Raw genomic sequence first — 238,309 nt, 5'->3', positions numbered from 1 at the left:
CATCATTTTGATTAAATTATTAGGTATAATGTCTGTGATAAAGTTGATAGATGATAACGCAGACCGTCATGGATAGGTAAAAATGTGATATTAAAGAAATTAATGTAAAATTCAATAACGCGAAGCCGAGAATCAGACCATGTTTTTTCATGTCAATTAATAAAAGCTAAATTTCTCGAAAAAATTGTTATTTATAGTAATATAAACTATTGCATATAGAAAATACACAATGTTTGTTATCAAATTACGTTAAATTTGTTGAAATTGTTTATCTGATATTGAAGAAATCTTAAAAAAATATTTATCATTTAGCCAAAAACCAAGGTCTGAGACAAACTTACGTAAAATTTGCTTTGAAAATATAATTTTTATTTAATGAAATCTGTTAAAATTTTATGTAAACTTTATGTGGAACATTAAAATTTTTAAAAATTCAATTGTATTAAAAGGAAAAATAAGAAAATAGGGCATAAGCAAAGCTATACACGACCCCAAAAGTAGGAACGAAATTTGCGGTTCTCGTTATTACTCCGACCTAGAATAGTAAACAGGTAACAAAGCAATTTGTTCCAGTTTCAAGTGAAATATCAATAAAGAAGTCCTCAAGAAACATAGTTGGAGAAATACCAAGTCTAAGTGGATAACGGGATCTGGCAGTCGCTTCAGACGAAGAATTCTCGCAAAGTTGGGGATAGATTGCAGTGTAGTGAAAAGAGTGTGCTTAAAGAGTTGCAGTGAAGTGAGTAAATTGTCTTACAAGGAATGCAGTGTAGTAAGAAAAAACAAAATATTTATTTAAATTGCGGATCCACAGTGAAGTGTAAAAAAGCTTATCCTGATTGAAGTGAAAAAAATTAAATAAATCAATAATAAGTTCTTTTTCGGAAAGGTTAATTTTGGTGTACAATTTTTAATTTATTTTTCCTTCCTGTTGTCCAAGACTTAAGCAGAGTGGGAAAAAAGTGTACTTTTCACACAGGCGGATCTGCGGACGAAAACCAGTATAGATACAAATGACAACAATAATTAAGTTTTTATAAATTTATTATATTTGCTAGAAATAAGAAAAAAAATAGTATTACACACATAATTATAGAATTACTTCCAAAGTTTCTTGATGGACATGTTCTTCTCAGAGTCCTTCTGCATGACCTTCGCGACCGCCATCTCAAAATCTTCCTGGGTCACGTGCACTCTACGTTCACGCAGAGCGTACATCCCTGCCTCAGTACATACACCTTTCACTTCAGCACCAGATGCGCCAGGCATCAGCTCAGCAATCTTACGGAGATTAATACCTCTAGTTAAATTCATTTTCCGTGAGTGAATTTTCAAAATATCCAACCTCGCTTCCTCATTTGGTGGAGGGAACTCAATCTTCCTGTCAATACGACCAGGTCTAAGCAAAGCAGGATCCAGGATATCAATTCTGTTTGTAGCCATAATAACTTTAATGTTCTTCGTTGCTTCAAAACCATCCAACTGATTCAACAGCTCCAACATAGTTCTTTGAACTTCGGAATCCCCACCACTCCCAGATTCAATACGGGATGAACCAATTGAATCAATTTCGTCCATGAAAATGATGGACGGTGCGTGCTCTCGGGCCATAACAAAAAGTTCTCGTACCATTCGGCTACCTTCTCCAATGAATTTTTGGACCAATTCTGACCCTGAGACACGGATAAAAGTACATTCAGTGTGATGTGCGACAGCTCGAGCCAGTAAAGTCTTACCTGTCCCTGGAGGTCCATACAACAGTACTCCTTTAGGCTGGGCTATACCAAGGGCATCAAACAACTCAGGATGCTTCACAGGCAACTCAATTACCTCCTTGATCTCCTTTATTTGTTTATCTAAACCTCCCACCATTTCATAAGTGGAATCAGGCACTTTCTCCACCATCATAAGAGAAACTAGGGGATCCACTTTGTTTGGGAGAATTTTATGTAGGGTGTAGCTTTCATTTCGCAGAGCGACGCGGCAGTTAGCGGTGACATCGTTGATATCAACGTTTTTGTCCAAATCGACGACAAATTTGCCTTCGGGGTGGACTTTTACAAGCACCTTCTTCTTGTCCATGGGCTTGACGACTTCGCCGACATAGGAGCCCTGCTCTTGCAGAAGTTGCAGTTCCTCGCGTAGCATGCGTACCTTGGCGTTCAACTCATTACGTTGGGCCTGCAAACGACGAAGGTTTTGCGACTTCTCAGCCACGATCAGCTGAAGCTCCTCTATTTTCGTAATGTAGTACGGCCTGAAACCCTCGCCCTTCACAGGGTCCACCTCCATTTTGGAAGTCAGAGTCATGTTGCTTTTTTGGTTTTTCACATCAATTTGAAAAATACAATTTTTTTAGATCGCAATGAAAACTGATTTGTTCATCAAATGAGAATGACAGAAAATAAGCAATATTTTCTCGAGTCACGCCGAGTGTTGCAATTGCAATTGGAAAATTTTAAATTCTACCATAATTTTTAGTAGTTTCTTAGGTCATTGGATACTTGCATTTTGGCAAAATTTCTTTGAACAGAACAAGGAATATTATAACTCTATAAATGGAAGGGGAGACTCAATTAAATTCTTACCGTATCCCTGTCGCCAAACTTAACATACATACACTACAGAAAAATTTAACGTTATTAAAAAGACAGCAAGTACCTTTTTTATTCGTATACCAAATATTTTTTTCCTAAGTATTCTAGAATAAAATAAAAAAAGTATTTTTTTTTTAAATAATTAGTAATTTCTTTTTCTTTGCTCCATTTGACACTGACATTAACAATAGTATTATTTTATAAGGAAAGGAGAAAAAAAGGACGTTGATTATGAAACATTTTGTATATACATTCTACATGCCTACATAAGACTCGTGCGTACTAACTTCAGCACGCTGTGATTGTAAAGGACCCCATTTCCACCTTTTAATTTTATTTCTATGTTGTAGACCAAAAGATAAAACAAACTTATCTTTCTTATTTATGACAAGAATTCAACTATTTCTATCAGCCCACGTCACTTAGGTACATAAATAACATGTCATAAATTTGCAAACCCACTTTTTATTTATTTTTTAATTAGATACTGTTATGCGAAATTATTATAACATAAAAAGCAACATGTAGGCAATACAGCACTAGGAGAAAGTTTCGTGCTTTAGCAATATGGGTCTAGAAAATACATAACTTATAGATGTTTAAATAATTTCTATTACAATCAGATTTCAGACCTATCAAATAATTCCTATGCCAAAAATACATTTTTATACAATAACTATCCATATCTAGAGAAAGAAAATAATGAACATTATGTGTATTGTGACATCAATGGTAGTTGTTTTATATGCAACATTGTTTTTTAAAGTTTTGTGGTTTCTACGCATGGGAACTTTAGCTCACTGGAGTTATATTATTGGATCCGGCATTTGTCCAACAGGGTGGAATAGTATTTTTATTAGTGCAAGTATTTTCGGTTTCTTATTAGCGGGAACATTTATACCAGACTTTATGCTCCCGAAAGTAAAATTACTGGCCACAGCGTTAAGTGTACCACCCCAAATACATATGTTAGTGCTTCTACACAGATATATCACAGAAAAGGTTCCAAGTGATAATGTGAAGAAGATGGTCTGCGGGTATTCAGCTTTGACTCTTGTTTCTACTATTTGGACTCTAACATCGTTAGCATATGCAGTTTTTAAAAGGGAAGGTACAAATTGATATTTCAACCTTATAATTTAAAAATGAACCTAGGAAAATATATTTTTAATAAAAATTTAATACCTACCATTTATTTAAATTGTTTGTATTTCTTAGTTATGTAGAATACACCCCAGACAGAAAGTAAGAGCTGTACCAGGCTCCTCTGAGAGATGTGATGATTTTACTGTGACAGAATGTAGGTACTTATTGTACGAAAAATAAAAGTCGGTATTTTTTGCGCAAAAAGACAAAATATCGTGTCTATAAGATATTATTACAAACTATAAGCATATGGGTATAAACAAATTGGTCGATCTACACATACATAAAAGGCCTCATTCAGCTGTATGGCTTCATGATGAAAATTGAGATTCGAATAGAGACAAGTTGCTAGCCTATCGCCTACAAGAGGAATTCTAAGTTTAAAGTCCATCTCTTAGTCCTCTGTTATTTTATCTATGAATAAGATATGGAGTGGTAATATCCTAAGGTTCTGCAAACCACAGGGTACAAAAAAATTCATGTAAATCTAGATTCGTGATTTAATCTCTCCCGAGAGATAGGCGGAGACTACATCTTTCCACTGCCCACGATCCGTGCATTATTATTAATAATTTATTTACATACTAAAACGTATAAGATGAAGACGTTGCACAGCAACACTTAGGAAATCTCAAGTAAACTATGGCAAATTAAGACTCTTGAGTCTGAACTTAGGCACGTTGATCAGGACCCCTTTTCAATGGATGTTTTTTATTCTTCAAAGGTCACATGCTTGCCAACACTTAATAATTGTGTTTTTGGTAGTAAAAGGGAATATTAAGAAACCCATAAGAGAAACCTCTCTTTGCGAAACCTTGTACGTTACTTACATACATACATACATATAATCACGTCTATATCCCTTGCGGGGTAGACAGAGCCAACAGTCTTGTAAAGACTGAAAGGCCACGTTCAGCTATTTGGCTTTAAGATAGAATTGAGATTCAAATAGTGACAGGTTGCTAGCCCATCGCCTAAAAAAAGAATCCCAAGTATGTAAGCCTATCCCTTAGTCGCCTTTTACGACATCCATGGGAAAGAGATAGATATATTGTACGTTACTTATCGTAGTTTATTGGCATTCCATAGTAAGTTTTTAAACGAAATAGGCAACAAAATGCCTAACTTTTCCCATTAGCATACTATATTCATCATCAGTGGGAGCAATTATTCGGGCTCGACCGCCACAAAGGGAAGTTCTTTCGCCAGGCGATGTATTATGCCTGGGGAACTGCGGCTCCGACGATGTTGTGTCGGAGCTTGTATATAATACTCCAGTCCGTGAAATCTTTGCTTGCGCTATTTAGGTTTTTTCGCTATATTTTTTATTTTTGAGACTTGTGGCGTATAAATGTCGCCACAACAGTAAGAAGCTGTGGATGTGGATTCTCCCCAGGTCCGATTAAACTACTCCACAGAGTACTTTTTATAATCCACATCCACACTAATAATAAAGAGAAAAGATTTGTTTGTTAGTAAAGAATAAACACAAAAACTATAGAACTTATGTTCATAATGCACAGATAGAATCGATAGAATAGACCTTTTTTTCTGTAAAATCCCACGCGAGGGACGCTCCGCGCAGAAGTTAATATAGAATAATATAATTATAGACTAGGTCTCAATCTCCTCTTATGGATGATGAAAATGGTGACTAAGGACAAGGAAAATAAAAAATAAGGATAAATTCACTTTGGTCTTTTCAAAACAGTAGTGGTACAATTGCTTGGCCGTAGCTTCAATTGTCAATCAAATATACATACCAAATGACATCGATTCAGACTTTATATCGTTTCAACATTTCAACATGTTTCAATATTTAACAATAGAAATTGTAAACTAATAAAAATTATGAGTGAAATCTCAAAAATTTTTATATAATTTCGACATGGATCTTCTGAAACTGCCTTCAGAGATGTTAGAAAAATTTATCATCACGCACAAACTAATCCATCCATTTCCATACAACATTACTTTTATGATGCAAGTTTAATATCAAGAAAATGCCATGGTTTTTGTGGTAATTTCGCTGCTTATAAACTCTTTTTGGTACCTCCGTTTTGGCGCTTTGGCACATTGGAGTTATTTAATTGGATTGGGAGTATACCCCTCAAACTTTTTTGGTGCTGTGGTCGTCAGCGCGACTTTAATTACTATATTAATGTTAGATTCATTGATACCAGAATCTTTACTGCCTTCACTTAAATTATTTACAGCATTGTTAAGTATACCCCCTCAGATACACATGTTAGTAATTTTAAACAGATTTGTAACTGAAAGGGTGCCAAGTGAAAATACAAAGAAACTAGTATATGTATACTCTGTTTTCACATTTATAACTATGATTTGGACGGTAACATCTTTAGCGTTGACAGTTTTACGATACTTGGGAACCCATGAAGCCTCCTCAAAAGGATAATTAATTTATTGAATTTGTTAATTTTCATGCAAAATTTAACTATGTTAAATTATTTCATGTTTTTTAAATGCGAAATAAAAATTTGTAAGTAACTGTAGAAATTTTATTCATATTTATAATAACAATTCTTTTAGCACTAGTCCCTCTCAAAGAAGAGTCCAGGGTCCGCATGTACCATGACATAGTCCCAATTAATTAAGTTATTTACATTATACATATGCGACTCCTCTAGGAACACTGACAATTTTACACTAGATAAATCAAAACTATGTTCCTTTAATCGCCTGTTACGATATCCGACGGTTCCTGGTTTTTAGCGCCGGCCGGGAACCACGTGGCTCAAATGGCTGTTAAACAAACAAATTGACTGCTATGTAACGTGTACATTATTTACATAATAAAAAAATTAAATTTACATAATGATTAGGCTTACGCTAATGAGCTCATGTGATACGATGTGAGTCAATGGAGCGCACGTCTCATGACCGATAGTGAATTATTTTTAGTACCTATCTTGAATTGTGATTATTTTTACGATAAATCTCAGTGCGGTAAGCGCAAGGATCAGCATGCATCTGTTTAGGTATGTTTATTATTTACGGCTATTGCTGTAGGAAGAAACAAAAAGTGAGGCAGTCAACGCAACTCCCCTATTGAAGCAAGTTGTGTTTTGCTTTCGGGAGCTACGTAACGTAGGACGCGTGTAGTGCTGACGTAGTCCAAACAAATTATTTGATTAAAAAATTAAATCGAAAAACTTATTTGACATTGACAGGTATGCCTATGTTTACATTTTTATTAGCAAAAAATATTGATTGAATTTTCTTTTAATTTTCATATCTTTCGAGTAATAAATACTAATATAATGTTTAAGTTAATTGAACACAGTGAGAGAACTTATTGATAAGTGTGTTGCAAAATTTTAATGGTTATCTATAAAAAAAAATATAGGACTGTGATTTGTGAATTTGAAGAGGTATTTAATTGCTTTTTACGTATTATCGGAGGAAGAAACTTTGTAAAAGAAAAATATAAAAGTCTCACACATTATCCTTCCTTCTATTCCTCGTGTCTTTTCATTAAAACTGGTTATTTATACCAAGGTATTGTCATATATTTGCAGTGTAGTAGAGGTCATTATTTGACCGTGGTAACCGTAAGGAAATGCACTTTAGGAACATACTGGACATTCTGGTAATAACACCTAACGTGCTGAGAGGGTTTATCGATTTATAATTTTATCTACTAGCTTTTGCGCATGGCTTCTATTCCGTGGGAATTTTCACAACAAGCATATGTTACTCCTTTAGGATTTTTATCTGTCTCTAGGTGAAATATCATAAATCCTAACAAAACAAGATAAATCTTTTCATAATTTTAGTATGAAAGTATAAAATTATGCCAGTTTTCAAAATTAGTCAAAATATTATTCTTTTTCTCTAGGATGGGCAACACAAGTAAGAAATTGGCGGCAAAATGCACATTACTTACGAAAGAAGAACAGAAGTATGTGGCACAGACATTCCGAGCAGCGAGCAAAAATTCAGAGAAGATACGTGAGGATGATCTCATCGTGAGTGGCAAAGTAGACGCAGTGTTGCTAGAAGTGTGTTCATTTTGTTTTATCCTTTCATATTTTAAGTTCTTAGTTTGATTGGTGACAAGTTATTTTTTTAATTCAAGATTCAATATTTAAAAATATTTTTTTACTGGCCAGCATTTAGTAGGTAGTTTATTTTTTTTTTTGTGTTTTAAAGTTCATTATCTCTTTTTATCTGGGAAACCTCCTAGACTTACCTATATACTGGAAATCTTTTGTGGATAAGATCTTTCTGCTGATTCATCTTGAAATAATGTTGATAAGGTCTTATCACAATAAAATTTTTGCTATATCTAGTAAACTATCTTGTCCTGTGAAAAATCTAAAGAAAGAGAAATTACAATCTAATGAAAAAAAATATCAAGTTCAATGACTGTTGATATCATACATTGCATACTTTAACTACAATAATTTCACAGCAGGCTACTAAACTAGACAGAATTTAAAAAAAAGGTTTAAAAAAAAACATTTCAGCTTCATTTTTTAATGTTCTTAATTTTTTTTTTGTCCTACTATAGCAGGAGGAGCAGTCAAGTCAGTTAATTACTTATTTTTTTAATATTTTAAACAGATTTATATTTAACAATGTCACCAATCATACTCATTTACATACAAGTAAGTAAACACAGTACATGTTCATGGAAAATAAATTAAATTTATTTTCATATCTGATCACTAAGAAATGAATTAGAGATTTTATTTTCGTCACTAAAATCCGACTCCATCTTTCTTTCACTTGTGTACAAATCGATATAGAAAAACTTACAAACACCTTTTTAAAAATATCAACAATATGTACAACTTTCTAATATGTAGTCTCTGCCTACCCCTCCATAAAAGAGGCGTGAATTTGTGTATGTAATACAGCTTTCTCTTGAAAAGAATTAAAACCAATTACTAGGTATTACATCATGTCAAATCACAAAACTACTTGTATGTAAATAATATTTGTAGAATAGATTCTTTAGTCTTAATTTTTTTTTTCATTTCACTGTCATAAGGTGATTAATTTATTGTGTGCTGATGCTGTTTTTGTTTGGGTGGTGGTTTTTTTTTTCAGATTTTTTCTTTTTAATTTTAGTAACTTAGTTACCCTGTTTGTGTGGCATTAGTATTTCGGTTTTAGCACTTCCCGTTTTTAATTGTTTATGATGCTGTATTAAAAAAAAACCCTTGTGTGTCCGTCACATCCTATTTCTTGGAATGTTTTGCACAGATAATGTTTAAGAATAATATTTTTATAAACTCAAATTTCTCAATGAAAAAGGGTCCACTGGGTACCTTCTTTCTTTTGGGGGGGAAATGAGAAAGAATAAAAAATTAAGTCGCATATTTTAGAAAACAGAAGGATTCTATTTAGATATTCATTTAAACTTTATTCTACCAATACAATTGTAAATTACAATGGGCGGACTTAATGTCAAATACATTATCTGACAATTGAGGTTAAAATCTCAACGTGGTTATAATTAATTGCAAGGGTCTTACAACACTTTAACGAAAGAAATACGATTATCTCTGCCCCTTTTGAATCGCACTCCAGCAAATCAAATCACTTATTACAATAATCACACAATTTTTATTTGTATTTGTATAGTCAAAAACAAAAATTGACGTCAACAGAATCGCTATAGCTTATGACTTACGCCGCTGCCGCTCGTGGCGATCGTTAAAACGCTTTATTGATTTACAACTAGGTAAATCGCCACGCTGGTGTAAACCCACGTCAGAAATAGTTCGCTAACGGTTGTTATGTGCTGGGTATGAGTACTATATATAGTAGGTAATATAGTACACTTACCTACTACTATGTATGTACTATATTCGTTTATACTCCCAAACTTTTGGCAAATGAAGCAAAATATGTTTGAAATAATATAAAATCTACATAGTTAATCACGTCTATTTTGCTTACGGGGTAGACTGAGGTTCAATTATACAGGTTGCTAGCACACCGACTAAAAGAGGGATCCTAAGTTTTTTAGCCTGTCCCTAGATTAACTTAGAATCTACTCGGGAAGAGAAAACTATAGAATGTAGACGGCAGATATATCCGAAATATGGATAATCTGAAGATTTTATAAGCGCAGAGCATAGATATGAATCCTACAGCGGTCATGTGACAATTTTCTAAGTAATATATTAGTAGAAGGCAATTGCATTGTGGACCGCTGCTCTAAAGGTGAGGGAAAACATCGCGAGGAAACCTGCACATTCGAGCAAATGGTGAAGCACATTCAAACAAATTTGTCGTCCATTTGTGAGGACCTATAAATGGCAGAGTGTGTTAAAGATAGATATGTTACTTTTATGTTTGTATGGCTATTGGATTTTCTATAAAAATATTCATAATGATAACTTCGTCCGCTTACACTCAAATTCCAGTTGAAATGTTCTTCAAGGAACAGTGAAAAAAAGCTAAGATCATTCTTTAGCCGACATTCTACACTTCATAAATAACTGTGGCCGTGTGATTATCTGCTTGTTTCTTTTGACTTGGGTAACTTTAAACTAGGGCATTCGAATTTAACAGTCGGATTATAAGCTTCGTATAATGTACATTCTATTTCATGACTAGCATCGATTAAATTCCTCGACCTTCTCGGTCAAAAATACGCAATTCCCAGTCACCTTACGTTCCATGCCACAGACATGGATAAAGCTAGACACCGCAAGAGTATTCGCGTGCACTATTGTGTGACAAAGTGGTACCTAAGAATTAAAAATAATAACATATTCATGCATTTCGCATCGCCTCTTCGATAATATCAATGAATTTATAACATTTCCTTGACTTGTCTTTAATATTGTTTCATCTTACTGCTGACTGACGGTTCGATGTCATGACTATTGGTTATGTCTAACCCCTAAAGGATAAAGACGTGACATTCTTATAGTATACTAGACAAATAAAGATGTTGAAAAAATCTTAAGAGCGTGCAGAAAATTCTGACACGTTTTTTTGGTTTTTATACAGTATCTTACTAGATCTATGTCTGTGTTCCATGCCATACCAATAAACAATGGCCGCTTATGACGTCACCTCGCCGGTGTTATGAAAAGTTGTCAGCCTACAGACGGGACTAAAATTAACTTAATGCAATCAATGTTTGATGTGGATTTGGTGACGTAGATAATGGGTTCGGACCCGGGTTATTAACGAACGTTAATTATATGTATGTCCTAACGTTTCTTACTCTGTCTTACTCTAAGGTCAACCAAAAAGATAGAAAGAGAGAAAAGATAAAACATGTGCATTGACAATTTAGAACCGACATTTCTACAATATATTATATTTCAGAAGAGTAATTAAAATAATACTTACCTACCTCTCAATTTAAAAACAAGTTGTCAATTCCTCTGAATTAGCTCAATATTCTAGAAATAAATGTATATTTCAACTGGTTTTTACCCGCAGCTTTGCCCGCGTCAATTTAGCCCCATCTATAAAAAGCGCCGAATTTAAAATTAACGCCATAGACAAAGCCAACAATCTTCAAAAGACCAAATGGCCACACTCAGCTGTTTGGCTTAATGATAAAATTGAGATCCAAATAATAGTAAGGTTTTTGTTACTATATCTGCGTTATTTGACCAATCCAATCAACTTAACCCACATCGCTAAACCTAGCAAACAAACAAATGAACAGCAAATACAACTGACACCACCCAATATTGACAAGGGTAGGACACCTCACCTTAATGGGTCTACGGAACTCATAAACCTAAACAAAACTTTCAAATAAAAAAAATCATTAATATGTGACATTTCAAACGTCACTTAATAATTGTCATAATATATTTTGGTTACACAATTGGTTGACGTCAAATAAATTACATAAAACTAAGTTCACTGCAGCTTCCAAAGCGTCAGCGCAGAAAAAGCGGTAACAAACTGCACTCAAACATTTTCTTCAATAACGTCAACTTACAATTATCCAAACTTAGAATAGAATTGTGGACGAGATAATGGAAATTATGTCTGATGTTTGTGCTCGCATGAGGCGACAACTATAGCTCCGATTTGAATGCGGTTTTCTCAGATGTGATAGGCTTGGTCCAAATTCAAAACGGGTATACAAAAATTTCTCATCCCCACCTCTCGTAAGGGCCAATACAGGGGGTCAGATTTTGTTGTGAACTTTAACGGCGAAAGATATCGCGGGCAATAGTGTTGAATAAATGATTCTAATCTCGTGAATATTTTCCATCATAACGCATACCCGATTGCCAGTTTATAACCGCAGAATCTGTCGAAAATATACGAGTTTTAATTTTGTCCGATGAGTACCTATCATATGACTCTTTGTGGTTTCCTCTGGTATTTGGAAACCAGACGTATTTTTTTGACGTACGTACTTTTACAGATTTAGATTAGCTATATATATAGGGACGTGTATATCCCTTGCGGTGTAGACAGAGTCAATACTCTTGAAAAGACTGATAGGCCACGTTCAGCTGTATGGCTCTCTGATGGAATTGAGATTCAAATAGTGATAGGTTGCTAGCCCATCGACTACAAGAGGAATCCCAAGTTTAGATGAAATATGTAAAGTGGTTCTATCCTAAAGTGCATGACACCACACGGCACTTTGGGCTTATTAGGCTTATGATTCTGCATCTGTAAACATTCATAACTCTCTCTCTCTCATCTCTGCGTGTTCCCGGTTGCACCCTTCACAGAAGTGTTTCGGGGCCCGGGGTCTGCCTTCCGACTTTTCTCTCTCCACTTGATCCGGTTTTCGGCGTCCTAGGATTTCAGTCCACTGGCTCGCATGGCATCTTTTGCGACGTCCAGCCATGATCTCTTCACCCTGCCCCTTCTACCTGGGCCCGGCGGTAGCGGCATGGCCAGACATCTGTTCCCCAAGTAGTCTGCCGCTTTCCGCAAGACCTGGCCACCATGAAGTACCAGCATAGGCGACTCTCCTGCATTTTGTCTGCTTGTCACGGACATGAAGGCTTCCGCGTATTAGTCACTAAACTATTTAGGTTAAATAGTTGTCTTCTTATGACTACCGAATTCAATGTCCTGAAACGTAATGGAAATGTTTTTTTTTTTTTTTACCGGACAAATTACACTGATTGGGTTAGCCTCGAAGTAAGTTCGAGACTTGTGTTACGAGATTCTAACTCAACGATACTATATTTTATAATAAATACTTATATAGATAAACATCCAAGACCCAGGCCAATCAGAAAAAGTTCTTTTCTCATCATGCCCTGGCCGGGATTCGAACCCGGGACCTCCGATGTCACAGACAAGCGTACTACCGCTGCGCCACAGAGGCCGTTTGACCAAATGTTTAATAATAATGCATCCTTTTCATTTTTTACGAGAGCGACTTACAGAGAATTTGTCAATAATTGCTCCATAACAGTTTAATATCATGAGATCGCATGGCATTCCACCACGATACCCTCGGTCAGTGGTACGATGTGGGTTCAGTCGGAACCGGATCTTGAAAAACCTGACCAACGTGGCTCCATCTATTGTTAGCTATTTTGTTTACTTTTGTAACCTTATGGTACGGTAATTTCACCAGTGTTAGGAATTCCTTCGTCTGAGGCCATGAAATTAGATTAACGATATAATAGTATTATTTTTTTGTAAAGAAATTTTTTTATATTCTTTGCATTTAAATGCATTAAAAATAGTGTCAAAATTGCCTAAGTAATTAGATCTTGCGGCTTAATTTCGAGTTTGAAGCCAGGAAATTTTGTCCATTAGGTACTTTCTCACGTCATAAAAACTTTGTATTGACTCAATTTGTACACGTATCCATTGGCCCCACCTCTGTAACCAGAAAGTAGTTTTTTCTAAAATGATCATTGAAAATCCTGGCTATGGCCTTGTAATATGGCAATCTCGATTTTCAGTGAACTCTCCACAAAATAAATTGCAATGCGCAAGACGGGTTAGGTTACCCTGCAAAGTTTGCGGAGGTCACTAAAAAATCTTGACTCATCCAATACAGGATCCATGGTCAAAGGCATACCCCGGGTTCCTCTCCAGAGTGGTGAAGATGCAACCGGGACTAAAACCAAGAGGAAGAAGACCTACTGCTTTAGCTAATTTTTTATGACTTTCCGCTCCCGCCTATGACTATGTGGCCCCACCGAACAATATCAGTTTATCAGAACTTTTTCTGATTGGCCTGGGTCTTGGATGTTTATCTATATAAGTATTTATTATAAAATAAAGTATCGTTGAGTTAGTATCTCGTAACACAAGTCTCGAACTTACTTCGAGGCTAACTCAATCTGTGTAATTTGTCCTGTATATATTTATCCCTTAGTCGCCTTTTACGACATCCATGGGAAAGAAATGGAGTGGTTCTATTTTTTTATGAGTTTCCGCTCCCGCCTATGACTTTGTGGCCCAACCGAACAATATCAGTTTATCTATTGTTTCACGGCTGCATTGAAGAAACCCATACCTGCTGTAAATATTGAAGGCCGATTGAAATATTGCCCGGGTATTCTGCCGAAACATAATGATTGACTGGCTGTAATGAAGGCCGGTGTCTGGCTTGTGGTGTATTGTAAAAGAAAATAAATGAATTCATGAAAAAATGATTATTAATAAAGAAAAAGATTAATATGAAATTCTGTTACGCCGTTTTTAATTAAAGCGTTTAAATAAATGGTCACAGTCTGGCCCCCTTGAGGGTCAATGGTTAAACCGTGCACGAATGAAATGCGTGATGCGCATTCTAATTATTCATTCATTCATATAATCACGTCTATATCCTCGCGGGGTAGACAAAGCCAGCATTATTGAAATACTGGCCACGTTCAGCTGTTTGGCTTAATGATAGAATTGAGATTCAGATAGTGACAAGTTGCTAGCCCATCGCTTAAGAGAAGGATCCCAAGTTTATAAGCCTATCCCCTAGTCGCATTTTACGACATCCATGGGAAAAAGATTCTACGTAGAAGTTCAAGTTTCACCTCGGCCATGTACTTACCAATGACTATTACTGAGTAATTACATTAGTTTAGGTGATAACCTTACGATGAGAGAAAACCTGAGGAAACCAGTACGTTCAAGTAACTAAATGTGTAACCATGATTCAATAAGGGTTAGGTTCACCTGCAAAGGTTGTCAAGGTCAGACGGTAGTGTATAAACCTGACTTACCCAGTCCAAGATAGTCAAACGCATCCGAACTCTTCTCCAGGGTGGTGGGGATGAAACTGGAACTTACTCCAGGAGGCTGCAGCAAAATCGGTCACCATAACTAATCTGCCATCCACTAACACTAGTGATAGAAATAATTTTAATACAAACTGACTGATGCCCGCGACTTCGTACACCGTAAAACATCACTGAAAAACTGACCCCCTGTATTGAACCTTAAAGGGATGGAGGGAAGTAATTTTATTATAATTTTTTTAAAATTGTTAAGTGGTTTATGAAGTAATTTTTTTTTAATATAAGTAAAGATATACATTAACGGAAATTAATTACATTATTTCATTGATCCGAAAAAGATAAGAAAAAGAATTCCATTCATTTTCTGAGAGCGAAATAATGGCTTACTTGCTTCGGAATCAGCTATTATATAAAAAGATAATTGTTTCTTATGCATGGTTATAATGAGTAGTTCCTTCTTAATGTCTAGCACAACCAAACATTATAATTATGGCCGAAAATATTAAAATCTTTATGATCTTGACTGCAATAAACCGTCATACAATAACACGAACGACGATTTACAAAGAACCAGTACATTAGGATGTCCAAAAAAAAAGAAATATCTAAAGTCAATAAAATACGAAAATACTTTTTTCAAACTTTTCGTTCCTGAAGAATTTTTTTTTTAACTTGTACAAAATTTTAGGCACGGGAAGCGTAATAAAGTAGTTCGTATATCATTCCGCAATTATTTTTTTTTTGTGATTCTTCCTACACTCCACAAAGAAGAATGTTTTCATCGTGCCTTGTTTGTCTTCCAGTTCAATATTTTCACAAATCAGTCATCATAACCACTCGGTAACGGAAGAGTTTTAAATATCGTCTGATGAATTACAGACAGCCCGTTTATTTTACATAGTACATCAAAATATTGTATTTATAGAAAAAGTATATTTATACAGTAACTTTTACACTACGAAAACTTTTTGAATTTCTATCATTTGAACATAATATTCGATTTATTTTCAATCATCACCACTCTTTCTCTTTCCCATGGGTGTCGTAAAAGACGACTAAGGGATAGGCTTACGAACTTGGGATTATTTATTTAGGCGATGGGCTAGCAACCTGACACTATTTGAATCTCAATTCTATCATTAAGCCAAATAGCTGAACGTGGCCTATCAGTCTTTTCAAGACTGTTGGCTCTATCTTCCCCGCAAGGAATATAGACGTGACTATATGTATGTATGTATGTATAAACATACAATACCCAGACCAATAAAAAAAAATAACTTTACGTCAAGACCTGACCGATGATTGAACCTTGATTCAGAGGCGAGAATCCGACAACTTCGCCAAACAGCCCTGTAATAATATAATAATATGGATCCAATTCATAAGTGATTATCCTGATTTGTACATAAATTATGGTCACACTGGTGACTATAATGAAAAACATCGTTAACTAGAAGCGAGGTACAGACGTTAAATAGCAGTTAAAATGTCACACCGACTGGCCAAGTATTTTAAAATTGGTTATCAACGGATCAAATTGTGGGTTAATAGGTGTAAAACGTTTAAATATTTTACCGTTTATAGAAGACACTAGCTGCGTCCGCGTGGAATAGTAATTTTGGGCATCACTGAAGCCCTCAAGGATGAATAATTTTCCCCGTTTTTTTTTTTCACATATTCCATTACTTCTTTGCACCTTATAGTTGCAGCGTGATGTCATATAGCCTTAAGCCTTCCTCGATAAATGGTCTATTCAACGCAAAAAGAATTTTTCAATTCGAACCAGTAGTTCCTGAGATAAGCGCGTTCAAACAAACAAACTCTTCAGCTTTATAATATTAGTATAGATTAGAGTACTCATAATCTTTTACTTACTCGTGCCTTTAGTCCTGGAAAAGAGCCGGGAATATGCCTTTGACCATGGATCCTGGATTGGGTGAGTCAGGTTTTTACACTAAGCGACTCCCATCTGACCTCCACAACATTTGCAGGTTACCCTGACCCATATTGGATCGATCATGGTTACAATTGACTAAAGCCGGTTTCCTCACGATGTTTTCCCTCACCATAAAAGCATCGGTCAGCATTCAGACTAATGTACACAAATTTGAAAATAGTCATCGGTACACGGCCGAAGTGGGATTCGAACCTGTGCTGCGCATGCGCATCACGCATTTTAACCGGGCACCTTACCGACTCGACCACCCACGCTCCTTGTATACCTACATTCAATTACAATATTACACGTAAATTCTTATTTTCGTATAGAAATTCTGGGGTCCCCAGATAGACCCGCGGCTGGCGCAGTACCTCTCCAACTTTCTGTTCGGCTCTGGACAACAGAAGTCACCCACTGTGGACTTCAACCGGTTCGCCGAATTGTACGTCTATAATGTGAGAGGTGAGGGAGTTGTACGTCTATAATGTGAGAGGTGAGGGAGCTGTACGTCTATCATGTGAGAGGTGAGGTAGTTGTACGTCTATAATGTGAGAGGTGAGGTAGTTGTACGTCTATAATGTGAGAGGTGAGGTGCATATGATATTAATAGTAATTTTAACACCCGCAGATTGTCACATTTTATTTGCTTAAATTTTTTTAGCTGTGCCGTGTGGTTCTCGGTACCAATATAAAAAAAGAATAGCTAGTGTAGCTATTCATTTTACATGGATGTCGTAAAAAGCGACTAAGGGATATAAACTTCGGATTCGTCTTATATACGATGGGCTATCAACCTGTCACTATTTGAATCTCGATTCCATCTTAAAGCCATGCAGCTGAACGTGGCCATTTGTTCACTATCGTGGATTATGTATATATCTGACTGACTAACCTATTGACGCTACATAACATAACATATAATCACATCTATATTTTCCTTTGCGGAGTAGGCACAGTCAACAGTCATCAGAAGAAGAAGACTGAAAGGCCACGCCCAGCTGCTTGGCCTATTGGTGGAATTGAGATTCAAAAAGTGACAGATTGCTAGCCCATCGCTCAAAAGTGGAATCCCAAGTATATAAGCCTATCCCCTAATCGCCCTTTACGTCATCCATGTGACTACAACTTGATAACAAATAAGAAATTTTCGATGCCGTGTCTTGTCCTTAAATAATAAGTTGACACATGTGACATAAGTATTTATTATAAAATATAGGTAGTATCGTTACGAGTTACTCGTAGTATCTCGTAACACAAGTTTCGAACTTACTTCGAGGCTAACTCAATCTGTGTAATTTTTCCCGTGTATATTTATTTATTTATAATGTGCCGTGTGATTCCCGGCACCAATACAAAAAAGAATAGGACCACTCCATCCCTTTCCCATGGATGTCGTAAAAGGCGACTAAGGGATAGGCTTATAAACTTAGTATTCTTTTTTAGGCGATGGACTAGCAACCTGTCACTATTTGAATCTCAATTCTATCATTAAGCCAAATAGCTGAACGTGGCCATTCAGTCTTTTCAAGACTGTTGGCTCTGTCTACCCCGCAAGGGATATAGACGTGACCATATGTATGTATGTATGTATTTATAATGAAAATCTTGTCTGCACCAGGCACGGTGGACGAAAGACTGATGGTGACCTACAACAGTCTCGGGAAGGACTACAATGAGACTGTGGAACTCCCTTACCAGTTGATAAAAGAAGTAAGTGACATTTGGAATCGTGACTCTCCAAGGAGGTGGTGTGAATGAGGAAGTCATAATCTAGTAAATACATACATAAATCCATAATCCGTAGAGGTAGGCAGAGACTACTTGCCGTTTCGGATAACTTCTTTTTTTTCTCTTCTTGATTTCTGCATACTTTTTTCTCTTGTAACATTTGCTGGGACGTTTTGCCAAAGTGTCATCATATGTCTGGCTTTCACAATTTTTTTTTTTTGCCATTGACAAATTTGTAATAGGGACCAGATAATTACGCGATGTCGTGTAGTTCCCGACACTACAGAATAGAAACCACTCCATATTTTTCCCATGGATATCGTAAAAGGCGACTAAGGGAATGTTAAATAAACTTGAGATTCTTCTTCCAGGCGATGGGCTAACAACCTGTCACTATTTGTATCTCAATTCCATTATTGAGCCGTACAGCTGAAATGTGGGCTTTCAGTCTTTTAAAGACTCGGTTCTGTCTACCCCGCAAGTGATACAGACGTGTTTATATGTACTCGTATGTATGTAATAACACAAATAATTTTTTTCCAGTACTGCGAAAGCATAGCATCAACATACATAAAGATCCTCAAGTCTTCGAACTCCAGACGCGCCAAGACTTGGATCGACAAAGGCTTCATGGGCAAAGCGTCGCACGTTCAAGCGCTTGGGGAAGCCATCGCTGCCACTGTGGGGGGTGACCTGGAATCACCACACCACCATTGCACGGCCGATCAACTGTCCAAATGGTAAGTTATAACTATTTGAACTCGTTTTAATGAAAATAACACGATCAAAGTGTTAGTATGGAATGCTTTGGCATTTTTACATGTCGAATTTCAAATATTTCAAAGGCCCAGCGGTTAGGGCTGTGTGTTTATATGTATGTATGTGAGTCAGTCATTCACTTCCTTCTATTATTTTTTTGGATGTATTCAATACTAGAGGCCGCCCGCGACTTCGTCCGCGTGGAATCAATCCGGCGGGAACTCCGGAATGAAAAGCCTTTAAGTAGCCTATATGTTATTCTGGGTCTTCAAACCAAATTTCGTCGTTATCGGTTCAATAGTTTGCGTGAAAGAGTAACAAACATCCATACTGACATCCTGACATAGTCACAAACTTTCGCATTTATAATATTAGTAGGAGTACTCAACCCGGACTTTCTGTTTTACTTAGATCGAACGATTCAGCTGGCAGAAACATATATACATACATATAGTCACGTCTATATCCCTTGCGGGGTATACAGAGCCAACAGTCTTGAAAAGACTGATAGGCTACGTTCATCTGTTTGGCTTAATGATAGAATTGAGATTCAAATAGTGACGGTTTGCTAGCCCATCACCTTAAAGAATAATCCCAAGTTTATAAGCCTATCCCTTAGTCGCATTTTACGACATCCATGGGAACGAGATGGAGTGGTCCTATTCTTTTTTTTTATTTGTGCCGGGAACCACATGGCATTCTTTTATATATTTGTATATTTAATATCACACTTCCCTTCCGTTTTACTAAGATCTAAAGATTCGACTGGAAGAAACATACATTGTCACGTCTATATCCTTTGCGGGGTAGACAGAGCCAACAGTCTCCAAAAGTCGTGATGGTATTGAGATTCAAATAGTGATAGGTTGCTAGCCCATCGCCTACAAGTGGAATCCCAAGATCATAAGCCTATCCCTTAGTCGCCTTTGACGACTCTCTCTCTCTCTCTCTTCAGCCCGTCTCTACCCCTTGGGTGTAGGCCTCCTTCAAACTACGCCATTCATCGCGGCTCTGTGCCACTTGCATCCATCTTGTCCCTGCTATTCCTTTGACGACATACATGGAAAAAGAGTTGGAGTGGTCCTATTCTTTTTTGTATTGGTGCCGGGAACCACACGGCAGTAAATATATCATCAATGTTAATTTAAAATGTGTCAAATCTGTTCGCAGGCTACAACTGAACACACTACTGAAACAGCTGGCCGAGTTGGTCTTCGTCAACCTTTACGGCATCAACAAGAAATCGGGAGATGAGAGTCCAACGCCCATGCCGCCCACCATGCCTTCTCTACTGCCAATGCCTGAAGGTAAGATAAATAAATATATATATATATACGGGACAAATTACACAGATTGAGTTAGCCTCGAAGTAAGTTCGAGACTTGTGTATACGGGACAAATTACACAGATTGAGTTAGCCTCGAAGTAAGTTCGAGACTTGTGTATACGGGACAAATTACACAGATTGAGTTAGCCTCGAAGTAAGTTCGAGACTTGTGTTACGACATACTTACCCAACGATACTACATTTTATAATAAATACTTATATAGATAAACATCCAAGGCACAGGCCAATCAGTAGTCAGTGGCGTATAGATTTCGCCACAAATTCATTTAATATATGTTAGTCATCAATGCCGTGTGGTTTCTGGCACCAATATAAAAAGAATAGGTTTACACTCCATTTTATTCTCATGGATCTCGTAAAGGCGACTAAGGGATGGGACTTTAAACTTGGGAGATCCAAATAGTGACAGGTTGCTAGCCTATTGCCCAAAAGAGGAATCCCAAGTTTATAAACCTATCCCTGAGTCGCCTTTTACGACATCCATAGGAAAGAAATGTAGTGGACCTATTCCTTTTTTTCTATTAATATGTATGTATATAGAATAGATTTATTTTCAAAACTGGATACAAGGTATCACTTATTGATGTCACATAACTTTTTAATTATAAATACTACCGCTTCCAAAGCGCATGTGTAGAAGAAGCGGCGGAACAAACTACACTGCAGCTGTATATCTCCAATTTCAGGTCTAGAATCAATGCCGGACTATCCGGCGTTCATCGACCTGTCTCACATAGTGTGGCTGAACAGCCACCTGCCCCAGAAACACCAGCACAAGTGGAGGTTCCTGTTCTCCACCAACATCCACGGGGAGTCCTTCTCCACCATGACAGGTATTATGATCGCACGTAAAATGTTTGGGTGTTTTATCATTAGGCCAAATAGCTGAACGTGGCCATTCAGTCTTTTCATGACTGTTGACTCTGTCTACCCCGCAAGGGATATAGACGTGACGTATGTATGTATGTAAAATGTATGGGTGTTTCCAGTTGTGGATGTCGTCGTATAAGGCGACTAAGGGTTAAGCTAATGAGCTTTGGATTCTTCTTTTAGGCGATGCCCTAGCGACCTGTCACTATTTGATTCTCATTTTCATAATTTAGCCGGAAAGCTGAACGTGGCGTGGTGGTTGGTAAAGACTGTTGGCTCTGTCTACCCCGCAAGCGATATAGACGTGGACTGTGTTAAAAGTATGTTTAATATGTCACCCAAATATTTATTTCTTGATTAAGTTATTATAGTTCAAACATTATAATGTATACTTTTTCACAGGCCGTATCATAGACCAGGGCGCCTCTATAATTATCATCGAAGACAACTCGGGCTACATCTTCGGAGGCTACGCCCCCGCCGCGTGGGCCTTCGCCCCCAACTTCACGGGCACCGACGACTCGTTCCTGTTCACTTTGACGCCAAAAATGAGAATGTACCCGGCGACAAGTTATAATGACCATTACCAGTATTTGAATCATCATACGAAGACCCTCCCTAATGGACTGGTGAGTTATCTATATATATATTGTAAAGCTGAAGAGTTTGTTTGTTTGTTTGTTTGCAGCGCTTATCTCAGGAACTACTGGTTCGAATCTATACTAATATTATAAAGCTGAAGAGTTTGTTTGAACGCGCTAATCTCAGGAACTACTGGTTCGAATTGAAAAATTATTTTTGCTTTAAATATAATTATTTGGATTTTTAAGCTTTATGTTTTAAATGTAATTTTTTCTTTTATTTTTCAAATTTAAATACTTTGTTTTCCCACAACACGTATTGTGTTTTATTATTATTAGTCGCCTTTTACGACATCCACGGGTAAGAGTAACCACGCGGAATAATTAAATATACATACGGGACAAATTATACAGATCGAGTTAGCCTCGAAGTGAGTTCTAGACTTGTGTTACGAGATACTAACTCAACGATACTATATTTTATAATAAATACTTATATAGATAAACATCCAAGACCCAGGCCAATCAGAAAAAGTTCGTTTCTCATCATGCCCTAGCCAGGATTCGAACCCGGTGCCTCCGGTGTCACAGACAAGCGTACTACCGTTGCGCCACAGTGGCTGTTCAACTGAAAAATCTCAAATATTTCCAGCTAATGGGCGGCCAATTCGGCTTCGGCGGTATATGGGTACCGGCTGAGCACTTCGGCGAGGGCTCCTCAGCGGAGTCCTGCAGCACCTTCAAAGGGTACAAGAGGCTCAGCAAGGAGCCCACCTTCCACATCAGGAGTCTCGAGGTCTGGGGCGTCGGGGACAAACCTGTCTTGGAGAAGGATGAGGTATGGATAATCTATTCTATTCTAAGTATAATTTAATATTGTGAAGTTGACGTTGTTGAAGAAAATGCTGCAGTGCAGTTTGTTACCGCTTCTTCTGCACTGACGCCTTGGAAGCGGCAGTAAACTTAGTTTTTGAGTAATTTATTTGACGTCAACCAATGTTGTTAAACCATACGACAATTTTTAAGCGATATATAGTATCCTATAATATTGAATAAAAATTTTGAATTTTGAATTTTTGAAGATCGGAATGGGTAGATTGAATTGGGGTTAATTAATTGAAACGTATATATTAATACTAGCTGTCCCGGCAAACGTTGTTTTGCCATATAAAGTAATTCCTAGTTAAAAAAAATTATAAGGGTGGACAACCCTTAACACTTAGGGGTATGAAAAATAGATGATAGATGTTAGCCGATTCTCAGATCTATTGAATTTGCATGCAAAATTTGGTTAAAATCGGTAAAGCCGTTTCGGAGGAGACAAACATTGTGACACGAGAATTTTATATATAACATGGACATGCCTCCGTCCGGGATTGCGGGATTTGTAAATTATTAAGATTTTTTCCTGAACTTTTACAAGTGGGATGAAGAATATATTAGTGGTAGCCGTTTTCCCCCGACTTCGTTCACGTAAATTGTAGTCCTATGTTACCCGCGCACAATGTAGTTCACTGTAAGTGTAAGTACTGAAATGGAATCCCGGAAAAGAGGCTTATCCATGTTATGCTTTCTATGGTAATTCATGATGCAAGTACATAAAATCAATCTACCTATTCCGATCTCTGATGATAAATGACAAAGAAAATGTGTGAAGTGTCTTCTTCCTCCTGGCTTTAGTCCCGGTTGCATCCTCACCACTCTGGAGAAAATCCCCGGTATGACCATGGATCCTGGATTGGGTGGGTCAGGTATTAACACGAAGCGATTTCCGTTTGAACTCCGCAACCTTAACAGGGGGGAGCCTAACTACTCAATATGCTCACAAAATTTCATGAGAATCGGTCAAGCCGTTTCGGAGGAGTACGGGAACGAACATTGTGATACGAGAATTTTATATATATAAAATCTATAAATATTTCAGTATAGGCGTTCTATCCTGGAGACGATCCCCTGGTGCGCCTTTACGACCATGATTGGACGAGTCAGGTTGTTTACACGAAGCGACTCCCGTCTGACCTCCGTAACTTATGCAGGGGGAAACTAACTCATACTGGTTCATAGTTCATCATATAACTTGCAATTTAACCACTTATCCGTGTCGTTCCCGGCACCAATACAAAAAGAATAGGATCACTCAATCTCTTTCCTATGGATGTCGTAAAAGCCGGGGTAGGCTTATAAGCTTGGGATTATTCTTTTAGGCGATGGGCTAGCAACCTGTCACTATTTGAATCTCAATCCTATCTTAAAGCCAAATTGCTGAACGTGGCCATTCAGTCTTTTCAAGACTGTTGGCTCTGTCTACCCCGCAAGGGATATAGACGAGACCATATGTATGTATGTATAACCACTTATCCTATCCTAATTTACCACTATCTTCTCAAATCATAGAGCTTATCATCTCATCAACACGGCAGTGTATTAGACCGTCACGAATCCGAACGAAATATTATGGAGATAATGAAAAAACCGCAGATTATCGACCGAATATAAAAAATAAGAATGGTATTTTTCAAACTTTGTATGGTAAATGGTAGACAAAACATATTATTGTAATGCTATTGAAAATGTATTATTAAGTCTACATTTAGTGTTGCCCGTTAAAGTATTTAAGTTGCGGCTTAGACCTTGATATTAGGGTATTTAAATAATATAATTTTCTTTAAAAATTTACTTGTAACTTTCTCTAGTTTTTAAATTAAACATTAGCAAAATTCAGTAGTTTTTTAACGATAATACGTTTCTTGTTGTGTATCTACATATCTTGTAGTTAAAATATATGTATTAAAAAATGTATGTATTTATATATAGTAAGGATACAATTACATACATACATATACATATATGCTGCTGGCTCTGTCTTCCCCGCAAGGGATATAGACATGAATATATGCATGTATGTTATGCGGATAAAATAAAGGCAAATTTTTTATCTGGAAATTCCCACCGGAGCATAGCCCAGACAAGAAATAGATAAATGTTATATAATATTAAATTTTATTCTTTTTCTTCATAGGATGAACGAGATACAAGCATTTTGGACGTGAACCCCGAGGCCAAAGCCATTTTAGATATGGCGGGACGGACGCGCCATAGTGAAGGACTGAGGGAAGAGAAGCCTTTATAATGAGCATAGACAAGTTAGTCACCATAGAGTTGGATGAGACACCGTAGAGTTGAGTTAGATAGCGTTGCCGAACTATCGATAGTTGGACCATCGATGGACTATCGATAATCTACTATCGTTGCTATGATGGACAAAATAAGTTACGTCAAATGTCTATTAAGATTAGGTTGGAAAAATTTAAAGCGCTTTTGTTAAATGTTATTTAAATATGAACTTTGTTCCAACCAGATAGAGCTGAAAAAATAGTGTGATCTATTAACTGTATGTATCTATACTAATATTATAAAGCTGAAGAGTTTGTTTGTTTGTTTGAACGCGCTAATATCAGGAACTACTGGTTCGAATTGAAAAATTATTTTTGTGTTGAATAGACCATTTATCGAGGAAGGCTTTATACCCAGCAAGGGATATAGACGTGATTATATGTATGTTTTTTTCACCTGGTCAGAATTAAACCTATTATATGTGAAGCAAAGAAGTATGTGTGATTTCTTATCCCACACGGTGCCTTGCAATGTCTAAAAATCACGCTTAAATGCGATTTCTATACATTTCAATTACTATTAATGTAAAATGTATTTGTATAAAATTATGCGCAAAATGGCAATTGAGGGCTCTTTGAAATATTAAATGTATACAATTATTATAGTTATTTAAAATAGTTTAAATAAAACAATCAAATATTGAGATGCAGGAATTACAAACAGCAAAACAGCTGAACAAAACCGATCAAGAAGAAAAAAAGAATAATCAGAAAAGACAAGTAGTCTATCAGTCTTTTCAAGGCTGACGGCTCTGTCTACCCTGCAAGGGATAAAGACGTGATTTTTTATGCGTAATGTATGTAGGAATTAAAACTTGAATTTTGAAAAATCAGAAATTATCCTCCAATCTAAAGCAGAAGTAACGTATCCGTACATAATAACATATTAAAAAAGGAAATTCTATATTTATCACAGGCCAAACATAAACGTTTTTTTTTTTCTAGAAATTACAACAAAACGAGGAAACTAGTTTTTGGGCAAAATAAAAAATCATACAAATAAATATTTGTAAAATTCATTTAACAAATTGTAATTTAATTATTTGTTATTTAATATCAACCATATACACTGACATAAAGTGGATTCCCGCATATTGCTACACATTGCGCATAATTTATTGCATAGAGTAGCCGCCATTTTGTATATCTCACGCAATTTTTTTAATAATCGCCATTGTGTCTTTGCTAGGTAATTTAATAAATTTTTGATGTTTCCTATAGCTTATTAGTTTTAAAAAATATATAGGTAAATCCTTTAAAAAGTCGCAGTACTTGCGTATTGGTGATTTTTTTATAGTTTTCATGTAAGTTTTGCAAAAAAAAAACGGTTATTAAAAAGCACACATTTATAATCAACATTTTTATGAGAAATATTTCTCGCTTCTCGCCATTTTTGAGTGTTGAAATATTTCTATTTTTACGTTTTTTTATAATTTATGTTACGTAGAAATGTAACTAGAAATAGTGTACTATGATGGCCACATTTTTATGCATCTCAGTGTACAGTCAGGGGCTGATGAATCTGACATATCTGACATTCTATTGTTTACAGCTGTATATTATACAGGTTGATTTACCCCCGTCTGTACATTGGATAAAAGGTACTACGCATCGTTCTTCGTTCGATCGTGGTATGTGTCCCGCTGAGGACATACGGTTATTTTTTGTTTTAAAGATTAATATATATAATTTTTTAACATCGCTAGTCATTTAGTCATGATTTATGTTAGGATTATAATGTTATTTGTTGTCGCTTTACGCTTATCTTTACATTTCCATTTATTACATTCACGATATCAAAACATACCATCATGCTACGCTTTTTTTTTAGTGAAACACTAGTATATTTTTTCATCTATAGTCTTTAATATGTAGTTTTAAAAAGATGTCAAGCTTCTTACTTTTAGAAAGTAAAAGGAAATATTAAATTGGCGATCTTTTAAGTATAGTCTGTGTTAAGGGACTCTATAAACATTTTCGCTCATTTACAAAGTCTATAAAGTACGCTGAAACGTTAGGTAAAAAAAAAAACAATAATAATTGACATGGGTCTCCCCTTGTCAATTATTTTTGTATTTTTTACGTCTTAAGGTTGGTGGGGTGTGGGAAATCCTAGGCGCTCAAGGTCATTGAGATAGTAGAGATCATTAATTCGCGAGAAAAACTTAATTATTTATTGACTTTTCAGAAAGTAATGACAATATTTTCCATAGAAGCGACTTTATCAAGCCCGACTTATGTCTATTTTATTCAATGTTGCCAGTCTGAACATCATAATATATGTGTATTTATAAAAATAAGGTAAGGTTACATAAGATTGTACTTAAAAGATTTCCAATGATTTCAATTCCACTGACAGCCCGATTATTTTTAACAGACGGTTGTAAAGCGAGCGTGATAGCTTGTTTACACAGCCATTTTGAAAATTTACTTACTGCAAGAAATATACCTATAGAGAATATTTTTTAATTTATTTTTTAACCGTATTGTAATCGTATCGAGTGCCAAGAAATGTTACGCCATATTATTGTAATATTAAGAAAATGTTTATATTAAAATTATCAACGACTATCGCACAAACTGCTCGATTATGCATTATTTCATAAAAATATTTTATTATATTAATGCTTGTTCTGTAATTTAAAAAAAAAAACATTTTTGATTTTTGTATTGTAACTTGAAATTGAAGTACCGTTTTTTTTTTGAACAGGTATCTATATTACCTGAAAAATTTATCACATTGTAATAATCGTCTAAAATATTAACACAGTACTTAATCATACATTTAATGCCAGATTTAAAACGAAATTAATTAAACAACATCTGTCATATATTTCATGAGTAAAATTGAGATTGTAAAATTCATTCAAACTCACACTGATAGGTGCTCTGGCAAATCATTTTTTTTAAATCCATAGTATTATAAAAAATTCAATACTACTTATGTCCAAAGATTTCCTATTTACATAGTGGTGGCGTATGGTATGTGGATGTACCGTAATATGAATTCGAATGTGTAGGTTGTAAAATGTATTTATTTATTAATTTATTGTGATAATAAACTGGTTCAAAATTGTAATGTGTCTGTTATTTTTTTTACTACGCTTTTATTAGCTTGGGTTGTATGTATGTATGTATGTATGTATGTAACGGAATCTTTGAGCTTAATTTTCACTGATTTCTAAACGTCTGATCAACTTGGAACTTTGCACACGTATCAAGGACCGATGACAATGCAATATTTTGATAAGAGTTTCTCATTATCCTTATTAAAACTGCCAGGATTAATAAATTCATTTTTAGATCCTTCGTATGAGAGTAAGAGAGACAGAGATAGCACCAGTGCCAGTAATCTCCATACAAGAAACCAAGAAGTTCTGACGTATAATGAGTCAAAAAGAGATGTAATATATTTCCATATAATGTTACTATTAACCTGAGGCTTCTTTATTTCATCGCATTGCTCCATTTAGAATTACCATTAGAAACCATAGTAGAATTAGTAGAATATTTTAAAACAATAGTAAATATATAAGTAATAAAACAAAAGTAATAAATGAAAATTGAACAACTAAATTTACAAAAATACAAGAATAAAGTTACTACCTACAGAACTTTGCGATATTTAATACGTATTTAACATATTAATGCAATTCTTGAATTAACATTAGGTATCTTTTGCCTATTTATAATAGCAACACTGTAATACTCGTTTGGAAAATGAGTGACAGTTTTTTATGTCAAATAAGTTTTGCAGTAAGTTTTGATTGAATTCGATTCGAACACCTGTAAACTTTCTTTCTGTTGTTTTTTACCGGTGCCTGTGTATTTACCTATTTGCACTTTGTTTTGTGCTGATAACTTGTCGTTATTTGGAGTTTGGAATCTTCCCTTGAGTCGAGCTTTGTTCTTCCGGATATTCGTGTGATTTTATCATCTGAGATTGGACTCTGACTGTGTTTACTGTGTTGTGCAGATATTTTGAGATAGGACTCCTGTAAAAAGTACCTTATTATTTGAGATAGGAGTCCCAAGTTTGTGTTTGTTTTTGTGAAAGACAGATTTTACAACAAAAGTGCCACGATGTCTTCAGATAAACTTTGTTGCGTTCCTGGTTGTAAAGGCAGTGGAGGTATGTTTGAAATATTTTTGTTCCTGTATCAATCTGCCTCTTAATCTTGTGGTTTGATTCCTGGCAAGGCCACAATCGAAAATTATTACGTTTGCTGGATAGTCAAAAATATTATTAACAGTGATTTATCACTATAAAATTCTTTTCAACTGGGTTTAACAATCATCATACATACATATAATCACGTCTATATCCCTTGCGGGTAGACAGAGCCAACAGTCTTGTAAAGACTGATAGGCCACGTTCAGCTATTTGGCTTTAAGATAGAATTGAGATTCAAATAGTGACAGGTTGCAAGCCCATCGCCTTAAAAAGAATCATGATGATGAGAATATTATGAGATTTAATCCAATCAGGCCACATATAACTTTAAGAAAGTTAGTTGTGAAAACCTCCGGTGATGGGCGCATGGTTGCGAAAGTCTTTTCTAGTAAGATAGTTATACCAGAAGTGTTAACTTTCAAAAAACAATTGTATAAAAAAACTAAAAAACTACCCGTTTTATTGCAAATCGAACTAAAAAATAGAAAATAAATAATAGTTTAAAAAAAACTAAAAAACTACGCTTTTATTGCTAATCAAACTAAAAAATAGAAAATAAAAATTAATGACAAAGGAATTCAGTAGTAGCAAGTCGAACAATCAGTTATAGTCAGTTGTAATAGTAATTACCTCGGATTAAAATTATAACAAAATTAAATTTATAAACAAAACAATTTAAATCAGAGTAAAAAGCGTGGGGTGCATTTTACTTCATTTTCATAACTCTCTTGTCATAAATATATGCTAATAGAATGATTTTAATATTTACTACATCAGGCACCCCACGCTTTTTACTCTGATTTAAATTGTTTTGTTTATAAATTTAATTTTGTTATAATTTTAATCCGAGGTAATTACTATTACAACTGACTATAACTGATTGTTCGACTTGCTACTACTGAATTCCTTTGTCATTAATTTTTATTTTCTATTTTTTAGTTTGATTAGCAATAAAAGCGTAGTTTTTTTAGTTTTTTTTAAATTTTCTTTTACTTGTTTTCAGATGGTAAAGGTAAGCTAAAATAATATGTTCACTGTTGAAATGAAAGTCCTTTAGACGTAGTTTGGAACAGAGATACGAGAAAGGATTTTTTTGGCACAGAATATCACCATAAAAATGGCAATTTAACAAAAAAAAAACATAAAATATTATCCACTTTCAATATGATAGTACTAGAATTTTATTAATAAAATACTTTCACGATACTTACTTTAAAAAAAATCATATTCATAAAACTTTTTGTCTTAACATCACCACAAATAACATGTTCAATGAAAAATTATATAAAAAGTACAATAAAACAATCAAATTTATTTCCAATAATTTAATCAGGACATCAAGTAATTACGTAACTTTTCAGAATACATAAATAATTTTAACAGTTTCAATCGATTACACTGTCTTCTTATGGATTATTTTACTTAAAATTAGTTTCAAATTGATCGCTATACCGTAGAACTGCCTATACTGTGATGAACAGGGACCAGCCCTGTTGCCTAATAAGGTAAGTATATTTCTCTACTATTAAAGATCATTCATTTGAACCCAAAATAAATTACACAGTAAAAAGAATCCTTGCGACTGCAAATTTAAGCCCTGAAATATCAGACATTTCGGCGAAAATTAACTTTATAACTCGGTAAAAAAATTAAAACTCAATTTCCATCAATACAGGTGAGCTTTATAAGCTTGCAATAAGGCTCAAGATGGCGACATTGACATAGCTGTCAACAGTTTCGTGATTAAGGGAAACATTAAAATAGTAAAAAAATTACAACATGTATCATTTACGATGAATAATGTTCGGAACGTAATTGGAACCAAAATTTTACAATATGGACGTTGCGCAGAAGATTTTTTTATACTATGAAGAGAAATGCTACTGCGCATTCCGAAAGTGTCAAATTCTAAGGTATTATGTCCAAAAATATAATTTCGGTATGTTTAAGGAAACAAATAAAGCATTCCTACTTGTGCTAATTGCTTTGGGTTCAATTCAATTGTGAATGATCTTTGAACATTACAAAAATGTGTAGGCAAATTTTGAGCCCATTTTTTAAATCTTTATTATGGGATCAAAATTTTTTTTTTACAAGTTTACGTTTCAAAATGACTCTCACATTCATAATACGAACAAGGTTTAGATTGGCAAATTATAGTTATTTAAATTTGGTCGATATTTTAAGTTACCTAGAGAGGGATTAAAATATCCCATTAGTGTAAAAAAATCAAGAGTCATATTTAAAACTCTAGTGGTCTATTTTAAAATTGGGCGTGCACACAAATATTGTGCGAAATAGTTCCATTCATACGTCCGAGAATACCGAACTATACATATATATGGAAATAACAAATGAAAAAAAAACAATTGTGCATGCACGGAACCCTATTTCCTAAAACATTGTGAACAGTTATAAAATATATTTTATGCACACAAATTTTTCAAATGTTTTTATTATGGTAACTCATTATTGCTCGCGGCTTTACAAACAATATGAACTAAGTACATGCCCATATATTTAGATATGGGGAATTTGTAAACATAATGTGTTACAATAAAGCCCATTTGTGCGCAATATTTTTTTTTGTTAAGCTGTAAATTCAACCTGATTATTATTTATAAGAAGCTCATTTCGAGTTTTATCGTAGGTAATACGTAGACTTAATATTGATACAGAATTGTCAATTTTACACAAGGTTTTCGACTGTACAAATAACAAAATTCACTCAAATTCCGAAACTAAACCTATTAGGTATATTTGGTTTTGTTAACTGAAAAGTGAATAGGACCTTACATTCAACACACTTTGAAGACGAGGTAGTAAAGTTATATTACATCAATACGGTGACATACAAATTGAAATCTGTAATTTAAACATCTACTCAAGCAAAACCAACAATATATATTAAACGCGATCGTGACATGAAACTATATGTATCAATCGCATACAACAAACATTTATACAGATACAAATATATTGTGATGAACCAGCATCGACATAATTAATATCCACGGACATCAAACCACGAACAAAAGAATTCCACCGAAAAATAGTAGAAATATTTATTCTGGCAATACACAAAATGGCGGGAATGGAAAACATAACAATTGCGTAATATTTGGCTCAGATCTAGCTTATTGGTAATTAAATATATGATCATTTATTTATTGCCTTTACAATAATATTTTATGATTTCTTACTTATTTTTACATTGATATTAAGTGGACGAAGAATATATAAAACAAAGCGAAACACTAACATAAATAAGAACGTGAACATTTAAAATGATACGCGTTATTGCTATTCATCGAAATATCATTTCGAATAAACCGATCATAAACTTATATATTTTTATAATTGGCATTTTACTATAAGTGAGTTATTAAGTACATTTGTTATTAAAGTGTATGATGAATGAACATGAAATAGGAAAATATGTTTCTTAGAATAGTATTGGTGCAACCATAGAGGTAATTATAATATCTAGTTGTTTTCAGAACCTGCCAAAGTACGAAGCGACTAGAAATATCAAAACAAGTACGCAAACTAAACATAAAATTGACTTACACACATATTCTGACTTAAACCTTATTCACCACATAATTACGCCTAAACATCAACATTACAAATAGAGAATTCACTAAATACAATTAATTTCATAATGTAATTAATAAGCGTAATAGATCAAAAACATTAATGTTTTTTTTTTATAATTTCACTTTTGTTTAATTCTCTCTTTGGCCTTTGGGCGGTTCTAAGCCACTGCGAAATTGCTTAAATTTTTCAAATAATTTGATTCCTTTTTCGAATTGATATCGCATTTTATTTCTAGATATTTTTCAACACTAATGTAAATTTTATCGGCCGTGTAGTTAATTTTTTTTTCATAACAGAATGACATCGTTTTAATTGCCAGTTGCAATGTTTATTTTTAAAGACCATTCAAGATTAGATATTAGATTAATTCATACACTTGCGGTTTGAAAAAACAGCTAACTTTTTGGACTTCAACTCACGTAGGTCTGATTATTATTCTCCTCTCCACGAAAGTCCTAAACTAGAATACGATAGTTCTTACAACATAGAAAACGACGATGATATTTCTTTTTTTTTAACGGTAACCTCTTTGAAAATGCCGGAATTTTTAAAAATTAAAAAGGAATCTTAATAATTTAACATTCACTATCAGCAGTCTTCGTTCCACAAGGAAAATGTTTTTCCCTCGCTGGCAACGTCCCCATAAGCCTTATCGTCATACTCGCAGTCCCTTCCGGCCTTGACAGAGTCCACTATAGGACCTTCAAGCTTAACGCATAAGATCTCTTTATAATTCTCTAAAGCCATGGCCAAGACGGAACCTCCCAGAAGAATCTCGCATGATGTGATGCGTTCCGGTGGCGTGTATACTGCTATTATTTTACCTGTAAATAAAAAATAAGGAATAGGACAGAGTGGTTCCCGGCACCAATAAAAAAGGAATAGAACCACTCCATCTCGTTCCCATGGATTAAGGAATAGGCTAATTAACTTGTGATTCTTTTTGTAGGCGATGGGCTAGCAACCTGTCACTATTAAAATCTCTATCCTATCATTGAGCCAACCAACTAAACGTACGTACGTATCGATCTTTTCTAGACCGTTAGCACCGTCTACTCTGCAAGGGATATAGATGTGACTATACATACATAAAATCACGCAGAGACTACCTATTTCCACTTGCCACGATCTCTGCATACTTCCTTCGCTTCATCCACATTCATAACTCTCTTCATGCAAGCTCGATGGTTTCGGGTACTTGTGACCTGGCCCTTTACCAGGACGTCCTTAATTTGATCAAGATACGTTCGTCTAGGTCTTCCCACTCAGTATGAATAGAATAGAATAGATTTATTTTCAAAATTGGATACAAGGTATCACTTATTGACGTCACATAACTTAAATCTAATTATAACTACTACCGCTTCCGAAGCGCATGTGTAGAAGAATGTATGTGACTATATGTAGTAATTATATGTACCCATACCAGTATGGAGGTCCCAGAGCCTAACAGACATGTCTCGACAGGAGTGGTCGGTGGACATGAGCACGCCGCCCGACTTCGCTAAACGAAGCAGAGATGGCGCTGCGACGTGGCCACGTAGAGTCAGTCTGCAATTACCTGTAAATATATTTATTCTCTTAGAAAAGGATGCCGTGTGGTTCCCGGCATTAATGGAAAAAATAGGACAAATCCATGTCTTTCCCGTGGATGTCGTATACAGCGATTAAGGGATATTAAGATTCCTCTTTTAGGCGATGGGCTAGAGCAACCTCTCGCTATTTCAATCTCAATTCTATCATTAACCCAAACAGCTGAACGTGGCCATTCAGATTTTTTAGATAACTGTTGGCTTTGTCTACCAACCAAGAAATATAGACGTGATATACAGGGTGACTGAATTAAATTCAACTGCATAAATTTAACTGTTAAGTGTACTCATCTAAAGAATATTTAAAAACGTTAAAAGAAAAATATCGGTTCATATTTCAGAAAGTACGAAAAAAAAATAAAAGTATCAACGTCCACAATCCTAAATACGTCATATCACCCCGGCCGGCGGAAAAGCGACGCGTAATATTCAGAGGTCAACGACACAATTCTTTCAGCTAATCAATCTCGACAACTCTGTACTTTACTTGATCTTGATACTAGTAAAATAATTTATTTTTCAGACATTTATTTACATGTTTAGTTTTAATTTCTTTTCGTAGTATTGGTCTTCAATAATGCGTGTGACGTAGTTTTTGAGGGTATTTTAAATGTGAAAATGATGACGTTTAATTTAAATAAAAATAGGCTCAATCGGCTCAGAAGCATGGGCATAGTCTATGTTTAAAAGGATGCAGTTGTTTTAAATGTCACCCTGTATAATCACGTTATGTTATTTTATTTTATGAAATGGATGAAGTGGAAAGTGAAATGTCAAAAGCGCCATCAAAGGGGATGAGAACACGCTTTCATATTTGCGAAGGTGAGAGAGATATATATTGTTTTGTCGATCCAATGGTTTTGGTATTAAACTCAATAAAAGTATCCGTTCAAAGGTTACCAGGCTCAAATGTCAACCTTAGTGCCATTTCATTGCTTTTTAACGTATTACCGAAAGTAAACAACTAACAGTAACAAGAAGAAAATGCTGCAGTGCAGTTTGTTACTGCTTCTTCTGCACTGACGCCTTGGAAGCGGCAGTAAACTTAGTTTGAAGTAATTTATTTGACGTCAACCAATGTTGTGAAACCAAACGTTTTGTCAATTATTAAGCGATATGAAGTATCCTATAATAATGAAAAAAAAAAATTGAACTTCGTTCTTACGTTAAGGAAAAATAGAGTTCCTATTAGAAGGGATTTATTGATGGAAGATTTCAAATACCTGTGACCAGATCCCAGACGAGGATCCTCGTGTCAGCTAACCCTGAGACCACGCAGCCGTCCACGGAGCTGATGGCCAGGGCGACGGTGTCACAACCCGGCTTCCACTTCTTGAACAGGGTCCCCGACTGAAGGTCGTACACCACGATGAAGTTGGGGCTTGGCTCGTCCAACTCTCGAGATACCACGCATACGTAGGATCCTGAATGATAGAAAATTGTTTGATAATTTAACCGATTGGTTCTTTACAGAATAGAAGATTCAAGATTATTTATTTATAAAACATGTTACATTACATACATATATGTATGTATTGCAGATGAAGAAGCATATTGTTGACTGAACATGTTTGGCGTTACGGCATACAAAATATTTATTTATACTTACATGCAATATTATATTATGACATGCATACATGAACTATAGCAACCGTCAATAAAGAAAAGGAAATATATATATAAATTTAAGAAATAATAAATTAATTGTCAATATTATCATTATGTTCTTATCATTCAATTGTCAATATTAGAATAGATTACCTACTCCAATTCTTACTAAGATTTTCAATAGAACATTAGTTAAACTTTATGGCCGATCCGTACATAACGTCGTGATGTAGGTAGTTGTATGTATTGCAGCGAAAGTAATTTCAGGTGAATTTGAAGATAAAATTCCGCAAACCTTCATAAGTAATAGCGGCTTTGGACGTGACGAAGTCGTGATGAGGAATCCTCAAGTCGTAGAGCAGTTTGCGAGACGTCAGCGACCACACCAGCAGAGGGAATGGTTTTTGTGTCTCATCGCCACATACTAATATCCTGAAAAACATTGGAGATTCAGTGTTGAGTTAAAATTGGTGTATAAAACGTGTTGGTAAGCGCATAACTCAACAACGCCTGGACCAATTTGGCCAATTCTTTTGTTTTGTTAATTTTCGTGGAAGGAATTAATGTTCGTGGAAGTTCGTGGATGGTTTTTACGGGGAGAACAAATAGAATTATTGCCGGAAAAACCCTAAAAACAGGCCCAAACGTTTTCTAACTAAAACGTAAAGTCTATTTGAGCTTTATTGCTTTTGTACAAAGTTCACTGTTGTCTAACAACGTAGGTGTGTTCAAAACGTCATAATATTTAAATGCACTTTATTATCGCTGTACAAAATTCAAATTCAATCATATTTAAATTAATTTTTTTTTTCCCGATTATAAAAAAGGCAAGAACAAAATACAGCTATACAGCTACATTACAAATATTTTTGGCGGGGTAGACAAAGCTACTAAAGTACACGATCAGCTGTCGCCTACAAAAAGAATACTGAGTTTATTAGCTTTTTTATTAGAATGATATGGAGTGGTCCTATTCATCGGTGACGGGAAGGATACGGCATTTAGAATAGTATCAGTATTTATGTACGTATATTTAAATGAATTAAAAAATATATATATCACACCTGCCGTCCCCAGAAACCAGCAGCGAATTCAAGAACCTGTCCTCCCCCGCCTTGAATGTGGTCACGCAGTCTCCCGTCTCGATGTTCATCAGGTTCACATACATCCTGTTGCGAGAGAGGGCCACCAGGTGCTTGCTGTCGTGGAGGCCGTAATACGGCATCTTTTGGTTCATCACGCCCTTCAGAGCTACTAGGAATTTACCCTGGAAAAAAATTGAAAACTGTTTATTTTAATTTTTACGTAATACAATTATATATTTCAACTAAATAATACGAGTATTATTATGCTTATAAAGTGAGTTTATTTGTTTTCTGTATGTTTTATGTAGTACACCAATCTTCTTGAATTTTTTCGCGTATTATATTATTAACAGTCTGGAGAAGGACATAGGGCACTTTTCATCACGACAAAATCTATAGTTCCCGTGTAATTTGCAAAAATCAAAAGTTTTGTTTTGTAAGTGGCGTTAAATTAGTATTAGCTCCGGGTAAAAACTAGTATAACGCTAAAATACAACGTTTCTGCACTCGTCTTAAAACCACTGACGGTGATAACATCTAAGTACATCACAAATCAAGAAATTAGTATTTTTCTTTGCATTCTCAAGATTTTGAAGTGTTCTTTTATACTGTAATAGGTGTTGTAGTTACCTGATCCAAGTCATAGACCCTGAGTTCTCGTCGACACAGAACGACACAACGGTATTCATCTATTGGTATTAAATTGATTGGATGTGTTATACCAACTAATTTCCTTACGAGTTGACACCTAGAAAGATAAAGTGACAATCAATACACATCCACACTGTTAATAAACTCAAAAACGACTGAATTTGGCACAGTTATAGAATAGACCTTCGGGGGCGTACCGAAGGCCACTTTTTTTTGGAATTTCCCACGGGAGCGAATCCCGCGCAAATGCTAGTACATGATAAAATAGAATACATATTGAACATTTTAGGTGAAGTTTGAATAAATAACTGTTAGATAATGTAACTTACTTGGTAACATCCCATACACATATTTCCTCCCTCTCCGTGGAAACGGTAGCCACAAACTTGCCTCTGGTATCAAATCTCACAATTAAATCGTACGTCTTACTATTAAAACCTTTCACCATAGTGTAATCTGTCTTAACTTTCTTCTCAATAATTTTATAATAGTCCTCATTTGACGGATAAAACGTGGGAATACTCGGCTCTTGAATTATTTTCATCCAATCTTGCACTATTTTACTTTTGATTTCTATTCCGCCTCTTTGGCGTTTCTCCATTGTTTCTCGTAGAAGTCCATAAAATTGTCTATGGTCATAATCTAGAGCATACGAATGGACTTCGAAGACTTCTTTTAATATGTCTATGTGTTCCGGTAATGGATCTATGTTGATTAAATAAAGGTCTTCTAAGAAATGACTACAGTCTGTTGCGGCTAATTTGTCATAAACCCAGTCTAGTTGAGTGAAATATAATTGGTTGGCAAACTTTTCTGGTTCATCTTTATAGATATGATAATGTTGATATGGCATTTCATCTAGTTTCCTAGTATTATAGCTGAAAAAGATACAACAATATAGTAATCATTAAAAAAAAATCTTTAGGAGCAATAATACAATGAATAGGAACTTACCATTCTTCAGAAAATTTGTTCTCTTGTGATATCAATCGGCCAGCCATCTTAGGATCATTTTCTTTGTACCAAACACCCTAAAAATAAAACACTTAGATAAAAGTTTGTTTGTATGAAACCTACTGTCAGTTTGAATTATTACTTCATCTCATGTGCTTGTAGAATCAACTAATAGACAAAAGACTGAAATTACTCAATCATCAGTCATTGTAATCGTTGATCGAAATATCTTTCCCATAACTTTTACAGCATCTAAAGTACTACTTATATTGTAATAAGTTAGAATGGTTTCGGGCTTATACTTGGACAAAAAAAAGAAAACGACTGTATTATATTATATTTATTTATGCAATAAAGAGTTTACAAACTTACAAACAAGAAAGACTCACTATAAATTACGAGGAGGCATTTTTACAAATTCTTATGCCCATGATGGATGGTATTATAACCACAATTTAGGGTGTGTTCGCTTAATATTTCGCTCTGACGTTATCCATTTTGGCTTAAACAAAGTTCTACATGCATAAAATAGTTTTAAAGCAACAACTTTTAACTATGAAAAAAATCTATAGTAAGTTATCTTGACGATGTGTTGATTGGCAAAAATACCTTATAGAACATTTATTTATTTTTTACTGAGTGCTAGAATTATTTATTTGCATAACTTTACTATTTAACCTTCTTTTATACTACAATATAAAATCTGTAGATGAACTCCATCTTCATCGGAGTTCTCCTTAGAGTGGCACCTAATAAAAACAAAAATTACCTGCCTCGTAATAATTATGCTATTATCTCTTGATAGTGTGTGCCTCTTTTCATGCAGATTGTAAAAGTCAATCAAGGGAAACTTTGAATTATTTTTTAGGCAATAGTCTAGCAACCTGAAACTTGTGGTCTTCCAGTTTTTTCGACATTGTTGTGTCTGTCGACCCCGTTAAGCATAAAGACGTGACTGTCTGCATATATGTACCTCGTAATAATCCAACAATGTGCGCCGGACCTCATGTTCGCAATCCGCCAAGTATCTATCCCTGGCAGCACTAGCCAAAGCCGCGTCCCGCCATCTAGCGGCTCCGCGGGAATCCCACCTCAGCCATGGGGACAGCAATGCGGCCAGCTGTGGCCAGAATAGCGATGCTGGTGCCCAGGGTACTGAAACAAATTTGTATAAATAAAAATATAAAACCACTTTCGATAAATAAAAAAGCAGTAAAACTACAAGCCCTGGTGTCAAATTGTGTAATGTAAACCGCCTCATATAAAGAAGTAGTTTATATAACGCTCATGAGCATAGAAAATTCAAGTTCTTTCCATCTTGTACTCTCTTATTTTGGAGCCATGTTGACTAACTGAGTTATTGAATACAAAAAAAGACAATAATAACAACTCACAATACGTTTCTTCACTCCTAAACTGCTCATCATGGGCCAACATATCCAGAATCTCCGTATCATCCAATCCTCGCCTGGAGGCCGTCAATAACGCCAAACAGGTCTTAACTCTCTCCAAACCCAAAGCCTGTTCCGTGGTCACCAGAATCTGAATTATCTGGCCTTCCAGGTCCTCGCAGATAACCAGTTCTGGTGATGTTTCTGGTTCTGATTGTTCAGTAAAGGTTTCCGCTGATAGTGATATCTGCCAAGCCAAAATCTGAGGAGAATAATTTTAAATCAGTAAAACATAAAGTGCTAATTGCTAATGTTGTTGCTTACTATCACTTGAAGCTAATTCCATGAGGTGATTGAGTGCCAGCTAGTAGTATATACAAAGTACCTCAAGGTATTTGATTACTGTATCAGCCTCAGCCATACTTTGGAAAAAGACGTACGTACTTCAAAAACCAATTACATAATTAATATCTCTCTTCACTACCGCTCACTCTGTTCCAACTTATACTTTGGATAACAGACAAATCTCTAATTTGAAAATGGAAGCGGAACTAAGTTGCAAGACTCATTAGGTGACTAACAAAAATTCACGAAATTTCAATTAGGCACCTTAGCATAAAGTGGTAAGGTGCACTTCTGCACTGCCTTTACGGCCGCTTCAGGTGGCGAGGCTGCACCAGTTTTGCTGTAAGTAGCTGCGCATGCGGTTAACACCGCTTTAGCTTCCTCAGCGCCCACCGGCGGAGCCCTAACTACTTTCGGACCGTCTTCTGATGACAGCACGGCCATTATCGCCGAACTGGAAGGCTCGTCTTTTTCTGGAAGAACAAACGTTTCATGAGTTTTAGGGTTTTGAGAGACGATTTAAAGATTGAAGTGATAAGAACAATTATTATTACCCTAGTTTTGTGTTACCAATGTTTAGTTTAGGTTTAAGTATTTGTTTACTCTTGACGCGTTATCTCCTGAACTTCTTGGAAATCTTCTTGTAATTTTAAGGTATATATAATAGTCTGAAGTAGCACATAGAGTACCTTTCATCCAGGTTCAAACTAAAGTTCCTGTCGAATTTGCAAAAAACCGTAGGTGGCGCTAAAATTGCGCATATATTTGGCGCAAGATGTTGTAGGTGACGCTAAATTCGCTCGGGCAAAGCTGCGGATAAAATCTAATAAATTGAATCGTTTCTAAACTTACCTTCAGTGACTGTAACTATCATCTTGACATTGTCGGGTAGATGTGACGGCAGCCATCTTGCGCCGCGCAGAGCGTCGGCCCCCACCACCGCCAGCAGCACCGGCCTCGTCAGCCCCAAATCACTCAGCAGGACGGCCAGCGCGAGCGACAGTGACGTCACATCCTGTGGAACAAGTTCAAAAGTAATATCTTATATACAGAGCCAACAGTCATCAAAAGGCTTGATGATAGAATTGAGATTCAAATAGTCACAGGTTGCTAGCCCACCGCCAAAAATAGGAATCCCAAGTATATAAGCCTATCCCTTAGTCGCCTTTTACGATATCCATAGGAAAGAGATGGGAGTTGTCCTGTTCTTTTTTCTATTAGTTCCTGGAACCACACAGCACGGCAGTAGAGTATAAAAGTAATATCATACAAAGTAGTACCTATAACCCTAAATTAACTTGGAAACTTGTAATAAGATACCATTATATTTCACTACCCAAAGGTTGGCTGGAAAATATTGCTTAGCGATAAGTCCGCCTTTGCTCAACATGTTTCTACTGCATATGTTATTTTTATTAGCAATAAAGATAATTAGTATTGTATTGTATTGTACTTACATTTTTCCCCCTATATACAGTTCCGGTGAGCAAAACGTTGCACTGGTCCACTATAGACTTCAGCAACAGATGTGAACTACTCGACTGCGATGTTAAACCGACGAATCTGACAAAACAGGGTAATTTATTATAAAATAAAATCAATTCAATTCAAGATCTGTAAAATTATAGCATATCGTTAAGTACTGTTGGGCATCGCAATTTGAAAATAATATGGAATAAAATTTATAAAAAAAAATTGACGAATTGTATTTGGAGTAATATAATTATATTATTTTATTTTTATTTATTTAAATACACATAACAAATTGTAGTAAAACTATACATAGTAGTAAAATTATAAGGTTACGATCTACACTAAAAAACAGTGTACATACGAAGACCATATAAGAAAAATATATATATTAGTATAAGTAATAATAAAGCCATTATTACTTATTTTAACGTATTACCGAAAGTAAGATCACCTTATCAATTAGCCTAGTTGGATCAGTTGATCAGTGCAAGCAATAGCAAAGTTTTGTATTTCCTGTTTCATTTTACCTGACAATAAGCGCGAGGTCTTGCTGGCAAGCGGGCGCCATGCTCAGCGCACGCGCAACTAATGTCGCCTTCCCGCAGCCCGCGCCGCCAATCAGAGCGAGCGGCACGTCGCTGTCTCCTGTGATGTATCTGACGTAACGAGAAACAGTTACAGCGCCATCTGTTTGGCTGTTTGGTGAACTAAGCATGAAGTTTAAGGTCTACCCTCATTTGAGGCCCGCAGAGGCTTGCATTTGGCCGATTTTTTTACTATTTTAATTATATACTTACGTTTTTAACTCGTTCAACGTGATTTCCCTGTTTGATGTGCATTGCGCGGCTTTCTGGCAAAACGCCAGGTGCTCACTGACCTCTTCGAACAAGCTGGGAACAAAATGTTTCACTTAACGAGTACTAATATTATCTTCATTCGTACGGCGGTATCTCCGTGTTAAAATCAAATTTATTACTTTTATTTATTTATTAATTATTGTAACGTTTACAATTTGTTAAGTAAAATAGGCGGACTTGTCTATCGTATTTTTATAGTTGATTACATTATTTGACTTTAATGCTTTATGAAAAAACTTCAAGGTCACAATAGGTCTTGGTACCTGATTGGAATCTCGTTGTATCCAACAGGCATTTCGTTCTTAGCTATGAGTGCGTCAGAGACAGTCCTCGGACACTATTGCTTTTTAAATCTCAATTTGTGACCTTAATCGAGAAACTTTAAGGTCGAAATCATCTGTTCCATAAACCCCGGGATCCACTATCTTACCTAGATGATTTGACCTGGTTACCCACTCAACAGTCCAACTGAATAAACTTTACAAAATTGGACCGTTGACCACGTAAATTACAAGTATTTAAACTAAGTGACTGTCGCCTGACATCTGTAACTCAAAGACAAAACTGAAACACACCAAATCTCTAATAGATATTTACTGAAACGAGCCACTCCAAAGTACATACATACATACATATGGTCACGTCTATATCCCTTGCGGGGTAGACAGAGCCAACAGTCTTGAAAAGACTGAATGACCACATTCAGCTATTTGGCTTAAAGATAGAATTGAGGTTCAATAGTGACAGGTTGCTGGCCGATCGCCTAAAAAAGAATCGCAAGTTTGTAAGCCTATTACTTAGTCGCCTTTTACGACATCCATGGGAACAGATGGAGTGGTCCCATTCTTTTTTGTATTGGTGCCGGGAACCACACGGCACTCCAAAGTACCTGGTAGGAATCCCGTTGTATCCTGCAGGCATTTCGTTCTCGGCTATGAGAGCGTCTAGCAAAGCGTCCAGCCTCTCGCCTAAGGCCGATCGGACGCCCTCCGTATACTCGTCTTCTCCACCAGGCGCCGACCGGCCTCGGATGCTGGCGCGGATTATATTGCGTTCGCTAAGATGAAGCTGAAAGAAGAAAGATGACATTTACCTTCTCCTTTCAGATTGCATACCGTCCAATTTCGTGACTTCGTGTCCCTTCAAACCATGACGGCCTCTGTGGCGCAGCGGTAGTGCGCTTGTCTGTGTCACCGGAGGTCCCGGGTTCGAATCCCGGCCAGGGCATGATGAGAAACGAACTTTCTCTGATTGGCCTGGGTCTTGGATGTTTATCTATATACGTATTTATTATAAAATATAGTATCGTTGAGTTAGTATCTCGTAACACAAGTTTCGAACTTACTTCGAGGCTAACTCAATCTGTGTAATTTGTCCCGTATATATTTATTTATTTAACCTTCTCCTTTCAGATTGTATACCGTCCAATTTCGTAACTTCGTGTCTCTTCAAACCATGATATTGGCAGAATCACCGAAAGTCCGGTGGAAGCCATAATATACATAGGAAAGAAAGAAAGAAAGCATACAGATTTAAGAAGTTCACCCCACTCAAAATGGCGCACTTTTATAAATACAATACATTTTATGCCGTGTGATCCCCGGCACCAGTGCAAAAAAGAATAGGACCACTCCATCTCTTTCCTATGGATGTTGTAAAAGGCGACTAAGGGATAGGCTTACAAACTTCGGATTCTTTTATTAGGCGATGGGCTAGCAACCTGTCACTATTTGAATCTCAATTCTATCATTAAGCCAAATAGCTGAGCGTGGCCTATCAGTCTTTTCAAGACTGTTAGCTCTGTCTACCCCACAAGGGATATAGACTTGACCATATGTATGTATGTATGTATACATTTTATCTTAAATGCCCATAAAAAATACATATGCAGTAGAAACATACATTATGAATGAGTTGAGCAAAGGCGGACTTATCGCTAAGCAATCTCTTCCAGCCAACCTTTGGGTAGTGAAAGGTAAATTGAACCGGGTGGGCAGCAAACCTAATAGATGATAGTGGTATTAACTGTTCTTTTTGACTATTAGTACATAGTTTGCCTGGAGGGATTCACTATGCGCGCGCTGGGAACTCGTAATAATGGCGCGTGCGTCGTGGCCTACGATTGGACGACGATATCAGAGAAGCTTGCTATTGGTTATTAGTCTCGATATCGATATCGTCGTGACGCGCATGCACGGAGTCCCTCAAGGCTCAGTGCTATCCCCCATCCTGTACGCCCTGTACACCAACGACGTTCCCAAAACTCCCCAAGTGGAACTCGCTCTATTCGCCGATGACACGGCCCTCTTCACCTCCGACACACGACGTGAAACCATTTCCAAACGACTCCAGCTAGCTGCTAACGCACTTGGGGAGTGGTTCAGGAAATGGAGGATCGAAGTGAACCCCGAAAAGAGTACGGCAGTATTCTTCTCCCAAGACCCCCGCGGTGCCACCAGGCCTTCAGCCTACAGCACCCGATCCCCCCTGACGCCGATATCTTTGTTTGGAAAGTCCATTCAGTGGGCCAGACAAGCCAAGTATCTGGGTGTCACCCTCGACAGTGGGATGACTTTCGGACCTCACATCCAGAAAGTCAGAAACCGAGCTGCCTTCTTCCTCGGCAGACTCACGCCCATGATAGGCAACGCAAAGATGTCGCTTAGAAATAAGTTGACTCTTTACAAGTTGTGCATCCGCCCCGTCCTGACCTACGCTAGCGTCGTATTCGCACACGCAGCCCCCTCCCACATCGAAAAACTCCAACGTATCCAAAACAGGTTCGCGCGGAGAGCCACGGGTTCGCCCCTGGGTCTTCGAACACGCGACCTGCACAGGGACTTGGAGCTCCCCACAATAGCAGACTTTCTCAAAGGCGTGTCGGAGCGCTATTTTGAAAAAGCTGCCACCCACCCCAACCCTCTGGTGGTCCAGGCCGCAGACTACACACCAAGACCAGACGCCCCGTTGCGCCGCCGACGCCCGAGGAATGTCCTCCACGATCCGGACGACCCCATCACGGTTGCCAACCGCCCCCCCGATAACCCTGCGCCCGCCAGGAGGCAAGGTTATCGATACCGTCCCCATCGCGCCCACCGGAACAGGGCGCGAAGAAGTAGGAACAGTAGCTCTTTTACCAGGTACCGCAATTACCAGGGCGCTTCACGCCGACACGTTAGGCCCCTAAGGCAGGCTAGTCAAGATTAGAACCCATAAGGTTGAGCGTTGCATCCGCTCGCGAGTTTGCATTGCTCGCATTGCTCAAAATTGCTCAAAGGCAAAGTCCAAGGCCGAGGTTCGTCCCAACTGGGAGCCCCTTGCGCGCTTTTTCCGAAAAGGCTGTTAGGAGGAGCGTCAAGCCCTCGCCTAAAAATGTCCCGCTGTAATAGTAAATGCCCCTCAGGCAAACTATGATCTCATAGTCAAAAAAAAAAAAAAAAAAAAAAAAAAAAAAAAAAAAAAAAAAAAAAAAAAAGCGCATGCACGGTTCACCTTTACTGGGAATTTGGCGCTACGGTTTGCTATAATATTTTACTATTATAATAGACGTTCCGTATGATGGTCTGATCTTGTAACGAAACTTGGACAAATGCAAAATAAATTAAAAGAAAATCTCATCATCATGTTGAGGAACTTTCAATTGTCTATGGACCTATGTAAATTACACAAAGAATACTAATTTTCTTGAGAATTTATCTGCGAATTTATGATAGCTACTTATGAAGTTTTTTACCGCTTCTCCTGCACTGACGCCTTGGAAGAGGCTGTAAACTCAGTTTTAAGTAATTTGTTTGACGTCAACCAATGTTGTGAAACCAAACGTTTTCACAATTAATTAGCGATATAAAGTATCCTATAATAATGAATACAAATTTAGAATTTTAATTTTAATTTGAACCTACCTTTTCACCTCTTGCCATCAATGAAGCTACTGACCTTGAGGTCCTTCTGCAAATTATTCAGCCTCCTATTGAGCTCGTTATGATGGGCGGCATCAGCTACGTCGGCTGGTTCTTGCACTGCAGCCCCGGCCCGACACACCCAGACACAACGGCGGGCCGCCTCGATGCTCATCAGGACTGTGTGTTGTACCTCCTGGACGAGGAATGAGAGAATTTATAAATAAGGCGCAGGTTTTTACCTGCCGTGCCGTGTAGTTCCCGGCGCCATTACAAAAAAGAATAGGACCACTCCATCTCTTTCCCATGGATGTCGTAAAAGGCGACTAAGGGATAGGCTTATAAACTTGAGATTCCTCTTTTAGGCGATGGGCTAGCAACCTGTCACTATTTGAATTTCAATTCTATCACTAAGCCAAACAGCTGAGCGTGGCCAATCAGTCTTTTTAAGACTGGTGGCTCTGTCTACCCCGCTAGGGATATAGACGTGATCATATGTATGTATGTTTTTACCTTATAAGGTCATAAGCTCCTCGTTGTTTTCTCTAGAGAGGTAAGCACTAACGCCAGGAGAAGACTGCCTTATATTACATAAACGTTTAAATATAATCACGTCTATATCCCTTGCGGGCTAGACAGAGCCAAGAGTTTTGTAAAGACTGATTAGAGCCACGTTCAGCTGTTTAGCTTAATGATAGAATCAGGATTCAAATACGACAGGTTGCTAGTCCATCGCCTGAAAGAATCCCAAGTTTATAAGCTAGTCTCTTAGTCGCCTTATACGACATCCATAGGAAAAAAATGGAGTGATCCTATTCTTTTTTTATTGGTGCCAGGAACCACACAGCACCTTACCGTACCTTATATCATTCCAAATACTATGTTTACTAATTTGTTTAGCATTTTTATGAAATTCAGGTTGAAGTGTTTTAAGAAACAGAGTCAAACGTAACAGCAAGAAATAGTAAATTATTTGCCACAAAATTTACCTGCTCCACCACAGTAGTGAGGTACGCATCGCAAGCCTCTTGCGGTAAAGTTCTGACCAGCACATTTAGCGCTTTGGCCATCTCCCGCCGCCATCTTGCCGGCGCGCCGCGCACGAGTCGGTAGCACGGCGGAGTGGTAGTGGAGTCTAGACTGTACCTAGTTGGTTAAAACAAATATTATAATTTTTTTGACAAATTACACAGTAATTTTTCATTTATAATTAATAGGTCATAATTGTAATAATAAATATTAATAAATAAGTAAAATAGGTGGACTTGTCTATTGTAGTATTCTGTTTGGTCAGCTGGTAGACTGGTAGAGAATAAACCCTGCAAATTTTTTACGTGTACTGTTAACGCCTATTTCTCAAAAATTTATCGTCGCGGATTTAACTGAAAATATATAAGCATTTTAGGGTAGACAGAGCCAATACTCTTCAAAGACTGAAAGACGACTTTCAGCATGGCTTGATGGAATTGAAATTCAAATAGTGACAGGTTAGTCACAAAGACATTACCTTTCCAAAAAAGTAACAAAATTACTATTGCTAGATGCTATTACTAGAGGGCTTCAACAACTGGCATTGTAAAAATTGTTTTACTGAATAAACGAATTTAGAACTTTTTTTTTTAATTTGGAATTATATATAAAAATTACCATTTGTTCAACAGGGCCTTGTCGCTGTCATCCTCAGCTGCCTCCAGCGCCGCCTTGAAGTCAGCACACTCCAGCGTGTGGGGCAGGAGCGGGGTTCCCAACCCTGAGTTCAGGAATAACACGGGAACCACCGCGCCCAGCTCAGTTTGACCTGGAACGAGGTTGTTTGAGAATTAAAAAAAAGAGCGTCAGCGAAATATCCATGAAGGCACAGGTTCAAATCTACCTCGAAATAACTATTTTCTGAGTTATGTATATTAGTTTTGGTGCTTACGGTAAGGAAAAACATCGTAAGGAAACCTGCACATTCAGGTAAGATGATCCAATATGTGTTCTTAATTCGGAAGTCGGACGGGTATCGCTTCGTGTAAAATGTGACTTACATCAAGAATCAAGGTCAAAGGCGTACGTAAACTCCTCCATTTTGTTTATATATCTGTTGTCTTGAAGGTGTAAAGTGTTGACTAACTCTTCTTCCAATTTATCTTGTGATAAGTCTTCATCTTTTCATCGCGAAGATTTTCTAACAAATGAATTATGGGCGACAATAGTCGCTAGTCCTGGAATTAGCGACTACTGTCAACCATAACCCACCTGCAGATGGCGCCAGCGAGCAATTCAAATTGTTCTAGAGTTTTCTTCATGTACCCTGTTCTTTTTCCTTATAGACTAGAGATAGACTTCAACTACAAAAGTGCTTCAAACCTTTCCCAAAAATCTATGTCCAAGAGTGTCCTCCACATTTTTTTTCTTACAACTTTTAAAAGGTCTAAAGATGTCCTTTGAATATTGCTAAATGCTATTTTGACCAGATTTTTCACTCAACTTTCTGGCACGCCCCAATTTTGACGCTGTTGTATGAGTGGATTTTGTATGGAACTATTACACTTAAATAATATGCTAAAAAAATAAAAACATTGAGTGTACATGTGAAAAAAAAATTAGCTTAAAAATTTATTAAAATTAAACTTTATTATTTTTTCATAAAAAGCAGTGAAGTTTTCTTGTGATCTTCGATATGATGATTTTCTAACAAATGAATTATGGCCGACAATATTCGCTAGTCCTGGAATTAGCGACTACTGTCAACCATAACCCACCTGCAGATGGCGCCAGCGAGCAATTCAGATTGTTCTAGAGTTTTCTTCATGTACCCTGTTCTTTTTCCTTATAGACTAGAGATAGACTTCAACTACAAAAGTGCTTCAAACCTTTCCCAAAAATCTATGTCCAAGAGTGTCCTCCACATTTTTTTTCTTACAACTTTTAAAAGGTCTAAAGATGTCCTTTGAATATTGCTAAATGCTATTTTGACCAGATTTTTCACTCAACTTTCTGGCACGCCCCAATTTTGACGCTGTTGTATGAGTGGATTTTGTATGGAACTATGACACTTAAATAATAGGTTAAAAATTTTAAACATTCAGTGAACATGTGAAGAATACAATTAGCTTATGAAGTTATAAAAAAAAGTTTTCTGGTGATCTTCGATGTGATGATTTTCTAACAAATGAATTATGGCCGACAATAGTCGCTAGTCCTGGAATTAGCGACTACTGTCAACCATAACCCACCTGCAGATGGCGCCAGCGAGCAATCAGACTGTTCTAGAGTTTTTATCTACCCTCTTCTTTAAATGATACTTCAAATATTTTAATTAGTCACGTTTATTTTCATGTAAAGTTTATTTTTGTCACAGATTAAAAATTAATTTAAACAATATGCACAAATGATAAAATAATACACTCAGGTAGAAAATAAGTAGAATCCTTGCCTTCGGCATATTTCGTTGATGTCATGCTAATGAATTATGGTCGGCAATAGTCGCTAACTCGCAACTTAGCGACTACTGTCAACCATGACCCACCAGCATCTGTCTTCTTTCTTCAAATGAATCTTCAGCAATTTCCTTACATCAAAACAAATATGATGCCATAGCTAAATAAAAATCTTAAATTACAAACATATTTGAAAATGGATAAATCTAAAATGAGCAACATATTTGAAAATGGAAATAAATTTAGTTTCAAAATATTATCAGACGTGTATTCTAACAGGTCTGATAATAAAATTGATTACCGCTTCCGAAGCGCAAGTGTAGAAAAAGCGGCGGAACAAATAAAAATATTAGAAACAAAAATTTCACTATTAAAAAAATCACAGTGCAATAAAATTAAAAAATAATGTCTTACTGTGAACGCGAATGAGGGATTGATGATAATAAATGAACTGCAATTATTCCTAAGCATATTAATAAGAAAAGGTTGATAATTTCATCTGGATCATATATAAGTCTTTATATGCATATTCAACATACTTCCAGTCTTGTTTACTGAATATATGAAGTACATGTGGCCGTATGGTTCCCGGCATCAATAAAAAGAATAGGACCAATCCTTTTGTATGTTTTCTCTTATGGTGCAATAAAGAGTTTTATCTATCTATCTATCTATCCTTCTCTTTCCCGTGGATGTGAAGGCGACTAAGAAATAGGCTTACAAATCTGCCAATTCTATCATTTAGTCAACCAGATGAACGTGGCTAGTAACAATAGTTTTGTCACTGTTGGCTCTGTCTACCCCGCAAGGGATATGCACGTGATTATGTGTATGTATGTTCTCCTATTACCCGCTAGTTCTATCTACCATCACTGGTTCAGTTCACTTATGTGTTATTACAGTCGAATTACGTGCAATTTCAGCGACGCACGGGGAAGCGGTGGTTTTTTTGCCCTAGGACGGTTAACCCTTGCGAGTCAGCTGCTAAACTTATTTACACCCTAATTCTATTTACTATCACTACTTCAGTTCTTAATTCAGTTCACCCTTACACTGTTTCACTTCACTAAAATCGTCCAGCTCACTTACGTGCAAGTTCAGCGACGCACAGCACGGGGAATCGGTGGTCTCTCTGTTGCTCTAAGGGCGACCTCCATTTCGACTCAGCTACATGATACTATACTTAGTTACACCCCAATTTTATTTACTATCACTACTTCAGTTCACCTAAACTATTTCACTTCACTAAAATCGTTCAGCTCACTTACGTGCAAGTTCAGCGACGCACAGCACGGGGAATCGGTGGTCTCTCTGTTGCTCTAAGGGCGACCTCCAGTGCAGGTCAGCTACGTGTATCCTCCACCCTCGTTTCCGAGCCCTAACTCTCAGCCGCGCCGCCGCCCCGCATTGTAGGGCTCCTTTTTCCGCACAACAATCTGTGGAAGACAATTCGATGAGATCATTTATATTAGATACTAGCGACCCGCCCCGGCTTCGCACGGGTGCAAACTTCGGAAAAAATTATACATAAAAACCTTCCTCTTGAATCACTCTACCTGTTACAAAAAACCGCATCAAAATCCGTTGCGTAATTTTAAAGATTTAAGCATACAGACAAACAGACTAAAATAGCGACTTTGTTTTATACTATGTAGTGATGTTCATACTCATTTACTTGTCAACTAAACGTAGGTACATTGGTCTTGAGATTAAGAATGGAGCTTATAACTTTGCAACTTTATGTATTTAATTTTGATAACTTTATGTAGATTTTCTTATCGTTTTGATTTGAGAGCAAAATTGTCGATGTCAATTTGCACTTCGACGTTCACCTTCGAGCAGGATATAACGTCAGGATAAGTTCTTAGTTTAACCTGTCTGTTTGTGTATATGTAAGTATGTATGTTTGTCTGTGATTATCTCGCGTTTCGCTGAACCGATTTTGATTTTGTTACACTTAGGAGAAGATTTTAGAAATTTTAATCGGATAAGGCGGTTGTATTTTTAGAATTGTTATTATATAACATAAACTACATTTAACGATACAAATGGTCAAGTTTTGAAGTCAGTTAACTTGACATGTGCCTCATTATACTTATACAATAGATCTTAAGTATTCTCGTAGCATTATATTGATAGCCCGCTATTATTTTCAGTGACCACGGATCATTGCAACATGATTCGAAACGTCCAAAATAAAATAAAGGTACGTTACGTGCCCGTGTAATACCTATATCATTTATAAATAGCATACAAAAATACACTCAAAGCGAATGCCCTTACAAATGTGAAATTCTAAATCAATACAGAGCAGTCTACTCGATACCAACACTGTACTAACAAAAAGTGCCGTGTGGTTCCCGGCACCAATAAAAATAAAAAGAATAGGACCACTCCATCTCTTTCCCATGGATGTCGTAAAAGGCGACTAAGGGATAGGCTTACAAACTTGGGATTCTTTTTTAAGGCGATGCGCTAGCAAAATAGCTGAACGTGGCCATTCAGTCTTTCCAAGACTGTTGGCTCTGTCTACCCCGCAAGGGATATAGACGTGACCATATGTAAGTATGTACTAACAAAAAATACTCATCAACTGACCTTGAGAATCAGCGGCGCAGACGTAAATCAGCATGGCTCGTCGTCGCCTGGCTCTCTGGGTGGGCAGTTTCCCGAGCAGATAGGACTTGTGCTCGTCAGGCAAAGCCGCCACGTTGGCCGGCATCGGTGTTCCTTCCACATCCTCGCGGGGCGACGCGCACGCAACTGGCGATGAGAGGGAGATGGAATCTGCGAGAGAAATAGGAGTACGTTCAAATATATTGTTTGGATGAAGCGAGAAAAGGATGAATGGATTGTGGGAAAGAGACGTGATTTTTAGGTATTTTAATCATTTTTGGGTTGTTATTGTTTAATTTTATATGTAAACTTGTTTTAAAGTAAAACGTATTTAAACCACAGACACTTACATCAGGGTTCCAAAAATGCATACTAAATGCAAAGAGGGTTGAAGTCAGGCAAGCAGCTGGTCATAAAACTGAAGCCGAAACTTTTCAGTACGATAAGTGACTAGCTGTGCCCGCGGGTTCGTCCGCGTGGAATAGTTATTTTGGGCATCATTCAAGCCCTCAAGAAGGAATAATTTTTCCCGTTTTTTTCACTATTTCCATTATTTCTTCGCTCCTAATAGTTGCAGCGTGATAAATGGCCTAAAGCCTTCCTCGATAAATGATCTATTAAACACAAAAAGAATTTTTCAATTCTAACCAGAAGTTCCTGAGATTAGCGCGTTCAAACAAACAAACTCTTCAGCTTTATAATATTAGTATAGATAAAAAGTGGGAAACGATAACCGACAAAGAAAGAACACGAATACCAAATTAAAAATACCAAATTAACAGTCAAAATATGAGAACTACTTACTATACATTAGCCAAATTAGTCTGTCCGTAAAAAGCGTTGTTAGCAAAAAATGACCAATTATACAGCAAGTTCTGACATGTTGAGTAATGCAATACGCGGCAAAACCGCCAGTCACGTTCTCAACTTTTATGGAAATTAACTAACACCGTAGAAATAAACTAATGAGTTTTTTTTAATTAAAGACTGATTTAAATTTCTATTGTATTTAATTGCAAAGAAAGGAAAAGGAGGGGAAATGTTATCGCTATTTTACATTTTTAATTTAGGGGAAGCTGAAAATTATGTCAATTTGCAAAATTTTGTTTTTACAGCATTTTTTTAGTGTGCGGTGTTTGCCATTTATTTTCACAGCATCACAATCACATACCCGCTGTCTTTGTGTGAAGAATCACACATTTATTTTAACCTTAGTCCCAACCCGTCGTCAAGAAACAAATCATTACATTACATTACCGTTACATAGGTAGGCGTCTCAGTTTTTCCAGAAACAGTTTAAAAAATATACATACATGCATATTGTCACGTCTATGTCCCTTGCAGGGGTGAACCGAGTCAACAGTCTTGAAAAGACTGACTAGCCACGTTCAGCTGTATGGCTTTATAATGGAATTGAGATTCAAAAAGTGAAAAGCCAAATGTGCAGCTGCACGTGGCCATTCAGTCTTTTCAAGACTGTTGGCTCTGTCTACCCCGCAAGGGATATAGACGTGACCATATGTATGTATAAGGTACCAAGAGCTAGGGGTCTAAAGACGGGTAGGTTGATCTTAATAATTGGCTCGCAAAAGCTCAAAGTGAGAATCTAAAGTATAAAGACTGTAATATGTTAAAAGAATAAAGAATAAAGAATTTTGAATTTTGAATTTTGAATTTTGAATTTTGAATTTTGAATTTTGAATTTTGAATTTTGAATTTTGAATTTTGAATTTTGAATTTTGAATTTTGAATTTTGAATTTGAATTTAAATTTGGAAAGACTTACCAGAAACGCTAGACCCAATAGGCCTGGGCCCTTTTAATTGTGGCTTCTTATCCCTGATGGAGGGAGTCGGCTCCAGGAGGCGGGAGTCCGAAGGCGGCTGCTGGTCGGCATTGGCGTCTATGGAAGGCTTCGTCACCCTGTATGACGGAGACCTGCGAGCACAACAGTTAGACCTACGCTGTATTATTCAATTCTTTAATTGCAACGTACGACACAGATTTCGTGTAGCGGAAATAATTTTATTAACGTACCTATTGTTAATTCTATAATTAAGGCCAAACAGCTGAACGTGGCCTATCAGTCTTTTCAAGAATGTCGGCTCTGTCTACCCCGTAAGGGATAAAGACGTGATCATATGTATGTATGTACATACCTATTGTATGTAACTAAAATTACTTTACTTGTTGTGCATATCAGGTGGTCCTGAAGGCAAACGTGGATATAACGCCATTATCTCTTACGTGTGGTTCCCGGCACCAATACAAAAAAGAATAGGACCACTCCATGTCTTTCCCATGGATATCGTAAAAGGCGACTAAGGGTAGGGCTTACAAATTTGAGATTCTCAATTCTATCATTAAGCCAAATAGCTGAACGTGGCCTATCAGTATTTAAAAATCTGTTGGCCCTGTCTACTCCACAAGGGATATAGACGTGGCCATATGTACATATGTATGTATTATCTCTTACGGGGTGGATAGAGCTAACAATCACGAAAATGAAAGCGTAGTGAAATTGAGATTCAAATAGTGAACGATTGCGAGCCCATTGCCCAAAAGAAGAATGTCAATTTTGTAAGCCTATAATATATTTATGTTAAACCTACTATATATTTATAAAGGAGATAAAATAAGATGGGATTCGGTTTTTTAGGCGATGGGCTAGCAACCTGTCACTATTTGAATCTCAACTCTATTATTAAGCCACACAGATGAACGCAGCCAATCAGTCTTGTTAATACTGTGTGCTCTGTCTATCCTACAAGGGATAAAGACTGTTACTATTTTAATCTCAATTCCATCAGGGAGCCATCATCAGCTAAACGTTGCCTTTCAGGTTTTTCATGATTGTTGGGTCCATTTACCCCGGCGGGGTTTTAGACATGATTATATCTATGTACATATATGTAAACCTACAAATAACAAACTTTAGCTAGTATATATTTGATGTAAACTATATTATTCCGACGATCAAACAAACATTGGGCCATACATAAACCTTCAGTTCATATAATAAAACAGGATAAGTCCATTATATTAGTATGCTAAGTGTATCAATATCAAACAGCTAGTCAAAATAAACAAGTACTGGCAACATTAGTCATATCAATGTTCGTGCACGGAGCATAAACACGATGGAGGAGGCGTGCGAAAAATATGTTTTAGGTATCACAAGTCTTTCGCCGCGAACTAAGACCTTTTGAACGCTTGTTTGTTATATCTTTATTGCATAAAAATTTACATAGTAACATAAAAATAGTATATACACTAGTTAGTAAAGAATCAAATCACTTGCAATGGCGGACTTATCCCATGAAGGGGTCTTGACGCTTCAAATAATTAATATCTTAAAAACTACATAACAGATTTTGATGTTCTATGAATCAATAAATATTAAAGTTAGATTCTACATTCATTTCAAATTTCATCAAAATCAGGCAAACGGTTCGAAAGTTATCGCGTTGCAAAATTTATTTTCAAACCAAGGTAATTAGTACACCTTACTCGCTCTCGGTCAATTAGGTATCATTTTACAGGCACTAAGTCCAGTGCAATTTTAATATACTACTTCGTAATATATACTATACTATACTATACTACTCCGTAAGATCAAGTCTATGTCTGTGCCAAATTTTATCACAATCGATCAAGGAGCTTCTATTATTTATTACAAGAATAAAATATTTTCTCTCATAAAACAAGTATGGAAATATTCAAAACTTAAATAGGTTTAAAAATTTCAAATGCATTCTCCACTAGGTTTAACGCTCCGTGATTTCCATGACGTAGTTCAAGCAATCAATTTAAACAAGCTACGAAGGCTCTACGAAGCTACGAGTGTGCTACGTCGTAGCCCCTCGTAGACTCGTAGAGGTAGCTACGAGGAAGAACAATATTTGTTGAAATATGACTCATTACATTAATAATACATTCAACCGCATACAAAAAGTGACTTTTTTAACATGAGTGTTGACCTTTGTTGTATTACAGCCAATCATTAAAATTGTGCCGTGTGGTTCCCGGCACCAATACAAAAAAGAATAGGACCACTCAATCTCTTTCCCATGGGTGTCGTAAAAGGCGAATGTTAAATGTCAACTCCATCATAAAGCACTACGGCTGAACTTGGGCTTTCAGTCTTTTTAAGACTTGGCTCTATCTACCCCGTAAGGTTTATAGACGTGACTATATGTATGCCATTTTTATCCCGATTATGTACTTATTCGAGAATAATTCATACAAAATATCCCATGATTTAACAGCATTTGAAATGGTCACCCTACTCAAAGCACCTTGGCGGTTTACCTTGCAATATTTAAGATGTTTACTCTGTCTTGTCCTGAAATATTAGTTGTCCCTAAAGTGAATTACATCCACAGCAAATTATGACTTAATAAACAAGTTAAGGAATAATACAAGGTGTCATGAAATCATTCCAAGGAAATTAGAAAAGGAATAAATAATAATTTTAAAAAATAAGGAAATAAATCACTATTTCATTTATTTAGTTTGTCATACGTACATAAAATCACGCCTTTTTTCCGGAAAGGTAGGCTGAGATTATATCTTTAAATTTGCCACGATTTCTGCATACTTCTTTCGCTTCATCCACATTCATAACTCTCTCCATGCAAGCTCGGCTGTTTCAAGTACTCTTGACCTAACCTTTTGCCAGGACGTCCTTAATTTGATCAAGATACGTTAGACTAGGCCAGTGATTCCTAAAGTGGTCTATCGACCCCTAGGGGTCTATGACAACCTGCCAAGGGTCTACGTCAGCTACAAACAATTTGGGGGTCCATGAATGAAAATGAGGGTCCACGATAGTGAATCTCAACACGTACAATGATAGTACCTTTTTCCTTACATCAAATATATACATTATTTATAAAAGTACCTATGAAGAAAAATATTGTATTGTACATATTCTTCTAAATCCAATAACTGTTTTGTAATTTGTTATATTTATTATTATGTGCATGTAATGTAAAATGTATGTTTGAACGCGAAGCTCAAGACCGAGCGGGATGGCGACGCACTGTGGATTGGATGCCCTCTGCCCCAGCTAGGGGACATAGGACCTTAAGTCAAGTACCTAAGTCATTATTATGTGCAATAAAGAGTTTACAAACAAACAAACAAGAAAAAAATATGTTTATAAAATTTTGTAAGTTGTAGGATACAGGAAATCAATATGAGGTAAGTAGGGGGTCTACCCAAAACGGAAAAACATGGCCAGGCGTCTGCGACACAAAAAGTTTGGGAACTCTGGTCTAGGCCTTCCCACTCCGATCTTTCCCTCCACACTCTCCTTGTATATTTGCTCAGTAAACCTGGTTTCATTTATTTAGACTGCCATCCTGCTCGTAATCCCAACTTATATAAATGCGACAATAAGTTTATTCGTTGGTTTGTTTGTAACCACATCACGGTTTATCTACTGAATTAATCTTCTTAAAATAATACGTATATATAATTAAGGGCCTGAAGAAGGACCCGAGAATAAAAAAACTAAATAGTTCCCGTAGGATTTGCGAAAAACCTGTATTCTTCTGTGGTTGGCAGTGGTGGGTTAATTCAACGCCACCTGAATTTGTTGCTTTTTGTGGGTGCTGCTTATTTCGTCGTGTTTTTTTTATTGACGTAAATTTCGTCACTTTTTGTAGATGGCGCTTAATTCACGCGGACGAAGCTGCGGATAAGTACAGCTCTCTTACATTGATACGTGTTATACAATCTGGCTCGATAAACCTAAATGCTAAATGTGTAAACTTTTGAAGGAAAATACCACTTTTTCAATTTAGTATCTAACCACTTAATTATAAATACACATCAGACTACAAGAAACGCAACTTATGTGGTCTAGGGGGTGCAATATGAGAGGATTTTCCTAAATTCCATGAAACAACTAATATAACCAGGATTTTTTACGCGGGCAAAAATAATAGCACTAGATTCTTGACTCGGGCATTTTTTAAATTGCTTGTCAGCGACAATGTTCCATATATGAATTTACACCATTACACCTTCATGGTATAGATCGAGCGGGCGGGCGTGGCCGGGGGAGGGGCGCTGACGTCAGACCGTGACGTCAGTCGAGCGTGACGCGCGAGACCGACCTAGATAGGAAATGCGTGAGCTTTTGAATTTCGAACGCCTTTGTTTTTATTTCCTAACCGGCCAGTGTTTTGTTGTCAGCGACATCTTGAATGTTTTATTTGGTTATGGCAAGGGAGTAATTACTTACAGGCTTAACATTTCTAACCACACGGTTATTTTTGGTGTTTATTTGACATTCTGGTAAAGTTTCTATTGTTTTAATATATTTACTTACATGTAAGCGACGAAATCAATTACTCAAAGCTTTTGATATTATTTTATTCCTCTTTGTCTTAGATTTCTGGGCAAAATTAATACTACGAACTAAGTTATAAAAAATAAGAAAGGCTAGTTAAGTGTATAAACACGCAAAGTAAGTTCATAATTTAAACCAAAGATATCTGAATATTATAGTATTGCACACAACACACACACTATCGTGCACACAAAAGAAATACTGCAGTTTAATATTGTTCAATAAAAAAAAAATTCAAATATCTTCAAAGACAGGTTAGTGTGAAACGGAACACGCACGCTATTAATCAAAACTACAAACCTAACCTTTTAGCACGTTCAGAAGGCAATGTGTACCTGTTTAGAATAAAATTTAAACATCAATAAAAATCATTACTTACTTAGTTACCTATTTAAAGAATATTTGTAATTTTTTTAACTGACTGTAGATTTTACCGTTTGGTAAAAGGAGAACCTCTCCATCACTGTCGATGTCGTAGAAGGCGGGTAAAGGACAAAACGTTTACAACTAGTGCATTCAAAATAACTAACTATAGTATCAGACAGAACACTGTATCTGAAGAAACTGGTTGATCGACTGACATGTCAAACCGCTACGTTTGAAATGTGACAGAAAGAATTTCCCAAAATTCCCGCGGGAAATGAAGTTAACGGTATTATGGACATCAAGTACATAAGCAGAACAATTTTAGTGCCTTCAATGTTTGTTTTTTTTTTTAATTTTAATAAGTATTTTTTCTGACATTCCACATAAATAATAACGGTAATAATTCACGCCAATTAGTAGAAACGCGGGAGATAGACCCATTTATATAATTAATCTCACATATCTGGGACTAGATCGTAAACTGCGCGTTTAAGTGTACAGAAATAACTGACATCTATATGACGACGAATGTAATAGTGAAGTTTGTTTGTTTGTTTCTATTTATTTATTGCCTTTCACATATCAAGGATCGTCGGTGGTCGAATAGTTAAAGTGGCCGAATAAAAATTTAGTGAAATTATTATATAAATTTCGAATAAAAATTCTATTCTAAGTTTAATTAATATTGTGAAGTTGACGTTGTTGAAGAAAATGCTGCAGTGCAGTTTGTTACCGCTTCTTCTGCACTGACGCCTTGGAAGCGGCAGTAAACTTAGTTTTTAAGTAATTTATTTGACGTCAACCAATGTTGGAAAACCATACATTTTGACAATTATTAAGCGATATATAAAAATAAAAATTGAATTTGTAATTAGAAGTGAAATACTAAAGAGTGCTATAAGAAAGTGTTCCACAGTAATTAAAATCCGACCGCGGCTCATAAGTAACTCTTTTATGAGTAACTAGAGGCCGCCCGCGACTTCGTCCGCATGGAAACCCTATCAATCCCGCGGGAACTCCGGGATAAAAAGTAGCCTATATGTTATTCTGGTCTTCAGCTACCCACATACCAAATTTCATCGTAATCGGTTCAGTAGTTTTTGCGTGATAGAGTAACAAACATCCATACTGACATCCTGACATACTCACAAACTTTCGCATTTATAATATTAGTAGGATGGTTGTTATAATTGAGAATGAGACACTCTTATAGTAACAACACATTGTGAGGCTACACATTCAAGCTTCCTCCTAGCTTTTAGTCCCGGTTGCATCCTCACCACTCTGGAGATAAGCCCGGATGCCTTTGACCATGGATCCTGGATTGGGTGAGTCACGTTTTAACACGAAGCGACTCCCGTCTGACCTCCACCACCTTTGCATGTAAACATAACCCGTATTGGATCCATGGTTACACATCCAGTTGCCTGAATGTGCAGGTTTCCTCGCGATGTTTTCCCTCACCGTAAGAGCATCGGTTAATATGTTATTGATACATGGCCGTGTGGTTTCCGGCACCAATACAAAAAAGAATGAGACCACTCCATTTCTTTCCCATGGATGTCGTAAAAGGCGACTAAGGGATAGACTTACATACTTGGGATTCTTTTTTAGGCGATGGCCGAGCAACCTGTCACTATTTGAATCTCAATTCTATCTTAAAGCCAAATAGCTGAACGAGGCCTATCAGTCTTTACAAGACTGTTGGCTCTGTCTACCCCGCAAGGGATATAGACGTGATTATATGTATGTATGTATACATGGCCTGGGTGGGAACACATTCAAGCAACTAGATGTATTACTACCATCCCATATGGGCTGGGTTCCCACCCTGCAAAATAGCGGAGGTGAGACCCAAAACTAGGATTGTGGTCACAGGCGCGTCTCAGGCTCTCCAGAGAGGTGAAAACGCATATTTTTTTATTAACATACATATACACATTACCGGGTCTATATCCCTTACGAGGTAGACAGAGCCAACAGTCTTAAAAAGACCGAAAGGCCACGTTCAGCTGTATGGCATTGTAATGTGATTGAGATTCAAATAGTGACAGGTCGCTAGCCCAACGCCTACAATAAAAATTCCAAGTAAGTTTATTATCCTATCCCTTAGTCGCCTTTTATGGCATTCCTGGGAAACAGATGGAGTGGTCCTATTCTTAATGGTCGGGAACTACACGGCACATTAATTATTTACATTTATATATAAAATATTTTATAAAGTTTAGCATTATATGTATCTTCACCACTTAGATTAATTGTACCACTACCAAAGGTTTGCATTGTACTTCATCCGCGAAAGGATCTGTCCGTCATACATACATACATATCATCACGTCTATATCCCTAGCGGGGTAGACAGAGCCAACCGTCCTGAAAAGACTGAAAGGCCACATTCAGCTGTTTGGCTTAATGTAAGAATAGAGATTCTAATAGTGAGAGGTTGCTAGCGCATCACCTAAAAGATGAATCCCAAGTTTGTAAGCTGATTCCTTAGTCACCTTTTACGACATCCTATTCTTTTTTGTCCTGTTGGTGCCGGGAACCACACGGCACATGACATCCTTATATGATTTATAATAATAATTTTGCAAACGAAGCCAGAGAAATGTGCCGTGTGGTTCCCGGCACCAATACAAAAGAGAATAGGACCACTCCATCTCTTTCCCATGGATGTCGTAAAAGGCGACTAAGGGATAGGCTTACAAACTTGGAATTATTTTTAGGCGATGGGCTAGCAACCTGTCACTATTTGAATCTCAATTCTATCATTAAGCTAAATAGCTGAACGTGGCCATTCAGTCTTTTCAAGACTGTTGGCTCTGTCTACCCCGCAAGGGATATAGACGTGATCATATGTATGTATGAAGCCAGAGAACGAGCCTATGTCGCAATCTAAAAGCTAAGTGGTGTCGGCGAGTGATACGAATAAAACGAGGCGAGTATCTGACGAGGGCAAAGAATTAATACACTTGACGACGAACTAACGACTCGCCCGCGCCGTGACGCTGCGGATAGTCGCATGAGTGAATACAAACGTTGAAGCATCATAATTCTGGGTGTCTGATCAATTACATATATACATATAATCACGTCTATATCCCTAGCGCGGCTAGGCCACGCAGCTGTTTGCTTAATTTGATGATCAATTAATAAGTATATTTATCCTTAACTATTATTATTACCGTTATTAACATTTTTATGCCAAACTAGTGGCGCCTGCGACTCCGCCAGCGTAATACGAAAAATCTCGTTATTTTCCATTCCCGTGGGAATTCCGGGAAATCGTGTTTTAGTGCGTCACACCTACATGCTTAATTTTAAATCTGGAGACGTAGCTGTTTTCGTTGGCTTGTCAGGCAATTAGAATCGGAAGAGATAGAATAAATAATATACATATATAGAATTCGGTACAAATAATGTCACAAACGAAACTACAATAAGAGCCGATGTCGCAATTCCAAAGCTAAGTGGCGTCGGCGAGTGATACGAGGCGAGTGTTTGACGACGAGCCAACGACTCGCCGCGATGCTGCGGATAGCCGCATGAGTCAATACAGACATTGGTGCTTCTTAACTTGCAAATGTGCTAGATTATAGCTGAGTTATTCATCACAATTTTAAGTAGGTGTTGGTTGGCAGAGACTACATCTTTCCACTTGCCACGATAGGAGAGCAACAAAGGGGCAACATCGGCGTAGGTGGCTAAGGATGTCGAGAGGTGAGACTGCGGGGCGTGAAATCGATGACATGACATCTTTCCACTTGCCACGATAGTCGGTTGAAGGTACACTTGACCAAACTTATTAATGTCTTAATTGTTTATATTGAATTGTGGGAGCGATTCATCTAAATGTATAAACGAATGACTGCACACGCCAAACCGCTTCAAAAATTCAAAATTTTTTTATTCCTTATTATAGGATACTTCATATCGCTTAATAATTGTCAAATCTTTTGGTTTCACAACATTGGTTGACGTCAATTAAATTACTTAAAAAACTAAATTTACTGCCGCTTCCAAGGCGTCAGTGCAGAAGAAGCGGTCACAAACTGCACTGCAGTAGTAATAAGTGGTGTACGAGTAAACTAAGAAAGGTAATAAGCTCGTTATGCGCGGGCGCAATTAGTATGTATGGAAATAATGACGCATGTGAAAATTTAGCCACCTGTAGCACAGGTTCGCAAGAACCTATTTCAGGAACTAGCCTCTCCAAAGATTGATGTAACATGCCAACTTAGCTGAGTACTAGTATTAAGAAACCATGTACAATATTTGTTATCTGAGGAAATAAACGATATTTCTTATTATTTATTATTATATTAATTTAAATATTATACCTATTTCACCTCTACGGCCAATATTCACTCAATACAACGCGGCCGAGTTTTCAAGAGAATTCGTAATCGGTTGGAGAGTGATATACAGCACAGAGTATTATGAAAATACAGAGTGGACGGTAATTAATTTACGTGGAATTATTTTCGTAATTATCCTGCTATTAATTATTTAACTAAACACGCGTGGTTAAAAACGTGATATGTATTAACATGACACTCACATTTCATAAAGTTAATAATTATCTATCTGAAGCTAAAGGTTTTAAACTTATATTAAAATACCTGGTATTAAAATAGTTTAAAATACCTGGTAACTATTTAGGTAATCTAAATAGGTAAAAAAAGAGGACACTGGCACATGCCACATGGTTTTCAGCTCTTTAGAATATTACCACTGCTCTTCTTCGCGTGGCTGTCGTAAAAGGCGACTAAGAAACAAAAGTTTATACGAGTACATCTCAGTGCCACAAATAGAATAGAATATAATACGTTACATATTTGAAATGTGTATGTTGTTAGAACCGTTATGAGGTTTAGAGGTGCGATAAGAAATTATTTTTCCAGAATTCCCACGGGAACGGGAATTAGCGGGATTTTCGTTAAACGCGGGTACTCTACTTTTTCATGTACAAGAATGTCCGTTCCGTATATTCTCTAGCAAACAAAAGAGACCAATAAGTATAAATAAATGCGTACAAAATATAATGAAAAAAAAAACGACAGAACAGATAAAAAAGTACCTACAAAATGTTTAAAAAGATCAGCAAACTTTTCAATAAAACTTGTTATCCACCCCGCCTTTCCAGCCATTAGGATTACTTAATCAATCAATCTGGCAACAAAGCGTAATGAAAAGGGACAGAAGACATTAATCTGTATTGAAATTCGGTGGAAAACCGCAACTTTTTGAGACTTAGAAGTTTATAGACGAAGCTTGTTACTTTATTTTCCGTTGTTGTAAATTACGGTCAATTAAAATATACATATGTGCCGTGTACCGTGTGTAATATGAAAAAAAAAGAAGAGGACCACTCCATCTCGTTCACATGGATGTCGTAAAAGGCGACTAAGGGATAGATAGGATTCTCTTTCTAGCATTGCGGTTAACTAGAGTAATAGAAAGAGAGAAAATATTGACATATTGCCTTTCAATTTTCGCGAAATGAGCCGGTCAGAATCTGACCGGAATCAACATACTTCGGTTTCGGGTAAAAACAAATTTAGGGTATCGATTTCAATCATAACACTTCCAAAGTTCGGCTTCAACGTCATTCGCCGAAGCTTCGTGACGTCACTGCGTACGCGCGTCACCCGCTTGTAAAAGTAGTGATCACAGAGGTGGCAACACGGATTTTGTTAATAGATTGCGCATCACTAAATGAGACATCACTAATGTCACACACCAACTGTCAATAAATAAATAAATATATACGGGTCAAATTACACAGATTGTGTTAGCCTCGAAGTAAGTTCGAAACTTGTGTTACGAGATCAATCAATCATAGCGAAGAAAATGACGCGCTCAGCCTATATTAGCAAAGAATCTGAATCGCGCAAACAAAGATTTACGGATTGGAGCATAAATACAACCTCCCACTCAACATCGTCGAAGCATGCCCAAAAACACCTAGCCTGGCGGAAGATCTTCCCTTTGGTGGCGGTCGAGTCGAATCATTGCTCCCGCTACATAAATAATAAATTGAAATAATAAAATAAAAATGATGAAATGTTCAATTTAAAAGTATAAATTTTCTGATAAATATATTTTTAACAATCTCATTTCTTTTTCTGGTCATATTAAATGAAAGACATTCTATGTTAGAAAAAAGATTTGAAATGATTTTTTTCAGAACATAACATATAATCACGTCTATATCCCTTGCGGGGTAGACAGAGCCAACGGTCATCAAAAGACTAAAAGGCCACGTTCAGCTGTTTGACTTAAAGATAGAATTGAGATTCAAATAGGGACAGGTGGTGGTCGGATTCAGCTAGCCCATCGCCTTGAAGAGGAATCCCAAATATATAAGCCTATCCCTTAGTCGCCTTTTATGACATCCATGAGAAAGAGATGGAGTGTTCCTATTCTTTTTTCCACCGGTGCCGGGAACCACACAGTTCTTCATCAGAACCTACATTGCAACCTTTATAAGCACACGATGACTACAGATTTGAGCCCATTGCGCGCTCTATAGTAAACTAACGCTTTAATAATCACGCAGCTATTAAATAAAAATACTTTTATAAAAAAACTGAAGATTATTAATATTTTGTTATGACGTCTGCACTTGCGTCTTTTGTACACGAGTAAAAGTTTCCGATACCACGCTCGTGCTTGTATTACGTCACTTCTATAAGGCCAACGAAATAGACAGAGTCTGAGATGATAGATATATGATATTTAATTTTAAATTCCTTACAAAACTCTTCAAATAGTCACAGATGATCACGTCTTGCCAAAATGAATGGGCGTTACCTGGCTGAAAAACATGTATGTCCTTCCAATAAATTTACGGGAGCTGAAGAAAAGATATCCTCGGCCTCTGTAGCGCAGCGGTAGTACGCTTGTCTGTGTCACCGGAGGTCCCGGGTTCGAATCCCGGCCAGGGTATGATGAGAAAAAAACTTTTTCCGATTAGCCTGGGTCTTGGATGTTTATTTATATACGTATTTATTATAAAATATAGTATCGTTGAGTTAGTATCTCGTAACACAAGTCTCGAACTTACTTCGAGGCCAACTCAATCAGTGTAATTTGTCCCGTATATATTTTTTTTATTTATTATCCCTGAATTCCTACGGTCAGAAATAGACAAAAATTAGATTTTTGACTTAAGCAGGCGGAGCTGCTGACAACATTTTGTTTAAAATAAAATTAGTATAAGATAATTTGCGTCCACAACAACGTTTACAATAGGCCTAAATTGACTGATTTTACGTTCTGAGTCATCGTTCAACATAACACCATATTTATTACAATTGGACTACAAAAACCTCGTGTGTGACAGTACCCTCTTTGTAAAATGGCCTATTATAAGTTGAATGTTAAATAGTTCTGAATCATAGATGTAGAGTAGTTAGATGATGACCATGGATGACTGAGGCGCGTGGGAAACCCAAAAAATAGCTTCAAACTTACATATATATATAAAAAATAGCTGTTGCCCGCGACTTCGTCCGCATAAATTTCGAGTTGAATCTTGATCATTCAATCAGATACAGACAGACAGACAAAAAAAGGAAAAAAAAATCTATCCGTTTCAGTCAAAATATTAAATGTACAGACAAAATATTTTTACCGTTTTATTATATGTAGTATTTTGATTTTCAGTTTTTTAAATAAAATACTTAAATAACAAAAAAAATATTTTTAATAAAAAAAAAATATCTTGTATTTGTTGGGACTCGTAAAAAAAATAATTTATTTGTTTATTTATACTTCACTGCACAAAATACAAGCAAAATTGGCGGACTTAATGCTGGAAGCATTATCTACCAGTCAACCATTGGGTCTGACAGAGAACTTTAGGTATGTGGGGTCAAACTAAAAAAATAAAATACCTACACAAAATATAAAATAATAAAAAAATATTATAATAAACATAAATAAAAACTACAATAAATAAACAATATACATACAAAAATAAATAGGTGCAGCGATTACCGAAATTAGTGGAAAGGCTTATAGGTATTTCGACTTGTGTTGTGTTACGAAATACTCGTACTAACTCAACGATACTATCCTACTAATATTATAAATGCGAAAGTTTGTGAGTATGTCAGGATGTCAGTATGGATGTTTGTTACTCTTTCACGCAAAAACTACTGAACTGATTACGATGAAATTTGGTATTAAGGTAGCTGAAGACCCAGAATAACATATAGGCTACGGGGTTCCCGCGGGATTGATTGTTAAGTCATGATAGGGTTTCCACGCGGACGAAGTCGCGGGCGGCCTCTAATATTTTATAATAAATACTTATATAGATAATAATAAATCAGAAAAAATTATTTTCTCGTCATGCCCAGTGTATTTATATATGTCATATGTTTGTTTGTTGCCTCTTAGCGCTTTATCTACGGACCAATCTTCTTGAAATTTTACGTAAAAGCTCACGCTTACCATTAAGCTACCCCGCAAAGAATATAGACGTGAATATACATATGTATGTAAAGATGCTTTAAAAAGCGCAAAACTCGTAACATTTATTTACAATATTATACCTACTTATCGTGAAAAAATATTGTAGTTACTTAAAGTTCTTATAACAACATGAAGAAGTTAATTCATTATCTTTGTACGTTAGGTACAACTAGGGTTGAAAAAAGCGGTTTTTTTCAAATTCCCTCGTTTTTATAAAAGTTTTTTACGAAAGTTTCAAGAAAGATAAGAATGAAATATTTCATGTTTTTTATTAATAAAACGGAAAAATATGAAAGAAACGGAAAAATACAATAGGAAAAGTATTGATTACCTTACAATATGCATCATTGTTTTAAAAAATGGTAATTATACATAGAATATATATATAGTTTTCCAATCGTTTTTTTCTTATTTTTCGAAACAAACGACGAAAATCTCAATAAAACCGTTTTTTCCCCAAGGTTTTATTCTGATATCTTTCAATGTAACAAACCAATAAAACGGTAAAAAACGAAAAAACGTTTCTTTCACCGAAAAAAACAATTTGTTTCTTTCGGAATTTTCAACGCTAGGTACCACTAATGACAGCGTGTGGCGTCGCCCGCTGGGATTAACTGCGGTAAAACTGGAATATTTTCCCAACTTAGAAATAAATGTGTATCGAGAAGTTAATTAGAAAAATAATTGTACTCCCACGCTTGTTAAGATATATGTATGTGGTATAATAAGAACATATCCTACTAATATTATAAATGCGAAAGTTTGTATTTCAGGATGTCAGTATGGATTTTTGTTACTGTTTCACGCAAAAACTACTGAACCGATTACGATGAAATTTGGTATGTAGGTAGCTGAAGACCCAGAATAACATATAGGCTACTTTTTAGCCCGGGGTTTCCGCGGGATCGATTGTTAAGTTATCATACGGTTTCCATGCGGACGAAGTCGCGGGCGGCCTCTTGTAAAAACATAAAATCACGCTTCTTTCCCGGAGGGTAGGCAGAGACTATATCTTTCCACTTGCCACGATCACTGCATACTTCTTCCGCTTCATTCACATTCATTAGATACTCTCTTCATTCTAAGCCAATCTCTTGTCGTTTAACGTAGTAAAAACTTCGTTCATATGATCACGTCTATATCCCTTGCGGGGTGTACAGGGCCAGCAGTCTTGAAAGACTGATAGGCCACGTTGAGCTATTTGGCTTAATGATAGAATTATACGTAGTAAAAATTCGTTCATAAGATTACGTCTATATCCCTTGCGGGGTGAACAGAGCCAACAGTCTTGAATGACTGATAGGCCACGTTCAGCTGATAGGTTAAATGATCGAATTAAGATTCAAAAAGTGACAGCTTGCTAGCACATCGCCTAAAAGAAGAAACCCAAGTTTATAAGCCTACCTTAATCACCATTTACGACATCGTTTTAAGTAGTAAACAGTAGGTAAATAATTTTAAAGACGAGATACAACACGCATATTAATTATTTTTCTTAAAAGTACTTTCCCGAAATTATATCAATTTGTTTGTATATACGGGGTAGACACAGCCACGATCAGCTGTATGGCTTGATGATGGAATTCTAAAATGGCGGTAAGCACATGGCGCAAACAGCACATCTGTATGTATGTATGTATATTTATATATCGTCATCAGTCCAATACTAATCTGGCATATTATCAATAAATGGCGTCTTTAAAATTATGTAATTGTTTGCAATAAAAATAAACACAGCTATAAATAGTCCAATGTGCACAGATTCCCCAGTACTTATCTGATGTAAACAAGATGAAAAAAATTTGACGATTCATACGCGAGGAGTTTTGGCGTAACGCCAGCTATGATGAACACACAAATACTACGCTTGGATTTGGTTACTCGATTTGATTATTAAGAGCAATTACCATATTTGCTCTAAGTATTTTAACCCCCAATCGTAAAGAAGGTTGTATTTTTTATATGTGCTTAAATGTCCAATGTGTAACAATTTTCTAATGTTTTCTCAAGTTTATAAGCGTGATCTTTGATCGGCCTTTACAATTTTCGGTGGAAGCATATATCACACAAAAATGTATGAATTGGATCATTAAATTACTTGAATTTCTTTAAATCAAGACATACATTTGCATAATATGAGTACACCAACTTAAAAGTATAATTATAACAGACCTCTCTATGTATCTTTCCTTACCGTAAGCTTTGTATAAGTAAGTCAAACCGTAAATTGTACCAAAAAAAAAAAAACAAAAAATAGTCATTGGTGAAATCGATCGATCAATCAATATCTATTTGTAAAAACCCGTGTGGTTCCCGGCACCAATAGAAAAAAGGACTACTCAATCTCTTTCTCATGTATGTTGTAAATGGCGACTAAGGTTTAGGCTTATAAACTTGGGATTCTTCTTTCAGGATGGCCTAGCAATCTGTCACTACTCTTTTGAATCTCGATTCTATCGTAAAGCCAAACAGCTGTACGTGGCCTTTCAATCTTTTCAAGAATGTCGGCTCTGTCTACCCAGCAAGGGATATAGACGTGACTATACGTATGTACACAGGTATCTTCTATTTTTTATTTCACAACCGTGTGATTTGAATCTATGCAGCATTCTTTTTTACTCAGTTACCGTAACCGACGCTCTTTTTCCAATTCTCTTATGAACATGCACTAACCAAAGAGTTAGAATTGCGCAAGCGCCGCTCCAAAGACAAGTCATAGACAACTGAACAAAAGACTGGCCTTAATCTAGAAACAGAAACATAAGACGCCACGCACTTTAATTAACACAAAACAAGGCATTGTGACGTAGTCCGTGCGTCACCAACGTATTTAGGTCATTTGCGCCGTATGCTGTGTTGTAGACATTATAGATCACGCTTACCCAGAGGGGTAGGCAGAGATTACACATTTCCACTTGTCACGATCCCTGCATACTTCTTTCGCTTCATCAACGTTCATGCAAGCTCGACGGTTTCATATAAATATGTACATATCGCTTACGTTGTTATCCCTTACGGGGTAGACAGTGTCGATTATTTCGTTTCTTTGCGAGCTCTTTATTGTACATAAAAAGAAATATAACAAATTACAAAACAGTCAGATTTAGAAGAATATTCAATGGCGGACTTATCCCAAGTGGAATTTCTTCCAGTCAACCAAAATATAAAGGAAAATCCATAATTAAAAAGGCTGCGCACGTAAAAAGCATTGATGATGCGTTATAATAATTTCAAATGAGAAACATCCTACTACTATTATAAAGGCGAAAGTTTGTATGGATGTATGGATGTTTGTTACTCTTTCACGCAAAAACTACTGAACCGATTATCATGAAATTTGGTATGTAGGTAGCTGAAGACCCAGAATAACACATAGGCTACTTTTTATCCCAGAGTTCCCGCGGGATTGATAGGGTTTCCATGCGGACGAAGTCGCGGGCGGCCTCTAGTACATTAATAATATAATATCTTTATAAACATACATAAAATGTCTTTACATTTTCCTGTCGTGGGCCAACTGGAAGAAATTTGTCTAGAAATAAGTATGTAGTGCCCTTGTACTGAATTTCTTTTCAGTTTAAGTTCTATTTTTATATCTGTACAATCCCTAAGTAGCTTTTTACGACATCCAGATGCGAGTGGTCCTATGCAAATGTACCGGAAACTACCCAAAGGAAGTTTCCCGAAATTCCCGCATTTTTCTTAATACGCATTTTTCATTTTCATTTTTCTTAATTCATTTTTTTTATTTCATTTTTAGACTAAGGTTTAGGCTTAATAACTTGGGATTCATCTTTTAGGCGATGGGCTAGCGACCATTCACTATTCGAATCTCAATTCTATCATAAAACCAAACAGCTGAACGTGGCCTATCAGTCTTTACAAGGCTGATGGCTCTGTCTACCCCGCAAGGAAGTGACTATATGAATAAATGATTGATTCTTAATACGCAGGAGGAGTCGCGTGCTTCCACTGGTACAATAAAAAAAAATGCAATGCGAATATCTTTGTGTATGGTCTCCAAATAACATTAACTAGAGGCCGCCCGCGACTTCGTCCGCATGGAAACCCTATCAATCCCGCGGGAACTCTGGGATAAAAAGTAGCCTATGTGTTATTCTGGGTCTTCAGCTACCTACATACCAAATTTTATCGTAATCGGTTCAGTAGTTTTTGCGTGAAAGAGTAACAAACATCCATACAAACTTTCGCCTTTATAATAGTAGTAGGATGGATTTACGTCGACCTTCGCGTTGTCATAAAGTTTTTGTCGGTCGCGCTGAGCGGTCATTCCATACAATAATAAACCTGCTTATTTTATTACTAGCTGTGACCGCGACTTCGTCCGCGTGGAATAGTTATTTTGGGCATCATTGAAGCGAGTTATGAATGTGGATGAAGCGAAGGAAGTATGCAGAGATCGTGGCAAGTAGAAAGAGGTAGTCTCTGCCTACCCCTCCGGGAAAGAGGCGTGATTTTATATATGTATGTATTGAAGCCCTCAAGGATTAATAATTTTCCCCGATTTTTTGCACATTTTCCATTATATCTTCGCTCCTTATTGTTGCAGCTTGATGTTATATAGCCGAAAGCCTTCCTCGATAAATGTTCTATTAAACACAAAAAAAAATTTCAATTCGAACCAGTAGCTCCTGAGATTAGCGTGTTCAAACAGACAAAAAAACTCTTCAGCTTTATAATATTAGTATAGATACTAACGACTAGCTGTTGTCCGCGACCTCGTTTGCCGTAAAAGCCAACTGAAAATGTTTACCCCTTAGAGGGGTGCGAGATTTTTTTTTTGTTTTTTTTTGAACCAGTTTTTAAGTTGGACCAAGCCTTACCCCACATGTGAGAAAACAACATTCAAATTGGAGCAATAGTTGTCACATGATGCGGCTACAAACATACTTACTTATAATTCAAAAAATCAAATTTTTGGCTTCTAGTGATCTTATTATAAGAGTTAATCATATTGCTGAATGAATGGCCACGGCCATTCATTCAAAATCCAAAATCTCATATAAATAAATTAATCTGAACAATGTATTGTCTCGTCCACATTTCTATTCTAAGTTAGGATAGATGTGACGCTGTTGAAGAAAATGTTGCAGTGCAATTTGTTACCGCTTCTTCTGCACTGACGCCTTGGAAGCGGCAGTAAACTTTGTTTTAAGTAGGTAATTTATTTGACGTCAGCCAATGTTGTGAAACCAAAAGATTTGACAATTATTAAGCGATATGTAGTCTTAAAATTATGAATAAAAATTTTAAATTTGAATTGAATTAAATTAAATTAATTTGAATTTGATAATAAAAAGTGAAATAAAAATATTACTTCACAAGAAATCTTTAATAAAATCATCTCAATGGTAAGGTCTTATAGTAAGGAGAAAATTGCACGATAACACAAGTGGATGTTTAACCGTGCATTAATGTGGTGCCCTGCAAAGGTAACAAAGGGAGTCGTATAAAAACCGCATCATCATAAATAGATAGATAGACTCTCTATTGCACCATAAGAAAAAGAAAAACAGAAAAAAACACACTATTTGAATCTCAATTCTATCATTAAACCAAATAGCTGAACGTGGCCATTCAGTCTTTTCGTGACTGGTGGCTCTGTCTACCCCGCAAGGGATATAGACGTGACCATGTGTGTGTGTGTGTGTGTGTGTGTGTGATGTAATGAGGTACAAAGGCGCACTTATCGCTAAAGCAATCATCATATTAGTCTTAGGATGTCCACTGCTGAACGGCCTATGTTCACCATTACCACAATGAATTCCCCCTCTGTTGGAGGTGACTTGCATCCAACGTACCCGCAAACTTCACCAGATCATCACTCCATCTCGCGGGAGGCCGTCTTACGTTGCACTCTCCAATACATGGTCTCCATTCGAGAACGTTTTAGCTCCTAATTAGACCCGCCTTACACAATACTGAAACATTGGGGGTCAACAACTTGGTCTAAGACAAACTTCGGGCTCTGATCTTAGATTAATATCTCGTCAATTTTGTGTTTACTGTTTTTCGTTCTTTCACTAATTATGTGCTTTGTTTTTTTTTTCATTAAATATAGTTAGTAGTTAGTATATTTTAAGCGGACGAAGCTGCGGTCAAAACTAGTTAATAAACAAATCATGAGGGCGCTTCTGTGAAATCAAATGTGTCTAAAACACATGTATAACTACCTACATTTTGCTTTTCAATTTAACATAGGGTAGCAGGGAAGGGTGCTTAAATGTCTGGAGCCCTGGAGCCCCCTAGTGTCTGGCTATCCCCACGTTGTATGTATGTATGTTTGTACGTATGTCGAAACCTGATTAGTGCTCCCCTTACAAAAGGGGTCTGCGTAGGGTCCAATATTTCTGAAAATACGACGAAAATTTGTGTTATAACAAAATTGGTGCCTGTTTTAGAGATTGTTACTTTTAATTGTCTTTCCACTTATGTATGATGATATTTTCTAACGACAAAGAAACGGAACATGATTAATGATTTTTTTTTTAGCTAGAGGATTTATCTTGACAAAAGTCCTTAAAAAAAAGCTTACTATAAACAAAATCTATTTGTGATTTAATATCACTTTAAAAAAACATACAAATATCAAGTCTTTATATGTTACGGGGTAGAAAGAGCCAATGAAAATTAAGAAAGTACCCAAAGTCTATATATGTTTATCTGTATAACTTATTGATGGAATTGAGATTCAGATAAGTTGGTAGCCTATCGCGTCTAAAAGAACAAATCTTAGTTAAAAAGCATTTCCTCTGACTGACTAAAACATTTCTGTATCCAAATTAAATTATATAATCAAAGGTTTTCACTTATTATAATTGAAATTAATAAACATCAAAATCATCACGCAAATGCTCTTAATTTACGGAAATAAATTTGGTTTAAACAAAATTCAGTCGAATTAAGAACCTCCTTTTTTGAAGACGAATAAAATAAATTAAGGCATTAATACACATACTTGTATTGTAATACACATACTCATAGTCAGAAATCTCATTTAATACATGCATGACCCTGAAAAAGCTCCTTTGTAAAGAAGTTGAACCCCAGTCGGCAACAAAGCGGACCCTATATTAAAAAGGGCTTGAACATCTGCCTGCGAAGTTGGTTTCAAACAACACAAATTACAGTTTCATTCTGATAATTGCCACGAAAATTTTGAGAACGAAATAATTTTCCAGTTAAGCAATCTTCATCAGTTATTTTTGTTCCTTGTATCCAGGGCCGAAAACAAATACGAAATTTTAATTTGTCTATGGAATGGAATAACAGATGGAGGAAATTTATATCTGGAATGTCATAATAGTCTCATTTATTAACATATTATTGATCTTACATTTGTAATTTATAATTAAAAGGAATTAACTTGGGATTATTTTGACGCAATGAACAACGTGGTAGCTGAGACTGTTACTCAGAAAGTTAGATTGCTTGTCGAGCTCTGACAACCACGTAAAAGATAAAAACGTGGTTTAAGTATGAATCTGTGTAATTTATTCAACTTACTAAATTGTTCTTATTTAGCCTGTATATTAAAGAATTAATTTCATATTCTCCATTTTTCTTTCTTCATAATTGCTGCTGATTCTAATCAAACTACGAAGTAGTATGACGTCAAAAACAAGAGTGGGATAGACTAACATACCTTTTTTTGATAGTTTAAAAATAACAAAGGTCAAAACCCCCATTTGACACTATTACGATCATCGCATCATCATCATCATATCACCAATGACAACAGAGACCACTCTGGATGCGTGTCGCGTGTTGAAATTGCCTATATACATGCGAGAATGTAATTCGTTGTGTACGTGCTTCAAATGACAATTGTTTCGTCTTCTGCGCAGTGGCATTTCAGATTATCTAGTTTGTAACATTATTTAGATTTGACTTTAATTAAATAATAGGTATATGAATACGAGACAGAGTACCCAGATTAAGCCTCGAAGTTGAGACTTGTGTTCCGAGATACTAATAAAATGATGCTATATCCTTCGCAAGGTAGACAGAGCCAACAGTCTCGAAAAGACTGAAAAGCCACGTTCAGCTGTATGGCTAAATGATGGAATTGAGATTCAATTAGTGACAGGTTGCTCACCCGTGGCCTATAAGAAGAACCCCAAGTTAATTAATTATTAAAAGAGCGATACGCTTGACAAAATAGAAATTCCTTCGAATCGGCTTAGGTATTGGTGAAAAAAACAATATTTTCTGATTGGCCTATCTTGGATGTTTATTTACTTATAACGTGGAAAGGTGTAGTATCTGCTTACCCTTTAAATCAATAGATACGTATCCATACAAATAATAAAAACAAAAAACGTAACTTTTGTTTGTAACGATAGACTTAAAAATTGTACGACTTTACGATTGGGATAAGTCCGCCATTGTACATATTCTTCTATATCCAATGACTGTTTTATTTTTGTTATATTTATTTTTATGTGCGATAAAGAGTTTACAAACAAACAAACTAATTGAGATGATATCTAATATCAAAACCTTTAGGGGTAATAACATAAGCTCTTACGGGAGTGAAACCCCGCGCAAAAACTAGTCGTATATAGTAAATAGTTGTTGCCTGCTCCAGTTTCACAGAACTGTGTTCATTGATTCGAATTCATCTGATCATTGGCCCGAACGATATGACGATTGTCGACCATTTAAATGAATATCATTTATCACGTCTTAACCTCTTACGATGTAGACATAGGCAATAATCACGAAACTACATCTGTATAAAATAGCAGATACCCATCAACGCTACTCTCTCTCTATACAAATATACAGTATACTCGTACCTAATCTTGATTTTATTTTTCCTAATTGAAAATTTAAGTATTATAAAAAAATCACCAAATTAAAGCCAGGCTTTGTGGTGATCTAAAAGAATCAGTCTTCAAAAAAAGACTCGAAGGCCCCTTTCTACTGGATTACTTTGTATTTTTTTTTTGTTAATCTATCTATACATATAATAAAACAGTAAAAATATTTTGTCTGTACATTTAGTATTTTTGACTGAAATGTATAGAGGGACACTTAGAATGAATAATAGAAAGCAAAAAAATTTTTTTTTAATTTCTTGTCTGTCTGTATGTATGATCACGATTATCTCCGAAAGTACGGAACCGATTTACTTCAAACTTTCACCAAGTGCTTTGTTTTAACTCAGAAGAACATTTAAAGTTTGTTTCATCAAAATCGGTTCACTAAAAAAAAAGTTATCGCCATTTGAATGAACTCAAGGCATGAGTTTGCCTGCAAATAAGTTACGAAATTTAAAATTTAAAGTCATTTATCATTATACGACAGCATTATACCTATAACATATAAATATACGTGAAAGGCGACTAAGGGATAAGCTTACAAACTTGGGATTCTTTTTAAGGCGATGGTCGAGCAACCTATCACTATTTGAATCTCAATTCTATCATTAAGCCAAATAGCTGAATGTGGCCATTCAGTCTTTTCAAGCCTGTTGGCTCTGTCTACCCCGTAAGGGATATAGACGTGACCATATGTATGTTGTCTACTTTAATTTCGACACCACCGCAATAGCCTCGATAGTCCAGTGGTTAGCCCGTGAGACTGTGAAGTTGGCGGTCCAAGTTCGAGCCTCAACAAAAACAGCCAATTTTTTTTTTTTATTAAATATATTTTTTTGTATTGTTTGAGTAGTTTATTATATAAAAACTGAAAATCTAAATACTACATATAATAAAACGTTAAAAATATTTTGCCTGTACATTAATATTTTGACTGAAACGGATAGAGAATTTTTTTTTCTTCATTTTTTGTCTGTCTGTCTGTATGATTAAGATTCAACTCGAAATTTACGCGGACGAAGTCGCGGGCAACAGCTAGTATATAAATAAATATAAATATTTTTGATGATTGAATTTAAATTCAGATAGTGACAGGTAGCCGCCCATCCCAAGAATCCCTAGTAAACCTTTATCTTAACTGAAATTTATAATCTGTGCTTAAACAAAAGCAACTGACATAGGGAGATACATTACCTATGTTCTTTTTTTACTACGAAGTATGTAATCGGCTTTTCACCCATTGATAATTCAGTGGTCTTAAGGATTTTGGTAAAAATTAGTCCCCTTTATTATTAATTTCGATTGCATGTGTTTAACTCGTGAGAGAGAGAGTGGTAGAGTTAAATCGATTTTAATTTTTTTGTAGTTTTACCCATGTTTTTACCAACAGTGCCTATTTCGCTAAAAAAAAAACTTTACCTTTTTCTACTCCTGGATGGTATATTAAAGTTTAACCAAAAAACCAAAACTGACACAGCTAATGATTCCACAGAAAATTCGTGAAAAGCATGTCCTCTTTTTGATGGGCGGCAGAAATTATTTCCCAAGGATTAATCTTTGATTTAATGCGTTCAATTCATCCATTGGTAGAGTTAATTCGACTTTGAAATATTTTATATAATTAAATATTTTGTAAAGTGACAATGTTAACCATATAGTTTGAAGATGAGATGATGCGTTTTGAAACGGTGAAAAGAAGAACATCTTGTTGAGAATTCTTGAATTAAGAGGATCTAAGCGTGTAATTCCACTAGACTAAATTGGAATTATCCTACCATGGTTAGGTTCGGACGTTCTAAATGATTCAGTAACTTATTCAAACAAGTATTGGGGAAGTTGCTAAATACTTACACTGAAAACTTTGTCTTTGCTTACTGAATTATTTACGACGTCCGAATTTAGTTAAGTAAATAGAAGAAAAAGTTTGCGAGTCTATATCCCTTGCGGGGTAGACAGAGCCAACAGTCTTGAATAGACTGAATGGCCACGTTCAGCTATTTGGCTTAATGATAGAATTAAGATTCGAATAGTGACAGATTGCTAGCCCATCGCCTGAAAAAAAATCGAATCGCCAATCGAAAAAGTCGCCTTTTACGACATCCATGGGAAAGAGATGGAGTGGTCATATTTTTTTTGTATTGGTGCCGGGAACACGGCACAGACTAATTCTAGAGTAATAATGAACATATTGATTTAATAATGTGGGTAGTTGGAAAAGTCATATTATGTCAATGGCGCCTCAAATAGGCCGTTACATTGTCTTCTGTTTGTATTGAATTGTCACACCTGTACCTGTTGTGGCCGTATTGATTTATTTTGACCATTCCACACGCTTATCTTCGGCCGTAACAATCATATGCATAAATAAAACAATGCATGACGCCTGTGTGAGAACAATTTAGCTAAACGAGAGTATTGTAACGCGACCTTCACGCCATGTTGTGCTACTCACTCTTCGGAGTGTTGTGACAAATTGTCCTTATCCTTGTGAGCCTGGCCTGAGCTGCAGGAGTTGCCCATTTCGCCTCGCCCTTCCACCGGCTGCCCGTCACCGCATAGGGCACAACACTAATATTTTTTACTCGATCACCAACACACGCGGAGAGGCCGATAACGCCCAACCATTTAACATTTCACGTTCGCGAAATCGGGCGGCAATCTAAAATTAAATGCGGCGCGTGTAGACGCCGCGCGCTCCGCTCGCCGAATAAATCGATGGGCGCCCTCCGAGCGTCTTCCCCTCCTTCTTCGCCCGGCGCCGCGCGCGCGCTATCATTATCTCCGCTTTTCACACATAATATCTATCAAAAGCTCCAAAAACGATGCACCGATATGATTAACTTATCAAAACCCCCCACTGCAATACAATTATCTACCAGAAGTAGGTATTTGGATAAATGCGGTCGTAAAAAGTTACGACCGCACATTTGTCACGTTTAACCCAATAAAATTCAACCTACTTAAAATCTGTAAACGACGTCATTAATCTTCGCCAGAATCCAGACTACCATCCCTGGAATGTCGTGCTGCGATCCAAAGACATAAACAAAATTAAAAAATAAATACGAAAGGAGGATGCGATGTCTCGACACTGGCCGATATTGCTCAATTCGAATTTGGAATTCTTAAAATAAAAACACTTCAATTCGGATGTTTGTGTCACGTCACAGCAAGTGCCCTACACAGTATTATTTCTGTAAAATAAGTTTCAATTTATTTTTCTTGTAATAATTGGCTTTCAGGAACAAAGTTATTGCAATAAACAATATGCCTAAGTGTTTCTTAAACTCCGTACGGCCGGTTAGGGAAAGTTTCACACATGAAACGGAAAATAAAAGCGTTGAAAGTAAGTGATGTTTTGCAGTCGGTGATTTCTAAAAAATATTTGTAAATAGAAATAAAGTAAGACTTATTTTTGCGTGGAAAATAGTACGTATCCATCAATTCGTTTAGTTATGTAGAATATAATCAAATTCATTTAAAAATAATACAAATTCAAATATCACGAAAGTAAAATAAATAGTTGTATCTCGACAAATATGTATTGTCGTTCCCAGAGGAACTTTAAAGTAGGAACACTCCATGTCATCTTGTTGATATCGTGAGAGACTACTAAAGATACATTTTCACTCAGTGCTACAACTACACCATGACCCAAGCAGGGTGACAATCTGCTGTCAACAGAGTTACGGAGGTCAGAGGAGAGAGTAGCTTTGTGTACCTAATTTCCTGACTTTACCTTTTCTTCTCCTGGGTGATGGTCTTTCACAGATCTTTTTCAGGAGAAGAAAAGGTTTGTTACAACCAAAACCCATATTTGTGTCGTACAGTTTTATAAGCCAGTTTTATAGTTTTATATATAACAGTTTTATATACCGTGCCGTGTGGTTTCCGGCACCAATACAAAAAAGAATTGGACCACTCCATCTCTTTCCCATGGATGTCGTAAAAGCCGACTAAGGGGTAGGCTTATAAACTTGAAATTCTTCTTTTAGGCAATGGGCTAGCAACCTGTCACTATTTGAATCTCAATTCTATCTTAAAGCCAAATAGCTGAACGTGGCCTATCAGTCTTTACAAGACTGTAGGCTCTGTCTACCCCGCAAGGGATATAGACATGATTATATGTATGTATGTATGTATGTTTTATATACCAGCATTTTAGAATAGGACCACTCTATTTCTTTCCCATGGATCTTGTAAAAAGTGACTAATTATAGTCGCCCTTTACGACCTATTTGTTCCCTTAAGGGAATAGGAGCTCATACATCTAGTGCAAGCCACCATGCTGCTTGGTAGCGGCGTCCGTGCAAATTGTTAAAGTCAATCAAGGGAAAGGCTATTAAAAATAGGATTGTTTTAGGCGATGAGCTAGCAACCTGTCACTATATGAATCACAATTTCATCATTAGGGCCTTACAGTTGAACGTGACATTTCAATGTTTTCAAGGCTCTGTTTAGCCCGCAAGGGGTAAAGACGTATGTGAAACCTATTCTTAGTCTTACAATATCCACAGAGAAGACAATACGGAGTGGTCCCATACTAAAGTGTCAAAAACCTTATATCTTAAAACGGCATGGCATGATATAATGTCAAAATTTGTATATACTGCTATTTTTTCAGTGGAACCGAAGCCAATACGTATTTTAAAAAACAACTTGAAACGCCAAAAGAACTTGCTCAAGACAAACGAGACGATTTTCAACGACAAAGTCCCGATTTCAACGAGATTCTACTTGCAACTGTTGAAACGCAGTCAATTCATAGAAAACTTCATTGAAACGGAACTTTACGAGTACGCTTCAGAGAGCGAAAAGCCTTTCAGTTCGCCCGAATTAAAAAATAAAACAAAAGAAAAAAAAGACGCCGAAAAAAAATCATACAACCTAAGATCGTGTGAAACGAAAACGGAACGCAAGACGTTCGGTGAGAAGAAACGCGTACAAAAAAAACGGAACGTCGAAAACTTGTTTGAAATTTCCGAACGGAAACGCAAGATCAGGAAAGAGCCTTTGGCGCCAATTATCGAGGAGATAAAAAGGTTGCCTTTGAAATTGAACAATAAGGGTTTGGAAATCGATAAGATTGCGGAGAAGTTGAAGAGTTTGGTGAAGACTAATGCTAGTGAGAAGTTGGACAGGGAGCTGCTGACTTGCAAGGAGTCGTTTGACAAAGCCGTGGAAAGTGATGTCATGGAATTGGAAGAAATTCAGGGAACAGGTAATTCTAAAAGTTATGTGAAACCTAATACCTAAATAAATAATAAACCTTCGTGACAAATTACTCAGATTGAGTTAAGCTTGTAGTAAGATAGAGACTTTTGTTACGAGATATTAACTCAACGATAGTAACGATTTAAATCACAGAACGTTACACTTTTTGTCAAAGAAGGCAAAGCGAGAGGCGAATTTTGAAATTTTTTACAATTATTTAACAATCATTTCTTCTCTACTGTGCAAATTATCATTGATAGAATGAAATTACAATCTTACACGGGAGGTGCAATTATGCTGTTAGTTCGCATCGATAGACCACAGCGGGCGCCCTCACTAGGCCGCCGGTGGTTACGAGAACTTAATTTGCAACCGATTAATTTATTTTATACTAACTGTTGCCCGCGACTTCGTCCGCGTAAATTTCGAATTTTTCCACGTAAACTTATTTGCAGGCCAACTCATGCCTCGAGTTCATTCAATTGACAATATCTTTTTTTTTGGTGAACCGATTTTGCAGAGACAAACTTTAAATGTTTTTCTGAGTTAAAACAAAGCAATTGGTGGAAGTTTTAAGTAAATAGGTTCAGTACTTTCGGATATAATCGTGATCATACATTTATTAAGTGTGTCCCTCTACCCATTTCACTCAAAAATACTAAATGTACAGACAAAATATTTTTACTGTTTTATTATATGTATAGATTAATGACGACGTAGACCCAGTACTACTACCCAAAAAAATTATTTTCAGTACTGTCCTCTGATAAATTTGATGCATATTAACATACAATTAAATCACTACATAGTATAAAACAAAATCGCTATTTTAGTCTGTTTGTCTGTATGCTTAAATCTTTAAAATTACGCAATGAATTTTGATGAGGTTTTTTGTAACAGGTAGAGTGATTCAAGAGGAAGGTTTTTATGTATAATAACATTTATAATTTTGCACCCGTGCGAAGCCGGGGCGGGTCGCTAGTTACATATAAATGATAATAGACACTGGTCTATTATCATGATGTTTACAAAGCTAGTCCAGTTCCCTTAGCGCTGCGGGCCCTGGTGGAGCGCGAGTTAGAGAGATAGTAACGCAATACCTACAATACAAGCTGGTCATAGCAGATTGTGTAGCACGTCGTAGAACACTGCTACAAAATATCGTTCGTAGCAGTCGTAGCCATTCATAGCAGCATGTGTAGCACATCGTATAACCCTGTTACAAAATATCGCTCGTAGCAGTCGTAGCCATTCGTAGCATCCTGAGTAGCATCTCGTATAACCCTGTTACAAAATATCGTTCGTAGCAGTCGTAGCCATTCATAGCAGCCTGTGTAGTATGGCGTATAACCTTGTTACAAAATATCATTCGTAGCAGTCGTAGCCATTCGTAGCATCCTGTGTAGCACCTCGTAGAACACTGCTACAAAATATCGCTCGTAGCAGTCGTAGCCATTCGTAGCATCCTGTGTAGCACCTCGTAGAACCCTGTTACAAAATATCGCTCGTAGCAGTCGTAGCCATTCGTAGCATCCTGAGTAGCACCTCGTTTAACCCTGTTACAAAATATCATTCGTAGCAGTCGTAGCCATTCGTAGCATCCTGTGTAGCACCTCGTAGAACCCTGCTACAAAATATCACTCGAAGCCAATTGCAACCAGCTGTCCTGTCAGTGCACTCATTGCAATTTGTAACTAAACCAGAACTGCGTAGCACCGAATAGAATCTAGCTACATGACACTCGTAGCCATTAGTAGCAACCTGTGTACCGTACCGAGTACCGCTCCGCCACATTTTGCTCGTAGTTCGTGTACTTTTGCTACGAAAATCAATCCAACTTCAAATAATAAACTCTAACCTGAATTTTTAAGGTAGGTTTTAGTACTCATATTGGGAATTCGAGATGTGATTCTATCGAAAAACCTCGCAGAATCAGTGTAACAGTCCATGGACTTGTGATTTTTTTTACTGTTTTCATATCCAATCTGACCTTTAAAATGCCGTGATACAACAGTCACACTTGTGGTTTCTGTGAGAAAGGCTTTAATCAACCCTAGCCTTTAAAAGCCACTGAAGACTCCTAGCTGTCTTACGAGAACCCTTACCAAAAGATATCCGCTCAAGAAACAGAATAACTTATTTTCAGATCCTTCCTGGTTTTGCACTAACTAAAGCTGTCATGGTCAACACATCCCAGCAATGACCGGCCCTATGTTGTTCGCTACTTCGAACATTTGACTCTGATTTAACGAGAACCTTCACAAAATTACCTAGATCCAACGGACTTAACAGCCTTTGCCAAAAACTATCCGCCTCTGTGGCGCAGCGGTAATACGCTTGTCTGTGACACCGGAGGTCCCGGGTTCGAATCCCGGTCGGGCAATGATGAGAAACGAACTTTCTCTGATTGGCCGGGGGTCTTGGATGTTTATCTATCATAAGTATTTATTATAAAATATAGTATCGTTGAGTTAATCTCGTAACACAAGTTTCGGACTTACTTCGAGGCTAACTCAATCAGTGTAATTTGTCCTGTATATATATGTACCTATGTATATATCCGTCAAAAGACGGTAGACGTCTTTGGACTCTTAGAATCTCGCTCATTTGCAGATCCAGTTTGTGCGTTGAAGCTGCCGTGGTCTTCCCCTCGTGCAGGTCTTCGCAACAGTCACACTTGTGGTTACTGTGGAAAGGGCTTCGACCGGCCCTGGGTGTTAAAAGGTCACCTCAGACTCCACACGGGGGAGCGGCCCTTTCCGTGCCCCCATCCGCACTGTGGAAGGACTTTCGCTGATCGGTACTGAATTTATGAACATACGTGCAGTACAGATACAAAATCATGTATTTATCTCTTGCGAGGTAGACAGAGAGAGTCTACAAACAAAAAGAGATGGAGTTCTATTATTAACACCTATTAATAAGTAGGTTATTTATAAATTCGAAAATTTTTATTGCTCAAGAATATTTTTAAGGCTTTTTGCATGTGTTGTATGTTTTGTTGTATTTTTACCACTTCAAGCTTTATGCTCAACTAATATACTTGATTGATACGTAAATTTATTTACATACATATAATGGACTCTTTGGTTCATCAGATATGATGAATTTCTCTTTTTAGAGCAACACATCAGATTATTATTTCACTAAATTCATATCATTACATACAAACATAAATAAAATCACGCCTCTTTCCCGGAGGGGAAGGCAAAGACTGCATACTTCCACTTACCACGACCTCTGCGTACTTTCATCCACATTCACAACTCTCTTCATGCAAACTCGGCGGTTTAAGGTAGGTACTTTGACCCGACCTTCTACCAGGACATCGTTATTTCGTCAGATCGAACCTGCGCGCGCACCAGCGCACGCGCGGCCACCACAGCTGGCAGTGGTGCTGCGTGGAGTGCGGCAAGGCGTTCAGCCAGCGGCGGTACCTCGACCGCCACAGAGACGAAGCGTGTCGCAAATACAAGTGAGTTTGGTATTAGTTTAGCTAGTGTTGGGGAAAACTGAAAAGATCGGATTTAAAAAAGTTTATTTTATTCTTACATACATACATACGTATGGTCACGTCTATATCCCTTGCGGGGTAGACAGAGCCAACAGTCTTGGAAAGACTGAATGGCCACGTTCAGCGATTCGGCTTAATGATAGAATTGAGATTCAAATAGTGACAGGTTGCTAGTCCATCGCCTTAAAAAGAATCGCAAGTTTGTAAGCCTATTCCTTAGTCGCCTTTTACGACATCCATGGAAAAGAGATGCGAGTGGTCCTATTATTTTTTGTATTGATGCCGGGAACTACACGGCATAACTGATTTATGAAACTTTTTTGTAAAACCCTCATTATTTTTAGGCTGCACGCTCGCAACAAATGCCCTCAAGCTCAGTCTGCGTCAAAACAGACAGTCCCAGAAGTGGACTTCACTCTACCTGTCCCTCTCTATGGCTTGATACGCCACAACGAGAAGGCGGAAGTGTCTATGGTCGAAGAACAGGAACTACCAATAGATTTGTCTATAAGCAAAAAGAGGGTAGATTTAGAATAAGATGAATTATTGTAGGATTAATAAATACATTTTATATTATGGATTCTTTTTATGCATGGCTTGTACGAGCTTGCAAGTGTGTAGGAATAGTGGCAAGTGTAAAGATATACTCATTCTCTGCATCCTTCATTCTAAAAAGAGGATGTTTGACAAAAATCTCAGAAGAAAAGAAAATCAAAGGGCTGTCTCCGGAACAACAGGACATAATAAAAAAGAAACTAAATAAATTAAATCATAATTGATTTATTAACATTATTCACAGCATACAATAATACTACACTAAACGCCTGACTTTCAGCATGATTGGAAAAGTCCCTTCTTCCTCATCTCCTCAAACTCCTTCTCAGCGTCGTATGTCCTGCAAGAAGTAATTGTTTTTTTTTTTTACTTTAAACAAATAAATTGTAATGTTATTCTTTTCATTATATAAATATTACTATTAGATATTTTTTTCTTGGAAATTTGAGTCAGATTAGTACCATGTATTTTCTGGCACTTTAGAATAGAACCACTCAATATATTTCCCAGGGATGTCGTAAAAGGTGACTAAGGTATAGGCTTACAAACTTGGGATTCCCTTTGTAGGCGATGGGCTAGCAACCTGTCACTATTTTAATCTCGATTTCATCAAATTCAAATTATACTTATCACATAATAAAACATTGGTTAAATGAAAGGTGTGCATTGGGTGGGGATACGACCATGTATAGGTGAAACCCCTAGCTACAATATGTTTTCTGATGATGGAGTTTTTTTATAAGACATAAATCCTGTCTAACCCACTGAGTTGTGGGACAAGTGCGACGATTTTCACCCAGTAGTCTCATGGAGAAAGTGTTATATTACTATTTACCTGTGGTACATTTTTTCACCAGGGATTCCATGGGGAATTCTCGTTTAGCTGTTCTCGTAGTAAAGTCTATCTTTAGCTGAAAATCCTTCCGAACACAAGTTATAGAAAAGAATAAAATTATAATTACCTGTAGAATTCAGCGTACTTCCTCTTGCGCTCATTGCCCACAATGAACTTGAAGGCGAACCCTGAGATGACGGCCAGGGTGATGGAGATGGTCAAGTTGCGCTTGATTGCCGAGTTGAGGAGTCCACGCATCTGTGGCTTGCTGACGGTGGCTACGGCCTTGTCTCCAGCCATCTGTTTTAAACGTAAGTACATACATGAGCACATCATGAATTTGGATTTCTGTTTGTTATTATTTGGGTCAAATTTATAAATCTACCAATAAAAGTATTATATACATTATATAAAATCATGAATGATGAGGAGGAGGAGTAGGTAGAGACCACATCTTTACATTAAAAATAAAATAAATTGATAAATGAAATGTATTTCATCCAGTTGAAAGTGGCCTTTTAGTCATTTCAAGACTAAAGGATTTTAAGTATCTGAATGTTTCAGTATGATGTTGCTAGTCACAGTGGCATAGTTTTTGATATTTGCAGTTCAATTAATATTGTATCGATTATCAAATCAATCAAATATCTGTATCAAGTGTCAAATGATCGTTGATACATTATAATTTTTCAACACACTGTTAGTCTCTTTTCCAGAATTTGGCCCTCTTGGTTTGCCTTAATGCTAATTAATTGATTCTACTTAATTCTAATCATATACCTTCACCGAATATCCTGGCCTGTGCTTATTAAAAAGCCTGTCTTTTAATTTTAACTTTGTGGTTAGAATTCATAAAAAATAATTTTAATTTTTAGTTTTTTTTTAACTAACTGATGAATTGATTAACAGAGAGACATCCAGATTAGTTATTGAGGCGATAAAATATATTCTCAATTCGAAATAAACGCCAACAATGATTAGGGATCAAGAAATAATGGACGGACACCCGTCTTACATAACATTGTTGTTTAAAATAAATTTAAGGTAATTATTACGAAAATTATTGAAGAAAGTTTAAAATAGTGATCAATTTTGGCCAAATAACATAAAAAACATTAACTTACTTTATATTTTGGAAATTTCTCAACTTTTTCGTAGAATCAATCACAGCAAGTAGATTTCGCTTAGCCTGTTTCTTGTTTCGGGTTTCGCACAAGATAAGAAAAAACTACGTTCATTGGTCAGTTTATCTATACATTCATTTACAACCAATCAGGGTAAACCATTTTGTTGGCTTGTTTTCATCGATACCTTTTGACAGTTGACAGATATGACGCTCCTTTTTACGCATGCATCATGCTTCTTTCATCAATTCTGAACGTAGATAGAGTACCTATAGTATTTTTTATCTACAATTCTAAAAACTTTTTCCTTATTTATTACCTATATTAACATTTTACTTACTTTACTTTTTATCTATTGTAGTCACCACCAATCATCACGGAAGAATAGAAATTGAAGATTTTGATGAAATTTATTAGAGATAAAGTTTACACTGAGAAAGAACAAAGGCTACTTTGTAACGCAAAAATAAGTTTATTGCAATAAAAAAGAGAAGAGAGAACATATTAAAATAGGGGATGAGAGTTTATCAGTGAAATTTTTCGGTGAACACAGTCGCGGACATCAACTAGTAATATATAAATTAATAATCCTTTGTTAACATCATGTGTACAACTTTGTTACATCAGTAGGTACACATAGCATTACTTTGTACTCTGTATCTGATACTGTACCATCCGATTCCTGGCACTTATAGAACTATTTCATTTTATTTAATCTATTGTCTAATGTAATAAGGACATTCATGTAGTGCATCTTTTACTATGACTTAATAGGGATTTAGTTCCCCTGATGCAGAAGTTTGTAGCGGGAGCGATAGTTCGGGCTCGACCGCCGCAAAGGGAAGATCTTCCGCCAGGCTGGTGTTATGCCTGTGGAACCGCGCGACTGACGATGTTATTTCTTTATTTTATTTATTTATTTATTTATTGTGACAAAAACGGTTTACACCTATTACAATTATCACACTTTACAATTTGAAACACAGGTATATCATATTAAGTTAACCATATTAAATCATATAAAAAATTTGAATAATGAAATTAAATTTGAATACACATAAATTAAAAACAACAAAAATAATATTTTTAAAGATTTTGTCAATAAAAGTTTTGTCAATAAGTTATGTCGGAGGTTGTATGTTGTATGCTCCAATCCGTGAAATCTGCTTGCGTGATTTAGGTTGTTCGCTGTTTTAGACTGATAGAGTCGCGTGATTTTATTTTTGTGACTTGTGGCGTATAGATGTCGCTACAGGTCTAATAGAAGTCGCTCATTTACAAAACCTGACTTACTTAATCCATGATCATGGTCAAAGAGCACACCCCGACCTCGCAAGGCCATAGAGGGACTAACGCCAGGGCGAAGAACCACTGATGAATCTACACTGTAACTACTTTAACAAGTGGCTGAACCCGGTGTCTCGTTATATTTTGTCGTTGAAGCCATGTAGCTGCTTAATAGCCGGAAAGAATAGCTAGTTTGACATTTACGTAAAAGACCTGGACCAGTAAATTTCTTTTGTAAGTAATCAAAACCTGCTAGCAGCCCTTCTCTCGAAGCAGCCCGGTTAATGTGACGTCCACTTATCATAAATCATAAACACACTTATCACATCTTTATCCTTTACAGAATAGATAGAGCTAAATGGTAACAAGACTTGAACAACCACAATAGGTTTTGATTACTTTAGTCGAAAATCTGCTATATATATTCCAACATTCCAATAAGAGATTAGTATCATGTATTATTCTATATTCTCTCGTACTTAGATAGAGCAGTACCCCCCACAAGATTCAGTTCCAAAAAGGCAGAAGGAAGAACACGCCCATGCTTATTTTCAGAGAATCTTCAGTTTTAGGTTTTTTCTTTCTAAGCTCAGTAACAGAAAACAAAAGGAAACAACATAATATTTTTATTCATTTATTAATAAACTAACTTTACAAATTTAATAATAGCAGAACAATAATATTCCTTATTTCTTTTCATTCATAATAATATGATAATAATTCACCATGACTCATCGTACTTTATGAATATAATTATATGATTTTAAAAATAATCTAGAACGACAGTGAAAGCAACTTACAGAAAATAATGCACAATAAAAAATCGGAAAGACGAAACGTCGTAACTTGCCAGCAACAAAAATAATTACAGGCGATCTTATCATTGTCCTAACGCAGGCAACGCCTAGCTATTAACACGATCTAGAAAAAATATTACAATAACATAATGTTACAATTTATTGTATCAATTCTTTTATTTACTATTTCTGCAATCTATTTACATGTTATATAATGTTTACATACCAAAACTATAAGCTATAACTCTTGTGTGGTGTCCCCTATGCTATATGTATAGTACAACTATTTGTATTTCTTTCTCCTACATATATAATATATTTTATCGGCATAAATTACTATCAATTAGTTGAAAATAAAAAAAAAAACAAAACAAAAACACTAGAAGGATAACTATACACCCATATACACAACTATTTGAGAGTCGGTCCACTAACTTTATACAGTACAAGCTAGCATTTCATATTAATTACAGTATAAGGCGTTGCATTCCTATCGGATACGTCTTCGCAGACTCGGCACCTATATACAACAACTCCCAAAAAATACATTTGAAAAATAAAACAATGACTTAACATATAACATATATTAATTTCCCCGTCTATACATAAAAATTTACAAGAGATTGTACATCGGCCGGACCGATATTAACTAATTGATATTTTAAAAAAAAATTAACATTTTTTTTAATGGCCGCCACCCAGCAGCCTCCTGCTAAGCTAAGAAACACACAGCTTCGTCACGGCACACATTAAAAGGGCACAATTGTATCAGGCATTATATTCTTATAATAAAAATATTCTCAATACGATACTACATACTAAACGGTTTGTATTTTAGATCTATCACTGTACCTATGAACATTGAACATTGTAAAAACGTGGGATTATCAAATATTGTGACCAAATAATATGTTTGACGCACATGCCTTTTGGAGGAGCTACTACATCGCAGTAATAGTGTTTTTTGCATTCATTACTGACAAAAATATTGGATAGATTATATTATATTAATGTGTTTTAAGTGTAAGGTTTTGTGTAAAGGTTATGTATCATATGTTAATTCTGTGTTATTATTGTCTAATTCAAGGAAACAAGTTCGTTGGAAATCGTAATCTGATTGGTTGAAAGGATCTATACGTGATCATTGATCAGATTTGATCACTGATCAAAATGAAAATTTGAAACTTAGGTATGGCTTTTTTATTCTTAGGTAACCAGAAATTTTAAAAAATCTGTTGACGAATTTTAATAATCAACTTCTTACATCAATCGAAAGTTTAGTTAGGCAAAAGGAACAACAATTTTATACAGAATGATTTTAAAATTTCAATTGTATAGTCATTATAACATTCCTCCAATAAGCGTGTGCGCCGGCTACGTCTACAAACAGAAAAAGGGCTCGAAGGAATGGAATCACAAAGGGACAAGGTAAAAAATGGAGTAAAAAATTAAACTAATTCTCACATCCACAAATTATTGCTTTGGGTAAATATCCCCTAGGAGTTAGGAACCGCAACTTAATCGTGCAAATATTATATCTATTAGGTAATTATTTATACGGAATTTTTATAAGAAACACACACGATTTAATATATATTAGCGGAATAGAAAATATATTGGATTAAAAATATATATTTAATTTTGAATTGATAAAGGTTAGAATTAGACTTCAGTGGAAAAAAACGCGTATTTTTATATCATTTATCAGTAACTGCATCGATATTTAGCAGTATCAGGACAAAAATCATTAAAAAAAAAAAACAAAATTTAAAATATTTCGGTCTGTCATTTCACGCAAATATATATTAAACCTTAGCCAGAAATAAAGGCTGAATTTTGACATTGCAAATTACTCAAAATGGTGGACATGATAAATCATGTGTATTTAAAAATGTATAATTTTTCTATAAGCTAACACTTCACTACGTGATTGTAAAAAAAAATCGGTGATCAATAAATATTAGCGTCTAATTTCAAATTCATTTATTTACAGTGCAAACGAAGAAAGCTAGCTTAATATATTACTGATAGAAACTTCCACTGGGATAGAATGATAATTGTTGACGTCAAAATTGGGGATAAAATGAGAGAACATTAGATTGTCAATAAAATGAAATATTTAGTATACTGGAAGCCCGAAAAGACAAACTGTTGTTACATTCAGTCACTATTATTATCATCTCTTTCACTATGAAATTATCAAGTTCACAATTTAATTATAATTATTGGTCGTGAATTCTTAATTAAATACGCTAACGCTACAATAGCAGCCATTGTTTTGGGCGGGAAAGCGCCTTAACGGCCCCACATATAAAATCGGAAATAAAAAAGTACGAAATAACACGATTGTTTTAAACTACATACTATTATTCTCAAAAACCCACAGCGGGAGAAAACCTCTGCTAGTTAAGTTACCAAACGACTAGACGCGCTACTTTCTGTAGCAGTTTCATGTCTGGCTACATATTGCCATTTATTTATCCATGCCAAAAGAAACTCTCTTTCGGACAAGTCAATAAAAGCAATTAAAAAATATTTACAACATTATGATGATGCGAATTATGAATATATCCATGTAAATAAGAATTATATTAAATTTTCAGATAACGTTTTTATTTGCATGTTGTCAAAATTAATAATTATCTTTTGTCATTATTTCATTGAACATATGTCAAAAATATGTGTAAATTTTATTAAAAATTGTATGGGAAATATTAAAATATTTTCCATCAAATACATATGTATAAGTATTTATCTAGTAGAATCTTGTTAAACACAAGTCAAAAGATTCCTTTGCCCAATTTTTTCGCAACCACCCAAATAATAGATTTAAAAAAAAATCGAGACGCGTTCCCGCCAAAACGGTAAAAAACTACTCTTTGACGTCACCGTTCGACGTTCCGACGTGCAAAAACGTATGAAAATATGTCAACTTTATGCATTTCACAATTATTATTTATATCTCTCGGTAAATCCATAACGATGTGCCTACAAGACGAGTGCTCTTTTGTACAATAATTACAACTATTTACTCTATAATGTACGTCATTCGACTGGTGAATATCGGACGTCGTACACTCTCGACTAATTTTAATAAATCGATAAGCGACGGTTTTAATAAAGATTTTGAGAGTAGTCCCCCCGCGTTTCAGCCACCCACCAAAATCTTATAGCGACATAAAACTACCGCTGGTCGTCAATTGTATTACCAAAGGGTCAACGTTCGATATTGACCAGGCTAATGTCAGTTATAATAAACTAAGGCTTCCACTCGCGACCAGACAGCCGTAGTGGCAACGGCGGTCCTAACTTACTCGATTACTTGATAAAACTTACTTAGTCGAGTTACAGTGAATGGTAACATGATTTGTTCACTAAATAAAATTAAAAAGAGTCAAAAACAACAGTAGGTACCGCGTTACGTTTCGAGCTCAAACAACGTGGTTATATGGTAGTTCCGTTTGTAAAAAATGATTCTTAATTTAAAATTTGATTGCATTTGACAACCATTGTTTTTTTTTTTTATTTACCTATAAGACATAGCGATTTTTAAGTGAAGTATGATGACTTGATATTCGATTTTATATAAGTTATAAAAATACCGTTCATGCTCACTGAAAAGAAAAATACATAAAAATAGGTTTATAGACCAAACGTTTGAATTTTAGTCTCTTAAATATTTTTCTTCTCTCGTTTATTGCACGATAAAAGAACTTTAATTTTGAGATTCGCAAACCGAAATCAACGATAATATGAACAATAATCTATTGCCAATGTATACTAAAAGCTATATAGTTTTTTTATGCACGATTACTCAGTGCAGAATCAAGCGACATGGCGCATATAAGATTACTCGATTGATCAAAAATAGGGTTTTATAGTTGACGTTGCGTAAAACTTATTTGAAATAATAAAAAAAAAACACTATTTGCAAAAGTGAATACCGATAATGTACCTATAAATGCCAAATCGACTAACAAAATATGGGCAATCAGCGCGATGAGATACGCGTATTGTGTTCAAGCCGTTTTGGCACTTATTGTTCAAACTGAAGTTTCAATTTATCTGTACAAGTTGATTTGAAGTTAAATATCAATCTTGAAAACAAAAAAACACCATGTAGCTCAATACCGCATCGGCATAAAAAATGCTATTTCAACGCAATTAACTTTAAATTTCGCGCGTAAAATATCCGAACGCACATCTAGACATAAAAATTATACAAATTCAAACATCGAACTCATCACACCGCACTGCCTTCAAAAATAACAATAAAGAAGAAAACAATCGAACCATTCCATTTTCAAACTAGTCGTCCTCGCCGTACAACCATCGCAGTAGCGTGTCCCTGGTGACGTCAGCGGGGGGTATAAAGGGCCGGGTGGGGGGTGGCGGCGGTCAGTCGAGCGGTAACAGCGGGAGGAGCATGAGCGCGGGTGTGGGGCACTCCGCGCGCCGCCGACGTCACTTGCCGTCTCTTGAGGTGCGACGCCGTCGGATCGTGCTGGCGGTTGGGGTGCCTTCACCAACTGGAAATAATAGGTATTGATGAGGAGCCTAATTAGAGTTGCACTGATTAGCAGGTTCTTTATGTCAGGAATTATCAGACCAACCAACTTTTGGATTGTTGTCATTGAATCCGAAGATCCACTTCAGGTGGATGATAGTCATATGAGTACAGCCGAAAGAGAAACTGAAAAACCGAATATTTGCACCAAAAATGAGCTAGCTAAAGATGAGAGACACTATGGCATTTCAAACATTTCATATGCACTTTTGAAAGTAATAAATATTATTCTAGTCATAATTAGAAGTAACCCTTAAAATCAGTAGAGCGGACACTGATCATAAACGTGAACGAATATTTGATAGCCAACATTAAAATCTTTTTGTTCTTTACTATAACTATTATAAAAATGATAAGCTGTATAACTCACCTGCGCTCCTGGTCTTCCTCCTGGCCGGCGGGGGCAGCGGCCCAGGAGTGGGCGTAGCCGCGGGCGGGGGAGGAGGGGCCGGCGCCGGACATCGCACCGATCTCCGCGTGCCCACCCCCTCCCCACCCTTCACGCCCGCCTTAACGCCCTCCCCCACTTTAACAGCCGCCTTCACCGCCCTCCCCGCTTTAGGCGTCTTCCCCCGCACTTTACATATCAACGGCTCGTCACTATCACTGTCCGAATCTTTCTTCGTCTTCCCCGGCACCACGGGCGCCGGTAACACTGGCTTCCCGTCTTTCTTCGCCTTCTTCCTCGGCCTTCCCGCAGGCGACAAGCCCTCTTCGCTAACTAGAGACGCTCCCGAACTCTCAGACTCCCGCCGCTTCCGTTTCGCCACAGGAGCCGCTTTGACATTAGCCACAACGGGCGTAGTCTTCGGACTAGTCTTGTCCACCGATCCCCCCCTTAGACAATTCCTTGGCTGGTTCGCGGGCGAGTCCGACCGCTCGAGTTTGACCCCCGGACTCAATCTAGGCGTTTTGGGCCCGTCCGCGGGACTGTTCATTTTACTACTCGATCTAGTTCTAACACTACTGCGAGCCACCCGCTCCAACGTCGAGGGCGACGGCGACTCGGGCCTTCTGCCCGCGTAGTCTTGGGTCGGAATTTCTATGAGAAGTTGTTCGAGCAAACTTTTGTCCGGAAACTCCGCTTGGAGCGGTATCCTTTCAATTTTCGGCTCGGGCTTCTCTTCCGTCCGATGCTCGTCAGTCTCGCCGTTCGCGGGAAGTATCTCCTCCTTCACGTCCGTTTCCGTCACACTTTTCTCCTGATTCGAGTAGGTATACAACGGCGGAGACTTTCTGCTCGGTAGCGGATCGAAATCCTCCTTTTTGGGGGACTCCTTCACTTCATTAGGTTCCTCCTTCCTCTCCGCAGGCGCGTCCGATTCTAACCTATCCAACGGCTGATTCTGCTTATCGTCCTCTCTTAAAATGGGTGTCGCTTCCCGTTTCGGTTCCTTTCTCTCGTTTTCGGGCGGTCTTCTCGGCGCGTCGTCGCCGTTAACGTGGTCCCCGTGCATTTCCGCCAACGCCGCCTCTATGTCTCCTAAGTCGTCTATGTCTGGGGGGCCGGGGTCGTACTGCGGCCGGCTATTGGATAAAGACAGTCGTTCTAACAGTTCGTCGGAGGCGGGCGTCTGTTCGATGACGCCTATTATCCTCTGAACGGACGCCGGGCTCGTAGACCTGGGCATATCGAGTCGCTCCTTCCTCTGCGGGCCGGGCGGGGACTGGCTGGCTTGGTTCGGCGATTTCTCGGACAACGCGTCCATGGATTCGATGCCGGAGTCTTCGCCCTGCGCTTGTGAGTTGGGCGATCTGTTGCCGAACTTGTCGTCGGGTCTGGCGGCGCGTTCGGAAACTAATTTACAGTAGGATTTATCCTTCGGGCGCTCTTTGCGTCGCGGGGAAGTCGCCCCGCTCCGTGGTGGGGACTCTGTCCGCGGAGGAATTGTACCCACGTTGGTGGACCCGGGTGGATCTGGAACTTTACAAATTATATTTTTCTATTAGTCAGCAAACTACTTAAAATATATTGTATAGCTTTCATCACTTTATTCAAAAACTGCCTTGATATGAAATATGTAAGTAAACGCGACATTACGAACATTTACAAAATCTTTTATTCGTGCTAGGTGTTACATAGCAAATTTTTTATTCATCTTAACAAAAAACAATAAATCAAGTTTCTCTTAACACAAAAACACCTTTAATTTTTAATCCAATACTAATCCATCCAAAAAAAATGCTTCATATCTGACTTTCCACTCAAGGATCGTGGTCAAATGTGATGCGCAATCGGATTAAACGCCAGACGTATGATAAACATTCAAGCCAGAGCCTATCTTCACTAAATTCAAAAAATTCAGATTAGATTTTTTTTTCCTTATAAAAAACTTTACAATACCAACACATACCTGTACAGGAACTATGGCTGATCTTCCTCTTCTTATCCGAGCCGAGCAGTCCGTTAGGTGAGGTAATAGCACTTTCGTTTAGTGTCCGTTTGAGTTTATTGTCATCATCGCTTAGCGTCCGTTCGTAACACTTGAGCAACCGGTTGTCCAGTTCACTACCTTCACTCACTTCCAATTGCACTGTCTTCCCGTCACTGGATTTATCACAATTCGCATCTTTACTTGGTAACTTCTTCTTCGCCTCGTGGTTGTTCACCTCTCTGTAACCTTCATTCTGGGCGTATTTCCCCTCCTTTTCTAGCAAGTCGTTCCGCCATTCTTTGTCCCGCTCTTTCTCTATCGCCTTCCCCGTGTCGTTTAACAACTTCTTTTTCTTAACTTTGTTTTCTAAAGGGAGTTTGTTGTTCAACTTGTAGTCGTGTGTTTTGGTCACTATATGAGCGGTTTTCGATATACTTTTCATTCTGTACACGACGTTGTTATCGCCCGTGATTTCACTTTTCACCGGATCGCCTTCGTAATGATTGTTCAGCTTTATACTTTTGACTAAATACTCGTCAGTCTTATTATCAGTACTGTCCGTTTTCGTAGATTCCTCAGAATCTCTCCTATGCTTCTCTTCGCCCTCCAAGGCTTTCCGGATTTTGATTTTCTTCGAGTGCAATTCACCAGGACTAAACTTCTTCTTCTCTTTCTTTGAGTTTTTGATAACCGCTGAGTTTGGACCTCTGATGCTTATATGTAACGGAGGAACTCTAGGCTCTCCCTCCGTCGGTTTTTCACCTTTCGGCTGTTGGTTCACGAAACTCACGTCCGCTTTGTAAACGGGCTCGTTTTTGTCCAACTTCAGCCTCAACTTGATCGACTCCTTTTCACCGGGTGGGGATTTCGGCGCTTCATTCGCCGGCGTAGGTTTAGGAATCAGCGGCCTCGGATACGCCATTTTCTTGGCGTCTTTAACTATTTTCTCTTTCAGCGTCGCAGGTTTCTCTTTAGCACCAGCTTTAGGGTTGCCCCCCCTCAGCAATAGTTTATCATCCTTCTCTTTCTTAAGCACTCTCTTTCTCGCGTCGTCTTCCCTTTTGGTCGCGTCGTCCTCGATGATCGTAGACTTGGCAATGCCGAAGACTTCTGGCGCTGGTGTGGTGTCTGTCGAGTTCTCTCTAACTTTACAACTGGCTACGGTGACTTCTTCAACTTTCTTCTCCTGTTCCTTGGGCGGTGGCACGTCGTCGTCTCTCATGAGAGTTTTGATCAAGTACTGTTTGCTTTGCTCTTCGATCTCTTGGGCCGATGCTTGAGAACCAACAGTGGCGGTTGACACCGACGTAGTGGCTCGAACTGGTAGCCTCATTGGCGGCGGCATAGATGTCTGTATATGACTTCTATCATTCATACTGGAGTACGCGTTCACCGCTTTGAACTGCGTCGCCGTATGATTAGATTGTGAAGGGAGGTTTGTATTCGCAAATGTCTTGGACGTAGACTGCTGCGGTACTGGGGGCGGGGGCATAAAGTTTGACTCGCTAACGTTAGTATAAGAATCTGTTTTAGAAGGCACATCACTCTGATTCTGATTATTAATCTGGTTCTGATTGGTCGCTTGACTGTGGCTCGCGATGCGGTTCTGACTCGTCGCTTGACTCTGACCGGACACCGGGTGACTCGTCACGTTTTGACGGCTCACATTTTGGTTCTGACTCGACTCTGAGTACGGTTCGCTGTTGTTGTACTGCGATCCAGTTATATCGTGGAGTACAGAATCTAGTGTTTGTTCTGTGGTGTTGTCCTTGGTTTCGTACTGGTCTAGCTTGGCGTTGGAGTCGAGGTCAGAAATGGCGGACAGGGCCGTGTCGTCGAGGTTGAGGTCGCCGCCGAGCGTGGGCAACAAGAGGTCAAGGTCACAGTTGTCAGGCAGCTCGGGCAAGTCCAGCGCGTCCCGGTACGGCTCGTTCCAGTCGGGTTGCGACGCGGCGCGCTGGTTCGCGATGTACTGCTGTTGGAACCATTGGAATTCCTGGAAAGAAGTTCACAATTGTCAATGTCAAATGTGTAATGATTTTTGTGGTGTAGTATATATGCTATCCCAATACTTTCCAGTTAAATATGTCTGAAAAGTTATATAATAACAACAGAATTTGTAACATTTACTCAAAGGCACTGATGTTCTTACAGTGAGGAAAACCTGCACATTCAGGCAACTAGAAGTGTAAACATGATTGGTCCAATGCAGGTCAGGTATACCTGCAAAGGTTGCGCAGATCAGGTGGGAGTTGCTACGTGTAAAAACCTGACCCAATCCGTGGTCAAAGGCGTACCCCAGGCTCCTCTACATACATAAAATCACGCCTCTTTCCTGGAGAGGTAGGCAGAGACTACCTCTTTCCACTTGCCATGATCTCTACAAACTTCCTTCGCTTCATCCACGGTGATTCACTTCGGTTTCGGGTACTCTTGACCAATGACGATGCAATCGGGACTAAAAAAAGGGCGACGAGGAAATAGATCGCACTCGCTATCTCTCACCTGAAACCTTGACCTGGTCTTCTGGTCCATGCTGGTGGTGGAGGGCGGCAGCAGCACCTGCAGGTCCTCGGCGGAGAAGCGCGGCTGCGGCGCGCGGGGGGCGGGCGGGGGAGCGGCGCGGGCGCGCGGCGGCGCGCGGTACGGCGGCGGCGAGGAGGGGAACCCTGCGGGGGGAAGGGTATATACTGTATACGTTGTTTGTGGCTTACTTAAGACATCGCGAACACTTTCAACTTTATTTTTTTTAAATCTCATACACTACTTATCCTGTTTTGAATCATTGCCCCATGAACTTAAATATTGCATTGACAGTATTTTTAATTTTTTCATCATAACCAGACTTTTTCGTTTTTGGTTCGAAAGTTATCAGGGTTACAACGTACACACATAAAAAAGTATTTTCGTCCCAAGTTGACTTCGTTAACATGAAAAAAGTTTGATTAACATGAAAAAGATGGCTGTCGTATTAAAAAGATTGTGTCAATAAAGTAAATCCATACAAAATCAAAAATACAAAGTGACTAATTTAGGTACCCATCTCTGACGGGAAAACCTAAATTAGGTTCGAAAACTTAAGGTCGGGGTGGGAAGACCTAGACGAACATATCTTGATCAAATTAAGGACGTCCTGGTGAAGGGTCAGGTCAAAAGTGCCCGAAACCGCCGAGCTTGCATGAAGAGAGTTATGAATGTGGATGAAGCAAAGGAAGTATGCAGGGATCGTGGCAAGTGGAAAGAGGTAGTCTCTGCCTACCCCTCCGGGAAAGAGGCGTGAGTTTATGTATGTATGTATGTTCTTGTATCTTTTATTTTTTGTTTTTACTATTATTTTGGTTTTTCTGACGTCCAACGCGAGCACCGCTCCGTCAACCAGCCGATACTAAGCTATAGTACATGACATACCTGTCTGCTGGAACCTCTGCGCGTGCACGAGGGTCGCGCCGGCGGCGAGCGCGGCGCGGTACACGGGCGCGGCGGGGGGCGGCGCGCGGCGCGGGGCGGGGCCACGCGGGGCGGGGGGCGCTGGGGGCGGGGCGGCCGCGGGGGCCGGGGGCGGCGCCGGCGCGGGGGGCGGGGGAGGGCCGCGCGGCCCGGGGGGCGGCGCGCGAGCGCGGTACTCGAACGTGCGGCCCACCGTCAGCTCCACCTGCTGATAAAGTAACACATCGATTAATGAGAGTCTCTTCAACATGTCGATGTAGTTTTTCACATGTTACGTTGTCAGAAAGACAATCTCCCAAAAAGGCACTACGGAGCCTTGGAACCGGTCAAGCAAATTTATTTTAGTCTTTGTCCAGATCTATCTTCTTTAAAAAATCTCCAGTTGTTCAGATTTGCAAACTTTTAAGGATATTTACGACATTTCTTCATATTGTGACTTGCGTGCACTTAAAAGTTATTGTATACATCATTTTTAATAATATATAAAAACCAAGAACTCATTAACACCCAGCCTTAACCTTAGAAGCTACAAACATGAAATTTAGACATTATAATTAATCTCACCTGTCCATCATCGAGCCTGTCCAGCTTGGCCGGATGCGGCGGTTTGGGCCTCGGTTGCGGCGCGGGCGCATCGTTCTGCAGCAAGTTGACGAGGAGGGGGGATGACATCGCCACGGTGGGGGGAGCGGCGGGGGGCACGGCGGGGGGAGCGGGGGCCGCGGGCTGCGGGTACGGGGGCGGGGGGCCGGGGAACGCTGACGTCGAGGGCCGCACGAACACATCGGACGGCGGCCGGATCGAACTGGACGGCCCGCTGAGACCTGGGGGGGAAAGGTTTTGTGTTTATCGTATACTAGCTGTTCGCCGCAGCTTCGCTCACGGATATCATTGTATTGTATACAGTCTTTCTGTAGGATGAAAACAATAAGGTACTCTTGTTCTTCTCAATACTCCTAAAGACTTAAGGCTTGTTTTGGATGACTTTCGTCAGCAAATTTGCATGCACAATGACTCCGCTCCCGTGGTAAATCCTGGAAATCCTATAAGTGTTCACTACACTTTCATAATAAGTTGTTATGAGAAGCAAATTGACCAGTAAAAACTCACGATTTTAACAAACTCATGGGTTATGATTTATCCGCTGGCGAGGTCGCAATTTTATGCGGTATTTCCCATCCATAGGACAGGCAGTGTAAAGGGACTTGAAAGTTCTAACTAGCAGCTATATGGTGTATTAAATAGAAATTAAAAAAAAAAAGAAACATATTCAAAAATTGTATTCATTATTATGGGATACTTCATATCACTTAATAATTGTCATATCATTTGGTTTCACAACATTGGTTGGCGTCAAATAAATCACTTAAAACTAAGTTTACTACCGCTTACAAAGCGTCAGTGCAGTAGAAGCGGTAACAAACCGCACTGCAGCATTTTCTTCAACAACGTCAACTTTAGGATAAGAAGTAGCCTATATGTTATTCTGGGTCTTCAGCTACCTACATACCAAATTTTATCGTAATCGGTTCAGTAGTATTTGCATGAAAGAGTAACAAACATCCATACTTGACATTGACGGCCTCCGTGGCGCAGAACTATCCAAACTTATAATAGAATAAATGAACAAAACTTACCCAACGTATTCTCCTTCCGATGTATAACCCTCGCGTGGGTCATGCTTCCAAACGGATACTCGCACCTGTCCGCCGGCGGAGTCGCAATGTTGTGCGGGATTTTCCCGTCCATCGGGCAGACGGTGTTGGGCGACTTGAAGTTGTCTCTGGGGGCCGCCGGGGGCTCCGCGGTGCTGGTGGATGCCCCCTCGTCCAGCAGCCGCCCGATACCGCCCAGATTGGAGAGCAACTCGGCGTTTTGTTGCGATCGGGACGCGCTCGCGTCTGGAAAAATTATTGAAGCTTAGAAAGATCTTTTGTTGGGTCAGGTCAAATGTACCTGAAACCGCCGAGCTTGCATGAAGAGAGTTATGAATGTGGATGAAGCGAAGGAAGTATGCAGAGATCGTGGCAAGTGGAAAGAGATAGTCTCTGCATACCGTATACTGTATGTATGTAAAGATCTTTTGAGATGATATAATAAAGCTGACAAGAGTGAACTGGATTGTTTGATTTGACTACCAGGTTAACTTGTGATTATTTTGGCAACCTTTACAGCAGGAACATAACAGGTATATAAAAGTAAAGATTAATGCCATTTTTAATTTTGCCATCTTGGAGATTGTTTAGAAGGTGTCAATGATCAAGTTCTTGTCCGACAACGTATTTTCAACTACATATTGTTAACATATAAATATGAATTTGTTTTTAAAGTTTCACAATCAACTATATACTTACCATCCTCAGTGTGAATCCTGAGCTCGGCGCCATGTTGTAATCTGAGCGAGACGGCTGCATCGCCGTCCAACTGCACGGAGAGAATGCCGAGCGCCCTCAGTTGCGGCGCGCCCGCCTCGGCGAGCGCACGCAACCTCGCCGCAGCGGCGCGCGGCACCGACAGCGTCACGCGGACTGAGTTCCACGGCTCCACCTGAACATAGAATACAAATTTATTTATTTATTTCATCAAAACTTATCCTATCATACATACATAAAACCACGCCTCTTTCCCGAAGGGGTAATCATTACAATATCCTATCATTACAGTCATAAAAACTAATGCGATAGAAAAAGCACCTTATACATTAAATTCTTACACAACATTAACAATTATAACATAGAACAAATATCGTAGTTCTTATAAACTCGCTCAGAGAACAATGAAAAATATCTATTCTCCCAGCTATTTCGTTGAGAGTAGCCAGTGCCCGAGTCAGCGGGGCGTTCCGCAACAGATTATATTCTCTTCTCAAAATGGAAGACTGTGTTTTAGATTATCAGTTGATTTTTGTCGGCTTCTAAGTGTATATTATCATGTGTATATGCCTCGCGGGGTAGACCGAGCCAATAGCCTTGAAAAGACTGAGAGGCCACGTTCAGTTGTTTGGCTTAATGGTAGAATTGAGATTACTAGCCCATCGCCTAAATGAAGAATCCCAAGTTTATTAACCCATCCTAGGTATTATTTAGCATGGTACCTAACTATGTGTAGGTATATGAAATTTAAAAAAAAATCGGTCATGTGGATAAATCGTGAATAGGTAACGTAACAATAAAACACATGAATCTCCCATTTGCAACACTACATAGTATAAAGCAGTCGCTTCCCGCGACTGTCCCTATGTCTGTCTGTATGTATATATGTATGCTTAGATCTATAAAACTACACAACGGTTTTTGATTCAGTTCTTTTCTTTTCTGCTTCTGTTTGGGTTCGTGTTCTGGTGGACGTGGGACATGTTCATAATAAATTATAGTAGCTATTCCCTCCATTGATTCCGAGAGCGCGTACAAACAAACAGCGCAGCTATGACAGCTGTTAAAAGACTGAATTTTCACCGACTTTTCAGTTACACTTTCAAAATACTAAAAAAAAATACTTGTAATATTATTCCAATGTCTTACATATATTAATGCAAAGTTTCACGAAAATCAGTTGTTTTTTCGTAAAAGAATAACAAACACACACATTCACACACACACATCCCAACAAACTTTCTTATTGATAATACTAGTAGGTATAGTTTGTAAACTTGTAATTAGTGCTAAATACGTATAATGAGGATTATGTGCCTATAATGAGTCTGAAAAAAAAAAACTTTTCTTATCAGCTGAGTTATGGCCGACGACACGAGACAAACGATGAGAGATTACCGCGTCCATTGACGTAATTACATTTACATAATGTTTTATGAAGATAACAAACAAAAACAATAATAAACAAATAAATAATTCGACCAAGTTAAAAAAAAAATAAAGACGCCGCACAATTTGTTAGCATGCCTCCGTGCTTTTTACTATTAATGTGAAAATGGAAAATATGTGTTCGCATTTTGTTTTGATGTTATGGGAGATGGTAGGAGTACCCGTAATCGTCGAATATGCATGAAAAGCGTAATGAGAGTGGAGGAAGCGGGAAAGGTCTGTAAGGATCGTAGCAAGTGGAATTCCATAGTCTCTGCCTACCCCAATGGGAAACAGGCGTGATGGTATGTATGTATGTGTTCGCATTTTCCTACTTCGTAGCATGACACGCGCGACACCGTTTTTATACCGCGATAAAAACCGGCTCTTTTTATTATGTTGTGTACCTTAACTTTTACAGTTAATAAAGATCTTTATTTATTAATTACTAAACGCCGCCCGCGACTTCGTCCGCATTGAATCCCTATCAATTCCGCGAGAACTCCAGGATAAAAAGTAGCCTATATGTTATTCTGGGTCTTCAGCTACCTACATACCAAATTTTATCGTAATCGGTTCGGTAGTTTTAGCGTGAAAGAGTAACAAACATCCATACTGACATCCTGACATACTCACAAACTTTCGCATTTATAATATTAGTAGGATTTTTACCTTTTGACACTCTACTCTTCATACACACAGTTTCATAATATAAGTGGCCACTTTTATATGACTCTTTTGAATGACATATTTAGCAAAATGAAGGGTAAAAGATAGTAATGTATTTTTAAAGCATATTTATGGTAGGAATAGTAAATAGGATAACTGTCACAATTACAAACACACACGTGTTAATTACAATGGGAATACTATTAATTATATTGTTGGTAATTAGCCATGAAGGCGACCTTGCATATCACATTTCTTTCCTAACTGTGACATATATGGGTTAAATAAAAATTGAAGCTTTTATTTAAAATAGAAACTTTAAGCACTTTTTTACAGTTACAAAAATATCACAGAAAATATTATATTTTGACAATAAACCGAGGAGTTTTAAAATACAAAAAAGCAGTTTATAGAAAAAAAAAAAACTCAGGACTGATTTCCCTAAATGGTATGTTTTACTAACCCAACTATACTATATTTTATATTAAATACATATTTCATAAACATCCAATACCCAGTTTATTTCTCTAAACGTACAAATCTGGACTGACATCGTGGGATCAAAACAATATCACACAAACCTTGTTAACTTTGAGAGTGTGCGGATGCGGCTCTGCGAGTAGCGTGCGCAGTTCGCGCAGTAGCCGCCGCAAGCGGGCGGGGAACTTCGGGTCGGTGAGGTCGCCCTCGCATGTGACTACCACGCCGCAGGACCCGCCGCCAGCAGTCCCTGGCCCATCGCTGTCCGCTGCCATGCTGGAATTACATTACGTGGTATATTAGTGTGGTAAGAAGATAATGTATAGAAACAATGAACCGATTTATATTAAAAATGTGTTTAGAAACACCGATATTGAAATAAATCTATAATAATGAAGCCATATATCAGAATGCGGCCTTGCAGTCTTTTCAAGGCAATTGGCTCTGCCTACCCCGCAAGATGTATATGTGACTATGTTTGTATGAATCTATATGGAATTTACTTGAGAAACGGAACATGTGAATTTAATGAAACATAAGGATTCTTAGGAGGATTTTTATCTGTTGTTGGAGAAAGGTACATATGCATGTATTTGGTTTATTAATCAACAAATTTTATACAATTTTGTCATCATTAATGATTGTAACAAAAAAAGGAATTATTATGAAAAGTAATTTACAAAAATTGTGATAAAATGTATGTAGGTTATGTCCTCAATTATTTCATTGAAATAGACTAATCCTGTGCTTAATACACTATGAATAAATAAATTCACAAAACATTCCAAACATATCATGGCGTCTCACATTTTTATTTTTTAAAGTTGCTGTTCCAGTTTTCAGAAACCACTATGAGGGTGTACTATCATATTTCAAATATTTAGTTTACATTTAGGTCTTCCTAATCTTAAAACATATATTTTAATTACACTAAGTAAACAAAAACTTAACAATCATTTTATATTGCATCATTTTAGTTATTACAATTTATACTAACCATATTTCCTAACTACAACAGAATTGCCAAAGACATTACATGAAATCATTTTTTATTTTTCAAATATTTTAACTTTTATGTATAATTAGTTTGGTAAGTTAACTATTTCCTCTCTTTACTGTTTATTTATTGAACAAAAAAAAAACTATCATAATGATTTGACAGCATGGTTTCTAATCTAATCCTTTTTAGTGTAAAAGAAAATAAACATCGAAATCACTCAATTTATCATATTTTTTTTCACATCAAGCCATTTTGGAAAATATTTGTTTGGTATTATACATATTGTTAATACATACATACATACATACATAAACTCACGCCTCTTTCCCGGAGGGGTAGGCAGAGACTTCCTCTTTCCACTTGCCACGATCCCTGCATACTTCCTTTGCTTCATCCACATTCATAACTCTCTTCATGCAAGCTCGGCGGTTTCGGGCACTTTTGACCTGACCCTTCACCAGGACGTCCTTAATTTGATCAAGATATGTTCGTCTAGGTCTTCCCACCCCGACCTTTCCCTCCACACTCTCCTTGTATATCTGCTTAGTCAACCTGTTTTCATTCATCCTCATCATATTGTTAATATTTATTTTTATCTTTCCTTAACCAAATTATATGATTAAATGGCCTTAAAATGGCATTAAGTGAACCTGTTGTACATTTTTAACTTTTATACTTTGACTTAAAAAAAAGAAGGAGGTTCTCAATTCATAAAAATCATTTTTATGCCCAAAATCTTTAAACAAATAAAAGTGAAATAGCAATTTATTTGCTGTAATCTCACATCCACGTAATGGTGTTAGATACATTAAACCAAGCTGTAAGTTAACACAGAGGTTAGTTTATATCTAACCTAACATTGATAACTTAATTCTTTAACAGCCCAGAAAACAATGAAGTAAAAAATTTATGAATTAATCAAAATATAGTAATGACACGTAAGTCCAGGGTTCCCTTCCCAGTCTAGGCAAATGTTTTTGTGAGTGATTATTGCGTATGGTGTGTGGGCGCAGTGCATATGTTCACAAATGAATTTTTTCATTCCTAATAACTTTCTTTAACAAAGCACAGTAACTGTGGTCCCTAAATTCAGACTGATTTCCAGTTTAAATGATTGTGTAGCGGGAGCAATGATTCGGCTCGACCGCCACCAAAGGGAAGATCTTCCGCCAGGCTAGGTGTTATGCCTGGGGAACCGCGGCTCCGACGATGTTGTGTCGGAGGTTGTATATATAGCTCCAATCCGTGAAATCTCTGAAATCGCGATTTGGGTTCTTCGCTGCTATTGGCTGAGCGCGTCGATTTCTTCGAGATGATTGACAGTTGTTGTGTAATTTGATGTTGCGACGAGTGGCGTAGAGATGTCGCCACAGTACTCCCCCCCAAGACCGGAGGTCTGAAGTCTTGATCTTGCTGTGCAATCTGTGCTTCGGTAGCTTGCAAGTGCCAGTTGTCTTCCAGTGAGTCGGAAGTTGCTCGAAGTCCTAGTGAGTCAGGAGTGAGCCGTAGCGTTGCTCGTAGTCTGCGGTGAGTCGAGACAGTAGAGAGCGAAGTCGACTTGTTGGCGCCGGAAGATATCGTGCAGAGCTGCCACGCTGGAGAGAAGAGCGGCCGTCGAAGAGATCCAGGCGTGGGCTGCGGTAGATGCGTCGGTCGCTGAAGTCGATGAGAGTGAGTGCGGGTGGAGACAGGACCAGGAAGCTCGGTGAGTCGGCTGCGATGGACCTGCTGCGATACCCAGTTGCTGGCTTGCTGTGAGACTGCTTGCAGAGTGAGGAGTGATGCTGAGGATTGGAGTTGATGATGATGGAGAAGGTTGCTTCCAATCACGTCGGGGTCACCTAATGTAGCGGGAGCGATGATTCGGTTCGACCGCCACCAAAGGGAAGATCTTCCGCCAGGCTAGGTGTTATGCCTGGGGAACCGCGGCTCCGACGATGTTGTGTCGGAGGTTGTATATATAGCTCCAATCCGTGAAATCTCTGAAATCGCGATTTGGGTTCTTCGCTGCTATTGGCTGAGCGCGTCGATTTCTTCGAGATGATTGACAGTTGTTGTGTAATTTGATGTTGCGACGAGTGGCGTAGAGATGTCGCCACAATTGTAACAAGAAGGCTAAAATCCAACATTAAAGTTTTCCAAGAATAAAGTTAGGTATTTTTATTTTTATATATTTTTTTTAATTTTGAGAAGCAATTGTACACAAATATAAGAAACCTATAACAGTGTTTTGCACATTGTAAAATATAGTGTTTATTTTAAGTGTAAGATGGGAGTTTGGGTTGTCTTTATACCTAGTTCGAATTATACACATGCATTCAGTTTGTTTGTGTTCCTATTATAATTAATTTTAAAACATTATTGTATTATTCCTGCTCAATACCAAGGAGAAATGTTTTTTTTAAAGTAAACATTCAAAATGTAGCCTCTGATTTTGAGCATGCATACAATAGGCTATTTGACTGTATTAAAAATATACATTTCTTTTATGTCATCAGTCTTAATATTATTTTTTTGGAGCGATTTGTTATAACGCGAGATAAAAATATTGCATAATTTAAACAAAATCCGTCTCAGTAAATTAGGTTTTTATATGCAGCTGTCACGTGACTAAAAATGAACGTGATTGGCTATTTCAATTATGACGTCAATTATCCATAAACAGACTGTGGATCGTACCGTTCCTTAGTGTTCGCTATTATTTTTCAAGATTTTAAAAGTGTTTGATCGCTCAGGATTACTCAGATAACATAGGTATTTACTAATGGAAACCAATTCCGCGAAAGCTGACAGTCGAAACCTACCAAAAGTGGACGCAATAATGGTTGGCGTCTTCTTCAAAGACAATCCAGATTTCTATGCTGCCGAACTGAGGAATGTGAAAACATCAATGTAAGTATATCTTGGTAACCACTGATCTTAGATCATGATCTGAAACCACTTCTTGTGAATATTCAGATCCATCGGCATAGAAAAAAACAGTTTCGTAGGAGATTTTATTGTTGTATTAGTGCATTGAGGCACTGCACAACATTTATAGGAACTCATTTTAATAATTTTCACACATATTATGACGTGGCACAAGTTAAATAAAACAAGAGAAAATCAAAACTTTTCGAAACACCAACAAGCTTTGTATGATATTTACACGAAATTTACGTCACTGCATGCCATGGCCGCCATATTGCTAAAAGTCGCGTTTTGGCGGCATATTTGAATATTTCATTTTCTTTTTCGATTTTTTAATAAAATAGCTGTAATAAAGGCAGAAAAGTATTTTTGTAGGGCTCCATATAAACAAATAAATACCCTAAGATAGTTTTTAGAACTTTGTCAAATAGCCTATTATATAGGTACTTAGTGAAATATAAGAGTAAATAACTTCATGTACACAGACCTAATGTGTCCTATATATTTATGTTTTCATTGATTACAAATATTTGTTTACCAATAAGTCATTAAAAAAAAAACAGGATAAAGCAAGATAAAGTATCAACTCTATTTTGCCGAGAAATTTTACAATCACGCACGGAAGATTTCGACCGACAGCGACAAGCAAGGTCGGAGTTTTGAAAACATAAACGCATGTGTTACACAACCTTTTTCGGACAAAACACCTAACGTGGTGTCGTAAATTGACACTGAAACATACGTTTTCAGGCGGACACCGTGCGAGTGGCCGCCCAAAGACCTGTCAACCGCAATTGTATCCATTTTGTAAAAAACTATCACACCGCGTATCACCCCGCAAAATGTAAATAAACCAAAAAAACACACTTACCTCTCATACAATGTCACATTCCGGTTAATTCCACAATATCTTTATTTTCTCCCGTTGCAAATCATTTTGGATATCAAATCGCAACATTACAATCCAGCTCGGACGCAAGGCAATATCGGTCCTATGGCCAGTGTCCACTACTCCAAAAACATATGATACAACACTATTGTCCCACCCCAATTTGTCCGGGGTCTTGTTCTAAAATTATTTTCGGTCTTTTACACTGGATCACTAGACTAGAAACACTAAAATCTCGTCACGAATCCAATCCACTGATTAATGTTCCAGTGACGCAAAGCTCATATATCGTGAAGAGCAGCAGCCATTTTGAAATGTACGGGGAGTACAGTCACGGCATGGAACATTAGTAAATTGCCGCCGTTCTCGCTTCTTGTTACACTTGAAACATGAGGAAAATGTTAAAAAGCTTTATACAGTATCCATTATTACACATTAGGACACAGAACTTCACACCATTTTGTGACTGAAACTATCCAAAACAACCTAAGCGACATCCGATAATTCCAGCTTACCCCATTTGCATGACACACATAAAATACCAAAAAAACACTCAAAACACTTAAAACCGCACATAAAACGCGTCGCGGCGAATTATGAGAAATTAATGCATCACATCAATATAACAGTTCTGTAGAAAAATCGCTAAAAAGATTGGTATATAATTTACAAATAGTTAATTCGGAACGAACAATAACAACGGCCGCCATTTGCAATTTTCATCTTGACATGCGCACTGACTCGAGCAGTATTGCCAGGCTACAGTTTACGATTTTGAACACCGGTTAGTTAATTAAGATCTCGGAATCTATCAAAATTCAACAATAACTTATATATTCGTTCGTTTAAAAGGTAATAATCGTGGTAGTAACATAAAATATGAACATTTACTGTAAATGAAGGAAAATCGCTATCAGTGGTTTTGGGAGAATAAACTTTTCAATTTGACATTCATCACGCTCACTAAACTATACATATTATACGTGTCTCCGCCGGTCTGATTGAAGGAATATCTTATATTATTATTTAATAATTAAGATCTTGTCTTTAATACCATTATTTTTCAATAATAAATGCAGCCTTTGTCTACTTTTTCCAAATTTTATCAATAGCATAAATTTGTTTTTATAAACAAAAAAAATTAAAACATTAATTCTTACTTACTTACCTTCTTTGATAAACAATATAAAATCTGTGTATGTTTGTACTTTGTCCACAAAGAACTTAATTTATCTTAAATAATGTCTGGAACATCCTATTCGATTTGCATCCACCGGACATAACTTGAGCGCTCTTACAAAACATGATATGTTTCGTAAAAAAAACTGAATTGCCATGGGGCAAGGTTGCATTTTATCTTATATGCACTACAGCAAACAAAATGTTTATGATGTAAAATTCTGTAAGAAGTTATAGTACATAGGGAATGCTAAGAAGCGTCTAAAGAGATTAAAGAGCCTTAACTAGCAACACTGACCTGACGAAAGAAACACACATGACAATCTTTTGAAGGTGGTGTAAATCACCCCTATTAAAATTAATGTTGGAAAATAACTACTTTCAAAATTACACAATGCCTTGAATCTGTTGTATTGCAAGAAATACAAATAAAATATAATTTTATTTAATAAACTCTTAACGATAAACCTGTAATATGTCCTTTTAAACTTATTTCATTCGCTCACGCAAAGTCACATACCATTCTTTTACTTCACGCTCCACTGAACATGGGTTCTTATTGGTGAATATTGTAATCATCTTGGATTATATTGGCTAAAATTGAAAACGTGTAGACACGAAAACGAATCGAAAGTCCAACATGACTTAAGAACTTCCTGCGAAGTTATTCACGGATGTTGACAAATATTATATTCCCTACTCTCTCTCTCTCAAACTTTTGAATTAACCATAAATTAGAAAGAGACAGAATATACGATACATAAGCCGTGTTCACGTTGGCGAATGGAACCATTGATCGTTAATTAATTTAATATGAAATATGTTATCAGAAAAAAACATCCATGTCACATCAACAACATTTATGTGCAATAAAGAGTTTACAAACAAACAAACAAAAATCTACTAAAATATATTGTAGTAACATATTTAAAAAAAAATTAAGCACGGATTGAGGTAATTGAGGAAAGGTATTATTAATAAAACAACGTAATGTCACCTTTGGCGCGAAATAAAGATGTTTAAATGTTTAACAAATTTATTGCGTGAACAGTGTCCGGCACGAAAGTTGAACAAAATTTGCCGGATAGCTACCTAACAATCACTTAATCGTACAAACGTCATGACATGAGTCGTTAGTTAAGGTTATGTTATTATATATTATATTGTTCTTCTTTTAGGCGATGGGCTAGCAACCTGTCACTTTGATATGAATCTCAATTCTATCATCAAGCCAAAAATCTGAACGTGGCCTATCAGGCTTTTCAAGACTGTTTGCTCTGTCTACCCCGCAAGGTATATAGACGTGACTATATGTATGTATTATGTTATTATCATACATTCATTACGAAAGATCTACATGCGTCGTGCGTCTATATTTACGTGTATTATAGCCAAATGGGATAATAAATGTCACCTGTTAATAAGTGTATTAACAAGTGACATTTATTATCCCATTTGGTTATAATACATACAGTAGCTTATTGAATGGACCCTATTTTCGTACTACAGACGATGGCTGTATGAGCTCGTCTTTCCGCTACTAGTCTAACAAAACAATCAATCTGTCATTGTCATTCGTGGGTTTTTTTAAAATAGATTTTGTGTAATGTCATTTCATTGGATTTAAACATTTTATTTCAATGCAATGAAAATATTTTCTGTTTATCACATATTCATCGAATAAATTATTAAGCACCTCAATCTAAATTACTGTGGCCTGTTAGGATTTGGAAGACACAAAGGTATGATCTATTTAGTGAAGGCTGTTCACGTCAGTGCTTACCCTCTTCATCGGGTTATTTCTTAGTCTGAATCCTGTGTTGTTTTTGGGGAATATAAGACTTCATTTTTATAACTGAACTATCGTCTGTCTACATAAGATTAAGAATATAGCAACTTGGGTAAATGACAACAACATGTTCCTGGCGTTAATTACGCTTACATACCTCTGAAGAGGAACCCGGTCCGCCTGTGACCCGGATTGACTTCAGGCTACCTGGATTCAAGTCACATTTTTTTGCATGAAGAATTCTGTCTGACCTCTGCCTGGATGTTCAAATTCCTCACTATATTTTCTTTCACCCCACTCACTGTAAAAAGCATCAAACCTCATGTACCTTACTCGGAAGATATTAGTGCTATTTTGCATTGGTTCTGACAAGAAAGGAGGCTCAGACAAATAAGTATGACATGACTTTTAAGTGCATGCCTGCAACTGTATTGGTTTTTATCTAAGCAAATTTTAAACTTTTGTGTTGCATGATACTATTTATAAATAATGCAGCTATTAAACCTGCACATGACAAACCTTTATTTTATCCCGGATGTTTTGAATTATGTTACAATGATCTGTGGTCACCAAGCAACTCCTCGGTTTACTCTATATTTATCTTGTTGCAACATTTTCATAAATTTTCTTTTAAACTTTAATTCAACAGAGGCATGTCGTCATATTTATTGTATTTTTTATATGTTTAAATGTTTGCTTTTCACAATAATTAATATGGTACAGTTTGTGTTCGCATTAATACTTTTTAATTTTTTGTATTTTTAATAAATACAAATAATAAATATAAAAAAAAATTGTCTGTACATATAGTATATTTTCAAAAAAAAAATTTATCATGATGAAGAAATAGTGATGGAGCATGAATTTGAAAAAAGTCTTGTCTGTTTGTATGTTTGTTTGTTCACGCTAATCTCTGGAACTACTGAACAGATTTGATTGAAACTTTTTTTGTTGAATAGCTCTTATGCCTGGCCAACATGTAGGGTATAATTTATTTTGGAATCTGGAACAGCTGATATTGAACCATAACAACTCAGCCGAACTATAGGAAATATCGAAATGATGTCTTAACAAAAGTTGCAGAATCATTAAAGACCAGCTAAATCATCCAAATTATGAAAAAGAGGTCTTTACTAATGTTGTTCAACCTGATAAGCATTTTCTGTTAGCATATTAAAATCAGCAACTAGTAATAAATTATACAATAAAAGAGTATGGGTATTTTGTCAGTACATTAAGTATTTTTGACTGAAATACTTTATGTAAAGACAAAATAAAGTAAAAACAATTGGAATTTGTATCTGTCTGTATTATGATCACTGTTATCAACTTCTACATTCAGCCCATGTAGTCTAGGATCTAGACGTTACGCTAAGCGGTAATGCACCAGTCTGTGACGCCGCAGGTCCCGGGTTAGAATCACGGTCAGGATTCTCTGATTGACCTGGATCTTGGATTTATTATTGATATTGTATCGATGAGTTAGTATCTCGTTATACAAACCTCAAACTTACTTTAAGGGTAACTTAATCAGTGTTATTTTGTCCTGTATATACTTATTTATTTAATATGTGTTTGGTCTCCTATCCCTTGCAATTGTTGCGGAAGTCGGGCAGAAAGACACGTCGTGTAGAAAATTACCTTGCCCAGTGTTAGATTCCAGACTTAAGCCGGAAAAGGAGATAATTTACAAGATTTACATGTTTTCATTATTGCAGGTCCAATCCAAATGAAAAATGGCACAAAGTTCGCACGGCGGCAGCCACCGACGCGGCAGGGACCACGACGGCCCAATGCGGTACACCACCGCCGACTGGGAGGCCAAAGAAGCCCTGTACCAACGGGAGCTCGACGAAGCGAGAGCCCGTGCCACTCAAATGGAGAAAACAATGCGTTGGTGGTCCGACTGCACTGCGAACTGGCGAGAGAAATGGAGCAAGGTACGTACAGAACGAAACAAGGCCAGGGAGGAAGCCAAGCAGTTTAAAACCAAGGTGGACGCACTCACCAAAGAATTAGCCACTTTGAAGTCGGAGAAAAACGAATTGGATCAGCAATTATGTGATGTCAAAAGAGATAATGAAAAACTGCTCAGCATTGGTGAGAGCAGGATAGTAGCTGCCGATCTGACGGCTGACGACGGCGTTGAGCTGCGAAGAAAGGTGGGTTACGTTTCGCCGAACGAACCAACGCCAAGACAAAGAGCCTCGTTGGATTCACACAAATTTTCTAATGTAGATAACGTACTTGCCAATAAGTTGGCTGAACTGAGATTGAGACTCGACGAGACGTGTAAGAATTTGCAAACTGAGAAAGATCAGAAAACATTCTTGCTAACTAAAGTAGAAACTTTGACGGCAGAACTTCATAGCGCCAAAAAGGATTCACTCCACAGCGACCGCACGTTGGGATCCACTGACTCTAGTCACAGCGAGGTGGAGAGATTACAGAATGAACTTCAGGATGAAATAGCGGCTAAACAAGTCTTAGAAGAGAAGATAGCCGAATTGAAAATGGAAGTAGAGAGATTAAAATCAGAAAATACGGTGCAGTGGAGTAAAAGAGAGCTGCTTGAAACCGAAAATGTCGCTATATTGAGGGAAAATAAGAAATTGTACAGTCAAGTTTGTGAACTGAGGGAACAGATACATAAATTGAATAGAATATCCGATGGGAGTGCTTACGGTATACCGTTCACAAACGACCATGCGAAATTGGACTCTAATGTGTTGTACGTAAGGTCCAGTGCGAGTCCGCGATCTCAAGAGTCGAGTAATTCTTCTGAAGCTAATCTGGCGCTTGATGGTAAAACTAATACATCAGGGGAAGATGACGAATTAGCTATAGTTGAAACAAATTAGAATATTCTCATTTCATTCTGAGAACATGTATGTAAAACAGATTGTAATTTTACGTTTCTCTATCATGGTATCTGAAGCCTACAGGGCCATAGAAGAATATGGAGAATTATAACTCAAACACGCAATTCTATTGCAGTCTCTCATTCAACAATAGAGCAAGTTGACCATTTATATTGTTCATCAGAAGTTTTTGTTTTGTAAAAAAAGTGTCTTGTGCAAGATATTAATTAATTTACAATACAGATTGAGATTAATATTCGTAAACACGTGTAATACTATGCGCAACAATGGGGTAATAGTTGAAGGGTATTCGGTTTGGATATAATATAGCAAACTATATATGTAATTCTTAACATAGTATAATAACATAGCATCTTACAAAGCAATAATATTGAAATAACAATTGTTGCTGAGTCTTCGAAAGCTAGATTTAATTAATAAAAAGTACAGGGATAGTCAACTGCATAAAAAAAATACGAACCTCCTTTGGTTTTTAATAATCAGTAAAAATATGTTTTAAACAGATCTCTTAAATTTTGAGTATACATATATAATTAATAGTCTGGAAGGACATAGGGTACTTTCATCCTGAAATTATACTTAAGTTCCCGTGGAATTTGCGAAAAACCTGTATTCTTTTGTAGATGGCGCTTAATTCGCGCGGACGATGCTGCGGGTAAAAACTAGTTTAATAATAGTTTTAAATATCCATTCATCATTCATTCAAGATTCCAATCTACGTTGCATTTAAGGCATTCCAAAAGAAAATAGCCAATGAATAAGTAATGTGAAATCTAATTGATGATAACTGAAAATATTTATATATCTAGTGAATCAATTCACGAACGTGCTGACAAACCATACGTCTTCTCTTTCTAACTTTCTCGTTAATCTAGAGTTAAAGCGAGACATACTCTGTCAATGATCATTAAAAGCACGGCATTTGATTTCCACTAGCGCACTCTGTTGGCAGAGATCTGAAAATAAATGTGTCCTAATGTAGAATAGTAGGTATCGCAATGTGTTAGTGATTGTTGATTATTGTGATAGTCTAGTTTTACAAATAGATAACAGTAGTCTTGATAGTAACGCTCTATTGAAAGATAAAATAATGATTCCAGAAATTGGAATAATATATGACTAATATTATTCCGATTTTAATAAATATGAATATATTTTTCTGTGGTAAACATTGAAATCCCATATCTGAAATTTTGGTCCTTTTTTATTTTATTTTAAAATAACGTTTCGGTGTGAGACTTTACGTGACTTTTTTTTGTCAAGTAAAATGTTAAAGTCAATTATTATTGCCATTTCCAATTAGATTAAAGACTTCATAACAAAATATAATTTTAACAACGTTAGTTTTGTGTAATGGTATAATCAACCGCATATCAAGTTACTGTGCATGGAAATAGATAACGCAATAATGGAGGCGAATTTGCAGTGAATTTGGGCAGGTTGATATATATTGTTGACTGTACCGTATATACATATTATATATATTTCTCGAACCTTTGTCTTTTAATAAATTAATTGCTTAGTTTTACTAGTATTATTGAATAAGTACCAAAACGTATTTTTTCTATGATTCCATTTTGTATTTATTGTTTTGATGTATTGTGTTTTTTTTGTACAATGAGTTTACATAACTGCCTAATTATTTACTAAAAATAGATATAAGAATATTTGCTACAGTGGCCAAGTTAAAAGTTTTTTTTTTCTCTTTTACGAAATGGCCATCGCCATTTTGAGCACCTAAAGCTTATCCAAAATGGCGCTCTGATGGCGGCGAATCCTCATATTGAACCTTATTGCTAGTACACAAGGCTCATTTTCTGAGGGAGTTTTTATAACACCTGTTTGTACAGTAAACAGCAGAGTAACATGACCTCATGGTCAGATTTCTCTGCCGTTTTCTGTACCTAATTTATGTTTAACTTGTGTCATTAATTCCTATTTATGAAAGCATCACAGGGAACAAACTGCTTGACTGATAACTTTTTAATTTTGTCTCGACTAAGGCCTAAATAGTTAAAGTTCAAATTAAGTGTCCTAAATATGAATTTTATTTTAATTGTATAGAATATAACCTAAATATAAGTAAAAATGTTCTAAAACAATGTGTTGTTTCAATCAAACTTCGATTTAATGTTTTATTTCTTTATTTATATAGAAAAGGTTTTATAACATAGAATTTAAATAGTTATCTAATGGTATCACCTGATATCAACATACACAAATGTTGATAGACACATCATATATCTTCTCGTTCCCTTCACACCACTGGGATAAAAAAGATGGTTGATACGACTTACACCTTAATCAATGTCTTACTTCGAAACTAGTTTCGAAACGACGCTTATGAAAGTCGTCTACACAAATGAAAATCCATGTTTTATCTCCCTCTTAGCATATGAGATGAGCATATGAAGGTGGACATTCCATGTTTATTGGAGATTTAACGAAAGAGCCAAGATTTTCGAAAAATTCCCGAGATATTACGAGTACAGTCGTACCATAGTAGGCTTACAAAAACTATTCAACGCCGCGGCGAGAACCTAGCTTTTTTTTAACATCTTTATTATTCTTACATGCGAAATCAGACACGGGCAGAATTCCCAAACGGCTCAAATTGATAACAGGTTTTTTAAACTTAGCACTGGATGACGGCCCTTCATCTTTCCTGTTCACTTTATCAGCATCATCTTCAGATTTCCCCAATTTATCAATGATTTCAATTTCGTAAACCATTCCATCTTTTTCTGAAGTCACATGAGCGGGCAGCTCGTCTATTTCAATTTCGATTTGGGTATTAGCCGTGTTACCATCTTCTGGTTTGGGTTTATCGAAAGCGGTCAAATCGAAATCGGTATCGCTGTTTATATCGTCGTCTGAATCGCCTTTTTCTAAATCGCTTATATTTATATCGCTGTCTGAAGACGACTCACTCATATATCTTTTTGCTTTTTTCATTTTCCGCTTCGGTTTTGACAATTTTCTTTTCACAAGCGGTTTGGAAGTGCTAGCCCTGGCAGTTTGTACGACTTTAGGGCTCTCTTTCTTTTTAGACAATGGTGATTTAGAATTTGTTGTCTTCTTAATATTGGCTTTGGGCCGCGGTGATTCAGAAGATTTGTGCGATGGTTCTTGCCGCTTCTTCGGTGAGAGAAACGTTTTTGTCGGACTACTCGTCTTGACTTTGCCCGGCTTGGATTTAATTTCCGATACATTAGGTGATTCCGATTTTTCGGTAGACCTGAAAAGATGGTAGGTACATTAACTCATTATTGCACTACAATAAATTACAGCAAATTGACATGAAGGTATGTATAATATTTTACTTTTAATCCCGGTAAAAAATACAAGTATCCGTGGGATTTGCGAAATCCTATAATCTTTCATAGGTGGCCTTACCAACCAACAAGCAACCACACCAACCTTTGGGCGGAAGGAAATCAAACAGGAGATTTGCGTTGGCGCAGATCAAAATAAATAAAGCAAAAGTGAATACAATATATATACCAATAAATAATAATATAAATACATATGAATACACATAAATATATAAAATATACTTATATAACCGTTACTATATGTATGTATAAACACACAAAAATAAATATGAATAAACAATAATTACATATACTTAAGATAGGGTAGAAAGATAATATTATATGTTATTATATGTATGTACCTAACACATACCTTTCCGCAGCTGAAGTGAGATGCCTCATTGCACCAGCACTCTGCCTCATCGCCTTCTCTTTGATCGCTTGAACTTTCGAGTAATGCACATCCGCTTCGTCGATTTCATCGTCTGTAAATTACAAGTAGGTATTATCGGTTTCCTGTGATCTGGCGTTCTTAAAAAAAACTGTTACAAGATCGTATCTTCTCTCTCCGAATGGCAGAAAGAGAGAGAAGATAGCGCTTATCACACCGTGTATGCTAAGCATAAATACAATCTCAGACTCAATATAGTGTCAAAAATAAACAAACAAGCTTGCATGAAAAGATTTATGAATCAGGGATCATGGAAAGTGGATAAAATCTCTGCCTATGCATCTGGGAAAGGGGTGATTATCTGTACTTCTACTTATACACATGTAAGTAGGTACACGAAGACTCTTTCCCCTAAAATTCCCCTTGGCTTCGCTGTCCATCATTGTTTGTGGTACATACATGCACATTGCACATTTACATTGTTTATTACTGTTAATTATGTATGTGTCCAACAATTGTATTGTGATGCTGAATAAAGCTTTTATCTATCTATCTAAAAGTAGGCAGAAACTATATATTACATATAAGAAACTTTATATAACTTCATTTGCAACAAATCAATTTTTTTATATACAATCTCGTCGGTAATGGGTACTCTTGACCTGACCTATCAGCAGAACGTTGACCTGTACAAAAAAAAACCAAACCTTCATCCATTCCAGGTACACCGCTGATGATTCTCTTTAGCGAAGCATCCAATTCGTTTGGTAGGGCCTGGTTGATAAAAGACAGGCTCTGATTTGACTTGCCACCTGTAATAGATAAAAATAACTTGTATAATATTCAACGGCACTTAAACGTTCCAAAGGCTAATTGTGCTTTTATTTAACATCGCATTGGCGATTTCACTAACGTCATACATATATACATATAGTCACGTCTATATCCCTTACGGGGTAGACAGAGCCAACAGTCCCGAAAAGACTGAACGTTCAGCTGCTCGGCTTAATGATAGAATTGATATCCAAATAGTGACAGGTTGCTAGCCCATTGCCTAAAAAAAAGGATCGCAATTTCGTAAGCCTATCCCTAAGTCACCTTTTACGACATCCATGGGAAAGAGATGGAGTGGTCCTATTCTTTTTTGTATTGGTGCCGGGAACCACACGGCACTCAACGACGCGAACGACGCGCTCAACCAATAACAGCTATGTGTCTGTAGCGACATCGTAAAACGTCACACGCCACCGGCCAATCATAGAGCGTATGCTAAATCGCGATTACAAATATATCACAGATTGGAGCATAAATACAAGCTCCGTCAAAACGATCTGTCCTGCGGTTCCCCAGGCATAACGTCTTTCCTTTGTGGCGGTCGAGCCCGAACTATCGCTCCCGCTACATCATTCATTTTACAAAATAAATAATTGTTTATTGTGCCGTGTGGTTCCCGGCACCAATACGAAAAATAAACAGCTGTTACTGCGAACCTCCTTCATTACGTTAGTTTAAAAAAAACACCTAAAAATTATAACCTGTGACATCTTTCTTAGCCTTCACATATCTGTCCTGGACTGCAGCCAGCTCCCTGATCACGTCCAACTCCTCAATCTGCCGGTAGAACGTGCCCCGGGGGCGGAATCCGGAGGAATCTATTCCTATGTAACCTGAAAATAATATTACAATGTTAAAAATTACATGTATGTACCGGTACATACGTACATATATAATCACGTGATTGAGTATTTTTTTCTTATTAATTTTGTTTGTTTAAACTTTAGTTAGGTTATTGTGTCACATATGTTTTTAAGTCTTTAAAAGGCTTTCTAGTTTGTTTGCAATTTGATACAAATCAAATTAGTTGGCCTTTGTTTTACGTGATTGAGTTAGTTCGGGACTTGTATTACGAGATACTAACTCAATTATACTATATTTTATTTATAAAGAAAAACATCCAAGACTCGGGTCAATCAGAAAAAGGTCGTTTCTCATCATGGCTTAACCGGGATTTAACTCCAGAACCTCTAGTGTCACAGACAATCGCACTACCGCTGCGCCACAGAGGCCTATCAAACTAAAACCTAAATCTATCACGGCGTCAGAGCTGCTACTATACATATATGCTACATATATAAAATTAACTGCTACTCACCTTCCGAATATTTCCTAAACGCTATATCCATCCCTCTCTCACGCTGCTCAGCATGAAACTGGCTGTGTTTGATCAGAACAGCGCCGAGTATATACAGCACATCGTGCCTTCTCTCTCTTCTTGCAATCATTTCAATCCGTTTTATCATTGGCACATCATCTGGGACGAGGCGCAACACTGCGAACCCCGGGTACGGTTGGAGATTGACAAGTGCATATACCAGGAATAGGCCGGCTACGTTTTCCTGTGAAAAAATAATCAATATCAATAAATCATGGATCAATCATCATTAATAAAGTAACATACATATAGTCACGTCTATATCCCTTACGGGGTAGACAGAGCAAATAGTCCCGAAAAGACTGAATGGCCATGTTCAGCTGCTCGGCTTAATGATGGAATTGAGATCCAAATAGTGACAAGTTGCTAGCCCATTGACTAAAAAAAGAATTGCAAGTTTTTAAGTCTATCCCTTCTTCGCCTTTTACAACATCCACGGTAGGGAGGTGGAATGGGACTATTCTTTTTTGTATTAGTGCTAGGAACCACACGGCACCACCACATTAAATTGTTCTTATCTGTGAATCAACTATTGTTGATGAAGGATTTTAAGTAGAAAGTGACATTTCTATTGTCTCATATTACTGTGTTGGAACCATTGGTACCTCAAAGTTGGAGACAGGTGCCATCATGAACCGCTTGGCAGTGTGCACCAGTTCTTCCGATAACTCCGCTATCTCCACCAGGGAACTTCTGCCCCTGAAACATAATTAAATAAATAAATATAATTAAAAAGTTTTTTAGAAAATTCAGATTATCGTTACAATTCTTAAAACAATAATTGGTGACTTGTATTTTTGTGAATATCTGTTTGGCAGTCAGCAAAGGTGTAAAGTAAAAAAAGTAAAGTGAAAACTAACATACTATGCCGACCCCGCGTAGAAAGTGGGAAAAGGTAACAATGAAGAAGAAGAAATCAGCGAAGGTGTTCTCTAATCTTTCTGTACCTGTCTTTTGCCTAGCAAATAAATATATAAGGTATTTAACTTTGACCATGGATTAAACCTGGGTCCTAATATAAAATTTTAATTTTATGCTTCTTTTTGCTGTTTTGTATGTTTTACTCTTATGGTGCAATAAAGAGTTTTATCTATCTATCTTTCTATCTTCTTTTCAAAATTATGTATTTTTGTCATTTTAGTACCCTGGTCACTCAAGGGAGTGCTTCAAACCAGAACACTAGTTATTATTCATGTCAGTAGATTGTGGTAACATAATAACTGTATTATTAAAAAAAAACTTAGTATTCTGGTAGATCAATAAAATAAAAATAACATCTTACGTGTAAATGGTATCAAACTTCATTTCTTTCCAAATCTCACAGAATGACTCGTAATTGAGCCTATCTGCCCGAAGGCAGCGGTGGACGAGCGCGTCACAATCATCTTCAAACCCATCTGCTATGTAAATCTGATGGATTATTTCTCCTCCTGAAAAAAAAAACAAATTATTTGTCATATACCTTTGTTCAAGGACAAATTTCACTGATTGCGCACGAAGAAACTTATAATTTAGAGGCGTTTTCATAAGAATTTACATGGAAAGACCCACGTCAATGTGGGGCTCAAAACAACAAAACCACACGATGCCAACCGAATTTATGTCGGGATTGGTACTGTTCCCTTTTGCAATCATATTATGGCGAAAAACTTTATTTTCACATAAACGAAAGGAATGTCTGTGTGATTGAAAGAATACCAAAGAAAAACCCAGTGTAAATATTTGAAAATATTCTTACTCATTTTACTGCATGTATGATGGTCTGGGGTTTCAAGTGAAATATGGGTGTATACGTATTTTAGGGAGAGATAATCCTTATTATTGTATATTTCGTTGTATTGTTTATTTTATAATTAAAAACATCTCGATCTCGAAGTCACTTAAAAATATTTATTTTTATATTTTACCGTAAGCAAGCATGTCACTGTCATTGTCAAATACTATTATGGAAAAAACCTGAGGCATTGATAATTACAAAGCATGAGCTTACAATAATGGCTAAATAAAAAAAAATAAGCATAAGGTTTCTTTTAGCATTAATTTTACAAATTTTAATAAGGCATACATCTTAAGTATTACAATACAACTATATAATTGGACCTAGTATGTACATACCACAGATAGAATTCAGAAAAAAAGAATTCAGAATAGTATTACTTGAAGGTCTGCATCCTCATTGTAGTTGCAAAAAAGAACTGCACATACTGCAATTTTGTCTAGTAATAAGGTTTCCTCCAAAGATCTCTATATTGACAGCCTAAAATGAGAGAGATATAAAAGACCGTTGCTCGATAAGAATACCATAAACTTTTCCCGAGTTATATAATTATTTATTTTGAGTCCTTATTGATGCGATGGTTCCCTGCAATTGATGCAGAGGGCAGTATGGAGTCGCGTCGTGTTACCCCGTTTTCACCTATTCAGGTTCAAGTCGAACTTGGTGACTATCTTGGCCCCTACGCAATGTAAATGCTAAATGGGCAGCATTTAGGTTCAACCATAGAAATCGGAATAATATGTATATTATCTCTAAAATTCTATGTGTTCAAATAATATTCCGGGGATAAAAAAGTCGCACGAATTTAAGGAATACAAAAGTTTAACAGCATACTTATTTATTTAACTAATACTATTCCCATACATCACAAATATCTTAACATCAATAAAACACTGGTTATGCTTATAAATATTTAATTATTGATTTATCAATTTGGTAATTGAAAACTAGCGCATCCTTTTCGTGTATGGCAACACCAGGAACCATAGATTAACGGAAGTCTGTGCGCGGCGCAAGATGCGTTATTGCAGTTGTTACACTACTTTAATAACTAAATAAACGGTTTTAGATAAGAGGCTTCTCGATCAGTTTGTACCAGTGTCCGCATTCGCAACGGCGGGGCTGATCCTGCAATGAGAAATGGTTTTGTTAGAAATTGACGGTTGTCAGTAGAGATATGGCAAGACATACATTTATCGTCAGTAGACTACATCTAGCGTTGCCGCACTATCAATAGTGCTTTCAATACTGAGATTCAATACTATCGATAGTATTGTTGGGTATCAATAATATTGACAGTAGATGGGCTATCGATACTATTGCTTTTACTAAATTATCGATAGCCGATTTATAGACTATCAATAGTGAACTATTGATTGGCAACACTAACAACATCAATCCACTTGCCACAATCCCTTCATACTTCTTTCGCTTCAACGATTATTGCATCACAAAGTCTACCATACACATGACTTAACATCACATACCTTGTGTAACCAGAGCCAGGTGATAGCCGTGGAGTGTTCATCGCCTGAAACAATGTATAATTAACATTTGAGTACATACATACATATGGTCACGTCTATATCCTTTGTGAGGTAGACATTGCCAACAGTCTTGAAAAGACTGATAAGCTATGCTCAGCTATTCGGCTTAACAATAGAATTGAGATTCTAAGTAGAAAAAAGGGATCTCAAGATTATCTAATGAAGGGCAGTTTTGGACTGTCAGTCAGATACAAATATGTTCAGCTCATGATCTTGATCACCAAATTATCATGATCAGTTAAGCGACATGGTAATCTCAAATTCTGGCCCATTAGCGATGACTACAAAAATCTATAATGCCCTACCTGACTGCATAAGAAAAGAAGAAAATATGAACTTATTTATTAAAAACTTAAAACTACTTTTGACCGATAATTGTTACTATATACTGGACGAGTTTTTAAACGATAGAAATATTGACATTTAAATTATTTTTCATTATTATATACTTATACTTTTATCAATTAAATACATGTTATAAATTATATTCATTTTAAATTACAAATTAATGTTCTCTCCAAATATAATACGACATTTTTTTTATTTTTATATTCAACCTAATAGTCGACATAAACTTGCCCGCCGTTTCATATTATTTTATAATTGCGATGCCCAACAGGGTTCATATTGTACCTATTTATAAGCAGCAAACTAATTGTAATTTAGCTGATGTACTTTATGATATGCAATTAGGGTTGCCATCCGTCCGGGTTTCCCCGGATTTGTCCTAGTTTAGAGGGCATCCGGGGAGCGTCCGGGGAAGGTTTCATTTGTAGAACGGGTTTTAAAAAATTAATAAATAAATAAAATCTGGGCCGCCCGCGAGACACGCACTATACTCGCACACCACGATCAACCGACGAACAAAGTATATTCACCGTTAAAAAAGCTGATTTATATAAACAATTTGTAACAAATTGTAATATGATTCTGTGTTGTTAAAATAATGAATAAATAAAAAAAGGAATTTATGACATTTTCAAATGTCTTTTATTGCATTGTATATGTTTAAAAGATCTTGTTGACATGTCCGGCTTTCGGACTCTAAAATCCGGGGTTTTCACGCGTCTTGTCCGGTATTCCAAATTTTAGTTATGGCAACCCTATATGCAATAAAGAATTTGAAATTGAAATTGACATGATTAATCTTTTAGATACCTATTTGCTTTCTTACATTAATTAATTAATATCATGATAACAACTTAATTGATTATTGTGTGATGTCAAAAAAATAAACTTGTTAATAATGTTCCATTGTAGGAGAACATCCAAACATCCGTCATGAATATTAGAAATAAATGTATGTTTACTCTAATAAGTTTATATGTTTGTTTGTTTTCTCTTCACATGTTATCTACTGAACCGAGAGAACTACAGTTCTGTGGAATTTGGTAAAAACCTGTATTCTTTTGTAGGTAACGCTAAATCGTCACATGTTTGTATGTGGCGCAAAATTCGCACGGCCGTAGAAGCGTGTAACAGCTAGTTCGATATAAATACAAGAACTTACATATACATCCTACAATCCTAGCATCGAAGCAGGAGGGCACCAGGGTGGGTTTATCTTTTGTGCCGGCTTCTTTCTTCAGCACTTTCATGTTGAAGGGATCATCCTGACCTGCCTGGAGGGCGAGTAACTCCTTCCTTTCCAGGCCGGTGGCGTGCTCAAGGGGGTCAGGCATCACTGGAAAGTTATAAATTATCTTTAATTGCAGTTTAGTTCACACATCTGATGTAGCCTTTTAGTCTTTTTGAAACTATTGGCTCTCTCCACCCTGTAAGGGATAAAGGCGTAATTAAACTTAAATCAATGAAATTAAATGGTGTCTGGTAACTTGCATTACATATTAAAGTATCTGATTCTTGTTCCAAATAATAAGAAAAATAAGGGCAATTTTTTACAAAATTATCCAACAAAAACAAGAAGTGTGAGTGAGTGAACTTGGTGGGGCCATACTATACGCGAGTTTTCTCACTAGAGGCGCGTAGCGAGCACACGGTGTGCATACATTCCGCAAATCTGTGCCCTTTTTTGATTATTTTTTTCTTTTTGACAAGTGAGTATTTTGTTGATTTTATATAATAATTATTACACAAAGGATTCTAGTAAGTATTAATAAAAGTAAATAAAAAATGTCCTGGTGAAGGGTCATGTCTAGAGTACCAACAACTGAGTTTGCCTGAAGGGAATGTAGATGAAGTGAAAGAAGTTTGCAGGGACGGTGACAAATGGAAGGATGTAGTCTCTGCCTACCTCTTGGGGGAAGAGGCATATTTTTTAGGAAGTATGAAATTTCAATAACAAATATCCAAATCTAAAATTCAGGTGGCGAGCCTCTATATGTGTTGTCATTTATGTATTGAATTATGTGTAATTTTGTTTTTTTTAATGTGATATTTTTATGTTATAAGACATAGAAGTGACCATTCAAATTGTTTCTGGCAGTTAGGTATTGTAAAAAGCAGCTGAGCATTTGTTAAACTAATAAAGGTCATAGGTGTATGTTTGTATTTACCATGGTCCACAAATTCAATAAAAAGATAAGAAATAAGATAACCTCCCAAGTCATGTCACCCATGGACTTTTATTGAATGAGGAAATTTTATTACAGAATTATAAAACGTACACGCTTTTATGCCAATAATTCGGTCAATGGACGGTAAAGTTATTAACAAAATTATGAATAAAATGTGCCCAAAGTGATGTCGTTAGAAAAAAAACATTGATCGACGTAAAAATTTCCAAAGTAAGGTTGACTGCTGAAAAGCGGTTGAAATTAATGAAATTTCTACAAAATAAACAGGCAGTGTATTTATTTTGGTAACCAAATATTCCAAATCAAAAACCCAAATAGGTAAATTTTTTGACATTACGTAACTTAGGTTTTGACAGTATGGTACCTAAAATAAATAAAACTTACTTTTGTCGGCATATCCCCGCCGAGCGGCATTAACCAGGGCACCCCTTAATGCATTAGCGCGAACAATTTGTCTGCAAAGGGCAGCCATTATTTAATTTTACACTAGACCGTTTCTCACGATAGCAAGTGTACAAAATCGAACGAAATCTTGTAAGAACTAGTGATGTAAAATCCGTTATTTACCGTACATGGGAATCGGTTATTAACGGTTTTTACAGAGTCCACAAAAATCGATAACGGTGGGGCTACCATAGGTTATATCTGTGACCATAGTCCATTCATTCTTAGAATATGTTGCCACATTCAATAGACTATTTCTGTGTAGTCTTTCAGATGTCTTTGTAGCAAATGTCCAGAAGTACTTAGTAGATATAAAATCATACTTATGTTATGTTGACGTCATTAAATATACCTTGAATCTTAAAAGTAAAATTAACTTTAATAAATGGAATAAATATCTACGTAGGTAGGTACGTATATATCTTACATATCGCTTTTAAATTCTTTAATTTGATATAATATTTTCTAGTTATTCAGTGAAAAATGACATACCAGGTCGCAAATTATATCCTCATGGAGTTAATTCCTGTTGCATATCTACGACTAAACATGTACATATGTTTTTGATACCCAACAACTACGATGATAGAATGTAAATTAGGTTTTTATACGAAGTGATATTCCTTCTGGCCTCCACAACGTTTGTGTAGAAATATCTATTGAATTTAGGAAAAATAATATTTTTAAACAATCATTTGTTTATAATTTTTATTTAAATGTTAACGTAATTTAAGTTATCACAATTGATAATATTACTATAAGAATGTACTGTAAATTTTTGCACATTTTATATATGTACTAAAAACAAACATGAAAATCAAACAAACAATATGATTACAAACTATCAAACACCTCATTTATTTATTAGTACATAAATCATTTGGGATTCTTTTTTAGGCGATGAGCTCGCAACCTATGACTATTTGAATCTCAATTGTATCATTCAGTCAAACAGCTGATCGTGGCCTATCAGTCTTCCTTCAGTTCTTCAAGTCCGTTGGCTCTTTTTACCCCGCAAGGAATATAAACGTGACATATACATATGTAGTATTAAAAACAGGCAAGAATCAAGATTCATTTTCTTTGGAATTAACTATCAGGAGTAACACTAGGCTACTGTTTTAAGCCTGTTAATGTAAAATCAGCAGTAACTCTCGTACGCCAATCTTGTGATTATAAAAAAACCTCTTGACATTTTATTCGTAATAATAATAATGATTTAACTTCCAGGCACCTATTTTTTGACGAATGATGTAACTCAAAAATGTTGTCTCCTTAGTACTGATCGAAAAAAGTATCTGAAAAATAGAATAATATCTTGTTAAGTTTGTAATACATCGTAGAATGTCTTAATTTACAATATATTACACGTGAAATTACAGATTATTTTTAACAGTATAAAAACAACGAACCTTGGAAATTAGAAGAACAACTTTTTTTTAAGTAGATTATGGAATGGATTTCGTAATATTTATGATGAAATACTTACTGTGCGTATAATAAATTTAACCTTACGTTTGATTTTATTAATCTTATTTGCACAAAGTATTACAGATGAAACGATGCCTGTGTGAAATCAATTTCTAGTCCGACCACTTCTTTGAATAAAACACCCTTTGAATGAATTAAGCCTTACATCAATTTCACCTTCTTCCAACTGAAATAAACAAGAATATATGTTAGGTAAATATTGCCACACATTCTGTTAGAGAGAAAAAATAACATTATTGCATTATTTTTTTTAAAAGTAGGTATTCAAATTTTTTTTTCCAAAAATATATTTTTTTAAAGATTATGCAATTAAGTTCTCTCATCCTGGTGGTTTCCAGTTGTACTTATCCTGGGGTTCATATAAATAATTTTGTAAACGAATAATAACTCCAGATAATAACACCATATATAAACGTAGTAGACATTAATTACAGTATGATACTATACATACCGGATCATCTTGGTAAAGTTCTCTGTAACATGAAGGTGAAATACATTCACGAATGCAGCGTAGCCTCTGTAATCCATTTTGATTGCTGCAAGCACTGGTTTGTTCACAAGCTGTTTCAAATTCGCGAAATATCATGGCCTAAAATAAACACATAATAAAGTAATATTTGTAAGTACTAACATTAACAGTCTCATGTTATTAATAGTTAGGTACCTACAGTGTCCTTTGTTTTTTAATTAATTTTGAATTTTTGTTAACCTTATTTGTTCATTACAATACAATAGGCTATTTGACAAAGTTCTATAAACTATCTTAGGGTATTTATTTGTTTATAAGGAGCCCTAAAAACCACTTTTCTGTCTTTATTTTAGCTATTTTATAAAAAAATCGAAAAAGAAAATGCAATATGCAGCCAAAACGCGCCAAAATTAGTAATATGGCGGCCATGGTATGAAGTGACGTAAATTTCGCATAAATATCATACAGATCTTGTTGGTGTTTCGAATAGTTTTGATTTTCTCTTGTTTAATTTAACTCGTGCCACGTCATATGTGTGAAAATTATTAAAATTAGTTCCTATAAATGTGGTACAGTGCCTCAATGCACTAATACAACAATTAAAACGTTAACCATTATTGCGTCCACTTTTGGTAGGTTTCGACTGTCAGCTTTCTCGAAATTGGTTTTCATTATTGAATACCTATGTTATCTGGGCAATCCTGAGCGATAAAATACTTATAAAATCTTGAAAAATAATAGCGAACACCAGGGAACGGTACGATCCACAGTCTGTTTATACGTAAATTACGTCACAAGCTAATCACGGTCGTTTTTAGTCACGTGACAGCTGCATAAAAAATCCTTATTTTCGGAGACGGATTTTGTTAAAATAATGCAATATTTTTATCTCGCGTTATTACAAATCGCTCCAAAAAAATAATATTAAGACTGATGACATAAAAGAAATGTATATTTTTATTACAGTCAAATAGCCTATTGTTGTAATAGCTACTCACGTTTTTTGGAGAATCTTTATATTGATATTCCTTATAAGTAAATGCTACTGGAGCATCAGATGCACCTTTACATAATCCATATATAGTAAGAATTGCGTACCAACTCAGTAAAACATGCAATCGCAGCATTTTGATAAAAAATTGTTTGCGAAACTTGTTACTTTGTCTTCTGAAAGAAAATCAATATTTTGTTTCTAAAACTTGGAGCTGCGCTAGGAGCTTTTTTCTACTGCATAGATCCAGACCAAAAATATGTCCCAGTGGCAGTTAAATCCTAACGGAGGGAAGTTTTCGAGTAAATTAAAACTATTAATGTGTATACATACATTGTACGGCAAAAATACTAAACTTATTTTCATTAAAACACAACCGAATGAAAACCGATATTTTTACGATTGTGATAATCATATCATATATGGGCTACACACTAGATATTAGTTCAGAAAGCGGACGCGAAAGCGCATGTAAAAAAATAATTAAAAAGCGAGGACAGGGTAAACCTTTACACATACTAAACTGTGTCTACTCAAGAACGTTGCCATGAAATACCTACGTCCTAAGTCTTCTTTTTCTCTGTATCTTTCTGTTCGCCCAACTAAATAGGAAGAGAGGGAAGAATGAATTGTCAACTAGGATGAAAAACTCCATTGTATTGGCATTTGGCAAGATTTGCACTTGCCTTGCCTGAAAAAGAAATTATTAGGTGTTTTCATTTTCTCTCTTTTCTTGTCATTCGTATTTTACGTCAGTGTATAATTTCTGTGATGTGATGAATTTCAAGTATACATTTCAAGTGATTTCGTATCAGATTGAATGTGAATAATTCCTGTTACGATACGACAACGCGAGTGCATATGCAATAGTGTAAAACTTAATTGTGATCAGTATTAGATTTATCAAAATAAAACAAGTGATATATGTATTCGAGGACACACTTCATCATAACAATATCATCATTCTGTAAGTAGCTTTAACTAAATCTGCTTTTACCATCTGCAACTAACGTAATATGTCGTTTCGAAAGGAAAATCCTTTGTACGATAGTCTTTTATCACAACATAATATGAAATCAACGGGTGGTTAGCGTTACATAAAACTTATCGTTCCATTTGGTACAAACAATGGTCTTCGGTACTTAGGAATATCGTTGTAGTTAATTACACAAGACTAGGTATCTATCTGTCCAAAAAATCACCTGTATTTGCGTCCAATATTAACATATTAAACAATGTGACAATATCTCAATGTCTATTTATGTATTTGGGTCTTTGATTTCCTCCTCGCATTTTTTTTCTTGTCAAAAGTTTATTTCATTTACATTTACATACATAAATAAATAGATTTTTGACAGAAAGCTAATCAAATTCAGGAATGTGAATATGTAAGCTATACTTTACACCTTGTAAAGGTTTGATGAACATTTTAAAGTTTTAATTTGATTCTTAAGTCCGAGTTATATTATTTTATAAAAGTTTTACTTGCATACTATATCTGAACCCTTAAACTGAAATAAAACAATATTGGAAATGCAATTACATTAATCTGAAAGAGATATATTCTTATCACAGAGCTCTTATGATTGCAAAGATTTATTTCTAATTTGTTGAATAAATTATTCATAATGTTTTGACACTATATTATGCAGGATGATAGACTTTAATAACATTGGTTTTAAAAGTTTAAGAGTCCACTCAATTCAAAGTGTTCTCTATAACTAATTATTACTCATGGTCAAATCTGTGATAAAAAAAAAAAATATTTCTGACCAGTTACATTAATAGGTCTGTATTTTGGTTGACCCTACATTTGAGTGCATTTTTGGTGCACATGCACTCATGCTTCCACATTCAAATTTGGCTCGTAACATTCATATTTATACAATCCATTTTTATGAAACGGCAATACTTATTCTCAGTTGGCATTATCATGATAATTTAAGCTTTGAATTTGGCATTATAAGGCACATTTGAAATTGAAAGTGTAGTGGGCAAGAGTTGAAATTTTGCATTGAATTTTTTAATACTATTTTTATATTATTGTATGTAAAAGTGAAGTTTTTACCTGTGATTTTAATATCATGTTAGGTAAGTATTTTATTTAATTATTCTTTTAATGTAAGAAATAGTGTTAATAATTATTTCCCAATTTATAAATATTTTTTATTTTATTTGAATTTATTATATGTTTTTGAAAGCAACATGTTTTCAATAAGGAGATTTTCCTTTACGAATTAATTGTTCATAAATATGAATTACACAGATTGAGTTAGCCTCGAAGTAAGTTCGAAACTTGTGTTATGAGATACTTAATGATACTTAATATTATTATAATAAGGAGAAACATCCAAGACTTAGACCAATTAGAAAAAGTTTTCTTCTCATTATGACTATATAATTATATAAATAAATTATCACAGGGGATATAGACGTGATATAATATTATTATCACGTCTATATCCCCTGTGGGTAGACGGTATAGTTCAAAATACTGATAGGCCATGTTCAGCTTTTTGACTTGACAATAGAATTCACCCATCACCTAAAAGAAGAATCTCAAGTTTATAAGTTTATCCTTTTGTCGTCTTTTACGACATCCATGGGAAAGAGATGGCAGTGGAGAAAGGAGAAAATGGAGAAAGAGTGGACCTGTTCTTTTTTATATTGATGCTGGAAACCACACGGCAAATTATATATATTCAAAAGATTGTTTAGGTTACCTGCCTACATACACGCTTATTGATTTATATAATAAAATATAGGTAGCTAATACATTTAATATTTTGATATTGCCCTCAAAGTGGGTGTTGTTTTTTCTACAGCTGAACCTACGTACTTGCTTATGTTATGTATGGTACAAAATTTAGAAACCTGACTTAGTTAAATTATATTTGCTTGTTTTACTGCCATATTCCATCACTAATTTGAATGGCACCTAGTCTATTATACAGGCTCCCGTCTGACCTCTGTGACCCTATTATAATAAAACAACGTTTCTATTGAAGGTAGTAGAACGACTAAATTTTTTTTATTGTAAACCAAAGTTATACATAGATGGCAGCACTCAATTTAAATTATTAGATATTGACATTACATCACCACCACTATATCTAATAATTTACCAAAATAAAAATTCAAACAATTTGTACCCCTAACTTATCTAAAAATTTATAATGTTTAACAGAACATAAACTTTTGGTGAACAAATCTGCAGGCATTTCAGCCGTTGGTAAATACTTAACATTCACAATATTATTTGCTACACATTCTCTACAAAAATGATATCTAATGTCTATGTGTTTGGTTCTTTTGTGGAAAACTGGATTAACAGTCAACTTTTGTGCACTCTGGTTGTCATTAAAAATATCAATAGTATAATATTTTTGTGTAATTTCATATAACAAATTTCTTAAGTAAACTGCTTCTTTGCAAGCTTCTGTAATTGCCATATATTCTGCTTCACTACTAGACAGCGCAACAGTTTTCTGTTTTTTTGTTTCCCATGATATAACACAGCCCGATAAAGTAAAACAAATTCCAGTGTATGATCTCCTATCAATTTCGTTCCCACCCCAATCAGAATCTACAAAACCTTCCAATATTGAGCTTCCTTCAGCTGAATACTTCAGACCATAACTTCTAGTATATTTTAAATATCTCAATAATCGCTTTACATAGGCACAATGCTCTTTGGAAAAACAGTTATTAAATTGACTTAAAAAGGCCACTGCAAATACAATATCAGGTCTCGTCAATACAGCCAAATACATTAAACTTCCTATGATTTGCTGATATGGAAAATTATCTATACAATGTTCATTCTTAGATAAATTTAACTTGAGCTCCATTGGTGTCCTGACAGGTTTGCTTTGACTCATATTAAACTTATGCAACAGCTGATCAATATAATCTCTTTGACTTAAGGTCACTGTTTGCTCAGATTTATTAACATTTACATTAACTCCGAGACACTTTTTTATTTCTCCTAAGTCTTTAATTTTAAACTGACTAGCTAACATTTGCTTCAAATTTTTTGTCTCAGAAATATCATTTGAAAAAATAAAGAAATCGTCAACAAATAAAGTTACAATAGTTTTCAATTGATCTTGCATTTTTGTATACATACATGGTTCTATCTTTGATTGAGTATAATTCATGTTTAATAAACACTCATCTACTTTCTTATTCCATGCTCTTGAGGACTGTTTTAATCCATAAATGGCCTTTTTTAATTTAAGTACCTGACCATTCTTACATTTTTCAGAAAAACCTTTAGGTATTTGCATATAAATACTTTCCTCAAGAGTACCATTCAAAAATGCAGTTGTTACATCTAGATGTGTAGTACTTAAACCTAGTTTTACTGACAATGCAAAAAGTAACCTCAAAGTGGTATGTCTCACTACCGGAGAAAAAGTTTCTGTAAAGTCCACACCTTCGATTTGCGAAAAACCTTTAGCTACTAATCGTGCACGAAAGCGAACTTTATTCTCAATATCATATTTTTTACGAAGCACCCACTTGCATTTTACAATTCTACCATCTTTTGGAGCTTCACTTAACTCCCACACATCATTGTCTTTAAAACACTGTAACTCTTCCTGCATTGCCGACTGCCACTGCTCCCTCTCTGGTCCATTCAAGGCATCATGTACTGACAAGCCAGCCGCATCATCATATGTCTCACTGTCAACACACAGGTTAGAGAACCCAAATCTCTCTGGTGCCTTCCTTGTCCTTGTAGACCGCGATTGTTTGCTATTCTCTTGAACCTCTTCGAGTGTGCTGTCTGCATCCTCATAGTCGCTTGGAATATATGTCTCATCATCAGACTGCAAACTGTTTAAAAAACTTTCAGAGTCATTTTGAGTGGATGTTGACATACTCTTATGTTGCTCAGGCGAACTTTGGCTAGCTCTTAATTCGGGATCATCAGACTTATCTCTATCCCCCACTGAATCAACATTCTGAACTTGCACTTCAATGAGATGCTCAGGATTTGATTCCTTCTCGATGATGATCACGTCTCTACTGGTTGTTACAGTCTTTGTTCCTGGATTGTATACTCTGTATCCCTTTATATTATCTGGATATCCAATGAGAATACATTTCGAAGACTTCTTGTCCCATTTCTTCCTCTTTTCTTTTGCAACATGGACCATAACAGTGCTTCCAAAGATTCTTATATGACTTATATCAGGTTTAGAGCCAGTCCACAGCTCATATGGGGTTCTATTATTTAATGCAGCTGCCACAATTCGATTCTGCAGATACACTGCAGTATTCGTGGCTTCAGCCCAGAACTCTTTTCCTAAAACGGCATCAAATAGTAGACATCTGGCTTTTTCTACTATTGTACGATTGAATCGTTCACATAATCCATTTTGTTGAGGAGTGTATGGATTGGTCTTCTGATGTTTCACGCCAAAACTATTCAGGTAATCTTCAAATTCTTTACTGCAGAACTCCAGGCCATTATCACTTCTTAATACTTTGATTGTTCTCTTTGTTTCATTTTCCACTTGAGCTTTAAAAATCTTGAAATACTTCAAAGCCTCATTCTTGTGTTTCAGAAAATAAACAAATGTCATCCGACTATGATCGTCAACAAACAACAAGAAGTATCTTGAGCCACCTATAGACATATTCTCCATAGGTCCACATATATCCGTATGGACAATATCTAATATGTTACTGCTTCTCTGACCAGTGCTCTTGAATGGTAACCGAGATTGTTTACCTTCACAGCATGTTGAACAGGAAGATTTGCTAATGTCAACTTTTTCATCAAGTGACATACCTTGGACGGCGTTCTTCATCTGATTCAAATAATCTTTATTTACGTGTCCTAATCTGCGATGCCATGTTACTCCTGACACAACTGATGCTGCTAAACTAACTTGTTTTAGCAGATTAACCTTATACACACCATTTACTAACGCTGCTGTGGCGACCAAATTATTATTTTTGTTGTAAACTGAGCAACCACTTTCGTTGAAAGAGATATTGTTACCATTCTTTATTAATTGGCTTACTGATAACAAGTTTGTTGTCAGACTTGGCACACATAATACGTTGCGTACTTCAATGTCGTAATCATGATTTTCTGTTGTAGTCGTAATTTTCACATCTCCAGAACACAATATTGACACCTTTTCACTGTTAGCAACAATTATTTCTCTGTTTTGTTCATATTGTGCATTCATAACCCAACTTTCATTGGCTGTGAGGTGTACACTTGCGCCCGAGTCGATATACCATTCATCTTTGTTGAAGTTTCCACTCAAAAAGACTGCGCTAAAAGCATTTGATTGCATTCTCTCCTTATTTTTCTGATTTGACGAGTTATTTTCGTTTTTACACTGATTTTTATAGTGGCCGATTTGTTTACATCGATAGCATTTTATCTGTTTGACATTTGACATATCAGTGCTACCAACATTATTTTTTCTGGCCTTATACAAATTTGTGTTGTTTTTCTTTTTTGACTGAATAGCGAATGCACCGCTAACTTCACTCTCGTCATGACTTGCTAAATCCATATCCAACAGTTTTGTTTTGATGGAATCTGCCGTTATAGGAATGCCGGAATGCTCTATTGCCATGATCATAGGGGAAAATCGATCAGGCAATCCCGCTAATAGCAATGATCCTGTCCATAAATCGTTGATTTCAAAACCTGTTCCGCTGAGTTTCTGTGCTGTATCAATAATCTGCGTCACGTAAGACGTCATTGAACTGCAATTCTCTCGGCGAATCGAAATCAAATTCCTTAGTAGACTTATCCTTCGTGAAAATCCACTGTCATCGAATAATTGTTTCAGCTTCTCCCACAATTCTTTGGATGATGAAACATTTTTCACGTGAACGTATAATGACGGGTCGATCGTCATAATCAATTTCGCTCTGGTTTTTTCGTCATCTGCGGTTTTAATTTCTTGATTTAATTCTGGCTTGATACAATGTTTCATGCCTTCAAGAATTAAAAAATTCTCCGCCGCGAAACACCATTCACTGTAGTTATCGCGCCCCGTAAGCTTCGGCACGTTGACAAGATAGTTAGCAGACATTTTTGCGATGCACTTTATCTTGTACCCTGCGATGATACGGCAAAATAACAACAGTTTGTCACTATACAGTTCTATCACGTCCTTTTCACTGAATAATATTGCAAAACTACTATTTTAACGCGAAATTATGAGCGTAAGGGCCATAACCTATAATAAAACAACGTTTCTATTGAAGGTAGTAGAACGACTAAATTTTTTTTTTATTGTAAACCAAAGTTATACATAGATGGCAGCACTCAATTTAAATTATTAGATATTGACATTACATCACCTATTTTCTCTTAACTCTCTTTTTTTGTCTTTTTATTTTCCTGCTTACCACCCTTACCCTCCACTGCAGTTCTTCGTGGTTCAGGATCCGCATTCCGACTTCACTCTCTACACTTTCTCCGATTTAGGGCTTGTGCAACGTGCCAGCGACTCCCCACGTCTTGGTCGCATCGTACGAGGTGAATTTCAGTGCCCAAAAACGGCGCAGAGAGCGAATTTGCGACCAGCGATTAGTTGAGACCAATCGACAGATCGACATCAATTTAGTCGCTAAGACTGGTCGTTACAGGTCGTACGACCACTAGATTTGAAGCCAGTCGCGTGCACGCTGCACCGTTTAATTTAACACAGTCGGAGTTGGTGCGATTGAAGTCGTACGACGCTGTAAGAGCCCTTAAGGCGTCCTCAGTTTAAAGTCCATTGGCTCACATTTCATCTTTCGTGTCTAGCCAAGATTTCTTCGGCGTTCCCCATTCTACCTCCGATTTTCGGAGGCGGCAAAGCCAGACTTTGTTCTGCAGATAGACCCTGGTTCCTTATTACATTGGGATCCTAATGGATCATGGTAGTGGCATAGTGAATGCACTCAGGTAGGTAGATTTTGAAAGCATGATTAAGGAATTATTCTCGTACCTACATTGTGTATAGAGCAATTTATATCTTACTAGACGCCGCCTGCGACTTCGTCCGCGTGGAAACCCTATCATAACTAAACCATCAATCCCGCGGGAACTTCGGGATTAAAAGTAGTCTATATGTTATTCTGGGTCTTCAGCTCCCTACATACCAGATTTCATCGTAATCGGTTCAGTAGTTTTTGCGTGAAAGTGTAACAAACATCCATACTGACATCCTGTCATACTCGCAAACTTTCGCATTTATAATATCAGTAGGATTACATTTAGAATCCACCCCGATTGTAATCGCAGTTTTCTCTAAGGTTCGACTGTAAGAGAATGCCTTATGACATAGAATGGAAGAAAAGCAGCTTTCGCACTATAGATATGAGTAAATTTTTTTTTTCATTAAAAAAATATACTTGATCGACACACGCCTTTTGCTAAGTAGGTATAGTCCGCTGAACAGACACTCAGACCCGCTTGGAAGCTTAAACTAGATATTCCCATAGTCGCCTTTTACACCATCCACGGTGCTGTGAACCACTTGTCAAACAGCTTTTCTGATAAGTTCGACAGACCTAGGTCTCACGGACCCACATATTAATACCTTCGTAAAATGTTTTTAATTTAGACATCTTCAGCACATGAGCGAGAGCAACAATAGAGCGAGATAGACAGCTAATTAGTAAAAATAAAGATGTAATTACAATTATGAACGCAATCACCTATTTGTTTTTTTAAACAATATCTTATTTAATTACCTGTGTTTGTATCTTCATTGCATTATAATTGAGACTGGAACATTCGATAACATTATGCGGATCACATACGTGACCTTTGACATGGAAAAGAAGTGTATTATAACAATGTGAGGACATTTGTACTGACGACGGGTACAGTAAGTGCATGTAACCTACTCTGTTTTACTGTAAGCCAAAGATACCTGATTGTTTCTGATATCTACAGCCTAAAGATTTTTCAAGGCAAAAGTGTGTAGGCATAGGCATTATTCGAGTTTGTATGTAGGTACCATCCTAGATCTAACCTTATCATTAGGTAGATGGAAATCAATATAAAAAAAAATATACACATACTTATAAACTTTCAGCTCATCGCCTTAAAGAAGAATCCCAAGTTTATTTGATTTTCTCTTAATCGCCTTTTACGACATCCATGTGTAAGAGATGGAGTGGTCGTATTCTAAAGTGCCGGAAACTTTACATACATATAAGTAGTCACGTCTATATCCCTTGCGGGGTAGATAGAGCCAACAGTCTTGAAAAGACTGAAATGCCACGTTCAGCTATGTATGGCTTTATGATGGTATTGAGATTCAAATAGTGACAGGTTGCTGGCCCATCGCCTACAAGAGGAGTCCCAAGTTTATAAGCCAGTCCCTAAATCGCCTTTTACGACATAAAGATATGGAGTCGTTCTATTCTAACGAACCATACATGTTTATCTAAACATACACATATATGGTATATGTTAGGTTTAATTTGACTTAGTATTTTGTAATTATATAACCTAATCAGTTTCCACCTAGTTCCAAGTTTCTACTTGGCAATAGCAGTAATAGGAAGCAAATACCTGTGCCATCGTAATCGTGTCATGAGTAAATAAGATGGCGGAGGATGCAGTGCTCATAATCACAATAATAACGTACCCGTTTGTCTTGTTATTTATAAGTGAAAGATAAAAATTTGTTTAATGAAGACGTTTACACAATTCTAATCACAATACTTTGACTTGCTTCAAGTTTTCAAGACAAATATTGCACTGTATTAATTAAAATTATTATAAACCTTTTCCATACAGCTGATATATGTATGTTAAAACAATTCTAAACAATCATCAATCATACATATAGCTATTTGTAATTTTATTTTGGTCGCTATGCTAGGTTGCTGATGGTCATAGATTGACTAATTGAAATGGTAAGGGTTTCTTGTTGGCTGGGGACCCGAAACATCAATCAAAAGTGTACACGATAAAAATGAGATTCGAACTAAATTTTACCAAGTTGTTGTCGCAAAACAACTTTTGTTAGGGATTTAAATATACCTGTGTTGTTCGTCCCCCTAGTCTAGAATTCCCTTGCGTGTCAGCACCCCGAGTGCGTCATTCTCATCCACTCTCATCCACAGTCCATCTCTCAGTGCATTGAGTACACTCGCACTGGTACTGAAAGTTTCTATTTTTGTAAAAAAATTAGGGTAACTTTTTAAAATTATATTCTGTATACATATTTTTGCATATACCTATTCTGTGTATTTTTGCCCTCTGTGTCTAGTATTCACTCGCGTGTCAGCACCCCGAGTGCGTCATTCTCATCCAATCAGTGCGTTGAGTACACTAGCACTGAAATTTAAAGTTTCTATGTTTTTGTGAAAACTTTAGGGTATCTTTTTGAAATATATTCTGTATATTTTCGCCCTCTGTGTCTTGTAGTCACTCCCGTGTCAGTACTCGGAGTGCGTCGTTCTCGTCCACTCAGTGCATTGAGTACACCCGCACTGGAACTGAAGGCTTGCAAGTTTTTGTTATGTTATGAAACAACTTAGGGTTATCGCACACGTTACTATGAAGATATTAATTTAAGAGTTTCGTGACGTGAGATTGGCGACTGATTGGTGTATTTTGGGATCCGTCAGATAATCATTGCTAATTTGCCGTTTGCTCGTTGAAATTAAACAAAAAATATCTGCCATTTTTATATAGAGTGATGTTGAGTGTGGATTATTTGGAGGAAATTTTTATGCTGACCTTATATTTAGTTCCTTTAGGTCCGTAGAAAGCTTAATTTTAATAAGGCTATGTAAAATTTTACAAGGTAGTATTGCGTAGTCGTAAGGTGTAAATACTTGCTTCCATGGAAAAAGAGATATTTTTTTTCAATATAATCAAACAAGTTCATTTATCCCTACTCATATTATAAATGCGAAAGTAACTCTGTTTGTCTGTTACGCTTTCACGCCTATACCACTGTACCTATTTTGGTGAAACTTGGTACAGAGATAGAGTTGTTCAAAGGAAGGACATAGGCATAATTTTTATTGTGGAAAATGTAACCACGGGCAAAAGCCTTATGTATGTATAAGTCTTATACAATAAAAAGGTTTTGCAAAGGAGTGTCTTTGTCCGGCTTTGGGCATGTCAACAAAATTACTTCGTATCCCTGAACTATAAATAACTTTGTTTAAGTATAACTGATAATGAAAAAGAATAACAATTTCAATAATAACGATATGAACCGTGACATGTTTCCACCATTGTTATGTAGATTGAAGGGCAAGACCTCTCATTCTTCTTTATGACGCTCATTATTTTGCACATATATGTATACATATAACCACGTCTATATCCCAACGGGGTGGACAGAGCCAACAGTCATGAATAGACCGAAAGGCCACGTTCAGCTGTATGGTTTTATAATGGAATTGAGATTCAAATAGTGACAGGTTGCTAGCCCATCGCCTACAAGAAGAATTCTAAGTTTATTAGCCTTTCCCTTACTCGCCTTTTACGACATCCATGGGAAAGAGATGGAGCGGTCCTATTATTCGTCCTAGGCGTGAATGTAACAAACAGAGTTACTTTTGCATGTATAAGAAGCGGTGTTAGTGTTAGTTAGTGGGGTGTTGTGCCGTGTGGTTCCAGACACCAATAGAAAAAATAATACGTACAAAAAAATTATCGTAATCTCCCATGGATGTCGTAAAAAGCTATTAAGGGACAGGCTTATGAACTGAAATGAATGAAAGGGATTCTTTTTTAGGCGATGGGCTAGCATCCAATCTCTATTTGAATCTCAATTCTATCATTGAGCCAAAAAGCTTAACGTGGCCTAGCAGTCTTTTCAGGACTGTTGGCTCTGTCTACCCCGTGGGGGATGTGGACTTGATTATGCGTATGTGTGTGTGTGTGTAACAGGGGTGTTAAAACGTAATGTGTACGCAAATGCGTAAACAGAAATTTAAGAATAATTCTTTATAATTTTTTAAATAGTTTTTTTTTAACTTGTACAACAATGCAGAACTTGTCTCTTAGTGAACTTTACGGTAAGTTCAAATGTTGTTACAAATGTTATAATGCGTTTCTGTATTACATAGTTTACAAGGAAATACTTAATATTTTGTTTACATGCGTTCAGTTGAGACTTTCAAACGACAACGTGTTGTAGTTTTTTTTTTTACTTTTGTTTTGTTAATACTAGCTTAAACCCGCGGCTCTGTCCGCGCGAATCTAGCGCCACCTATTAAAGAATACAAGGTCCGCCCGCGCGGATTTAGTGCCACGTAGGGCTCGTACAAAAAATAAATACACGTTTTTCGCAAATGCAAACGGGTAGTATAGTATTTGCCGGAATAAAATGCGTGTGTCCAGTGCGTAATGTCACGAAAATTGGTTCAATATAATATATTGAACCAATTTTCGTGTATGTTGTTGTCTTTTCAGGCGTTATCATATAATATAAAAACATACATATAATCACTTTTATAAACTCTTGCGGGGAAGACAGCGCCAATTGTCTCGGAAAAGACCAATAGACCACGTTCAGCTGTTTGGTTTAATGATAGAATTGAGATTCAAATATCGACAGTTTGCTAGCCCATCGCCCAAAAGAAGAATCTCAAGTATACTACAAGCCTATCCCTTAGTTGCCTTTAACGTCATCTATTTGAATCTCAATTCTATCATCAAGTCAAAAGGCTGAACGTGGCCTATCAGTCTTTTCAAGACTGTTGGCTCTGTCTACCTCGCAAGGGATATGGACGTGACTTTTTGTATGTATATAATAATAGGCACATTCATCTTGTTCAGCTTTAACCATGTTTCAATATGGTTTAAGTTCCCCTGCAAAGGTTGCGGTGGTCACACGGGAGTCGCATCGTCTTAAAACCTGACTCACCCAATCCAGGATCATAGTCACAAGGCTCACTCCGGGCCCCTCTTCAGAGAGGCCATGAAGAATAAGGCGTATTTAGTTGCCATGAGAAAAAGCGGAAAACCCTGAAAGTGCAGGGTTTAACAATGTATCTGTATGCAACCTCCTTGGTATACGCCATAGCAACGGTTGCCATGGATGTTGTTTAGTTAGAGGAATGTCAAAATAATTTTTATTGTATGAAATATTCAGTTTAAAATTAATAGGATATTTCTAGTAATTCTCCTCTTTTCTCCTTCTATCTTCTGTAGGAATAACTAACTTTTTAACTATACTTCCTGCATATCCTTCTCACTGTAAACCTTGTAAGTCTTAAATAAACGCATTTTATAGTAGTTATAAGTATGATTAACCAAAGATTTTCCATTATTACTTACATAATAGCCATTTATTTGTGTTATGTTGCTATTACACGGGCTGGGCGTATGTTGAGAAAATGTCAAGGTTATTGTTATACATACATACATAAAATCACGCCTCTTTCCCGGAGGGATAGGCAGAGACTACCTCTTTCCACTTGCCGCGATCTCTGCCTACTTCCTTCGCTTCCACATTCATAACTCTCTTCATGCAAGCTCGGCGGTTTCGGGTACTTTAACGAATACATTGTTTATTTAACTAAAATAATACCTAAGGAGTTCAACAAAAAAAAATATTTCTTAACTCACTAACAAGTAGTTATTATTTACACAATTAGATTTTGACGGCGTCCTGTTCAAGAAAGATACCGCCTTTATCACGGTTTTATCCCTTACGGGGTAGACAGAGCCAACCGCCTCGGAAAGGCCCTGTCACGTTCAACTGGATAGCTTAACGATGGAATTGAGATTCACGCAGTGATGATAGGTTGCTATCCCGTGATGATAAAAGTGTTGTAAGCTGAAATACATGCCAGTTGTAGGTACATGACAAAAGTAAATATTTTTTTCGCTTCGTGATTGCGGTATCTTATCTTAATTTGCTTTTCTTTGGGTTCAAATATCTGTCGGAAAACTCACGTATTCTTTTTATTTTGGTCATAAAATGCTTCCAGACGTATTCATTAAATTCTCGTTGTGATAATTCATAGTATACGTTTCGGGTATCAACATTAATGTTTGAACAAGGAAAATATCCATTTGCCCGTTCCATACATATAATCACGTCTATATCCCTTGCGGGGTAAACAGAGCCAACAGTCTCGAAAAAACTGATAGGCTATGTTCAGCTGTTTGGCTAAATGATAAAAAAAATGAGAGGGGCCGCCCCCTTCTCTTCCCGTGCAGATTTTAAAAGTCAATTAAGGGATAGAAATTTTGAATTCCTTGCGATGGGCTAGCACCCTGTCAATGTTTGAATCGGAACGTGACCATTCTGTCTTATCAACAGTTTTGGCACTGTCCACCCCGTAAAGAATAAAAACGCGATTTTATGTATAAATGTGTTACAAGGAGAGTGTGGAGGGAAAGGTCGGAGTGGGAAGACCTAGACGAACGTATCTTGATCAAATTAAGGACGTCCTGGTAAAGGGTCAGGTCAAAAGTACCCGAAACCGCCGAGCTTGCATGAAGATCGTGGCAAGTGGAAAGAGGTAGTCTCTGCCTACCCCTCCGGGAAAGAGGCGTGATTTTATGTATGTATGTATGTATATGTTACACATGTGTTTCTGTAAGCGAATTTCACTCTATTCGATTCTCTTTATGTATACTTAATATACTTTCGGAATATTTCTACTATTTATTGATATTTAAAACGACATCAGAAGGATACCGTTGCAACTTCGATACTGCAACACAGAATTACCCCGTCGGTGTAGAGGTTAACGACCACCGAACAGGTTCACATTCATTACAAGCAAGTTGAACAATTACATGACGGTTTTTGACTTATGATTACGAATTATGCGTTTTATTTTAACCTAAAAAAATTTGGTTTACTCCATTTGGTTTACCTGGATTAAGTCGTGTGGTTTCCGGCACGAGTAGAAAAATAATAGGACCACTCTATCTCTATCCCATGGATTTAGTAAACGGCGATTAAGCTTTTAAATTTGAGATTCTTCTTTTAGGCGATGGGCTAGCACCTTTCAATATTTAAATTATTACAATGCGAAACAGCCGAACGTGGCCTATCAGTCTTTTCAAGATTGTTGGATCTGCCTACACCGCGAGGGATAAAGACGTGACTATATGTAGGTACGTATACACTATATTTGGTCCTTAAGGTTTTTTTTAAAATAAATATATACGGGACAAATTACATAGATTGAGTTAGCCTCAAAGTAAGTTCGAGACTTGTGTTACGAGATGCTAACTCAACGATACTACGATATTTTATTATATAATACTTATATAGATAAACGTCCAAGACCCAGACCAATCAGAGAAAGTTCGTAACTCACCATGCCCTGACCGGGATTCGAACCCGGGACCTCGGTGTCACAGACAAGCGTATGCACCGCTGCGGCACAGAGGCCGTCAATACAGGTTGCAGTCCATAACTTAAAAGAAGAACTCAGAAACTAACCTTACCGACTAATTCAGTACTATACCAGGCGGTTAATCACTACATAGTATGAAACAAAGTCGCTATTTTAGTCTGTTTGTCTGTATGCTTAAATCTTTAAAATTACGCAACGGATTTTGATGCGTTTTTTTGTAACAGGTAGAGTGATTCAAGAGGATGGTTTTTATGTATAATAACATTTATAATTTTGCACCCGTGCGAAGCCGGGGCGGGTCGCTAGTAATTTAATATGACGAACATCAGAACCGGTTTTTTATGGAAAATTTGATGAAATATTATGACTTAAATCTCAAATAATAAATTTCAGTTATATGTATGTTAAAAAAAGTTGTGTTTTTAAACTGGTTCTCATTTAACGTGTATTTTTTTTGCGACCTCCATTCAGCTACTTTATAATTTTAGTAGCTGTTCCCCGCGTCTTTATCCGCCCTAAATCTGTATAATATGTAACTTGTTATTGGTATTAATGTAATGCAAATGTCTAAGCTATACATATTACTGCAAAGTTTTACGAATATAAGTTCAGTAGTTTTTGGGTGAAAGTGTAACAAACACACAACCTTACGAATTTTCGCATTTATTCTATTAGGTAGTAGGATATGACATTAGTTTTTATTTTAGGTCTATCTTTACTAATATTATAAAGCTGAAGAGTTTGTTTGTTTGTTTGTTTGAACGCTCTAATCTCAGGAATACTGGTTCGAATTGAAAAATTCTTTTTGGGTTGAATAGACCATTTGAGTAAGGCTTTAGGCTATATAACATCACACTGCAACTGTAAGGAGCAAAGAAATAATGGTAAATGTGAAAAAAAAAACGGGTAAAATTATTCATCCTTGAGGGCTTCAATGATGCCCAAAATAACTATTTCACGCGGACGAAGTCGCGGGCACAGCTACTAATAAATCAGCGATATTTACGAATACTTTTTTTGCAAAGGGTTTCTTGATGTCTAATCCAAAAGCCGAAATGATTGTTAGGTGTTTGTCTGTCCGGTTACAATTATGTGTATGTATGTTAATTTAATGCTGATTTCATAGTTCTTTTTAAAATTTTAGGTTATATTTCTGGAATCTGGAGTAGGATTCATCTGAATACGCCACATAAAAACCCCACTTTTGCCCGCAACTCCGCCCGCGTCGAACTAAAATTTTCTTTAAATAATAATACGGTCGAATTGAGAACCTCTTCCTTTTGTGAAATCAGTTAAAATTAGCCTATATTTATTCTCAGTTCATATAAAAAATTAGCAAAAGTCTGTCCATCGCCTCAACACTAGACAACATTTGTAGGTATGGATTAACAATTGAAGATTTTGCGCACAAGAAATTCGCTATCATAGCTAGTTTCGACAGTACAGATAAACACATACTTATTGTGTTATTTATCGGTGTTTGATACGATTTATTGCAAGATTCGATAAGTTTACATAAGTTTATTGTGCCAAATACATACATACATACAGAAAATCACGCCTATTTCCCGGAGGGGTAGGCAGATACTACATCTTTCACTTGCCACGATCTCTGCATACTTTCTTCGCTTCATCCACATTCATAACTCTCTTCATGCAAGCTCGGTAGTTTCGGGTACTCTTGACCTGACCCTTTGCTAGGACGTCCTTAATTTGATCTAGATACGTTCGTCTAGACCTTCCCACCTAACATGCATACATACCTTAGATATAAAAACAAAGGTACATGTCTTAAATAGAATCACGCCTCTTTTTCGAAAAGGTAGGCATAGGCATATAAGACATACATCTTTCCATTTGCCACGACTCCTACATTCATCTTTCGCTTCATTCACATTACTTGCGTTAGGGTAGGTACTCATGACATGAAATTTTGCAAGGAAGTCCTCGATTTGATCAAGGTACACGCTATTGACACGTTTCTTTATATTTTTGATCAGTCAACCAGCTTTTATTTATTTTCTCCCCATGAAACTGTGGCGACATATCTGCGTTGTGACGTTATCAGCGATAATAGCAGCGGAGATGCTAAATCGCGCAAGCACCATTTCTACGGATTGGAGCATAAATACAACCTCCCACTCAAGTACGTCGGAGCCGTGGTTTTCCATAACATCTAGCCGGGCGGAAGATATTCCCTTTGTGACGGTCGAGCCCGTAACATCGCTACTGTTACAAAGTCATCTAAGCATTCTTTTTTCTATTGCTCTCGCTATAGCTTCTTCCACATCAGAGTATTCCCTTATCACAATGTTCCTTATCCCGTCATTCAATTTTAAACCGATCAATTGTATTATCTTTATTGAAATTAAGTATTCGAAAGTAATGAGCGAAGTTTGTCGATAAGAAGATTAATATTTCAACTTCATTTGCCGAGTCATGCGTGATACTTCCGCGCTTTATTATATACGTTCATTTCTATATAGCTACTTATTTTTACGATTTATCTTAAGTGGCGCTGATAGCTTAAAAATCCTGTGGGCAGGGTATTATAGACAAACAAACAATACCTACTCGTATATCTAACCTCTTTCCCTTGGCGTCAGTCGTGTATATAACTTTACCTCTCGCCCTCGAGCCTCAGGAGCACCTTTTGACTATGTCCTTAATTGGCAAAGTCAGGTTTTTACACGATGCGACGCCAGTTTAAGCTTCGCATAATGTCGACCCTGTCAATTCTTAATTGCATAAACTTTCATGTTCAATTAATAGAAACGGGAATTTACTTACCACGTAAAATGTCTTCGTCAGTGGATGTTAAAAGTAATAAAATAAGAGATGTGCCTTTTGGTTGTTCTATCGGTAGGATGATACCATAATAAGGGGAATCCGATTATAATTGTATGATTTTTTTTTTCATACATGTCATACCACTGGAAAGGGCGTCACTCTCTAGTCACTATTAGATTCTTGAGGGCACTTCTTTCTTTCATTTGTTGGCCTTCTCCTAAAGGTTCTGCTTTTAGCTTTAACTTTATCAGTTGAAGCTAAGGCTAGTCAACGAGTGACAATTTTCGCCAATGTCTAGTCTAAAATAACTGGGAACTTATTATTACCACTATTTTTAGATTTGGTACCATAAATATTTTTGACTCTCACACTTAGGATGGACATCCAGTTTACGGCATGTTAGTCATATCCGCCGGTCCTTTGCTTCGGTGTCAGAAGTCAACGGTCTAGAAATAAAAGAACAAAGACTCCATCTGTACTCGACTCGAATAAATACATAAACGAGTTCATTTGGATAATGTTATTCGCGCGTTCGCCGGCGCAGTAGCTCCCTAGTATCGCTTCATAACGTACATATTATACGAACGCGTGATTCGATAACGTGCTAGGTACCGATAAATTATTTCGTAATTAAACAATCGATTGCCGCGATCATTGTACATCACTAGTGCGTTTTAGTTTTTTTTCGTATTTAAACATACAATGGTATTTTTTAAATTGTATAATGTGCCAGTGATTAATTAACTAGTGGTGATTTTTTTTCTTTCGTGCCAGTGTTGTAGCTTGAAATAGTTGTGGGGTTTTGGCATCGGAATCACTTTCAGCTGCAGATAGGGATGTGCCTGTGTGAGTAAACCAGTATAGATTTGTTGTGTATTCATCTGTGATGTTTCACAATTTGTCATTTTTACGTTGACACTTTCTCTTTTTATTTGATAGTTAATATTTCTCGTTTGAAGCGTTTGTAATTAAATCTCGATGACAGTGATAACCGTGACTTACGACTTACGTGACGTCACATTGTTAGAATAAAAAAGTAAAATAAGACTTGTATCCATGGCCATAAAAAAGTTTTATAATATGTTTTGTATTTTAAGTAGGCGTTGGCGTCAGATCCTACAGTTTTTGTTATGTAAATATAACTTCTTTCTTGTGTATTAAGTGCGTGAATGATGCTTAAGAAACTAATTAAAATTCGATAACGCATCGCCCATAGGTTTCAATGCTAATGTTCCCGCTTTTGTATGTATAATTTAAATATGTACAGTCAACCACGGTCAAAAGTTACGTACATAGATATTTATGTAGTAAAAAATTGTGTGCCAAGTAAATCAATAAAGAAGATATCTTCACATTTTTCAAAACAGTTGCAATTTTTCACTATCTGAATATCAATTTTATCGTTAGTGTATTAAGCTGAACGGGGTCATCGACATTTTGAATGCTTGACCGTTGGCTCTGTCTACCCCGTAAATACGTGATATATGTATATTATTGCTGCTATATGCAATTAATTTGTTCATCTTTGTACTGTGAGAGGCTCACTGCCCTCACATATTATATGTGTCGAGGGTGATAAGATAATACGGAACACTAGCTTTGTGTTTTTGGGCTCCGCCTCCGTGGGAATCGATTTATATGTTATCAGCTAGATTTTACTCTGGGCTTTTCACCGTGGGAATGTACGAAAGTAAAACTAGCGTATGGTAACCAAAGTGCCAACTGTTTTTATCAAAGTCAGCCCAGCCCAGCTTTTGTGTTTATTTTGTTTTTCAATATGAATTTTATATAATGTAAGTATGCAACTATGATTTATCAAAGTGATAGTTGGTTGAAGAAAAAAAATGTCTATTGTTTTTGTGTAGTGAAAAATTTTTCGTTCAGTTACCTATTTAATAATTTTGAAAGTCATTGTTTGAATTCAATAAATTATTTGTGACCAACTTAGTTATTACTATAAATTTATATCAGTGTTATTCATAGCTGTAAGTTTTCTGCAGGAATACATACACATACATATGTACATATGGTCACGTCTATATCCCTTGTGGGGTAGACAGAGCCAACAATCTTGAAAAGACTGAATGGCGTGGCCATTCAGTCTTTTCAGCTATTTGGCTTAATGATAGAATTGAGATTCAAATAGTGACAGGTTGCTAGCCCATCGCCTAAATAAGAATCCCAAATTTGTAAGCCTATCCCTTAGTCGTCTTTTACGACATCCATGGGAAAGTGATGGAGTAGGGGAGACCTAGGAAGGTTGTGACAATTTTTGCTTTAAGGAGTATATCTCGTCGGAGAATCACAGCACAATTATAAACTCTATATCATATTATAGCGTAACCCTTACTCTTTCAAAAACTATCACATAAGTCAATAAAAAGTGGAAGGTTTCTGAGCATTTTCGAAAAAACTGGAGGTACTCCTTTTGTCACAACTCTCCTAACACCGAGGTAAGTTGTGACAATTTTATTTCTAGGTAAATAAAAATAATATTATGGGAATATAAACAAAAAAACACATAATTTTGCATAAAAGTTATATAATTATCATTTTTGTCTTGAATATAGGAACTAGAATGACATTAAACTTAAAAAAAACATTAATTATTTTATGTTATTGATAAGAGACAAATAGTTTTATAAGGAGGTAAAATTTTTAATCTAATCGGACAAACAATTATGACAGACATATTGCAGCTCGCCTCCAGTGCAGTCTTCGTGAAACCAGCCTTTGCATTCAAGGCACTGAACCCAATTCTCATTTGATCTGCTATTTTCATAAGGTTCAAGGCAGCATAAGCAAAAGCAATCATTTTCCGCATCTTCATCTATATCGCCTTCACCCTCCTTGTTGATTTTCTTGGCTTTCTTAGGTTTCTTCTCTTTTTCGGTCAAAACACGCTTTTTCACACTTTTTAACTTCCTTTTTTCTTCTATAGCAGCAATTTCATTCTTGACAGGTGTGTTGGTTAGCACCGCTGACTTGATCTTGCGTCTATTAGGCTGGTCCTTTTTTCTTGGTGCAGCTTTTGGTACTTAACGGCCTAACTGATTCTGGAGAGAACACATTAGAGACAGTAGCAAGAGGAGTACAAGCTCTAGACACGTATTTTTGCCACCTAGGAGAGTTGTGACACGCTGTCACAACTCTCCTAGGTGGCAAAAATCAGGACACCGTCGGAATATTATTTTGTAAATTCGAAACAAGATGCATACACAATAAAATATTACCATGCTTAGAAACTTAAAAAGACATGCTCCATAAAAAAATAATGAAAACCCGTGTTAGTGTTATAGGTTGTGATATAAACACAATCAAAATATTTATAAAAAAACTTACTTTTTGGATATTTTTTCGTGCCGTCGTCGTGCTCTTGCAACCGCTTGCCATGGGCCCCCGTGCTTACTGCGACAAATAGCGCGTCACAAGAGAGACTATTGTGCACTGTTGCCGTCCAGCTAACGGTCACGAATTTTCAGAAATCATCGCTGTCACAACTCTCCTCTGTCACAACTCACCCAGGTCTCCCCTAGTCCTATTCTTTTTTGTACTGGTGCTGGGAGCCACACGGCATAAATAAATTCTGCGTAATTCTGCAGGAATAAATAAGTAAATTTAGGTAACGTAGAGATTTGGGTTTGTCGAAGAAAATGAAAATATCAAATAAGATAACGTGCGATATGAAAAGATTGCGACAGATTACAAATAGTTTCCTTCTACGATAGGCCTTTGTTATCTATGAAAAAGTAAAAATAATGATTTACAGTTAAAAAAGCTTAAATGTTTTATGTCCTAAAATTTGACGTATCTGTCAGTCCTGAAAAAAAATATAATGACACTTGACACGGGAACCCGAACAAAATTATTCGATTTTCAATTGAAATGTCATTTTGACAGCTCATAAATATTAATGTCTATTATTTCGCGCCCGTCTCTCTTCCACCCGTTATTTTAACATATCACGTGCGTCTATTTATGGAGGTGTTTATAAAACAAAATAAAAAGTGAGTAAACCTGTCGTTTAAAGGATTTTTTTTTATTGGTTCTTTTGATTTTCCAGCAAATAATTATTTTTAATGAGTCATTTATTTTCTTGTTTATTATCTTGTTCTACAGTTGTATTATTCATAGAATGTAATGAAAATTAATGATAAGAGGTTATTGGTTTGGAAGATATAGATTTGATACCAAACAATGCATAAGTTATTACGAAATTTTTAATTATCTACACCCTACGTCCATATCCTTTGATCAGATAATCCGCCCCAAGATCTCTGACATACAGAAGATAGTAATAGATGCGAAGCTTGCTGCGACATTTGAGTGTTCTGTCGGAACCCTACTAGTGAGAGTACGAGTTCTCACTTCTGGTGTAAATCCCGCATACATCTTCAGCTCTCTAGAACGCGCCTTTCTACCAATCCAGCCCCCGTAACATGGCACGCGCGACGCCGTTTTTATCGCACGAAATACTATCGCTGTTTCGCTTTTTATTACGACGTGAAACGGGACAGCGATAGTTTTTAAGCATCGCGCGTGTCATTCTACGGGGGCTGGATTGGTTAGTCCTTGTCAGAGTCTAACCTTGGCAACCTGAGAGAGATGAGCTATCATACATACATAAAATAATACACAGCTCTTTCCCGGAGGGGTAGGCAGAGACTACCTCTTTCCACTTGCCATGATCTCTGCATACTTCCTTCGCTTCATCCACATTCATGAGCTATCATCCCTTATTAAAATCCCTAGCTAGCCACATCTGTCCGCTCATTGTTTTGTACCTATAGCCATGTGCAGCGAATTAGAACACGTGTTTGTTTGTAAGGCTTGATGTTTATATTAATTGGTGCTCTTGCGTACTCGCCACGTGGTAGTCCCACTAGGGTACTAGGTACTCTTGTTCCTGGAAGATAGAAAGAGTATCTGCATTGGACTTGTTTCTTTATACATTAAAAATGTCCTGATAATAATAAATTATTTTTCTAATTATGCGACTAAAATAACTTGCTGCTTATGAAGCCCGATTCTCAGGAATACGTCACACCTATAGTTTTATTGTGTCTTCTTAGATTATTACAAGCACCTTCTTCTAAATTATGACTAGTCCTGGTTGCGTCCTTACCATTATGGAGACGGTTACGTCCTTGAACCATAGATCCTTTTTATAACTGGTCACTTTACCCATTTTACCACCGACGTTCTTATTTATAAACACCATTAACCCGCAACGGGTTTTCTGAACAGGGAATGCAAATGCCATCTACAGCAAAGTGTGATTTATTTTTTCAGTAAGTAGACCAAATAAAGTTGTGGTCTAAGGCTTTTTTTCATGCCATAACGTTACCGTTTTCAGATATGGGACTTGATAACAAAATATGCATGTTGTGACGTTTAGATAAAACGTCGCAGTTAAGAGAGATAAGAGATAATTGAAAGATCCATAGAATAAGTACAATTTTTAATAGCGGATTAGTTTTTTTAGTTTAGTTATAGATCTAGCAGGTAAACGCCAGAGGATAGCGAGTTACTTAACTTAGTGATCGCCGTAATGGGATTTGATCATAGATAGCCAGACACCGCGTAAAGTCTTAATACAAATATGTAATATCTTTAAAAAAAATCTCAGTCATACTCTTAGAAATAACGTAAAGTTTCATCATGAATCATCAACATTAACAAACAACGAACTTTGAGCTCGAAGAGAAAAATAGGTCTTCTAGGACAAACATACAAACCTGATCAAATCAGGGCCGTTTTCGAGAAGGGCCAGGTCAAGAACATCACAAAATTTCGACTAATTGCAAACTTCATTGTTCTAAAAAGAACAACTTTTCTGAGAATATAAAAGACATTCACCGTTCTGTTATTAGGTAAACATTTTGACACGCGTTTTAAGATCCTGTTCAAACGCCCGTAAACATCGATGATATCCGTAACAAGATGCTGCATTTATGAATCATTGTTATCAGTTTATGTATCTATATATATATATTTATGTATACAAAATGCTTTTTTTCCCGGAAGCGAAGTCAGAGACAACATGTTTCCACTTAGGCACTACGATCATTGCATACCTACTTCGGGTTTACTTTCATCATTTTGTTTTATTAATTTCTTTCGTTTAATTCTGGTACCATGGTATAGTTCCATGTATTGTTAATTAAAGACATGTCAGTACACTTTAAATACTATATTGTTATATATATAGAAATAGATTGTCTGTGCAGCACTAGAGCAATGTATTCGAGTACTCACAAGTAACCAATGTGTGCATGATTGATTGATACTAATCCGATAAAAAAAATGACCTCTGTGTGAATTTCAGCCAGGTAGGGCGGATGAGTCATTAAAATGAGTCAGGTTTTATCTTTATTTTATTTTTTCATATCAAGTGTGTGTAGATAAAGATAATTCAAGTACGTAAAACATGCAATCAAGTGTTCAAAGTTCTAACAAAACATGTTTTAATTTCACTTATGAATGAATAAGATTCGAATCAAAGATCCATTGACGAGACGTCAGGATGTTAGACACAAATCCTCGGGTTGACCGTGTGGTTTCCAGCAGTTTGGAATTATATAAACGAAAGAATTTTAACATTTAACATTAAATTACATATATTGTTTTCTGACTTGCCAGATTTCCATTAGATTAGAATGGTAGGTACTGTTCCATTTCTTTTCTAGTGTAATTATGTTGTAGGAGGCGAATAATGTACAAAAACGCTTACTTGTTACTTGAATTTCTTTTTTATTGTCCAAAAAGGGAACAAAATATAATATATGCCTTTAAGTTTATGTTCTGCTAGCGGCCCGGCTTCGCTCGTGGGACATTCATAGCCTATAACATTCGCAGATGGTGTACCTTTTTAACGAATTTTTACGATCAGTTCAGTATTTCCGCAGATAAGCCCTTATATAAACGATCAAAACATACTCTAACTCTTTGTAATATAAGTATAGAATTTGCCGTGTGGTTCCTCGGCACCAATACAAAAAAGAACAGGACCACTCCATCTCTTTCCCATAGATGTCGTTAAAGGCGACTAAGGGATAGGCTTACAATCTTGGGATTCTTATTTTAGGCGATGGGCTAGCAACTTGCCACTATTTGAATCTCAATTCTATCATTAAGCCAAATAGCTGAACGTGGCCATTTAGTCTTTTCAAGTCTGTTGGCTCTGTCTACCCCGCAAGGGATATAGACGTGAGTATATATGTATGTATGTATGTATAGATGTATGTGTATTTCCCAAGATTGCTGACAAAACATGTCGCAAATGACGCACATCTTGACATGGTAGCGATAAAGAGGCAAACATACAAACATTCAAAACTATGTCACAGTCAAGCCAATTAACCCACATCACTCGTGTTTGTAAACAACGCCGTACGGACGGACAGATCGATAGACTATTTATATGGACATATGTATAAGTGATCAAGTTGTTATCAGATAAAATAATCCCAATAATAACGCGAAAGAAGGAAATGTATAAAGCTGTCCATGATATTAAGGCATTTTTATGTAACAATGCGGAATAGTAAAAAAATAATGAGTTCTCAATGATTTACTTGTATGTTAATAAAATTGGCGGGAATGTACTTACTACAATGGCCAATTTTATAAATTTACTCCACAATGGTTCATATGAAGATACAGTGACTAATTTTATATCTGATCAATGGAACATATAAAGATTATTATATATTTATGTGCCGTGTGGCTCCCGGCACCAATACTAAAAAGAATAGGATCACCCCATCTCTTTCCCATGGATGTCGTAAAAGGCGACTAAGGGACAGGCTTACAAACTTGGGATTCTTTTTTAGGCGATGGGCTAGCAACCTGTCCCTATTTGAATCTCAATTCTATCTTAATGATATTATATTATTTATTATAGCCAAATAGCTGAAAATGGCCATTCAGTATTTTCAAGACTGTTGGCTCTGTCTTCCCCGCGAGGGATATAGACGTGACCATATGTATGTATGTATGTATAAAGATTATTTGATGGGCAATGTCATTACCAGTATGTTGAATGCAAAACCATTGTTTTGTGCTTGATTGATTTTTACCTGATTCTTACCACTGAAGAGTGAAGTGCATCGCCGGCAATATACTGGGCCAAATGTGATCTGAACGTGGCCTATCAGTCTATTCAAGACTATTGGCTCTGTCTACCCCGCAAGGGATATAGACGTGATTATGTGCGTGTGCGTGTGTATGTGTATGTGTAAATGTGATCTGGCAGAGTTTGAACGCTAAGAAAAGTTAAGAAGTTTTTAACATAAATCTTTTTACCCCGCGGCTCTGCTAGCGTAAAATGTAAAATTCTGTTCCCGTGGGAATTTTGGCTAATCGTCTTTTCCCTAAGGACTTTGGTCCTTGTACTTGCCCAGCTAATTACGCCCAGTAGTTTTGACTACACGTTGTCAAGTAAGTAACGCAAGAGTTTTATGTGTCAATGTTTCTATAGAAATATTACAGATTAATATGACAGAGCCAACAATGTTAAAAACACTGATAGGCCACGTTCGGTTGTTTCGCAAAATGATAGAATTGAGATTCAAATAGTGACAGGTTGCTAGCCCATCGCCTTAGGAGAATCTCAAGTTTATAAGCCTATCCCTTTGTCGCCTTTTACGACATCCACGGGAAAGAGATGGATCGGTCCTATTCTTTTTTTCTATTTGTGCCGGGAACCACACGGCAGGACAGATTGTATACCAACATTATAAAAGATTTACCTACCATCAACATAGCTCTTGGGTAACAGCTTTTCCGTCAATGTAAGCGCGCGCATACACTGCGCAATGGCATCAACTCAATTGTATGAATCATTGGTAATGGGAGAAGCCACGTGTGTCCAATGTTTGTGTCACGAATTGATAATAGGAAGATTATTTATGAGGTGTATGTTCTTGTAATATATAAATATGTATAGACAAAGTGTGGATGGATGAAGAATGTTTTTCTGTAGGTAAAGGACAATTTTAAGTTGTATAATTTTTGTGGTGATGATGATCAAAAAAATTTAAAACTAAATTTTTAAGTATATTTTTGTCAGTATATTCTTCACATTTTGCTTTACTATAAGAATAATGAATGATGCGTGCTTAGTTTTGGGTCTAAAAACTGATTTCTTTCCTCCAATTTTGCGCTGGTAACCGGTCACCTCGCGTGCAAACGCTAGTCATTATGCTATCGATGATAAAAAAGATAACATTACTCTTTTATATGAGAGAGTGGAAGCGCTCAAATTTTATAACGACAAAGCCATCAGAGCGGGCTAGACTAGTTTGGATCATAGTGGGCCGTTGGGTTTTGGCCAAATAGTTTAGGCGTTGTCACATATATTTATTACAAGCAGTGGATTTTTCGTAACACAGGTATCTTAGTATTATTTCATTAAACTAGTATTTCAATTTGGTGATTGCTAAGTGGCTGATTACATTGTCAGAGATCAAATACACGGCGTGGTGTTTGATTGCACTCAGAAAGAAAGAAAGAAAGAAAAATATTTTATTTACTATCACAAACTTAACTATACTAAGTAACAGGATTTTACAATTTGTGCGTTCTTGTGAATATCAAAGGTAAAGTGTTCACTGTTACACCTGTGGGTTTCACAACCAATGATTATAGAATCAGTAGTCTCTTAAACAAATGTACCAGCTATTTCACTATGTCACTATCCTAACTAATATTATAAATGGGAAGGTAAATTTGTTTGTTTGTTTGTTACCTCTTCACGAGTTATCTACTGAATTTTTTATTTTAAATGGAACGTGTTAAGAGTCTGGTGAAGGACATAGGGTACCTATCATCCCGGTGAAAACTATAGTAGCTGATTTGCGAAAAAACTGTATTTTGTAAGTGGCGCTAAATTCGGCGCTTTTTGTAGGTGGCGTTTAATTCGTTGCTTTTGGTAGGTGGTGTTTATTTGTCGCTTTTTTGTAGATTGCGTTAAATTCGCGCGGGCGAAGCTAGGATTCTTCTTTTAGGCGATGGTTGGTGATGGTTTCAAATAGTGACAGGTTACTATCACCTGTCACTATTTGAATCTCAATTCTATCATAAAGCCTGACAGCTTAACGTGGTCTATTAGTCTTTCGAGACCGCTGGCTCTGTCTACCCCGCAGGGGATATAGACGTGAAAGCTGCTGGTAAAAGCTAGTTTCACTATAAAACAATAGTATCTTTATGTGATTGCGACTGCGAGGTCGTTGCTCTGGCCACATCAAATACCATTGCTAGACATAATGCTGATAGACAGATAGATTCACTAGTGAATGATGCATCTCGAAAGTATTTTAAGAAGAATAATTCATACTACTTCTCAAGGTGCCGTGTGGTTCCCGGCACCAATACAAAAAATAATAGGACCACTCCATTTCTTTCCCATGGATATCGTAAAAGGCGACTAAGGGATAGGCTTACATACTTGTGATTCAATTCCATCATTAAGCCGAGCAGCTGAATGTGGCCATTCAGTCTTTTCGGGACTATGGGCTCTGTCTACCCTGTAAGGAATATAAATGTGACTTTATGTATGTATGTATGCACATCTTAAGAACATCGGTGGTCGAATCGGTAAGGTGCCCGGTTAAAATGCGTGTGGCGGAAAAAGGCACAGGTTCAAATCCCACCTCGGCCATTTACCAATATTTATTTTGAAAGTTATGTACATTAGTTTGAATACAAACTGATGCTCTCACGGTGAGGAAAAACATCGTGAGGAAACCTGCACAGTTAGGCAACTCGATGTGTAACCACGGATCAAATTCGGGTTAGGTTTACGTTACGTTTACAGTTGGGAGTCGCTTTGTGTATAAACCTGACTCGCCCAATCTAGGATCCATGGTCAAAGGCATACCCCGGGCTCCTCTCTAGACTGGTGAGGATGGAACCGGGACTAAAGCCAGGAGGAAGAATTCGTACTTCTCACAGTTGTCAGACAATATTTGTTTTGTGTAAAACCTGACTAACCCAATCCAAAATCCTGGTCAGAAGGCATACCCCGGGCTAATCTCCAGAGGGGTGAAGATGTATGATGAAGAAGATGATGAAGACCCGGGATTATCGCCAGGAGAAAGAAGAAGAAGGCTATAGTAGGTTTCGAGTAATGTGTGGCTCCATCCCTGAAGAGAGTTCATTATCTATGGGTGATTCAAGCAATTACGCGAGATGACGCACGTCTCACCATAGTGGCCCTGACAACAGCGAACTTTACCCAACTTCCACCAAAGGGAAAGAGATTTTTATTTTTAAATTTCATATAAGTCAATTAATCACAACAATGTATTTCATTTCTATTCTAAGTTTGGATAGTTGTAAAGTTGACGTTGTTGAAGAAAATGCTGCAGTGCAGTTTGTTACCGCTTCTTCTGCACTGACGCTTTGGATGCGGCAGTAAACTTAGTTTTAAGTAATTTATTTGACGTCAAGCAATGTTGTGAAACCAATTATTAAGTGATATCAAGTGTCCCATAACAATTAATAAAAAAATTTGAATTTGAGATATAATTGATTTTTACACGGTACAAAGGCTGGAAGAAACAGTCTCAAGTACAAAAGTTAAGATTTAAACAGTACTAACAGTTCTTCATCTAGTTTATTAACGAAGTTATCTATGCAATGTACGGAGGACAGAGGAAAACGGAACAGCCATGACTGCCGCTTTAATTTATTTAACACGCAGAGCGAAATAGCTGGGCGCCGAGTCTGTTAAACATAGCAAGAAACCAAGTATAATAAAAAATAATAGAAAAATGGAATTTACCAAGCGGAGGAAATTAAAGAGATAATTCGAGAAAGAGTGGAACAAGTGAAAGAGTTAGAATATCTAGCTATATTAATGATTACCGATTATTATGATTAGTGCCATATGGCACTAATAAAAAAAAAGAAAAGGACTTCCATCTCTATCCCATGGATGCCGTAAAAGGCAGCTTAGGGATAGGCTTATGAACTTAGCTAGCTTAGCTAGCAACTATTTGAATCTCAATTCTATCATTAAGCCAAACAGCTGAGCGTGGCCTTTCAGTCTTTTCGGGAATGTTGGCACTGTATACCCCGCAAGGGATTTAGACCTTATTATATGTGTGTCTGTCGATCGATGTACGATCGGAAATGCGATGTTGCCGAGCGAATGCGGGTAACACATCGAGTGGAGTGAGTAACACGCCTTAAAGAGTAATCATGAGTTGAAATTAAATTTATTTTACGCACTTGACGCCCAGTTTTTTGAGAACGTGACACTGGTACTCGTATGAGTGGTTTCGTCTGTTTGTGATCTACAGTCGTGACCTTTACGAACTGGGCAAGATAAGTGTTAGAGGGACGCCTTTTGAAGAGGCATATGAAGTAGTTTCAAAGACCTCGATTTTGTGTATTATTCTATTTGTAAAATTGAGACGAGAAATAGAAATACCCGCAAGAATCTATGTAATCGATAAAATATGTAAGTGACTGTTTTTCGAAGAGCTCTTTTATAACAAACATATAAAATCTTGATTCACTTCTCTTCAATATGTTTGCGTGTTTCCAATTCTTAGTTGGCCGTCATAATGTGAGCACCTTTTGATACCAATTTATCTTTAACTAGCTGTTCCCGTGACTTCGTCTGCGTGAAATAGTTATTTTGGGCATCTTTGAAGCCCTCAATGTCGAATAATTTTCCCCGTTTTTTTCACATACTCGTATTCCAATATTTTTTTGCTTCTTATAGTTGCCGCGTGATGTTATATAGACTAAAGCCTTCCTGTATAAATGGTCTATGCAACGAAAATTTTTTTTTTCAATTCGTACCAATAGTTCCTGAGATTAGCGCGTTCAAACAAACAAACAAAAAAACAAACTCTTCAGCTTTATAATATTAGTATAGATAACATTTGTTGTTGTAATCAAACAATTTGCATATGCGGCGAAATATTTTCAATTTTGAAATTACCATTAATTATATTATTTTTTTTTAAATGTCCTGTAGCTATAATGTTTGTTCTAATCCTATAATCTTTTTCCTGGGCGCAACCTTAACACTATCCTTTAAGGTCATGTCCTCGTAATGCGTATCTTTTACAAACAGCAGAAGATTAGTCGCACAACTCAACTCATTTCAATTGACTGACTGGGAAGGTGGAAAATCATTTAGCGGTACTTAAAATGTATAACTTCGATAGATTGTTCTATTGCCACGTATTGGGAAAAGAATTAGCTTAATTTTTTTTTATTTTTAACTCTACAAGTTGATACAGTTTTTCCGGGGTCATCCACTATTTATAAAGGAAATGTAAGTTCTTCTGTTTTTATGTACTCTCTCTTTGGCTTCAAGCCAAAGTAGGTAATTACTCAGTGGATGATAGTAGTGATTCAAAGTTTGATGTGAATCTAAGAGACATGACATTTTAAGACTTTAGTCAATACTTAATTGTCTATTTTGAAGTCGATATGTAATTCATGTATTCTCTTGAAAGAAATATTGTCATTTGAGACATAATTAAATGACATGATTGTAAAGCTTTTCTTTTTTAAATAATCAACCATCATCACTTTTAATTTCATTATCTTATACAAACGCATTATGAATACTAGTAAAATCGTTATGCAGAGCTGAATTGGCATTTGTCCGAAGTTCAGCGTCATTATTCTAGCAATTACGGCCAATTTTGGCATTTTAACTGCCTGCGTAATTGTTTCATTCCCAAGTAATTTTGAAGTTTTAATAGGTGAGATCTAATATTTAATATGTTGTTATGTTTGAGAACTACCTAAATGTTATCAACACAGTTGGTTGGCTTAACTTTATTCTCAATAGGTTAGATAAAAAAGGCTTTGTTTTGATCTTACTGAAATTGTAAATTATTAGATATGATAATATTTTTATCTACTTTTTTATATATCGCTATGTTATCTTTTTTTATGTTGGTATTATTGTTAGTTTTTTAACATTTTAAATAACGTAGACGAGTTGCATATTCGCGAGCATTTAATAAGAAATTAATACCTACTTATACATATGTCTTTCATGAGGAAGTTTTACGTTATCTCCCGTGTTTACATCGATTTAACTTCTCTTTTGTGTTTTGCTGTACCTGAGCTAAAATTGTATCAGAATTGAACTAATCAAGTAGACCTGTAATGTGGTCTGGTTCCAGGTGGTTTATATCAGAAGCAATACCTATATTACCACAAAGTTGGAAGAATTTGGTTCTTATTGTGAATAGAATAGACATACATACATATAATCACATCTGTATCCCTTGCAGGGTAGACAAAGCTAACAGTCTTGAAAAGACTTGAAAAGCCACGTTCAGCTGTTTGGCTTAATGATAGAATTTAGATTCAAATAGTGACTGGTCGCTAGCCCATCGCCTAAAAGAAGAATCCCAAGTTTGTAAGCCTATCTCTTAGTCGCCTTTCACGACATCCATGGGAAAGAGATGGAGTGGTCCTATTCTTTTTGTATTAGTGCCGTGAACCACACGGCAAATTCTATACTTGGTTGATTTGGTGCCGAGAACCACACGGCACCAATAGAAAAAAGAAGAATTTTTGACAGATATTAGAAGAATTTTTTGGTCCAAAATATTTGAACAGAGCGATGAATATAGTCTCAGAAGAAGAAACTCTTCTGACTTCGCTCCGAGAAACAATATGCAATAGAATAGATTCTTTATTTGCTTACGATTAGAGTATACAAAAGGTGTAGCATTAAACATACTATTTCCTCCTGATCGGCCATTTTGTGTGTCTGTGTGTGTGATGTAACCTTTGTAGTGATGATTTAACCTATTTTTTTTTTCTAATCCAGCGAGCAAAAGCGACGGCCGCCGTCGCTCACCGTAAGATGCGTTCGCTGCTCGCGTACTACGCGGAGGCAGTGATGACAGCGGCCGCGCGCGGTGCCGGCTGCGCGCTCGGCTGCAGCGGCCGCGGCGATTGCATGAACGGCACGTGTCTGTGCGAGATACGTTATGCTGGCGACGAGTGCGCAGCGCCCAACCTGCCCTATCACGCCTGTAAGTTGTGTTACCCCCGCTTCATGTAGTGCTGCTGAAGAATGCGGATACGAGTATGCGCTTGAGTTGAAAGAAGAAGAAAAAGAAGTGTCGTGTGGTTCCCGCGGCACCGATACAAAAAAAAAAGAATAGGACCACTCCGTCTCGTTCCCATGGATGTCGTGAAAGGCGACTAAGGGATAGGCTTATAAAATTGCGATCCTTTTTTTTAGGCGATGGGCTAGCAACCTGTCACTATTTAGATCTCAATTCCATCATTAAGCCGAGCAGCTGAACGTGGCCATTCAGTCTTTTCGAGACTATTGGCTCTGTCTACCCCGTAAGGGATATGGACGTGACTATATGTATGTATGTACGTGATAATAATGCGACGTATTAAGATAATGCCGAAATACGTAAAGTGACGAGCTGTCAACTAAACCGTTGTGTTACCCCCGCTAACTCACTTCATTTCATATAGAGTTGAAGAGTGTGGATCGTATTCACATTTTTCAGCTGTATATGATGCGCTCGAGTTTCGATAGTCGAAAGAAGAAGGAAAAAACAGTGCCGTGCGGTTCCCGGCACCGATAATAAAAAAAAAGAATAGGACCACTCCGTCTCGTTCCCCTGGATGTCGTAGAAGGCGACTAAGGGAATAGGCTTACAAACTTGGGATTCTTTTTTTAGGCGATGGGCTAGCAACCTGTGTCACTATTTGAATCTCAATTCCATCATTAAGCCGAGCAGCTGAGCGTGACCATTCAGTCTTTTCAAGATTGTTGGCTCTGTCTACCCCGCTAGGGATACGGCCGTGATCATATGTATGTAAAAAAAAATCTATTCCAGGCATCGGCGGCGTTTTCCTACTGGTGGCGTTCGTGTGCGCCGTCCAGCTGACCATATGCGTGGTGACCGAGTACAGGAGGCTGAAGGCACCCACCTTCCTGAGAGCTTGTAAGGTCACCACTCAGAAGATGCTTTACCTGGTCGCGTTCTTGGCGTCCCTAATACGTGGCGCGTACTTCGTGTCCCCGGTGAGTTGGTTGTAGCTGCGGCTCTGTCCACCCCGTTAAGGATAAATATGTGATTATGTATAAATAAGAAAAAATAAATATGGGACAAATTACACAGATTAATTAGCCTCGAAGTAAGTTCGAAACTTGTGTTACGAGATACTAACCCAACGATACTACTTATATTTTATAATGAATACTTATATAGATAAACATCCAAACCAGACCGGGATTCGAACCCGGGACCTTCGGTGTCACAATCAAACGTATTTACCGCTGCGCCACAGAGGCCGTATATGTATTATATGTATATGTATGTGTCATCCTCACCACTCTACCACTCACCACATACGCAGAGAAATCTCGCACATATTAGATTAGGTACTAGCTGTTGCCCGCAACTCCGTTTGCGTGAAGGCTGATCCAGGTGATTATTATGTTGATATATTAGAGGCGACTGATAGTGACATTCGTGAGAGCTTGCTTGTTCTGGTTCTTATTTTTTATATTAATCACATATAAGAACAATTTTTTTTGCAAACATCAAAAGCACTCTTGGTCGAAAATATATGAACAAAGTGATGAATTTAGTCTCAGAATTTAGATGAAACCCTTCTGACTTCGCTCTGTGAAACAATTATGTAACTAATACTACTATTCTTTTCATTCCTTCTGCAGTCGGCGTTCCAAGAGGGGTGGGCGACGAGTCTTCTATCAGCTTACTACCCGCTCCTCATGTCTGGCTCCTCGCTGATTGTCTGCTTCTGGGCAGAGGTGAGTCTTTACCAGACATAAAGTTGATTCTGTACCTTACTATGTTTGAATACAGCTAGTTTTTGCATGTATTGTATGCCCGTGAAAAATTTGAAAATCCCGTCTTTGTCAATCAAGCTGGAAATTGAGAAATCCTTCACTTTGTTATCAATTCCACTTTGTCTGTCAATGAGTCAGTTACGTAAGAGATTTAAATAATGTCAATTGATAATAAGCTTCGTAAAGAATAATGCGCAGCACTTACGTTAAGGTAACTCATAAAAAGTATATTAAATTAAATCCTATCATGTCACTCTTTAAAGTATTTTTTTACCTTAACACATACAACTCCATCTATTAGTGATTTTTGAAACTAAAACATCGACAAGTTTAAGTTGTAATGTTCTTGGATTAACCTAGGTGGCGACACTGTCTCTGTATTGGTTGATCGCATCGATCACGCTAGATGGCGCTACAGGTTCTATCAATTCTAAGCAGTGCACTATGCAATACATTGATGATGAGCATACGGTCTTGTTTTCACGCATTTCAGTAACTACGTCTAACAGCAGTGATTTTGACCATACCAAGTATGTTTTGTCACTACGTAGATGTTTGAATTTAGATTCCATTACGAAGCCATACAGCTGAACGTGGCCTTTCGGTCTTTTTAAGACTGTTGGCTCGGTCTACCCCGCCAGGGATACTGACGCGACCATATGTATGTATAACTCTGGCAAGAGGATTTATCCGGCTTGAAATTGGGACCGCTGGTTTGTGGGTTCGCCCATAAATAGTAAAGTCACTATCTGCACCAATAGAGTGCTCCACAACCCACGATGGGATGTCAACAGTTTACAGAAACACTTTTCACCTAAAGCACGTTTCGCCGAAAAATTATAATATCTTTAGATAAAATTTCGACGAAACGTGTTTTACAGTGTGACTGTAAACTGTGAACCGTATTGACGTAACAAAATTCGTGTTACAAATTTAAAAATATTAGTAAGTGATTCGCGAAAATCACGTGTGGAACCACGCAGTGTAAATTAAAAAAAAAAAAAAAAATAGAAGCTGTAATTGTTTTGGTAATTGTTATAATTTTCTTCCGTTAGCGAGCACAGTCATCGTAATTTGGCGTGATGACTCCCATTAGGGACAATCTAAACATGCTTACAGCTGATACGGTCTCGTCTCGTGATTGACACGATGATTTGGTGATTCTAAGCTTCTTTACAAAAGAAATTACAATTTATACTTGCAATTTATATTTGTTTATACAAAGAGTAAGTAGATTTTTGCGGGACCTCGCATAAAATTATATTTTCTTACGTTTTTTTTTTTTCATGAACTCCTCAACTACATGCTGATTACATATACATATCATCATGTCTATATCCCTTGCGGGGTAGACAGGGTCAACAACAGTCTTCAAAAGATTGAAAGGCCACATTCAGCTGTTTGGCTTAATGATAGAATTGAGATTCAAATAGTGTCATCCATAGCCTAAAAGAAGAATCCCAAGTTTGTAGGCCTATCCCTTAGTCGCCCTTTACGACATACATGGGAAAGAGATGGAGTCGTCGTATATAGACGTGACCATATGTATGTACATATAAAGCTACTATGGCAATACAAATCCGTTCTGTCAATAAAAAATGCTAAATTTGTCACAGATTAATGCCAATATAGATATTATGCTTGCTTATGACTAATAAGGCTATTGAACGCAATATTTAAGCGGTTCAAAAATTTCCATTTGTTTCGCATCCTTGACATTACAGTATCTAACTCACTTAGTCATTATTTTTGTGATCCATCAGACCATCATCAGATATTGTCCAGGGGGCTTACCATAATGTCTTGTAGCAGTATTGTTTCAATATTACTTTTGAAATTTGTACCATGACACTTAGAAAACAATATTACTTTAAGCTTACATTTCTTAGCAGTTTTGATGACGTCACAACGAAACGTTCATTCAATTTCGTACTATAAGCCGTTATTTGACAATTAGTAATATTGTTTTTACGTCAATTTTTGCGATCTTGAAAAAGTTGGTCGGATGCCATGGAAACAAAACTTTTTTCATATTGAGTGTGATTCTTTCAATGCTTACAAACCACTTGAAAACTTTATGAGACATTTGTGTGTTGAAATAAGTAAGCATAAAGTGTTCACTGTGTTAGTTACGTTACGTTAGTGTTTGAAGGTGTTTGTTTACGTGATATATATAAAACAACGTTTGTAATGGCTAATGAATACGAGATCTTTGAATACTTGGAAGAAGAAGACGACCATGAAGATAGTGTAAGGAGGAAGCAGGCAGCAAAGGAGCGGCATAGACGATTACGGGATCAATGTGATCCGTTTGAAATATACACGGATGCTCAATTTGTTAAGGAGTACCGATTGACCAAAACACTAGCTCGCGATTTATGTGAAGAGATTCGACCTTTCCTTAAAACACCACAAAAAGCTACTGACTTGTCGGTGGAAACAAAGGTAAACCTAGAAAGCTTTTATTTAGAATATGTATCATAATGAGAATAAAGTGCATCTATATGGGGGATTCTTTGTGTTATCTTCACTTACGTATTTGCTTTTTTCAGGTTTTGACTGCTTTGTCATTTTTTGCCACAGGGTCTTATCAAAGACCTACAGGAAAGATTCAAGGGCATTTTGTAGCTCAGCAAACTGTGTCTACTGTCATAAATGAAATTTCAAAGTGCCTAAATAATACATATTTTAGAGAAAAATATATTCACTTTCCTAATAATAGTGATGAACAAAACAAAATAAAAACAAGGTATATAAAATAACTTAATAAAAGACAAATATAATAAAAATACTAATGTTTTATTGTATCCCGTGCATTTTCTTATGGTAATAAAAATAATATGTTCCTTGTTTTAGATTTCATAACAAGTTTAATATTCCGGGCGTATTAGGATGCATTGATGGCACTCATGTTGCTATTGTGCGTCCTAACCAGCATGAAGACAGATATTTTTGCAGAAAGGATTACCATTCTCTAAACGTACAATTAGTAAGTAAACTTTTAATAATTGGCATAATTTTGCCCAAAAATGAATATCTTAAATAACTAATTTGGTTGTAAATAAATATAAAAACTAAATATTTACATTGTTTCTAGATTTGTGATGCTGACATGCAAATTATAAGTGTTGATGCCAGTCATGGAGGTGCAACTCATGACTCTTTCATTTGGTCTAGTCATCCTTTAAAGGACTACATGGAAGAACTAAGTAATAATGAAAATGTATGGTTTCTTGGTAAGTATTTTGCATTTTCATAAGTTGTATATAAATGAAACTGTCGCCATAATGCAGGCATAATGGTGGATGTGCTAGTATCATCAACTTGTAAAAAAAGCTTCATTATAAAAAAAGTTAAAATTTAATTGTGTTACAGGTGACTCTGGATATCCATTAAGACGGTACATGATGACGCCTGTTTTAAATGCAGCACCAAATACACCAGAGGCACATTATACAAATTTGCATGTGCATACTAGAAATATAATTGAACGCACAATTGGTCTTTTAAAAGCACGATTCCGTTGTTTACTACTACATAGAAGATTGCACTATCAACCAGAGGTAGCTGGTTCTATTGTCAATTCATGTGTTATATTACATAATATGTGCAATGGAGCCAAGCTACCTCCGCAAGAGTTAACTACAGAAGAAAGACAAGAAGAACCGCGATTAGTGGCAATTTATTCTGCACGTAGTAGTATTCCAGTGACGGAAGGAGGGCGTGGTAACGTAGCACTCCAGCAGGGTGTGGCCGTGAGGAATGCTCTCATACAGCGGCTCTGGGAAAGGCGGTAGACATAATGCTGGAAATAATAATGTAGTACTTTTAATTACATATTTTATATAATTAAAATTTAAGTGCTTATTATTTTATTTATTTTCTCAGTAATACATAGGTATTTGGATTTTTACTTACTAAAATCAAGTTTACGGAAATTAATTTATAATTTTTATTTTATTTAGATTTCATTTCAGAATAACACTAATAGCTAATATTAATTTTATAATATGTATATTAGTCATTTAAAATAAAGTATTTTTTGATGAAAAGTATGTTGTCATTACCTTTTTATATCCCGTATATCATCTTGTATCGTTTTTAGACTATTGGCAATAAGGGTGTACGCGGCGAAGCGATTCGAGGTGACGCGTTTGTACTACGCTGTGTAAATAAATTAAGATAATCATTATAAACTTAAAAGTATTCGGTGCAAAGTGTATACGAATTAGAGCTTATTAAAAGACCTGTTTACTGGTGCAAGTAGTTACTGTGTATATACTAATATTCGTGTTCAGTGACGAAAACAGTTTAAAGCGAAGGATTGATTTCTACTAACCCACCATCATTACATTATATCGACCACTGTACTTAGATCCATTGCGCCGGCACATTGCGCATTCGCTGGAGCGATTATAGCCGCAACTTTATGAGTGTGAGCGAGACGCAACAAAGCATACGTTCACATATAAATTGGTTAACTGCATATTATCGGTGGTAAACAAAATTAACTTTGGATTGGATATAGGTGTTTTTTTTGGATATAAACAATATCGATTTGTTATTATGGATTGCACAGCATGTCTACAACCTGTAGCAAAAGACAGGCAACTTATATGTACAATATGCAAGCGGTTCTATCATTATGCTTGTTTAAATATGAGTAGCAACTTTTATCGTCTAAACAAAGAAGAGTTTTCCGTCTCATGGCAGTGCCCGTCCTGTAATAATGTTACTTCACGGCGACACAAAGGAGACGAAACACCTGTACGATTACTCCACGAGACTAACATGTCATGTGATGGGTCTGCCCTGGATGAGAGCATAACCTCGCTGAGCACATCTATGTTACAATCTGATCCTATAATGAACAAATTGCCATCATCATCAACGTCTTTCTCTCTGGACCAACTGGCGGCACTGCTGGACAGCAAACTTAACGGCTATAACACTCAGATATTGGCAAAGTTAGAACAAAACAAAGCTGAGATTTTGAGTCTTGTCAAAATGGAACTTCACAAATCAATCGAGATGGTGAAATCTGAATTCACTGCAACTACTGATTTTTTGTCTGACCAAATTAATCACTTGAATGGTAGCATCGATGAGATCGCCAAGAAGGTAAAAAATCTTGAACAGGAGAATGTAAGCCTAGTTTCTCAACTAGGCAAGATTGGGAATAAGTTGGGAACCATACCCGAAGTAAATGATACTATTACAAAATTGCGAAACGAGTTAAATGAACGTGAGCGTGAATTTTTATTGAACGACGTCGAGTTAACATGCATACCCGAGTTTCAGGGAGAATCTTGTGTGCATATTGTAGTAACTGTTGCCTCTAAATTGGGAATTGATATCACTGAAAAGGATATCGTAGTAGCAGCAAGAGTGGGGTCGCGCGGACAGCCTCAGGATAAGAAGCAGTCGTATGCGGGAGATGGCGTGGGGGGTGACGTGCGGCCGCGGCCCGTGGTGGTGCGATTTGCCCGTCGCGCTATCCGTGATGAACTGCTGCGGCAGTCTCGCGTGCGTAGAAATGCAAGTACGAGTGATCTCGGCCTTCCTCATCATACACCAAGAAGGTTCTATATTAATGAGAGACTGACCAAACTCAACAGAATCATATTTGCCAAAACACTTCAGGCATCCCGTGGTGCTAAGCCCGATAGTTGGAAATTTGTTTGGACAAAGGGAGGAAAGGTGTTTGCTAGGCGCACGGCTTCTTCATCTGTATATAAAATAATCAGCCTCAGTGATATAGAAAGAGTTTTCGGCCTTGCCTCAGCTGTCTCTGATGCCAACGATAATTCAAGCCAGCGATTGTTATGAATTTACCGGTTTATATTGCAAGGGATAGATCTGGTTTTCCCTGTTATAGTTATAATGCTATTTAGTATTGTGTCAAGTGCTTGCTCACATATACATGTACCGTGGGGATGTAGATATAATCACCGGTACTTTTTTTATCTGTTTTTTTATCTGTTTCTCGCTTTTAAGGTGCTATTATGCAACTATACATCTATACTATATTTTTCTTTCGTGTATTTCTCATATACTTTAATTAGTGCTTTGTTTACATTAAATGTACGGCGGATGTATAAAATTAACAATTTGTATTTTTCAAATGTATTTTTCACGAGAATGATGGTGACTACTTGTAAACATTTATACGCCTTGTTGAAACATAGAAACATATATTTTATTGCTTTTGATATATTTATTATATATAAGGTTTGTATAACTTGGCTATCCTTACATACACTGTTTAAACTATGCGAAGGTTATTTTTATATTTCCTACTCAGTTTCTTCATATGGGAAGCCTAGTGCTCGGTCCTTTTTTACTCGTATATTATATACTATAAGTGCTTGCGATTTTTATATGTACGATGGACTTGGTATTTGGTTGACCAGGTGGCTACTGTTTAAACGTAAAATTAAACTCTTTTGCATTCCCCATTTAGTAGTTATTGCACAAAAGATTGTATACAGTGCTCAGTTATTTGAATTAGAAATGTGTATGTGTAAAGCTGATAGCTTCTATATTGTTTATGTTAAGATGAGAGGGAATTGCTTTGGACTCAAAAGTACATTGGTTTTGAATGTGCAATGTGTATGTGTTTTGCGGCGCACTGAAGGGGCACTGATGGGGCACGTTTTTCGGTTTATTTATACAAAAAATGCTTTACCTCAAAGTGGCTTTTATATACATATATATTTCATTGAGTTACATCTCTTACACACATTATATTTTTTTGTAAATAACTTTGACAATCAACTGTTTTGTTTTGAAACTGAGATTCATATTTATAGAACCCCACACACATATGAGAAAATGTTTGTCTCTTTTAAGATATTGACTTTTAAAAGTGATATCACTTATACGTTATTTTTAATTATCTCACTCATAATTCACGCGTCTTATACTAAATAAATATGCAAACAAAAATGATTAAATCAAAAAACATGAAAATTAGTCTCTTTAACAAAGGGTCGCTAGGGTCGAGACATGATGAGTTTTTAATGGCAGTGGCTCGCGTTTCTCCAGATATTCTGGCAATAAATGAAACCTGGCTTTCTGATGAGGGGGATAGGCGTGCCCCAACGGTTCCAGGTTACAGACTCCGACATATACCTAGGCCGCCAAATCACCAACGTAGTCGTGGTGGAGGAGTAGGATTTTACATAAGGAAGGGGCTAGAGGCACGCACCTGTCCACACCCCACATCGGCCTCACATATTGATCAGATGTGGATATCTCTTAAGGTAAATTCCGTTCGTTTGCTCATTGGCACTGCGTATCGGCCTCCATGGCTTAACCCGGGAACCTTTTTTGATGCTATAACCGAATCGCTTGCGTCATTTTATGACTATGATAAGGTTTACCTTGTAGGTGACTTTAATGTTGACTTAATTGAAAAAGACCCATACAAGTACCCACAGCTTGAACAGTTTTTGAAATGTTTTAATCTCACGAACTTCGTTAACCAACCCACCCATTTTACTTCCCATAGTGAGACAATTATTGATCTGATCTGTTCGAATAGTGTAGTTTGCGACTTAAATGTTGATCATATACCCCAGCTTGGAGCTCATGCTTTTATTACAGCTCATTTAAACATAAGAAGACCTAGATTGCCTCTGAAGAAAGTCAGTAGCAGGAAATTAAAAAAAATATGTTTGAGTGGTTTTGACAGTGATATTTTAGATTTGAACCTATATGAAATAAATGATTTGGATGACGTTAATGACTTAATCTCTGTTTTCACCAATCGAGTAATGGCGTTGTTTGATCGTCATGCGCCGATCACCTCATCTGTTGTACGACCTAAAAACACTCCGTGGATTACAAGTAATATTCGTTACCAAATGAAACTGCGCGATGAGGCTCACAGGAGATACAAAATTTCAGGACTGGAGGAGGATCATAGGCATTATAAAGATTTAAAGAAAATGGTACACGTGTGTCTTTTCACTGAGCGTAAAGCTTATTTTGATCAATATATTAATAATAATATTAAGAATCCCAAATTGCTTTGGAAAAATATTAAAAATTCAGTTCTGCCTGATTCAAATAATGCTTGCGATCTTCCTCAACATCTTTTGGAACCCGAAAAAATCAATGCTCACTTTTTGAATGTCCCTGGGCTAAATTCTATTTCTATATCAGATTTGTCATACTTTGAATGTCATCGTAAGTTTTCCTGTGAGTTTCGCCTAGAGCCGGTGACTGAGGAAGTTGTTGCCAATATCATATTAAGTATTAAGTCGAACGCGCAGGGTAGTGATGGTCTCAGTAGGGACATGATACTTTTAACAATGCCGTATACATTGTCAATAATCACTCAAATTATTAATAAGTCTATCACATCCTGTACATTTCCTGATAAATGGAAAATAGCCATTGTGTGTCCAATACCAAAAGTAGACAGTCCCCAGGACTTTAAGGACTTACGTCCTGTCAGCCTCCTTCCATATGTATCTAAGATAATGGAAAAAATAGTATACCTACAGTTATACAAATATTGTGAGGCTTGTGGCCTTCTTCCAGACAAACAATCGGGTTTCAGAAAGGGTCGCAGCACAGCGACAGCATTGATCGATGTTGTTGATAATATTCTTTACAGTCAGGATAGGGGCGAGGCCTCTCTTCTCGTTCTGTTGGACTACTCGCGTGCCTTTGATTGCATAAATATTCCCCTTCTTCTTTCGAAGATGTCTTACTATGGGTTCCATCCATCAACAATAAAATGGTTCAACTCTTACCTCAGTGGCCGGTCGCAGCGGATCCAAATACGAGCCTCCAATGGTGAGGTACTTAAATCGAAGAATAGTCCTGTTAGCAGAGGTGTACCACAGGGCTCTATTTTGGGGCCGCTGTTGTTTATTATATATACTGCGGATATAATTGACGTTATTAAAATTTGCAAATACCAATTGTATGCTGACGATTTGCAGATTTACGTATCTTTTGGAGACAAAGACTTTGATAGTGCCATTGCCGATCTTAATGCGGATCTTGACAGAATCGCTGCTTGGTCTGAAAGGAATTGCTTAGTTCTAAATCCAACCAAAACAAAATTTATGATTTTTGGATCTAAAAGTCAAATAGCTAAAACTAAATCGAGAAGATTATGCGTTAAAATCAGGGACACCAGTGTTGATATGGTAGAAGAGGCTAGAAATTTGGGAGTACTGATGGACGGCAGACTTAGGTTTGAGGATTATGTGGCGGGGGTGGTGAAGAGTTGTTTTTATAGACTGAAAGTCTTATACCGTATTAGAGATTTCATATGCGTAGATTTACGTATCTCTCTGTGTGAGGCACTGGTTTTATCTAAGCTTAATTATTGCATTACTGTATACGGACCTTGTCTCTTAGCTAAATCGCAGAAACTTATACAGCGGGTACAAAATGCCTGTGCACGATATTGCTTTAAAATTCCACCTCGCACAAGTGTTAGTCCGTTCATTTACTCCTCAAATCTCTTAAAAATGCGAGATCGACAGAAACTGTACATGGCAACCCTTATGTTTGGTGTGATCAACAAGAAGTCGCCTATGTATTTGTATGACAAAATAAAATTGAGATATCCGAGAGGATCGGAGGGGTTGAGAACATGTGTCCCTCCTCTCGTCGTGCCTCGACACAGAACAGCTGCGTTCTGTTGTAGTTTTAGGTATAATGCCACTAAAATATGGAATAATATCCCCCCTCCTATTCGAAATTTAAAATCACTCTTTTCATTTAAACTTAAATTTAAGGAATTTATTCTGTCAAATGCAATTGGAATGGCAAACGTTTGACCCAATCACAAAGTTAAATATACAAATATATACACAAACATTACTCGCATGTTTTCCTAGTGTGGCTACAGTCATTAATTATTGAACCATTTGATTGTTAAAGTGACGTGCATGCGCTTTTTTAACACTTAAGTAATAAGCAACAGTAAATGAAAATATTTATTACATTCGCACTTATTTATTTCTTTTTTGCTGAGCCATTAACAAACTTTACTGGACACTCGCCCTATAACTGGTACATTTATCTCCTCTTCGTGTGGCTTCGCTGAGCACATCTAAGGTTCTGGCAGAATCATCAGCGTCGCGGTGCCTACACCTGCGACATTATGCTGAGTCAGGACCTTTTCACTGTCCATCATTGTTTGTGGTACATTCATGCACATTGCACATTCACATTGTTTATTACTGTTAATTATGTATGTGTCCAACTAATGTATTGTGATGGTGAATAAAGCTTTTATCTATCTATCTATCTATCTATCTAAGTGCCAGGCTTCGGTGCACACCCTCCATGGCATTACTGCTACGCAAACTGGCCTCTGTTTTTTCTTGAGCCGACTGCACGAGAAGACGCCTAGCGTCCTCCCGAGATAAAACATGGCGGCTGCGGCTGCGGCTGCGGCGTCCATTAGGCTGGGGAGATGGTGCCAATAATTCTGGTTCTTCTCTCTCTGCTCTCTCCCCCTCAACTACCGCAGGAAAGGGATCCTCCAATATGGCTTGGTCTATTCCCTCCAATATTGGCACTTCATGCGAAGGTCCTGCACCATCATCAAACACCTCGAGTTGAACAAGTGAAGGTTCTTCCATACCTTCCCTTGTCAAAATGGACTGTGATGTAGGTTCAGCAGATGTTACTGCAGTACGTGCCTAAAAGTACACAAAATAGTAACAATTATAAAAATTATATATACACATTCATTTTTGACATGACTTCAATTATTTACCTCTGTTAATGGATCCACTCTGATTCCAGCCATACCTTGACCAAAATCTACTCCTAGTATGGATAAAAATTTATCCTCTATTTGGGACAAAGGTGGCTCATTAGCTGATCCTCCTCCGGTTCGCCGTCTGGATGAATGTAGAGCGGCATTCCTTTTTTTTAATTTTGCCTTGTAATCCACCCAATACTAGAAGAAATATGTAATAAGTTATGATAAGTAGTCTCCAAGTAATGCATTGACTGACACATATGTTTAAATGTACTTATATATTTTTATTTAGTTACCTTTGACCACATTTTTCCATCTTTGAGTGCACCATCTCCTTGTGCGTTTAGAATTTCGGCGATTTCTTGCCATTTCCTAGCCGAATATTCTTTCGCCTGTAAGGAGCGGTTAAAACCAGTCGCAATGTCTTTATTAGAATTTAAGAATTCCCACAAAAGTTCAAGCTGCCTCATAGAAACGCGACGATTCCTAACGCTGCAAAAAAAACCCACTTCGAACTTATACCACTTAACATAGCTGACTTGTTATTACTACGAGAAATTTTTAACGAAACAAAATACTTATATGATATGAATTTGCAAGAAATAAAACAGTTTCACAACACACGTTATGTCCGTATTATCCACACCAATAATTGAGTAAACTTACTTGGAATTAGACATAGTTTTAATAAAAATACAAATTATTTTCTTTACTTCGAATAAGCACAGAGACTTTTTGAGTGGCCGCGCCGACTGTTTTGTTGTGACGTTAAAAAATGTTCCGAATGATGCCTTGTAGTATGGTACACAATTTCACTTGGAAAACTTCAAAAGCCATATTTTGTTTTAATGATTAAGATTTAATACTTTATTCACCTTTTATATACTTATTAACTTTTAAAACACATATTTTATAAATGAGATTATGAAATTAAAATTTCGTATTGTCGTCATGAGAGCTCCATAAGAGTCAATTGGAACACTGCGTAAAAGTGACGCAGCTATACGAAACACATCTTGTGTCTCGCTTACACAATCGCCAGGGAACAGATAAATCCTTCGTTCTTTCACAACACTAAGCAGGAATAAAACAATCTTGTTTTAAAAGTTCATGGTATGATTTGGAACAACATTATTTTAAGCTTGAAACAAAACGGGCGAAAACTATCATGGTTTTCTTAAAGTTTATGGTAAGCCCCCTGATTTCGACTTCTGTACGGGGAAATAAAACATTTCCCTTATAAGGCGCCTGCCTAAGTAATCAGTATTTTAATAATTGTATTGAATTTTTTGAAAAAAACCCTATATAGGGTCTAAGTCAGTGAGACATGGTTCTTCAATGGTTTTGACTGGTGTTGTCATACATACACAATCACGCCTTCACAGTCTTGAAAACACTGTAAAGCTACGTTCAACTGTATAGCTTAATGATTGAATTGATACGATGAAACCATTTTTATAGTTGGACTAGCTGTGCCCGCGACTTCGTCCGCGTGGAATAGTTATTTTGGTCATCATTGATACCCTCAAAGATGAATAATTTACCCCGTTTCTTTTTCACATTTTCCATTATTTCTTCGCTCCTTATAGTTGCAGCGTAATGTTATATAACCTAAAGCCTTCCTCGATAAATGGTCTATTCAACACAAAAGGAATTTTTCAACCAGTAGTTCCTGAGATTAGCGCGTTCAAACTCTTCAGCTTTATAATATTAGTATAGATATTGACGATTCAGAGTTGAACTGTTAAATTATGAAAGAGCGTATGCCCTGCAAGTTATTTATAGGAAAATGAGATTTGCGCGTAACCTTCACCTTGGCAATTTCCATATTTTGTTTATTATTAGAAAACCTTAGGATTATTTTGGTTGATAATTATGCAATAATTATATATAAAGGTCTGAATAAATTTATTCTTATGGCTCAATTTAGATAAGGATGGATACTGTATTAGGCCTGCTGCCTTAAATCAGTCTCGTTTATTGCTAATTTTTTCACGGCACGTCAATTATGTCACCACAGGTCACATGTTGTATTTTTTTAAATGTTATGATACCGCTTATGGTAAGGATAAATATCGTGGGGAAACCTGCACATCAATGCTACGAAATGTGTGATTATGGTCCGAGCTTCTTTATTTACAAGCTTTTGTCGGCCACTCTGCTCGACTGACAGATAGTAATATAAAATTGATATAATCTCTATGGTTAAATGTTATCGTGGCGACATGTGATCCACGGCCGCGTGCCAACACGTGGCGATATAATACGCATTGACATTACTTTCCCCCGATGCGTAATCCTATGCATCACGCATTATAATAATATATCGGGTTCGAATCCCGGTCAGGGCATGATGAGAAAACTTTTTCTGATTGGCCTGGCTGTTGGATGTTTATCTATATAAGTATTTTTTATAAAATATAGGATCATTGAGTTAGTGTCTCGTAACACAAGTCTCGAACTAACTTCGAGGCTAACTCGACCTATGTAATTTGTAAAAAAAAAAAATATAAATAATACCTAATCTTCTGTCCCGGTTGCGTTCTTCCTGGAGTATTCTTCAGGGTTCGCTATGAACACGATTTAAAAGTCACACAGATATAATAAAAATAGGTTGAAGAGTGCTCATCTTGTCGCGATGAGGATGCTCAATACCAGATTTTTATCGTCGACCACAGAGAAGTGAAAATAATCCATGCCCCAGGGGTGGATACCCCGAGCCGGGATATAACTGCTTCAGTGGCCTGGCTGTGGGGGTAGCGGATAAACTGTCCACAACTCCGATGACAAGAAGAGTCTCTTCAATATCCGCGACCAAGCGAAGTGCTTAGAATAGCAGGGGAAGAGAAGTAATGGTATGGTAATGTACTGTTCTGCCCTTTTACTCTACGGCTTAGTTGCGTTAAAAAAGCGTAACAAAAAGCTGCTCTTTACAAATTATAATATTGTAACCAACTAAAGCGAAAACTATTTTGGTCTTCCTGTACCGCATTCAATGGAGAGGGATGGAGTAATCCTATTCTAAAGCGCGAATCACACTAATAACTGAATCGTGACATTGATTTGCTTTGTTCATATTGATTATCAATTTTTCTACGATCGCTTACGTTTGATATGTGAGCGTAATACATTTTTGATGAAGTTACAAAGTCACATATTCCTTTGTTCATAGGCTAGTAATAGTAATCGTCTTCAAACAGGTGAACCGTTTGATCGTTAGTATTTTTTTCTAAATTTATTTAAGTTTATTTATTTGTAAGTAAATGCTTTGTTGTTATTTATAGGAGTACATTACAAATATAAAACAGTAGTACAGTACAAAGGCGGGCTTATCCCTAAGTGGGATCTCTTCCAGCCAACCTGAAAATAAGAGGATCGCACACAAAATTGAGGCAAGGGTGAACAACAGTTCATTTACGAGGTATGATGCTTAAGACTTACAGTATTTTATAGGTCCTCATTAAAGAGGTCCAGTATAAAATTATATTATCACACAGCAAAGTGAGGTAATACCAAAGTTAGACTTTATAATAAAGCTGTGCTGTTACAGTAATCTTTAGTCTAATAGTGTAGTGGGGCTTTCTACACTGTTCCTTCCCCTTCACTTTGATATCAACATAAGTTGTTACTTAAAGTTCAGCCACATCTTAAAATTATAAACTTAATCGGCATTCCCTTTTTGCGTTTCTTACCGTATCCTTCCTATGTTCTTAAGAGTTATGCCAAAAAAAACAGCGACGCCATTCCGCGAATTATCCTCGTCCTTACCAATAGCCGTCCATGTAAGAATATAGGTATTCTGCGTTTTGTTTTGCATTGTACTAGTTGTTTTACGCCGGGTCGGCATTCGCGATAATCTTGCGCGATCAGTGTTGCGACATACCGCGTGCGGAAAAAGCGCGCGGAGTTAGGTGCGCTCTACCGGATTCAAATTTGGAATTCGCGATTGTTTATTTTTTCTTTTTTCTGCCAGTGTTACGGTTAAGTGTCTGTTGGATATAAGATGAAAAAATAGGTATGTACTCACAAACGAATAATCGTTTTAAATTAAAATTGTGTATAAAAAAAATTGGTTCTGAATTTTGTTGTAGGTAAAGTTTCGATTTTACGACTTAAGTAATTGATTTTACCTTCGATTTTTACGCGTGCAGCGAAACAGTAAAAATTTTGCGTATGTAATCAAACTTTTGACCGACTTATCAAATATGTGGTGACTTGATTTGAAATTAAAATCGTTTGTTACAACATATGTATTTCATTTGCCATTTCATTTACATACCGTATTTTGTTTTTAATTATTATTTCTATAGGTTATTTTTAGAAGAAAATATAAATACTAGGCTCTATAGGAACATATAACACAGATTCCGTTTGCCCAAAAGTAAGTGATAGGAGTATTTGTTTATACGACTATTATTATACCAATAAGAATGTAGATAAACCATCCATGTTTTAAATTAATCTAAAAAAAAACCATTTTTTATCCTGATCCTACCAGGGAATGAACCCAAGACCTGGTGACTTCAAGGCAAGCACTTAATTCGAGTGTTAGACAGGTCGACATATTGATGAATAAGAAATATGTTGATCTTTAAAATTTCCAAAGTAAAATACGCAAAGAACAAAAAAGAAAAATTCTATAAAATAATAAATTAATAATAAGAAATATTTCTTATTCATCAATATGACAACCTGTCTAACACCGAGTTAAGTGCTTGCCTTAAAGTCACCAGGTCTTGGGTTCATCCCCAGGTCGAATCAAGATAACAAAAAAATTTAATGATACTTTAATGGCGTCTCCAGACGCTTGTATTCCAATTTTTTTTACCTTCAAATGTTTTTTGGTTACTTTGTAAACTTTCACGGTCAGTTTAGATTAGGGGCGTTGACTCTATTCGCCATTACAAGTGGAAATTACTTTGTCAACTAGTTTCTTACTTCCTGTCGGCCTTTTAACATAATTTTTGTGTGTGTTGGGATTGTTTGATCCCGTTAGTTGTTTGTGTCAGTGTAAACCTCCATAACTACATTTATAGCAATCACCAAAAATGTATATACATACATATAGTCACGTCTATATCCCTTGCGGGCTAGACAGAGCCAACAGTCTTGAAAAGACTGATAGGCCTAGTTCAGCTTTTTGGCTTGATGATAGAATTGAGATTCAAATAGTGACAGGTTGCTAGTCCATCGCCTAAAAGAAGAATCCCAAGCTTGTGAGCCTATCTCTTAGTCGCCTTTTACGACATCCATGGGAAAACGATGGAGTGGACCTATTCTTTTTTCATTGGTGCCGGGAAATACACGGCACATTATGTCAATACCATGTCAAAAATGCACAAGCATTGCATATGTGATCTCTGCTTTGGAAAAAACATTCATATTGCTTACAGGCGACTTTAAGTAGATACTTATTGCCACCATATAATCTGGTCAATTGTTGCGGCCACAAGATCACCTCTCGTATCATCATCGCACAATACCCGTATTGTGTGGGATATAATTGGTTCTGTTCTGACACGTTCGCGCCGCATAATGTTATGTGTTTTCGTTTTACGCGTCCCTTTGTCTTTAGTTAGTTTCATCAGAGCGGAATGTAAGCAAAAGCCTTGTGTGAACCTTATGTACTTACCCACAAATTTCTCGGCATTAGTAATATATAATGGTGTTCTTTTTAGTTTTGAAAGGATTTTATTTAGATACCTACACACATAAAACATATAATCACTTGCGGGACAGACAGGTCCAACGCTCTTGAAAAGACTGAAAGGCCATGTTCAGGTGTACGGTTTAAGATGGAATTGAAATTCAAAATATTAAAATAAATTCAATTTAATAATTTAAATAACCAGCAGTGGGTTTACGGTTTCAGATGGAATTGAAATTCAAAAAGAAATAAATAAATTTAATAATTTAAATAACCAGCAGTTTATTCGTTCGTACTATGAAAATCTCGGTTTTTTCGGCAAATCAAGGAATTCTCAGTGCTCTTCCCTTTACAGTTCCATTTGAACAAAAAAAAATTAATATTAGTTACTCTCCAGTACTCTCAGTTTTGCCTATCTGTCATTCATCAGTTAGTAAATTTATTTTTATGTAATTCCTTGATTATTCGCATTAAGAGGACCACGAATAAGTGACCTTAATCGTGCCGTTCTCTAAGAAAGGTATGGAGTACTCGATACAGAAGGCATAATGCGCACATGAACTCGATTCTCATCGGTCTTTATCGAGTCTGCGACTGTTGTTCGGCAGTTGTTTTATTGTAAGAACAATTCGCCTACATAAATTACCGTAGGGAGTGGGAAGGCCTACCTTGATCAAATCGGAGACGTTTTAGCAAAAGGTATAGTCAAGAGTAAGTACCTACCAGAAACCGACGAACTTGCATGAAGTGAGTTATGAATGTGGATGAAGCGAAAGAAGTGTGCAGGGATCGTAGCGAGTGGAAAGATGTGGTCTCTGCCTACCCTTCCGGGAAAGAGGCGTGATTTATGTATGAATGTACTCGTATGTATGTCATCGGGAGATTTGGCGACAAAATTTTCATCTTGGAGCGATTGTAGTCATTATTTTAAAAAATGCTTTGAAGATACTCCCGAGGGAGGAAAATTATATGGTCGAACCGTTCTTAGGCTAAACGACCGTCAATATAATACTCCTTAGAAAAACGCATCACAAGCTACTGACTAGACAAATCGAAGTATCTTATAAACTTTACTCACGTGTATCAGAATATGACAATATATAGTTAATAACAATGTTTTCATGTCTTTCCTAATTAGCAGATATATGTGTAACTCCACTTGAAGTTAATCGTAGGGAAGTTGTTGTCATAGTATTTATTCGTTGTTAAGGCTGTAATTATGCTATTATTAGTTTTAGCTTCATAAAATCTATCTATCCACGTGATTCTTTAAAATGTTAACAAAAAGGAACCCACGACATGTTATAAATGTCTACGAAAGGTGTCCACAGCGCAATACGTTTCGTCAAAACAAAATAGTATCCACAACATGTTTCGTCAAAACGTTTTCAAAGAGTTAACCTACAACATGTTGCGTCAAGTAGTGTCAAGTAGTTTTTGTTTCTATAAAGAACATACAGACAGACATACAAAAATTTTACTGATTGCATTTTTTGGCATCAGTATCGATCACTAATCACCCACTGATAGTTAGTTTGAAAATATATTCCATGTACAGAATTGACCTCCCTACAGTTTTTTTATAAGTATAGATTTACGAATTCGGAACTACCATAACAAACAAAGGAAGTCACAAATAGTTACATTAATTAATCTCATTAGGTTTTATTTGCGAATTAAAGACGCGACAACGACCTGGCTCAATTAATGAAATAATTAGAGAGATAACATCTCGGGCAAGGTTATTAATACTGTGATACCTAAAAATAGTTAAGGAATTGATGGATTTGTCGTTTGTTTACTTGGAATAAAACCCATCTCTCTCATCCCTTTTCTATCTATGTCGTAAAAGGCAACTAAAAGAATAGGCGCACATTAATGCAAACTTCCATGCTGGCCTGATAGTAAAGATAAATTCTCTTCATGTGCAGATTACACACAAATATTTAATCACGTCTATATCCCTTGCGGGGTAGACAGAGCCAACAGTCTTGAAAAGGCTGATACGCCACGTACAGCTTTAAAATAGAATTGAGATTGTAAGAATCAATCAAGGGTACGGCTAAAAAACTTAGGATTCTTTTTATACTATCTGAATCTGAATTCCATCATAAGCCACACCTACAGCTGAACGTGCCCTGTCGGCCCTGTCTACCCTGTAAGTGTTAAATGACGTGATTATATGTATTGAGACTGACTACTCACATGTTTATTATACCTGAGGCTCAGACAATGAAATTGTGTGTAAGACTTTTATGTATAATGATTTCTGTTTATTACACTGCTTAAAACTGTCTCCATTGTACAAATTAAGTTAAAAGTGAGAATGGTAAATGACGGAGAAGATTTAATCTTTTCCAAGGCAAAATTTATTTTTCATATATGTAGCTTATTTATTTATTTAAACTTTAATGCCCATAATACAAATGTATAGCATTTTTGGTAATTGGCGGACTTAATGCTAGAAGCATTATCTACCAGTCAACCTAAAACTAAATAAATATATTTATACCTATACGAAATATAAAATAAAAAAAAAATAATTATACATAAAAACGAAATTAAATTAAAAGGAGCAGCGATTGCCGAAATGAGTGAAAAGGCATATAGGTATATTAGCTAGCTCAGATTATATACGCTTAGCTTTGAGGAAAGACTTTAAGTATATTTAACTCATTTCGTGATATCATTGACGCAAGTGCCTTGTGGTCACAGTGAAAAGTCCAAAAAACGTGTTTACTCAGGCCAGTTCACACTCGAGAGTGCTAATATTTTTTGTTACATTTTTCTGTCGCTATCCATGACGAAACGACCAGCAATAATACTAATAATGAAGCAATATGACTAAGGGATAGGCTTATAAACTTACGATTGTTCTTTTAGGCGATGGGCTAGCAACCTGTCACTATTTAAATCACAATTCCGTCATCAAGCCAAAAAGCTGAACGTGGCCTATCGGTCTTTTCGAGACTGTTGGCGCTGTCTACCCCGCAAGGGATATAGACGTGACTATATGTATGACAATTTTCTAATGTGTGCGGTTTGAGAGTTATTTATAATTAAGTGGTTGCCATTAGGTGCGCGGAACCAATAGGACAACAAATAAAAGGAACACTCCATCTTATTTAATAAATTTAGACTAAGTTAATAGCCCATCGCCTAAAAGAAGAATCCTAATTTTATAAGCCTATCCTTTAGTGCAAATATCTTTTTTATATTGGTGCTGGGAATCATACGGCACCTTGCACGGCACAATAGAAATGTGCACGAGAGGATACATTGTTGTGATTAATTAACTTATACGAGATGCATTTAATAAAAAAAAAATATTTCTTATGGATTGGTAATTTCTTTTTCTTAAAATTCTGCTGTAAAATGCCTTATTTATATGTAATATGGTCATTCATATATCTGACTGATTATAAGTTTGTTGATGAGTTTGTTATTTTAATTGAAGGACGAATATTATTTGAAGTCAGCGAAACTGAGGAATCGGAGAAGGTCATTAGAAATCGCTCGGTCTTATCGTTGTTCGTTCGATCTGTGTTAAGAACAAAATGGAGACTTCAATCCTGGCTACTAATATTATAATGTGATAGTTTGTAAAGATATATAAATATGTGAGTGTGTTTGTTATTCTTTCGCGCAGAAACTCTACTGAACGGTTGTTCATGAAACTGCGGTAATATACAAATAAATATATAGCCCAACACATTGGAATATTGTTATGTTAAGCTAGTTTATTTTGTTTTAACTGTATAAGTATCTTCTTTCAATTTAAACTATAACATTAAAAATATATCTTAATTCACATTAAAAAAAATTGTTAATTTGAATAAAAATGTAAGTTTTGAGCTAAAAAATTGTTAAATATTAAAGATGTGCAAGATAAGTTTTTGTTATAGTTATACTAATATGCAAATAAATGTTGAAAATAGATTTTGTAACAAATGTATTACATAGGTATACTTGTATTACTAAAATAGAAAATGTCTAAAGTCGGAAAAAAATATTAACAAGGTAATTTCATTATGGAAAATCGGAAACCTTGAGAATATTCAAAAATTGACTTTCCATAATAATAATTAAATATTACAATTTTTTTTTAATTTTAACTGAACGTGGCTCATCAGTCTTTTCAAGACTGTCTACCCCGCAAGGGATATAGACGTGATTACATGTATGTATGTTATTTTTATTCCCATCAGGTGTTCCACCTCCGCGACATCCGCTGGGAGCGGCCGCGGTTCCTCTCCAAGTCGTTCCTCGCCTTCGTCACGTTCAATGTGATCAGCTACTCCCTGCTCGCTGCCGAAGTCCTCACCACCAGCGTGGCTGACACTTCTGCTGAGAAGAAGGTAAACTATATTAGGTCCTTACATACGAAATTGTCTGGATAATCTGTTATGGTTGAAATTGTCGTTTGGTATGGGAGGAATAAAGAGTTGAATAGTTTATTATTGATTTTATTATGATTATTTAACGCGACCTCAATGCTTTTAATGTGCGCTGCCTTTTTTTGATTATGGATTTTCGTTTATATGTTGGTTGACTGGAAGAATTCCCAGTTGGGATAAGTTGTTAGTGTTGTAAGTGTTATTGTACATGTTCTTCTAAATCCAATAGCAGTTTTCTAATTTGTTATATTTCTTTTTTATGTGCTATGAAGAGTTTACTAACAAACAATTATACGTGCAAAGATTTTAATTAAACTGTATTTTTGTGTCGAGTGCTTCCCGGCACCAATACAAAAAGAATAGGACTACTCCCTCTCTTTCCCAAGTATTGTAAAGGGCGACTAAGGGATAGGCTTACAAACTTGGGATTATTTTTTAGGCGATGGGCTAGCAACCTGTCACTATTTGAATCTCAACTCTATCATTAAGCTTAATAGCTGAACGTGGCCATTCAGTCTTTTTAAGACTGGTGGCTCTGTCTACCCCGCAAGGGATACAGACGTGACTATACTATACATATGTATGTATGTATGTTGCAGAGTTTCTACCAGCACGTTTTCAACGGATGCTACGCTGTGCTGCTGTTCATCGTGGTCATCTTCTTCCTCATTTACGGAGTTGAAGTCTTTTTTAAGGTGAGTTCTAACTTTTTTCCGACTCCAGGGTTTCCTCAAACCTTTTGCGATATATGCCTTATGATTTTCAAGAACAAAGTGAACCCTTTAGATAATACTGGTTTTGATGACTTTTACAATGTTATTTGTATGTTTGTTTAGCTTTAGATGAAAACAAACAGTATATATTTTTGAGGGTACTAAGCGGCGGGGCTCGAAGCCTCTCAATATAAATTTCATCATTAAGCCATCTGACCGAATCGCTTAATCACAGGAGGCTTTTGAAAAAATAAACTTAAAATGTTTAATTTAACAAAAACTTTCTGTGGTTCTCCACTTTGAGAAACTCTAGTCTTTATATAATAAATAAAGATCGGAATAGGTAGATTGAATTGGGGTCAATGAACTGAAACGTATATATTTACGTTATACGTTTAATATGGACATGCCTCCGTCCGGGATTGCGGGATTTGTAAATTATTAAGATTTTTTCCGGAATTTTTACAAGTGGGATGAAGAATATATTAGTGGTAGCTGTTTTCCCCCGACTTCGTTCACGTAAATTGTAGTCCTATGTTACCCGCGGACAATGTAGTTTACTGTTAGTGTAAGTACTGAAATGGAATCGCGGAAAAGAGGCTTATCCATGTTATGCTTTCTATGGTAATTCATGATGCAAGTACATAAAATCAATCTACCTATTCCGATTTCTGATAATAAAGCTCGCATTTTGTCCTTACTCAAATGACACTTAACGCCTTGTCGACTTCCACGTCGCATCGAATGCGGTGTTAATATTTCTATCCTTTTTTGGTTTGATGGTCAGTTGTCACCCCGTTATCACCTATTGTTCATTGTAATGGTCGGTCGGTAACAGGGTCTTGTTTTGGTGTTAATAAATAATAATTAGATTACCCAGTGTGTTCAAGGTAGTAGTTGTACAAGATATGTATTTATTTAAACTTCATTGCATGAAATACAAATGTATAGCACCATTGGCGGACTTAATGCTAGAAGCATTATTTGCCAGTCAACCTTCGGGTCTGACAGAGAACTTTGTGTGGGGTCAAACTGGATAAATATATTTGTACCTACACAAAATATAAAATAAAATAATTATAATATACATATACATACATGAAAACTGCAATAAATAAACAATATACATAAATTAATAGGTGCAGCGATTACAGAAATGAGTGAAAAGGCTTATAGGTAATAAATACACTCGCGACGCGACTCAAGAGAACTGAGAAACCCGTAAACCCGTATACAACTTTACATTAAAGCTATATTTTTAGTTACATTAGTACCTATGTTATATAATAATAACAGCAGACATTTATATTTTCAAGCACGAACTATAAATATTTTATTTTTGCCATTTAACTGCAGTGTAGTTTGTTTCGCCGCTTCTTCTACACATGCGCTTTGGAAGCGGTAGTAGTGATAATTAGATTTAAGTGATGTGACGTCAATAACTGATACCTTGTTGCCAATTTTGAAAATAAATATATTCTATTCTAACAAAAAAATCCTCAAAAAACTTTGGGATGGCCGAACAAGGTGACTAGTCGATAAAAATGCAAAAAACATTGATAACTTAACATTTTTAGACAATATATCGATAAACTTATACTTAAATTTTTCTTCATGAATTCCTTTGGTTTTATTTCGTTTAGTCTTTATTTTCCTGCGTGTGATTACTTCAATAACACAGTTATTATATCAATAATAGGGGATATTCATGTTTTTTTTTTGTCATAAATCAATATTTTACTTCATTGTAATGTAGAAAAAAATATAATTAAGCTTCAAAAAAGTCTAGATATTTTTCAAAATGAAATTTAAAACTTTGAATTTATTTGAGCAGTTCAAACGCCGTCATTTTGCGCGCGCTTTGCGTGACGTCACGCGGCACTCTCAGTGTTTATTTACTGTGAATTTTTCAGTTACTTCGTACTTATTTACAGTATTGATAACTTTAAAATCATGGAAGAAGCCAAAAAGGCATCTTATAAGTACTGTATAGTACCAAAGTGCACAAATACTACTCGTAAAACACCAGACAAATTGTTTTTTCGTATTCCAGACGATGCGAATATACGAAAACTGTGGTGTAAGGTGATGAGAAGGGATAATGTATCTCCTAAATCGCGTTTATATTGTTGTGAAGATCATTTTAACGTAAGTATACTTTATTTAGGTACAGCATAGTGTGAATTAGTAAAAAGTACGTTTTGCATTAGCTATTAAATCAGGATATAAATTTATAGAAATTAAATCATTAATATATATATCTCAGATACACACAAAGTCAAAGTTATTATACTTGAGTGAACTTCAATAATATAACATGTACTGTACTTATATTATTACCTTGTAGACGTAAAAATATAAGTTTCAGAGCAATGACAACTGGATATGTATAGGTTATGTTTTGGTGTATTATAAGTGAACTGCTGTATGCATTTATTAATAAAAATCCATGTTATGGGCTAAAATATTTTATGTAACATAATAATTACCTTGCAGCTTTCACTCCTCTGATCTCTGCGCTCGTAAAATCGGGATTTGATGCAAAATATGATGTCATCATAAATGCATCTATTTTCGGTAGATTGTCCGATTGTGCTTTGACAAAACCAGCTTCAGTCATCGTTCTACATTTACTACTAATCTAAACTAAACTCCACTACAATCAGCACAAGAAAACAGCTTTAAATATTTATTTTTCTCACTACACAATAGGAGCTTCGATACCGATAAATTCAATGTTGTGCCGCATGACGTCACATTTTGGTCGACCAATGGTGGCGCGTTTTGCTATCTTGAATTTCGCGCCGTTATTTTGCACATTTTGGATAATAATTTAGGGGTTTAAATAATAAGTAAATGAAAAAAAAAACCTTTCGATTATAATATGACGGTAATAAGTATTCGAGAAAAAAATACTTTAGGCCATTTAAAATTTTATGCATATCCCCTATTACATCAATTTCGTACTGCAACAATGTTGCTATCGATCAAATGTTACCAATGTGGAAAGGACCCATCAATAAATAAATATAGTACATATAGGGACTTGGTATAATTAAATAATTATGGTTAAATTTTTTTATACATACATATAGGCCCGTATATATCCATTGCGGGGAAGACGGAGCCAACTATATTTCGCTTTTTATAAAACAGCTATTTGGCTTTATAATAGAATTGCGATTCAAATAGTGACACGTTGCTAGCCCGTCGCTTAAAAAAAGAATCTCAAGTATATAAGCCTATCTCTTAGTCGCCTCTTACGACATCCATGGGAAATGAGATGTAGTGGTCCTGATTTGGCCAAATTGGTCCAGGCTTTTTGAGTTATGCGCTTACCAACACATTCTGCTATTCATTTTTATATTATAGAAGTTTATATGATTGCATAATATACTTTAGGTGTCGTTTTTTCCCCGTAAAGCAATAAGGATAACTGTCAATCATAATACGGCCATAAATCTTCATTCATAGATACATATATTTGATTAACGCCACAATGGTGCAATGGTAACGTATTAACTTCCGATCTAGAAGTTCCAGGTTCGATCCCTGGTATAACAGTGCCGTATGGTTCCCGGCACCAATACAACAAAAGGAATAGGATCACTCCATCTCTTTTCCATGCATATCGTAAAAGGCGACTAAGGGATAGGCTTATCAACTTGGGATTCTTCTTTTGGGCAACAGGCTGCAGCAACCTGTCACTATTTGATTATCAATTCTATCATTAAGCCAAACAGCTGAACGTGGCCCATCAGTATTTTCAAGACTCTGTCTACCTCGCAAGGGATATAGACGTGAATATATGTAATGTATGTATGTTAAAATATAGAGATAGATTAGATCAATAGAGTTCGTGAGGCATAATAAAGTAACTTTTGAGACATTTAGAATTTTAAAAGTTAAACATTGAAATTGTTCGCAATGTCTCAATTAAAATATTATGATTTAAAAAACGTCAGAAATTCAACAAAAAAAGTTGGTAAACGAACGCGCGCTTAACAAATAAATCTGCTCGCTTTTTGTGACAGAAAATTAAGAGGAAGTATGTTTCTAGTCAAAACAATAATTATCAATCATTCTTTCAGTCTTAAGGTGTGCATTACATTCTATTCAATATCAACATCCTACTCGTCTCGTACACGACAAGAATGTTTTTTGAACTGAACGTCAAACAAGATTGATTATGTTATGAGATTTGTCATCATAATTATTATGAGTTGTGTGCGCGATGATCGTTATACTGTAATGACTCATTGTTAGTGAGTGTGTGTGATGGCATTTGAAGAGGTAGAAAGAGGGGAAAGAGGGGTGATTTTATGTATGTATGTATGTAACTATCTATACTTGCCTACTATTTTCTTGTTACAGTGTAAATTTCTACACAATAAAGATTTACAAACAAACAAACAATTTCATTTTTCCCGGAGGCAGAGACTACCAACAAGATAGATAATAGATAGTTATAGTTATGTATATCATATTTATAATTTGTATTTGTTTGCAGCTTCGCGGCGAATTCCTCAAGGAGACTAAGGTGTGCACGATCATATCGCCGCGGGCGGGTCCCTCCTCCGCGGCGGAGGATGATGATGTCCAAGACACACTGGTCACTAAACAGGTAACATTGTGAATACATACATACATACATACATCTGCCCTGGTATAACTAAAATGCCGTTATCTGCCAAATCCTTGTTTTAAGTGAAACGTCAAAAACTGCGGTATAAATTTAAACTGATGCCATTCATCAATGAGAACGCCTATTTATGACTTAAAGGTCACCAAGGTCATCAAGGTCATTTAGGACCAAAAAGTCGTATATACAGATCGAAAGAGATTTTTTTTCTTTTTTCACTGGTAAAAAAGGTGTAAATCCTGATGTCAGATAACGGCATTTTAGTTATACCACGGCAGACATATAGTCTCGTCTATATCCCTCACGGGGTAGACAGAGCCAATAGTCTCGAAAAGACTGAATGGCCACGTTCAGCTGCTCGGCTTAATGATGGAATTGAGATCCAAATAGTGATAGGTTGCTAGCCCATCGCCTAAAAAAAGAATCACAAGTATGTAAGCCTATCCCTTAGTCGCCTTTTACGACATCCATGGGAAAGAAATGGAGTGGTTCTATTCTTTTTTTGGGAACCAGAACCACACGGCACTAACATTGTGAAGATGGATGGTATAGCCTATTCTCGTGACTGTATTTTAGAATGATTACCCCTCGTGCCGTGTGGTTCCAGAAACTTTAGAATGGGACCGCTGCAACTCTTAACTATGGATGTTGTGTCTATAGGCATATCTGACTTTGATAATCTAGGATTATGGTTCAAAGGCGCACTTCAGGCTCCTTTTCAGAATGGTGATGAGCTTAAGTTACCTAGGAATTAACGTCAGGAGGACGATGATTGTCTTGATATTATATTTTCATCTCATTTGTGCCAATTCCAATTGGCCGTTTTCTTTTCCATAGATTTATCATAGACAAATATAGAGATAAATAATTTTCGATCAATATTTTCTCCAGGGCATCCAAACTGACTTGACCGATAGCGATGGTACAGTGGACCCTCGTTCGGTGAACCAGTCGCAACTCCAGCAGTCCAGGGTCGGGCTGGTCAGCCAGGCGCTGATGCTTATCCTCATCGCCGGTTTCCTCGCTTCGGAGACACTTGGAGAGTTCTGGAAAGCGAAGTGAGTATATCATACACACACACACACACACACATATATACCTTTTAATGACATCCTTATCTTTCGCGGGGTAAACAGAGCCAACAATCTCGAAAAGACTTGAAGACCACGTGCAGCTGTATGGCTTAATGGTGGAATTGATATTCAAATTAATAAATAAATCACGTCCGTTTTCCAGAAGGGGTTGTCTTAAGCTTGACTGCAAAGTCTTTTCCTTGTGTGGTACATCACAGTACCATAATTAAATACCATTATCTGGTGTTCTTAATACTTTAATAGCCATACTGAAGTATGCATATAGTCAGTTTAGGATTTTGAATCCTAAACTGACTATATGCGACTGTTTTATGCATCTAACATTCATGTCTCGTTTAAGATTAAGTCCCTTCTACTCAATAAACGTTTCATGTATCTTAAGAAAATTGTGTCTGGAGCAAAATATGCTTGTTCCAGAGTGCCAGTGGTCTCCCGCAACTGGCACGACTTGGTGTTCCGCCTGGCGGAGATCGGCGTTGCGCTATGGTTCCCCTGCGTCCTGTGGAACTCCATGGCGCCCGAGAGACTCTGGCTGCTGAACCCTCGGCGGCTGCTGGCCCGCCAGCTGGACGACGCCAAGCTATCCGACTTGCTGCAGCATCATCGTGACGCCAAGGTTAGATACGGTACCAGTTTCCTTAGTGTCTATGGTCTACTACCACGTTTTGTCTATTGAGTGCTGTGGACTCCATGGCGCCCGAGAGACTCTGGCTGCTGAACCCTCGGCGGCTGCTGGCCCGCCAGCTGGACGACGCCAAGCTATCCGACTTGCTGCAGCATCATCGTGACGCCAAGGTTAGAGTTACAGTACCAGTTTCCTTAGTGTCTTATGGTCTACTACCACGTATTGTCTATTGAGTGCTGTAGAACTCCAAGGCTCCCGAGAGACTCTGGCTGCTGAACCCTCGGCGGCTGCTGGCCCGCCAGCTGGACGATGCCAAGCTATCCGACTTGCTGCAGCATCATCGTGACGCCAAGGTTAGATACGGTACCAGTTTCCTAAGTGTCTATGGTCTACTACCACGTTTTGTCTATTGAGTGCTGTGGAACTCCATGGCTCCCGAGAGACTCTGGCTGCTGAACCCTCGGCGGCTGCTGGCCCGCCAGCTGGACGACGCCAAGCTATCCGACTTGCTGCAGCATCATCGTGACGCCAAGGTTAGAGTTACAGTACCAGTTTCCTTAGTGTCTTATGGTCTACTACCACGTATTGTCTATTGAGTGCTGTAGAACTCCAAGGCTCCCGAGAGACTCTGGCTGCTGAACCCTCGGCGGCTGCTGGCCCGCCAGCTGGACGATGCCAAGCTATCCGACTTGCTGCAGCATCATCGTGACGCCAAGGTTAGATACGGTACCAGTTTCCTAAGTGTCTATGGTCTACTACCACGTATTGTCTATTGAGTGCTGTGGAACTCCATGGCTCCCGAGAGACTGTGGCTGCTGAACCCTCGGCGGCTGCTGGCCCGCCAGCTGGACGACGCCAAGCTATCAGACTTGCTGCAGCATCATCGTGACGCCAAGGTTAGAGTTACAGTACCAGTTTCCTTAGTGTCTTATGGTCTACTACCACGTATTGTCTATTGAGTGCTGTGGAACTCCATGGCTCCCGAGAGACTCTGGCTGCTGAACCCTCGGCGGCTGCTGGCCCGCCAGCTGGACGACGCCAAGCTATCCGACCTGCTGCAGCATCATCGTGACGCCAAGGTTAGAGTTACAGTACCAGTTTCCTTAGTGTCTTATGGTCTACTACCACGTATTGTCTATTGAGTGCTGTGGAACTCCATGGCTCCCGAGAGACTCTGGCTGCTGAACCCTCGGCGGCTGCTGGCCCGCCAGCTGGACGACGCCAAGCTATCCGACCTGCTGCAGCATCATCGTGACGCCAAGGTTAGAGTTACAGTACCATTTTCCTTAGTGTCTATGGTCTACTACCACGTATTGTCTATTGAGTGCTGTAGACTCCATGGCGCCCGAGAGACTGTGGCTGCTGAACCCTCGGCGGCTGCTGGCCCGCCAGCTGGACGACGCCAAGCTATCAGACTTGCTGCAGCATCATCGTGACGCCAAGGTTAGAGTTACAGTACCAGTTTCCTTAGTGTCTATGGTCTACTACCACGTATTGTCTATTGAGTGCTGTAGACTCCATGGCGCCCGAGAGACTCTGGCTGCTGAACCCTCGGCGGCTGCTGGCCCGCCAGCTGGACGACGCCAAGCTATCAGACTTGCTGCAGCATCATCGTGACGCCAAGGTTAGAGTTACAGTACCAGTTTCCTTAGTGTCTATGGTCTACTACCACTTATTGTCTATTGAGTGCTGTGGAACTTCAGGGATCACGAGAGATTGGCTGCTGAACCTTCGGCGAAATACAGAACCAATTATGCAGGTTTTTTTTTTTAGATTCTTACGATCGATCTAAGCAAGATTTTTGAACTGAGCTTGCGCAGGAGAGGACCTAGATGTGGATTTTTTCACATCCTTTGACAGCCTTTAATATCGCAAGCCATCTGTGAAAAGTAATGGTAACTGCAATAAAGCTCAGTTGGCACGGTGGAGACGTGGGTTCGAGTCCCAGTTTCAGACCTGACCTGATGTTCTATCCACATTAAAAAGCAAAGAGTGTTGTTGGAATGTAATACCAGGGGCCATGATGAGGCTTTAGAATTTGGTTGTGGTCCAATTCTTAAGGTAAATTGTTACGTATAAAACACTAATATACAAATTATATTCGGGTACCAATTTGAAGGAGATCAGGTCGGGTTGTCAAAATTGAAATAAAAATAACGATAAAATGTAGAAAATATTGATTCTTTTATTCTTTCAAATTGAATTGAAGGCTCCTTCTTTGTCCACACACTTTCAAATTTGGCCCGGACTATATGAAGTATATGGATTTACAGTGAGTTATATATTTGATGTTCTGCGCGAGGCGTTATATCATCAGTCTTCATTTGTCCATTCTCCACATGTGCTTTTGGTCGTTCGGTCGTCAGCTTCCATGCTAAGCTTTTAAATACTGTGTGTGTTTTGAGTAGGTTGCAAAAATTACACCAAAGTCTGTGGTATATTGGCGCTATTTTGTAAGTGGTATATTGGCGGTATTTTGTACGTACGTGGTATATTGGCGCTATTTTGTACGTGTAATGTGTTGCAATGCTTCATATACGTATGTCATTTTATTTCAAATTGAGTTTGTTGTCTTTTTTTTATTTTTAACATGATTTTTAACATGCATAACTTAAAACACTTTTATCACTCGGCTCGTATGTCCAGAAAGTTGTTAGACCCATGGGTTGTGGTGGGACAACGCTTGTACGATACCCTCATTGTCCATCTCCAAATTATCATTATCATCATCATTAACAAGCGAATTAATCCTCATTCTTCACTAACCAGCGCTCAATTCAAATTCGCACTTACAGACTCATAAAATCGTCATGACAGACTCCTGATTCCTTCACCTTTACACCATCAGTACAATGACAGTACAGTACAATCTCCCCGGTCACTCCATTCTTACAAATTCCGTCCATCCATCTCTTTTTCAAAATCGCATCAACGCACCCCCATCTTCCTTCACCATCACGGATGACTGTCGCATCAACGCACCCCACATTCCTTCACCATCACGGGTGACTGTCGCATCAACGCACCCCCACATTCCTTCACCATCACGGGTGACCGGCTAACCTGCACCCCGCTGTACTAACTACCGCCTAATTCCCCAGACCTTGGTGTTGTTCTGGCGTGTGACCTGGTCACAAAAAATGCGTTTCCTCCTCGCCGTCGGCGGGTATTACCAGTGGTTGCTGTTCAGGGTTATATTGTCGGTGTTCTTCAGGCCGCTTGCTTTGGACAATTTGGAGTATCCGGTGAGTTTGAGCGGATTTCGGATGGTATGATTGGATAGGTCTGTGATTGTCGTAGAAAATAAATATATATAAAAGTCTGGTATATATAAAAGTTAACACAAAAAATTGCCTATTAATTTATCACGTGTGCGAAACTGTGCAGTCTCTGCGTAACGAAGTAAAGCAGTTTCAAGTCTAAGGGATAATTCGTGGGGTAAATACTCATATTTGGGTTAAATTTGTTTTTATTTATTGAACCCAAAGAAATTTGTATGTACAAATTTGTATGTACAAAGAAATTTGTATGTACAAATTTCTACTTAATACAAACTTGGATAAAATCACGCCTCTTCTTAAAACGTTTTAATTCAAAAATATGATACAAATCACTAATTCTCGCCGACCGAATGTTCTCTTTCAAATTAAGATTTATCTCTCTCACGCTTAACTCAAAATAATATTCTTTATATACATAGTTAAAATACATACATACATACTTAAAATCACGTCTTTATCCCTTGTGGGCTAGACAGAGCCAACAAAGGCACAGTCATCAAAATATTGTTTTGCCTCGTAACAGAATGTGGAGACCGACTCCCTAGTGGGCAGCGTGGGGTCGGGCCGCGACTGCTGGATCTGCTACGACGGCTCGCGACCGGAGCCCCTCATCCGGCCATGCCGCTGCACCGGCGACGTGTCCGCCGTGCACCACGACTGCCTCCGGCGGTGGCTCGTCGAGGTAACATACATACATACATGACACGGTCACGTCCATATCCCATGCGGGGCAGACAGAGACGACAGTCTTGAAGACTGAATGGCCACGTTCAGCTCTATTTGGCTTAATGATAGAATTGAGATTCAAATAGTGACAGGTTGCTAGCCCATCGCCTAAAAGAGGAATTCCAAGTTTATAAGCCTGTCCCTTAGTCGCCTTTTACGACATCCATGGGAAAGAGATGGAGTGGTCGTATTCTTTTTTGTGTTGGTGCCGGGAACCACACCGCATTTGGCGTCGAGGTAACAATTAAATCATTTGGCCTTAGATTTCTGTATGATAGTGACTATTTTCATTATATTGTAGACCTTATTAATTGTGAATAAAGTTGAATTTAGTAGTGGAAGTTGGTATAACAATATGAAGCTACTGTTAAGGAAGAAATAAGTATGAGTATAAAGACTACCTACTTCTCTCTGCCAAGGTTCTAAATAGGAATCTCCTCGTTGTAACAAAAAACAAAAATATGTATATGAAAATAAAAAATAATGCAATAGTAGCACAAATAAACTAATAGAATAGAATAGATTTATTTTCAAAATTGGATACAAAGGTATCACTTATTGACGTCACATCACTTTAATCTAGTTATATCAAATATATATACTCGTGTATATAAATGTACAAACTGTATAAATTATGTCAATACCATGTCAAAATTAATGATGATGCATGTACGTTTGTGTGTGACATTGTTTTGTGTTTGTTTTTTCTCGGTTATAGATTTTTAGTAAGTATATGTATATTTTATTCCAATAACATTTTATTTATTTATTTATTTTATTTCTTCCAGAGTGCTGCGACTCCAGACGGTTTGAAATGCAAAGTCTGCAACACGCCCTACATTGTTCAAGAGACGAACAGGTCAGTTTTGTCTTTTTTTCCTCATTGACTGTTTTATATATTTTATTTTGTTTAAATTTTCAATTTTTTTACGTTTAATTTACCTTCTAGGCTTCCTTCAAAAATTAATAATTTTTATTTTTGTTTTGTAAATTAAATCCACTTGTTATCTCTACATAAGAAAATGACTTGCTTATTTCAAATATTCCTTTCTATATAAAGGTGTACATAACACTGACTGAAAGACCCACACAAAATTCCAACGGCGGCCGTTTTCAGGCGAAGAAGAAGAAGAAGACTAAGGAAAAATAAAGTGATCTATTCAATTGCAGAGTGGAATGGGAACGCGGCTTCACCTGCCTGCACTGGCTGCGCACGGCCCTAGCCGTGGCGTGCATGTGCGGCGCCGGCGCAGCCGCCTGGGTGGTGGTGCAGCTGTTCCAGTCGCCCGTGGTGCGCGTGCTCGCCGCCGGCGCCGCCTTGCTCGTCTGCTACGTCGCCGTCAGGTACGAATTGTTCGTTCATATTCGACGGATTCTGTGGCGAATCGGTAGTACCTATGCTTGTCTGTGATACCGGAGGTCCCGCGTTCGAATCCCGGTCAGGGCATGATGAGAAAAAAACTTTTTCTGATTGGTTTGCGTCTTGGATGTTTATTTTATTTATTTATTATAAAAGTTATTATTATTTATATAACCACGTCTTGAAAAACTGACATACCACGTTCAGCTGTATGATCACGTCTGTAACCCTTGCGGGGTTGGCAGAGATGGCAGTCTTGAAAGGCTGACGGCTCAGTCAGCTGTGCGGATTAATGATGGAATTGAGATTCAAATAGTGACAGGTTGCTAGCACGTCGCCTATAAGAAGAATCCTAAGTTTATAAGCCTAGCCCTTAGTTGCCCTTTACGACATCCATGGGAAAAAGAAGGAGTAGTCCTCTTCCTTATTTTATATCAGTGCCGGGAATCACACGGCCAAGGTAAACCTAACCTGTATTGTATCGATCATGGTTACACATCCAGTTGCCTGAATGCGCAGGTTTCCTTACGATGTTTCCCTTGCCGTAAGAGCATCGGTTAGTAGTATACGTTAATCAAACAAGAGTCAACACAGCCGCGTCAGTACTTGAGCCTGTCACAGACAGATAACAAGACATCTGCATTAAAAAAAAAATTCACTCTAAATTCCATATTCCTCACAGATTCCTCGGCAGCAACACTGTGACGGCGTACCAGCGGGCCAAAGTGTCCTCCCTCAGGATACTGACCGAGCCCCTGGACCAACCGGACCATGGGTTGTCCACTATCAGCAAAACGGTCACCGTGGACATCACGGCCAAAGCGGTGCTGGACCGCGCGCTGAAAGGCGAAGAGAAATAAATTTTTAGTTGTGGACTGTTATCATGTGAAAACGGATATACATAAGTACGTTTCCGGAACTGTTATACGCAGAATTGACGTTACTATTGAGTATTTCGGTTTTTTTTCGTTAGTACAAAAGAAAGGTGATACCGCGAGTCCGATACGTAAAAGTTTTGTTGTGTGTGATTTTTTTTTATTTATTCTATGTTATTATTTTTTTTTATTTGACGGTTTCGATTCGATAATACGATTGCGCATTCGATCGATAGAACGCTATTGATGTTGTTTTTTTTTTTAATTTGTGTCTGTTGCCGGTCGAATTTTGTTATGTCAAAATGAGGGCTTATTTTTTTATTGTAAAATAGAGATTGAGAGAATATTAGAGAGAGGCCTTTGATCAAAGATTTGACACTTTGAACTGTCAAATGATATTTAGTTTAACGAAAATAGATGAGTATTAGTTGGCCCTCATTTTACACTGTATGTCCGGTATACAAAGACATTTGTAAATCAAATTTTTTATTATTATTATAACTTTTATAATTTCATATGATTTATCAACTTTTATTTCAAGTATAATTTCTGTTATATGTAATGTATTTTATTGAATGAGGCTCGATTATTCTTTTAAATATAAGTCACAAATATGTGGGAAGCGAATGTGAGTGCCAAAGAGTTTCCCTTAGTATTCTTTGATAATAATAAAAATTAAAAAAAAAATTGTGTAAGGATTAAGAAAAATGTAAGGGTGTGAAGAAAATTTTTAAAGCAATACGTATTTCAAAGTGAATTTAAACTAAAAAAAAAAGTAAAAAATAAAATTTTGATAAATTGTAGTGGCAACAATTTTTGAGTGATTTTTGGCTTTATACTTCATTTATCATTTTGACGTGTTGCATCTATCCTAAAGCATTTTTTAATTCGTGTGACCAAATTCTGGATGTAGCAAGCCAGGCCACAATATGTGTGAGCATAGAGAGGTCATAGAAAGAAACGGACAAAAGTGTCTTATAGAACATACATACATATGGTCACGTCTATATCCCTTGCGCGGTAGACAGAGCCAACAGTCTTGAAAAGACTGAATGACCACGTTCAGCTATTTGGCATAATGATAGAATTGAGATTCAAATAGTGACAGGTTGCTAGCCCATCGCCTAAAAAAGAATCCCAAGTTATAAGCTTATCCCTTGGCCGCCTTTAACGACATCCATGGGAAAGAGATGGAGTGGTCCTATTCTTTTTTGTATTGTTGCCGGGAACCACACGGCAGTGTCTTATAGAAAGCTGAGAATATAAGTCAAAATCAATTTTTTTTTCAGAATATTGCCCTTCGCTGGTACTTTTTCACGTCATATATTTAAGTCAGATGTTACACGTCATAAGTGCTGCTGTCTCGCTCTTTTATATCACTTGTCTCTTTCACGCTTGTCATATCAATTTCCTTACATAGTGTTGTGAGAGTGTAAATGAATTATTTTTTTATATAATAATAAAAAGCCAAAATAGTTAAAAAAATAATAGAATAAAAGTTGTGTGCCGTAGTCTTATCATTCCTTGAATTTAATGTAAATAAGAAAATAAATAGTACTTATACCGTTATGGATTTACAAATTATGTAGATTTGTTGTTCATTTTATATACATTTAACGTGATTTTGGAAAATTTTAGTAATAATAATAATTTAAAATTATTTTATGTATATAGGTACTAACATCTTGAAATTTCAGAGGAAAGCGAAGATTTTTATAAATTGCGTTTGCGTACACGTCAATGGATCTATTATGATCATTTTATTGCATCAATCTCACGTTAAGTGTATATAAAATGCGCGTGTAGGTATATATTTTTTTAATCTTTCATCTATGTTGTGTATGTAATGATTAAAAAATCTTGCCACATAGTTTGTAAAACCCGCCAAATAGAACAACTGCCGGTTATCTATCTGTCTTCGTCACTCCCCTAGTGTTTGTCCCGTTCCCTCCTTAAGGAGAAGGAATTGGCCTTTTTAAGTGTCAGGAATTACACCGGCATATAATTTTTCTGTCTTATGTTTTTCAGTTTTTTTAATTTATTTATATTTATATGTACATACATAAAACAAATACGACTAGAATTGTGTATAGTTGAATTACGAGCAATTTGATACAGAGGTTATAATATGGCTTAGGTTATGTTTATGAATATGTGTGCGAAAGGATTTTTCGTAGTTGGCAATATTCGCGGGAAATATTTGTAGTTCTTGGCGAGCGACAATGGATTACGGTAACCGCTTACCATCACGGTGGCCGTACGCCTAATTCTCTTCTTAGTTTATTTGCCAAAGCTTTAAAAGTTTTGGTTTATCAACGTTTTTCTACCTTTTATTATGGTCTCAATTATATTATACAAAGTTGAAATACCAGTGGTTTTTATCTAAAGAAAATTTGTACGATTTTATCGCCATCTCGCTCTAATTTTAATGCCCCCAATAATTGTGAGAAATAGCTATATTTTTGTGAGCTTGTCGTTAGAAAAGGCCATAGAGTTAAGATGAGATAACCGGCAATTGGATTAATATTTCTCGTCAATTAAATCTATGTAGTATGACGTATATTTTGCTATTTTAATATTAATATAGTACATTAGTCTCGTAGTGGGCTAGTTATGTGAAGTCATTATAGATTGCAATATTTTGTGAACTAATTTTTCGTAACAAATTTGATCAGCTTTAGGAATGAAAACAAAAAACTATATAGAGACGCCGAAATATTTATTGGAAAGATTGTTTCCACGTAGTGAATGCTATCCCATGTCAGAAAATTTTAAGTAACATAGACATCAGTATATGAAGTAATATATATATATATACATTCAAAAGGAAAATAATATTTTAAAGGAGGTGAGGTGCCTAGCCTATAAACGCTAAAAAAGCATTAAATATATATTTGACATTGCTAAAAATAATAGAAAACCTTTGTCACAATTTTCTCTCATGATTACGTCGTGTTACCGAATTTGACCCAATTAGGGGGTAGGTTTTACCGATCTATTTGGGTCACATTTCTCTCATAATTATGTCACTAATAGTTATGTGACCATACGCTGAGTACAAAGATATTTTAAAGTTAATGACACATTTTTATCTATATCAATCTATAATTCAATATTTTAATCATGAAAAATTATCCTAGGTGTTCCTCAAGGCAGCAAACTGGAGCCATTTGATTTTTGTTTAAAAAAAAAGAATGTATCAATAATTTTGAATAGCTTTTATGCATCGGAGCAATAGAGACTTAAATTTTGATCTCTCATACATTTCAGATTAGTGTAGTGGTTTGAAATGTAGTGTAGTTTAACAGTTGAATTCATTGTAAATATTGACTTTCCAGTATTCTGTGCATATTTGGAGGGTCGCAATGCGGTATGAGTGTTGATAAATAAACAAATATTATTGACTCCTAGTGTTTTATTTCAGATGTTTTTATTTGAAAAGGTACATAGAAACATTAAGGTATATAACCACGTCTATATCTCTTGCGGGGTAAACAGAGTCAACAGTCTTGAAAAGACTGGAAGGACGCGTTCATTTCAGATGTATGTTGGAATTAAGATTCAAATATTGACAGATTGTCCATCGCCTACAAGAAAAATCCATTGACTAAGCTTTTCGCTTAGTCGCCTTTTACAATATCCATAGGAAAAATATAAGAAGACAGACCACCCAACACTTTAGAAAACGCAATTGAAAATCTTATACGGGAGAAGATGGCGACGTAAGAGAAATCATGTATTTTTATTTGCATTGAATAAACTCAAAAATAATAATAAGTTTCATGAAAATCAGTCAATAGATTAAATAACTAAATAGCGTTGATCTTATATAATTGAATGCCTGAATGTAGAGGTTTACAAAGTATATCCTCGTTAAGAGTATCAGATAGACAAGTAATAAGAATTTTGGAAGGGCGAAGACGTAGGAACCTACTTTTGATCAAATCGGGCAAGACCCAGCAAAAGGTCAGCTCAAGATATCTACCTGAAACAGACGTTCTCGCCTGAAGAGAGTTGTGAATGTCGGTACACATTTACATTCATGGCATCTGTGGCGTAGCGGTAATACGAAACATGTCTGTTACACCGGAGGTCCCGGGTTCGAATCCTGGTCAGGGCATGATGAGAAACGAACTTTCTCTGATTGATCTGGGTCTTGGATGTTTATCTATCTAAGTATTTATTATAAGATTTAGTATTGTTGAGTTAGTTTTTCGTAATACAAGTTTCGAACTTACCTCGAGGCTAACTCCATCTGTGTAATTTGTCACGTATATATTTATATTTATTTATTACAATTACACGACAGTATATAACGCGAAAAAAGTAAGCAAGCAACATGAAAAGTTGAAAGATGATGAAAAATGTAAGAATAAGTGAAAGAGGCTCAATTTTACGTATGTATCAATGTCAAGGCATGCAAATATAGTGTGAATTGGAAAATCAGAATAACTTTTGTGTAATTGAAAAGTATAAGTTGTACCTTTCTAAGAAAGAATCTTTTCTATATTATGGCTTCCAACGGACTTTCGGATTGATAGCCAAATAAAATTGACGTATGATGTAAACCTACACCGCAATGATTACGCACTTGATTGTAATTGACTCATCGTCATTAATCAATTTAAAGTGTTTGTTTGTTTGTTTATAATATCTTTATTGCACAAAAATTTACACAGATATAAGTAATAGTACATAGTTATAATCTATACTAATATTATAAATCTGAAGAGTTTGTTTGTTTATTTGAACGCGCTAATCACAGGAACTTCTGGTTTTAATTGAAAAATTCTTTTTGTGTCAAATAGAGCATTTATCGAGGAAGGCTTTAGGCTATATAACATCACGCTGCAACTATTAGGAGCGAAGAAATAATGGCAAATCTGAAAAAAAGCGGGGAAAATAATTCATCCTTGAGCGCTTCAATGATGCCCGAGATAACAACTATTCCACGAGGACGAAGTCGCGGGCACAGCTAGTGTTTACTAGCGGTGCCCGCGACTTCGTCCTCTGAAATAAAATACTAAATGAAATGAAATAAAAAATAAAGCTGAAATAAAACACTTGCAATGGCGGATTGATCCCATGCAGGGCAGTCAACTGGCAAACAATAAAGGAACTAGACAAAAGCGGCAAGTAACTGCGTCATTAGCAATAATACAATAATATAACAACTAACATAAATACAAATAAGATACATAACACCCACCCACCCACTAAATATATATGTATAAACTAGTTAATATATAAACTAATATCATGAAAAGTGTATAACAAATGCATACTTTGGTACCATCTACAGAGGCTGTACGTCACCGCGGCTGTAGCCGAGTGCTATCGATAAATTGATTTTGGGCATTTTGGCACTCCGCCAAAATGCCAACCGAGGAGCTTGGCATGGTTTTATTATAAGGCTGTAAACGTTTTGTATGAACGAATTCTTATAGGCCTGCCCCAATGACTTTCACCTCGCTCTGTTAGAGGCGACCTGTACCCAACGTTTCCTCCGCAGACTTCACCAGCTACAGCCTGCATACATACATACAATTACGTCTTTATCCCTTACTGGGTAGACATAACCAACAGTCTTCAAAATATTGGGATGTCACCTCGAAATGACTAAAGGCCACGTTCAGCTGGATGGTTTAATGATGGAATTGAGATTGAGACGGTGACTGGTTGCTTTAAAGATAATAAACCTTGAGATTTCTATAAAATCCGATTTAACATCGGGCAACCGTCACTTCATTAGGCACATACATACAATCACGCCTCTTTCCCGGAGGGGTAGGCAGAGACTACCTCTTTCCACTTGCCACGATCTCTGCATACTTCCTTGCAAGCTCGGCGGTTTCGGGTATACTTTTGACTTTATTAGGTATTTTAGAATAATTCGCTGCCTCCTAACAATAAGGACGCAGTGTAATTGTCAAGTCTCCCAACTGTTCAAGGTAAAAGTTTGCTACACGCGAATAAGCTCACGTCATTGCTTTTATAATTAAAAACTTTCAGACCAAGGCGTGGTAGGAAGTTTCATTATCAAAATTTAACCTCTGATACAAATTTTTTTCATAGGTAACTATGTAGGTATTGGTACTGACTGACTGAATTTAGGTAGCCAGCATCTTTTTAATCATTAGGTATATAATTATTCCTTTTATATAATATAAGTATGTCACCGGAAAATAACAAGAACCGAAAATTTATAAATTTCCTAGAATGGATTCTATATTATATAGGATGACTTTACAGAAAGCCAATTTTTTTAATTTTCTAATATTCTTACCATGTTTTCCTCTGAAACGAACGTTACCTACTGTACTAGACTGTGTGACCGATGTTGATGGAAATTGAAGGTCACCGATTGCCTTAATTGACCTTCCACAGACACCCACCGACTTTAAAATCGTTCGATCGTTAAGCCCTATTAAGACTGCTGGTCTAGGAATTTGTGCCGTACCTACCTATTATGTAGGAAGTAGGAATTAAATACACTTATCTAATGCACGCCTTCGTGCTGTTAGCGAAGAAAAAACACAGAGAGTGCCAACTGCTTCTCTTTCCGTGTAAATTATAACAATAAAAAGAATAGAATTATTTGTGTTGGTCTTGGATTAGGCTTTAATTAGGTAACTTGAGTTTATTGAATGAACATAAGTAATACAAGAGTCTGCCGCGTAAGATGGCTGGCCCTCAATTCAGTTAGGACGCCATCTTCCTTCGACTAGTGATGTCATATCACAATAGTGACGTGACATATACATACTCATAACATTATTAAATTGGGATTCTTCTTTTATGCGATGGGCTAGCAACCTATCAGTCTCAATTCTATAAACCATCGGGCTGAACGTGGCCTTTCCCTTTTTTCGAGACTGTTGACTGTATTCACTCCGTAAGGGATAAATACATAAATGATTAAACCGTGAATACTCATTCCCGCGGGAATTTCGGGAAATCGTCCCTTAGTCTCACTCTTAGCAGAAATAAGGAACCTGAAAAGGAGGTGGTTTGGGCTGTGCCTTGTCCAACAGTCAGTCAGTCACTCAGTAGGTAACGGAAAAAATATTTATTTATACATACATACATACAGTCACGTCTACATATATCCCTTGCGGGGAAGACAAAGCCAACAGTCCTGAAGAGACTGACATGCAACGTTCAGCTGTTTGGCTTTATGATAGAATTGAGATTCAAATAGTGATAGTGTTGCTAGCCCATCGCTAAGAATCCCAAGTTCATAAGCCTATCCCTTAATCGCCTCTTACGACATCCACGGGATTTGAGATGGAGTGGTCATATTCTTTTTTTATATTGGTGCCGGGAACCACACGGCACATTATTTATTTATCAATCACTCAATCGCACAAATATTATTCATATGCTGCTTCACTTTATATTTCAAATGAAAATCGACGCATATTGAAACAACGACTTTGAACAGACGACCAGCGTCATCAACCATTGATTTATTGGAATTGATACAACAATGTAGAGCAATCAAAGCACCTTAGTTAATGTACGAACAACAAACTCTACGCCATTAGACAATTAAGCATTTATTTCAGGAGAAAATTATTTTTAGAACGAATATATATTACGTTTAAAGTTATACCTATACCTAAATATTGTGATATCAATCATAGATGTAGTTTCTGCCTACCCCTCGGGGAAAGAGCCATGATTTTATGTATGTATATTTCGGCCAGACTGCTTTTATTCCTGCGCTGATTGTAAAATATAACCAGGTTAAAAACTTAGAATTCTTCTTGCAATGTGTCATTTCAAAACCTCACTATCATCATATGCCAGTTTTGTGCCTATTAAATGTGTTTACCCCGTTAGGGATAAAGACGTAACATTAGTTAATATTTTTATGGAATATTGACAATAGCAGTATAAAATATCCCATAGGTATTATCCATATAGAACAGAAAAATAGAGATATAGCGAAATATAGAAGATTTCGAGTACGATTCATTTGCTTATTCGTGAAATTATTCTGTTAGAACAGTGAATTTCCCCTGAATCGAGAATGATAATACAAATGAATAAAAGAATTGTAGTGGGAGCGATTATTCGGGCTCGACCGCCACCGATAGGAAGATCTTCCACCAGGCTAAGTGTTGTGCCTGAGGATCCGCGGCTCCGACAATGTTGTGTCTGAAGTTGTATAAGTAATCCGTGAAATCTTTGCTTGCGCGATTTAGACTCGCTTTATTGGGTTGATAAGGTCGCTTGATTAGCTGTTGTCGTAGAGATGTCAAAACACAGAATGTTATCTATTTGAATATATGAATCTTTCTGAAAAATAATTATTACTTATACAGTTTTGCTGATGATTGTACATCGTTCTTTTTTGTGTGCAATAAAATTCATTCGTTCAATTCTGTACATTCAAAGGAATAATTTCTAACTTACCTCTGTAATTATAAGATGGCCTGCCTTTTGGCTATCTACTGTCCACTTAATCAGTGGATTAAGCGTTTGGACTGAAACCCTTCACCCTTCTTACCCTTTCACCCTTTACCACCCCTTCAAGGCCATATAAAATTAGACGCAAATTCTAATGAAACCTATTGCACCACGATTTCAATCCATACTTATAGGATGTCCCGATCGGCCTTTATTGCAAAGGTATAAGACTGAAAATACGATAATTTCAGGCTCTATCATTATAATTCCGTCAAAGAATCGCAGACATGACCAGACATGGCGAGTATAGCCGAAAAGTTCCGGCAAATGCCGACTGAAAACAAAATGGCGGATATTTTCGCGCATGCCTATTGTCAACCCTGGGGTGTGTGACGTCATCGTAATTTAGGGATGCCACGAAATTTCCATACACGATAATTTCTGGGTAAGTTTTTGCCTCTCGTTTCAGAAAGGCTATGAATATGTTTTTTTTTTAATTGTGATGTCTTTAATATTAATAAAAAGGTTTTTAGTTGTACACCTTATATATTTTAATATATAAGGTTACTTATATATTAAAGATGTTGTATGGATTTGTCGTAGTTACTTGTTTTTTTTTAGTTGTCCGTCAAAAATTATCTAAGCCCTTGCCCTTTTGACGTCAATTAACCATTAGGTAATCATGTGATTAATTTGATAAGAAAGCGCAATATGAAACCCTTATCTCGTATGATCTCAAACAATGCTGTGCGAAGTTGATGGAAGACTGTTTAATTTCCGTATCATGGAAAATCAGTAAGTATAAGTATCAAGGTTGCATAGACTTTGTTTCAATTTAAAATTATGTGATTTTAGTTCAGTGAGGTACAGAAGCAATGGTGGAATTAAATTATTTATCGATATCTCAACAAAACATCGTCCTTCCCTAAAAATTGTCGATGTCGGCAGTCAGTGCAGCACAGCATTCGCGGATGATCGCACCCCGCGTTCGCGATTCCGAATTTGAATTTAATCGTGATAAATAAAATATTAAGCTGTATATGGCCAGTGCTACTTAGCGTTAAGAACTAAAATTAAATTTTTAATGTTAACGGATCAAAGAAAAGTATTATGTAAGTATACATACATCTTAATTGATATTTTTTTTCTAAATACGCTTCTAATTAGTTGGGGGCATAAAAAGCCGGAATTTAAATTCACCTATGGGTTGAATAAAATTTATGATTATGTATATTGTAAAAAAATATATATTTTTTATTATGTGTCTGGAAGCATAACTTATTTTTAATTGACTTCTTTTAAAAACCTTTGATGTTCTCTGATAAGTTTATAAATTAACTTTTTAATTTGAAATGTATTTTAAAAAAGGTTATATCACGTTTTCTGGCACAGGTAAAATCAAAGAGGTTATTTCACTTGTTCCTAGGTATTTTATTGATTATGCGCGGATCGGGGGTGAAGGGATGCGCTGTGAAAAGCATGAAGGAAGGTCAGGACTCTATTCCTGAACTGCTACACGTGTATGGAGCCACGTGACTCTGTTTATATATTTTTATTAATTAACACGTATAGTTGGTGAGCAAAATTTTAATGAAAATAAGCACGCACGAATTGTGTATAAATTAACAAACATATTATTACACTACAACCAAAGCCAGGTAGGAAATGACTTTACTATTTAGGTCTCCATTTGCCTGTTTTCTCGTAGTCTTAATTCAGGAACTCAACTGTTTTTTCTCTTAAAAATTATCAAAAATGAGAAAAGCCAATTTTTAAATTAATTTTCTTTGTTCCTAAACAAATAAATATTTATAAATTGTCCAACCCATGTTCGAATGTAAATTGTTGATATATTAATTTGCAATATTAAGATAAATTATAAATTAAGCGCATATTACCTAGTGATAACGTAATGTAGGTATATCATCACCTTTGCATGTTTATATTGAGTAATGGATGCTGAGGCTAACGTAGTGAAATAAGATGGCAAATAAACATAGGTATAAACTGTCATCACAGATATAAAAAAAATATCTGGATTTAGACAATATTTTTGTGCCGCAAACAGTCTATACCCGTATTCACCTACCTACATGTGAAGATACTTGTAGCCCATTTCCTGGGTCAGTACCGAAATAAAAAAGGAAATAAAGGTACCTACTGTCTATTGTTGAAAAATACATTTAAAATTATTTTCTTCATCTCCCTCCTGGCTTTAGTCCCGGTTGCATCCTCACCAGTCTAGAGAAGAGCCTGGTATGCCTTTGACCATGGATCCTGGATTGGGTGAGTCAGGTTTTTACACGAAGCAAATCCCATCTGACCTCCGCAACCTTTGTAGGTAAACCTAACCCGTATTGGATCGATCATGATTACACATCCAAATTCCTGAATGTGCAGGTTTCCTCAAGATTTTTTCCGTCATCGTAAGAGCATCGGTTAGTATTGAAACTAATGTATTGTTAATGTAGGTAGTATTATTTTTTATTAAAAGTCATTTCAGGACTATTTACCTTTATTAAATTACAGTACTTAAAGAAATGGTCTATAACATCCCTCATTCTTATCGGGGGTCAACATTAATATAGTAACTTTCCGAACAAAACCCACATTTACGGTCCATAATCGTAAACATTGATACCTATCGATACAAGAACAATAATATCGATATAAAAGAAGCCATTGCCCGCTCAGGTCAGTGGGCCATCTAGATCGATGGGAGGTAATTTTAGATGTGAGAATCATTGTATTCATATCTAGTTTAAGTAGTTCTAGCCAAGACTCGTAGAAACTTCGCGAAAACAAATCTATACCCACCCTAAGGTTGACTGGAAGAGATTGCTTTAGCGATAAGTCCGTCTGTGAACCTCGTAACCTGTGTATTTTTTTTTTCTGTTTTAGTTTTGTTTTGGTGCAAGGAGTTTATGTATTTATAAAACTTGAAAATAATAAGTTTATAAATTTATATACATATATTTATAAAACTCTTCCGTTCGTGAGTGACTAACAGACAGACAACGCAAAGTGTAAACCGCTAGTTTTAAGAGATTTGACGTTACACAATTACATACATACAATCACGGTTGTATCCATTGCGGGGTCTACATGTCTACATGTTTGTCTAAAAGTTTTACGAAATTCCCGGTGGGATATGGATTGACAGGATTTTTCGTTTAACGCGACCGTCGTGTCTAAAGTATGTAACGAGTATATGTATTGATAATAATCAATACATGTACATATGTATAGATATATCTATTAATATACCTACGTATAGTATCTATATATACTTTCCTTTGAGGTATTTAAAGTACATATATAAAGGTTCTCAATTCGACTGTATGTTTTGTTAGACCCTGTAATAATTTAAGAAAAGCGTACATCAGTATAATCCAATCTCAATTACCTACCTTGGCCTCAGCGATATTCGAAGAGCCTCTTCGTCCTTACAAAATCCCCCTTCCTACAGGGCCATTCAGTTTACCCTAAATCAAAAATAAACAGGGTACAAATGTTGCACTAAATCTAACTACTAATATTATAAATGCAAAGTTTATAAGGCTGGGTGAATGTGTGTCTGTAACATTTTTACGCAAAAACATTGTTTTACGGAATTTGATGCAACACGGGTGGAATAGCAGCGATAGTGTCAAAAGTCGAATGATTTAACTACACTTCTGTAAAATATATATTTCTTCAATCCTGCTAGGGGTCTGGTGGCCTTGACCTATTTTCGGAGAAAGGGGCTGATTCAACGCTTCGCAGTTGGTACCCCTGAACACGGTTTGAATGTAATTCTAAATTTGAATGGGAAGAAGAAAGAGTTCGCACGTCGTCATTATGATTTAATGAAGAGGTTAGGTAGGCGTTTGAAATTAGTAACGTAGGTATATTTCACCGAGTTTATATGACTCTATGTAATTCTTAAGTACATATCTACCTACAACAAAAAGTTTTTGAACAAATCAACAGACCAATGTTTGGAAAGTTATCTCGTTACAAACATTTAATCGCGTCTTTATCCCTTACGGGGTAGACAGCGCCGCAACCTCGAAAAGACTAAAACGCCACGTTCAGCTGTATGATTGAAATAGTGACAGGTACAAAAATATGTAGGTTCATGATATTGTATACAAAATTTGCTGCTACGTTTTTAATAAATGATTGTGAATTTGCCGTAATACAGAGTTTTTGTATTGTATTTACTTAAGTATTTCGTAGATATAACGATCATGGATGAATACTAAGTATCACAAAAGAAACAAGAACCCAAGTTACCGCTTCTAGATGACATTCTTCCAAGAACCTAGAACGGCTTTTGGAACTATGAAACAATATTTATTTTCAATTATTAAGGGGCCGTCCGACTTAGCCTGTGTAAATACGTGATAGAGAACCTATGACAAATAGGACAGTTTTATGTAGTGGCTCAGAGGCTAGTAATATATAACATAGATAAAACTACTAAGGCTAGTAACCTGTCACTATTTGAATTACTAAGCCAAACAGCTGAACGTGGTCTATCAGAATTTTCAAGACTGTTGGCTGCGTCTATACCGCAAGGGATATTTAAATGTAGGTATGTATGTCGACTGAAACACAGAATAAATTATTACAAAAAGTGCATCAATTACTTAGCGCGGGTGCAACTTGCATTGGTATGCACCAGATATCCATACAACCGCACAATTTTGGCAACGTGCCCGCAATGCGAAGCTTTTTTTGGTTATTTGCCAGAAATTTTCTATTAAACTTGTAGTAAAATTATATTTCAGTGATATCGTGTATTCCTTAACCCGATTTTCCTTTACAAATAATTTCAAGAAAATGTCATTTGCCTAGTCAAAGTAGAATAAAACCACTCATATGCACAGAGAAGCTCCCTACGTCTTTTACTTTTATATATCCTTTTTACATACATACATACATATAATTACGTCTATATCCCTTACGGGGTAGACAGAGCCAACAATCTTGAAAATACTGATAGGCTACGTTCAGCTGTTTGGCTTAATGATAGAATTGAGATCCAATTAGTGACAGGTTGCTAGCCAATTCTATTCTTTTTTTTTTATTGGTGCCGAGAACCGCACGGCACAATTTTGTGTTCTCTTTCGGTATAAATAATAGGTTGTTTTATACGTGTATCGCAATTATATAACTTTATATCCGCTATTTACGTGTCTTACAGATTTGAGAATTATCACGTAACAATACATAACTGCCATTTACTTTCTTATAGTAGAATCTTATATACAAAACGCCCGACACAAGCACTTTTAGTGTGACCGAAGCACGCCCTGTTTTCGACCTTTTTTGCAAAAATATATATATAAACATTTCTTATCTTTGGCTTGAACGGTTATTTAGCTTAACTTCTCTTTAAACAATACAAAAAAGACAATAAAGTTTTTTCTTAACATGTAATAACGAAATGAAGCTGCTTTCAGTAGACTTCGCTCTGAATGAGCGCTCTTTAATAAAGACTCCATTTCTGCGACTCCAAGCTTAGATTCATTTCCTGCAATTATATTTCATGCCATTAATAAATATTTTTTTTGTTTCAGAAGCATACACCACAATGAAACGCTCCGTTAAATCTAAATTAAGGACAAATTAGTTTCCAAACAAAAAATTATTACAAGAAAATGTCATTTGCCTAGTCAAAGTAGAATAAAACCACTCATATGCACAGAGACGCTCCCTACGTCTTCAGAGATTCAGTAAAATTACGCCAAAAATTACTTCAAAGAACCACTACCTATTTTAAAGTGGTAGAGTTCGTCAAGAAAGACGCAATACGGTATTTCACGTATGACTACGAAATACACCAAACATAGTATAAAATATTATGAACATATTTATAGGTAACTGTTATCATTCGAAAAATCTGGTAAAATTGAAATTTCTTTGACTTAATAGACAATAAAAGGAATAATTTTAAGTAGACATCTTAGCCAGTAAATAGTTTCCAATTTAAACAGTGAAACGTCAAAAGGATTGCCTTTTTAAATTCCGAATAGAGAAGCAAATATGGCGGCGAAAGCGGAGCCTATTGGGCCTAGGAATGGGCATGAGTTGGCGCCTTTGAACACTCGCGCGGATGGGTCAGAAAGGCCCCATGGTGTCACCATAGTATTACAAGGATCTAGGGGGTCCCTTCAGAGGCCTGATCCCGGCGAAGACCGAGCGGCGTGGTCAGGAAAACTTCAGTTCTTCTTGTCCATTATCGGATATTCTGTGGGTCTGGGAAACATTTGGCGGTTCCCGTATCTGTGTCAACAAAATGGCGGAGGTGAGTTTTGATACTTTGTCTATGGTTGACTATAATTATCTTGTAGTAACTTCATGACAATTTTATTTTGTGTCGTAGTAAGATGAAATTGGGCAAGTTAATAAACATACAAATTATTCTAGATGTTTCTAGATAAAGATTTTAATTGTCTTAAATTTATTCTTAATCAGTGCCAAACAAATGCTGAATTAATGACATGTCTGTAATACTGACTAGACTGTCATATACCTACTTATTTAAAAAATGCAAATTACTCTGTATGAAATAGTTAAATAACTAAGATTGCTTATAAACCTAGGATAATTGTCTAAGTTATATCTCTGTCTGAATGTTATGATCGTGTTTCTGAACGATTATATAACTATGTAGGATAAGGTCTAGAATTGCACATTGCCAAATATGATTGGATAAGGACGGTATCGACCGCGCCGCTACGCCGAAGCACGCTACGATGACCTTTAATTTTTAAATTTCGTACCACCCACGTAGCCAGTCTTCCAGATTTGAAATTTCTCAGCTTACGCGCGAATTTTATGCGATTAGAGTTATTTTTTATTATGCCAGATTGTATGTGGCAAATGATGAAAAATACACCAGTTTGCCAAAAATTCAAATATTTTAAACCAATATAGCATTCATACATTCTACATCTTTTCAAAAGACTGATAGGTCACGTTCAGCTGTTAAACTGATAAACCAATAGCTTAAATTTATATATGTACACACTTCATTATATAGTTTTATTTTACCTTTAAATAGAGGATACGGTATAAAAGTGAACGATAAGAAGCAATTAGCGATTTAAACACGTTCGATAAACGTTAATTACCCATCTTTTATATTTATATTTTTTGCTAAATCTTATCGGTAAGGTTAAAGTGAAAGAGATTAAATAGTATAATAATTAAGACATTTAATAGTTACCGATTCCACTTTATTTCCATGCTGGTCTTGAAACGAAGAAAAAACATGCTGTGCGTGTGCGCCAGCTGGTTCTCTTCCCGTGCAAATTGTAAAAGTCGATCAAAGGAAACACTGCCACCGCTTCTTTTACATACATACATAAAATCACGCCTTTTTCCCGGAGGTGTAGGCAGAGACTACATCTTTCCACTTGCCACGATCTCTGCATACTTCATCCACCCTTTGTCAGGACATCCTTAATTTGATCAATATATGTTCGTCTAGGACTTCCCACTCCATACCATTACATATTATATACCATTTTTTTGTGAGAAATGGGATATTCTTTTTATGGTCCGCCTCCCAGGTCTTCCACACTGTCCCAGGTCACCTGGGTCAGTGTGGGACTCCTGGCATCGAGTGTACCAGCCTACCCATTAAAACCCCTCCGATGGGCCCTACATCATTCGTCATTTTGACGGCGTCATACGTCATCATCATCGTATCGCATGGCATTCAACCAAGACTGTTATCCGAAATGTACAACTTATGAGATTTTTAGGGAAGATAATATTTATTTGAGCTTGCGTCAAGTTTACCATCAGGCAGATTGAGGTCAAACGAACGGACATTTACTTTAAAACAAATAGCTTGTACCACAATTATCGTCAACCTAAAATGTATACACCCTTGGTCGCCTTTTACGGCATACAATAAAAAATAGATAAAGCGGTCCTATTCTAAAGTCTAGGCGTGTTCTATATCTATGTAAACTAATCCAATTTGTAAAGGTAATTGTATTAAAAGGTATAGCATTCGGCTATTTTTAGTCGGCAACAAATGATTGATTTTGGAGCTACGAGTATACAAATCGTAGACGACCTACGAGGTGTACTACGCACCTCGTAGGGCGTGCTACGAAAATAAATTTCGATTTCTTTGGGCGCAGTTTCTATGGGGGTCAGAATTAGTGACTGTCATCAGAAAAGAGTGCTGTATTTTTATTCTGAGGGAGAAAGAAAGATTATAAGTTGAGGTCGGACGGGAGTCGTGACTGACCTGACTTATCCAAGACAGCATGGTTTATATCGAGCGAAATGCTATCGCTGTTTCGCTTGTTATTATGACGTGAAATGGGACAGATATAGTTTAGTATAAAACCACAATAAGATTATGTACCATTTTGTTAAAAAAATAAATATATTTTGAATTTATCGCGCGATAAACAGCGTCACGCGTGCCGTACTATGGGGGTTCAGGATCGTGGTTATGGGTCCTCTCCAAAGAGGTGATGATGTGACCGAGACTAACGCTAAGACCATGAGCAATTAAGATAAAGAGATTCCTTTGAAACCAAATTTAGGAAGAAGTTTCTAAATAAGATTTTTTCCATCAAAATTTGGTTTTAGTAAAAGAATAATACTATTTCTTATCTAGGGAGAAATAGATTAAGAATAACTTTTACGTTAAACAAAATATGTTGTTCATTATCTTAGCGTAAGTATAGGATAACTTATTCTTCCTGTTCTCACCTCTTTAGGGTGGAGCCCGGGGTACGCCTTTGACCATGAATCCTGGATAATGCGCGTCAGGTTTTAACACGAAGCGACTCCCATCTGACACCCGCAACCTTTCCAGTTGCCTGAATGTGCAGGTTTCCGTATATAAGTTACTAGCGACCCGCCCCGGCTTCGCACGGATGCACAGCCGATACTAAATATATCTCTATTAGAACTAACTAAAGGACCGCCCGCAAAGCGGCTAAGTCTTGCTCCCGGCAAAAGTGTCACTTCTGCCTGCAGTCCCGGGCCGTGCAGCAGAAATCGTAATATTTTAATTTCACCACAACTTCAAAACCAAACGTCCAATTTTAATCATTCAAAGACCAAATATTATCTACATAAACTGTACTTATTGATGAAATTATTTATTTTGATAAGGATTAATAGCATGAGTAAAAAAAACGCGTTTAAATGTAGACCAAAAAAATTCAAGATTTTTAAATAAAAATGTGGTTGTTGTGCCTTACTCCACATAGATAGGTATAGTGTGTCGCGGACTTTTTTGTAGATATTTATAAGATCTACAGTGAATTAAAACATTTTATGGTTCTATCTTTTGTAGTTTAGCCAGCGTACGCAAAATAAGGAACTTTTTGGTTGATTTTTTTCAGTTTGTGTCCGAAAAATCCAAATATATTACGGAACCCTATTTTTTTCCAAAATAAAATATAGTCTATGTTACTCGTGGATAATGTAGCTTTCGAATGGTGAAAGAATTTTTAAAATCGGTCTAGTAGTTTTTGAGCCTATTCATTACAACCAAACAAACAAAGTTTTCCTCTTTATAATATTAGTGTAGATTATGTTATAATTTTTTTATGCTTGTACTCACAGGCGCCTTCCTGATCCCGTTCATCATCATGTTGATCCTGGAAGGCGTTCCCCTGTTCCTCATCGAGATGGCCATCGGTCAGAAGATGAGGCTCGGCTCCTTGGGCGTGTGGAACACCATCCACCCTTGGCTGGGTGGCATCGGCATCTCCAGCTGCATAGTCACCCTTTTTGTAGCCTTGTACTACAATGTGATCATCACTTGGGTGTTCTTCTACCTTTTTAACAGCATCAGGGTGAGTGGAAGATTTAGAATAGAATAGAATAGAATAGATTTATTTTCAAAATTGGATACAAGGTATCACTTATTGACGTCACATAACTTAAATCTAATTATAACTACTACCGCTTCCAAAGCGCATGTGTAGAAGAAGCGGCGGAACAAACTACACTGAAGCATTTTTCTTTTGCATATTCAGTTTGTTGTTGCGCTTTGAGAGCGGTAGTAGTTATAATTAGATTTAAGTGATGTGACGTCAATAAGTGATATCTTGGATCCAATTTTGAAAATAAATCTATTTTATTCTATTCTATTGTTCAAAGCCTTCCTTAAAGTACCTAAGTAATATTGAAATAATTTCCGCGCCCATCCGACCTTCCATAAAAATAATTGCTGACGCCGTATTAAAGAATAATGGGCACTTTGGCAAGCTTCCAAGTCATAAATATAGGTTTTTAAAAACAACAAAAGGCCTATTTTTGTGAGGTATGATGATATTGAAGTGGTACGATGCCAGGAGAGCAGTCTGTTATCGATAATTTATAAAAATTAGCAAGATAATGTCAGAAAAAAAATAATTACTTACTTAACCGTTCAATAACGTTGCCATTCATGTTTGTGTTAGAGCTTTAAAAATACTTGGAGCACTGAATTTAAAATCGTTCAAGACACTACGGACTAAACCGTTACCCAGAAACCAATTGAAATTGACGATATAAGACGATAAACACTCAGATTTTACATACCTATATTATAAAAATATAGTTTCATTGAGTTAGTATCTCGTAACACAAGTCTCGAACTTACTTCGAGGCTAACTCAATCTGTGTAATTTGTCCCGTATATATTTATTTATAGTCATCGATTTGTCTTTATATCCTACCTAATTTAGGTGGGGTAAGTAATACTGCTATAATTTGTATAAGCATCATATTTTTGTACGGCCCCTGTGGCGCAGCGGTAGTGCGCTTATCTGTGACACCGGAGGTCCCGGGTTCGAATCCCGGCCAGGGCATGATGGGATTTATTATATTCCTATCACCTGGTCGCCTTTTACGACATCCATGGGAAAGAGATGGAGTGGTCCTATTCTTTTATTATTAGTGCCGGGAACCACACGGCACTAATATATTTGTTTGTAAAAAATTATACACATTTCACTTCCTGAAGGCATTTCATAACCTGAAGCGTAACAATTGACAGCACAATTTCATAAAAACTTGTAGATTCGGTTCTCTTTTAGATACACATTCTCACACTGCGAGATTGTGTACGGCAATTCTCTTTTGTATTACTTTACTTCTTGCTGCGCAAATAAAGTTATTGATTTACAACGATAATTTCTTTTTCTCCAGTTGACAGCAGACCATTTGCCCTGGGCCCACTGCCCCCAAGACAATGGAACCGCCGAATCTGAATGCACCAAGGCGACTGCCACCGTCTACTTCTGGTACAGGGAGGCGCTGGACGCGTCGCCTAGTATCGAGGAGCCCGGGGTCCCCAGGTGGTGGATCGTGCTGTATCTACTGCTGGCTTGGATCATCGTGTTCTTCATCGTGATGAAGGGCATACAGAGCAGCGGAAAGGTGAGATCTGATGGATTGATTCACCATTTGGAATCTATATAATTTTATATGACACTAGCTGTGCCCGCGACTTCGTCCGCGTGGAATTGTTATTTTGGGCATCATTGAAGCCCTCAAGGATGATCCGTTTTTTTCACATTTTCCATTATTTCTTCGCTCCTAATAGTTGCAGCGTGATGTTAGGTATATAGCCTAAAGCCTTCCTCGATAAATGGTTTATTCAACACAAAATAATTTTTCAAAACATCGGTTGTTACAAAATAAAAAAGTTCGCATGTTTTGCCATATTATACAGCATGCGAATATGTACTAAATAAAATTATGTTAGGGAATGTCCAGTATATAATAACAATTCATGTTGTCTAATTGTAATTATTACTTTATTATTATATTACTTATATTATACTTTATTATTACATACTATCTAAAAATTCTTTAATATAAAGTGTGTGTGTGTGTATCTATAAAGTGATCTTTCACAATGGTTTACTTCATTTGTTCCTCTCTTATTCGTTGCTCTTCATAATATCTTTCGTTTCAAGGTGGTATACTTCACATCTCTGTTCCCTTACGCCGTACTCACCATCTTCTTCGTCCGCGGCATCACATTACCTGGTTCTGCTGATGGTATCATGCACATGTACAAACCTAAGGTAAAATTCTTTATTTATGCCGTGCCGTGTGGTTCCCGGCACCATTAGAAAAAGAATAGGACCACTCCATCTCTTAACCATGGATGTCGTAAAAGGCGACTAAGGGATAGGTTGTAAACTTGGGATTCTTCTTTTAGGTGGCAGGCTAGCAAGCTGTCACTATTTGAATCTCAATTCTCTAATTAAGCCAAACAACTGAACGTGGCCTTTTCTGTCTGTCTAACTCTGTCTAACCTGCAAGGGATATATATACGTGATTATATGTATGTATACTTTAACTGTCTTTTGATTGATCGTTTAAAGGAGACAGATCTAGTTTTATTCCAATAACAACGGTTTTGATAAGTATAAATATTTATTACGTCACTGCGTAGACAGAGCCGACAGTCTCGAAAAGAATGAGGGGCCTCATTCATCTTGATGTCGTAATGATGGAATTTAATATTTAAAATCGCTTAAATAAGTCCCATCCCAAGTGCTTATTAGCGTTTCGTGATAATGCAATTAAATTTAATATACCTTTGACTTTATCGATCTTGTATGCTCTTAAAATGTTCTCTCTACTCGTATGTATGATAATTAATTAATGCGGGCGATTAACCCGCGGCTCAAAACTTGATATGAAAGATCCCATTAATTTTCGTTCCCGCAGGAATCCAAGACCCAGCAGTTTGGGCTGTGCGTTGTTATGTCAGTCAATTCATTCATTCATATAATGACGTCTATATCCTTTGCGGGGTAGACAGATCCAGCAATCCCGAAAAGACTGATAGGTCACGTTCAGCTGTTAGGCTACATACATACATATAGTCACGTCTATAACTCTTACGGGGTAGACAGAGCCAATAGCCCCGAAAAGACTGAATGGCCACGTTCAGCTGCTCGGCTTAATGATGGAATTGAGATCCAAATAGTGACAGGTTGCTAGCCCATCGCCAAAAAAAGGATCGCAATTTTATAAGCCTATCCCTTAGTCGACTTTTACGACATCCATGGGAAAGAGATGGAGTGGTCCTATATTTTTATATTGGTGTCTGGAATTACAAGGCAGTCAATTAGTATTTTATTTGATATTATTTAATTTAAAACTTCGTGTCGCATTCTCACTAAATACAAATACTTTATTTGCTATAAATGCGGTACAATTATAGGTGTTACAAAGCATATTATACATACATTTCGCGCATTTAACCAGTCATGGCATGCAAAAATACAGAAAATTTAAATTTTTAAAATAGTATCATATTATAGTTCTTGTAAAAATTTTTTTTTTTTATAGAAATATTCGTCAACAGTCCTACATTAATCACTCTTTCAGCTGGAGAAACTACTCCAACCCACCGTGTGGCTAGACGCGGCCACACAGGTGTTCTACTCCTTCGGCCTGGCCTTCGGATCCCTCATAGCGTTCGGCTCCTACAACCCCCCCAACAACAACTGCGTACGCGACGTTTTGTTGGTATCTGTCTGCAACGCCCTCACGGCCATATACGCCTCTGTGGTCATCTTCAGCATTTTAGGGTTCAAGGCCTTTACCATGACGGAGAATTGCATTACGAAGTGAGTATTTTAATTTCGTTTTAAAAGTTATACCACACTTCTTGTACATACATACATTAGTCACGTCTATATCCCTTGCGGGGTAGAGCTATGAGTCTTGAAAAACTGAAAGGCCAGTCAGCTGTTCGACTTTTATAGTATATGTATAGTGACAGGTTGCTTTACTAGCTATCGTCTAAATGAAGAATCCCAAGTTTATAAGCCTATCCCTTAGTCGCCTTTTGCGACTTCCATTAGAAGATCGCACTTCTATCTACGCCTCTGTGGTCATCTTCAGCATTTCGGGTTTCAAGGCTTTTACCGTGACCGAGAATTGCACAACAACGTGAGTCCGATTCATGAGTTATTCGTTTTTTGTTCCATGCTAGTTACCAGTGCCGTGTGGTTCCCGGCACCATTACAAAAAAGAATAGGACCACTCCATCTCTTTCCCACGGATGTCGTAAAAGGCGACTAAGGGGTAGGCTTATTAACTTGGGATTCCTCTTTTAGGCGATGGGCTAGCAACCTGTCACTATTTGAATCTCAATTCTATCACTAAGCCAAACAGTTGAGCGTGGCCTATCAGTCTTTTCAAGACTGGTGGCTCTGTCTACCCCGCTAGGGATATAGACGTGATCATATGTATGTACTAGTTACCATTACTAACATTGAAACAAACTCCTCAATCTTACTCTCCCTCCACAGGCAAATCAAGATCCTTGCTTTGCACCACGTGGACGGCTTCCTCCTCAACTCCACCCACGACTACTACCGCGAGGAGTTCCCCAAACTGAACTCCTCGATCACTGCAGCCCTGAACCTGACAGAGTGCACCATTGGAAGGCAACTGGAAGAGGTGAATGTTCCTCCTACATCATTGTCTTTACGCGATGACAGAGCCAAAAGACCCGAAAAGACTGAAATGCGATATTCGACTCGATGGAATGATGGAATTAGCAGGGCTTAATGATAGAAATGAGATTATAATAGTGACAGGTTGCTAGCTCATCGCCTAAAAGAATTTCAAGTCAATCTTTCTCTTGATTTATGTTTAACAGTTAGCGTATTGAAGGAAAAAGCTGACGCTTTGTTTTTACTTGGATACCAGATTAGCTTGAAACCTTGCACCAGACGATTCTTACGATATCTATCCGAAAGATGGAGAGGTCCTATCCTAAGGTCCCGGGAATGAATATGTCCCGGCGCCATTTTCTTTAGTTCTTGTAAAGTTAAAGTTTAGGAGCTAATAGCTTTAATGAATCCGTCTTAATAAAAAAAAGGTCACTGACTTAGCTTACCTAAGCACAGCATACACCAATTTCACATAATTTGCTAAAATTTGGCATAAATGATAAAAATACATTAGGTGACTGATTCAGATCCGGTCGAAAGACCATTTACGTGAAATTAACAAAATAACATAAAATGAAGAACTCAACTTTTATTCTTAGAACTGCAATGATAAAGTGAACATTTCATTGCCTAATTCTCAGTCTGAGGTCATGGCATTCGCGATGACCAAAAATTGTTGCCGGCATTTACACAACATAATTACAGGTATTATAACTACACGGGCGATGAGAATTGCTGCAGTTTGTTTCCCGATACTTTTGAATTGGACAATTCCATCCCTTTTCAATTATGTCTTAAAAAATAACTCATTCTCTTAGTCGCTTAAAGGTGACTCTGTCTGGCGACTTCCATGCTGGTTTGGTATCAAAAAAAACAATATAATGTGTGCTACATGCTTCCCTGTCCGCAGGCTGTTAATCAAGGAACAGGTCTAAAGATTTGTTAGGCGAAGGTTTAGATACCTATAAATATTTAAATCTCAATTTCATCGTAACCAGCTGTACGTGCCTTTTTTATCGAGGCTATGATCTGTCTTAAAACAAGATGATGTATCTTCCCAGGCGGCAGAAGGCACCGGTTTAGCGTTCATAGTGTTCACGCAAGCCATCCTCAAACTGACTCCTGCGCCGTTCTGGTCCGTCACATTCTTCCTCATGCTGCTGTCTCTGGGTCTGGGCAGTCAGATTGGGATCATGGAGGGGATGCTGTGCACCATATTTGATATCGATTTCTTTAAGAGATTGAGCAAGCCTACTATCACTGGTGAGTTGTCTTATGTAGATGTCATGCCTTTTGTAGCTTTTTGGCAGTCTGCAGAGTCTGCTGAGTCTTAAATAGCCAATTTTAGTGGGGTTATATTCAAATTTGGTAGATATATGCTTATACCAAATTTTAAAATAATAAAAACTGTCCCATTAAAACGATTAATAAGGGCAAATTCTGCCGCAAATTTTAGGCGCTCTGCGTCTGACCACTGCGGCGGTATTTTCCTGGTATTCCTTGAAATTATTGTTGCACTAGGTTCAGTTACTGTTCCGGTAACTAACCCTTAATCGCCTCTTGAGACACCCACAGAAAAGTGATATTGGTCCACAAAGTAAATTCGTTCAATACTGAGTACTACACGGCACCATCTGTTCTTGTTCAGTAGTTAAATTAATCCTATGGTGATGACAATTCTTAATTCTTAATCATCTTGCTTTAAGGCGTGGTGTGCACCTTCTGTTTCTTCGTGGGCCTGATCTTCACAACGGGCGCGGGCGAGTACTGGCTGAAGATGTTCGACTCTTTCGCCGGCACCATCGGCCTCGTCGTCGTCGCTTTGTTGGAGATGGTCTCTGTTATTTACATCTACGGCCACGAGAGGTAAATCTCTTTTATTTGAACTTTGTACAAAAAATCTTGGTTTTTAGTGGTTTGAAAGAGAAAGACCTACCTATATGATAGCAAAGATGCTGCCGCCATCATTATTTTCTTGCCATGGATGTATATTTTTAAAATTAAAATAAGATTTTTAATTTTAAGTATACGACAAATCAGAGACGTCCTGGCAAAAGGTCAGGTCAAGAGTACCCGAAGTCGACGAGCTTGCACGAAGAGACTTATGAATGTGGATGAAGCGTAAGATCGTGGCAAGTGGAAAGACCTAGTGTCTGCTTACCTCTCCGGGAGAGATTATTTATATATGTACTTATTAGATATATTATTTTTACCACCAGATTCACCAACGACATCTACGAGATGACCGGCTACAGGCCCGGGATCTATTGGCAGGTGACCTGGCGTTACGTGGGGCCCTTCATCGTGACCGGTATCCTGATATCATCGGTCGTGTCCATGCTTATCTCCCCGCCGGAGTATAGCGCTTGGAACGCTGATGAGGTAAGGAGAATTTTGTCTTTTTTTAATTTTATGTCGTTTAGAAGCAAATGTTTATGAAACACCCGAACTTTCTAACCAACTTGTGCAGTATAAAAAGTTCATTCGGAATGCAAATTTTGTTAGCCAGTAACAGGTAATTTTGTCAAATTTTCAGAAATGTGCTATGAGAATTTCCTTTACTTGCTCAAACGCACGTTGTCTCCTTAAAAATATATCTTTTTCGGTGTTCTGTTAATGTTATCTTATAACAAAATATGCGAGCAAAATAAATCTGTTTCAAATTCAATAGAATGGTTTTCAAAAATAAGTTAACAAACCGTACGTATCATATTTTCTCTATTTGTAAATATACATGCAATAATTAAAAATCATCGTCAGTTTTTCTTCTATCAAAGAATAGAAGAAATATCAAAAGATCTTACAGATTGTCGAGATGACCTAAGCATCCGCTGAGGACGGAAATTTTCCTCATGTGAAGTCAAATTAGTGGCATTTCTTGGAGATCACTCTTGACTTCCTCCAATAAGAATTCCACAAGAGGTCCCAGAACGCTACCCTGTCGTGGTACACATGGTCCATCATTGTCATATTGACGTCTATGTTCATGTAGGGTCTGGAACCTTCGGTGATCGGAACCCAAGGCACTGGTAGTAGCTCTGTGGGCTTGGGTGTGGGGTTCCTGTAATGAAGAACAATATTATTAATTAAAAGAGAGGTAGTGAGAGTCAGTGCGATAGAAATTGTAACACTTATACTGAATATATATTTTATACGTTTATTTAGACTTGTGACGAAGAAAGTTTTCGTAAATTTTCATGAGGGTTTTGTAATTTCTGCATTATTAGCTACTTACGTACATGTCTTTATCAGATAAACAGCGCCTACAACCTAGAAAAGGCCACGGCAAGTTGTACGGGATAATGATGCGTATCTTCTACATTATAAACAACATTCTCTTACAAACATACTGTCCTTTTTTTTGGACACACAGCACTCTTACAGTCATATCATAGGTAAAAAATAGATCTTTACACTTACTCGTATTTTACAAAATTACTCCACATCGTAGTCATCCTGTCTCTTATTAATTTCTGTTCATCATTCAGCTCTTTTCCGGCATTAAATGAGTCGAACAGATACTGCAGTTCCTCGGTATGATACGCTCCGACACCCGGTATATTTTTATAAGGACTACCTCCGACATACGAGAACACATATTTGTACACTTTTGGTGCACCTTGATCAATATATCTAGTCACTGAACTCTCTGCAGCACGATTTAGAATGAAATCTGCCGTCATATCTATGAGTTCTAACATAGCATCGCTATTAAAAGATTTACCACCTAAATAAAACGAATTCACAATCTTGGTTAGCTTAACCAACTCATCTTCTTTCATATCGAAAGTTTCTTTAAAGTTATCGTAAATAAATGTGCTTGCATTTGCATAGACTTCGTCAGATTTGTTAGCAAATGTATCAAAGGTCTCTTTACTGTTGTATCCTATTAGAATAGCTGTCTTACTGATTCTTTCTGGATTTTTGAGGTGGAATTGGTCTTCGGTTATGAAATTTTGAACGCCATCATATTTCTTTTCTTTGCAAACAGTCAAAATCATACTCATATTAGCTGCCGCTCTCATAACTTTAAGAGGATCTACCGTACTCAAAAACTTCAGAGCGTCTTTATTTTTTCTTGTATCTTTTCCAAGGTATTTAGCTAATTTGATAGCAGCTTTGTACTCTGGCTTTACAAACATTCTTCTAACTTCAGCTCCACCACTTTGCACTATAGCTTTATTGAATAGAGTTTCGTATTTTGAAAACAAATGCAAATCGACGGATCCCCCACCATAGCTTTCTCCTGCAATCGTTATTTCTTCACTGTTGCCTCCGAATGCATCTATATTTTCTTTAATCCATCTTAAAGCTTCTGCTTGGTCTTTCAGTCCTTGATTGCCTGGTACTTTAGGGTCATCAAGGCAGAAGAAACCATATGGACCTAATCTATAATTAACAGCTACAACAATAATATCATGTTTTACTAATAGTTTTCCATCGTACAACCCCGCATTGCCGAAAACGAATCCTCCACCATAAAACCAAACGAAAACTGGCACTTTGTTGGTGGCAGCAGATTTTGGCACGTAGACATTTAGGGTCAAGCACTGGATAGTCCCACCTTCGCTAAATATAACTTGAGGGCACTTCACATTAGGATCTGAAGCGTTGAAAGGCGTCTTGAAATCAGGATAGTGTAAAGATTTCTGAAAAAGTAGAAAACATGTAGGTATTAAAATGTTTGACTGAATTTATCATGGAGTATGATAACTTTTGAATTAATACTTATATTATATAGTTATATACAATAGTGAAAGGTTGCTAGCACATCGCCTACATTTAATACTTTATATTTATATTTTTTTATTTATTTATTTACAAGACCTTAAAATACTTTTAACTTTCGTATAACTTTTAATAAATCTATGAATAAAGTTAACATATCAAATACAATTTATTGCTTTCTGCTTTTAGTATAATTGTAAACAATCTGAATATGAATGTCGTCTGTTATTCTTCACACTATAGCATTCACATCTGCTTTACAGATAAGTCAATGTCATAAGTAAGTAGTTTAATAAATCTATGGATAAGTTATCACGACTGTATATCAGTGATTGTCAATCAATGCGCACGCGCAGCGAATACGTGACATTTCATAAATAGATTTCTGTTGTCACAGATTAAAACAACCATAACTATATGGTAGGATATTTGAAGAATTTATGAGCTTGAAAGTTGATCGAAAATTTTCTGTTCATGATTCAAAGCAGTTAAAGATAATTTTTTTATGAAAAAGACGGTTTTTCTTACAACGAGGACAAACACCGTGAGTAAAACCCACAGATTCAGGCAACTTCATGATCATGTTGATCAGATCATGGCAAAGGTTGCAGAGGTCACCTGGGAGCCGCTTCGTGTGAAAACCTAACTTAATTCAGGATTCATGATCAAAGACTCGTTCTCCTGTAAAGATGTGAGAATGTAACCAGAACTTAACACCAGGAGGAAGAAGCGTAGAAGTTTTTGTTTTATATAGCGTTTACCTGCAACTTCACCTGCGCGAATTTAGCGCCGCCTACAAATGAGTACAGGTTTTACGCTAATCCAATGTGATGATGAAAAGTACCCTATCTCCTTCTCCACTCTTAGTTATTATATACCTACTTACGCCAATAAAAGATTGATTCAATAGATACAGCTTGAAAAGATAACAGACGAACAAATAAACATACTTTCGCATTTATAAAACTAGTTGGCACTGGGATTTACGAGTTTATGGCGATGTTTAACTGTGCATCTTAACTTACTCCAAAGGGGTTATTTTCGTCCACCAAAGCATAAGGTACTCCTAAAAACGTTGAATAACCATCTTCACTTTGGCCCTGTACCAGACCTCTTTTCGTCATCACTACATTTTCACTGTCACAAAAAACACTATTTCCCGCCAAAACGATAACAAACCAGCGTAAACATTCCTTCATTTTTAATCTATTTTTTTTTATTTACAGAAAAAAAAATATATGAACCACAGATAACGTAGCGACTATTTTGCGTTTTGTTTACTTCAATACTAAAATGATGAAACAGTTCTTTTTATACTTATACCTGTTTTGTGTGACATCATCATTGTCTGGGTTCCTCCCCCTTTGAGGAAAATAGTATGTTTTATCGCTGTATGACTCAAATTCATTGTTTTAGCAAAAGTATGCCATTAGTACCTGCTTATTGACATTTACAACTTTCTGATTGATTAAATATTTCTTAGATAACATATCAACCTTATAACTTCTTTTGACGGCCTCTGGCGAAGCGGTAATGCGCTTGTCTATGATACCGAAGGTCCCGGGTTGGAATTCCGGCCAGGGCATGATTTGAAACGTATATTTTCTGATTTGCCCCGGGTTCTTGTATATTTTACTATGCATATAAGTATATATTAGAATACTTTTATCTATAGAATACTATTGTTGAATTGGTATCTCAAAACACAAGTCTCGAACTTAGGTACTTCAAGGCTAACCCAATCTGTGTAATTTATCCAAACAAACAAAATATAATAAATTAAAAGTTTCTATATATAAAAACGATATCACTATCAAGTGCCGTATGGTTTCCAGCACTTAAGAATAGGATCACTACCATCTTTTACTCATGTCGTAGGTAAATAGCGAAAAAAGGAAAAGGCGCACATCTCGTGCAAAGAAATGAGATAAACAGAAAAATATAGTGTGTGCCAGTGGGTTTTCTTCCTGTACAGGTGGATTGCAAAGGAAAGTCTATGGCTATATAAAACTGGCTGAGTAACCAACCTATCTATTTAAATCAAAATTTCTAAATTAAGCCATACAGTTGAACGTGGCTTTCAGTCTGTCGGCCCTGTCTACCCTGTGAGGGAAAACTTAAGACGTAAGTATGTTTAAAAGCTAATTGTTTCAATAAAAACACATCCTATTTTACAGGGCCACACCGTGAAGAAGCAGTACCCGGACTGGGTCCTGGTCATCGCTCTGATCATGATCCTGGCTGGAGTACTGCCGATACCGGTGGTTCTCCTTCTAAGGAGGTTCCAATGCCTGGCCTTCGACGTGGACATCCACCAGGGCTCCATTAGGAGGATCGAAACCACTGTGTCTACCAAGGAGATGATGAGCGACCAAGACGTATGATTTTTTCTAATGTTTTTTTTGTTACTAACTCTTAGATAGGTATGGGACCTGCGTGGGTGTCTGAAATTCCAAAGAGTATTTTGGGTTGATCATAACTGGCTGTTAAGAAAATTTAAATTTAGAACGTGAAACAATTTTATTTTTCAAACATAATGTATCGAATTTATTAAAACTATAAAGGCTTTAATAAATTTGAAATAATGGAACATGATTGGTTTTACATTTAAAAAAAAAAATATATATTTACAAAAGCACGTTTAGGTGAATTAAAAACAAAAGAAATTTACAGAAGTGCTTCGGATTTATTTACGCCCTTTGAAGGCTTGAATTTCTAACGGGAACAATTTTAATTTTTCCTTGTAATATTCAAAGCCAGTAATCACCCTCGCAGAAATCCTTAGTCTACTTATTCCATTGCTAGACGATGTATTAAATGTAGATAACTTTTATCTTCATTGTGCTAACAGTCTGTGCTAACCGTGTTCTTCGCTAATAACCGATTGGCAGACTTGATCCTTGATAAGAAATTAATCGGAAACTAGTTCGACATGTTCTTTATTATGCACCAGCAAATAAACCAGTGTAGTTAAGAAAATGAAAGTTTTTAAAATCCATGCAAATATCTCACTTTTATGTCATTTAAGTGACAAAAAAGTGAGTTAAATTCAATATTAATAATTACTAAATGAGGAACTTGATGATATCAAACTAAAATTATTAAATAAAAAAGAGAAGATAGAACTATGTATATATGTCAAGGATCAAATCGCCTATATAATATAACCCATCTAGATAGTAATCAGCTATTGTATATAACTGGCGTCGACCAGGTGATATCGCCGGAGAACGCGCCGCCTGCGCCTGCGCAGCTCGTCGCCGAGGCGGCCGGCACCAAATTCACCATCGGAGATTTTGATGTAAGGACCTCTAGTTGTCAGGGTTTCTCAAACATATTGTTTCAAAAATACTGGCTATGGACGGGTATTTTATTAAATAATTAGATTTTGCTCCCGGCTAAAATTCCTGTTTCTGCCATTCTCATGGGAATTTCTGTAAAGAAGTAACCTGTGTTTGGCCTCCTATAATTAATATATGTATATTAAAAAAAAACATCCTCAAAATCTGTTCTCTGGTTTAGCCGTGAAAACGCAATTTATAGTATTAATATGGATACCAAAGATTGGGGTTAGTGGACGTGGACATGTAGAAACTATTTTGATTTACATTATAATACAAATTGGCCTTACCTGGTAAAAAAAACAATTATAGGTCTGATCTGACAGAATTCGACTATTTAATGTTTTACAGCTTGACCCAGTTAACGAATATAAATATTTTCTAACCTGGCCTTGTACGTAAAACTAGTGGTTACGCAAAATTTGACCTAAAGGTAGGTTTCTCTTGTGGTATTTCTGTTTTATTTTCGTCTAGTAAATACATAATTTCCCTTTGAGGTCCCTTTTTGCCTAATCACTTATGTCTTCCACCATTTAGGGTCTGGACAGCAGTGACGAGAGACCGAGCAAGCGTCCGCCGGCAAGCATCGCTCGCAGCCGCCCGAAGAAATAAATGTTTGTCTCGCTCGCTCATACTATCGCATGCTCTTTCTTTCATACTTGCATGTATTTTTTCATGTATTAAAATAGGCTTAGTACACATATTTTACGCAGATTTTGTTTCTTTTTTTAATGTTTTATAGTTGCCTAGGTTGTGCGAATAGCATCAGCGAAACATTAAATATTCCCTACTAGTAGTAGATTTCAAAGAAGTTTATTTCAGCACGTTGACTTATATAACGGTTTGGTTTAATATAATTTATCTAAGTATTATAGTATTATATAATATTGATTGCAGTCTTCTGTCCAATTTTGTTTTTTTAATGTTTTATGTATGCACATGTTCGGCTTTGATTCGAAAAGTATATAGGTATTCGAAAAATATAAAGGTTGAAAGATAAATTTTACCTCCTTTACAGTCATCATCAGATTCGGAAGATGGGGAGGTGCGTACGTCCGGCCGCTACGAAGTCTCGAGCAGCAGTGATGATGATGAACTCCTCAACACCGGCACAGGTCGACTGGCTATGAAGGTCGGCTACAAATCTTCCACATTCAAGATGGACGTCGTCGAATGATCCACATACGATGAGATCTACAGCGCCATGTTTCAGTGTTTTTGAACATCGAATATTTTGACTTTTACGTTTGAAACATGTTCGATTTTCAGAATCTGGCGGTTCTTATCTTTGCAATTAGTGTAGTGACTAACATGAGCTAGATATAGCTTGTTCTTTGTATTATTTTAGATAGTCTGCCGAGACAAGGAATAATGGTGGAATTAAATGTATGTATAAGGGTCTACAGTGCAGATAAACTATATAAGCAAATTTACAACTATGTAAGGCAAAAATCTTGGTATAACCAAGAAAAAATATTTTATTGACAAAGTCTTAATATCTCAGGATTGAATAGCTCAGGAATTGTATTATACGAGTATCTATGCAGTAAAAAGATCAAAATTTTTAAAATAGTCTGTTTTAGATTAAAATTAAATCTTATTATTTAGTCTTATTTAGATTAAAATTTTAAGTTAATGGGATTAGCAAGTACATAAATTTTGTGGTCCTTCGATAGAAATAACACCGACTTTGGTCTTTCGTACATACGTTTCAGTTACTTTCTTTAATTAATAATTTAAACTTGTATAGTTATATCGGCCAAGTTGAGAACAATGAGGGTAGGTAGAGATAAGTTGTTGATCACTTTGGTAAGTTGTTGAAATTTAATGAACTGCACTCTGTGTTTTGATACTACTACCGATGGTATTTTTTTTATTTTGTATAAACCTTCCTTTCTTTAAGATTTTACAACGATTATTTCTTATTTTTTATGTCTCTTAGTATAAAAAATATAACAGCATTATTTGTTGTTTTTAGCGCGAGCAAGCGAGCAACAAGTAATGCTGTTGCAAGCGAACAACAGCATTAAGAACAACTTAATCTTTCCATGTAACATTTTGTAGGTAATATGTATTATCTATTACATTTCTTCTTTAAATGATATATCGGTGAGTCGTGTTCCAAACAAGAGTGCATGACTTAGCTTTACTCTATTCTGTAGTATCTAACTTCGATATCGAATCATCACCAAATTAATAGTTTAAGTATAAGTGCTTACAACACATTATTTAGGTCACCTTATAACATAACTCACTAAATATAAGACTAAAGTTTAAAAGTTATTTAACAGTATGGATTTTTATTATTGACGTTTGGTCATAATAAAGCCCGGGATTCCAAAAATCGTATTTTTGGGCTCCCGGTATCTGCTTTCCGTCATTTCTGTCCACATTATCCGGTCTCTTAAGCATCCTTGACGGCTAAATAGAAAGATTATATTATATAGTCTAATAACTTATGGTATAATTTGTCAAAGTAATTAATAATTTTACACCAAAATTTCATTAGATAGACTACAAAAATTAAACTAATAAAATTTAGGGAGTTGTGTTGTTATTATGTGACATATAGCATGCTTATTCAAAAAGATATTCGGAATATTCTGGGGTGTTAGGTGTGTTTATTTTTGAGTTAAATTTGTTTTTATTATGTATTATTATGTACAAATAGAGTACAAACACAGCGTAATGCTTTCTAAAAATAAACTTTGTAAGGTGAAATCAACATGGTTTAATGTGGACTAAAAAGATATAGTCTGAGTAAAGACAAAGATGATTATAAACAATAATCTTTATAAAATCTGCGTTGCTTATCTTACCTACAACTGTTGTAACAACAAAATTTTAAACAATAATGGAATGCAGTGTAAAATTAAAAGTATAAAATTTTAAAACAGTATTCTCTAATATGTTCTTATTAAGATAAATGTAAATTACGAAGACAAATATTTTCGACAGATCTATAAAATTCAGAATATTGGTGTTAATAACACCGTTGTAACATTTTGCTGATAATATATAAGTATCGTTATAATTCGTTTAGAATTATTTCTTGACTACATGTAATATTTATTTTTTGTGTCTTTGAAATCATGTCTAATGAAATGAGCTGACAAATGAATTGTGTACTTAATGCGCTGATTGGTCTCGTGTTCAGTAGGATATGAAATGTTGATATTCTGGCATTAGTTATGGATCGCAACGATGCTAAATAGTGTAGTTTAGGTAATAAAGAACACGCGTAGAACGCACATCTTGGCTTAAAGATGTCTTGTGACTATATATTTATATTATTTGACATACAATTTGATTTTTCCATTACAAAAGTAAATAGTGAAAGAAGTTTAATTTCAAATGTAATAGCAAAAAAGAAATTTTAAGTTTTATTGTTTAGGATATGACGTTGTTTTATCCATAAATATTGACCAAATACTTATTTGTGTAAAATGGGTTAGGGTAGTTTTCAATTGCTCACTGTTTCACTAATTTGTCTTTAATTTGTTATAATATGTTCCAGCCTTAAACTGAATATATATTTTAATGTATTTATAAAACATCAAGTCACTATCGAAAGTATGCGTGCCATAATTAGTCACAGACATTTTTAATTGCGTTTAAGTAAATGTTTAAGACCTAGGAACAAAATATACCTATTAGGAAACGCGAATTTCTCAAAGAGATGGAGCTAGCTTTGTAGTAATTAGTTAACTTTCTGACTTTAAATTACTAAAGAAAAGAAAATTGATAAACGATTAACAATACAATAAATATAAAAATTTATCATGTGTCATTGATAAGATAGAAAATACCTTGTTTTAATGTCATACAAATTGGGACATGCAATAAAAGGGCCAGATTGTAAAATAACAAAAAAAGAAAATTATCTATTGGATAAATAGTGAGTGCATTCAGAAAGTTAATTAAATTACAAATAATGAATGTTACGAAGGGATTGTTTAGTTGGATAGTTTAATAAAGTTTATAGACTTTCAAAGTTATTCGAATCAATTCCAAATGTAGGTTTAGTGACTGCTAGTCTATTTTGATGTTAAATAAGTACAATTAAGGACACATTAAATTTAAATAATGAAAAAATTTATATTAGTTATCATTATTTACTATTGCTACACACAAATATATCAACGTGATTATGATTAAACAGTTGGTTGGGTTTATGATGTTCTTCAGCAAAATTTATTTAATTTGAAATTAATTGGAAACCATGTAAAATTTTCATTTGAATACGGCATAACATTTTGTTGGGGTTGTATACATTTAATCGTAAGAACTGTAATAGAATAATTAACTAAAGTTCCGAACATACCAATAGCAGATCAGAAGCAATAAAGTTTGAAAGCACCAAGTTGTGATACTAGAAAGTCATCAAACACGTCACATCAAATTAAAAAGCGGGCCCGCGCTCATACTGCTCTGCTTCGTTACGCAGTTTAAAGAACTTCTTGTATTAGAAAGAAAGAAAAAACATTTATGTGGCACGCTCTTTAATAATAATAAAAAAAAATTAAACATGCTAGCACCAAAACTCAGCATATGACGTCGTACATGATACAACAACGCAACAACAACGCTGGTTTTCTATGAATACCTACAAAAGAATGACAAATAAAAAGTAAAATTACATAAAAACCATTAATGATGCGAGCATTAATACAACTTTGTTCGGGCCTGCTATCAAACTGCGCTGTTTTTGACCTGCGTTTGGTGTGTTCCGGCCTTTATATATTCTTTACAAAATGGTGACATCTCAACTGAGACTTACGCCATGACGATATATTCCGTTAAAAAAATATGTTCTTAATTGTTCTTATTAAATAATAACTATTATTAATACTTTTAAAAAATCAGTGGCGTTAATATACTAATCATATAAGATTAAGTCTATCTTGATTTCTTTGTATTTATCAATCTGATGTTTTCACTATGATGAACATTTTTAACTTTGCGTATGTTCTGCGTATGGTCACTGATTAAATGTAATATACGTAATAAAAGTATAATATTGCATTTTTTTTCAGTGAACACTCCACCTTATATATTTTTACATACAAACAGGCCGTTTTCATTTGAAAGTTTTCTACAAAATCTAAAAAAACAGCTGTGTCCACATTCATTTATTTTCATATTACTTAATCGAGAAGCAGAACAACATTTGGTCCATTTTGTGTTTGTTACTCTTTCACATAAAATCTGCTGGACAGATTTTAATGAAATTTGGTATACGGGGAGATTATTTTATAATAATATTATATGGTCACCATTATTCTTTTTGTTTGTATAAGCAAAGTTAAATTTGACGTAATCTATGTTAACAATATCATCACGGTGCAATTCATAACGGACTGAATGTATGTGAAAATAGGAAGGGATAGCGTACGATTAGAATAAAAAAACGCTCAAGTAAGAGCTAATTGTATTGTTAGCTTCGGGATGACATCCCACCTTAGTTGTAGACAAACGACTCGTCACATGAGACGGTGGAAAATTACGAAATGCAAATAAAATCTTGCTACTAATACGGAGTTTTATTACCTTCGAGTAAGGGTATAGATTGAGTTAGCATCGAAGTTAGTTCGAAACTTGTGTTACGAGACACTTAGATGGATAAACATCCAAGACCCAGACCAATCAGAGAAACTTTTCTTTTATTAAATTACCGCTAGTAAAAGTACCGCTGCCGTTCGTATAATAGTAAATGGTGCCATGTGGTTCCCGGCACCAATAGAAAAAAAGAATAGGACCACTCCATCTCTTTCCCATGGATGTCGTAAAAGTCGTATAAACTTGGGGTTTCTTTAAGGCGATGGCCGGGCAACATGACACTATTTTAATCTAAATTTAATATTTTAGCAATACTGAACTGCACGTGGCCTTTATAGGCGAGGCTGTTGGTTCTGTCTACTCTGTAAGGGATAAGGACGTGATAATATGTATGTATACGTAGGAAAAGAAAAACAAAAGGAATTTTGATCATTAGTTTTATTAAAATATTTAATTTGTGTTTACTTACTTATTTGTGGTTACTTTTTTTTCATTACAATAAATTAAAGCTTTCCTTAAAATTAATATTAACAGCAGTGATATATTTACAGTAACATCTTACTACCCTCTTAACGCACACAAAACGAATTTAATGTCCATTTATTTACAATTTTAGGACAACTAATGGCTTTATACAATAAAGATCTACTTGATATAATAACTTAATTATTGCAAAAAAATAATCACTAAAAATATTGCACTAGTTAATTTAAGTACATATTAACGACTTCTTCTTAAATTTAAGAACAATATTATAATTTTAAATAAATTCAAGAAGAAGACTTACTAGAAATACAGCTTGAAGACCATAGGTAAATTTCTTTTTATTTAATCTATGCCCCTTATAATAATTTGCGATGACACTTAATTACATACATACATACATATAATCACGTCTATATCCCTTGCGGGGTAGACAGAGCCAACAGTCCTGAGCGGACTGATAGGCCACGTTCAGCTATTTGGCTTTAAGATAGAATTGAGATTCGAATAGTGACAAGTTGCTAGCCTATCGCCTAAAAAAAGAATCTCAAGTTTGTAAGCCTATCCCTTAGTCGCCTTTTACGACATCCATGGGAAAGAGATGGAGTGGTCCTATTCTTTTTTGTATTGGTGCCGGGAACCACACGGCCCACACTTAATTAAATGGAAAATATGGGGCTGACATTGTGGTAGTGAGTAGGGAGGGGAGGGAGAATGCCGTTCACTGGGTTATGGCGCTCACCTCTGTTGAAAA

At 36.6% G+C, this 238,309-nt stretch overlaps 15 protein-coding genes across 19 annotated transcripts; 6 read left to right on the top strand and 9 right to left on the bottom strand.

Annotated features, from left to right (window-relative positions):
• Window positions 1–1,026: 1,026 nt before the first annotated feature.
• Window positions 1,027–2,434, bottom strand: LOC106135769 (26S proteasome regulatory subunit 8). Its single transcript, XM_013336146.2, has one exon. It carries the CDS (start codon window positions 2,308–2,310, stop codon window positions 1,099–1,101), a length of 1,212 nt encoding a protein of 403 aa, XP_013191600.1. The 5' UTR covers window positions 2,311–2,434; the 3' UTR covers window positions 1,027–1,098.
• A 4,184-nt stretch (window positions 2,435–6,618) lies between these two features.
• On the top strand, window positions 6,619–28,380 carry LOC106135784 (MTOR-associated protein MEAK7). 4 transcript variants are annotated; one of them, XM_060951253.1, is made up of 10 exons: window positions 6,619–6,745; window positions 7,606–7,735; window positions 17,189–17,321; window positions 18,478–18,569; window positions 19,131–19,327; window positions 20,517–20,653; window positions 21,381–21,527; window positions 21,967–22,193; window positions 22,798–22,983; window positions 25,165–28,380. In XM_060951253.1, exons 1-10 carry the CDS (start codon window positions 6,732–6,734, stop codon window positions 25,273–25,275), a joined length of 1,374 nt encoding a protein of 457 aa, XP_060807236.1. In that variant the 5' UTR covers window positions 6,619–6,731; the 3' UTR covers window positions 25,276–28,380. The 4 variants fall into 4 exon arrangements, with proteins under 4 accessions (XP_060807236.1, XP_060807233.1, XP_060807234.1 ...); XM_060951250.1 differs by having other exon boundaries at window positions 7,606–7,768; XM_060951251.1 differs by lacking the exon at window positions 6,619–6,745 and adding an exon at window positions 6,789–6,937 and having other exon boundaries at window positions 7,606–7,768.
• Window positions 28,381–30,829: 2,449 nt separating this feature from the next.
• On the bottom strand, window positions 30,830–55,224 carry LOC106135765 (uncharacterized). Its single transcript, XM_060951416.1, has 24 exons — window positions 55,175–55,224; window positions 54,774–54,925; window positions 52,971–53,159; window positions 51,641–51,808; window positions 51,462–51,539; window positions 48,595–48,745; window positions 47,937–48,093; window positions 46,985–47,143; window positions 43,938–44,116; window positions 42,989–43,081; window positions 42,719–42,847; window positions 42,176–42,281; window positions 41,571–41,733; window positions 40,983–41,191; window positions 40,377–40,635; window positions 39,956–40,137; window positions 38,983–39,059; window positions 38,358–38,906; window positions 38,008–38,125; window positions 37,357–37,559; window positions 36,588–36,724; window positions 35,908–36,108; window positions 34,519–34,653; window positions 30,830–33,916 (listed from the first exon to the last, which is right to left on the bottom strand). Exons 1-24 carry the CDS (start codon window positions 55,222–55,224, stop codon window positions 33,681–33,683), a joined length of 4,080 nt encoding a protein of 1,359 aa, XP_060807399.1. The 3' UTR covers window positions 30,830–33,680.
• A 25,087-nt stretch (window positions 55,225–80,311) lies between these two features.
• On the top strand, window positions 80,312–86,309 carry LOC106135764 (zinc finger protein 12). Its single transcript, XM_060951319.1, has 5 exons — window positions 80,312–80,390; window positions 81,669–82,222; window positions 84,829–85,058; window positions 85,602–85,733; window positions 86,117–86,309. Exons 1-5 carry the CDS (start codon window positions 80,312–80,314, stop codon window positions 86,307–86,309), a joined length of 1,188 nt encoding a protein of 395 aa, XP_060807302.1.
• A 223-nt stretch (window positions 86,310–86,532) lies between these two features.
• Window positions 86,533–88,447, bottom strand: LOC106135775 (cytochrome c oxidase subunit 6C). Its single transcript, XM_013336152.2, has 3 exons — window positions 88,287–88,447; window positions 87,290–87,462; window positions 86,533–86,667 (listed from the first exon to the last, which is right to left on the bottom strand). The coding sequence occupies exons 2-3, from the start codon at window positions 87,460–87,462 to the stop codon at window positions 86,604–86,606; spliced, it is 237 nt and encodes a 78-aa protein (XP_013191606.1). The 5' UTR covers window positions 88,287–88,447; the 3' UTR covers window positions 86,533–86,603.
• Window positions 88,448–90,194: 1,747 nt separating this feature from the next.
• On the bottom strand, window positions 90,195–111,247 carry LOC106135763 (proteoglycan 4). 2 transcript variants are annotated; one of them, XM_060951121.1, is made up of 10 exons: window positions 110,490–111,247; window positions 105,810–105,984; window positions 103,114–103,306; window positions 102,397–102,660; window positions 101,324–101,583; window positions 100,721–100,967; window positions 99,818–99,981; window positions 97,292–99,308; window positions 95,308–96,861; window positions 90,195–94,899 (listed from the first exon to the last, which is right to left on the bottom strand). In XM_060951121.1, exons 2-10 carry the CDS (start codon window positions 105,981–105,983, stop codon window positions 94,835–94,837), a joined length of 4,938 nt encoding a protein of 1,645 aa, XP_060807104.1. In that variant the 5' UTR covers window position 105,984; window positions 110,490–111,247; the 3' UTR covers window positions 90,195–94,834. The 2 variants fall into 2 exon arrangements, with proteins under 2 accessions (XP_060807104.1, XP_060807105.1); XM_060951122.1 differs by having other exon boundaries at window positions 100,721–100,964.
• Window positions 111,248–113,278: 2,031 nt separating this feature from the next.
• On the top strand, window positions 113,279–118,441 carry LOC106135770 (coiled-coil domain-containing protein 102A). Its single transcript, XM_013336147.2, has 2 exons — window positions 113,279–113,428; window positions 115,194–118,441. Exon 2 carries the CDS (start codon window positions 115,212–115,214, stop codon window positions 116,334–116,336), a length of 1,125 nt encoding a protein of 374 aa, XP_013191601.2. The 5' UTR covers window positions 113,279–113,428; window positions 115,194–115,211; the 3' UTR covers window positions 116,337–118,441.
• A 103-nt stretch (window positions 118,442–118,544) lies between these two features.
• LOC106135774 (snRNA-activating protein complex subunit 1) lies at window positions 118,545–124,193 on the bottom strand. The gene is made up of 8 exons (XM_013336151.2): window positions 124,013–124,193; window positions 123,557–123,704; window positions 122,880–122,973; window positions 122,215–122,458; window positions 121,598–121,729; window positions 120,770–120,874; window positions 120,045–120,156; window positions 118,545–119,595 (listed from the first exon to the last, which is right to left on the bottom strand). Exons 1-8 carry the CDS (start codon window positions 124,014–124,016, stop codon window positions 118,875–118,877), a joined length of 1,560 nt encoding a protein of 519 aa, XP_013191605.2. The 5' UTR covers window positions 124,017–124,193; the 3' UTR covers window positions 118,545–118,874.
• A 755-nt stretch (window positions 124,194–124,948) lies between these two features.
• On the bottom strand, window positions 124,949–128,690 carry LOC106135772 (cytochrome c oxidase subunit 5B, mitochondrial). The gene is made up of 4 exons (XM_013336150.2): window positions 128,520–128,690; window positions 127,109–127,282; window positions 125,539–125,582; window positions 124,949–125,179 (listed from the first exon to the last, which is right to left on the bottom strand). The coding sequence occupies exons 1-4, from the start codon at window positions 128,605–128,607 to the stop codon at window positions 125,117–125,119; spliced, it is 369 nt and encodes a 122-aa protein (XP_013191604.1). The 5' UTR covers window positions 128,608–128,690; the 3' UTR covers window positions 124,949–125,116.
• A 1,521-nt stretch (window positions 128,691–130,211) lies between these two features.
• LOC106135761 (uncharacterized) lies at window positions 130,212–138,603 on the bottom strand. Its single transcript, XM_060951415.1, has 2 exons — window positions 136,055–138,603; window positions 130,212–130,236 (listed from the first exon to the last, which is right to left on the bottom strand). The coding sequence occupies exons 1-2, from the start codon at window positions 138,601–138,603 to the stop codon at window positions 130,212–130,214; spliced, it is 2,574 nt and encodes an 857-aa protein (XP_060807398.1).
• Window positions 132,014–203,989, top strand: LOC106135782 (uncharacterized). Its single transcript, XM_013336160.2, has 14 exons — window positions 132,014–132,497; window positions 164,469–164,676; window positions 165,505–165,692; window positions 166,350–166,445; window positions 187,081–187,230; window positions 187,869–187,964; window positions 192,493–192,606; window positions 193,516–193,682; window positions 194,136–194,334; window positions 197,445–197,588; window positions 198,148–198,306; window positions 199,139–199,209; window positions 199,521–199,694; window positions 200,393–203,989. Exons 2-14 carry the CDS (start codon window positions 164,505–164,507, stop codon window positions 200,568–200,570), a joined length of 1,908 nt encoding a protein of 635 aa, XP_013191614.1. The 5' UTR covers window positions 132,014–132,497; window positions 164,469–164,504; the 3' UTR covers window positions 200,571–203,989.
• Window positions 168,583–170,372, top strand: LOC106134943 (putative nuclease HARBI1). Its single transcript, XM_013335092.2, has 5 exons — window positions 168,583–168,929; window positions 169,037–169,233; window positions 169,341–169,473; window positions 169,582–169,720; window positions 169,860–170,372. Exons 1-5 carry the CDS (start codon window positions 168,675–168,677, stop codon window positions 170,279–170,281), a joined length of 1,146 nt encoding a protein of 381 aa, XP_013190546.2. The 5' UTR covers window positions 168,583–168,674; the 3' UTR covers window positions 170,282–170,372.
• On the bottom strand, window positions 177,167–178,003 carry LOC132903329 (myb/SANT-like DNA-binding domain-containing protein 4). Its single transcript, XM_060951366.1, has 3 exons — window positions 177,892–178,003; window positions 177,522–177,717; window positions 177,167–177,423 (listed from the first exon to the last, which is right to left on the bottom strand). The coding sequence occupies exons 1-3, from the start codon at window positions 177,903–177,905 to the stop codon at window positions 177,226–177,228; spliced, it is 408 nt and encodes a 135-aa protein (XP_060807349.1). The 5' UTR covers window positions 177,906–178,003; the 3' UTR covers window positions 177,167–177,225.
• A 5,908-nt stretch (window positions 203,990–209,897) lies between the features above and the next one.
• Window positions 209,898–237,021, top strand: LOC106135780 (sodium- and chloride-dependent transporter XTRP3A). Its single transcript, XM_060951162.1, has 12 exons — window positions 209,898–210,112; window positions 214,568–215,295; window positions 218,595–218,827; window positions 220,167–220,397; window positions 220,940–221,050; window positions 222,369–222,610; window positions 223,298–223,448; window positions 224,506–224,707; window positions 225,151–225,310; window positions 225,664–225,826; window positions 230,350–230,550; window positions 232,532–237,021. The coding sequence occupies exons 2-12, from the start codon at window positions 215,034–215,036 to the stop codon at window positions 232,688–232,690; spliced, it is 2,115 nt and encodes a 704-aa protein (XP_060807145.1). The 5' UTR covers window positions 209,898–210,112; window positions 214,568–215,033; the 3' UTR covers window positions 232,691–237,021.
• Window positions 226,169–229,435, bottom strand: LOC106135781 (acylcarnitine hydrolase). The gene is made up of 3 exons (XM_013336159.2): window positions 229,198–229,435; window positions 226,865–228,093; window positions 226,169–226,505 (listed from the first exon to the last, which is right to left on the bottom strand). The coding sequence occupies exons 1-3, from the start codon at window positions 229,369–229,371 to the stop codon at window positions 226,310–226,312; spliced, it is 1,599 nt and encodes a 532-aa protein (XP_013191613.2). The 5' UTR covers window positions 229,372–229,435; the 3' UTR covers window positions 226,169–226,309.
• Window positions 237,022–238,309: the final 1,288 nt, after the last annotated feature.

The sequence above is a fragment of the Amyelois transitella genome, chromosome 24 (genome assembly GCF_032362555.1).
Source record: "Amyelois transitella isolate CPQ chromosome 24, ilAmyTran1.1, whole genome shotgun sequence".
NCBI classification, from domain to species: Eukaryota; Metazoa; Arthropoda; class Insecta; order Lepidoptera; family Pyralidae; genus Amyelois; species Amyelois transitella.
Note: the sequence above shows the minus strand (reverse complement) of the source record. Positions and strands in the feature narration are given on the sequence as shown.

Bases quoted from the DNA above. Each gene is read 5' to 3' on its own strand.
- LOC106134943 (XM_013335092.2), top strand. From the start codon at position 168,675: ATGGCTAATGAATACGAGATCTTTGAATACTTGGAAGAAGAAGACGAC. The intron at 169,474-169,581 runs GTAAGTAAACTT...CATTGTTTCTAG, and splicing joins ATTCTCTAAACGTACAATTA to ATTTGTGATGCTGACATGCA. The intron at 169,721-169,859 runs GTAAGTATTTTG...ATTGTGTTACAG, and splicing joins TGAAAATGTATGGTTTCTTG to GTGACTCTGGATATCCATTA.
- LOC106135781 (XM_013336159.2), bottom strand. From the start codon at position 229,371: ATGAAGGAATGTTTACGCTGGTTTGTTATCGTTTTGGCGGGAAATAGT. The intron at 228,094-229,197 runs GTAAGTTAAGAT...CTACTTTTTCAG, and splicing joins ACGAAAATAACCCCTTTGGA to AAATCTTTACACTATCCTGA. The intron at 226,506-226,864 runs GTAAGTGTAAAG...TCTTCATTACAG, and splicing joins AGTAATTTTGTAAAATACGA to GAACCCCACACCCAAGCCCA.
- LOC106135770 (XM_013336147.2), top strand. From the start codon at position 115,212: ATGGCACAAAGTTCGCACGGCGGCAGCCACCGACGCGGCAGGGACCAC.
- LOC106135769 (XM_013336146.2), bottom strand. From the start codon at position 2,310: ATGACTCTGACTTCCAAAATGGAGGTGGACCCTGTGAAGGGCGAGGGT.
- LOC106135784 (XM_060951250.1), top strand. The intron at 7,769-17,188 runs GTGTGTTCATTT...ATTTTCGTATAG, and splicing joins TAGACGCAGTGTTGCTAGAA to AAATTCTGGGGTCCCCAGAT. The intron at 19,328-20,516 runs GTAAGTTATAAC...ATCTGTTCGCAG, and splicing joins GCCGATCAACTGTCCAAATG to GCTACAACTGAACACACTAC.
- LOC106135774 (XM_013336151.2), bottom strand. The intron at 122,459-122,879 runs GTACCAATGGTT...ATTTTTTCACAG, and splicing joins CACCTGTCTCCAACTTTGAG to GAAAACGTAGCCGGCCTATT. The intron at 119,596-120,044 runs GTATGTGTTAGG...CCATCTTTTCAG, and splicing joins CTCACTTCAGCTGCGGAAAG to GTCTACCGAAAAATCGGAAT.
- LOC132903329 (XM_060951366.1), bottom strand. The intron at 177,424-177,521 runs GTAACTAAATAA...TATTTCTTCTAG, and splicing joins ATGGAAAAATGTGGTCAAAG to TATTGGGTGGATTACAAGGC.
- LOC106135780 (XM_060951162.1), top strand. From the start codon at position 215,034: ATGGCGGCGAAAGCGGAGCCTATTGGGCCTAGGAATGGGCATGAGTTG. The intron at 222,611-223,297 runs GTGAGTATTTTA...CTCCCTCCACAG, and splicing joins ACGGAGAATTGCATTACGAA to GCAAATCAAGATCCTTGCTT. The intron at 223,449-224,505 runs GTGAATGTTCCT...GTATCTTCCCAG, and splicing joins TTGGAAGGCAACTGGAAGAG to GCGGCAGAAGGCACCGGTTT.
- LOC106135765 (XM_060951416.1), bottom strand. From the start codon at position 55,224: ATGGCGTTATATCCACGTTTGCCTTCAGGACCACCTGATATGCACAAC. The intron at 40,636-40,982 runs GTGCCTAATTGA...TATTCTCCTCAG, and splicing joins CCTTACCACTTTATGCTAAG to ATTTTGGCTTGGCAGATATC. The intron at 40,138-40,376 runs GTGAGTTGTTAT...AATTTGTTTCAG, and splicing joins TAGGAGTGAAGAAACGTATT to TACCCTGGGCACCAGCATCG.
- LOC106135764 (XM_060951319.1), top strand. From the start codon at position 80,312: ATGCCTAAGTGTTTCTTAAACTCCGTACGGCCGGTTAGGGAAAGTTTC. The intron at 82,223-84,828 runs GTGGAAAGTGAT...ATCCGTCAAAAG, and splicing joins AGGAGTCGTTTGACAAAGCC to ACGGTAGACGTCTTTGGACT. The intron at 85,059-85,601 runs GTACTGAATTTA...TTATTTCGTCAG, and splicing joins GGAAGGACTTTCGCTGATCG to ATCGAACCTGCGCGCGCACC.
- LOC106135775 (XM_013336152.2), bottom strand. From the start codon at position 87,462: ATGGCTGGAGACAAGGCCGTAGCCACCGTCAGCAAGCCACAGATGCGT. The intron at 86,668-87,289 runs GTAATTATAATT...TACTTCTTGCAG, and splicing joins AAGTACGCTGAATTCTACAG to GACATACGACGCTGAGAAGG.
- LOC106135782 (XM_013336160.2), top strand. From the start codon at position 164,505: ATGCGTTCGCTGCTCGCGTACTACGCGGAGGCAGTGATGACAGCGGCC. The intron at 166,446-187,080 runs GTGAGTCTTTAC...TATTCCCATCAG, and splicing joins TTGTCTGCTTCTGGGCAGAG to GTGTTCCACCTCCGCGACAT. The intron at 197,589-198,147 runs GTGAGTTTGAGC...GCCTCGTAACAG, and splicing joins TGGACAATTTGGAGTATCCG to AATGTGGAGACCGACTCCCT.
- LOC106135763 (XM_060951121.1), bottom strand. From the start codon at position 105,983: ATGGCAGCGGACAGCGATGGGCCAGGGACTGCTGGCGGCGGGTCCTGC. The intron at 102,661-103,113 runs GTAAGTATATAG...TAATTTTTCCAG, and splicing joins CAGGATTCACACTGAGGATG to ACGCGAGCGCGTCCCGATCG. The intron at 96,862-97,291 runs GTATGTGTTGGT...TAATTTGTAAAG, and splicing joins CAGCCATAGTTCCTGTACAG to TTCCAGATCCACCCGGGTCC.
- LOC106135772 (XM_013336150.2), bottom strand. From the start codon at position 128,607: ATGGCTGCCCTTTGCAGACAAATTGTTCGCGCTAATGCATTAAGGGGT. The intron at 127,283-128,519 runs GTAAGTTTTATT...ATAACTTTCCAG, and splicing joins GCGGGGATATGCCGACAAAA to TGATGCCTGACCCCCTTGAG. The intron at 125,583-127,108 runs GTAAGTTCTTGT...ACATTGTTTCAG, and splicing joins TAGGATTGTAGGATGTATAT to GCGATGAACACTCCACGGCT.
- LOC106135761 (XM_060951415.1), bottom strand. From the start codon at position 138,603: ATGTCTGCTAACTATCTTGTCAACGTGCCGAAGCTTACGGGGCGCGAT. The intron at 130,237-136,054 runs GTGGGTGCTTCG...TGTTTATTTCAG, and splicing joins GGTAGAATTGTAAAATGCAA to TTGGAAGAAGGTGAAATTGA.